Source organism: Schistocerca serialis, chromosome 2, assembly GCF_023864345.2.
Source record: "Schistocerca serialis cubense isolate TAMUIC-IGC-003099 chromosome 2, iqSchSeri2.2, whole genome shotgun sequence".
NCBI classification, from domain to species: Eukaryota; Metazoa; Arthropoda; class Insecta; order Orthoptera; family Acrididae; genus Schistocerca; species Schistocerca serialis.
The window spans coordinates 317,333,164-317,621,521 of record NC_064639.1 but is presented as its reverse complement, the minus strand read 5'-3'; the positions used below and the strand labels follow the sequence as shown (position 1 = coordinate 317,621,521).

General features: G+C 42.7%; 1 protein-coding gene and 1 non-coding gene across 2 annotated transcripts; both read left to right on the top strand.

The window, feature by feature from the left end:
* Positions 1-51,684: 51,684 nt before the first annotated feature.
* LOC126455948 (NALCN channel auxiliary factor 1) lies at positions 51,685-220,956 on the top strand. The gene is made up of 4 exons (XM_050091704.1): positions 51,685-51,693; positions 75,851-76,031; positions 152,173-152,283; positions 220,805-220,956. Exons 1-4 carry the CDS (start codon positions 51,685-51,687, stop codon positions 220,954-220,956), a joined length of 453 nt encoding a protein of 150 aa, XP_049947661.1.
* Trnat-ugu (transfer RNA threonine (anticodon UGU)) lies at positions 219,514-219,587 on the top strand. The gene has a single exon. It is a non-coding gene; the product is annotated as a tRNA-Thr (tRNA).
* Positions 220,957-288,358: the final 67,402 nt, after the last annotated feature.

Sequence of the window (288,358 nt, the reverse complement as noted above, 5' to 3'; positions counted from 1 at the left end):
CCGAGGTTGTTCCTTCGCCTTTCCTCTTCAGAATCACATCACCAAAAATCGACTTGGGCAGCTGTAGAAGGGTTGAAATATCTCTGGTAGATTTCTTACTTGATGTCATTGAGATCTCCCGACCGAGGCAGTCTGCTATTACTGTTCATGTGCTGACATCACAATACTCCCTACCTCGTTTTGTACTAGGGAGTCTACCTCTTGCTACATCCAGTAGCCAATTGCGCATTGCAAAACGTGTCCGGATACTTTTGATCTGATGCTTTATCTGCGAAGAAACTCCGTACGATGGTATCTTGATCGAGTAACCGGTCAGAATAAACGCAGTTGAAGGAGCAGGGAAAAAAAATATGGGACGAAAAATAACACGCTCTAAGATATTTTTGGAGAAAAAATGAGTGAGAGGCGTGGGCAGAGCCGCCCACGTGCCCGACCAGAACCCCCGGCGCCGGACGGCGGTGTAAGGTGGCGGCCATCCCGCAGCGGCGCACCCGCTAACGAGCGGCCACGCCCTCCGCGCTTCCGGTGCCGCGCGGCGCTTCCGGCCTCCGGAACCGGACCTTCCTCCAACGCCCCTTCTTCCCCTCCCTTCTGACCCCAGCCCCGTGTAACCTCATAACGTGACGAATAACGCCGTTGTACGAGCCTGCGCACACCATCGTGCTACAGATTCGAAATTTAACTGATAGGAAGAAGATGCTGTGATATGCAAATGATTAGCTTTACAGAGCATGCGCACATGGTTGGCTACTACGTGCTGACATCAGGAAAGTTTCCAACTGATTTCTCATACACAAACAGGAGTTGACCGGCGTTGCCTGGTGAAACGTTGTTGTGATGCCTCGTGTAAGGAGGAGAAATAAGTACCATCACATTTCCGACTTTGATAAAGGTCGGATTGTAGCCTATCGCGATTGCGGTTTAGCGCATCGCGACATTGCTGCTCGCGTTGGTCGAGATCCAATGACTGTTAGCAGAATATGAGATCGGTGGGTTCAGGAGGGTAATACGGAACGCCGTGCTGGACCCCAACGGCCTCGTATTACTGTCAGTCGAGATGACAGGCATCTTATCCGCATGGCTGCAACGGATCGTGCAGCCACGTCTCGATGCCTGAGTCAACAACCATCTGCACGAACAGTTGACGACGTTTGCAGCAGCATGGACTATCAGCTCGGAGGCCATGGCTGCGGTTACCGTTGACGCTGCATCAGAGACAGGAGCGCCTGCGATGGTGTACTCAACGACGAACCTGGGTGCACGAATGGCAAAACGTCATTTTTTCTGATGAATCCAGGTTCTGTTTACAGCATCATGATGATCGCATCCGTGTTGGGCGACATCGTGGTGAATGCACATTGGAAGCGTGTATTCGTCATCGCCATACAGGCGTATTACCCGTCGTGATGGTATGGGGTGTCATTGGTTACATGTCTCGGTCACCTCTTGTTCGCATTGGCGGCACTTCGAACAGTGCACGGTACATTGAAGATGTTTTAAGACCCGTGGCTCTACCCTTCATTCGATCCCTGCGAAACAGCAGGATCATGCACGACCGCATGTTGCAGGTCCTGTACGGGCCTTTCTGGATATAGAAAATGTCGAATGCTGCCCTGGCCAGCACTTTCTCCAGATCCCTCACCAATTGAAAACGTCTGGTCAATGATGGCCGAGCAACTGGCTCATAACGATACACCAGTCACTACTCTTGGAAAATCGTTTGGAAACTTTCCTCATGTCAGCACGTTGTAGGTATCGCTACCGGCGCCAACCTTGTGTGAATGCTCTGAAAAGCTAATCATTTGCATATCACAGCATCTTCTTTCTGTCTGTTAAATTTCTCGTTTGTAACACGTCATCTTCGTGGTGTAGCAATTTTAATGGCCAGTAGTGTAGTTAGATTAGCTAATAATTTAATAAATAGAGATAATGGTTTTAATGTGAACAAAGCATGGAATGCGGCTTGGGGTATTTAAACTGCAGAGAAGTCGTCTAGGTGTCACCGCCGCCGAACATTCATCGATAAACGAATCGAAAGTCTGTATGCCTTCGCCACAGGCGGCGCGTGTGTAAACGTTTCTCTTTGCCGCCGATAAGCGTCTGTGACCCACATGCGCAGTACCGCCGAGGTGGAGCACATAAGGCCGCGCTTGGCAACTTGTCGTCACTCTCAGGATGGTGGGACGATACGCTGCCGAAATATCAGTGGCAGAAATGTCATTTCCGCCCGTGTATACCCGAAATTTAATAGATTATTGGCAGTGTGTTTAAAACCCCAATGGAACTGCTGCTGTCGGTAAACGCAGGTCTATCTTGACCAGTTTCCAAGCAAACTTGCAAAGGGGACAGCGCGTATTACAGATGTGGTTGGGTACCTCGCAAAAAGCCAATGCTCACAGCGGCACATGAAGCTGCACGCTTCACTGTGCAAAACAATACAGAAACTGGACAATAGTTGAATGTAGTGTGATCCGACAAGTCACGATTTTATCTCTTTCCTACTTACACAGTCCCTTAAGAGAACTGACGGACCACTGATGCCTTAAATAGACACATTGTGGAGGGTGTAGATAGCACGGAAGTGGTTCTGTGATCTGTGATTTTTCACACGCGTGTTCCGTAACATGAATTAGTCCCACTTGTTTTGTTTTCTGTGAACGTGAACAAGGACTTTTTTTATTTTTTAAATGAATTCACCGTTATTTGGCTGTATTGTTGCTTATTTAATTATGACCCACGTTTCGGCCTTTTATGCCATTTTCAAGTGACTCAGTTTACGTCATTAACATATTTACAGGACATCAAGCTCAAAATTGGCCATAATTTAAGAAAAATATTCGTTCCCCGCGAAATGTCAGATGTGAAATCATCATCTTATGAAAAGAGTGGGACCACATATGACGTGCTTCCATTATTATTTACTGATGTTTATACAGGAGATGATTTTACATCTGGCGTTTCGTGCGGAGTAGCCGGCCGATGTGGCCGAGCGGTTCTAGCCGCTTCAATCCTGAACCGCGTCGCTGCTACGGTCGCAGGTTCGAACCCTGCCTCGGGCATGGATGTGTGTGATGTGCTTAGGTTGTTAGGTTTAAGTATTTCTAAGTCTAGGGGACTGATGACCTCAGATGTTAAGTCCCATAGTGCCTAGAGCCATGTGAACCATTTTGAAGCATTTGTTTCGTGCTGAGCGAATATTTTCCTTAATTTAGTGCCAATTTTGAACTTGATGTTCTGCAATATATGTTAATGATATGAACTCAATCACATTAAAATGTCATAAAAGGCCGAAACCTGGGTGGTAATTAAATAAATAACAATACCGGCACATGACGGAATGTTCATTCAAAAATGATTGTATGACTTGCTCAGCGACATCAAAGACTATGAAGAAGGATGTTTATTTCAACATTCTCAGTGACTTGATATTGCCTGAACCTTTTATGCGTTCATAATGGGTATGATGCAGATACTTCCTTCTTACAAGATGACAACAGTGGTGCTCACACGGCTCCACTCATGCGTCATCTGGGCCAACAAACTTCCATTGTCATGCAACTATATGTTTCTTCTCATAGATTGTTAACTCACTTACCCACACTTGTACATTTCCTGATACCCGTACAGGTTTTAGAGTGAAAACAACCAGAAATAATACTTGTAATTTTCGTCACAGGCCCGCCTTCGCCGTATATACAGAGTGTAATGAGTACAAATGTAGATATTTTTATATGTGGTACCTCAATCTGTACCCACATCACTGCGGTGGTTGTTTTTTCTGTTGTGTCATGTATCGATAGAACCGCACAGGCGTCAAAGTTCGTAATGGAAGTGCAAGTTTCCATCAGACGCCTACAGTGGTCGTACAGGATCTCGCGGACCCAATGGTGCACGCCCACTGAGTCACGCCTCCAGAGGCTATGGACTATGAGCGGCCTCTGCCACCACGATACAGGATGGCTGATGGCAGTCCCACAGCCCACTCGCACTCAGAGCCTCTTCGTTCCGTGACGCTAAGAAGACGATGCAAGTCACGGCTCCGACACCAATGTTCATGCTTTAGTTCATAGAGCATCGTCCTTGTTAATATTGATAGCTGGACTCTACTTCTTGCGGCATTATTTGTAATGTTTTCCTAGACTTGGAGAAATACAAGTTAAGTAAATCTCCTGTTTACTTGTTCGTTAATCATTTCTGCTACTGTCCAGCTTTCCTACGATGACAGTTGCTGTACCACTCTGTAGCCAATCTCTGCTTACCATTGTGTGCAGAGTCGTACACAACATTTTTTCTGAATCGAACAGTCTTTCCACAAATATGTCAAAAAATTTAAGTCCTAGTGTTTTCTGCACGACTGTAACTCCACCACTAAATGGGCTACACCTGTCGGTATGGACTAACCATTTTGCGTCCACACTTCAGCACCTGAAATGCTGCCCAGGGGAAAATAAACGTTAATGCCATACTCTTGCCACAGATACCAGGAAATAGTAACCAACCTAAAAACGTATGGCTTGTAATAGCTGTATAGATTAATCTGCAAGTGACGTAAAATGAGGTGATGTTCAGTACACTGTCCTCACTCACCAACAGAAATGTCTGTACTTACACCATTACACGATGCATGTTTATATTTGATGACAAAATTCATTATCAAATACTGAAATTTATTCCTAAAATTGAACTTCACTGTCACTGGTGTAGATGTACTACCTAACGTGATATGTGGAAATTTGTTTGGGTCGATCCAAGGGTCGTGCTCGGATATCCCAAGTAGTTAGACGACTGCTCATGATAAATGAAAATCAGCGTTCGATCCCCGATCTGACACAGATTTTCGTACCTTGGTTTAAGTAGTCCATCTCTATCTATATTAAGGTGAATTTCAAGAATAAACTTCAGTATAAAAATCATTTCTGTTTTCATATTTGTGAATACTTCACTCAGAAATTAAGATTCTATGTGCACAGACATTAAAAAGCAATTTTTCAAAAATGGTTCAAGTGGCTCTGAGCACTATGGGACTTAACTTCTGAGGTCATCAGTCCCCTAGAACTTGGAACTACCTAAACCTAACTAACCTAAGGACATCACACACATCCATGCCCGAGGCAGGATTCGAACCTGCGACCGTAGCGGTCGCGTGGCTCCAGACTGTAGCTCCTAGAACATCTCGGCCACCCCGGCCGGCAGCAATTTTTCCTGTTATTTAATAGGAATAAAATAAAAAGATACTGATGCTGCTGTAACTTCAGCGATAAATGTCTCAGCCGGCCGGGGTATCCGAGCGGTTCTAGGCGCTATGGTCTGGAACCGCGCGACCGCTACGGTCGCAGGTTCGAATCCTGCCTCGGGCATGGGTGTGTGTGATGTCCTTAGGTTAGTTAGATTTAAGTAGTTCTAAGTTCTAGGGAATTGATGACCTCAGAAGTTAAGTCCATAGTGCTCAGAGCCATTTGAACCATTTTGATAAATGTCTCAACAGAAACGAAGACAAAAATCCGAGTTTTCTCAAGGTGGAACCTACCCAAAAACAAATTTATTGATAAGCAAATACGGACATATGAATGAGTGTTATCTTCAGGGTAAGAAGGCGCATGTGTGTTGCATTACGCACAGAAGGGGTGCAGAATATTCTGTGGCGTCGCTAGCGTGCTCTTTTTGACCCACGCCACGTGCTGTAGCTGTTGATCACCTTGGAGAAGGGAAACGCTGGATAAGCGACACGTCGGGGCACTGTATTCGCTTCTCTCTCTGCTTGTAAAACTGTATATGCTGGCGCTTATTAATACTTCTTATGTTTGCTTTATGTCACCTGTATAGAACTGTACAGTGACTAAGTACCTTCACCATAACTAAACTAACATGAAAATCAACGTCAAATGTTCGACAGGCGCCTTGAAGCGCACGCTGCAGGCAGACGCAACAGAACGATGCTATTGGCTGGAGCGTCATGTGGTACACTGCTCCCCGCCACAGCACATCACCCATCAGCCACCTGCCAACGCGCGCAACTATAATGATGAGCCGATGCCACTTTACACAGTCCACGACCTTCGTTCATGGCAACACTGATGTATGTGGCGTTATGGGACTCATTACGGTGGTTAAGGCCATGTCGCGCAGCCGGTAGCTATCGGCGCTGGCTGCCCGACAGACAGCCATGGTGGCAGCTGGTTGGCTTCAAATGGCTCTGAGCACTATGGGACTTAACAGCTATGGTCATCAGTCCCCTAGAACTTAGAACTACTTAAACCTAACTAACCTAAGGACAGCACACAACACCCAGCCATCACGAGGCAGAGAAAATCCCTGACCCCGCCGGGAATCGAACCCGGGAACCCGGGCGTGGGAAGCGAGAACGCTACCGCACGACCACGAGATGCGGGCGGTGGCAGCTGGGACTGTTCGTGCTTGTAGCACAAGCCGTCGGTCCATTCTCCTACAGTTTATGAAGGTCATACGAAGCGCCGTGTCTCACGCACGTGCCTCTCCACCTATTGTTGCGAACTGTGTCAAGCTCTTCATCTCAGAGTACCGTTGGAACCTACCACCACAGTTACTCAGTTATCGACACGATGCATTCCAAACTCTGTCTTCGTCTGCAGGTTTTATTCTCTACAGCTCCCTCTGTTACCATGGAAGTCATTTTGTGATGTCTTTACACCTGGCCTGTCATTCAGTCCCCTCTTCTTGTCACAGTGTTTTCCACATACTCTTTTCCTCGCCGATTCTATGGGAAACCTTACAAGTGTACCTAATTTTTAACGTTCGTCTGTAGCACGTAATGATCCCGGTAGGAGGAAAAAGAAGTATGGAAGTATACGATACTGTGGATAAATTACGATTTTTCAGTAAATTAAACTCAAATTAGTTACATTTCGTATGGGTGCAATTATGATGCAATGTTTTTCAATGTCATTAATATATAATATTTCGATCCAAAATAGATTGCAAAAGCAAGGTACATTTATTTAAATTGTTTTAACACGAATATTTCATTAGGAACTGTTATGTTTTGCTCACATAGGCTTATTCAAAGTGTCAACATATGTGACTACGAAACTCCTCGTTATAAAATTTGGCCAGGAAAACCTGATTATTCACTACACTTAGTATGAAAAACAAATAAGTTTAATAATATTTTTGTACTGTATACTCACCTAATTTACAGTTTGCACTTTTTAACCCCAATATTATGTAAATGAGAAAGGTCATATTCAACACTTCGTAATCCAGCTATTTCACTTGGTTGACACTTGTAATTATTTGTAAAATGCACCATTTATATTTTTAATCTAAACACCTGAGAACCAGAATCATTCATAACTATTTCACGTAAATAATTCATTTAATAATAATTTAATTGACTTAAAAAAAGAGATAATTTGTTGATCTATTTGGAAGGTTATAAACACGAGCACTGTCAAAGACCGGCAGGCAGTTGGCTCAGTGTAGTTGTGAAAGTCACGTCGGTCAGTGTTTTTAGTGCCGGCTAATTCCATTGTATGTAAACATGTGTGGATCGCAGAACCAAAGAGGTTGATGCACAAGATGTAACTGTTTTGTCAGAGACGTCATGTGAACTTTACGTGTGTTTTTAAAGAGGAATAAAAACGTGTGATGACTTTTATAAAACTACTAGATGTCTCCAGCCTTACCTTTTTTAAAAATCCGTACCTCTTATAAATATATAATACCCTAGACAACAAAAGTGAAGAGCCATAAACTTTGTCTTTGAAACAGTATTAATCAGCGTAGTGACGACCACCTTGAGAACATCTTTGAAATGTTTTGATAGGAAGTTATATTCTCCTAAAGCATGTGACATTTTATTTAGTAACATAAAACTGAATTTTCATCATATTAAGGCAGGGGGCCGTTATAAGCACCTCATCTGAAATGCTTCGATTCTCTTCCCACAGTCGATGATTCACTCCCATACAATGCTGTGCTCCAGTTCTCAGAAATTTCTTCCTCAAATTAAGGCATATCTTTGCTGCTAGCAGGCTCCTCTTGGGCAGGAATGCCCTTTTCCAATGTTACTCTGCTTTTGATGTCCTCCTTGCTCCGTCCGTCATTGGCTATTTTGCTACCTAGTTAGGAGAATTTCTTAACTTCATCCGCTTCGTAACCATCAATCCTCATGTTTCTCACTGTTCTCATTTCTGCTATTTCTCATTACTTCCGTCTTTCTTCGATTTACTCTCAGTCCATATTCTGTACTCGTTAGACTATTCATTCAGCAGATCATATAATTCTTCTTCACTTTTACGGAGGAGAACGATGTTATCAGCGAATCGTATCATTCCTTTCACCTTGAATATCATTTCTACTCTTGAACCTTTCTTTTTGTACATCATTGCCTTTTCGATGTATAGATTCAGCAGTAGGGGCAAAAGACTAAATCCCTGTCTTACACCCTTTTTAATCAGAGCACTTCGTCTTGATCTTCCATTCTCTCTTGGCTATTGTACGCTAGTGTTGCATATTACTCGTTTCGCTATAGATTACCTCTATTTTCCTCAGGATTTCGAAAATCTTCAGTGATTAACACTTTGCAGTGATTTTTTTGAGTCGTTAGTCTTCTGACTGGTTTGACGCGGCCCACCACGAATTCCTCTCCTGTGCCAATCTCTTCATCTCAGAGTAGCACTTGCAACCTACGTCCTCAGTTATCTGCTGTATGTATTCCAATCTCTGTCTTTCTCTACAGTTTTTGCCCTCTACAGCTCCCTCTAGTACCATGGAAGTTAGCTGCTAATGTCTTAACAGATATCCTATCATCTTGTTCCTTCTCCTTGTCAGTGTTTCCCACATATATGTTCCTATCCGATTCTGCGCAGAACCTCCTCATTCCTTATCTTACACTGATGTTAATGACACGTTAACTGGTACTATAACGGAACCATAGCACATTGCGGTTCCCTTCTAAATCCTACAGGCAACAGCCGTCAGCCCTGTCCTCAGATGAGCGGTAGATACAGTTATTGACATATGTGCGCGACTGCTACGGTCGCAGGTTCGAATCCTGCCTCGGGCAAGGATGTGTGTGATGTCCTTACGTTAGTTTGGTTTAATTAGTTCTAAGTTCTAGGGGACTGATGACCTCAGATGTTAAATCCCATAGTGCTCAGAGCCATTTGCACCATTTGACATATGTGACAGGGTGTTTGTTTTAAGATGAGACAAATAAATATCTCGAAAACACCCACCGTACGAAAAAAATGTTATAGGTGAAAAGTTAATATTAATAACGGGCGCATCTGTCCGTGCTACAACTGGTCACCTCCTATCCACCACTTCTGCGTTCGCGGCGCCAGCTTAGAATTTTCGAATGAAAAGCTCCCATTTTTATTGCATATTCGTTTTCTACACTAGTAAAATGCGTACGGTTCACTCAAACCATTGTTTCCCTTTCGTGTTAGATGGCGCTATTATAGACAAATATCAGGTGTGGCTCTGTGACTGTTTTTGCAGTTAAGAACCGACGCATTTGATCCCACATTTCATTTAGGATGTAAACGTAAATAATTGTGATCTAATGGTTGATGCTGATCTTCAAACGTTGCTTGAGGGTTGCAAATGTGATTGTACCCTACACACAATACGGCTAGACATTGATATTTATGGAAAATAAGCCATTTGTATGGTAACTTTTTCTCTGTTTCCTACGGGGTTGATTGTGGCGAGTCCGCAAACCATCAGAATGCTTGATTTCGGTGGCCGCCCTCGAATCCCGCCTTCAGGGGACTGATTTCGGTGTGTCTTTCCATCGACCACCGTAAACTTTCGCGCTGGCCGTTACCGGCGGAACACAAACCAGAACCGTGGTAATATGGTGAAATGTCCATAAAATGATAGGCGCACTTGGCACGGATATTCATCGAAATCAAGCTTCCCAGTTGCGAGAGGCCAGAGGATTCACCGAAATCAAGCATCCCAATGGTGCTCAATGGATAAGTTTGTTATAAGTGCATACAAACTCAACCAGTGGTATATCAAAAATCAGCACATGGAGTCGAATCCACCAAGATGAAAAGGGGGGGGGGGGGGGGGAGGGGCCTGAGATAAGGAGCCTCGTCTGCAGGTCACAACACATGCTTTTCCATTCATGGTGCGGTCCTTGGCTCCTCTTCGTAGAGCGTTATTGCCTGATTTTGTACTGTGTGAGGTACACCCAAGAATTTGCGTTTCTACTTCGAAGAAGGAAAGCAGGAATATCAGGCCTTAGCGTCCCGTCCGCGATTAGTTCACTACCGATGGTGGACCACAAGCTCGGTTTGTGGAAGGAAATCAGCGGGATCCTTTTGAGAGGAAACATCCACGATATTTGCTTTAAGCGGAAAAACTATATCCGACTGGCCGAACAGAGATCTGAACCGCAGTTTTCTCGAGTCGCAATCCCATTTCGGCATGAGAAATACAAGACATACTGTTAAAACCAGAAAAACGACGAAAGAAACTTACCACACATACTTCGCAACCATCTTGCGTAAGTGGTTACGTAGGAGTAATCCAGACAAAGAATAGTATATCAGTACTCAGTCAACCAGATCATGGTGTGTGGCCGAAGTTACTTCTTGTCCCTCCTTTCCTGCTCAAGTTGAGAATGGCTCGTGGAAAAACGATTGTCGCTAAAACCTCCGTAATAGCTCTAATTTTTCGGAATTTTCTCGTTGTGGTCATTTCGCGATCCGTTTGTGCGAGGAAGTGTTGTGTTAACACTTCCATCTTGTTTGCTCGTTTCAGTATATCGTAGATGTGAAAATGTTTTTTGTCAGAATCTGTCTTCTGTTAAATGTGTGTAACTTCGTATAAGGGTACAATCTAAACTCTGAATTGTGAAAAACAAGCTGTGGTATAAGATTTGCAGTGCTGAGATGTCAGTACGGGCCCGTTTAGAAAACCGATAAATAAAAAAAAAGATAACATATTGGCCAACTCTTCCTGAGACGAACTCTCTACGAATTTCGATAGTAAACCTTTCCCTAATGCTCAAGGCCTCTCTTGTAACTTTTGCCACTGGGTTTTGTTAAGCACCTCCGTAATGATCTCGCACAGGTTAAACGATTTCGCGACAAAGCGAGCTGCTCTTTGTAGGATTTTGTCTATCTCTTATACGTAATGATCCAACCTGATAAGGCTCCCACACTGATAGCAATGGCAATGGGTGGAAAAACTGTGTTGCACGCTATTTGTTTCGGAGATCAGTTGCATATTCTTAACTTTCTTTCTATAAATCTCAGCCTGGCATCTGCGTTTCCTAACATTTGATTTATGAGATCATTATTCCACTATAGGTCCCTCCTGATAGTTAGTTACTCCTGGGTACTATAGGGTATTGTTTACACCGGTTCATCACCAATAGTGCAAGTGAACAGTGAAGGATTTCTTCCCCTGTCTATGTGCAATATGTTACATTTAGTTACGTACAGCGCTATCTACCGGTTCCTGGTCTATTAATAAATCCTCTGGTGATATTCGAGCAGTTCGCACGGTCTTCTGGCGTTGCTTTCTTTTTTCCAGACAAACGCATCATCTGCAAACAGGCGATATCGACGTTATCCGTTAAATCATTTATATACAGCGACAAAAGTTAAGAAGCTCTTGAGGGATGCCGTATAATTATTTTGGTGCAGCTGATACACTGTTTCCAACAGCTCGTTACAGAGAAGTACTTTAATTATGAATTATTCGGTTTGTAACCTGGAGACACCGGAAGGTTTCAGATTGACTATTCAATGGTCTGACAGAGATTTAGAAACTAGATTTAAATCGTATGCCATTTCCAGGGGCAGATGTGACTCTGATCGCAATTTATTGGTTATGAACTCTAGGTTAAAACTGAAGAAACTGCTAGAAGGTAGGAAATTAAGGAGATGAGACCTGGATAAGTTGAAAGAACCAGATGTTGTTGAGAGTTTCGGAGGGAGCATTAGGCAACAGTTGACTAGAAGAGGGGAAAGGAATACAGCAGAAGACGAATGGGTAGCTTTAAGAGATGAAATAGTGAAGGCAGCAGAGGATCAAATTTGTAAAAACACCAGGGCCACTAGAAATCCTTGGATAACACAATAGATATAACACAATAGATACAGAATTTAACTCATGAAAGCACAAAATTTAAAAATACACCAACTTATGTTCACGAAAGGGAATACAAACGTTTAAACAAGTGAGACTGACAGGAAATGCGAAATGGCTAAACAGGGACGGCTACAGGACAAATTTTAGGATTTAGAAGCATATTTCACTAGGGGAAAGATAGATACCGCCTACAGGAAGATTAAAGAGGCTTTTTGGGGAAAAAATAAGCAGTTGTTTGAATATCAAGAGCGGTATGTTTCAAAGCGAAGTTTTGCAAAGCAATTCATATATTAATTTCATACTCGCACAGAAGGAAAGAAGATTTAACTATAACATAACTTTATGTTTATCCAGTATTTACATAGACCAACAAAATCGGGTTATATCAAATTCACCGACAAGCTCACAGGTGTTGTTCGGAAATACTTTCTGAGTATTTTGGCACTTCACAGAGTTAATGCATTTCGTCCCCCCCCCTCACCCCCTTCGCTTCGTATCTGTATTGCACTGAAAATAGTGCAGAACAGTGCAAATGTCAACGGCATGCGTTACGTGCCTTGTTCCCATTCGCTCATGGCACGTGTTGTTGGCAACAATAATTCCCTCCTTAACTCGTTGCCATCAAACTTGCGTTCAGCACTGCTCTGCTCTGCCTAGAGTAGGTGTCGGGTGTGCGTTAACAGCGAAACACATATGTATGGAGAGGTTTACTGCTGGGGCGCCAAACAGCAAGGTCATCAGCACCCGTTTGCTGCTGAAGAGTTTGATGACCTGCACCTCGTTTGGGGCTTGGCTGAGTGCGGTGGGAGAGCGGCACAACACACGACGCAATGCTGAGTTGTTCCCACAACGGGGACAAAAACGTCACCGTAGTTTTGCATTCATCCGAGGTTTGTTGCACTACTCAGTGTTTTGTGTTGTAAGTTTTGGTCATTACATATTACAAGCTTCTTCACTGTTGTAAGGGTGTTTTCTCAGAAACATCCGAGCACTTCGTTGTCGGTCTTCCACGCTTATTATTCTCTCTTGGCTCTTGTACATGTTGTACATTACTCGTCTCCTTATAGCTTACCTCTATTTTCCTCAGAATTTCGAACACTGTCAGCGATTACCACTTTACAATGATGTTAATGACACGGTTAATGGCACACTGCGGTGCTCTTCTATAGTCTTAAGCAAAGAAGGGAAAGCTGAAAAGTGGAAGGAGTACATAGAAGATTTATAAAAGGGAGAGAAACTTGAAGGAAATATTATAGAAAGTGGATGTAGCTGAAGATGAGATGGGATGTATGATACTGCGAGAAGAATTTGACAGAGCTCTGAAAGATCTAAATCGAAACAAGGCCACGGCGATAGACTATGTTCCGTCAGAACTACTGATAACCTTGACAGAGCTAGCCATAACAGAACTCTTTCTTTTGGTGTGCAAAGTGTGTGTGAGAGGTGAAATACCCTCAGTCTTCAAGAAGAATGTAGTAATTCCAATTCCAAAGAAAGTTGTTGCTAACAGGTGTGAAAATTAACCGAACTCTCAGTTTAATAAGTCATAGCTGCAAAAAACTAACGCGAATACTTTACAGAAGAATGGAAAAACTGGAAAAAACGAACCTTGTGGAAGATCAGTTCGGATTCCTGAGAAATGTAGAAACATTCGCGCAATACTCACCCTACGACTTATTTTATAGGATGGGTTAAGAAAAGACAAACCTACTTTTATAGTATCTGTAGACTTGAGAGAAAGCTTTTCACAAATCTTTGAAATTCTGAAAGTAGCAGGGGTAAAATACAGGGAGCAAAAGGCTATTTACAACGTGTGTAGAAGCCAGTCGGTACTTATAAGAGTCGTGGGACACGAAGGACAAGCATTGATTGAGAAGGGAGTGAGACAGGGTTGCAGCCTATCCCCGTGTTACTCAATCTGCACATTGAACAATCAGTGAAGGAAACAAAAAAAAATTGAAGAACGAAATAAAGTTCAGGAAGAAAAAACAAAAACTTTAAGGTTTGCTGACGACACTGTAATTCTGTCAGAGACAGGAAAGGACTTGGAAGAGCAGTTGAGCGGAACGGACAGTGTCTTGAAAGAAGGATGTAAGATGAACATATACAAAAGCAAAACAAGGATAATGAAACGTAGTCGAATGAAATCTGGTGATACTGAGGGAATTAGATTAGGAAATGAGACAGTTAAAGCAGTAGATGAGTCTTGCGATTTGAGTAACTATATTACTAATGATGTGGTAAGTAGGGAGGATATAAAAGGTAGACTGGCAAATGCAAGAAATGCGTTTCTGAAGAATAGAAGTTTGTTAAAATCGAATATAGATGTAACTGTTAGGAAGTCTTTTGTGGAGTGTAGCCATGTATGGAAGTGAAATATGGCCAATAAACTGTTCAGACAAAAGGAGAATAGAAACTTTCGAAATGTGGTGCTACAGAAGAATGTTGAAGACTAGTTGGTGGATCACGTAACTAATGAGGAGGTACTAAATAGAAAAGGGGAGACAAATTTGTGGCACAATCTGACCAAAAGAAGGCATCCTATCGGACACATTCTGAGACATCAAGGGATCATTAATTTTGTATTGGAGGGGAGTGTGAGGGGTAAAAAACGCAGAGGGGGACCAAAAGTGGAATACAACAAGCAGATCCAGAGGGGCGTTGGTTGCAGTAGTTATTTGGTGATGAAGAGACTCGCACAGGCTAGAATAGCCATGGAGAGTTGCATCAAATCAGTCTTGGGACTAAAGACGACAACAATTGCAGTCAGTCTTGTTTCTGGGAAAATTCCCTTACAACAATGAAGAAATTTCTAATATGCAATAACCAAAACGTGAATCATAAAACGCTGAGCAATGGAACCACTAGGACTGTTGATAAAGTATCGATATACCGTTATATCGTTACATATCATTCTTCGTTATAAATAGGCAGCATAGTATTAACTTATGTATCGATATAGGGATGTTTGCTTTGAACACCGATATTTTTATCGTAAATTGTATTTTTTCTCAGTATTTCAAATCGTTCATTTGCGATTTTGGAAGAAAATATCTTACTTTCACTGTGTAAAGAAATCTTATCAATTTTTTAGCTTTCATCACGTCCAGTCATTCCTTTTGACTGTATGAAGCAAGTACAGGTGGCACACAGAAGTCCGTAATTTACGGGAATTAGGTGATTTGTTTGTGCAGATGCAGTGCTAGCTACCTCCAGTGACCTACCAAGGCTTCATTGATCCCATGCCACGACACGCCGCCTCTGTTATCTGTGCCAAAGGTGGACATATTGACTATTAGGTAGATGGTCAAAATGTTCTGACTGATCCGTATAGCTGAAGTACATAACAGTGACAATCCTCTTGCGTCAAATACTTCCCATAAAATAGAGTCACATATCAAAACAAACTTCCAGTGTCTACTGCTCCACTTTACAGTGCACGCAGAGACGCGATTTATTAAGACAACTGGATAGTCTGCCTCGGTAGCTGCGCAGTCAGTGCGGCGGATTGCTAAGCAGAGAGGCCCGCGTTCGATTCCCGGCCGAGTCGGAGATTTCCTTCGCTCGAGGGTTGGGTATTGTGTTGTCCGTAACTTCGTACCCTCAAACTTGACATTCCGCTGTTGAGATGGCCGAATGATCACCGCCCGAAAGGCGATAAAAATAGGCAATTACGTAGGTGGTGAGCAACTAACAAGAAGAGACTTTTTGTAATACTTTTATAAGGCTCTGAGCACTATGAGACTTAACTGCTGTGGTCATCAGTCCCCTAGAACTTAGAACTACTTAAACCTAACTAACCTAAGGACATCACACACATCCATGCCCGAGGCAGGATTCGAACCTGTGACCGTAGCGGCTGCGCGGTTCCAGACTGTAGCGCCTAGAACCACTCGGCCACTCCGACCGGCGTAATACACTCCTGGAAATTGAAATAAGAACACCGTGAATTCATTGTCCCAGGAAGGGGAAACTTTATTGACACATTCCTGGGGTCAGATACATCACATGATCACACTGACAGAACCACAGGCACATAGACACAGGTAACAGAGCATGCACAATGTCGGCACTAGTACAGTGTATATCCACCTTTCGCAGCAATGCAGGCTGCTATTCTCCCATGGAGACGATCGTAGAGATGCTGGATGTAGTCCTGTGGAACGGCTTGCCATGCCATTTCCACCTGGCGCCTCAGTTGGACCAGCGTTCGTCCTGGACGTGCAGACCGCGTGAGACGACGCTTCATACAGTCACAAACATGCTCAATGGGGGACAGATCCGGAGATCTTGCTGGCCAGGGTAGTTGACTTACACCTTCTAGAGCACGTTGGGTGGCACGGGATACATGCGGACGTGCATTGTCCTGTTGGAACAGCAAGTTCCCTTGCCGGTCTAGGAATGGTAGAACGATGGGTTCGATGACGGTTTGGATGTACCGTGCACTATTCAGTGTCCCCTCGACGATCACCAGTGGTGTACGGCCAGTGTAGGAGATCGCTCCCCACACCATGATGCCGGGTGTTGGCCCTGTGTGCCTCGGTCGTATGCATTCCTGATTGTGGCGCTCACCTGCACGGCGCCAAACACGCATACGACCATCATTGGCACCAAGGCAGAAGCGACTGTCATCGCTGAAGACGACACGTCTCCATTCGCCCCTCCATTCACGCCTGTCGCGACACCATTGGAGGCGGGCTGCACGATGTTGGGGCGTGAGCGGAAGACGGCCTAACGGTGTGCGGGACCGTAGCCCAGCTTCATGGAGACGGTTGCGAATGGTCCTCGCCGATACCCCAGGAGCAACAGTGTCCCTAATTTGCTGGGAAGTGGCGGTGCGGTCCCCTACGGCACTGCGTAGGATCCTACGGTCTTGGCGTGCATCCGTGCGTCGCTGCGGTCCGGTCCCAGGTCGACGGGCACGTGCACCTACCGCCGACCACTGGCGACAACATCGATGTACTGTGGAGACCTCACGCCCCACGTGTTGAGCAATTCGGCGGTACGTCCACCCGGCCTCCCGCATGCCCACTACACGCCCTCGCTCAAAGTCCGTTAACTGCACATACGGTTCACGTCCACGCTGTCGCGGCATGCTACCAGTGTTAAAGACTGCGATGGAGCTCCGTATGCCACGGCAAACTGGCTGACACTGACGGCGGCGGTGCACAAATGCTGCGCAGCTAGCGCCATTCGACGGCCAACACCGCGGTTCCTGGTGTGTCCGCTGTGGCGTGCGTGTGATCATTGCTTGTACAGCCCTCTCGCAGTGTCCGGAGCAAGTATGGTGGGTCTGACACACCGGTGTCAATGTGTTCTTTTTTCCATTTCCAGGAGTGTATTTTTATACTTATGGTACTTGAGGATCAGCATTCAAATATCGATCTTCACAAGCAGTTTGACGCAACTCGCAGAATTTCTCGAGAAAATCTAGTTTCAAATTTCCCGAGCTAATAGAAACGTTGAGTTTTCGGCAATTAGGTGACTCGTGGTAGAATTCTCACCTGTTAGGTATGTTGCCTGGGCTCTGTTCCTGACCATACGAAATTTTTAAACAAAGTTCCGTGTTTTAGGAGCATTTCCGAAAAGTGTAAAATATTTAAACTAAAACAACATTAATTAGTATTTTTTTAATTTAAACAATCTGTTTTAACAATTATAAAATTTCGGTAACTGAGAACTTATATTTACGATGAAAACTGAATTTTTACTGTCATAAATAATTAGAAATAAGGAGACGTTCATTTTTCATAAATAGACAGTTGTACAATTATGTATTGATTAGCATAGTACTACGAGACGGTTTAAATGGGGTTAGCCAAAGGAGAGTTCTGTGAATACTACAGTCCATCGCACTTCATACTTTCCACATTTCGGTTCAAAAATGGTTCAAATGGCTCTGAGCACCATGCGACTTAACTTCTGAGGTCATCAGTCGCCTAGAACCTAGAACTAATTAAACCTAACTAACCTAAGGACATCACACACATCCATGCCCGAGGCAGGATTCGAACCTGCGACCGGAGCGGTCACGCGGTGCCAGACTGAAGCGCCTTTAACCGCACGGCCACACCGGCCGGCTCCACATTTCGGGACAGTGGTTTGTGGTGTTGTTTTCTTGTATCTGTTTTATCTAATTCCACATCTGTTTTTACCGCTGAAGTCATCTTCGAAGACTCTTTACCATGCCACAGAAAGAAGTATATAGTTCCATAAAAATAGATTCAGTATCATTAATCGCCAGCTATAGACGTTAAAATTACTTGCGTACGTCACACAATTTGCCGCATTATTTGCTACAACGTAGGGAAAACCACACTCCGAAATATTTACTGTGCCTGGATATATTTTGGGTGGGCTGCCTTACCCGACCCATCCTGACGTACTGCTGACATAAGAGAGTATGGTGCCGTTTGACATCTGTCAGCCCTGCTTGTTAAAACAGCTTTCCTCGAACAGTGCTTCTCGCACTGGTACCAATTCTGTTAATAAATTGTAACAGGCTTGTATATTCTTGTGTCGGGAGAGAAATACTTTATGACGCGGGAATGAACACCGCAGTGTAGTGTAAAGCGATATCTGACGTTTAACTGCTTGCACCATTCGGCGCTTGACTTTATAGTACTGACTTTTCTTGGCACCACCATTCTTAGTGTAAAGGGCGTTAGAATAAACACAACAAGAAAAGCTTTCCTGAAGTCACATGCGATGAAGTTATCAGAATTATCAGGATCAATAATGTTGCAGATATCTCATTGCAAGTCTTGAAACACATATTTATTTTTTCTCACGTTTATTGTATACGTCCCATTTAATGGAAAAGAAGCGTAGTCACACATGATTTTAAGAACAAAAACCCACAGTCACCTTGAACTAGCGACCAAGCAGCATCTCACCAGCTGCATCCAAACATCTGGGATATACTGTTCACCATCAACTGACTGACCACTTACGCAAAATCAACTTTAGCAAATTTTTCCCTAAATAAAGTAACTGAAGGGCTGAAGTATGCTATATGCAACGTTGACACAATACGTCAAAACAGTGCCACTAACAGACATCATAAAATCTTACGATGTCGTTTACTTTGATATACTGCTCAGGAAAAAACGAGAGCTAAAATTTTTAGCTAATGCTCTGATGTTGTCTAAAAGCTAGTTGAGAAACAGACAGCAGCGGGATTTCTGCAGGAAAGTACAGCCTCCACTCTTGTTCTCCCTGCACGTCAACCATATCTCATTGGTTCTGTCCTCTTGTAAATATGATTTCCATGCGGACGACACCCAGCTTCAATTTAATGTCAGATTTGAAGATATAAATACTGCCGTCGTCCAGATAAATCGTCATTTGTTTTGAGTGGTCAGATGGGCATATAACCTGCCACTAAATACGAAGGCTTCCGATTTAATTTTCTAATCGTATCAGAAATTAGTTTTTAATTTTCCCAACAATTTCATCCTTCCTTTGCCAATGCCATACCGCAAAACGCGAAAAACTTGGACGCACAGGCGACCTCAACAGGGCAGAAAATACTGTCACGACGAGCTGGAAGATTTCTGCTTCCCTCTATGCTCTTCACATGTTTCAAAAAATGTTTCCACGGGATGTGAAACGTTAACTCGTGAAACGTGAAATCATTCCTTGTGTCTAACCCGTTCTATTGCGTTAACGCGGTACGACTTTAGACGGTTAGAACTAATCATGAATGCTAGTCTACGTTGCACATCCAACATTCGCATTTCTGACAATGTCTGTGCGTCCTGACAACCTATGTGACTAGCATCCACTAGGACTACTGAAATGGCTCTCATCAGGGTATTTCCAATATAATACCGCGCATAGGAGATTAAATGCCTGTCATATAATAGTCTTAAGATCTCACTTACGCGTACCTAGTATCCTAGCTATATTTATCGGTAGAATTATACCATTCACTTACCCCTCCTCTCTTACTGCTGTCCACATCTGGAACTAGATGCCCTGCAGTCCGTCCCCCATTCAATGCTCTGTTGCGTTTAAACAAAAGCTCAAACACTTATTATCATCAAACTCATAACTTATCGCTTCCTCTTCCTCTCCTTCTCCCACCCTTCGTTTACGATCACTCCTGCAAGTCTTTATATATATATATATATATATATATATATATATATATATATATATATACTACTGGCCATTAAAATTGCTACACCACGAAGATGACGTGCTATAGACGCGAAATTTAACCGACAGGAAGAAGATACTGTGATATGCAAATGATTAGCTTTTCAGAGCATTCACACAAGGTTGGCGCCGGTGGCGACACCTACAACGTGCTGACAAGAGGAAAGTTTCCAACCGATTTCTCATACACAAACAGCAGTTGACCGGCGTTGCCTGCTGAAACGTAGTTGTGATGCCTCGTGTAAGGAGGAGAAATGCGTACCATCACGTTTCCGACTTTGATAAAGGTCGGATTGTAGCCTATCGCGATTGCGGTTTATCGTATCGCTACATTGCTGCTCGAGTTGGTCGAGATCCAATGACTGTTAGCAGAATATGGAATCGGTGGGTTCAGGAGGGTAATACAGAACGCCGTGCTGGATCCCAACGGCCTCGTATCACTAGCAGTCGAGATAACAGGCATCTTATCAGCCTGGCTGTAACGGATCGTGCAGCCACGTCTCGATCCCTGAGTCTATAGATGGGGACGTTTGCGAACAACAACCATCTGCACGAACAGTTCGACGACGTTTGAAACAACATGGACTATCAGCTCGGAGACCATGGCTGCGGTTACCATTGACGCTGCCTCACAGACAGGAGCGCCTGCGATAGTGTACTCGACGACGAACCTAGGTACACGAATGGCAAAACGTCATTTTTCGAATGAATCCAGGTTCTGTTTACAGCATCATGATGGTCGCATCCGTGTTTGGCGACATCGCGGTGATCGCACATTGGAAGCGTGTATTCGTCATCGCCACACCGGCGTATGACCCGGCGTGATGGTATGGGGTGCCATTGGTTACACGTCTCGGTCACCTCTTGTTCGCATTGACGGCACTTTGAACAGTGGACGTTACATTTCAGATGTGTTACGACCCGTGGCTCTACCCTTCGTTTGATCCCTGCGAAACCCTACATTTCAGCAGGATAATGCACGACCGCATGTTGCAGGTCCTGTACGGGCCTTTCTGCATACAGAAAATGTTCGACTGCTGCCCTGGCGAGCATATTCTCCAGATCTCTCATCAACTGAAAACGTCTGGTCAATGGTGGCCTAGCAACTGGCTCGTCACAATACGCCAGTCACTACTCTTGATGAACTATGGTATCGTGTTGAAGCTGCATGGGCAGCTGTACCTGTACATGCCATCCAAGCTCTGTTTGACTCAATGCCGAGGCATATCAAGGCGTTTAATACGGCCAGAGGTGGTTGTTCTGGGTACTGATTTCTCAGGATCTATGCACCCAACTTGCGTGAAAATGTAATCACATGTCAGTTCTAGTATAATATATCTGTCCAATGAATACCCGTTTATCATCTGCGTTTCTTCTTGGTGTAGCAATTTTAATGGCCAGTAGTGTATATATATATATATATATATATATATATATATATATATATATATATATATATATATATTCGTTTTAACCATCAGCGGTTTATTTAACAAATTTGCGTTAGAGTACTAACAGTCATATTTCATGTCAAACATACAGACATCACAGGAGAAACAAGAATATGGGATGTTTTTAACTAATCTCTTGCATCCTGCATCGTGGATGATGGTTAATAACCGAAACCGGTAGATGACTAATAGGACAATAAACAGCTGATGGTTAAAATGCATTTTATAAAATACTTTACGCCTGTTGAACCACCTTATGGAAACATTACATTTCTGTAAGTGTCTTCAATTTGAAGCTACCTGCGTGATTTTTATTTCTTATTGTCAGTTTCATGAACGATTATCTTCCTGCTACGGCTTTCACTATTTGTGTTACACAAGCGGCAGTCAAACGAAAACGAGACAGATGGAAAAAAGTAAGTAAACCATTTATTATTTGAAAAGTAATCGCCATAACTCTTAGTACATACATCCCACTGTGAATGGAGACGGTCAATGGCTTCACGGAAAAATGTTTGCGGTTGCCTATACAGCCATACTTGTACCAAGGCGTGCACCTTTCCGACTGAAGCAAATCGACGGCCACGAAGTCTTCTTCAGTGCTCAAAAAACATCTTCTTCTGCATCTACTACGTAATCTGTAAGCAGCCGTATGGTTCGTGGTGAAAGCTGTCTTGTAGGATTCCACTGTCATTTCCTATCCTGTTCCACTCCCAAACAGAGCGAGGGAAAAAACATTTGTCTATATACCTCGATGCAAGCCCTAATTTCCCTTACCTTATTTTTATTGTCCTTACATGGAAAGTACGTTGGCGGTGGTAGAACTGCTTTACAGTCAGATTCAAATGCGGGTTTTCTAAATTTTGTCAGTAGTTTTCCTCGAAAAGAACGTCGTCTTCCCCCCACAGATATCCATTTGATTTCCTGAAGTATCTCCGTAACAATAGCTTGTTGATGGAAGCTACCGGTAACAAATGTACCAGCCCGCCTTTGAACTACTTTGATGTCTTCCTTTAATCCGACCTGGTGAGGATCCCGAACACTCGAGCAGTACTGAAGAATGGGTCGCACTAGTGTTCTGTGCGCTGCCTCCTTACAGTCTCCCAATAAATCCTAATAGCAACGCCACCATGTTGAATAATGCTTTTCGTGCAGCCACAGGACGTCGTGTTGCGACTCAAACAGTGCGCAGTACGCTGCGTGATGCGCAACTCCACTCCCGACGTCCATGGCGAGGTCCATCTTTGCAACCACGACACCATGCAGCGCTGTACAGATGGGCCCAACAACATGCCGAATGGACTGCGCAGGATTAGCATCACGTTCTCTTCACCGATGAGTGTCGTATATGTCTTCATGCAGATAATGCCCGGAGACGTGTTTTGAGGCTACCCGGTCAGGCTGAACGCCTTACACACACAGTCCAGCGAGTGCTGTTTTGGAGTGGCATTATGTGGGGCCGAAGAACGCCGCTAGTGGCATTATGTGGGGCCGAAGAACGCCACTGGTGGTCTTGGAAGGCGCCGTAACAGCTGTACGTGAATGCCATCCTCTGACCGATAGTGCGACCATATCGGCAGTATATTGGCGAGGCATTTTTCTTCGTGGACGAAAATTCGCGCTCTTATCGTTCACATCTTGTGAATGACTTCCTTCAGGATATCAACATCGCTCGCCTAGATTGGCCAACATGTTCTGCAGACATGAACCCTATCGGACATGCCTGGGATAAATTGAAAAGGGCTGTTTATGAACGACGTGACCCACCAACCACTCTGAGGTATCTATGCCGAATCGCCGTTGAGAGGTTGGACAATCTGGACCAGCACTGCCTTGACGAACTTGTGGGTAGTATGCCACGACAAATACAGGCATGCATCAATGCAAGAGGACGTGATACTAGGTATTAGAGGTACCTTTTGTGTACAGCAATCCGGACCACCACCTCTCAAGGTCTCAATGTATGATGGTACAACATGCAATGTGTGGTTTTCATGAGCAATAAAAAGGTTGGACATGATGTTTATGTTGATCTCTAGTCCAATTTTCTGTACAGGTTCCGGAACTCTCGGATCCGAATGATGTGTGTAATTAATTTTAGCGAAACATTTACAAAAGTCATTCTTGTTTCGTTACTTTCACAGGCACACTTAAATTAATAACGCGAACGAAATAGCCGATTATTCTGGTGGCGTAATAGTCATCATTTGAGACCAAAAAAGTTCGAATTTAGGTCGTAATTTTTTCTACAGTACTAGGAGAGAGTGCCACTAGCAACATACTAGAAATTGTGAGTGGTGAGCGATGAGTATGGGATTGGAGGTACGTTTGAAGCTTACATTTGCACGTTTTTCTTGAATAACTCACAAACCGAAACCTCCAGCGTAAACGTAAAACGGTACGAAATTTAACTACACTCCTGGAAATTGAAATAAGAACACCGTGAATTCATTGTCCCAGGAAGGGGAAACTTTATTGACACATTCCTGGGGTCAGATACATCACATGATCACACTGACAGAACCACAGGCACATAGACACAGGCAACAGAGCATGCACAATGTCGGCACTAGTACAGTGTATATCCACCTTTCGCAGCAATGCAGGCTGCTATTCTCCCATGGAGACGATCGTAGAGATGCTGGATGTAGTCCTGTGGAACGGCTTGCCATGCCATTTCCACCTGGCGCCTCAGTTGGACCAGCGTTCGTGCTGGACGTGCAGACCGCGTGAGACGACGCTTCATCCAGTCCCAAACATGCTCAATGGGGGACAGATCCGGAGATCTTGCTGGCCAGGGTAGTTGACTTACACCTTCTAGAGCACGTTGGGTGGCACGGGATACATGCGGACGTGCATTGTCCTGTTGGAACAGTAAATTCCCTTGCCGATCTAGGAATGGTAGAACGATGGGTTCGATGACGGTTTGGATGTACCGTGCACTATTCAGTGTCCCCTCGACGATCACCAGTGGTGTACGGCCAGTGTAGGAGATCGCTCCTCACATCATGATGCCGGGTGTTGGCCCTGTGTGCCTCGGTCGTATGCAGTCCTGATTGTGGCGCTCACCTGCACGGCGCCAAACACGCATACGACCATCATTGGCACCAAGGCAGAAGCGACTCTCATCGCTGAAGACGACACGTCTCCATTCGTCCCTCCATTCACGCCTGTCGCGACACCACTGGAGGCGGGCTGCACGATGTTGGGGCGTGAGCGGAAGACGGCCTAACGGTGTGCGGGACCGTAGCCCAGCTTCATGGAGATGATTGCGAATGGTCCTCGCCGATACCCCAGGAGCAACAGTGTCCCTAATTTGCTGGGAAGTGGCGGTGCGGTCCCCTACGGCACTGCGTAGGATCCTACGGTCTTGGAGTGCATCCGTGCGTCGCTGCGGTCCGGTCCCAGGTCGACGGGCACGTGCACCTTCCGCCGACCACTGGCGACAACATCGATGTACTGTGGAGACCTCACGCCCCACGTGTTGAGCAATTCGGCGGTACGTCCACCCGGCCTCCCGCATGCCCACTATACGCCCTCGCTCAAAGTCCGTCAACTGCACATACGGTTCACGTCCACGCTGTCGCGGCATGCTACCAGTGTTAAAGACTGCGATGGAGCTCCGTATGCCACGGCAAACTGGCTGACACTGACGACGGCGGTGCACAAATGCTGCGCAGCTAGCGCCATTCGACGGCCAACACCGCGGTTCCTGGTGTGTCCGCTGTGCCGTGCGTGTGATCATTGCTTGTACAGCTCTCTCGCAGTGTCCGGAGCAAGTATGGTGGGTCTGACACACCGGTGTCAATGTGTTCTTTTTTTCCATTTCCAGGAGTGTATATTAAACTTCCTAGAAAAAGTTCTTGTTCACTTTTTTCTGTAGACGTTTGCGCGTAGCGAGCGATAGAATATGAAAATCTCGCGCGTGGTTTTTATATGGCCATATATAACAATGGGAGTTGCATAAAACGGCATCCATAGAGACAGTAGAATCACTGTGCGAAATAACACCTACCTACAATACAAGGTGGGTACAAAAAGGTCTGTAAACGATAAGAAAAAAGTCAACAGAGGTCACAAATTAAGTAATGTTTCCATAAGGTGAGGTTCAACAGCCGTAAAGTATTTTATATAGTGCATTTTACCCATCAGCTGTTAATTGTCCTATTAGTGATCTACCGGTGTCGGTTATTAACCATCATCCAGGATGCTGGGTTCAATAGATTAGTTAAAAACATTTTATACAAGAAAAACAAATTAAGTGTCCTTCTTTCTCCGAGGTAATCTTCATTAGTCACGAAACACATTTGGCGTCGAATCCAAAACAAGCGACGTGACGCAGCTGCAAGGCTACTGGACTTACATTCTGCTCCAATCCTAATTTGGGTTTTCCGTGGATCCCTAAATCGATTAGCGTGAATGCCGAGGTGGTCACATCAGAGAGGCTACGACAGATATCCTTCCCCACCCTTGTCAGATCCGAGAGTATCTTCTGTCTCTCACGAAACAGTGAAGACGGCAAACACTAACATCTCCTTCTTTTTGCTTGAACGCTTATGCTACTCGTGATCTCTGAGCTTATGGTAAGCGAAAACAATGCTACAATGCTGACAAGGAACCCTGTGAGTAGGAGGTCGTAAGAGGTCAATGATGTTTACAGCATTAAATGCCCCACATATTGTCCACCATTCAACTACAATATCAGCTGCTAATGGTACCATCGGGCGGGACTTGGGAGTATCCAGTAGTGTGCGCAGCATGAGACTACGAAGCGGAGTTCAACTGCTTAGTCGACGACTTTCTCACTACAGCTCTTCAGTGCTAGTGGTGTTGATACAAGGCTGAACAGTGGAATGATAAACAAAGCAAATATTGCATAATGTCTATAACAGTTGCCGCAGTTAACATTTCGCCAGAAAAGAACCCAAGGAATTTCGCAGAGCGACAAAGAAGTGGCAGATGAAATATTAGCATTTCTGCAAAATGAGTTAGTGGAATGTGTGGTGTCGGGCGTACATGGAAGGTCATCCGCTGCATAGTAAAGAAACAATTATGAACAGATTTCTAATAAGTTCGCAGCAATACGATAAGAAAAACTGCCGATATTCAAGGAAGGACAAGGCGTACTTGTTACAAAAACTGCTGTTTGCACGTTTCAAGGACGATCGATACAATTTACAGGATATGCATGATAGTGATCTACTACGTTAACTGCGTGACATAGATTACAGCGATTTCAAGAGAAGCAGAGGATGGTAGCATAATATCAAACAGTGCTACAGAATTGGGAGACGTAAGACAAAGAAATTTGAAATACAGCGTCAAACTGCGGAATCGGCTCAAAATTTGTGGATGAAATAAACTAACTTATCCAATAGTTCGGTGCGGAATTTATTTTCAACTCCGAACAATCAGGATTTAAAGAGGAAATGCATATGAAAGGAACCCTGGAAATTAGAGCTACCAAGAGAGTCGCATGAAGTCCAACTAACATCAATGCCTTAACGTATCCGTATACAATTATTCCGACTATTAAACTGGATGGTAAATTGGCTGGAAAGTTATTTGTTATACCGTGAGAAGTTGGAGGTGTCCTGGCCCCTACGATTCTTTTTCACCTGCGTGATCTTGCAGTGGCAGTAGCAAATATTTGCGTTACCGCAAGCAAGAGTGGGAAAACGGGCGTAAGAGTACTACAGCTGTGATAGGAGTACTGCTTTTGGTCAATTTATGGTCAAAATAACTTGCTTTTGCTTCATTGCTGGTCTACGTATAAAAATTATACTCCTTCAGAGCAAACTATTCCTCCTGAAAAGTGTGTGACGTTGCAGTTCATAGCAGCTGGAACCTCTGGACAAATTCAGCCTCTGGATGTTCGTACCATGCCATTTTTCATTCGGTGTTCGGGGTGCAAGTTAATGGTTTGTTTTGAACATTTCTTGGATGTCGGTGATATCCATTTTGTGAAGTGTAATACGTACATCCCATAGAATGTTGATCTCTGCACCTCTCGGTCACTTATTTTGTGTTACCCTCCTGATGCACATGGTGACTGATTAGCAGCTAATACTTTTCCTGTCATAATTGTTAACACAACACTTTCAAATGAGCCTTACTCAATTAAATTGCGATCTCGCACTCAAGGGGTTACTTGTGAGGTAGCAAATTTATCGTCTTTTGCGACCGGAAATGAGACACTTCGCCCACAGAAATTGTTGACTCGCTATCTGTTACGTCTTTGGCGAACTCTAGTGCTTCAACACTCTTCCACGTTAAAGACAACGGGGGACATATTTTTCAGACAGTATTAGAATTGCTTACAGGCAGATATTCAACCTTAAACTTCCGTGTTGTAATGTCGATTGATTCTTTCATTGGCTAAAAAAAGTTACAACACTAACAGACTTCCCCACGTTCATTATTCAGTTTCATTAATTACTAAAGTATTTTATCACAGAAGTTGTAGCTCGTACTGGACATTCCCAAAACCCACATTGCTCCAGATTTGATCCGGAAAGTGACCTGTTTGGAAGAATTAGGGCATCGTGCTAGCCACAATGCACGCAGTTGTATACGCAAATGAGTGTGGAATTACCTTTGTGAACGAGTAAATGATATTGATAGCAAATGTCTAATGAGAGTACAGGAATGCAGACATTGGCTGTCTGCGGCGTACTGCTGTGCCATCGGAGCCTCTTAATAATGAACCGAGACAATTTAATTCTGAACCGAGATTCAACATTTAAAACAACGCTGGCGTCCGGCGCTGCTAGCCATCAAAAATGGTTTGAATAAAACTGAATTTCAAAATGTAGCCGGTTATCCGCTAAAACTATATCTCCTTCAAATTGAAGAAAGTTCTACGCAACTGTATAATGCCTGCACAAGGAATTTTCTTTGGCCTGTCATTGTGTAAACTGATTACCACACAATTTCGTTCTCGCACCTCATGTGTATTCTATTGACCACTTCAGACGTGACATATAGCAGCATTTACATGTTCGAAGACGACCTACTCCTGAAGAAAGTTAGATCAGAGTTTCAAGTCTCATAACCAATTGGCTCATTACTGAAGGACCGGAGTGAAGGAATATTCAAGTCTTAACGTTTAGTCGACGACGAGGTCGTTGGAGACGCTGCATAAACTCTAGTTGGGGAAAGGATGGGAAAGGAAAGAGGCCGTGATCTTTTTGAAAGAGCCATCCGAATATTCGTGTTGAGTAATTTGGTTGTCATCTGGATGACCCGTTCACTATTGGATTGTGACTGGTGCACTAGTGACTACTGCCTTCACTTCGCACTTCGGTAAGCTGCTCGTGTGCGAAACGACTCCCAACGCAACAGTTCCATGTGATAACGTTGTATCAGCACTAGTGGAACCACACGTCTCGGACAGTGCTTACACTTGTAGGATTTCGACAGAATCAGTTCCATAGCATACGTGTTACTACCGCAAAGTGGAAGTAATATCCTGGTATTGAACATACAATCCATAGATATTTGCAAGCGTTAGTGAAGATAATCCGCAGTCATTTAGAAGTGTTAGTGAACAGAACAGAAATATTTGACGCAAACGAAAGTCGTGAAATTTTTGTATGTCAATCCTTTTGGCAGGACGTCTTTGGGACTACGGCTGCTTACTATTGTGAGAAAATAAGACGCCTACAGCCTTCTTTATGATTTTATTTATTTTCTTACAGCGAGTTTCTGCGTTTCAGTGCGCCATCTTCAGGCTGTAGTTGATGCGGAAAGTGTTGATACGATTCATATGTATATCGCATCAGTGCCCAGCATAACTGGATACGCAGATTATCTGAAAACTTAGGTATCAACACTCTATCAACCACCTCTTACCCCAGTCCCCCCCCCCTCCCCCACCGCCCTCGTTCCCAGTATTGAATTCGTGTTTGTGCCTATTGTTATCCCACGTGTATGTGTGAGAACGTTTTCTAAATGTTTGCGAATTGTGTAACTGAGGAGGGAAGTGGGTACCAGACCGGTATTCACCTTTTCGGATGTGAGAAACAGCATAAAAATCATATCCAGGCTGGCCTGTACATTGGCCTTCGTCGTAGATCCGCTAGGCGCATTCGATCCGGGGCCGGCACCCCTCTCTGAATGTCGGAAGCGGCGAGCTAACGGATGCGGCTATTCAGCGGGCTATAATTCTACGTAAAATACGTGATAAAATTAGTAAAATTGGTACTGAGGAATTGATACTAATTTTTTCGTACTTCTCCGTTACTTTTGAAACAATTTTTCTATGTCGGTCTGAACACGTGGAAAGAAAAGAAAAAAAAAGGTAGTCATTACCTCACATGACTGTAAGATTACGTGGTCAAATACATACAAGCGTTCCGTCCCACATAACGAGTAACAAGTACAGATGCACCACACATATTTGTATCACTGAAGGCTATCACATTCTGCTGTAACATCCTGAAAAACTATAGAACCATCGAAACAGAAACCTTATTGTGTACTGGTTCTAGTATCGATGAGAGGACGAAGCTTTGGTAAAATCATATAGTGGAATTACTGATAATGACGTTGTTGAGCACCTGGCCAAAGTATTTAGTCCGTCAGAGGACATAAATTAGACTGAAATCCCAAGTACGCTTTACAAACATCTTAGAAGACACAGTGAGAATGGGAGCAGAGAACGGGACATGCAGGCAAGTACTACACATCAACTCGCCTCACACCACGAAATCCCATCTGGCTCCAGGCGCCTGACATCTCTGGTACCTAGACTCAAATTTTTCATGTGTTTTTGCAAACATCTGCTCTGTTTCTACAACGTGGAGAATTCAGTCTGTTCTTCTAGGGATCAATAGGACGCAGAGCGTATTTTTATTGCACGTCCAAGGTCACATAAGATTAGTGTTCCACTCTTACACTTATAACTGATTTGTTGCAGTTCTGTGTGACGGCACCTTAGCAAACGAGGATCTTTCTATGTGATCTTCAGATATTCTGTTCCTGCAGACTATCTAACACCAACTCAGTGTAGTCCACGAGTTAAAAAAATGACAGTAATAGTAATGAAATGTAATAAGCAAACCGATATTGTATGTTTCTGAACGAGAAAGTCGATTGTGTGCGGAAAGCTAAAGACCAATAAAAAATAAAATAAAATAAATATGCTATAACGATTTGTTTACGCAACGAGTCAGTGAACACAAACAAAACCGAGTAGGAAAGAGTTTTTTTTCCTTACTAGCAAAATCGGAACTCAAGATATGCCATGACGCTGGGCGCCTTTGCTTGCCAGAAGTTGTTTTGACGTCGTTATCACACACACTAATGGTCGGTCGAAGGCCTCTGTGAAGCGACCGTGGCTCTGGGGGAAGACAGCAGCAGACGAGAGTGCGTGCGACGCCGTTGTTTCGTCTCTTCCGTGTGAGCTCGTCTGTCTGTTTCTGCGATGACAGATTTTAGTTTTGAGGACGTCTACATTTACACTCCAAAAACCATCGTAAGAAGTGGTGCAGTCTTTCTCCGCTGATCTTAAATCTGCATGTCGAAGAAACAATGTTGGAAATAACATATAGATGCATGTGTGGAACAAAAAATAAGGGTAAAAGAATATTAACGATAAGATTCGTTGAGCACACTGCTATCCTTAGTGCAAAAGAATATTAACGATAAGATTCGTTGAGCACACTGCTATCCTCAGTGAAAGCGATGAAGAATTGCAGGAAATACCGAACGGAACTAAGCGTCTACTGAACGCAGAATATGGATTCAGAGGAACCCGAAGACAGGAGGAAGTACACGGGAGTATCAGAAATGAGATTAACGGCAGACCATACATCAGACCTGGAGACCATGAAGGAATTCTGCTAAAATACCTATCATGGACGTTTGAAGAAGGACATAAGCAAAGTAGCACGGGCAAAGAGAGCTGATAAAAAATAAGGAGTTTCTCCGAAGAATAGGCGAGGAATGAAATACGTGGAACAATACTGATAATAAGAAGGAACAGAACGACTAGACATGTATTAATACTTCAGGGAAAAACTTTCATGATACCAGAGAAAGCTGTAGCGGACAACAACTGCAAGGGAAGACAGAGGTTGGAATACATCCAGCAAATAGTTGAGGAATTTTGGTGTAAGTGCTACTCAGAGCCGGCCGGTGTGGCCGTGCGGTTCCAGGCGCTTCAGTCTGAAACCGCGTGACCACTACGGTCGCAGGTTCGAATCCTGCCTCGGGCATGGATGTGTGTGGTGTCCTTAGGTTAATTAGGTAATACTAAGATCTAGGGGACTGATGACCACAGATGTTAAGTCCCATGGTGCTCAGAGCCATTTGAACCATTTTTGCCACTCAGACGTGAACAGTTTGACGTAAGGGATGAAGTCAGAGCATGTGACAAAAAGAAGACTATTCTATACTGTATAGCAGAAAATACTGCGGACCAAAATTAGACACAACCAGCACAGGTTCATTCTCGAGCGCGTAAAATGATTTTTTGTACCTCACTAACATCATTCTGGTTATACTACCGCATCATCTTATAAAATACTTAATACGCTTTCTTTATGTCTTCGATTCATATATGTTCTTATCTTAGTCTCTCGTCCCGTATGCGAGATAAACGACGTAATCAGAAGAGCTTTTGTTTCAGTTTATAAGGGTTGCTTTATCTTTGGCCAAATGATTTTCTGAGTATATACGAGTATATCTCTCTTTCATGCCCACTAAACTGAATTCTTACAATACAAGTAGAATACCTGTAAATTCCTAAGATGCCTTCCTTCAGAAAAAATTATTCATGGAACAGACATTTCTTTCCCTCTTTGCGATGAATACGTTGCTTACAGGAATTTACATTACGTTCTTAGTTTCATAAGAGTAACATATACTACTCTAAAATAAATATTTTTGTTTTACAGTACGAGTGGTACAATAAACAGATACTGTAAACCTGAAGCGAGTTGATTTGTAGTTTTACATTTTTAATAAAGGAAATATATTCCCTGTATGATTCCGCGATCATTGTGAACATTTTGTGAATCTAGATCACTTAATATATGTCTTTATTTATAGCGTCGGTTCAGCTGCTACCAGATCAAATCAAATCTTAGAACTTGTAAAACAAGCTTCAGTGTCAGTATCAATAAATCAAATGTGACTAATCGGGGTGTTTGCGTCGACTGCTGCATGATCCATGCTGAGAAGATTTTCCATCTCGCTGAAATTAAGTGCTTACCGTTACCATGTATGGCTGTTTAGATGAAATTTTGTGTACATTAATTATAATTCAGACGCGTAACTTGTGACAACATATTGTTTATCCTCATTTCGATTACTAACTTTTCACAAGCGGGTCTATAGCATGGCTAAAAGTGGAAGTTTTAAAGTGCAGATGTTTTCGCCAGTAGATGAAATCTTACATGTTCAGCGTATTAAGACAACTAAGCGCTAAAGAGCACGCTACCATAGTGAAAGTTTTGTTCGGGGCGCTAGATCACGTGTGTGATTTTGGTAATATCTTGTTTGTTTCCATCGCTGCATGACATGGCTCAAATGCAAATGATTACAATTGAAACATGAGACAAAGAACGTTGTAGGCTGTAGACTACAAGCGTTACCGGCAAGTAAAGTTCAGAAAATCCCTCGCCAGCACGGGCTTGACAATAGTGTCGTATGAAGAGTAATAAAATGTTTCTTGTTAATATCGAAAGTTTTAGCGTCCATCTCCTAACAAAGTTATGCGACGCCAGAGATGTACTGTCTCTGTTTCAAATAAAATGTGCTCCGAGCCGAATAAGGACAGTAAAGGATGTGACCATCAATATGACTTCCACGTCAAGTGTAACGTCTAATGCGCCAGTCTTCACAATATACGACAAGCTCTGTAAAAGTGCTGGTTCTAGCCCTGAGCCTTCTCTGATTGAGGAGCAGGATTCCAATGTTCAGAGGTGTAGTTTTAATAGACGCTAGGTTGGTTCATAAATAAGTTACAAGAACTAAGCAAAGAATTTGACGCCTCAAGTCTCTCAGTGTTAAAACTGTCAGTAAGTGGAGCTGTTGTCAACAAATAAGGGTGCTTTTGTACAATAAAGTGTTTACGAAACATGGTAGTCTTGGAACTAGCATACCCTTTCCTTTCTCTGACTTAAGGATGAGATAGGGAGGCAGTAATAGGAGGAGCCACACCTTAGCATGGTCTCCGAATCACGATGCAAGTTGGAATTTTCCAGATCAACAAATTGTTGCAGGGGGTAAAAGAAGCGATGGTGACAGTAGGGTATCTTCTCCTGGTCTTATGTGTACCTCCAGCAAGGAGGAAAAATTGTAGGAATAACTGTGAACCGAACGCCAGAACATATTTGCAGTTTGGCCATTACTCACTTAGCCATTAAGCCACCGACGAACGCAACACACAGACTCATAAACATATTCGTCCAGTGCACGTTCTTAAGTTCAGTAGTGCGAATCATTCACTATATATTTACAAAGAAAATTCAGCTACTCATTCTGTGGCCCTTAAAATAAAATTTTCAATCAGACTTCAAGTACTGCTAGGTCGAAAACCGAATATTAAACACAGACCAGGCAAAAGCAAACGTTGTTTTAGTCTGAGTCCTTTCAGAGTTCGTCGAATATCTGGCCTGAATTGCGCTTGTTTCTTTTACCTGCATTTTTCTCTCCGTCACTGTTTGCTTGGGAATGAAAAAGCAGAAAAGGAGACATTTAGAAAGAAAATTAAATTTGCGGAAAAATAAACAATATTTTTGTGGGTGTAGATAAAATCCTTACTGAACGTTAGTCTATGCCATTATGAAATTCTAAAACAGCACCACTGACACTGGTCATGGAAGGCTAGGCACTTAAAACTTTGACTTTTTCTGATATTATTGTAATACTGCCAGTGATGGCAAAGGAGCAGGAATTCAGCTGAATGAAACGAACAGTGTCTTGAAAAGAGGTTGTGAGATGAATATCAATAAAAGAAGGGTAATGGAATGTAGTCGAATCAAATCAAACGATGGATAGGTAGTTAGATTAGGAAATGAGAAACTAAAAGTATTAAATGAGTTTTGCTATTTCGACAGCAAAGTAAGTGACGATGGTCGAGGAAGAAAGGATACAGAGAAACACTGGCAAATGCAAGAAAAGAGTTTCTAAAAATGATTTTTGTTAACACTGGATATAAATTTCAGTGGTTGTGTAGAGTGTAGCCACATGCAGAAGTGAAACTTGAACGATAAACGTTTCATACATGAAGAGAATACAAGATTTTTGAATGTGATGCCACAAAAGAATGCTAATCAGATAAGTAATATTTGGGTACTGAACCGAATTGGAGAAAATAAAGTTGCCGACATGACTATAAGATCGGTTTTAGGACACATCCTGAGGCATTAAGGAATTGTTAGTTTGTTAAAGGTGGTCTAAAGGTAAAGTAGGAGCGTGAATATCGGCAGGTCTCGGGATCGAATCTCTGTCGAACGCGGAAGTATTTTCATTTAATCTAGCGTTCATCTCTTACAAGGGGAGGCCGCCAATTGTGAAATTCAGATTCGATTCATACTGCGCATAATAAAAGCTCATGGCCAGAGGTGTAATGTGGCAAAGCACCAAGATGCACTTCTCAGCCGTTGTCGAGAAAATCGAGTTAAAAGAAACCGTTGCGGTGAAATACTCTCTACGATTAATAATTTTCTAGAGCGTCGTGGCGCAGCGGTAAGCGCACGGGTTCGTAATCCGAAGGTCGCCGGATCGAATCTCGCGCCATGCAATTTTTTTATTATTAGTTTTTTGTAATTCAAATATATATATATATATATATATATATATATATATATATATATATATATTATTAATGAATTGCTTATGCATACTGGTGAAGGCGGATCGCTCTCCAATTGTACCGCCTCCAATTTTCCGTTTTTTTAACAGGGTGTACCAAAGCTCTCCGGTCCGCACTGATTTTCGACAATGTTATAAGTTGCGCTAGGGACCGCATCTACCTTCTTTCGAAGTTAGCAGGCAACTACGCTGTTATGCGGCGGCTCGTTTCGGCCCATTCAACATCTGTCATTCAAGTGTAACGAGCGAGTAACGGAGTTTATATTTCATACATGCCGCAGCAAATTTGTGCCGTGGGGTCTCTATTCTAATTCGAACGTTTGACTTACGCTACACGTATTCGTTTCGGAATACCGTTTCTACGTCTTCCGTTAACTATACGTGGTTAACATTATGAAGACAATTAATAACATTTGTGAAATACAACTTTGTTTGCGGAAAACATAATGATGTTCGAAGTCGCCAGTTTTTGCACGACAAACGACTTTCAACAACTTATTATATGCATAATTGCTGCAACTGATTGCCGGGAATTTTATATATATATATATATATATATATATATATATATATATATATATATATATATATATATGAATTACAAAAAACAAATACAAAAAAAGGGTTGCATGACGCAAGATTCGATCCGGCGACCTTCGGATTACGAACCCGAGCGCTTCCCGCTGCGCCACGACGCTGTAGAAAATTATTAAGCGTAGAGAGTATTTCACGGCAACGGTTTCTTTTAACTGTCGATTTTCTCGACAACGGCTGAGAAGTGCATCTTGGTGCTTTGCCACATTACATCTCTGGCCATGAGCATTTATTATGCGCAGTATGAATCGAATCTGAATTTCACAATTGGCGGCCTCCCCTTGATAGTGATGAGAAATCTCGCCAGGAAGGCATGTGGTTCGCATTCCACGTTAAACTGTAGGCTCCCTTTCGCCAGCTGGGTAATTGGGGTAGGTTATGAACTCTTCAGCAGCTGAAGTAGCATCCAGTTGAAATACTTGCAACACGCCACTGAGCCAGACTTATCTATTAATGGAGGGAATCAGTAATAAGGGCAAGTGTGGAAGGTGAAAATTATAGAGTGAGACCAGCGCTTCATTATAGCAAGCATGTTCAAGTGGATGTGTGCAGCATTGGCAGTGGCAGAGATAAAGAGGCTTGCACAGGGCAGTCTAGCGTAGATAGAGCAAACAATTCTTGAGACTGAAGCCTACAATAACGACATTGTTCATTCTGTTTTGGTGGGGAGCATCATCAACAATCTCACTGTCGTGTTATGTCACGATCAGCGACTACAGCCACCAATATTGATGCGGGAGAAACCATAAGCGAAATCAGAAGAGCGCGAACTATGTGGTTGGAGAAACAGAAGGAATGCATTCTCGGCGCAGATTCAAGGTCACTGTTGAGGTAACACGTCTGTGGGATCAAGTTATACCTAAGGCAGTTGCGCTTGTTATCTTCAACGTCACCCCTACACCGCCACCTTCCCTCCCAAGGGGATCCTTGCCCTGTCCGCGCACCTGAAGCCATTGTATGTGGTACACTCAATACACACCTCTCCTTACCGCTCCATTCTCTCTCGATCATATCAAGCTCCCCTCCACCTCCTCCTCCTCCTCCTCCTCCTTTTATTACCAAAGCTAAAAAGGCATGAAATATTACTATAATTTACGAGATAAGACATTTTCACATTACAATGTATGGCTAAATTAGTGTAAACTAATGACATGGTGCCATATTCTACACAAATGTCAGAAAATATTAGTCTTGTATATGAACAGTGTGACAGGGTACTATCCATCATAAAATTAATAGCCAATATTACCATAATTAAATTTATGGTATTAATTAAAATTACTTCCAGTAAAGTATTAGGAATTATCGGCATATTCTACAAATTTGCAGTCAACATTAACGTAATTTACAAGGTGAATTACTTTGACATTACAGTGTCTCTCTTAATTACTGCAGTTTAATCGAAACATGGCGTATTCTGCGAAAATAACGGAAGGAATAAGTTATCAAGGCGAAATGTGTGACAGGATTTTATCCTTCTTAAAAATGGTAGTCAATATTACCATAATCAATGCTCCAGAATGATCGCCTTCAAGTTGTGTATCTCAAATCACGTACGAGAATAAGCCTTGAGCATTTTGTAATAGCTTCCCCATCTTGCATCGTTGCAATTTCACCGATTATTTCAAATAGCCATGTCTCCATCTTAAGATACCTGTAAATAGAGCGATTAACAAATACCATTTCACGATATTTAAACAAATTAAGCCAACATTCCACAGTCAACATTTTGTGCAATGTATTATTAACAACAAATACTCTCGTTCTGAAACTTAAAATTATAATAAAATACCACACCACGATATTTAATTAAATAAATTCTTGCTACAAACCAAATCTACGTAATCTCTCCATTACCAGTGTGTGTGATATCATAGGGTATGTGATAAAGGGGGCGAGTTGTCTTACTGGCAGACGTACTATAATATAACAATGTCGCGACGTTTTTTTGAAAGAAATACGAAGAATAAGCACCACACAGGATTCCAAAACACATACATAAATAAGATATGCTTTTCTGTTTCCACAATGCGTTGTCTAACAACAAATACCCATTTGCAAAGAACCAAGCCTACATCGCCCGGCATTGTTAGAGTGTGATGACATTACAAGACTTCTCCTATTGGACTCGTAAATAACGATGAAAAAATCCAAGCATATACCCGCACAACATACTGCTAAATGCACACTATAAGCAACCACCGTCACCAGTATTAAAAATCAAGAACTCCCAATGCAGACCTGTAAATAGCGAGTGAATCTCTGTAGCATGTACACACATTAACAACACTTTGCTAGGAAATGTAATGATGAGCCAAAACATTATCACCACCTGCTTAATAGCTTGTTTGTCCGTCTTTGGAAGGAAATAAATCACTGATTCTGCGTATCGGGGTCCCGGCAGTTTGTTGATAGATTTTTGGAGGTAAGTGGCATTAGATGTCTAAGCACAGGTCATGTAATTCGCGAAAATAATGAGCGGTGATCGCGTCCGGTAGCGACCCAGATGGGTTCCATAGGATTTACATCAGGCGAATTTTGTCACCAAGACATCAATGTGAGTTCACTATAATGCTTCTCAAACCACTGTAGTACGGTTCTGGCTCCGAATGGCTCTGAGCAATATGGAACTTAACATCTGAGGTCATCGGTCCCCTAGACTTAGAACTACTTAAACCTAACTAACCTAAGCACATCACACACATCCATGCCCGAGGCAGGATACGAACCTGTGACCGTAGCAGCAGCGCGGTTCCGGACTGAAGAGCCTAGAACCGCTTGGCCACAACGGCCGGCCTCTGGCTCCGAGACACGGACAATTGTACTGCTGAAAATGACATCGCCGTCAGGGAAGTCATCAAGCATGAAGGGATGCAGGTTGTTCTCAGCTGCTAGTGTGTCTTCGATACTACCACAGGTAACATGCAAGCGCAGGAGAATGTCTCCCATAGCATAATACTGCTCCCACAGGCCTGCATCCGTGGTGCGCTGCACGTTTCGAGCCGCCGTTCATCTCCATGACGACGTTTGTGGAGACGAACAGCGAAGTAGTGTAACAAAAATGTGATTCATCCGAAGGGCCGACACGTTTCTATTGATCGACAGTCGAATCCCGATGGTCGAACAAGAGAAGTCGTAGGGGTGGTCTGCTGCGGAGCTCCGTGTACAATGAACCGTGTACTACGAAACTTTTGTGCGTGCACCAACATTGTATTCTTTTGACAGAGATGCCACAGATCATCATCTATCCTACTTTACAGAGCAGACAAGCCTCCGAACACCCTGTGAAGAGTCGTGAATCTTGAACCATTTAGCGCCTAATGGTAGATTCACTGTCCTCCTTCCTCTTTCCATAGATGCTCATGACGGTGGCACGTGAACATGTCAATATTCGACCAGCTTCGCCGTTTTCGATATGCTCGAACAGAGGCTCTGCGTAATAATAATGTGTCCTTTGTCAAATCCGCCTGTCTCAAATGATTACACCATTGGAAGCTCATATCTTCGTTAAGGTGATACACTTCCCGCATCTGCTCTGTTTAGATACTTTTGTTACCGCGCCACGTGCCCGCAACGCCATCCAACGTCGCGGTTGGCATGGTCATAATGTTCTGGCTGATCAGAGAGTATGGAACACACCTATAGAGCATTACGCATCAGAACACTTTAGGGGACACTTTCGCGAAGAGTTTGGACGAGTGTTGCGCTTATGTAGGCAGTATGTGTGGAGCATTGTCACTACCTGACGTTGCCTAAGAATTACTTGCATATCTGTATACCCTTCAATGTTAGCAGCAGACACACACACACACAGAAAACACAATCTCTAGTGCATTACTTAAACTATTGCTACGAGTAACTTACCACACTGCCTTACTGAAATTACTGCTATGGAGAAAGTTAACGAGGAAGCTGTATTATTAATGTGTGACATCACAGTGTATTAAAAACAATGGCGTTTTCTGTAAGTACTCCAATGTAATAAAACCTTCCATTGCAATTTATTGTACTTTTGACTGGATTTCTCCTGCTTTTCAAGACTACATCTGTAAATACGAGACTAACCAATTAGCATACAAAATATTGCAAGACTACTGACCATTAAAATTACTGCACCACGAAGATGACGTGCCAGAGACGCGAAACTTAGCCGACAGGAAGAACATGCTGTGATATGCAAACGATTGGCTTTTCAGAGCATTCACACAAGGTTGGCGCCGGTGGCGACTCCTACATCGTGCTGACATGAGGGAAGTTTCCAACCGATTTCTCATACACAAACAGCAGTTGACCGGCGTTGCCTGGTGAAACGTTGTTGTGATGCCTCGTGTAAGGAGGAGAATTGCGAACCATCACGTTTCCGGTCAGATTCTAACCTATCGCGATTGCGGTTTATCGTATCGCGACATTGCTGCTCGTGTTGGTCGAGATCCAATGACTGTTAGCAGAATATGGAAACTATGGGTTCAGTAGGGTAATACGGAACGCCGTGCTGGATCCCAACGGCCTCGTATCACTAGCAGTCGAGATAATAGGCATCTTATCCACATGGCTGTAACGGATCATGGAGCAACGTCTCGATCCCTTAGTCAACAGATGGGGACGTTTGCAAGACAACAACCATCTGTATGAACAGTTCGACAACGTTCGCAGCAGCATGGACTATCAGTTCGGAGACCATGGCTGCGGTTACCCTTGACGCTGCATCACAGACAGGAGCGCCTGCGATGGTGTACTCAACGACGAACCTGGGTGCACGAATGGCAACACGTCATTTTTCGGATGAAACCAGGTTCTGTTTACAGCATCATGATGGTTGCATCCGTGTTTGGCGATATCGCGGTGAACGCAAATTGGAAGCGTGTATTCGTCATCGCCATACTGGTGTATCACCCGGCGTGATGGTATGGGGCGTCATTGGTTACACGTCTCGGTCACCTCTTGTTCGCATTGACGGCACTTTGAATAGTGGACGTTTCAGATGTGTTACGACCCGTGGCTGTACCCTTCATTCGATCCCTGCGAAACCCTACATTTCAGCAGGATGATGCACGACCGCATGTTGCAGATCCTGTACGGGTCTTTCTGGATACAGAAAATGTTCGACTGCTGCCCTGGCCAGCACATTCCCCAAGATCTCTCACAAACTGAAAACGTCTGGTCAATGGTGGACGAGCAACTGGCTCGTCACAATACGCCAGTCACTACTCTTGATGAACTGTGGTACCGTGTTGAAGCTGCATGGGCAGCTGTACCTGTACACGCCATCGAAGCTCTGTTTGACTCAATGCCCAGGCGTATCAAGGCCGTTATTATTGCCAGAAGTGGTTGTTCTGGGTACTGATTTCTTAGGATCTATACACCCAAATTGCGTGAAAATGTTATCACTTGTCAGTTCTAGTATAATATATTAGTCCAATGAATACCCGTTTATCATCTGCAGTTATTATTGGTGCCGAAATTTTAATGGCCAGTAGTGTACTTATCGAGTGAACGAGGAACTGGGTTTGTGTGCGGCTGGCACATGGCATAGCGCCACTGTCTTCTATATGGTGCTGCGACGCTTTGGTCTCACCACATGGAAGCACCGCCAAATGGTAACGCTGAATTCTTCCTCAATGACGAGGGACTTTCCCTCTATACCACTGCCGTTTCACTTGATAGCAAACGGTCTGTGATGTCAGCAGCAAAGTCTGTATTTTTAATGTCATCTGCTGACTTTTCCAGGACCAAAATTAGTCTTGCCCCCCCCCCCCCCCCCTCCCCAGGGATTATCATTGTACTCAGTAATACCGTCAGCTAGCCGATGGTCTACAAATTTTCCATTATTGGTTTCATACACTTCAAAACTCGATATGCGCTCTTGTACACTGGAGCTTAATTCCCTGTTGGTATTTTGTGTTGCTTGAGTTTCGTTACTGGTAACAGAGCATTTGGATTAATCATATCCATGAGCTGCAGTAACAAAACTTCCATTGCTTCTCTACTATTTCTCTCTAAATATTTGACTTTCTCATATACTGCAGATGCATTAACAGTTTGCTTGTGGCCGAGATCCTCACTAGACTTTTCCGTGTCATCTTCCACCAAAACATCCAGATTAACCATTAGCAACCCCTCTGGTAGACTCACTTCGTTCCTGCCAAAATTATCAAAACTGACTGGAACCATAAAATCTTCCATGTCACTGACGTATACTGTACTTCTGAGTACAAAACAATATGACTTATCCAATTCGTTAGTTTCCAAAGGATCTACAACATGTAATAAAATTCTTACGTAGGTCCACATCTACGTTCATCCACAATAACTTTCCTGTACCTTGAGGTAACGTATCCCACAAATTGATCTTTAGTGCCTATGTCTGTAGTTTATTATACACCACCTTCATGATCGGTGAACCTTGGGACGGTGTAGCACTTGTAGCTGTTGCCCCTACCGGAAACAATGTCCCATCAAGTTCATCTCTACGCTGGAAAAGGTCAATTCCAGCGTGATGTTTTACAAGAAATTCGAGTCCCAGGATCGCACAGTACTCCTCACCCACTCGCAGCAGTACCTTGAAATCACTTATTTTCCAAGTTACATCTGAACAGCGTTGTCCCCAATGACTTCACGTCATTATCATCTACTCTGCATTCTCTATACTGTGGCGACTGTAGTCTCTTTCTGCGTAAGAGATTCAGACTGATTACTGACACGCGAGCCCCAGTGACAACCAGAAATTCATGTTGCCCATCATTTATGTTGCCTAGCAAGCAACACTCCGCCTCTGCAAACGTTTCTGTCTTTATTCTACTGGGAATGCTGTCCGATGGATGAATTGTCATCGACGGATGAGGCACCCCTGTTCCAGTTTAACGACCGGCTGTTACGACGTTACTTGTCCCAAGGTTTTTTCTGACAGTCGTGCGCCTTATGGTCCAATGCCCCACATTCGTATCGTTCGGACTGACGACACTGATTCCAAATACGACCTCTACGCCCACATCTAAAACACTACACTTCCGAAGGAAAAAACACCACAATCACTCTTTCTCGCAGCAATGTCGATCTCCTCCAGTTGTGTAGCAATCCTAATGTCATCAAATAAATCATTTGGGTTCTCCATTCTGCACCCTAGACATGTCAGCAGATATAACTCTTAGAAACATCTACGGGGCTCTCTTCCTTGCCTCAAGCAGAATCACTCGGCCTCCGAAGACTGTTTTAATTCTTACGTTTACTAGTTAAGATTCCTAACCCTGTCAGAGAAGAATTCCACCGCCGTGCTTCTGCGATAGGCCGTTGAGCTTTTTCCTAAAGGACCTCGCGCTGATCTGATTTCGATAACGCTGCATTAGACCGTTAGATAGTTCATCAAACGTTTGGGCCTTACTGAGGGTCTCGTGGTACATATCGTACGTTTTCGCGTCACTCACTGACCTCAATTTAGTCATATTCAAGGAGTTTCTTCTGACTATTTTCCCAATTTAGCGGCATCCTTTACGTCGCTGCTTTCCCCGAAAATGGCGTTATGAAATTAGCTGCTGCGGGATCGATGGAAAGGTTGGTTGCACTCAACACAATTTTTTCTCTAGAATCAAGGAGCCCCCACTGGCTTCGCATTACTCTATTTTCCTACGCAATACTTCACGGTGTTGCCCCTGTTGCGTTATGTTTGGTAACAAAGTGGCTATCTGCCCCTTTAAAGCTTCCACTGTCTCATTCAGAGTCGCTGCTCATTGATTGGCATTTGTGTAAATTCTATTTACCGTTATAGCCTACCAGAAAGCATGGAAACTGCATACGCTATAGACAAGAAAATCAGTTAAACTACACTTAATCTTTATGCTGTACCATAGCCGAACGTAATTCTGCGAACTGGTGTGCTTTGTGACCAACCATTCTACACGTACTATAGGTTGCTGGTACGTCTTGAAGACATGGCACGTCGTGCACAGAAAAATTACAATACCGACACCTCACTGACTGCTAGTAAAATTCTGTAGTGTTCGCACCGAACGCAGACGAGTCTGCAGGCTCCTGCGGTCTAACAAACGACACTTTTAACGTATTGTGAAGGTACCTACGGCTCAACGTGGCCATACGAAAATACAAAATAAAAAAGCAAACAAATATCAGTCACTCATCACACCGCATTGTTACGAACATCCAGTCGTATCTGTTGACCTCACGTCAGAGCTGCATAGACGGTAGGCAGCTGTTGTCCTTGATGTGTGGGTGTAGCAGCAGGTGTAGATGTCTCTATCACTGGCAACCACTTGCTGAAACCAGATATAGGAATCCGGCCCCAGAAAGCTACCGTCATCAGCAGAGAGCCCTAAGGAAACATCATTGACAATAACACATTTATTATGCAATAATCCAGGATTGCCTTCCAAAGCGCCGCACCACAGCTGGGTCAGCGGAGTAGTGCCTCTCTTGGCTGGCGCTCGACTTAAAGTACCACCATTGCAGAGAACCATTGGGTGGCGGCTATTGCGTCACACAGTGGCCGTTGACCTGCAGACTCCAGCGGCCTCTAGCTCTACATATTGATCTCCTAAGTCGAAGACTCGCACTCAGAAGTCAGGCCCCAGGTCCAGCTGAAGAACTCTACCTAGGAGTCAAGAGCCAACAGCATCGGTGTCTGCCACAAGAAAATTTGCTACGAAGGGTGGGATATTTTCGTTGGAGCTTCTAGTGCACCTTTGGCGGTGGGTTGGCTAGGACTTCATGTCCCGGTTTTCCTCACAGCCGGCTCTCCTAGTGGCTTGAGACTTTCACAATTTCACCTCTCAGAGGCTCGTTTCTGCTGTATCAAAATCTGAACGCTTATTGTTGAACTGTACCTAACCTTCCTTACGACTGTTTCGTCATTAGTTCCATTACATGATTAGCCTTCACTTGCAGGCTTGGGCACTCGGTCGTTCACCTGCACAGCGATAGCCTCCCTGTTTGGCGCAACTCTCCGAGCATTTCACCCTAGCTGGCAGTCTACTGGTCGTTGACGCAGGTGGTTCAGCTTCAAAATGGTTCAAATGGCTCTGAACACTATGGGACTTAAAATCTGAGGTCATCAGTCCCCTAGAACTTAGAACTACTTAAACCTAATTAACCTAAGGACACCACACACATCTATGCCCGAGGCAGGATTCGAACTTGCAACCGTAGCGGTCGCGCGGCTCCAGACTGAAGTGCCTGGAATCGCTCGGCCACACCGGCCGACGGTTCAGTTTCCGTGAACTGCCAGGGGTAATTCAAAATGGTTCAAATGGCTCTGAGCTCTATGGGACTCAACTTCTGAGGTCATTAGTCCCCTAGAACTTAGAACTAGTTAAACCTAACTAACCTAAGGACATCACAAACATCCATGCCCGAGGCAGGATTCGAACCTGCGACCGTAGCGGTCTTGCGGTTCCAGACTGCAGCGCCTTTAACCGCACGGCCCCAGGGGTAATATCCTGGGGTGTAACAATATTATGTTACGAGACTGAGACGTTGCTGTGTTTGATTATATTGATTACTAGAAAAGTTATCCGTGAAAAGTACATAATTGATACAATATTTCAAATTTAAAAAAATGTAATTTAAGGTAGTATAGAGCTATGGTTTGCAATGTACATCAGGTGGTCTGTATCGATATGACATCGACGGCTCAGTTGCCGTCGGACTAGTGTGTAAGTTTGCTGCTGCGATGCTGTTGGAGCAATAATAGACGTTAAACTTTTGCTGGAACAGTTATTTGTTTAGTTGTCGAATTACGAACGTTTGTTACAAAATGTCGTTTTGTAAGAGCTGTATTGACAGTTGCGTCAGCGATGTTATGTGGCTATAGGCTGTTTGCTTCTTTGGTATTCTGTAGGTTATATACTTGTTCTTATCAGCTACCTTGTATTGGTTGTACGTTTCATGTTTATGTCGTAATACATTCATGTGTAATTTAATGCTATTGTTTTAAATCTGATTGGCTATTCTATATAGTGTTGCAGTGCGTGAGGTTTGTGACAAAAATAACCACTGGAAAGCATATGTTCAATAAAACAACATCGGGAAATTGTCTTCAGTCTCATAACATAATACATAATGACTTTATATGAATATACGACGCAGTGGGCCCCGTTGAGCACTAATTCTGAATTAAAGGTTTTTGGACAGTAACATTCATGAAATCGATTGTTCTGTCCAGAGTCCCGTTGAGTCCACTGGAATACCTTTGAGGTGATTTAAAGCAACGACTTCAGTCCAGACCCCAGCATCCAACATCTCTACCTTCTCTGGTTTCGGCTCTTGAGGGAGAATGGGTGCCATTTCTTCACATGAATTCAGGCAACTCGTTGAAAGTGTCATCAACCCATCGTAAAGGTGAAGGGTGGACACACTCCATATTAATGTCCACTAATAGGTGGAATGTCAGATCCCTTAATCGGGCAGGTAGGTTAGAAAATTTAAAAAGGGAAATGGATAGGTTGAAGTTAGATATAGTGGGAATTAGTGAAGTTCGGTGGCAGGAGGAACAAGACTTCTGGTCAGGTGACTACAGGGTTATAAACACAAAATCAAATAGGGGTAATGCAGGAGTAGGTTTAATAATGAATAGGAAAATAGGAATGCGGGTAAGCTACTACAAACAGCATAGTGAACGCATTATTGTGGCCAAGATAGATACGAAGCCCACACCTACTACAGTAGTACAAGTTTATATGCCAACTAGCTCTGCAGATGACGAAGAAATTGAAGAAATGTATGATGAAATAAAAGAAATTATTCAGATTGTGAAGGGAGACGAAAATTTAATAGTCATGGGTGACTGGAATTCGAGTGTAGGAAAAGGGAGAGAAGGAAACATAGTAGGTGAATATGGATTGGGGGACAGAAATGAAAGAGGAAGCCGCCTGGTAGAATTTTGCACAGAGCACAACATAATCATAGCTAACACTTGGTTTAAGAATCATGGAAGAAGGTTGTATACATGGAAGAACCCTGGAGATACTAAAAGGTATCAGATAGATTATATAATGGTCAGACAGAGATTTAGGAACCAGGTTTTAAATTGTAAGACATTTCCAGGGGCAGATGTGGACTCTGACCACAATCTATTGGTTATGACCTGTAGATTAAAACTGAAGAAACTGCAAAAAGGTGGGAATTTAAGGAGATGGGACCTGGATAAACTAAAAGAACCAGAGGTTGTACAGAGATTCAGGGAGAGCATAAGGGAGCAATTGACAGGAATGGGGGAAATAAATACAGTAGAAGAAGAATGGGTAGCTTTGAGGGATGAAGTAGTGAAGGCAGCAGAGGATCATGTAGGTAAAAAGACTAGGGCTAGTAGAAATCCTTGGGTAACAGAAGAATTATTGAATTTAATTGATGAAAGGAGAAAATATAAAAATGCAGTAAGTGAAACAGGCAAAAAGGAATACAAACGTCTCAAAAATGAGATCGACAGGAAGTGCAAAATGGCTAAGCAGGGATGGCTAGAGGACAAATGTAAGGACGTAGAGGCCTATCTCACTGGGGGTAAGATAGATACCGCCTACAGGAAAATTAAAGAGACCTTTGGAGATAAGAGAACGACTTGTATGAATATCAAGAGCTCAGATGGAAACCCAGTTCTAAGCAAAGAAGGGAAAGCAGAAAGGTGGAAGGAGTATATAGAGGGTCTATACAAGGGCGATGTACTTGAGGACAATATTATGGAAATGGAAGAGGATGTAGATGAAGATGAAATGGGAGATATGATACTGCGTGAAGAGTTTGACAGAGCACTGAAAGACCTGAGTCGAAACAAGGCCCCTGGAGTAGACAACATTCCATTGGAACTACTGACGGCCTTGGGAGAGCCAGTCCTGACAAAACTCTACCATCTGGTGAGCAAGATGTATGAAACAGGCGAAATACCCTCAGACTTCAAGAAGAATACAATAATTCCAATCCCAAAGAAAGCAGGTGTTGACAGATGTGAAAATTACCGAACTATCAGCTTAATAAGTCACAGCTGCAAAATACTAACACGAATTCTTTACAGACGAAGGGAAAAACTAGTAGAAGCCAACCTCGGGGAAGATCAGTTTGGATTCCGTAGAAACACTGGAACACGTGAGGCAATACTGACCTTACGACTTATCTTAGAAGAAAGATTAAGGAAAGGCAAACCTACGTTTCTAGAATTTGTAGACTTAGAGAAAGCTTTTGACAATGTTGACTGGAATACTCTCTTTCAAATTCTAAAGGTGGCAGGGGTAAAATACAGGGAGCGAAAGGCTATTTACAATTTGTACAGAAACCAGATGGCAGTTATAAGAGTCGAGGGACATGAAAGGGAAGCAGTGGTTGGGAAGGGAGTAAGACAGGGTTGTAGCCTCTCCCCGATGTTGTTCAATCTGTATATTGAGCAAGCAGTAAAGGAAACAAAAGAAAAATTCGGAGTAGGTATTAAAATTCATGGAGAAGAAATAAAAACTTTGAGGTTCGCCGATGACATTGTAATTCTGTCAGAGACAGCAAAGGACTTGGAAGAGCAGTTGAATGGAATGGACAGTGTCTTGAAAGGAGGATATAAGATGAACATCAACAAAAGCAAAACAAGGATAATGGAATGTAGTCTAATTAAGTCGGGTGATGCTGAGGGAATCAGATTAGGAAATGAGGCACTTAAAGTAGTAAAGGAGTTTTGCTATTTGGGGAGCAAAATAACTGATGATGGTCGAAGTAGAGAGGATATAAAATGTAGGCTGGCAATGGCAAGGAAAGCGTTTCTGAAGAAGAGAAATTTGTTAACATCCAGTATTGATTTAAGTGTCAGGAAGTCATTTCTGAAAGTATTCGTATGGAGTGTAGCCATGTATGGAAGTGAAACATGGACGATAAATAGTTTGGACAAGAAGAGAATAGAAGCTTTCGAAATGTGGTGCTACAGAAGAATGCTGAAGATTAGATGGGTAGATCACATAACTAATGAGGAAGTATTGAACAGGATTGGGGAGAAGAGAAGTTTGTGGCACAACTTGACCAGAAGAAGGGATCGGTTGGTAGGACATGTTCTGAGGCATCAAGGGATCACCAATTTAGTATTGGAGGGCAGCGTGGAGGGTAAAAATCGTAGAGGGAGACCAAGAGATGAATACACTAAGCAGATTCAGAAGGATGTAGGTTGCAGTAGGTACTGGGAGATGAAAAAGCTTGCACAGGATAGAGTAGCATGGAGAGCTGCATCAGACCAGTCTCAGGACTGAAGACCACAACAACAACAACAATAGGTATCCCGATACATTTGGTCTGATAGTGTACAAAGGTTACCCAGAAAGTAATGCACCGAATTCTTTTCTCAGACGAAAACAATGCTACGACAGCGAAACGTTACGTGTGTATTATTTGAGTGAGTGCACCTAGTTTCCGTCACTTTCGAAAGACAGCGTAGCTACAGGACTGTTTCAAAATGGCGTCCGTATCTGATGTACACACATCAAAAACAGTTTTGCGTCACCCCGGTTCCCAGAACTCCTGAAGATAGACGTTGACTGTGGCTATTGTATCACAGACACAGTCCTCTTCACTGTTCAGAGATGTCACTAAACCCGCCCAAATATGTAAAAAACTATGCATGAGCAGCGGCTGTTAGACGGAGGGGGTCCGACAGCCGATCAGTTCCAATCATTCCACCAGGAAGGAGGTACACGGCTCATGTTGTCTGCAGTTCAACAATGACTAGACGGTCAATACCGCGGTTCGATCGCGTCCGCATTGTTTCTTTGTCCCAGGAAGGGCTCTCAACAACTTTAGTGTCCAGGCGTCTCTGAGTGAACCAAAGCGCTCATGTTAGGATATGGAGGAGATACAGAAAGACAGGAACTGTCGATGACAAGCCTCGCTCAGGTTGCCCAAGGGCTACTACTGCAGTGGATGACCGCTGCCTACGGATTAGTCTCGGAGGAATCCTGACAGCAACTGCACCATATTGAATAATGCTTTTCGTGCAGCCACAGGACGTCGTGTTACGACTCAAACTATGCGTAATAGGCTGTACGATGCGCAACTTCACTCTCGACGTCCATGGCAAGGTCCATCTTTGCAACCACGACACCATGCAGCGCGGTACAGATGGACCCAGCAACATGCCGAATGGACCGCACAGTGATGGCATCACGTTCTCTTCACCGATGCCTTCAACCAGACAATCGTCGGAGACGTGTTTGGTGGCAACCCGGTCAGGCTGAACGCCTTAGACACACTGTCCAGCGAGTGCAGCAAAGTGGAGGTTCCGTGCTGTTTTCGGGTGGCATTATGTGGGGCCGACGTACGCTGCTGGTGGTCATGAAGGGGCCGTAACGGCTGTACGATACGTGAATGCCATCCTCAGAACAATAGCTCAACCATATCGGCCGCATATTGGCGAGCCATTCGTCTTCATTGGCGACAATTCTCGTCCCATCGTGCACATCTTGTGAATGACTTCCTCCAGGATAGAAGGGCCAGCATTTTCTCCAGACACGAACCCCATCGGACATGCCTGGGATATATTGAAAAGGGCTGTTTATGGACGACGTGACCCACCAACCACTCTGAGGGATCTACTCCGAATTGCCGTTGAGGAGTGGGATAATGGAACAACAGTGGCTTGACAAACTTGTGGATAGCATGCCATGACGAATACAGGCATGCATCAATGCAAGAGTCCGCGCTACTGGATATTAAAGGTGTTACAGCAATCTGGACCACCACCTCCGAAGGTCTCGCTGTATGGTGGTACATCATGGTTATCATGAGCTGTAAAAAGGGCGGAAATGATGTTTATGTTGATCTCTATTCCAGTTTTCTGTATAGGTTCCGGAACTCTCGGAACGCAGGTGATGCGAAACTCTTTTTGATTAGTAACTTATAAGCAACGTGCCGTCATTGAACGTCTCACTGATGAGAAATAAATTCACATATTCACAAACACTTGTGCAAAGTCTCTGGAGCATCTGCTGTCGACAGAGGTACAGTTAGTCACTGTGCACGGAGGGTGATGTCATCAGAAGGGGATTCGGTGGAGCTTCATGATTTGCAGCGGTCGGGGAGACCATCGATGGCTGTCACACCTGACACACCTGACCTAACCCCCTCGGACTTCCACTTGTTTGAGCCGTTAAAAGATGCCATTCGTGGAGGACATTTTGAGGACGATGAAGAGGTGATTCACAAACTGAAGCACTGGCTCCGGTACCAGGACAAGGACTGGTACTGACAGGGCACAAATGTCCGTGTTTCGCGCTAGAGGAAGACCGTAGAACAGTATGGAGATGACGTGGAACAATAGGGTGTGTAGATAAAACACTATTCTTTCGTGTGTGTAATTTTCATTATGTTCAATAAAAAATTGTTGAAGAAAAAAAGTACGGTGCATTATTTCCTGGGAAACTCTCGTACATAACTAACTGTATTTCAGTACTGCTTCCTAGGAGGTTTTCCTTTTTACGAAGATTGCCTCAATTATGCGAGTCTAACAGCGGTCTCCCCTTCATATTACACAAAACCATTTCAATTTTCAGCGTTAATCTTACAGCAGTTAATTTTTAATATCTCGCAACACCTAAAGATGGCGCACGTACCTTACCGTCACAGAAGATCGTGGTTCGTTGCACCACCTTCCGTGGAAAGTATCAAATTCTGCACCAGACAAGCCGGTCAATTTGGAGGTTGATACATCGCAGAGGATGCTACCAGAGTATAACGCGAGGCGGCCAAGAGGTTAGGTGTGGCTTGCTCTTTTAATAATTGAATGAAGTAGCCAGTAAAAATACAGATGTGACGTAGCCGATAGTTTGGAGATATAGTTACGAGGGCTATCCACAAAGTACATTACGTTTTGGAATTAAAAATAAATAAAGTATTGGAATTTTTTTTGTTATATACAGATGAAAGCCACACTTAAATACTACTTTTCTACATATTTGCCATTTAAATTAAGGCACTTATCGTAGCGATGGACAAGCTTGGAAATTCCTTCGTCGTAAAATTCGGCCGCCTGCGCCTTCAACCACGTGGTTCCCTCTTCATGAAGCAGTGCGTCGTCATGAAAACGCTGCATAGCCAACCACTTCTTCATTGCTGGGAATAAGTGGAAGTCGCTCGGCGCCAGGGTCGAGACTGTACGGCGGATGAGGAAACAACTCCCACTTAAAAGATTCGAGAACTTCACGAGTGGCATTTGCCGTGTGGGCCCGGGCGTTGTCGTGAATCAGCAAGATCTTTGATCCCAACTTTCCACTGCGCTTGTTTTGTATTGCTCTTCTGAGGTTGTGGCAATACCTTTGAGAGTTTATTGTAGTGCCTCTTTCCAGGAAATCCACAAAAATCACACCTTTTCTGTCCCAAAAGACAGTCATTACGTGGTTGAAGGCGCAGGCGGCCGAATTTTACGACGAAGGAATTTCCAAGCTCGTCCATCGCTACGATAAGTGCCTTAATTTAAATGGCAACTATGTAGAAAAGTAGCATTTAAGTGTGGCTTTCACCTGTATATAATAAAAAAATTTTCCAATACTTTATTTATTTTTAATTCCAAAACGTAATGTACTTTGTGGATAGCCCTCGTACATACAGTGCAAGAACTGCAGTACCTGTGCTGCATTCTATCTCTGAAATACGAACATGCTCCCTACTGTACATCAGTTGCACAATATCGTTGGTTTGTGGTTCGCAGAACCACTCTCTGTGGAAAGTGTCAAATTCTGCCCCGTACACGTTGCTCGGTTCTGAGGTAGACAGATCGTAGAGAATTCTACCAAAGTATAACGTGAGTACCACAAATTCGTCCGATATACGAGGGGTGTCCAGAAAGTAAGTTCCGATCGGTCGCGAAATGGAAACGACTATGAAAATCCGATAAAGCTTTGCACAGATCTGTCGGCCAGTGTCTCTAGTACGATCCTAGACAGCATCACGTCGCTCTTCTCATTTCTGAGCTCACAGTAAGTGCGTAAAGATGTCTAGAAAATTGTGTCTCCCGGCAAGTACGAGGGCCTGGTGAGTAATTTCGCCTTAAGCTATGCAGCCAACATTACATAACTGTCGTGCGGTTTCTTCTTCAAGACAATTCTCAGCCGCATTCTGCAGGCGCAGTGAAGATGCTCCTGCATCGTTTTCAATTGGAACTGTTTGATTACAGCCTGTAATTGTCTCCCTCTGAGTCTCATGTCTACCCACATGAACCGCTGGCTATGAAGACAACATTTTGACACAGACGACGAGCTGTAGGGCAGCGTAGAGAATTGACGGAAAGCACTGGTGGCTGCCTTCTGTGATGAGGGTATTGGAAACCTGATACAGCGCTACGACAGATGTCTAAGTCAGAACGGCGATTAAGTAGAGAAGTAGCTGGATAACTGTTACAAATAAAACATTTCTGATTTTCGCTGTGGTTTCCATTTCGCGATCAATCGGAACTTACTTTCTGGACAGCCCTCGTATAACTTTCTATTAGATATATGGGTTCTACTCAATCACTCAGGTCCACTCTGTTCTCGAAGCGTAGGTTGGGCCTTCGGCCGCGATCCTCGGGGACGGGGAGTCGGACGGTATCGGTATCGATATCGGTATCGACATAAGGCGGCAGAGCGCGGAAGCCCGGCAGACGGTATCAGCGATGGGCGCTCCTCCACTCCACTTCCAATCGCGGCGAGTAGGAGAAGCCGCGCGGCCCAGATAAATGGATCGTAAACGTTATCCGCCACACGAGCCACCACCTCACGGCTATCGCAGCGCCCCTGTCGCCTGTCACTCCTTACTCCAGACCGGGAATTTACGAGTACCCGCATTTAAGAACAGAGCCCTCGCAGGAGTATAAAGCGTTCGTTTCTCTCTCTAGCTGAAGCCAAATTTTCCTCGTGAAATTACGTCTCTCACCTATTTAGCAGCGACAAAGCGGACAGTTTAATGATGAATGGAACACTCAAATGAAGACTGGAATGCTCTCGTGAAACTCAGTAGCAAGTTTCCATCCATCACAAATATAATGGAATGTTTTGTGAGGACTGTGACACAGAATTACACTTTGTTTTCCATTCCGATAAACAGAGATTCACGATGTTATATTTCGTCAACTGCCAGTTTCGACGGTTAACCGTCATCAATAGGTGAAAGGCGCCTTTTCCTTGGTTATTTTTGGTAGTAAGCATTAGCGATTTCGTGCAACAGCTTGTGAGGCGGCCAAGAGGTTAGAATCTGACTTGCTCCTTTAATAATTAAATGAATTAACCAGAGAAATTACAGATGCGACGTAGCAGATAGTTTAGACATATAGTTACATACAGTGCAAGGAGAGCAGCTTCTGTACTGAATTCTGTCTCTGAAATACGAATATGCTTCCCATTGTACAACAGTTGCACAATGTTGCTGTTACGAAGCGAAAGCTGCATTTTTTAAATGACAATTTAAAACTAAAGATCTTCTGAATTTTGCACAATTCTACTGTGAAAAAATTTGTGTAGAGTATCGTAAGAAAAATGAAATACATCTAAGCAAATTGTGAGACTGTTAACAGGTATACGAAAAACTCTCTCTCTCTGTCTCTCTCTCTCTCTTTCCACTATACACAAAAAGTTTATGACTGTGTACAAAATAATGGGAGATAGGATTTACATGACTAAACAGTTGCATTTTGGATAAGTAAAGAGGAAATAGCTGCACTCATGAGAAGCATACTCAAGGGTGCTAAATAAAAATCACTATTTCGAAAGTATTGTGTAGGAAACATTTAAAGAAATTGCTTGATTTGCTTCCAGAATAGTCATTAAGTAAATACCAATTTATTTAGATTGTAATAACACTTTCGTACAGATGACTCAGTAAATATGTCTATTACTGTGTGTTTCAAGAGCGCTATTAAAGGATTCACTTACTTTTTCGTATTATTCCAGGAAACACAAATCAGTATTGTTCAGTCATGTTGTAGTCGTATTTTTGTCTCCGTTTTCCCGCCATAAACTTAGAGACTCTCATTTCATTTTTTATTTTTACTTTTCAGTAAATGAAGCACAGCGTATCACTTCATTATTTAATTCATATTTCTAGGATGCAGTGTAAATTTTAAGTTTCATGATTCAGAGACTTCGGATAAGTAGTTTGATTACATACAGTTGTGTAACAGAGGAAATTTTTGTAAATGCTTTTTCTTGTTTAGTGGTAATTCAGTTGGCTTATTCTAACTAAAATATTGGTTTGCCATGAGTGACAGGTGCCTGTCTTTCCATAGTTTTGGGGTAACTGATGTTGCAGGTGTTTCATCGGGGTGGCAGTAGCAGCTTGAGAATCGGATGACCAAATGAGACTCTTCATTGGTTTTGTAGGATATCCAGTAGAGAAAAAAATGGCTCTGAGCACTATGCGACTTAACTTCTGAGGTCATCAGTCGCCTAGAACTTAGAACTAATTAAACCTAACTAACCTAAGGACATCACACACATCCATGCCCGAGGCAGGATTCGAACCTGCGACTATCCAGTAGAGACAACAAGACATTGGAACAGGAGGGAAAAATGTTTGCTCTTCATATAAGGCAAGGGATGATCAGGACATGTTAAGGAGGAAAAGGGTAAAGAGAAGTGGGAAGCGGCAATGGCAACGAAAGAAACAAGTTTAGAAATTCATCTGACTGCTCTAAAATGAATATGAAAAATACATTTGACCTGTTGCTTGAGTTAGAAGCTGAGGAGCCTCAGGTAGATGGAGGTGTAGAAAGGGCACGGCCAACTTTCAGCTGTAAATTCAAGAACAAAAATGTATGGAAGGTAGTGAATAGAAAAAAAGTTTTATTGTTAGCCAGTTCTCAGGATAAAGTTGTAGGCCAATTTTTGCAGGATAAACTAGGATTAAATACCATTTTTTTAAAAACCTGGCACTGGTCTGGGTTAGGTGACAGAGTATTTAGGACACCGTGCTTACAGTGGATGGTCCAGGCAATAGTACTGTCAGACATCCTGGATACAATACAGTGTGTGAGCAGATAAATATTGCATCAGCATTGAGGAATACCGGCACTTATACACTCCTGGAAATTGAAATAAGAACACCGTGAATTCATTGTCCCAGGAAGGGGAAACTTTATTGCCACATTCCTGGGGTCAGATACATCACATGATCACACTGACAGAACCACAGGCACATAGACACAGGCAACAGAGCATGCACAATGTCGGCACTAGTACAGTGTATATCCACCTTTCGCAGCAATGCAGGCTGCTATTCTCCCATGGAGACGATCGTAGAGGTGCTGGATGTAGTCCTGTGGAACGGCTTGCCATGCCATTTCCACCTGGCAGCTCAGTTGGACCAGCGTTAGTGCTGGACGTGCAGACCGCGTGAGACGACGCTTCATCCAGTCCCAAACATGCTCAATGGGGGACAGATCCGGAGATCTTGCTGGCCAGGGTAGTTGACTTACACCTTCTAGAGCACGTTGGGTGGCACGGGATACATGCGGACGTGCATTGTCCTGTTGGAACAGCAAGTTCCCTTGCCGGTCTAGGAATGGTAGAACGATGGGTTCGATGACGGTTTGGATGTACCGTGCACTATTCAGTGTCCCCTCGACGATCACCAGTGGTACGGCTAGTGTAGGAGATCGCTCCCGACATCATGATGCCGGGTGTTGGCCCTGTGTGCCTCGGTCGTATGCAGTCCTGATTGTGGCGCTCACCTGCACGGCGCCAAACACGCATACGACCATCATTGGCACCAAGGCAGAAGCGACTCTCATCGCTGAAGACGACACGTCTCCATACGTCCCTCCATTCACGCCTGTCGCGACACCACTGGAGGCGGGCTGCACGATGTTGGGGCGTGAGCGGAAGACGGCCTAACGGTGTGCGGGACCGTAGCCCAGCTTCATGGAGACGGTTGCGAATGGTCCTCGCCGATACCCCAGGAGCAACAGTGTCCCTAATTTGCTGGGAAGTGGCGGTGCGGTCCCCTACGGCACTGCGTAGGATCCTACGGTCTTGGCGTGCATCCGTGCGTCGCTGCGGTCCGGTCCCAGGTCGACGGGCACGTGCACCTTCCGCCGACCACTGGCGACAACATCGATGTACTGTGGAGACCTCACGCCCCACGTGTTGAGCAATTCGGCGGTACGTCCACCCGGCCTCCCGCATGCCCACTATACGCCCTCGCTCAAAGTCCGTCAACTGCACATACGGTTCACGTCCACGCTGTCGCGGCATGCTACCAGTGTTAAAGACTGCGATGGAGCTCCGTATGCCACGGCAAACTGGCTGACACTGACGGTGGCGGTGCACAAATGCTGCGCAGCTAGCGCCATTCGACGGCCAACACCGCGGTTCCTGGTGTGTCCGCTGTGCCGCGCGTGTGATCATTGCTTGTAGAGCCCTCTCGCAGTGTCCGGAGCAAGTATGGTGGGTCTGACACACCGGTGTCAATGTGTTCTTTTTTCCATTTCCAGGAGTGTAGGTATCGGAGTCATACCTTTTTACCTCAGTGAATAATAACGGCACTCTTACAGAATCACTTTGCTGTCGATCTGTCAGTCCGTCTGTCTGTCTGTTAAAAACCCTTTTTCTCAAGAACAGGTAGGCGTATCAAATTGAAATTTATGTCGCGTACTGGGGTCTACGGTCCCCTAGCGATGCAAAAATCTGAAGCATCTAACTCAATGCAGCTAAGAAATACAACCATTTACGTAACATATTTCGATACACGCCAACTCACTCATGAAAACCTATAGCGTACTTCCCGACGACCTAGAATCGTATAATCTGGCAAGAAGCAACATTTTACACTACAAGTAAAGGAAAAGATCTGAAAAGTGTTGATCTGTAATTATATAACAAGAAAAAATATTTTTCTTGTCATTTGTTGTCTGACTGTCTGTTTGTCCATCTCGTATTGCCCGTTTGTTCTCAGGAACGCGTACACATATCGAGTTAAAACGTACGTCACACACTAAGGCCTGTCGTCCCTCGGCAGTGCAAAAAACCTAAGCTTCCAAGTCAATGCTGTGAAATATATGGTCATATTTTGATGCTCGCGAACTCACTCATCAGAATCTGTACGACAGTAGACGTAGAATCATAACAATTTACAAGAAGAAAGGGTTCAGTATATACGTAAAGGGGAAAGTCCAAAATTGTTGATTTGTTATTACGGTGTATGACACACAAAAATATTTCTTTTGTCATTTGTTACCCGGCTTCAAAATGAAAACATTCTCGAAAGTCTAGCAATTCACGGAACCGATATCTTGCCAGTATCAATGTCGATAAGAGCCAAACATTATCGAGCTTCTCGGTTCCTGGGAAGAATTAACTGTCCATATACATAATTAAGTTCAGACAGAACCCTCAGAGAGCGGGCTCTACTCGTACCAGATCAATTTTTTGGTAATACTCTAGTATTCACAACACTTTTTTTTAACATGACGCGATTTTGTGCAGTTCAGATGAAGCTTATAACTTTTTAATTAACTAATTTACAAAGACGAGCCAATATGATACGACCAATGTCCACCATGAGAATGAATGCCAAATAGTGGTGTTAAGAGAACACGGTGTGACAAGGATTGTATATAACCGGAACAGAGACGAATGGGGTATTATTATCACCACCATACCTGCTACGTTGACAAAGGACAGATTGTTATGGCCTTGCGCCTGGCAACGACAATTTCAGAATTGGCGAATCTGGTCGGTTGTTCACGTCCTGTTACATCAGAAAGGCTGAACCAAACGAGCTGTTTCCAATGATGAAACGAAATATTTTAATCATCTGCTTGGTAGTGTGTTGGTATATCTTTGGAATACAATACAGCAGCGATACTCCGTTGCACCGATTTGGCGTTGGTTTCCAAAGGAATGTGACATCAGATGTCTGCGTACAAATCAGTAATGTAAGCGCCACTCACGGGTTAGGCCTTAGGCCTCCTCCGACAGGCCGACTGCTAACTACTAAACAGTATGAAGTGCGATCTGTGATCAAGAGGGACGTGATCAGCATATCGCCAATCACTCCAGTAGATACTTCTGTGCTTAAGCAGCTGCTCATTTCGCCTCGCAGTGACTGTGTGTACCCTGTACCAGATTTCCTTAGCCCAGAAAAAAAATCTGAGTTCTGTGGGGAAACGAAATCGGGTCCTTCCATAGTGAAGGTATGGACGTCAATTGTTCGGGTAGAGATGCGATTACAGAGTTCCCAGAAAATACCGAAAGCATCCCTGATGTGATCCATCAGGTTTAAACCACTCGAATCTGATGGAAAAACGATACAGATGACTTCGGTATCATGCTCCTCAAGCCATTGCCGCACGATTTTGGCCTTGTAACACAGTTATCCTGAAGATGGCTTCGCCTTCGGGGAAAACATCAAACATGAAGGGATTCAACTGGTCGGCAATAATATCCAGGTAGTTCACAGCTGCCACTGTTCCTTCGGTTATACCATCTCAATAGTGGTACGGTACAACGTTGATAGGCTTAAGAGTTGTCACGTGCCACAATTTAGGCAATTTTCGTGTCAGTTACGAAGATAAGGACAACATAACACCCAGTCCCCGAGCGAAGATAATCTCCGACTCGGCCGGGAATTGAGGCCGAGTCCCTTCAGTTAGCAATCTGACGGGCTGACACCACAGCTACTAACGCGGGCCCAAAACGCTTAGTGCTGTCTTGGTGAAGTCGGGACGGGTCACTAGTACACTATAAAAACCATATGAAATCGATAAGGTGTTAATACATGTATTGTAATATATCTTATGTAGATCGCGTTTGTATCTTACTGAGGTCGTGTTCATTGCGTTATCTCTATCTCTGATTGTTCGCATAGGAATCCAGAGATGATACGTGAGCGAGCGTTTTAAAACTATCTGATGCTATTCTTCATTCTACTCATCTACATCTACATGGTTACCCTGCAATTCACACTTAAGTGCTAGGCAGAGGGTTCATCGAACCATTTTCATACTACTTCTCTACCACTCCACTTTCGAATGGCGCGTGGAAAAAAGGAACACATAGATCTTTCCGTTCGAGCTCTGATTTCTCTTATTTTATTACGATCATCATTTCTCCCTACGTAGGTGGATGTCAGCAAAATATTTTCGCATTTGGAAGAGAAAGTTGGTCACTGAAATTTCGTCAATAGATCTCGCCGCAAAGAAGAACGCCTTTGGTTCAGTGACTGCCACCCCAACAATAAAGAGAGAATAGTCTTGCACTACACGCACTCCGGGCTTGATACCACAACTGGACGAAGGCTACTCATCAGATATTTGGTTGGGAAGCACTACAGCATCCTCCGTACAGTCGGATATTTTCTCACGTGATTTTCACATCTTTGGCGACCTGAAGAAAGACATACTTGGATGTAGATTTTAGCCGTCCGAGGAACTGCAGGAGTGCATGAGATTGTGGATCCGTCAGCGGCCGGTCGCTTTCTACAAACGGAAATTGATCGTGTCGTCTCCCAGCGGACAAGTGCCTTAAAAGCGTGTGGTGATTACTTTTCAATGGAACCATTCCGTGGTCCCGTTGTGGCGCGTTTTTGGTTCTCATTTCACCGCCCCTCGTACCATAGTCAATACTATGAGGTGACAAAAGTCAGGGAATACCTCAAAATATCGTGTTGGATTTCCTTTTGCTCGGCGTAGTGCTACAGCTGGATGTGGTATATACTCAACAAGTCGCTGGAAGTCCTTTCAGTAATATTGGGCCATTCTGTCTGTATAGCTGCAAGGGTGCAGTATTTTGTGCAGGTACTGACCATTACGTCTCATAAATGTTCCATGGGATTCATGTTGGGTGGTCTGGGTGGCCAAATCATTCACTCGAATCGTCAGAATGTTCTTAAAACCAGTTGCGAACAGTTGTGGCCTGGTAACATGACGCATTATCAACCATAAGAATTCCGCCGCTGTTTGGGAAGATGATGTCCTCGAAGGGCCTCAAATGATCTCCACGTAGCCGAACATAACTACGCTACTGGCCATTAAAATTGCTACACCAAGAAGAAATGCAGAAGATAAACGGATATTCATTGGACAAATATATTACACTAGAACTGACATGTGATTACATTTTCACGCGATTTGGGTGCGTAGATCCTGAGAAATCAGTACCCAGAACAACCACCTCTGGCCGTAATAACGGCCTTGATACGCCTGGGCATTAAGTAAAACAGAGCTTGGATGGCGTGTACAGGTACAGCTGCCCATGCAGCTTCAACACGATACCACAGTTCATCAAGAGTAGTGACTGGCGTATTGTGACGAACCAGTTGCTCGGCCACCATTGACCAGACGTTTTCCATTGGTGAGAGATCTGGAGAATGTGCTGGCCAGGGCAGCACTCGAACATTTTCTGTATCCAGAAAGGCCCGTACGAGACGTGCAACATGCGGTCGTGCACTGTTCTGCTGAAATGTAGGGTTTCGCGGGGTGAGAATGAAGGGTACAGCCACGGGTCGTAACACATCTGAAATGTAACATCCACTGTTCAAAGTGTCGTCAATGCGAACAAGAGGTAACCGAGACGTGTAACTAATGGCACCCCGTACAATCACGCCAGGTGATGCGCCAGTTTTGCGATGACGAATACACGCTTGCAATGTGCGTTCACCGCGATGTCACCAAACACGGATGCGACCATGATGATGCTGTAAACAGAACCTGGATTCATCCGAAAAATGACGTTTTGCCATTCGTGCACCCAGGTTCGTCGCTGAGTACACCATCGCAGGCGCTTCTGTCTGTGATGCAGCGTCAAGGGTAACCGCAGTCATGGTCTCCGAGCTGATACTCCATGTTGCTGCAAACGTCGTCGAACTGTTGGTGCAGATGGTTGTTGTCTTGCAAACGTCCCTGTTGACTCAGGGATCGAGACGTGGATGCACGATCCGTTACAGCCATGCGGATAAGATGCCTGTCATATCGACTGCTAATGATAGGAGTCCGTTGGGATCCACCACGGCGTACCGTATTACCCTCCTGAACCCATCGTTTCCATATTCTGCTAACAGTCATTGGATCTCGACCAACACGAGCAGCAATGTTGCGATACGATAAACCACAATCGCCATAGGCTACAATCCGACCTTTATCAAAGTCGGAAACGTGATGGTACGCATTTCTTCTCCTTACACGAGGCATTACATCAACTTTTCACCAGGCAACGCCGGTTAACTGCTGTTTGTCTATGAGAAACCGGTTGGAAACTTTCCTCATGTCAGCACGTTGTAGGTGTCGCCACCGGCGCCAACCTTGTGTGAATGCTCTGAAAAGCTAATCATTTGCATATCACAGCATCTTCTACCTGTCGGTTAAATTTCGCTTTTGTAGCACGTCATCTTCGTGGTGTAGCAATTTTAATGGCCAGTAATGTATTTCCAGTCAGTGATCGGTTCAGTTGGACCAGAGAACCAATCTATTCCATATAAGCACAGCCCACACTATTATGGAACCAATCCCAGCTTGCACAGTGGCATGTTGACAATTGGGGTTAATGACTTCGTAGGGTGTGTGCCACACTCGAGCCCTATCGTCAGATTTTACCAACTGAAATCGTGACACATCTGACCAGGACACGGATTTCCAGTGGCCTATGGTCCAACCGATATGGTCACGAGCCCAGGAAAGCCGCTGCAGGTGTTAGCAAAGGCACTCCCATAGGCTGTCTGCTGCCACAACCGATTAGCGCCAAATTTCGTCCCACCCACTTAACAGTTACGTTGGTCGCACGTTCCACATAGACTTCTGCGGTTATTGCACGCAGTTTTACGTGTCTGTTAGAATAGTCCATGGTGAGAGGTAATGCATGACTCGTGACAGTGTGAAACTCGGAATAGTGAATTCCCTCACGATTTTCGAAATGGAATGTCCCGTGTGACTAGCTCCAACTACCATCCCGCGTTCAGAGTCTATGAATTCCAGTCGTGAGGCCATAATTACGTCAGGAATATTTTCACAAGAGTCACCTGAGTACAAACGACAGCTCCGCCGATACAGTACCCTTTTATATCTTGTGTACGCGATACTACCGCCATCTGTATAGTGCGTGTCGCTCTCCCATGTCTTTTGTCACCTCAGAGCAGACTTGCTGGTGTGTTGCGGCTGGTGAGGTGCCGCCTAGCAGCCTTGGGGAGCGCAGCGGCGCAACGTTCGCCAGGGCGGGGTAATTACCCGGCCAGATAACCAGCCGGCGGTTGCGTTCCTCCGCCTGCTCGCTTCGCCTCGCCCCGTAATTGACTTGCACCTGAGCCCGCGCCGCGCCGCTAATCCTGTGGCCCGCCGCCGTCTCGCCGGGGCCGTCACGTGACAGGCTGCGACGGCAGGGACATCTGTGTGCCACTGATGAAACTGGGCTGCACAGAGGACAGCAGACAATATCGTACTTGGGGCGAGTTCTGGCGAATCCCTGCCATTAGAACATCAGTTGGAATACCAGTTGGTACCCTGCAGTGCGGAGGGGAATGGAGGAGGGAGAGGGGGGCGGACGAGAGACAAGGAAAGGATTTGATTTCAGTTACTATCTTCCATATGTCACCGTTATGTATTAATGTATATTCATTCTATCATCGTCGCTCAACATCTGTCAACTATTGATAACTCTCGTTTTTCCATGTTTCTGTAGCAAATGCTCCTGATGCAACACACGACTCATTTTTCGTTTTTGTCTGGTGTTAGTGGGTAAAGTGCGTTTCGTTCAAGTTTTTAGACCAGAATTGAATAGCGAAGCTCATATTTACAGCAATTCTCTTGGAAATACTGGGTAGAATAAAGTTAGGTTCAAACTCGCATTTACCACTGTAAAGCAGAAATTTCAGAATTGAAACCTTTTTTTTGGTTGTCAAGTTTTTATATATACTAAGATGGTATCTGTTCTTTCGGACATGTCCGAAAGAACAGACACCATCTTAGTATATACACTCCTGGAAATGGAAAAAAGAACACATTGACACCGGTGTGTCAGACCCACCATACTTGCTCCGGACACTGCGAGAGGGCTGTACAAGCAATGATCACACGCACGGCACAGCGGACACACCAGGAACCGCGGTGTTGGCCGTCGAATGGCGCTAGCTGCGCAGCATTTGTGCACCGCCGCCGTCAGTGTCAGCCAGTTTGCCGTGGCATACGGAGCTCCATCGCAGTCTTTAACACTGGTAGCATGCCGCGAGAGCGTGGACGTGAACCGTATGTGCAGTTGACGGACTTTGAGCGAGGGCGTATAGTGGGCATGCGGGAGGCCGGGTGGACGTACCGCCGAATTGCTCAACACGTGGGGCGTGAGGTCTCCACAGTACATCGATGTTGTCGCCAGTGGTCGGCGGAAGGTGCACGTGCCCGTCGACCTGGGACCGGACTGCAGCGACGCACGGATGCACGCCAAGACCGTAGGATCCTACGCAGTGCCGTAGGGGCCCGCACCGCCACTTCCCAGCAAATTAGGGACACTGTTGCTCCTGGGGTATCGGCGAGGACCATTCGCAACCGACTCCATGAAGCTGGGCTACGGTCCCGCACACCGTTAGGCCGTCTTCCGCTCACGCCCCAACATCGTGCAGCCCGCCTCCAGTGGTGTCGCGACAGGCGTGAATGGAGGGACGAATGGAGACGTGTCGTCTTCAGCGATGAGAGTCGCTTCTGCCTTGGTGCCAATGATGGTCGTATGCGTGTTTGGCGCCGTGCAGGTGAGCGCCACAATCAGGACTGCATACGACCGAGGCACACAGGGCCAACACCCGGCATCATGGTGTGGGGAGCGATCTCCTACACTGGCCGTACACCACTGGTGATCGTCGAGGGGACACTGAATAGTGCACGGTACATCCAAACCGTCATCGAACCCATCGTTCTACCATTCCTAGACCGGCAAGGGAACTTGCTGTTCCAACAGGACAATGCACGTCCGCATGTATCCCGTGCCACCCAACGTGCTCTAGAAGGTGTAAGTCAACTACCCTGGCCAGCAAGATCTCCGGATCTGTCCCCCATTGAGCATGTTTGGGACTGGATGAAGCGTCGTCTCACGCGGTCTGCACGTCCAGCACGAACGCTGGTCCAACTGAAGCGCCAGGTGGAAATGGCATGGCAAGCCGTTCCACAGGACTACATCCAGCATCTCTACGATCGTCTCCATGGGAGAATAGCAGCCTGCATTGCTGCGAAAGGTGGATATACACTGTACTAGTGCCGACATTGTGCATGCTCTGTTGCCTGTGTCTATGTGCCTGTGGTTCTGTCAGTGTGATCATGTGATGTATCTGACCCCAGGAATGTGTCAATAAAGTTTCCCCTTCCTGGGACAATGAATTCACGGTGTTCTTATTTCAATTTCCAGGAGTGTATATAGTTAAGGCTCACCTGCCACTTGACCATCTTCTTCGTCTGTGCAAATGCACAAACAGTATCGAACTCTTACGGGAATCGGCAACGCGCCACGAGTAATGAGTATAATGGGCGGGGCACTACGAATGTAGTGCGGGACAAAACGTTGAGAATGTGGGTTTCGAGGGAGGCGTGCCAGAGATAAATCCCTGCAGTCGGGCTATTCTCTGTGTCCTCGGGGGGTCAGATGGATGCCGGCACGGTAGCTCAGTGTGTTCGGTCAGAGGGTTAGCTGCCTTCTATAATAAAAAAACTGAGTTAATGGATCAAAAATGAACTTCAACGGATGTCTTACGACGTCCGCCCCGAGCAGATGCAACGAACAAAAGCGAACAAATAGAAAAAAAGAGGGTTAGCTGCCCTCTGTAATAAAAAAAACTGAGTTAATCGATCAACAACGAACTTAAACGGATATCTTACGACGTCCGCCCCGAGCAGGTGCAACTAACAAAAGCGAACAAAATGAGATTTAACAAAAAAAAAAAAAAAAATGGATAGAGCGTCTCCCATGTAAGCAGGAGATCCCGGGTTCGAGTCCCGGTCGGGGCACACATTTTCATCTGTCCCCGTTGACGTATGTCAACGCCTGTAAGCAGCTAAGGGTGTTCATTTCATTGTAGTGTCAAGTTTTTGCTATGTTCCACCAGTTTGATAATATAATTTTCCATATTTTCTGGCACGAACGAACTGTACACTGCTTAACGAAACAAATGCAAATTTCGTAGTATAACGGATGAACTTAAAAACGAACGTACTTTTATGTTATTGTGAGAAAAATATTTACAGCTTGAGATTAACGATTTTTTGACGTTCAAACAGTAAAAAAATTGATTAGCTTTTAAAAATGAAATTATATTCATATTTAGAAATCATTACAAAAGAATACATTTAATTGTTTTGGCCACTGAATGCCAAGGTCAGTTTTCCTTTGAAATAAATAATTTTCTCGTTGATGGGTTAACATGGAGACCAGCGGCTTTAATCTTCATATACTGCTTTGTATCAAATTCTTACAACAAGAGCTGAAACGAGAGAAATGAATTAGTCACTTCTAGTTGCAGAGAAACTGCGTAGTATTGAAAATGGCCGAAGATGGGACTGAATTGTGATGTTAATAACACTAAAAAGTTTTATTGTCTACTGCAATCAAAGGAAAATAGCCACTTGATTGTGAGCTAATTAAAGCATCTTCGCGTGTGGTCGTGGGAACGTCCAAATGCGATAATTGCTTTCTGCCATTCTTTTATGTGCACGTAAATCCATCTTACTGTGCTGATTCCATACAATTGATTGGGAAATGCATAGTTTTACTGGCATGACTTAGTGATGCACGGTCACACGAGTGCCTGGTGCCATTGCTACATCACCTACAGCGATCCAAGGCCACTGGTGAGTTCTTTTGTTGAGTGACATACATTTGTGCCCAACACTCAACGACGACATGATGTGTTACTGCCAAGTAACATAGCTCGACGAAACTTGTATCACACGTAGAGAGAGCGCTACAGCATAGTACAGAAGGAAACTGGAAGAAATACGCAATTAGACGAACGGAAATGATTTATTCAAAGGCAATAACCACACTGAAGTCACCGCGGTTTATCATGGTCCCCTGGGTATTACAAAAGGCGGGACATGGTTCTTAATAAGGTGCGTGACCATCAGGGACAGCAATGCGTGCTGTGCAACATTCCCCATGCTAGCCATGAGCTTGGTAAGGAGTTCCATTCATCCGTCACGGTGTCTGACCGTTGGTGCATTTGGGCGGGTTACAATAAATCGTAAATCCATCATGGAAATGGAAATGAGCGTTTGGCGTCATTGGACGGGAGGCCCCTTACAGGGCAGGTCGTATTACATCGACGCCACATTGGGCGACCTGCGCGCCGGATGGGGGTGAAATGATGATGATGAAAACAATACAACACCAACTCCCTGAGCTGAGAAAATCTCCGACCCAGCCGGGAATCGATCCCGGGCCCATTAGCACGGCAGTCCGTCTTGCTGACCATTCAGCTATCAGGGTGGACATAAATCCATCATAAAAATATGAAATGATGGACAGCGGCCTGTCGGCCTGTTGTAGAAATATATATCATCAGCCGTTATTTTTTAACTCCTCAGTAGCGTCATCTTGAGGCCCCAATACATCGAACATCTGAACTGTTCCAGTCGTACATACGCATAATACGAGAACCACTGCAGTAAATGGGTTCCGTAAAAGTCTTTAGAACAGTGTGTGCTCTCTACAGGTGCGACAGCAACTTATTTTGCTGTTACGTGTTTGTAGAGCACACACTGGTCGAAAGACTTCTACGGAATTCATTTACTGTAGAGGTATTATCCAAGTCTAAGACAGAAATACTCCGGACGTTCGACGTAATGGTCCCTGAAGAAGACTCTAATCAGGCATTGCGACTAGTAGCCTAAGTAAAGTGTTCAAAAATAACGGCTAGTGGTATATATTTCCAGAACAGTCCTGCAGTACACCTCCCACATGTGAACGATTGGATTTAAATCGGGGGACGCTGACCATTTCAGCAAGGGACAGCAATGCGTGCTCTGCAACATTTCCCATGCTAGCCATGAGCTTGGTAAGGAGTTCCATTCATCCGTCACAGCATCTGACCGTTGGTGCATTTGGACGGGTTGCAATAAATCGTAAATCCATCATGGAAATGGAAATAAGCGTTTGGCGTCATTGGACGGGAGGCCAATTTCAGTTGAGCTCTAGTTTGAAGTTGGTCCCTTCTTGACTGTTGCACAGTGTGCTGGTCATCTGCTGCTGTAGTTGACAGTGTTCGACCAGCTCCTCTCCTTCGGAACACTCGCCATGTACGTGAAACTATGCTGTGAGCAATACCAAACCCCGGAGACTACATTCGCCACACTTCGTCCTTTTTCCATTTTGATAATAATTCTTCTCCGTGTGGAGTCATCCATATATTATGCAAATTCAGGGTGGAGATGGCGGAAAAGAAACGAAAGGGAATGAACTAACGATATCAGCTGCAGTGGGTTTTATGGGGACTCAACGGTGACGAGTGAAAATGTATGCCAGACCGGTACTGAGACCCTGGATCTCCTGGTTATCAGGCGACTGTATTAATACTGTGCTACCCGGACACAGACTTTATTGCAGATGCACGTACTGTCACGGTACGCCTCCCAACCGACTCACATTCCCATCTATGGCTACCTATCCTCAGTCCCCGTCCATGTCCTCCTTGCGGTAATTTTAGAATCCTGTCAGAGGCCGAACGTTGATGTGCATCGGCATTGAAGGTTGTGGATTCATTGCCCATCGAGGCGAATCAGTTACGTGAATGCTTTTTGTCTGTACTTTCGGACACATCCGAAAGAGCAGACAACACGCCTCACATATCACCCAAATGTTTCCTCCGGGTCTAGCTGTAATGAAAAATTGTCCATGTGCTTGTAGGACTTAATTATGTGTGTAGACAGTTCACCCGTTGCGAGAATCGAGAATCTCGACGATTTTTGCCTTTTATGGCACTAATACCTGCTAGTTATCGGTCCCAGGGATTCTAAGACTATGAAGAATGTTTTAGTTTCAAGTCTGAAGTCGGATAACAAATTACAAAAGAAATATATTGTCGTGTTATATAATTACAAATTAACGATTGCTGATTTTTTTCCTTTCCTTGTACTATCGAACCTTTCTTGTTGCCAAGTTTCCTGAGTCTACGTCAGGGGGAAGTATCCACAAATTTTTAATGAGTGAGTTCGTGAGTGTGAAAATATGTGACAAATGGGCATATTTGATTTCATTGTCTTAGTAGTTTCACTTTTTTTATATCTCAAAGGGTCAGTAGACCGCAGTATGTGACACCAACTTCAACGTGATACGTCTATCCATTCACGAGAAGAAAGGGTCTTAATAGACGGATGAACAGACAGACAGTCTAATAACAAATGATAATTTTTTACACTTGTTTTGTAAATAAAATCACCTTTTTTTCCTGCAACTTAATTTATTTTTCTCAGACGCGTTTCGCCTTTTTCTTGCTCTTCGGTATCTTCAGTCGGATCTAAAACGATACAGTTTTGCTATTATTATATCATCAAACAGTTCACATCGCGTTTTTTATGTAAATAAGTTATTACTTACAGTTTGCTGTGGCCACGCAAACAAACTTGTTATAATTTTTTCGTGTGATGCAACTGCAAACTAAGAATTTTCACATTTTTTTCCTTTGGTTGTAGTGTGGAACCTTGCTTCTCGGCAAATTTCATTGTTTTAGAGTAACGGGACGTGCCCAATGCTTTTTGTAAATGGTTTTGTGAGTAGCATAGTATGAGACACAAATGGCCCTCTCTTTTGATTGCACTAAGTTATAAGTTAACGTTTACTATGCCGCCAAAGGACCATAGACCTCAGTACGTGACTTGATGCGTCTACACGTCAAGATAAAATAGATTCTGAAAAGTCGGACGGACGGGGAGAAAGACAGATGGACAACAAAGTGATCCTACACGGTTTCGGTTTTCTGGACTGAGGTACGGAAACCTACTAAAAGCACCATAATGTACCGTTACTGAATTTCCCGTTAGTTGAAATGGCTAACGTTGCGAAGCCAGTCCATTTGGCTGTGCAGTCACGCTGACCTCACACCGTGTGCCGTCTAACTTTCTCTGCGCAGCCGGCCGGAGTGGCCGTGCGGTTCTAGGCGCTACAGTCTGGGGCCGAATGACCGCTACGGTCGCAGGTTCGAATCCTGCCACGGGCATGGACGTGTGTGATGTCCTTAGGTTAGTTAGGTTTAATTAGTTCCAAGCTCAAGGCGACTGACGACCTCGGAAGTTAAGTCGCATAGTGCTCACAAGGGAACCTCCCCATCGCACCCCCCTCAGATTTAGTTATAAGTTGGCACAGTGGATAGGCCTTGAAAAACTGAACACAGATCAATCGAGAAAACAGGAAGAAGTTGTGTGGAACTATGTAAAAAATTAGTAAAATATACAAACTGAGTAGGCAACATCAAGGACGGTGGGAGTCTAGGAGCGCCGTGGTCCTGTGGTAAGCGAGAGCAGCTACGGAACGAGAGGTCCTAGGTTCAAGTCTTCCCTCGAGTGAAAAGTTTAATTTTTTATTTTCAGTTTATGTGACAAACTCTTATGTTTTCATCACTTTTTTGCGAGTGATTATCACATCCACAAGAAAACCTAAATGGGGCAAGGTAGAAGAATATTTTTACCCATGTACAAGTTAGGTGGGTCGACAATATATTCCTGTCATGTGACGCACATGCCGTCACCAGTGTCGTATAGAATATATCAGACGTGTTTTCCTGTGGAGGAATCGGTTGACCTATGACCTTGCGATCAAATGTTTTCGGTTCCCATTGGAGAGGCACGTCCTTTCGTCTACTAATCGCACGGTTTTGCGGTGCGGTCGCAAAACACAGACACTAAACTTATTGCAGTGAACAGAGACGTCAATGAACGAACGGACAGATCATAACTTTGCGAAAATAAAGAAAGTAAAATTTTTGGTCGAGGGAAGACTTCAACCAAGAATCCCTCGTTCCGCAGCTACTCACGCTAACCACGGGACCACGGCGCTCCTGAGCTCATATTTTCCTCAATGTTGCTTATCTTGCGCATGGACTACTCAGTTTGTATATTTTACTAATTTTTTTCATAGTTCCACACAACTTCTTCCTGTTTTCTCGATTGATCTGTGTTCAGTTTTTCAAGGCCTATCCACTGTGCCAACTTATAACTAAATCTGAGGGGGGTGCGATGGGGAGGTTCCCTTGTCAGAGCCATTTGAACCATTTTTCTCTGCGCAACAGTCAGATCACTAGCGACGTGCCCCCACACTTTCATTCCTTTCCACAGAGTTGTTAATAGGTTTTCTTTATCTATCTCGTCATTAAGTTTTGCAGAGCAATGTACATCGAAGATCCTAAGAAACTTGCACACCCGCCCAATATCGTGCAGGGCCCCTGCAAGCACACATTAATGCCGCTACGCGACGTGGCACGGAATCGACTAATGTCTGAAGTAATAAGAATTATATTATTCCCTTCAGCTGCTGACGGGCGTTGGTATATATCAAGGGGGACAGATGAATATGTGTGCCCCGACCGGGACTCGAACCCGAGATCTGCTGCTTACATGGCAGACGCTCTATCCATCTGAGCCACCGAGGGCACAGAGAATAGTGCGACTGCAGGGACTATCTCGCGCACTCCTCCCGCGAGACCCACATTCTCACCTTGTATGTCCACACGCTACATTTGTAGTGTCCCACTAAGAATGTAGTGTGTGGACATACAAGGTGAGAACACTCATTACACGTGGAAGACCCGTAGGAGTCATGGCCGGTATTGCTAGAATTATATAGTTATATGGACATGTCCGAAAGAACAGACATCATATCCATATAAGTATAATGTCTGTAGCAGTGCTGGAGAGATTAGACACCATAAATCCCACTGAACTGTTCATAATCGGTAAGACTACGAGGGGGTGGACGTCTCTTCTGAACAGCACGTTGCAAAGCATCCCAGATATGCTCAATAACATTTGTGTCGGGAGTTTGGTGGCTGGTGGAAGTGTTTAAACTAAGAAGATTGTTCCTGGAGCCACTCTATAGCAATTCTGGACATGTGGGGTGTTACATTGTCCTGCTGGAAGAGCCCAAGCCCGTCGGAATGCTCAGTGGACATGAATGGATTTAGGTGACCAGACAGGATGCTTACGTACGTGTCACCTGTCAGAGTCGCATCTAAACGTATCAGGGGTCCCATATTACTCCAATTGCACACGCACCACACCATTACAGAGCCTCCACCAGCCCGAACAGTACCCTGCTGACATGTAGGGCACATGGGTTCATGAGGTTGTCTCCATAACCGTACGCGCCCATCCGCTCGATACAATTGGAAACGAGACTCGTCTACCAGGCATCATGTTTCCAGTCATCAAGAGTACAACGTCAGTGTTGGCGGACCCAGGTCAGGGGTAAAGCTTTGTATCGTGCAGTGATCAAGGGTACACGAGTGGGCCTTCGGCTCCGAAAGCCATATCGATGACGTTTCGTTGAATAGTTCGCACGCTGACACTTGTTGATGGCCCAGCATTGAAATCTGTAGGAATTTGAGGAAGGGTTGCTCTTCTGTCACGCTGAACGATTCTCTTCGGTGTTCGTTGGTCCCCTTCTTGCAGGATCTTTTTCCAGCCTGTAATATTAGTAATTTTCGCCTCACAAACATTAATATACGCCCAATAGTAAACGCCTGATGGCCTAAAGTTGTCGAACAATTGTAAAGTAAAAGAAATGAACCATCGCATAGCAGCGATAGAATCTATTATTCTTTATCTTTGCCGTTCTTGCGTGGTGCCTGTGAATCTCTATGTACATGTATCGATTAATGATATAAAAAAGAATTCTGTTGTTTTACTGTTTATATTCCATGAAAGGCGTGTAAACAACAACGACTCTGTACTATTGTAATTATTTCCATCTGATTTTTCGATAAACTTGTGTAATTGATGTTCTGATTTCATTTCGTTTTGTTCCATGCCATTATGTTAAGAAAACTGTAAATAAGTTTCAATGTGAATATTAATGTTTATGTCAAATGTCAAGCAATATTGTAATAGAATTCAAATGTAACAAATGTTGAAACTGTTGTAAGATGTTTAAAATTGTTACTGTGCATCTGGTCCATACGTAGGCAATGTGTTAGGATATGTAGAATGCAAAACCTCGGGTGAATACCCGGTCTGTCAGAGAGCGGTAAAAGCTGAATGGCAGGCGAGCGCGGGAAAATGCGCAACGGGCTCAGTAATAGTTGGAGTTTGGCACTGGTTTGAGCAACACCTTCTGGAGCGAGGAGGCTCTCCTGGAAGACATAGCTTCACTGAGCCTCGGGTATGCCGTTCCAACGCCCACACAGCATGGCAAAATTCCATAGGCACTAAATGGAAAAGTATTGCGACGCTAAGAAGAATTAAAGTGCCAATACGACAAGAGCCATAGCTGTGGTTGTATGTGTGCTCTGTGCCTCGCCATCTCGCCGCCCGCCAGCCGCCGCATCGATACTAGCAGGTTGAAACTTTTAGTACTGTATTCGTATGGATCGGAGAGTGAACTGTGTTTTTTTGGTGCAATAATAACCTAAATTTTACCAGAACTTTTCCATCATTTAGTTATCCTCACAACTAACCTAGGCAGGGCCCTTTCCAAACATTGTGCAATCCGAGTGTCCCGAAATAAAAATTAAAAATTGTGTTAATAATAATTATTTGCAGAACTAGCAATATTAGAATGGGGTTTAAAGAAATGTTTTGTTAATGAACCAGTAAATGAATAGCGAAGGTTTAACGAAGTCGAAAGATAACTTTAGTATTGATATAGTAATGAAGTTTATTATTTCGAGACAGATTTAAAGGCATTTAAATGAGCAGCAAATAAGATAAAAAGAATAGTAACTTATACACTGGAAATCGTGAATGAATAATAAATTCAGTAATCATTTTTCTAAATACAGTGATCATACAGTTTCAGGGCCCCCCCCCCCCCCCCCATTCAATTGAATTCTGAAGTGTCCTAAATTGGTTTGACCAGCAAAAGTTAAAGTCAATATAAAAGTCAACATTTATCAGTGTTTTATCTTTAACAAAATTGACATTTTGTGTCTGGTATGAAAGTACAATTTCTAGGGTAAGCTATGCCCGATTTTAATCAGATTAAAAGACAGTATAAAGTTTTGTAGTAAACATTATAGTGTAGTGTTATGTATTCATGGTTTTCCATATCAGTGCAGAACGTGAAACTATGAGTTCAATAGATTTTCTGGTTCTAAAATTCTACTATATTATGCAGTGTTACAACTTGTTGTTTTGCATGAATATATACCAACTTGTACAGGAAAGAAACTCAGTTAATGCCTAATTAGGCTGGCGACCGTATTATTATCACATTGGTAGTATCTTCTGGTTTGTTTTTGTTCCATTCTGACTTGTAATTGCATTTAGAACTTGCTTGACGGATTATTGTTATCACAGTATGGATGTAAGTCTGATTTGCCACCATTCAGGTACGCGCGGTCGATATCTATGCGAAAATCCTTTCTCATAAGGTGAATCCCGCTCACTTACAATAGCACAGGCCTTAACGAGTACGGTATTTTATATTTTATGTGAAAATATTGAGTGAAAATGCTAATTGTTATTTTTCCAATCAGAAAACATGTAATTTCTTGTAACTGATTACGAACAGACAGCATCAAGAGGACATTTTTGACTGATATGTATAAAGTATTTATCCACAATGGTGATCTATTGTAATTTAATATGAAAAGGTACGTAGCATTAAAAAAAGGTGTGTTAAAGATAAGTGTGCTTATTTTAGTTAATTAACCTTGATGGTTTCCATCTCCTTATTTACTTCAATGATAATTATTTTGTGTTAGTTCATCACCAGTAATTACGATCACGCTGATGGGCCGAACGCAGCATGAGGCAGAAGGAACATTGTCGTTTTCCTATTATTTCTGAACCAACTTTTTTTTGATTTTGTAGTGTTGCATTTCTTTTAAAGTCTGTAAATCTTCTGGTCCCGGGTCCGGGTATGACGACATCGCGACTATAAAAATGCATAGAAATGATAATTTTTCTTCCGAACGATCTCAAATATACCAATATGCTGCTCTTATTCAGGTATTTAATGCTCAACGTATGTTATTATAATAGTGTAATCAATCTCTGATTCTGTTGCCAAATGGCCCACCAAAATATTCACTTTTTCCACAATTTAAAAAAAAAACATTTATTTTTCTTTGCGCCCCCCAAGAGCAACGCTACAAGCCGCACTGATGTCGGAGATTTGATGTTTTACCGGATTCCTGACATTCACGGTACACTCGTGAAATGGTCGTGCGGGAAAACCCCCACTTCATTTCTACCTCGGAGACGCTGTGTCCCATCGCTCGTGCGCCAACTATAACACCACGTTAGAACTCACTTGAATCTTGATAACCTACCATTGTACTAGCTCCAGTAACCGGACTGCGCCAGACACTTGTTGTGTTATACAGGCGTTGCCGACCGCAGCGCCGTATTCTGCCTTTTTACATATATCCGTATCTGAATACGCAAGCCTATACCAGTTTCTTTTGCGCTTCAGCGTATTTCGTGCGGTGAGTTCACGTCTCCTCCATGTTGCTGTAACACTACTGTGTTGCCTCTCTGATCAGATCTTCAGTTGTCATCGCCGGGTAGTACCAGAGAGTTCCATGCTCGTGCTACCTCCAGCTGGAAAGCGACGCTGGTGCAAGCAGCTGATGTCGACAGGACTGCCCGTGCAGGAGAGTGAGTCGTGGTGGTGGTGTTGCAGGAGGCGTACCGGCAGTGGGTGTGCGCGACGCTGGTGCCGGCGTTCGTGGGCGGGCGGCGCGTGCGGCCGTGCCGGGCCGTGTGCCAGCGCGTCGAGCAGCGCTGCCCCTTCTTCCTGCCGGGCGACCGCGCGCCCAACCTGCCCACGCAGTACGCCGGCGAGCCCACCTTCCTGTGCCTCGGTACGCATTACACTCAGACTGCCTAATCAGTTTTGGTTGCATGGTAATGTATTTTTAAATTTACTGATATCTTGTCTGTGTGGTAATATGAAACGCCAACGGCCTTGCCGCAGTGGAACACCGGCTTCCGTCAGATCACCGAAGTTAAGCGCTGTCGGGCTGGGCTAGCACTTTTACGGGTGACCATCCGGTCTGCCGAGCGCTGTTTCTAAGCGTGGTGCACTCAGTCCTTGTGAGGCAAACTGAGGAGCTACTTGAATTAGAAGTAGCGGCTCGGTCTCGTAAACTGGCATACGGCCGGGAGAGCGATGTGCTGACCGCGTGCCCCCTCCCTATCCGCATCCAGTGACGCCTGTGGATGACACGGCGGCCGGTCGGTGCCGTTGGGCCTTCATGACCTGTTCGGGAGGAATTTAGTTTTTTTTTTTTTAGGTACCATGATACTCCACTCGTCATTAGAGAAACAGTTAAGCTCGTATTTAAGTTCGTAAGTGATCTCGTAATTCTTGAAAACTGATCAGCAATGCAAAAATCAATCGGAAATGCAACATTAAACTGTATACTGCAACACTCATGGCGACAGTACAGTCTATTCTGTTAAATTTAAGAAAACTATCCTGTTAGCAATGATACAAACACTCTTAATGCGAAAGAAATATGAAATAGAAATAACTACCAAAACTGCCCTGTCTGTAAAATATGTCGCAATCGAAATGTGGTGATGCTATCTCCAAACTATTATTGTTGCTGCTATACTAGTTCAAAAATAAAACTTCAAACTACTAACAATGCGATGTGCAATGCATGCTTTAAACTATAGACACATCAACAATAATGTGTGCGAATAAATCTCATTCCTGCAATAATCATTGTAAATTAAAGTTCTCTTACTGAGAAACTCGGGAAAGCAAAACTATATACGTGAAACTTGAAATACAGAGACGGATGCTGGTTGATAGAAAAATAATAAAGTAACCGTATTAAAAAAACTATACATCACTAGGACAAAATATTTTAACATTTGAAAAATTAAAAATTCACTTTGCATTAAGTGGAAAGACCTGGACAAATTTTCTTTGCTCTCTCAAAAACACGCCGGCCGGGCTGGCCGAGCGGTTCTCGGCACTACAGTCTGGAGCCGCGCGACCGCTACGGTCGCAGGTTCGAATCCTGCCTCGGGCATGGATGTGTGTGATGTCCTTAGGTTAGTTAGTTTTAAGTAGTTCTACGTTCTAGGGGACTCATGACCTCAGAAGTTAAGTCCCATAGTACTCAGAGCCATTTGAACCATTTTCTCACAAACACGTATGCTATCCATCTTTGAAGAAAACTCAGTATATCACATACTGTCACGTTATCATAAAAATCTCCAGTTCTAAATTCATGACCAAACTAATTACTACGCTTGGCTGTCTCGGAAAATGCGCTATTACAGCATCTTTTCAAGTCTTCTGAATCATTTTACAAAATAACTCTTCATAAATGAAAAATAATGTAAGAAAATTATTACCAGCGCCTAGCACTGCCTAAACACATCTTGCTCCATCACAAGATACAATTCTAGTGCTCCTCTCTCTGTCTCTTCAAGAATTCACTCCACTCACAAGCAAAGGTTCTACTAACAGTCTCTCGCAGAGCAGTTCCTTGGCAGAGATGTTACCCGCTATTACTCAGATGTTATTGAACCTTTACTTTTTCCCTGACATCCAAAATATTAACAAAATTACAATGTTCTATGTAAAAAAACCTTACAACACACACTTACTTGCTGTACACACACACAACACTCCTGTGGCACTGTTGACAGAGACACCTCGAAGGCTGTAGAGCGGTGTAGCGCCTGGAGGGAAAAGTGTATGTGGTGTTACACCCTGCTTGCCCGCAGTTCCTGCTAACAAGTGGAACCCACGGAAGATGATGCTATACCGCGTGACTTTGTAAGCATCTACTTCGAATTTATTTTCAGGCGTGAATAAAGTAGTCACTTTGAACACTGATTGAAAGAAGCTAACCATGGGGAAGTAGGCGGCCAGGAAGGGCAGTACCACAATCATTAATAATGGAAAGTGCCCGTTTTTGACTCCTTAATTGCGATATATTCTCCAGTCAAAATTTATATTTTAAAACAAGGGAAAACGAATACCAACCACTGAAATACGGAGGAAGGAGTGCTCTAGTCTTCAGTATTAAGTTCATAGTTCAATAATTTACTATCAAGAGCTGCTGCTGAAATTTCGTTATTGAACAACCAGTTTCATTCCATATTTCATCATCAGGTTCATAAAAGCATTTACAATACTATACTAAGCTATTTAAAACCAACGAATTTGTCGCTGTTGTCGTATGCTAACATAAATTACATCGTCAGTCAGAAAAAGCACCAGGCAGAGTTAAGTCATGCTTCGTCGACGAGTCAGCATTAATGCCACTAACGGAGCCATTCTACGTGCAAATACAGAATACAGAATATGTATGACGCCCCCGTTCCCAGGAGTTAATGCTTGCTTTTTACATAGCATGAATGAGTGAGCTGTGTTTTTATTGTCTGTCGCCATTAATTTTATGACGCCTAATGTGATATTGTAAATATTTTTGAGAACCTGTTGATAATCTGAGGATGAGTCTGGTTGTACAATAAAGAAATTTTATCATCAGCTCCTGGCGGTAAATGATGTTCAGAAATACCAACTTCTGAAATTCACAAGTTATTAAGCATGCAATTAAAATAAAACTTGGAGATATGTAATCACTGAAGCTCCATAAGCTTCAGAAGAGCGAGGGACAGACAGAAATGTTAGTAAAGAGGAGCAATAGTGGAACTGACGGTGCGTTACCTAGTCTTTAGGCCGTAGCACCACTTGGTGTCGTCCCGACTGCGGCTGGCATTTGTCCACAAGATCCTGTGCGATGCACACGAACGCTACGTCTTCTCTGCTCTAGCACTCCAACAAAAGGCTGGCTGAGAGACCCTGCTGGGAGCTACCCCCTGCATTTAAGAACCAGGCCCCATCATGAGAACGATATACTGTCCACAAAAAACTGAGTCTCTATTACCAACGAGCTCTGAGGGTACTTCCCATATCTGTAAGGTATCCATTAATTGGTAGTTCTAAGCGCCAACTACCTCCCAGGAATATATACCTAGACACTTTGTGTCCTTCTTCAAAGCAAGGAGCTTTTCTAACGATCACCACAATCTTGGTTACCAAAAATAATTTGAAAGATGCTGCCTTAAAATTAATCTGCTCTAAAAATACTCCTTTGTAGGCAAATAATGTTTACTAATTTCCATCTGACTCTAGTCTCTGGGACACACAGAAAATAGGAAGGCACATTCATTTAAATTATAGCTTAATTGCTAAGAAAACAAATTTTCTGCCCGCTTCCTTCACCCGCGCTCTCGCCGCACATCTCAGTCGCCAGACCGCTTCATCCTTTGCCCCCAACGTCAGCGCGTATCGAGCCTGCGACAGCTGACTGGTAGCGCTCGAGACGAGGCTGATGCGGCGACAGGACGAGTCTGAGGTGAAATCCCGCTCCTAAGACGTTTTCCGCCCGCGACCCAATACGTTCTGTCTATGACGTCGGTATTTACTGTTTGAAACGTTATCAAGTTACTAATGCAGTATAATACACTCCTGGAAATCGAAATAAGAACACCGTGAATTCATTGTTCCTGGAAGGGGAAACTTTATTGACACATTCCTGGGGTCAGATACATCACATGATCACACTGACAGAACCACAGGCACATAGACACAGGCAACAGAGCATGCACAATGTCGGCACTAGTACAGTGTATATCCACCTTTCGCAGCAATGCAGGCTGCTATTCTCCCATGGAGACGATCGTAGAGATGCTGGATGTAGTCCTGTGGAACGGCTTGCCATGCCATTTCCACCTGGCGCCTCAGTTGGACCAGCGTTCGTGCTGGACGTGCAGACCGCGTGAGACGACGCTTCATCCAGTCCCAAACATGCTCAATGGGGGACGGATCCGGAGATCTTGCTGGCCAGGGTAGTTGACTTACACCTTCTAGAGCACGTTGGGTGGCACGGGATACATGCGGACATGCATTGTCCTGTTGGAACAGCAAGTTCCCTTGCCGGTCTAGGAATGGTAGAACGATGGGTTCGATGACGGTTTGGATGTACCGTGCACTATTCAGTGTCCCCTCGACGATCACCAGTGGTGTACGGCCAGTGTAGGAGATCGCTCCCCACACCATGATGCCGGGTGTTGGCCCTGTGTGCCTCGGTCGTATGCAGTCCTGATTGTGGCGCTCACCTGCACGGCGCCAAACACGCATACGACCATCATTGGCACCAAGGCAGAAGCGACTCTCATCGCTGAAGACGACACGTCTCCATTCGTCCCTCCATTCACGCCTGTCGCGACACCACTGGAGGCGGGCTGCACGATGTTGGGGCGTGAGCGGAAGACGGCCTAACGGTGTGCGGGACCGTAGCCCAGCTTCATGGAGACGGTTGCGAATGGTCCTCGCCGATACCCCAGGAGCAACAGTGTCCCTAATTTGCTGGGAAGTGGCGGTGCGGTCCCCTACGGCACTGCGTAGTATCCTATGGTCTTGGCGTGCATCCGTGCGTCGCTGCGGTCCAGTCCCAGGTCGACGGGCACGTGCACCTTCCGCCGACCACTGGCGACAACATCGATGTACTGTGGAGACCTCACGCCCCACGTGTTGAGCAATTCGGCGGTACGTCCACCCGGCCTCCCGCATGCCCACTATACGCCCTCGCTCAAAGTCCGTCAACTGCACATACGGTTCACGTCCACGCTGTCGCGGCATGCTACCAGTGTTAAAGACTGCGATGGAGCTCCGTATGCCACGGCAAACTGGCTGACACTGACGGCGGCGGTGCACAAATGCTGCGCAGCTAGCGCCATTCGACGGCCAACTCCGCGGTTCCTGGTGTGTCCGCTGTGCCGTGCGTGTGATCATTGCTTGTACAGCCCTCTCGCAGTATCCGGAGCAAGTATGGTGGGTCTGACACACCGGTGTCAATGTGTTCTTTTTTCCATTTCCAGGAGTGTAGTTTACCATTACTTGAAACTGCCTCTGGACATACTGGGGAAATGGTCATTTTATCCGTTTTCCGTCGTTCCTTAGTTGCTTTAAAATTCATGGAGGCGTATTCCGTCTTCGACACTAAATGAGAGGCACACTTTTTGCCATGCGCAGCTAGCTCCTTTTGTTTGCGAAGCATTTGCAGTGGTCTGTAATAGATATTTGTTTACGTAGATAATAAATGCGTTATATAGTAATGACAAATATGTTACCCTGCTACGTTTCTCTTACCTTTCTGTTGCTTTTCAGGTTAGAAACAACTTTTGGAGTACAAATTTCGTGGCATTAAATTATCATTTCTGATGCTGTTAATCCATGTGTGTTGTCCTGGAGACGTATTTAGTCGGTGCGCATACTTCAGGTGGCCTATTTTCGGCGTTTTTTCGACCACATCTGTTTCAGCACTTCACCTCCACTTATCGGTAACATGTGTGTTTACAGTGTGGATGTTGTCGACTATCGTTGTGTGTTTGTCCTTCGTCTTTTGGTTGTGTTGAGGTGTCTATATGTAGTTTGATATTTGTTCAAAAATGGTTCAAATGGCTCTGAGCACTATGGGACTCAACTGCTGAGGTCATTAGTCCCCTAGAACTTAGAACTAGTTAAACCTAACTAACCTAAGGACATCACAAACATCGATGCCCGAGGCAGGATTCGAACCTGCGACCGTAGCGGTCTTGCGGTTCCAGCCTGCAGCGCCTTTAACTGCACGGCCACTTCGGCCGGCGATATTTGTTCATTTGTTGTCTATTTGAGTATATGCGATATGCGATATCTGTGAATGTGTGTGTGTGTGTGATAGAGAGAGAATAGAGAGAGAGAGAGAGAGACAGAGAGAGATTAAAACACACACACACACACAAACCCCTTCCACATCACACGTAACAAATGAGCAAATATCAAACTACACATAGACACCACAACGCAAACAAAGGACAGGGGACAAACACGACAACAGGCGACAACGTCCACACTGTAAACACACACGCTCAGCACAGAGCGAAAAGTGGAAGTGAAGTAGTTGTGGGTTGGCAGAAGAGCCAACACCGGTTTACTAGAGGAAGCCGAAAGGCACGCGTTTTAGCTCACGCAGGCTGCCGTGAGGTCTGGAACAAGACAAGGAAATTAGAATTTAGAAAAACGGAGACGTAGCTGGTGGAATACTTAACTTTAATCCATAAATGGTGAACGTCGCTCTTGACGGTACAGTATTCATAATATCAATAGTAACTGAACATGGCGCCTTGCTAGGTGGTAGCAAATGACGTAGCTGAAGGCTATGCTAACTATCGTCTCGACAAATGAGAGCGTATTTTGTCAGTGAACCATCGCTAGCAAAGTCGGTTGCACAACTGGGGCGAGTGCTAGGAAGTCTCTCTAGACCTGCCGTGTGGCGGCGCTCGGTCTGCAATCACTGATAGTGGCGACACGCGGGTCCGACGTATACTAACGGACCGCGGCCGATTTAAAGGCTACCACCTAGCAAGTGTGGTGTCTGGCGGTGACACCACAGAAGTGTTGGAATAAATGTGGCCGAAAAAAAATCCGAAAATTGACTACCTGGAGTATGCTCACCGACTAAATACATGTCCAGGACGACAGATATGGATTAACAACATCAGAAATTATGGGTAACACCAAATGATACTATCACGTCATGAAACTTTTGGTGGAAATTTGTTCTAACCTGAAAAGCAAGATTACAAAAAGGGAAACGTAATGGAGCAATGTATTTGTAACTACCATACGGGTGTAAGTGCAGATATATCTACTGGTGACTGATGACAGTGTACTGAAGAACAGTACCTCAGCAATTACATCATCTGCAAACTAATAATTATAGCTATTACAAGTCGAATGTTTTTTAGGTTGGGTGTACCTTCAAGTAGATGTGACAAGAGCAAGCCATTAGTGCTTATTTTCCCCTGGGCAGCAGGTCAGATAATGCGCTGTGAACACGTGGACAGAAAACGGTTAATCTGCACCAAAAGGCGAATTCCACTTAGTGGTGCATTGCAGCCATGCGGAAAACATCAGGTCGTAAAGTTTGTAATAGATTTTTGGGAAGACTTTTTGACACAGAGAAAAAACAAGTGACGCATTGATGTTTGTACATATTCACTCTTCATAACCCGTTTATTATATTCGTAAATAAACATGTATTACAAATGAAAGAAGGGAAAAACGTATGGCAACAAACAAGGTGAGATTTAAAACTTTACCATCGTACAGATTGTTCCAAAAAATTTTGAGCGAACTTTCGGACGTCTGCGACTTGCTGCCACGATATTTCGGCGCAGAGTCTTCTGGTCATCTTCGGGTGAGTACTGGCAGGAAAGGCACTGAGCTCACGTATTTAAGACCCCGCCGGCACATGAGTGCCGTTGCGCATGCGCTGTTTGTCTGAAGGTCTGTGTGCTGCGTCAGGTGCCCTCCGTGGTGAAAGTTTTTTCATCGATATTAGATTGATTGCCTTCGCAGGGCAAACGGCGCCGGCTACGCAGAGCGCAGAGCACCAAGTTTTCCTATGACGGGATTCTAGGCAGAATTTAAATGGAAACCGCCGTCTCGATGATTAGGGACTCAGACAATCGTATTTCCACTAATTAATTGATGATTGAGCTCCAGAAGTTTGGCATAAGGGCCATAACTTTCGTTTGGTAATATTTCATCAAGTGACCAGTGGAGATTTGTCTGCTTGGAGCAGGCGAAAATGCCGCTGATGTTCTACGATGAGTTCCTGCACTGTGCGCGTCGTTAGTCCTGCATACCATTTGCCGCATTCACATGAAATTCTGTGATCATCTGGATTGCGCAGTGCTATCTTTAACACATCCAAATAGTGCCGGGATTTTAGAAGGGGGACGAAAAACTGCTTTAACTTTATGCTATGTTAATATTCGGCTTATTTTGGCTGCAATATTTCCAGTATATGGTAAATAACGAGGCGTTTTGAAGGCCTCATCCTCTTGTCTGTCTTGTCGTTTGTACGTCTGTACTGCTCTCTGTACTTGCTGGGACGAATATCCATCGCTTTTGAACACAGTTTGCAGATAGTCCAGTTCCGTTTGCAGATCGTCGACATCCGATATGGTATGATTTCGGTGGATTAAGGTCTTTAGAACGCCCATCGTTTGTGCCGGATGGCGGCAACTAGTAGTCTGCAGATACAGGTCTGTATGAGTGGGCTTTCGAAACACTGACTGCCCAAATGTGCCATCGCTCTTCCGCCGCACCAAGACGTCTAAAAACGGCAAGCAACCACCTATAGCGAATTTTATGTTTTCATGTACAGAGTTAAGATGTCGCAGAAAATCTCGGAAAGTGTCCAGTCCATGAGGCCAAACTATAAAGGTGCCGTCAACATATCCACCATGAGGCGCGCGACGCAGCGCACAGGCATGCAGACAAACAGCGCATTCTGAGCACCGATGGACAGACCACGCACGTGCCGGCGGGGTCTTAAATACGTAAGCTTAGTGCCTTTTCTGTCGCTATTCACCTGAAGATGGCCAGAAGAGTCTGTGTTGAAATATTGTGGCAGCAAGTTGCAGGCGCCGACAGTTCACCTGAAATTTTATAGAACAATCTGTACGATGGGAAAGTTTTAAAGCCCACATCAAGCAACTCTACAGAGAGGAATTGATGCAGTGTATTCATAGATTCGGTAAGTTACTGAGCTCACCAATATTTTTATTAAGTTTCAGAGACAAGGGAATTATTCCAAAGCGTGCCAAAATTGTGCATTTTATTAATACCACCACCGCAAGTAACATCAAATTCAAGCGGAAGGATTCATTTTAGTCGGCGTGATTTGGATTCTGTGTCCAAAGGTATGTAATATTTGCATTTAGACGTGGCAACAAGACTATCGTCTTTGGACTGCGTCGGTGGTGTGACATGGACAGATAGAGATGGTGTGACATGGACAGATAGAGATGGTATGACATGGACAGATAGAGATGGTGTGACATGGACAGATAGAGAAAGGGAAGATACACATGGGGTGAGGAGGAGATGGGCAGAGACTTGAGGGTGGTGGTGGGGGGAGAGGTAGACAGAGGGAGGGGAGAAATGAGCAGAGAAAGGAAAGAGCGAGAGATGGACAGAGACAGGGGGAGGAAGAGAAGACTGGAGAGGTGGAGGAGGAGATGGTCAAAGAGAGAAGGAAGCGGAAATGGATAGAGAAAGTGGAGGAAATGGAAAGCGAAGGGAGAAAGAAGGGGTTAGACAAAGAAAGGAAACAGGAGCAGATGGACAGAGAGAGGTGGGAAGACGACATAGAGGAGAGAGGAGGAGATTAACTGTGCAAGGGGGTAGGGAGTGGGGGGAAGCGATGGACATTGAATTGCTACAGCTAGACAGAGTGAGGGGGACGAAGAGGAGATTGAATTAGATAGAAGAAGTCGACATAAAAGTTTTCTTTATATGGTATAATGTAAAAAACTACTGCTGCCGGAGAAACACCAATGTTTCGGCCACGATTGCAGCGGCCTTCGTCTGGGTTTATCTGGCTAGATAGAAGAAGGAGGAGATGGTCAGAAGGAGAAGGAGCAGATGTACAAAAGGGGGAGGAACCCATGGACTAAGAGTTGGGTACGGGAGGATGAGAAAAGAGTGGGCAGGACACCCACCCACCCACCCACCACACACACACACACACACACACACACACACACACACACACACACACACACACACATACACACAAACACACACACAATGATGAACCATAATTCCCAAAATTCCCGTACTCGAACGCCACAGCGCAATGCCTTGCATGTCGGCTGTACCATAAACGTGTGTAATGCATATTTTTGGTGGAGAACGTACGTCAAAGAAAGGCATTTCAGAAACACTATAATCACATATAGGCCTACAACAAGTATTTACATTCAGTGCTGTGTAGATGTGTTGCACAGTTGGTACAGCGGGTATAAATCTGCGGTAGAATAATTAGATTCCGAGTATGGTTGTAATATTTTCTAATTTCGGATTGCGTGATATGATATCTGGCTTCTTAAGCGTCATACGGCAATTACAGCAGGTCTTGTGCAGCTGCTGCTTGCGTTTCAGCCCGATAAAGGCCAAAGTGCGAAGCATATGCAGCTGAGACACTGTGCCGCACCGATGATGGCCCAGACCATCCGAAAAAGGTGTTTATATGTATCAACAGTAATGCTGAATCACTTAAGATGTCTGATTAGACGTTAGAGAGAACATGAAAGCCATAGTCTTATCAGATGAAATAAATATGGTTTTTGTATTTTCAGCACAATAATGGCAGCTCTGTACCTGCCAATAAATGTTTTAAGAGGTCGTCAGCACTTTGGTTTGGTGTGCCCTGCAACAAACTGACCTCCTGCGCCAACCTCTTCATCTCAAAGTAGCGCTGGCACCTAGCGTCCTCAAACATTTGTTGGATATATTCCAGTATCTGTCTTCTCGTACAGTTTTTACCGTGTAATGCTCCCTCAACTGCACTGGAGTTCCTGCTTGTTGCCTTACCAAATGTCTTGTCAATGTGCAAGTGAAACTCTAGCTAAAATTACTAAGAAAATAGAGCATCAGCTCAATCTCCACTCCCAAAATCCTGTCATATGATTAGCTTCATTTACACTGCATTAAAGGAAGCATAGAAACAGGAGTGGAGTCACTTGTTGTTAAATTTCCGTTGTCCTCATAAATTCGGCGTGCGACAATGGACGTAACGTTCGTCCATCAATTTTTTCTTTTTTCAGTTGACTGTCAACAGCATCGATATACTGGGAGAAATGTATGATAAACTGTGCTGTCCTAAAACATGTTTATTCGCTACTGACTATCTTCATAACAGATTTTTTGTCACTGTGAAGATGGTCCATGATCGAAACCGGTAATGAATAAATGTATTGTAAGACAGTACAGTGTGTTATGATGCAATTCTCCAAGTTTGTACATCATTTGAAAATAGGACAACCCAGAAGAGATTGTAGAAATTGAGACCAGTCGAGAGCGCCTACGGCTTATAACTCTTTCAATCTTTCACATTGATGATTACTAAGTAGAACACTGTATCTTGATGGAGGTTTGAAGACGTAAACCATACTTAAACTTTTAAATGCAGTCGCCAGCTGTCTGCACAGTCTTAGACTATGGGAGAGTGTTGTAAAATGGATGAGTGGTGGAGAAGATGCGTGAAGCATCGCCGTACAGCCTGGTTGTGTATTTCACACCGTATTAGCTTGCGCTGATAAAACATTTGCGAGCTCAGTATGACGTTGCCAAAATTCTGTTTATCGCCAGTCACAGGTGAGGATCCACAAGCCAATGATCAGAGCAAGAGGCTCGATCAAGCTAGGGAAGGTCAGGGGAAAAGCTGCTGTAACAATAAACCGGACTCATCATAAATCATTGGCTGTAACGCATTAATCAATGGAGAGTGCTTATCATGCTCCACCACTGAATCTTCATGAGCGAAAGATTTGAGGTGTATTCCTAATGAGGACTACCGATTTTTTTTTTCAATTGTCAGCAAGCCTGTCAATTCAATTTGTACATGCAACTCTGGAATAACGCTGTATGAGATACTGAGCGTAGCCGAAACATGCGCTATGTCATCAATTACCCAGATCTCTTTTGCTGAGTTCCATAGCAGAACAAAAGAGTAAGTAATGTAGTCGAAGGAGAAAAGTGTATAAAAACAGGGTGGAAATAAGTAGAAGCACTCACTGAGCCCATATCGTTACTGTGACAGCTTCTCCTCCATGAACTCAGAGAAGTAATTTAGATACATGTTATTTGTTCCGTAATAGCAGTTGCCTTGTTGATTCGACTAACTCTGTAGCTACAGTCATGATGGCTATTACTGATCACTCGGCACGTCTTTTCCACCGCTCTATTGCAGCTAACAACAACAATCATCTTATTTGCGAGTTTCGGCAAGATTGAAATTATTTGACACCATTTTCTATATTAAAGGCGTTTATTTGCTGCCAGCTGAGTACCCGACGCTGCCTGGGTTTATGTTTATTCCCGTTGCATTAAAACATGTCCTCTTTCCCCCTCTAACTCTCCATCTACTCCACCCCATCACTCTATTTCCTCCTGCCCCTCTCTCTGTCCATCTCTACTGCCCCTCTCTCTATCCATCTGTTCCTTCCCATGTCCTCTGTCCATTTGCTCCTCCCCAACCTCTGTCCATCTGCTTATACCCCCTTCGTCCAAGTCCTCCTCCCATCTCCTCCATCTCCTTCTCAATCCATTTATTTCCCCTTGTTCATTTCCTCCTCTTCTCTCTCTCTCTTCATCTCCTCCTTTTCCCCGTTCTCTGTCCATTTCACCCGCCCCAGCTCTCTGTCCATCTCCTTCTCCTTCCTCTCTCTGCCCATCTCCTCTTGTCTTCCTCTGTCCAGCTACTCCCTTTCTTCTGTCTACTTCCCCCCCCCCCCCCACTCTGTCTATATCCTTCTCCCTCATGTGTCTGTCCATGACCTCCTTCCCTGTCTCTGTATGTGCATCCTTTTGTACCCCCCTTTTTCTCCCTATTATCACCACACCCCAACAGGAGGATGCTGGTTCTTACCCTCACTGTATCTGTTTCCTGATAGTAAGTAATATGTGTAAGAATTTCGGTTGAAATCGATCCAGGCATTTAGGAGGAGCTTTTAGCCGCAGCTTTGTCCGCACACACACATGTCACATATATTTAATATATTTCACATACACTACTGGCCATTAAAATTGCTACACCACGAATATGACGTGCTACAGACGCGAAATTTAACCGACAGGAAGCAGATGCTGTCATATGAAAATGATTGGCTTTTCAGAACATTCACACAAGGGTGGCGCCGGTGGTGACACCTACAACATGCTCACATAAGGAAAGTTTCCAACCGATTTCTCAAACGCAAACAGCAGTTGACCGGCGTTACCTGGTGAAACGTTGTTGTGATGCCTCGTGTAAGGAAGAGAAATGCGTACCATCACATTTTCGTCTTTGATAAAGGTCGGATTGTAGCCTATCGCGATTACGGCTTATCGTATCGCGACCTTGCTGCTCGCGGTGGTCGAGATCCAATGACTGTTAGCAGAATATGGAATCGGTAGATTCTGGAGGGTAATACGGAACGCAGTGCTGGATCCCAACGGCCTCGTATCACTGGCAGTTGAGATGACAGGCATCTTATCCGCATGGCTGTAACGGATCGTGCAGCCACGTCTCGATCCCTGAGTCAACAGATGGGGACGTCTGCATGACAACAACCAACTGCACGAACAGTTCGACGACGTTTGCAGCAGCATGGAGTATCAGCTCGGAAACCATGGCTGCGGTTACCGTTGACGCTGCATCACAGGCAGAAACGCCAGCGATGGTGTACTCAACGACGAACCGGGTTGCACGAATGGCAAAACGTCATTTTTTTCGGATGAATCCAGGTTCTGTTTACAGCATAATGATGGTCGCATCCGTGTTTGGCTACATCTCGGTGAACGCACATTGGAAGCGTGTATTCGTCATCGCCCGGCGTAATGGTATGAGGTGCCATTGGTTACGCGTCTCGGTCACCTCTTGTTCGCATTGACGGCACTTTGAACAGTGGACGTTACATTTTAGATGTGTTAGACCCGTGGCTCTACCCTACATTCGATCCCTGCGAAACCCTACGTTTCAGCAGGATAATGCACGACCGCATGTTGCAAGTCCTGTACGGGCTTTTCTGGATACAGAAAATGTTCTACTGCTGTCCTGGCCAGCACATTCTCCAGATCTCTCACCAATTGAAAACGTCTGGTCAATGGTGGCCGAGCAACTGGCTCGTCACAAAACGTTAGTCGCTACTCTTGATGAACTGTGGTATCCTGCTGAAGCTGCATGGGCAGCTGTACCTGCTGTACACGTCATCCAAGCTCTGTTTGACTCAATGCCCACGCGTATCAAGGCCGTTATTACGGCCAGAGGTGGTTGTTCTGGGTACTGATTTCTCAGGATCTATGCACCCAAATTTCGAGAAGATGTAATCACATTTCAGTTCTAGTTTAATATATTTGTCCAATGAATACCCTTTATTCATCTGCATTTCCTCTTGGTGTAGCAATTTTAATGGCCAGTAGTGTATATTTGTAAACATATTTCACCTGCATCTCTAGCGAATTTCACCCTGCAGTTTCGTTTTCACGCGACTCATTTTTATGACGTCATATCTTCTGAAATAGGTGACGTACGTTGATACCATATTGTAGTTAAATTCAGTGGCACATGTGGATATTGTTTGCGAAATGTGTTACGATTGGAGTTGCTACCAAAGAAGTAATAAATTTAAACGTCATGTCTGATGCGGCAGTTTTACTGCATGAACAGCGGAACAATAGTAAACGATAAACTTATTTTTCCTTTCATGATTCTGTGGGGGTTGCCAGCGAGAAAAACTTTTTTAATGGTTTGAAATCATGGGTTAAGATTGTTGCAGGCAACTAAGTGCTCTCATTCCCAGATAGTGGACGAATAAAGTCTGGGTATTTGTGCGTCATGGGCTACATTTCTTTTTCACCTTCACCTTTATCCTTTTGGTACTGAGGTGTTTCTGACCCCCACAGTGATTCTTCACCGACAGTGAGTGATATGTGTACTGACATCGTTCGACGTATCCGTCGACACTTTCCGTTGAATTTGCAGCGTTGCACTATTTCGTCACCTACTATGAAGCATCTGTCTTCTGATACCCTTACCTGTAGAAAATTTCAAACTATATACGAGATTGATTGATTGAATATGTGAATATTCTACCATATTTAGTACACAATATTTTTTATACATCATCCTTTTATTTAGCCGTGCATCTCGTGCGGGAGGCAGTTCATCTCTGTCGACGGACAATTACAAGATACACCGAATCGGCCACATTACAGCAGCAAAAGAATGTGCAGTGTTCTTCACCTGGTTTTACTAGCTCGTATATTACAGATCGAACTCTCTGAAGCTGGAGTTTTCGATAGAATATCTTCGTTACTGGCGGAGGCCCAATTGCATCGTACTTCCGATACCCCTGGAGGCCATTGCTCCACCACCTCAGACTGATATTGTTACAATTTTGAACTTAACTTCGCACAACTGCGTAAACTCTAACAGGTGATCGGTTTCGTGGTACGGTCCCAACTTATTGTTACTTAACTGACTTTTGGATTTCTGGCTTGTCAACTTGCGCTGAAGGCAACTTGATACAGCGCAATAACGTTTGATCAAAATGATCGGAAAGGAACTTCAGCGTCAGTTTGAAGCAAAGTTCGACGTTAATGCGGTGATGTCTATGTTGGCCAAACCGAGTGACCGGTTGACATTCGCTTGTCAGTGCATGAACACTACGTGCGACTGGAGCAAGATAACGAATGAGCAATAGCCGAACGCCACGTGGACTGTAGCCGACCCCATAACTTTCAAAATACCCGTGTGCCTGGAGAACTGCTTTGGGAGAGCAGCGAAAAGTGCATTGCAAAAAAAAAGAAAAAAAATTAGTACTCCCATTTAGAGGTTTCCAATTCACTCAAGATTTATTGTGCATATGAAATGATTATATTTACAGAACAATAGCACAGCCAGTGCTGAGGTACCAGTTATAGACTCACGCTGAAACTCCCATATTAGTGCGTGGCGTAGCCCACACAGACTACAGTGCAGGTACTGACTCTAGCATCCTGTCGATCGTACAGGTGGCGAACACAGTCCTGGGATACGTTATGCCACGCCTGTTTGTCTTTCTTACTTTATTCTGTAAGAGGTTTGGTTGACGAGCTGCACGAGTCACTTCTTGTCCCATCATATTGCCACGTGCTCGGTTGGAGACAAGTCCTGAGGTCGAGCTTCCCAGGGAAGTTCCTTCACGTCTTTCAGAGCATTTTTAGTATGTCCATCCTGCTGCACGAAAGGCAAAACAACGGGTCTAACAACATTCTCCATTTACCGAGTTCTGGTTAGCGTCCCCTCCAGAAACCCCAAAGGTGAACATCCCAGACCATAAGTCCTGGCGGATCAAATGTGCCTTACATGAATGCACTCTACGAGACAGTGCTCACCAGATCTACGTCGTACTCGCAAACGAAAATCACTTGGGTGCAGGCAGAATCTTCTTTCGTAGCTTAAGACCACGGCGTGCCATTCCAAGTGATCCTCTGACGGCACCACTCGAGCCCTGCACGTTGATACTAGGGCAGCGTCGGTCTCTCTGACACTCCTCGCTGGAACTGCTCCACCTGAAATCTCTAAAATGTTTATTTCGTTACGAAGATCGTTCGGCACAACTAGGTGCTATGTTGTATGATGCGTATGGATTGATGTGTCCAACATTTTTACCAACGAAAAGTTTATTGCTTCTGAGATATTCTCTCGAAGAATATTCCGAAGAACATTCCACACTGCTCCTCTGATCGAGCTATGCCACGTGATATCTGAAGAATGTTTGTCAGATCTTTTATAAATTGATAAATACACACCTTGAATGCGTATTATTTTCTTGAATTTGTTTATTGTCCCATCGGCTAACTGTTGTTGTTCTTGTGGTCTTCAGTCCGGAGACTGGTTTGATGCAGCTCTCCATGCTACCCTATCCTGTGCAGGCTTCTTCATCTCCCAGTACCTATTGCAACCTACATCCTTCTGAGTCTGCTTAGTGTATTCATCTCTTGGTCTCCCTCTACGATTTTTACCCTCCACGCTGCCCTCCAGTACCAAATTGGTGATCCCTTGATGCCTCAGAACATGCCATACCAACCGATCCCTTCTTCTAGTCAAGTTGTGCCACAAACTCCTCCCCAGTTCTATTCAATACCTCCTCATTAGTTATGTGATCTACCCATCTAATCGTCAGCATTCTTCTGTAGCACCACATTTCAAAAGCTTCTATTCTCTTCTTGTCCAAACTATTTATCGTCCATGTTTCACTTCCATACACGGCTACACTCCATACACATACTCTCAGAAGCGACTTCTTGACACTTAAATCTATACTTGATGTTAACAAATTTCTCTTCTTCAGAAACGCTTTCCTTGCCATTGCCTGTCTACATTTTATATCTTCTCTACTCCGACCATCATCAGTTATTTTGCTCCCCAAATAGCAAAACTCCTTTACTACTTTAAGTGTCTCATTCCCTAATCTAATTCCCTCAGCATCACCCGAGTTAACTCGACTACATTCCATTATCCTCGTTTTGCTTTTGTTGATGTTCATCTTATATTCTCCTTCCAAGACACTGTCGCCTACTAAACATTCGCAATGGAGCTTAATAGCGTCGCACAGCAATAGCAAATTATGTACAACATAAAACACGTCCGATCTCTGTAATCGCTTCCGAAGAGATGCATCTGTAGCACGGAACGTCCAATTCTCGCAGGCAGTTTATAGTACTCTCGGCACTGATAATTCGCCACACTTCGGTGGAAGCTTTTCACCATTTACAATATTACAATGTCTGATGTACAGCGCGCGGGGAAAACGCTTACTTATGTTTTTCTGTGTGAGCCCTGATTTCTCATATTTTACCGTGATGATAACTTCTCCCTATGTAGGTGGGTCCCAACGGAATGTTTTCGCAATCGGAGGAGAAAACTGGTGAGAAGGTCGCATCGCAACCAAAAACGCCTCTGTTTTAATGATTGTCGCTCCAATTCACGTATCATGTATGTGGCACTATCTCTCCTATTTCGAGATAATTCAAAACGAGCCGCCCTTCTTTGAACTTTTTCGATGTCATCCGTCAGTCCCACCTAATGCGGATCCCACACTCCATTTTCGACGGAAGCTAAAACCTAAATAAAACCACTGGAAATCATAACTAAAAATACCAGAGAATAAATAAGAAGCAGAGAATTTTCCTAAACAAAATTTCTTAAAAAATTAATTAATTAAAATATAATAAGAGACAGCTTGAAGGTGGTTCATTGAACCCTCTGCCAGGCACTTAATTGTGAATAGCAGAGTAATCACGTAGATGTAGATGTAGATGACCGCGTGATGTGACGAGTTCCCACCATTAACGTGCAACAGACAATTTACAAAAAATTATGAGTGCGAAGAGCTATTGTATGTCCGATTCCCCGAATGTGTAGTGAAACATGAGTCTCTGTGATGTAAGATCGCTTTCTACGAAAGCGTGGTGAAAAGTAATGCGTCAGAATTTTTATTCTGTTCTTAATATCGTTGAGGTTTTACATTTCACGCATATTTACTCTGTCGACTTTCCCGCTTCACTAACGCAAGCTGCAACCCTTTGCCACTAGAGGGCTGAGAATTCTAACGAGGGAACCTCCCCATCGCACCCCCCTCAGATTTAGTTATAAGTTGGCACAGTGCATAGGCCTTGAAAAACTGAACACAGATCAATCGAGAAAACAGGAAGACGTTGTGTGGAACTATGAAAAAATAAGCAAAATATACAAACTGAGTAGTCCATGCGCAAGATACGCAACACCAAGGCTAATGTTACCTAAGGAGCCCCGTGGCCCCGTGGTTAGCGTGAGCAGCTGCGGAACGAGAGGTCTTCCCTCATGTGAAAATTTTAATTTCTTATTTTCAATTTATGTGAGAAACTCTTATGTTTTCTTGGAAGGAGAGACAGCATTGGTCGTATTTTTTTGTTTTATTAAACGCAAAATCGATTTTCGGTCACTTAGTGACCATCTTCAGTGCTGTAATATATAATTTAAATTGGTAGGCACTGGTGTCAACAAGCTTACAGCGATGGAGGAAACGGTTGGCCTATGACCTTGCGATCAAATGTTTTCGGTTCCTATTGGAGAGGCACGTCCTTTCGTCTACTAATGGCACGGTTTTACGGTGCGGTCGCAAAAGACAGACACTAAACTTATTACAGTGAACAGAGACGTCAATGAACGAACGGACAGATCATAACTTTGCGAAAATAAAGAAAGTAAACTTTTCGCTCCAAGGGGGACTTAAACCAAGGACCTCTCGTTCCGCAGCTGCTCACGCTAACCACGGGACCACGGCGCTCCTGAGGTAACATTAGCCTTGGTGTTGCCTATCTTGCGCATGAACTACTCAGTTTGTATATTTTGCTTATTTTTTCATAGTTCCACACAACTTCTTCCTGTTTTCTCGATTGATCTGTGTTCAGTTTTTCAAGGCCTATGCACTGTGCCAACTTATAACTAAATCTGATGGGGGTGCGATGGGGAGGTTCCCTTGTAAGATGTAACATTGCGGTGTGTAACGTAACTATGTCGGCGCCTGAGAAGCAGTGGGCTAATTCGAAGAGTTTGTCCACACCCGAAGGCAGCGTCATCTGCAACAATCCGACGACACCTTGTGTTCACCGTCATCGGTCATCCTCCATGCACTACCGACTTGTCCCCGACGGATTTTCATCTGTTTCCAAAATTTAAAGAATACCTTAGTGGACTTCACTTGAATAGTGATGAAACAGTACAAGCAGAGGTGAGGTTATGGCTCCGTCAACAAAATGTAACATTGTACAGTGACGGTATCAACTAACTCTTTCTCTTCGGGAGAAATCTATTCGTCGCCGGTGTGACTATGTCGAGAAATAAATATATAGACATGAAACGTAAAGGTGTATAATTTTAATAACATTTGTTTTATTTGAAAAGGTTTTTACATTACGAATCCGGAGGCATTACTTTTAGCACGGTCACGTACGTCACAGTCGTAACGGAACTGCCTACGCTATGGTTTATTTTGTTCTCGAGCGAATGAGGGTATTTCATGCTTTTTTTGAGTGATAGCTTGTGTACTGTGAAAATACATTATGCGATCAAAACCATTCGTAAACCTATCAACCGTTATTCCATATTTACGGAAGGTGTCTGAATGTTCGTGGAGGAATGGCAGATCATTTTTTCCTCAAAAGCCGAAACCAGAGAGGCTAGTAATGTAGGACGCTGATGTGTTGAAACGAAGTCGAAGCTCTAACTAATCCCAAAAGAATCCTTTGGGTTCCAGTCGGAACTATGGGCAGGAAAGTCCATACCACGAATGTTACTGTCCACAAACCACTGATTAACAGCTGGTGCTTTATGACAGGATATAATCGTCGACTCCGAACTGTTCCTTCACCGTACGTAGTACACAATAATCTAAAATCTTTTCATATCCCTTCACGTTTGATGTTGTCTTAAACGCAATGAGGGTAACACACTCTAACCACGAAGCCCCTCCCATACCGTAGCACCACGTTCTCTGAACTACTCTTCTGGCATTGCACTTGAAGGCAGGTAACATTCTCCAAGCTCTCGTCAAACCCAGCCCCTTCCATCGGACTGCCACAGGAAAAAGCGTGATTCAACACTCCAATCGTTTCCAGACATCCACTGTCCATTGGTGTCGCTCTTTACAAGACCTCAAGCGTCGCTTAGCATTGCCTACGTAATGAGTGGCTGAAGCAGCCGCTCGATCATTGTACTCCATTCTTATGAAATCCTTACGCACAGCCATTGTGCTAGCTGGACTGCCGGTAGCACTTTGGAACTCAAGAGTGATTCCTTCCGCTGACTTCATGCCATATTTTACAACCACACTCCGCAATACTCGAGGTCCCTGTCTACATCTACATCTACATGGATACTCTGCAAACCACATTTAAGTCCCTGGCTGAGGGTTCATCGAACCACCTTCACAATTCTCTATTATTCCAATCTCGTATAGCGCACGGAAAGAATGAACACCTATATCTTCCCCTACGAGCTCTGATTTCCCTTATTTTATCTTGGTGATCGTTCCTCCCTATGTAGGTCGGTGTCAACAAAATATTTTCGCATACGGAGAATGAGATTTTCACTCTGCAGCGGAGTGTACGCTGATATGAAACTTCCTGGCAGATTAAAACTGTGTACCGGACCGAGACTCGAACTCGGGACCTTTGCCTTTCGCGGGCAAGTGCTCTACCAGCTGAGCTACCCAAGCACGACTCAGGAGTGCTAGTTCCGCAGGGTTCACAGGAGAGCTTCTGTAAGCTTTGGAAGGGAGGAGACGAGATACTGGCAGAAGTAAAGCTGTGAGAACGGGGCGTGAGTCGTACTTGGGTAGCTCAGTTGGTAGACCAATTGCCCGCGAAAGGCAAATGTCCCGAGTTCGAGTCTCGGTCCGGCACACAGTTTTAATCTGCCAGGAAGTTTCATATCTTGTGTTATTTCTGTGACACTCTCTCCCATATTTCGCGATAAAACAAAACGTGCTGCCTTTCTTTGAACTTTTTCGATGTACCCCGTCAGTCCTATCTGGTAAGGATCCCACACCGTGCAGCAATATTCTAAAAGCGGACGGACAAGCGTAGTGTAGGTAGTCTCCTTAGTAGGTCTGTTACATTTTCTAAGTGTCCTGCCAATAAAACGCAGTGTTTGGTTAGCATTCCCCACAACATTTTCTGTGTGTTCCTTCCAATTTAAGTTGTTCGTAATTGTAATACTTAGGTATTTAGTTGAATTTACGGCTTTTAGATTAGATTGATTTATCGTGTAACCGAAGTTTAACGAGTTCCTTTTAGCACTCATGTGGATCACCTCACACTTTCCGTTATTTAGGGTCAACTGCCACTTTTCGTACCATTCAGATATCTTTTCTAAATCGTTTTGCAGTTTGTTTTGATCTTCTGATGACTTTATTAGTCGATAAATGACAGCGTCATCTGCAAACAACCGAATACGGCTGCTCAGATTCTCTCCTAAATCGTTTATATACATAAGGAAGAGCATAGGGCCTATAACACTACCTTGGGGAATGCCAGAAATCAATCCTGTTTTACTCGATGACTTTCCGTCAGTTACTACGAACTGTGATTTCTCTGACAGGAAATCACAAATCCAGTCACATAACTGAGACGATATTCCATAAGCACGCGATTTCACTATGAGCCGCTCGTGTGGTACAGTGTCAAAAGCCTTCCGGAAATCCAGAAATACGAATTCGATCTGAAATCCCTTGCCCGTTCAGTGCATTACGTTTGCCAGATCTCGGTGTAGATGTGGTTGTTCGTGCGTATTTACACTTCACAACCGCGTCACTAGCAGTTGACTTGGGCAGCTTTAGAAGGACTTAAACATCCGTTTCTCAGGTGTCATCACATGACTATGTACTTGAGGTGTGACGTATAGTCAAGTAATCGGCATGCGACCATTCTACAGATTTGAAATTTTTTTATACACAGCTGCTATAGTCGCTGCAGTAGTATTTTAGTCACTTGTACTCTGATGCTGGTTACTGGTACCGTGGTACGTGAGGCTCCCAACCTCCTTTCATATTTGTGAAGATGAGACTACTCGAAAAACGTTAATGAAGTTGAATTGCTAAACATCAAGTGACTAAAATTTTTCTTCAGCGACCGTACTAGTAGTTTGTAAAAAAAATTCAAATTCGATGACTATGCGACTTTCTAACTCACTGGGCTCCGCTGACCGACCCTTTCTGCTTTTTCCGCTTGTCTACAGGAAAAACTGTACTGCCCATCTCCTTTTATACTGCCTGAATCGCGTCTCGTTACATCTACCGCTCAGTTGTCCATTACATAGGAGAGGCCAGATACTTTTGCTCAGATAGTGTGTAGTTACCAAGTTGGTAGTTAAAAGGGCTACAATACGGGATGTATAGAGTAAGATACAAGTAGTGTCTCCAGCACTGGGCGGTAACCAGTGTCGCCGTTGGCAGACCACCATCACCGCGTGATACTGCGGCCCGTTGGTAGGAGACAGTTAGCGTATCACGGTCAACCGAGAAAGAAACTGGACGAGTTAAGAATGGTTTGGAGAGTTGTCCAAGTTAATCAATACGCCACTCAGCACTTCATGCTGAAATGTAAGTGCACCTGCTTACAGTCCGCCACCGGTAGCTGAGTGGTCAGCGTGACAGAATGTCGATCCTAAGGGCCCGGGTTCGATTCCCGGCTGGGTCGGAGATTTTCTCCGCTCAGGGACTGGGTGTTGTGTTGTGCTAATCATCATCATTTCATCCCCATCGACGCGCAGATCGCCGAGATGACGTCGAATCGAAAGACTTGCAACCGACGGGAGGCCCCAGTCACACGACCTGCTTACAGTGATGTCCACCATCTCAAATTGAAACCATACAAAGTGGCGAAAGTGCACCGCCCAGTGCAGTCCTGGTGCTCGACGTCAATATTGCAACTGCCTACTTGCACGTTATAGAGTGGCCGATCATAAAATGCCCTTTTCCTGATTAAGCGTTTCAGCATTTATCGGGTAGGTGAACTCGCACAACGCTCGAAAGTGAACTTCCGAAAATCCTTGTCGATTACATCAAGAACATTGGCAATATGTGTAAACAGGGCAGTGATCCATCATGCAATATTGCACCGATCTTTTTCTACCAAACTATAATTTCTGAAAGGTATGTGAAGAAGAAACTGTAACCTTTTTTGAAAAAAAAGTAATTAACGACAAGACGCTATTATTTCATTCAGGACACTACAATAGCACATGCCGCTAATAAGAGTATCACAATATTACAAAGTGTTTTAATGATACAAGCATGACAGTGCAGAAGGACGCTTAAGTGCGTATTTGGTGCTTTTTTGCGTCATGAGTCATACCTTGGGAAGAGCTGTTGTTTTTACGTCCATATCTACATCTATACTCCGCAAGTCACCTGATGGTGTATAGCAGAGAGCACTTTGTATAACACTGTCACCTTCCCCCCTCCTGATCCAGTCGCGAATAGTCCGCGCCAAGAACGATTAATGGTAAATTTCCACGCCGGTCTTTCCGTGAGATGTACATGAGAGGAAGCCTTGCACTGGTTGACTCCTCTAGGAACGTACGCTCTCTGAATTTTAACAGTGAACCACAAAGTGATGCAGAACGTCTCTCTTCTACCGTCTGCCAATCCATTAGTTTTGGCTGAGCATCTCCGTGGCACTTTCACGCTTTTCTGAACAAATCGCGAAGCGTAACTGATCTTGACGGAACATCACCTTCTGTTGATAAGTCACAGACGCAATAGTATAGCTCCCTTCATCCAAAACGCCTCATAATACTGCTACAGACAGTTTGGGCATGGCGCTGAGTATAACAAAATTTCTATCACAAACGGAGACTCATGGGGGTCTAGTACGCTCTAACGCTATTGTCTGCTTCATGTGACATGAGGGAGAGGGTGTAGGAGTGTCAGAATAATACGGGTTCACCCCATCTTCGAAGAAATAGCTGCGAAAAGCCTCGGGAGAGAGAGGGCCCCCGGGCAGGATGGTGTTACAACTCAAATGATTCAATGTCCAGCCCCACGGGTAGTTTTCATCTTGACAAAGCTGTACAACGAATGCCGGGGTCAAAATGGTTCTGAGCACTATGGGACTTAACATCTGAGGTCATCAGTCCCCTAGAACTTAGAATTACTTAAACCTAACTAACCTAAGGACATCACACACATCCATGCCCGAGGCAGGATTCGAACCTGCGACCGTAGCAGTCGCGCAGTTCCGGAGAATGCCTGGTACGTGAGAAATTCCCTGCAATTTGGAGAAAGGCCAAATTGGTCATTATTTGAAAAGGAGAAATTACGGTCTCAACATTGCTCATATCACGCGGCCTATGTGATTGCTAGACTTACTAAGAAAAATGTTCAATAAATTGTTGTGTGACAGACTGGTGGCACACCGAGCCTTGTGTGGAATGAAATGGAGGCATTTCGGTTTCCGTGCCAGTTGCGCTATATCAGACGTGATCATCTTCGTGGCCAAGACTTGTCTCTGGAACAATGCACAAGTAAGTAGTCGGCATCATGACGGACGTGAGTGCAGCCTTTGACTGTTTGTGGTGGGCCTCGCCCTTCCTATGCTTGCGGTAAATGGATTTTCCGAGATCACTATATCGCTGCCTGGGGAGCTACGGTGATGACTGAGAGGCACAGGTGACATCTCCAAGTATGACTCTAAGGAAGACAATAACCGAAAGTTACTGGCAGGGCTCTGTGCTTGGCCCGGTTTTTCTGAGACGTCCACATGGAGCCCTTACTCGCTCAACTATACCACAGTTAGTCAGCAATGAAGCTGACACCCTACGCAAACGACCTCCTTCTCCTGGTCTGTGTAATCTCTCTCCAGGAGTTGGAGGCGAAGGCAAGTGATGTAATGACCACAGTCTCAAATTGGTGTACGGCCACTAAAGTTACCCTAGCAGCCACAGCTAGCACGGGATCCCTATACACTTAAGAGTCAAAGAAACTTGTACACCTACCTAATATCGTGCAGGGCCCCCTCGAGCACGCAGAAGTGCCGCAACGTGACGTGGCATGAACTCGACTAATGTCTCAAGTACTGCTGGAGGGAACTGACACCATGAATCCTGCAGGGCTCTCCGTCAGGTACGAGGGTATGGAGATATTTTCTGAACACCACCAGATATGCTCAATAATGTTCATGTCTGTGGAGTTTGGCTGCCAGCGGAAGTGTTTAAGCTCAGAAGAGTGTTCCTGGACCCACTCAGTAGCAATTCTGGGCGTATGGGGTGTCGTATTGTCCTACTGGAATTGCCCGAGACAAAAGCCAAATGCAGTTTGTCAAGTTATGTAATGATTTGTCATACAAAGCCTGGAACGACGTTATGAACCCGTAATGGACAGCACACATCACGATTCCGTTGCGGAAAGAGACTCCGACGTCTCATGGTTGGTGCCTCGAGTTCGCAGATCAGGGTGATGTGTTCACCAGCCTATGACATAAACAAAGGCGCGCAGTTGTATTAGCCACTAACACTGTAATGTCTACACAGAGCCAGTAGAGTAGTATTAGTCTGTAGTTAGTAGTTGCAGCTCGTGGGTGTGAGAAGAGATAACAGTTAGTTGTGTTTTCGTCGGGGCCGACGTGTCAGGGACAGAACCTCATCCAGGTCAACCAGGCGAGGTTAAGTGTCCATTGGTGTAGTGAACAAATTGTATTTAGAATAGGGTATGGACTTGTATCGCCAACGGCCTAGCCGCAGTGGTAACACCGGTTCCCGTCAGATTACTGAAGTTAAGTGCTTTCGGGTTGGGCGAGCACCTGGATGGGTGACCATGCAGTCTGCCGAGTGCTGTTGGAAAGCGGAGTGCACTCAGCCCTTGTGAGGCAAACTGAGGAGCTACTTGACTGACGAGTAGCGACTCCGGCCTCGGAAATTGACATACGGCCGGGAGAGCGGTGTGCTGACCCTATGGCCCTCCGTATCCGCATCTGGCGACGCCTGTGGGTTGAGGATGACACGGCGGCCGGTCGGTGCCGCTGGGTCCGCCAGGGCTTGTGGGCGGAGTTCACGTTTACGTTTTGCTTAGACTTATATCAAATATTAAAAGGCACATATTGTAAGCTAATAACTCTACATTGTAAAATTAACTCAAGCAATAACACTGTGAAAGGACAAAGTAGTCACACTGTATTAGTAGTAAGGCCCGTGAACTATTTTAAGAAACTGGTTATATTTCGTAATAATAAATGCAAAAATGTCCGCTCCAAATTTATAACCCAAATTACTGACTGGAGGATGTGATAGCATCTGAGAACATCAGATCAGCGGAATAAGGCGACTACATTTGGGATAGTCATATCGTGCCATTATCCTGTGTGGTTCCCGAGAATTTTTCCTTTACTGGAGGAGCATAGTTCGATTAAATTAACACTACAGTTGACATTTCAGCGAGTCACATGGTAAAGGGAACGCAGAGCTTGTCCAGACGAGGCAGGTGACACAGGGAGGGGAAGACAGAGCCAAAGGCGGCGCTATTTGTGTTGATCACATGAGTAAGTGCCGCACAGTGAACTATCCAGAAGCACTCTCCACCCCCTCCCTAAACTACTGCCTATTGCATATGCCCTATGTTCCTTCTCACGTTGTCACCCTCTACTGCCACTGTCAACATTTCGGTAGTGGAAATTTGGTTAGTTTGTATTTCAACATTCCTGATAGGGATCCTTGAAATACTGTGGCTAGTCATTCTGGAGCTGCGGCGAAGCGGATTGGTCTCTCACTATCGTTTAAACAATCTGTCCACCTACCTGAATAAGTTTCAGGTTATCTGCCCCTTCACTCTGCGATGGTAGATACTGGTTTAGCAGATAAAAGCAGCGTTGACGAAAAGTCAGCTAAATACCTTCCACGCAAAGGCCCCCTAGCTCGAGTCTATGGGCAGCATCTGAAACTTTGTTAAACTATCGGCCGTTCGGGATTCTAGCATGACTCGCTTGAAAAATGTCTAAAATTACCTGTAAGCTGCTTTATTTCTTTAAAACACTGACAATGGCTATCAAGTCCTTATTTAATATCCCGACACTAATTATGCAATGTTACTGACTGTCTCTGTAACAAGTTCACGCCCAAAAGTAGCCAGAAGATATTCAGACGGACCCGATATTTTGAACGTCCTAAACCGTCACTGACCCACGACTACTTGCGAGTTAACACAGCCAATCGTCAGTAGTCTTCTTGTACAGAAGTGCTCGCCATAATGTATCATAATTTGCACTAAACACGCCATACGGATTTTATGCACGACTTGAAATAGATCACTCACAAAGCTCAAATTTTCCCACAATACTCAACACTGTAGTCACTTTTCACCAACTATACGAGAACCAATCAAACGCGTGGATTTCTCCATTTTGATACAAATTTTATCAGCGCGATTTAACATAGGTGTTTACTAGAAGACGGCTCCAGACCGACTATGTCGACTCCTAGATCTAAGGCACAAAGCCCTACTCAAACGCGCGGGAAACTGTGATTTCCCATTGGCTAGAATGTTAAGCAGCCAATCAAGTCATCTCGAGCACTTCTGTACTCGCAGTATTTCTAATGTCAGCCAATCAGGTTACCACAAGTAATTTAGACTAGAAATTTCGTTATTACGAAACTAAATGAAATTTAGTCGGAGGAAGGCAATGGCAAACCACCTCCACTAGGACCTTGCCTAGTACGGCGTTGCGGGTCTCCCGCATCGTTCCCCTACGCTCTGTCAGGAAGTATGGACCTCATATCATCATCATCATCAATAAATTGAATACCCAACGCTCCTTCTGGCTGCCTTTTACAAAAGCAAGCTTACTCGCACATACGTCATAAATTCCCTTGTTACACAACAACATCCTCACGCTTATATTTACATAGTTTTAGTAAAATATCAGATCCTCACTTTACGTATGTCCTCCATTCACTCTCTCAGTCTCTACAAAACACTCACAAGACCAAAAAACAACGAAATAATAGTTTTCCCATGTACTATTAATTACGTCGGGAATCTATGGCAATGAAACTAAAGAAAATTCCAGAAAATTAGATTATGTGAACTTATCCTCGTGGTTGTAGTTTCAGTCGATGCTATAGATGAATATATTACAGTACCTAACTCGGTTTCACAATGTCAGCAGGGTTATTATGTGTTTTAGGTAAGTTATCGATGTTAAATTTTAACGGTACGGTTGTATTATCCATAGAATTTGGTATACAAAGTATGAAAAAGATCGATTAATATTTAATAGTGCTCTTCAGGTTCATGGAGAGTATGTGTAACGTACTGCACGCAGCACGAAGCAAGTACAACGGCTTGCTCGGCTCATTAGCCGGCGTCAGCTGTGCGAACGTGAGAACGAAAATCCGCTCTCCTTCCGGCTCCACGGGAAGCTACATTTTCAATGCGAGATGACAACTCGTAATAATTTGCTACGTTACAGAGCTACTGTGCAACTGAAGAACGGAAGAAAAATTTCTTCCTGGTCGACTGGTAAAATTGTGGGCCAACTTAAATGGAGAGCTTTAGCAGAAAGAAAGAAGGAATCCTGTGGCAAAGTAGCCTGGGGTTGGGTTCTGCCATCTAATCGGTAATGGTTTTCTTAGTTCGCGCACAATGACGCCTTTTCGTGTTGTGTTCGAGAGTTATATCTTCGGTGTATCTCGTGTAACAGATGGATGCATTATCATACTCAGCGAGCCCTGATTTCTCTTATTTTATCGTGATGATCATTTCTCCCTATGTAGGTGGGTGCCAACAGAATGTTTTCGCAATCGGAGGAGAAAACTGGTGATTGAAATTTCATGAGAAGATCTCGTCGCAACGAAAAACACCTTTGTTTTAATGATTGCCACTCCCGTTCACGTGTCGTGCCTGTAACACTATCTCCCCTGTTTCGCGATAATACAAAACGATCTGCCCTTCTTTGTACTTTTTCGATGTCATCCCTCGGTCCCACCTGATGCGGATCCCACACCACACAGCAATACTCCAGAATAGGGCGGACAAGCGTATTGTAAGCAGTCTCTTTGGTAGGCCTGTTGCACCTTCTAAGTGTTCTGCCAATGAATCGCAGTCTTTGGTTTGCTCTACCCACAATAGTATCTATGTGATGGTTCCAATTTAGGTTATTTGTAATTGTAATCCCTAACCACTTAGTTGAATTTACAGCCCTCAGATTCGTGTGACTTACCGCGTAATCGAAATTTAGCTGATTTCTTTTAGTACTCATGTGAATAACCTCGCTTTTTTCGTTATTCAGGGTCAATTGCCACTTTTCGCACCATACAGATATCTTATCTAAATCAATTTGCAAGTCGTTTTGATCATCTGATGACTTTTACAAGACGGTAAATGACAGCATCATCTGCAAACAATCTAAGACGGCCACTCAGATTGTCTCCTATGTCGTTAATATAGATCAGGAACAATAGAGAGCCTATAACACTTATTTTTCGGGAACGCCGGATATTACTTCTGTTTCACTCGAAGACATTCCGTCTATTACTACGAACTGTGACCTTTCTGACAGGAAATCACGAATCCAGTCGCACAACTGAGGCGATACTCCATATGCACGCAGTCTGATTAGAAAACGCTTGTGAGGAAAGGTGTCGAAAGCCTTCTGGAAATCTCAAAATATGGAATCAATTTTACATCCCCTGTCGATAGCACTTATTACTACATGAGTATAAAGGTTAGTTAAGTTTAAGTAGCTCTAAGTCTAGGGGACTGATGACCTCAGATGTTAAGTCCCATAGTGCTTAGAGCCATTTGAGCCAAATCGTACTCAGCGAGGGGTGTGGGCGAACAGCTGCTCCTGTCACCGAGAGAAAAAAGTCATTCCAACCGAACACATATGGTGCCCCATCAAACAGTAAACGTGCCAATTCCGTATAGTTTCAGGAAAGCAGTATGTAATGGATATCGACCACTGATGAGTGTATCCACGGGTTGTGAAATCTCAAAATTATTCCGTCATTCACCGCACAATACGACCTGAATCCCTCCCTTCCCCAGCTCAAGTCTTTGAGGTGTGTAGACAATGGTATCACATTCCTGGTATTTGATGATGAGAGAAGAAAGAGGCAGAGTGAAACCTAGTGAAGATTCTAACAACCCTACCACAACAAAGGTCAAAAATTAATTATGATTGTAGTGTTGCTCACGCTGCTAAATAGTGCATTTTCGGGCAACAACAAAGTTATGTTATGTGGCAGGTGTCATTAGAGCACAGTTAATAAAGTCATTTCATGAAATAATGGTTAAACTAGGCACTCGTCTTTTCGTGTTTCCCACGCTGGTCTCGTTGTAAAATCATGGCTCAATCGTCGAAAAATCTAGGTAGTGATAATTCCAAGTTCGGATGCAAAGAGGCCTAGGTGTTATTCCGCGAGAATCAAAAGTTTTATAGATGTGTTTCATAAACCATTCTTGAAGATTGAACTTTTGCAAGTTAGCACAATGGTGATGTAAAAAAGTAATCAGCACTCCGAATTTAAGTTACACTTCTCTTTTATTACTTGTGTTGCAATATCACGCAACACACAAAACATCACTTCACAATACAAAACATACTTGAAAACATCTTCCTCACTGTTAAAGTTCACATTTTATAAGCTGACTACAATATGCGTCTTTTCAACATGACGACCAAGAGTTGACTTTCTAATAACCGCTTACGCGCCCAAAAAATCAGAGTTACAAGTACGTCAAAGATCGTGACAAAAGAAAGAATACACATAAGAATAATATCATTGCAATATAAACATATCAATGTATCAAGGTACCTCTACATTGATGAAATCAAATCTGAATGTTGTCAGAGAAATATGTTAACTATTTTACAGAAACACAGTAGAATATTGCTGGTATCGAGAGGCTGAGGTGAGGCGCCGCAATGGCTACGTAATTCAAGTACCATTACAAGATACATGTCCGGCAAGTCTCGAATAACACCAAGGGGACCTCTGGAGTTAAGGTCGGTTGACGAACAATAGTATCACTATCTTTCATGAGAGACTGCGAAGGATTTTCGAATGTAATCCAGGACAGTGGTATAAATTCTGGTGATCTAGAATTTTATGTCACCTTTTCTCCTCCTGCTGTTGGCCAAATACAGACAGTAGGGCGCTATACCACCGGTATTCGACCGACTTCATGTAAGTTGAGGGCCACCACATTCGTACGTTAGCGACATCGGCTTCGACAGTGGATGACGGTTTTATTTGCGCTCCGAGGTTGCGAGTGACCAACAGTAGTGGCGATAACGTGGCCTGGTGTCCAGCAGGTGGAGGGCGCAGCGTCGTGGCGCGGCGTGGCACAGCGTGGCGGCTGGCATTTGGTGACCTGACCTGACCTGCAGGCGGCGGCGGCGCGCCGGCCTGACATTTGCCGCTGGTATTTAGCGGCAGTCCGACACGCGATACTCCGCCACCTCTTCCTAAACACTAGCTTGCCTGCTCACCACTCAACACACACCAGTCGCCGCCCACATCTCACGGAAGCAGACGGGGCCTCCAAAGGCGTTCTAGATAAGGACAAAAATATTTTACATCACGCAGTTAATTTAGGTATACGCTGACCATCTTCAGACCTGAGTACAAATTCTATGTAGGTCAGTCTGGGAGAGCATTATGCACCACCCCTTGAAGTAACACCACAGAACCTGGAGACTGCTTTTGCAGACCACCTGCTTAAAGGAGGTCACAAGTTCAAAGTGCAAAGTGAAGTATTACATCCTACCCATAAAGGGAGAATGATGAACTTTCTTCAAATAATGGAAATTAATAAACGTGTGTTATTCTGAAATATCAGGTTCACCAAGATCGCTTGTAAATGTTTTTAGTGGTTACAGGTTTCGACCGATCTGTGCTGTCATCATCGGATCTTGATGACAGCCCAGATCAACTGAAACTGACAATCAATAAAAATATTTACAAGCTATTTCGGCATACCAGATATTTCAGAATAATATAACAATTCAGATCACCTCCAGCGAGTGACACAGTGTCAAACATGTGCAATAAACATATTCATTTGCCCAACCTTAGTACTGAATGACCAGATACAGCTCCATTACGCGCGACTTCTAATTGTAGATATTACTCATAGCCCCACTCAGGGCATCTTATAAACCTCCCCTCTTACTCAACATGCCCATTTTTCCTTCATTTCAATTACTATCTCTTATCGTGTTATAAAAATTTACTCTGTAAAATCGCAGCTGCTTCACTTACATGTTTAATGTTGCTTATATATCTTATCTGTTTGTAAATTAAGCCGAAACAAGACCCCGGGAGTAGACAACATTCCATCTGATAGCCTTGGGAGATCCAGCCATGACAAAACTCTACTATCTGGTGAGCAAGATGTATGACAGAGGCGAAATACCCTCAAAATTCAAGAAGAATATAGTAATTCGAAACGCAAAGAAAACAGGTGTTGACAGATGTGAAAATTACCGAACAATCAGTTTAATAAGCCACAGCTGCAAAATACTAACACGAATTCTTCACAGACAAATAGGAAAACTGGTAGAAGCCGACCTCGGGGAAGATCAGTTTGGATTCCGTAGAAATGTTGGAACACGTGAGGCAATACTGACCTTACGCCTTATCTTAGAAGGAAGATAAAGGAAAGGCAAACCTACGTTTCTAGCATTTCTAGAGTTAGAGAAAGCTTTTGACAATGTTGACGGGAATACTCTCTTTCAAATTCTAAAGGTGGCAGGGGTAAAATACAGGGAGCGAAAGGCTATTTACAATTTGTACAGAAACCAGTTGGCAGTTATAAGAGTCAAGGGGCATGAAAGGGAAGCACTGGTTGGGAAGGGAGTAAGACAGGGTTCTGGCCTATCCCCGATGTTGTTCAGTCTGTATATTGAGCAAGCAGTAAAGGAAACAAAATAAAAATTCGGAGTAGGAATTAAAATGCTTGGAGAAGAAATAAAAACTGTGAGGTTCGCCGATGACATTGTAATTCTGTCAGAGACAGCAAAGGACCTCGAAGAGCAGCTGAACGGAATGGACAGTGTCTTGAAAGGAGGATATAAGATGAACATCAACAAAAGCAAAACGAGGATAATGGAATGTAGTCGAATTAAATCGGGCGATGCTGCGGGAATTAGATTAGGAAATGAGACGCTTAAAGTAGTAAATGAGTTTTGCTATTTGGGGAGCAAAATAGCTGATGGTGGTCGAAATAGAGAGGATATAAAATGTTGACTGGCAATGGCAAGGAAAGCGTTTTTGAAGAAGAGGAATTTGTTAACATCGAGTATATATTTAAGTCGTTTCTGAAATTATTTGTATGGAGTGTGGCCATGCATGGAAGTGAAACGTGGACGATAAATAGTTTGGACATGAATAGAATAGAAGCTTTCGAAATCTGGTGCTACAGAAGAATGCTGAAGATTAGATGAGTAGATCGCATAGCTAATGAGGGAAAAGAGAAATTTGTGGCACACCTTGACTAGAAGAGGGGATCAGTTGGTAGGACATGTTCTGAGGCATCAAGGGGTCACCAATTTAGTACTGGAGGGCAGCGTGGAGGGTAAAAATCGTAGAGGAAGACCAAGAGATAAATACACTAAGCAGATTCAGAAGGATGTAGGTTGGAGTAGGTACTGGGAGATGAAGAAGCTTGTACAGCATAGAGTAGCATGGAGAGCTGCATCAAACCAGTCTCTGGACTGAAGACCACAGCAACAACAACAAATTAAGACTTATTAAAGACAAGATTGTTTTGTTCAGCCACACCCTCGGAACATGCCACCAACGTTCGTTGTTAAATTTATTTTATTCTGCGTACAGTTACTGTAATTTGTATATACTTCCTTACTTAATGTGTCACATACTTTATCTTAGTTAAATAGTCTTACATCGCTGTTAAACTCAAACAATTTTTCCCGTTTTATTCCCAAATCTAACGTTATCTTTTTCATCTCTAGAAATGGAGTTATTGTGTATATTCACAAGTTTAAAATCTCTTATCCAACAAAATTTCACTACACCACATATTTATTTTTGTATCTGATGATGATGTAACAGCTGAAATTAAAAAATTAATAATAAATATTGTAGAATATTACACCAGTGTTGCGTGTGTTTTCATTTATAACGAGTACAAACTACTGGAAGCATCAGAGATTGTAAGTGTCAAATCTCACAGTTGTCGTAAAAATAAAAAAAAATCGTCCTATCTCCTTATATACGTAACTTATTTGTATCCCGAAAATTAAGAGCGTTTTCAGATACCTCAGAATTATGCTGTCCATCTCATCACTGCAAAAATAAAGAGAAAAATCGAAAATAAATAATTAATTAAGAGCTTCTAAGTGCCGTACCAGGGAAATGACTCGTTCCAGATGCCAATAAGAAATTTTTTCGTTACGAGTGGCGATAATGCTGAGGCACTACGTTTCATGGGTGATAACACTAGTACAGAAACACAGCAGTAAAAATTTAAGCAGTAGAGCTGTAGTCGACAAAAAGCATTTCTCATGTGATTTTTCAGCTTCTCCGGGCGCACTTCATCACGGAATAGTTCATGGGTGAATGGTTGGAGTTCAGGGTCCAATGGGCGCAATTTTTCGGCAAGCGGCCACGTTGCCATCATCAGGTACGCCGACCGTTTCATCAGCGCACCTGGTGATGGCAACGTTGTCGGGTGCGGGAATATTGTGTCTGTTGGACACTGACATCTGGTTTTCACAATTGAAGTATTTGGTCATCATTTCTCAAGTCGTTTAATCTTTTACAAGATAGTAACAAAATTAAATTCCAGAATGAAACACCCAGATCCGACTTCTGTTTCTCAGAGAACTCCAGTCTTGGGATCGTCTGCTGAAAAATTTACTGTAGAACGACCTGTGCTGTTGGGTAAGAAATGGTTTGTTGTAAAATTTTTCAGACGCAGACTGTTTTGTCATTTACAATTCTTGAATCCAAAATTATCTCCTTCCACTATAAAGATGTTTGATACACACAAAACTTAACATGCACACTACTCACCTCACAAACAGTGTATTAAAAAAATGTCCGCAGCTCGTGGTCTAGTGGCTAACGTTGCTTTCTCTGTATCATGGGGTCTCGGGTTAGATTCCCGGCCGGGTTGGGGATTTTATCTGCCATGGGACTGGGTGTTTGTGTTGTCCTCAACGTTTCACTATTATCATCATCATCATCATCATTCGCGACTGTGGCTCGATTGCACTACGGAAAAAATTGGACTGTATAAAAATTAGGACTTTGTGCGATGCTGTTGACCGCGCAGTTGAGCGTTCCACAAACCAAACATCGTCATCATCATTATCAGCATGAACTAAATGGAATATACCTTGAAGCATGGTACTTGGAACTCCACAAAGAAGCACTTCTTCGCAAATGACGATGCGCCATCTCGCAGTGGATGTTTTAAAAGTGTTGTCGATGATATGGCACTTGGAACAAAATGTGTGTGAAATCTTATGGGGCTTAACTGCTAAGGTCACCAGTTCCTAAGCTTACACACTATTTAACTTAAATTATCCTAAGGACAATCACACACCCATGCCCGAGGGAGGACTCGAAACTCCTCTGGGACCAGCCGCACAGTCCATGACTGCAGCGCCATAGACCGCTCGGCTAATGCCGCGCGGCGCACTTGGAACAAGTCTAGTGACATTCGATACAGTACTTCGATAGAGTACTGACAACACAGTAGCAATCAGTAAATTTTTATTTGAAAACATAGCAGAATGTTTCATATTTCAACACTTCAGTTACTCAGTAACATCATTCCAGATGTGTTACAGTGAAAGTAATAAGCATCCAAGCTTTTTTATTTTATCTAAAGATATAACTAGCACGAACACTATTCTAAACAGACACGATGTAAACATAAAATGAAATCAGTGCACATCATTAGCTATCAGATTTATACTTGTCCGACAGTCCTTTCTGCCAGCCGGCCGTGGTGACCGAGCGGTTCTAGGCGCTACAGTCCGGAACCGCGCGACCGCTACGGTCGCAAGTTCGAATCCTGTCTCGGGCATGGTCCCATAGTGCTCAGAGCCATTTGAACCATTTTTTTTCTTTTTGCCAGGGTAGTCTTATTAAGCTTCAGTGTCTTCCTGTAAATAATTTAGCCGGCCAATGTGGCCGTGCGGTCTAGGGGCTTCAGACTCGAACCGCGTGACCGCTCCGGTCGCAGATTCGAATCCTGCCTCGGGCATGGATGTGTGTGATGACCTTAGGTTAGTTAGGTTTAAGTAGTTCTAAGTTCTAGGGGACTGATGACCACAGATGTTAAGTCCCATAGTGCTCAGAGCCATTTTTTTTTTTTTTTTGTAAATAATTTAACAGCTCAAAATCCTCATCTTTAGGCATAAATGGGGCTTCGGCACCATACCTGGATGCAATACCACAGTAGTCACCAAGGAGTACATTACCACAGCTATAGCGCACAATTAGGGTTCGGGTAGTGGAGTGGTACTTCACTGTGTGAAGTCCTGTAACTGAAGATCAACAAAGAGCAACTGTGACACCAGGACAAACGATTCAAGAGCTCCCCAGGTTACTCCAAATATAACATACACTATTTGATCAAAAGTATCCGGACACCTGGCTGAAAATGACTTACAAGTTCGTGGCGCCCGACATCGGTAATGCTGGAACTCAATATGGTGATGGCCCATCCTTAGCCTTGATGACAGCTTCCACTCTCGCAGGCATATGTTCAATCAGATGCAGGAAGGTTTCTTAGGGAGTGGCCGCCCATTCTTCACAGAGTGCTGCACTGAGGAGAGGTACTGAAGTCGGTCGGTGAGGCCTGGCATGAAGTCGGCGTTCCAAATCATCCCAAAGGTGTTCTATAGGATTCAGATGACGACTTTGTGCAGGCAAGTCCATTACAGGGATGTTATTGTCGTGTAACCACTCCGCCACAGACCATACATTATGAACAGGTGCTCGATCGTGCTGAAAGATGCAATCGCCATCCCCGAATTGCTCTTCAACAGTGGGAAGCAAGAAGGTGCTTAAAACACCATTGTAGGCCTGCGCTGTGGTAGTGCCACGCAAAACAACAAGGGGTGCAAGCTCCCTCTGTGAAAAACACGACCACACCATAACACCACCGCCTCCGAATTTTACTGTTGGCACTACAAAAAATGGTTCAAATGGTTCTGAGCACTATGAGACTTCACATTGGAGGTCCTCAGTCCCCTGGACTGAGAACTATTTAAACCTAACTAACCTAAGGACATCACACACATCCACGCCCGAGGCAGGATTCGAACCTGTGACCATAGCAGCAGCGTGGTTCCGGACTGAAGCTCCTAGAACCGCTCGGCCACAGCGGCCGGCTGTTGGCACTACACACACTGGCAGATGATGTCCACCGGGCATTCGCCATACCCACACCCTGCCATCGGATCGCCACATTGCGTACCGTGATTCGTCACTCCACACATCGTTTTCCCACTGTTCAATCGTACAATGTTTACTCTCCTTACACCAAGTGAGGCGTCGTTTGGCATTTACCGCCGTGATGTGGGGCTTATGAGCAGACACTCGACCATGAAATCCAAGTTTTCTCACCTCCCGCCTAACTGTCATAGCACTTGCAGTGGATCCTGATGTAGTTTGTAATTCCTGTGTGATGGTCTGGATAGATGTCTGCCTATTACACATTCTACTGTCGGCGGTCTCTGTCAGTCAACAGACGAGGTCGGTCTGTACGCTTTTGTGCCGTGCGTGTTCTTTCACATTTCCACTTCACTATCACATCGGAAACAGTGGATCTAGGGATGTTTAGGAGAGTCGAAATCTCGCGTACAGACGTATGACACAAGTGACACCCAATCACCTGACCACTTTCGAAGTCCTTGAGTTCAGCGGAGGGCCCCATTCTACTCTCTCACGATATCTAATGACTACTGAGGTCGCTGATCTGCAGTACCTGGCACTAGGTGGCAGCACAATGCAACTAATATGAAAAACGTATGTTTTTGGTGTGTCCGAATACTTTTGATCACATAGTGTATCTCCATCATGTATCTCTGTCCGTATGGCTCGAAAATAACACGCATATAGCTGTGGTCCCCTTTATGTTTTGCTGATATTCTGTGTCCTAAAAAATGATGGTCAGGTCCTGCAGAAAGTGTCATCGCTTCTGTCTCTATTCTGTTCATTTTGGAACACAGCCTACGACCAGCTTAGAGACAGAAGTGATGACACTTTCTGCAGGACCTGACCATTTGCAGTTAAGTCCTCAAGCACGTACAGTGCAAGCTGTTACTGATTTGTGTGACTGATGGGGCTGCTAAGTGCTACGCCACCTACTTAAGCCCTCGTAACTTCAACTCGATTTCTAAACTGAAGGAAACACTTCACGGCATTCGCTTCAGAACTTCTACAAATTCGTCGGACAATAGACCGCGCTGCTCGAACTGTCAACACAAATGGCACTGCCAAGAGTATCCTTCCGCATCGCTGACAACGGGTTATACACAATGCTAGTGACTACTTTGAAGGTCAGTAAGACTTTGAAACACATATGTATTTTGTACGGGCTATAAATAAATAGTTATCACTATTAAAGATCCAACCCTCGTATAAATTCTTGTTATATCTGCTAGTATCATTATTTTTATTATTGCCTTTATTTTTATAGTAATTCTTGTCATCATCACTATTACTTGCAAAATCAGATGCAGTAGGTATATTGCCGATATTAACTTAATTAGTCGATAGTCAGTATTATTTAAGCACTTTGTCACTATAGGCACTCAACTCACTTTAATACAGTTTGCACACAGTCTATGATAAAAAGAAAAAGACTACGCACAACGAAGTAATTATCCAAATGGGACGGAAAACCGTAGATGTGACGTACGTGTACAGAGAAACGGATGATTACAATTCAAGAAAAACGACTTCACAATCTAAGCAAATGAAAAACGCATGGTCCACCTCTGGCCCTTGTGCAAGCAGTTATTCGGCTTGGCCTTGACTGATAGAGTGGCTGGATGTCCTCCTGAGAAGCCGGCCGCTGTGGCCGAGCGGTTCTAGGCGCTTCAGTCCGGAACCACGCTGCTGCTACGATCGCAGGTTCTAATCCTGCCTCGGGCATGGATGTGTGTGATGTCTTTAGGCTAGTTAGGTTTAAGTAGTTCTAAGTCTAGGGGACTGATGACCTCAGATGTTAAGTCTCATAGTGCTCAGAGCCGTTTGAACCAATTTCGAACCTCCTAAGAAATATTGTGCCAAACTCTGTCAAATTGGCACGTTAGATCGTCAAAAGCTTGAGCTGGTTGGAGGGCCCTGCCCATAATGCTCCAAAAATTCTCAATTGGGGACAGATTCGGCAGTTTTGGATTGGCAAGTTCGAAGACAATGCGTGTGCTGGCGGACATTATCTTGTTGAAATGTAAACCCAGGATGGTTTGCCATGAGGGGCAACAAAACAGAGCTTAGAATATCGTCTACGTACTTTTGTGCTGTAAGGGTAACATGAAATGGCACTCCAGACCGTCACCCCTGATTGTCAGACAGTATGCCGGTCGACGGCCAGGTTGGAGCCTCACAGCTGTCTGCGGCGTCTCCAGACACATCTTCGTCCTGGAATCTCATTGACTGGAGGTGAATTGTCTTCAGTGATGAGTCCCACTTCGAACTGAGCCCCGAAGATCAGCGAATATTTATGCAACCCTTTCGACAGCTCTCAGATGGAGTTTATCTGCCTTCAGGCGCTAGAGCAGACACAAGGCAGAATGTGTGTGATGTTTTTTAATGTGTTCACCTGAGGTAAGTGGGTGGTACTGTATCCAGGGCGTTGACTACCGAACTAGGGTGTCTTAGAGGAATCCTTTGCCGTTTGGTTCACGCACATCTTGAAGTTGCACACCCACCCCCTCCCCCGCCGTGATCACGCCTCAAGAGGGCGCGGAAAAGAAGTGATAACAATGCAGAAGTTCCCTTTCCTGCCATGGATCTGATTCAGATTTCGTCGAATGGTTTTTAACGCTACCTAGTGGCTACAGCCTCTACATAAGAGAAAATTGTCGGTGGCGCTGCCCTCCAAAGGGATCAGATCACCCTTAGAGAAGGGTTGAAGCGTTCCAGACTGTTAGCACTGTCAAAGGTTGTCAAGGGCAACAGGAAATCTTTCTTGACAACTTCCTGTTGCTCATCAGACTGTGAACTATTGTTTTCGACAGCAAAATGTGTGGGAACCAACGCCCCAGGAAAAGAGTTGGTTTCATTGACGCCAACCCTTGAGGTCTTTTCGTGCCAATTCTGAGCGGCGGTGTATCTGAAATGTTATCCTCGGCCAATCACCAGAAATCCGCGTGATTTCAGCGCTGGTCGTCACGGCTCTAACCTCCACCGCAGAGGCGTCATAAGGAGGGGTGAAACGTGGGTAATACAGGATATGAGGACACGCGTGACACGTCCACGGTGACACAGTGCAGAATTGTGGCGAAGTTTCGTGCCATTGTGAAATTATTAACCGACCTTACGCGTCACATGAACTTCTGAGCTGTGGCCTTATTTTCGCAGGGTGCCACGCTTTCACGCCATTAGAGAGGAAGGTTGTACCCACCTTTGAGCCAAATTTCAAACTTATACGTCGCAATGGGTGGGAATTGCGGGGTTTCGAAAAAAGAGACCCTTTAATTCTGTTGCGCAGTGTAGCTTTAACATTACGACCTTTTAAAAGAAAGTAAATAAACAATGCCAGTTTGCCTTATTTATTAACACTGTAGAGTTCTCGGCAAATTCCTGCTAACATTCTAAACAATTTCATTACTTTACCTTGACTATGGCAGAACTTGTAAGCAAATATAAATTTTGACCATAGATATATTTTTCGATGTAAACATAGATGTCAGTCGGCAACATGGCGGACACTGAGCTGTTTTGTGCAAAATAGAAATAAAAGAATGTTTGTGCCACATTCATAAACGGGAAAATTGGCGTAACAATAGATAGAGTAAAAAGTAAGTACACTTAAAGGCAACATATCGTAAATATACAATTCGCGAAGTGTAGTAGCTAAATATGATTGTTATTTTGCATAGAGCAGCTGCAGCATTGTTTGCTATCTGTGTTGTAATGATGCACTGGCTGACGACTGAAATACGTATTCTCTAATTGAAGATGTGTGAAAGCACGAAATCCGCTTAAACAGAAATATATAACAAAGTGACTGGTTGGTGTATTTACTAAAATATTAAATTATTTTCGCTTGCATTAAATTACCAATTCTTGTATACTCGTTCAGCTGTTATCTTTTTGAAACTGATAATAAATGCTATACACTAATAAAAGCAGATGTGTGTACTGTTCGAAAGCCAACGAGTTTTCTATACATGCTCTGCCAGTTATGTTGTAGCTGAATCAGGCGGATGCTTTGCATGTCCTTTAGCATCTGTAATGAGAAGCTAATGCAAAAATTTCAGCTTCGTAGAACTAACCAGTAAACATCACACTGAGTACAAAAACATGCCGCTGTTCTCCTTAGCTTCTGTCTTCTGACTTAGGGTCTATATGTCTTAGCTCTGCCCTGTACGGTAATGTTTCTTGTAGCTATTGTGTAGTCAGTCGGTCATTTATTTCTTCAACACGCCTACACAAAGCATCATTTGTTTTCTTTAGTGTATTTAAGTCTGTTTTTATTTCATAATGAGTCGTTTTCATTTTGTTCATGATTGGTTGAAACATTGCAAAAATACTGTTAGTTTGCGTTTGTTCCGCCCCCGTCACGTCGTTTGACATGACGTCAGACATTAAAATCGGTTCGGAATTGGCTTTTGATATGTTATTGGTAGACGTCTGTTACCCAAATTCGCGTCACCAGATTAGTCAATGATATGTCCTTTGTCAAAATTTACGTCAACTATAACATCATTTTGATTATTTGTTAAGATGTCCGAGTCTAATTGTGCCACCGTTTATCGTTTCTGGCTTTCCATTATTGCGGATTGCATCCTGGTTACTACTATGTCACACGCAATATCGCTTGCACACGTATGTGTGTTGTAATGAATGTAAATATTGATTTCGTAGTGTGACAATGCTTGAGCAAAAGATTTTGATTACCAAGCGTATTGATTAAATTTTTACAGCTAATGGCTGCTTGCAATCTTAAATCGCGCAGGACTGAAGTCAGCCGTATTGTGTTCCGATAAATTACGATTGTTGTACAATATGCCTGATAGAAAATAATTTTGTGACCGGAATTTAACTCGAAATTCACACTGTCGTAAATGGGAAATTTTGATCGAGTGAGTTAGCAAGCTACTATTACGCAAAGCACTTGCTCAAATTGCTGATGTGCATATGCGGTGTCTTACCTTGAATTCGCGATTGCAGCATAATTTCAGGTCCAGACATCTGTTCCAATTATTGGTATTAGTTCAATGGTCAACAATAGCGTCTCGAATCCAATTTGTTGTTTCCGATAAAACATGTAACAAAGGAAAACACTGTAGTATATACAATAATGCGTCCAAGCACGAAGTCGCCAATATAAATATAATTTTTTTTTTGTCTTTTTCGTATCTGAACTTTACACATACAGAAGAGAGATAACAGTACGCAATATTAAATGTGTTCGATATTTCACAAACTTTGCTTTCTTATGTGCTTAGGCAAGACATCTTTGTCCGTTATGTTAATTATGACCGCGCTCTTGCAGATTCACCTTATATATATATATATATATATATATATATATATATATATATATATATATATATATCGGACTTCGTATTTGAGATCAACACCCGAAGACGTCGATGGTTCCTGCTGGACGACTATCCTTTCAATTTACGGATCCTTTCTTTGCCAACCCAAGACACTCAACAATCTTACAAATAACTAGTGACACAAAATAAAACATACATGGATTAGTAATAATTATATTCTGAGATAGAAACATAGTCTAAAAACACACTTACATCATGTGATTACGAGTGCCGGTGATTGCAACTCATGAATAAAATACTGAAATAATACAATGTTAATGGCGGAGTGCCACACACGTCCGATCTGTACAGGACCTATCAAACAAAAAGTCACCTATACTTTCGTCATCTGACGATCGTAATTCTTCCTACGTTTTCCAGTGGTTGCAGGCAATGCTTGTACAATCGTGGAATTCATCTGTGGTTTTTTAAATTATCTTTATTTTTCAACTTATAACTACGACTTTTTCCTAAATAACCGCTCAGCCTGCAAATGTGCCTTTAAAGTATTTAAATGTAAATAAAAGTCCCACGTTTCCTCTATTATAAATCTCGTAACTATAATTTTTGAGAAATATTCAATTTCATGCAGTGGAAGCACTCCCTTTTACCTTTAACGATTCATCCTTCTCAGTAAGATTCCCTTGAGTAGCTTAACTTTGTCCTGACAGCTTTTACAAGTGTAACCGTAAAATAATCTTACTTTCTAACTTATTCTGCGAACTCAAGAGTTTAATTGGATTAATTCCCAGACGTATTTCCCAGTAACTGTTTAAGATATCAAAGAACCAGTCTTGTTCCCGAAAGGAATAGGTATAATCTGATAAAGACGACATGGATCGCTGTTAGAATTTAAAAAGAGAAAGGTTATATAATGAACCTAACTGACTACACTTTTCCTAACAGAGATGTTATAGTTCTAGTGATCATCTTCTATTGCAGTTTGGAGTATTAATTTCTGAGTTCGGAAAGTGCTCTCGAATAGCCAGCAGAGCGACTGTGTAGTTTAGTGGATGAGACGTGAAATCTAAAACCGAGACACTGGAGTTGCTTCCTGTAAGTGCAGTCTGCCGATAGCCGTCCGTTCTTCTTGGTTTATGTGTATGGATTACCCTGGAAGATAGAAATAAAGTTGGTAGAACTGTTTTTTCATAAATATGCAATTTTTTTTAATTCATTCTATTGTTGCATAACTTTTAACTGTTTTGCTTTGATGAAAGCTATTCAGTGATTGGATCTTAAAGTTGTTTTTAAATTATGATGCTTTAAACTGAGTAACGTATGTTTCTTGTTGAACATTTGTTTCGGCAACCCAGTAAATATACGGATTTAGCACAGGAGGCATTTACCGAAAACTTTCCGCAAACCGCTGTACATCATCGTAATATGGTTCGCTGACTTATTGAGAAATTTCGAAATGCAGACCCAATGTTAGATGCTGAACCAAGCGGAAGACCACGTAGACTAAACGAACAGAAGTTGTTGGATATATCTGACTCTATACAACAGAGACCAGCAAAATCACCGCGCAAGTTAGCACAAGAGAAAAATAACGGGCTTAAAGCGGTTGGGCAAACCCTGAAATTGTTGCCGTATAAAGTGACAGCAGTGCAAGTACTAAAAGATGAGGATCATGAGAAACCGTTCCGTTACTGCGAATGGTTTACATCTTTTTTTGAGAGGACTACCACAAACATTCTGGATGTCACATTCTATACAGAGGAAGCTTGGTTGCACCTCTATGGGCATTTTAACACATAAAACACACAGTTATGGTCAACGGAGAATCTTTGTGCTGTGTTTGAAACGCCACTCCATGATCAGAAAACTGGGAATCAATAACGAGACAGAATATTATTGAACATTTATTTTATGAAGAAACCGTGAATAGTGTGCATAAAACAAATTATGTGAGGTACTAAACATGGGCGGTCTGACTGCAACTGATTTGGCGCAATAAGATTGGCAACGCTTAGTGTCTGGATACTATCATTCATAGTTCATAGTCTGAGCTATATTCCTTTTTTACGCATCTATGAAATGAAACAGCTATTCTTCGGCTCTTTGCCTTCTGTTTTCAATAGTGACGTCCTTTAAAGTGTAAGATTTTCACTACTTTCCCAAACATTGTACCTGGCACAATACATTCTTTTCCTGCAACGTGATTTCTCGACTTTCTAAGGTTTACTTGGTATTTTAATTTAACTATCCAGCTATGTAATATTTTGCAAGCTTTAATTAAACACAAATGTCAAATAATCGAACAAAAGACAGAAGAAGGGAAGGTAAGTCCAGGAAAACACTGTAGTCAGCTATATGTGCAGTATGACTCATATCATCACACACGATAACTCTTTTGGTATGATTGTCCTGTTTCTAACAATGAATTTGCTATAAACTGATAATATAAAAAACAAAATACCATCTGATTTCCTTCTTTGCTCGTGAAAGAGATCACGTATGCTGCTGCTATTCGGATTCCAGTTTGTTACGTTTTCTCAAGTCGTTCGGAGCAAGTTCCGCATACCGCAATGGTTCCTAACCGTAGGCCATGCCACAGGTTTCCCTATCCCTTGCCACCATTAATACTATTAACTGCTGTATTTAATTATTAATTCCTGAACGTTGTAATACCATAATCGTTGTATTACCATAATCGTATGGTAATACGAAGGGTCAGGGGGAAAAACCGGGTAAGTCATTTTTTTTCCTAAATTGAGTTATTGCTGCAGCTCGATTCAGACCGATCATAGACATCTCTTGAGAGGCTTAGAGAGGGGGAAAAAAACCAAGCCATTCCAAAGACGTTAGTATCCTAAGTTTTGCTGTAATGGGAAAGAACCAGGTATGTCAGCTTTTCAGCTGAAATAAGCAGACAAGTCACTAGTGACTATTTCGGCCCCGAGAGGGCAGCGCAAACAGAATTCGTACGCAATGTCCCCTCTGCCTCCCGTAGTACACTGAATGCAAGGAAAACCAAAATGAAGGTAGCTACCTGCGTAGACTCTGCAAAAAATGTATCCTTGCCAAATATAGCAACCAATGTCGTTTGGCGCAAACGAAGTGACATCTTTCTTTTTTCACTTCGTCACTCGTGCCTTGGGAGAGGACATTAAAGAGCTCTGTGCGGGGTAACCCAGGAGGAATGCTCGTTGTTCACGGGTATGACAATAACGATCATTCGAAGCAAAAATGTTTATTAAACATGGGATCTAAAATTCCTTATCTTAACAGCTATGAGCACTTGTTCAGTAGAAGAGATGTGTTTCACAGTAGAGAAGACGAAAAGTGCTGATAGCTCTTAGAGGATGGGCTTTAGAGCCCATGTTTAATAAACATTGGGGCTAAAGTGTATCCTTTGCTTTTTGGTTAAAATGATAGTTCCATTCCTCCTGATACACCCAGTATATTTTGTGATGTTGCTGGTGGTTAAAATGAAAATATCACCGTTTCCCACTTCATTCATTATGTATCTCACAGTTAAATTAGTGGCCTGAAGAAGATCAAAATTACATTTCCTGTGCGTGTCCATGGAAATACCTAAAGATTTCAAGGAAATGATAGAAGTACACAGATGTAAGCCAACTTCTTTGACTGTGGCCAGTGTTAATCAAGAAATGGAAAACACTATTTGACGGAACGTGCGCTGCAAAATCCCTTTCAAAACTCAGTCTATTAAGATAATATCATGTGAATCCAGCCACTGCAGTCTGTTGAAACGTCAAACGGCTTATCATGGAGGAACGCAAAATGGCATCATAACGACATCATGACGATGTCAACCAATGAATGTGCTGTCTAACTTAAGAATTCCTTGCTTGTCTAGTGCACAATTTCTTTGCAGATATCTTCCGTGCGCTGTAATCTAGCTAGAAAAATTTCGTTCTTTATTCTAGACCTCCTTCCAGTTTCCAGGCTAAAATATAAATATTTCTAAACCATGATTAAGTTTTTACGTCCTGGTGCTGTGAAGTTCTTCAGTCAGCTGTCCTACAGCTAAATATATGCAACATGAGTGCCAACGGAGAAATAACACAGTCAACTTGTTGCAAATAATTGTTTAATGCATTTACCAAGGTTACGACGCCTTTAATGATGTCTTCATCAGAGTGAAAATTTAAAAGCCGTGTAATATAATACATAGAAAAATAAGTATGACGGAAACATTAAGCAAGACGAAAAATGTCACAAAAGACAAAGGCTACTTACGTAAAGTTACATTGCGAGAAGGGAATAGTCAAGTTTAGAGCAGACATGCTCAAGTCGAAAAACAAAATTTAAAAACGTCCCAGGCAAGGCGACGAATCCAGCAACTGACGTGACATGCGAGTCACGTTCAAACTGCAGCCACGAAGGCGGATTCCGATTGTTTTGTTGGAGCACCACAGAGGACGATGATAAGGAGAGACAAAGCAGAACTACAAAGGAGACTTTCATCTAATGAAGCATATCGCATTCTCCGTGGATAACGGGTAGGAATCCGCAACGCCATCTGCAGATCTCTTCAGCGTTGTGAATTGCAAGTCTGAAGATCCCGCACCTGTATGGCGTGAGTCGTGCAAGCAGCACTATCGACATTAATTAGAAATAGACACTGTGTTTCAACCATGAATAACCAACAGCGGATGTACTGTAACTGTTGTTAACAAATTTTCATTAGTATGTTTACGCTGCTTGAGTAAAAACAATTGCTCGTACAATGCAGGTTTTGACGGAGGGTTTTTGCTTCCCCGTTAACATGTGCTTGATTCTCCATTCTTAGAATAATTAACTGCCTACCGTTTGTCTCGTGCTGCGGGATACATTCGCAAACACAACCAAAAAAACCTTTAAATTCTTTGATGTTAACTATAAGAAAATTACTAAGTTTGTAGAAAAAGAAATTTATATGATAGACGTGTTCAGCCACGATTTAACTAAAATAATAATTAGGGAGGGTCCTTTATCAAGGCATCAGGGCAGCGAGAGAAACGACGGACCACACCGGTATAGATAAAAGAGGAAAATAAATATTATGAAACCACACTCTCATGCTACGGATACTGACTTTAATAATTCCTAGCATTCGTCGTGTTGACTCCAACATTCGTTCTGTATGTTCTTCTTATTAGAGTGGTGTCAGGATAACATAATCTGCCTAAACCAGAACGATAGCATTCCTGCTCATTCTTTCGGGACTCTTGCGATGCTGCCCAAATTGGTTAGATTGCGGGGTGTTGTAACAGCTGCTCTAATACGTCAATGAAGGAGCACAGCTGGAAAAACCGGAAACTTTCCCGCTCTAATTTTCTCTTGTACTGTACATGCGGTAAAGTTCACAAGACACGTAGTTTGCTTTGTCACTAGAAGAACTGTTACGTATTGAAACATCTTCCGTCCGCACATGGAATGTTGAAGTGCCTGTTATCACCACACAACACCATGAAAACAGTTACATGGTGATACCCTCGCGTCAAATGATATTAAATTTATTTTTCTATAGTTATCTATTTTTTTTCTGAAATGTCTCCCGTCGTCGTTATTGTTACACATGTATTATCTTTGTCTGTATGTAATTTGAAAGATACTAAATTATTTCCAGAGTAAAGGATTATTCCAGTGTTTCCTGCTTCGAGACATTAAGGGGGCTCCAAAAAATTTACTTGATCTTACAAGACCTATAGTTTTCGATAACGCGTTCCCAAAGAACTTGATTTTCAAGCATTCTTACAACACGAAATCTATTTCGAAACCCCTGTTATGCTCCTCAGGGCAATTATTGACATATGTGAGAAGCAGGAAAGGTCAGATTAAGAGAGCACGTCTTATATACAAATAATCTCTTAGGTGTCTTCAAGAAACTGTTTTCAGAGAACAGCTCTATATTTGACTTCAAATTTCTACTAAGCCCATCACTGGTACGTCAAAACTGGTAATTCAAGCCGAATACAAACTTTTCTTTCGAGATGTATGGGAAGCTAAGTTTTGAAAACCTTATTTAGTTAACAAAAAGCACTCCTCGCTGTTTTCTCTCTTGTGTTTATTGCTTTCTCTCTCCACCTTTTCATTGTCACCAACTGTCCTGAACACCACTCGTCAATTGATTCCATGGTCTCTTTGTTAATTTGTACATCTTTGTTTTCTATACATTATGCTTATGCTGGATATATAATAATAATAAAATAATAATAATAATAATAATAATAATAATAATAATAATAATTGTTATTATTATAGTATGTTGTTGTAACTAATTTGCTGGCCAATTTTTGAACTTGATCCATTACCTTTTTCAGTGTGTTGTTGAAGTTTATGTACTCTGGAGACCAACTGTATAATTTCTTCACCAAAACTAAATTTGTTCCCATACATTCCACTGACAGGTATTCCTTCTTGGTTTTCCCAGTTTAAAGAGCCGAAACCTTCCCGCGGAAGTGCTTAAGGAAAAGTTACTGTTTTACTGTATCCTCGCTAGACTCTCCTTTCAATTCTTCATTTCTAACTACCCAAAAGAAGAAATCTGTACATATTCTGAAGTACAGTGAGACAGGTTGAATCAATGTCTTTTTCCTCAAAAGCCATCTGAATGGATTTTACTGAAGCTGAGTCAAAAGATTTCTCAAAATCCATGAATCCCAGACAAGGACATAATTCATACTGATTGTCATGTTCTGTAATTTCGGATATGGCTTTCAAATGGCCCATTGTGATATTAGTACTTCTAAAGAGTGCTTGCCTTTGCCTGATTATAATCTAATGCGATTTCTGTACAGTTAGTGGCAATTTTCGTTAATATCTTGTATAATACAAATGAAAGGCTAATCTGTCTATAATTTATTTCTTGTCTTTCTTTTTTCCTACAGAATAGAATTATAACAATTTTTTCCGCTTTTGGTGATTCACCTTCCCATGCAGATTTTCTTTGAAAACTTTATCGTTTTTGTACTATTGTGTCGCCTGTTAACATTTCTATTCAAGCAGCTCCCAAGCTGTTTTCCTTCCTTCGTATCTACTATTTATTCTAGAATATCAGTAGTTTGTTTTATTAACTATCAGTGTTTATGACTTATCATTTAACCCTTACAAACGTTTAAAGTAAACTTTGAATAAGTGTTCCATTTTTTTTTACATTGTTAGTTACAGTGCCGTCGTGCACCCTATGTAAGTTTCTGGGGTTTTTTTCTTTATATGCTTAATGTTTCAGTGTTCTTCTCATATCAGAAAAGAAAAATTCGGAGTAGGATTTAAAATCCATGGAGAAGAAATAAAAACTTTGAGTTTCTCCTATGACATTGTAATTCTGTCAGAGACAGCAAAGGACCTGGAAGAGCAGCTGAATGGAATGGACAGTGTCTTGAAAGGAGGATATAAGATGAACATCAACAAAAGCAAAACGAGGATAATGGAATGTAGTCGAATTAAGTCAGGTGATGCTGAGGGAATTAGATTAGGAAATGAGACACTTAAAGCAGTAAAAGAGTTTTGCTATTTGGGGAGCAAAATAATTTATGATGGTCGAAGTATAGAGGATATAAAATGTAGACTGGCAATGGCAAGGAAAGCGTTTCTGAAGAAGAGAAATTTGTTAACATCGAGTATAGATTTAAGTGTCAGAAAGTCGTTTCTGAAAGTATTTGTATGGTGTGTAGCCATGTATGGAAGTGAAACATGGACGATAAATAGTTTGGACAAGAAGAGAGTAGAAGCTTTCGAAATGTGGTGCTACAGAAGAATGCTGAAGATTAGATGGGTAGATCACATAACTAATGAGGAGGTATTTAATAGAATTGGGGAGAAGAGGAGTTTGTGGCACAAGTTGATAAGAAGAAGGGACCGGTTGGTAGGACATGTTCTGACGCATCAAAGGATCACAAGTTTAGCATCGGAGGACAGCTTGGAGGGTAAAAATCGTAGAGGGAGACCGAGAGATGAATATACTAAATAGATTCAGAAGGATGTAGGTTGCAGTAAGTACTGGGAGATGAAGAAACTTGCAGAGGATAGAGAAGCATGGAGAGCTGCATCAGACAAATTTCTGGACTGAAGACCACAACAACAACAATCAGATTTTTATTGTATCCATTCGCATACTCTCTAAAACGCTTCCAAATGATTTTTGTAAATTAAGTACATTATGTCTTCTCCTTCTTCTTGTTTATTTGAAGCTCCCGCATTTTTTTGTAATATGTACCTCATTCTATTTGAAAGTTTGTTTTCTTTTGCTTTGTTTGTACCTCAAACATCATTTACTGTTTCCATAAGTAGCTTCATAAATATTCTCCACTTTCCTGCATGTTTAAGTATGTTTAATTTTCTGTGTTGCAAGATTTCTTGCTTCATTTCATCTGATACACCCTCCTTTCCTTAAATTCTCACTATCCACATTTTGATTTCTTGACTGATGGGTCTCCTTCCTTTCAGCTTTGCAGCTATTTTTTCTATATATCATACTGGTTTATGATCAGTTGTTATTGGAAACTGATAAAGGATCGTCACATCAAGGATCGCAGTTATACGACCATCAGACCGCTAAAACAAATTAACAACGCAGAAAAACATTCATAACAAGAGAAGGAACAGAAAAATATCTAATGAACATGGAGAAGAAAGGATTTAAAGACATTAGAGTATGTTTCATAAATCTGAGAAGAGGTGGACCGAGAATAGGATTTCGGAAGAAGTTTTTATAGCTCATTACACAAAGCGTACACTGAGATGATAAAAGTCAGGCGACACCTCCTGATATCCTGCCGGACCTCCTGTTGCCAGCGTAGCGCAGTAACTCCACGTATCACGGACTCAACAAGTCGTTGGAAGTCCCCTGCAGAAATACTGAGCTATGCTGCCTCTATAGCCGTTCATATTTGCGAAAGTATTTCCGGTGCAGGATTTTGTGCACGAACTGATCTCTCGATTATATCTCATAAATGTTCGATGGCATTCATGTGGGGCCCTCTGGGTGGCCAATTACGAACAACTGGAGTTCGGTAACATGGCTCATGAAGTCCATGAATGGCTGCAAATGATCTCCAAGTAGCCCGAAGATTACCGTTTCCAATCAATGATCGATTCAATTTGACGCACACCATTATGGAACCACCACCAGCTTGCGCAGTGTCTTGTTCACAACTTGGGTCCATAGTTTCGTAGGGTCTCTGCCACACTAGAACCTTACCAACAGCCACACCAGAACCTTACCACCAGCCAACTGAAATCGGAATTCATCTGCCCAGGCCATGGTTTTCCAGTATTCTAGGGTCCATCCCATCGGTCACGAGCCCAGTAGAGGTGCTGCTGGCGATGTCGTGCTGATACCAAAGCTACTCCCTCGGTCGTCTGCTTCCATAGCCCGTTATCGCCGAATGTCGCCGCTCTGTCCCATCGGATACTTTCCTCAAGTGTCCCACATTGATTTTGGCGGTTACTTTAGCACTGACAACTCTACATAAACGCCGCTGCTCAGGGTCGTTAAGTGAATGCGATCGGTCACTGCGTTGTCCTTGGTGAGAGGTAATACGTGAAATTTGGTATTCTCGGCACGTTCTTAACACTATGGATCTCGGAATATTGAATTTCCTATTTCCGAATTGGAATGTCCCATGCGTCTAGCTTCAACTACCATTCCATGTTCGAAGTCTATTAATTCCCGTCGTGCGGTCATAATCACGTCGGAAAACTTTTCACCTGATTCACCTGACTACAAATGATAGCTCCGCGATTGCACTGCCCTTTTATATCATGCATATGCGATACTACTGCCGCCTGTGTATGTACATATCACTATCCCATGACTTTTTCACATCATTGTATCTCATGATTATGATTATAATAGTTCTATCAGAAATTTAATTTATTTAATCAACTGATATTTCCATGAAGTTATTCGTTTTAAGTTCCTCACCAATTATATACACCATCTCAAATGTTGTCCATAGTCAAGTTTTTCAAAGCTCAAGCTTGGTATTACTCATACAGACATGTGACAGCGCAGCTGTGTGAGGCAAAAAGACACTAGACTTTAGTGCCACCTCGATATTATCGTCACTCACCACATTAAAGTTGGTTCCTTCATTCATTTGTTATTTCGTGTCGGTTGGCCCTATCGATATAGGACGTCCGCTGTGACTCGTGATGTAACGATGTTTTAGAGTGTGACGTCATACGGCGAAGAGAGATGACACAGACATCATTATCAATTTTGCTTTCTTTAAAATGAAGATTCTGGTTGCAGACTGATAGATGGCGTAGTCTAGTTTCAAGGTGAGCTGGATGATGGCAGTTTGGTTGTGAGCTCATGAAGCCAACGAATAGGCGTCATCAGAATAATCTAATGGGGCCTTTTTTTAAGAATCTCGTAATTGAATGAGTAGTTTACGTCCGTAACTTTGATGATAACGTGTGTCAAAGCAGGCTGGGAAATCGGCAGATACAAAATTTCCCTTATTGCTCCTCTCTCCAATGTTCTTTCCTCATATTCTCGTATGTCGACTTTTTCGTTGTCTTTCCCTATACATTTTCTCGATTACTCCACCCTTCAGTGACAGCTCTTATCTTTTCCCGACCATTTTGAGAGCGTATTGCTTCATGGTAAGTATATCTTCCGGCATGTTAATAGGACTACATTATTATGATAGTTATTCTTCTGATTGCTATTACCAATTTCATTGCTGCAATGAATAATATCGTGTAACACTTAAGCCTATAGGTACAGTGTAATTTCGAATGAAAAATTCATGGGCGAGATCTGCATAAATGGAATAGAAACCTAACGGCACCTGTCTTACGACGCAAGATACACAAACAATGAATGAATAAAATATTATAATTGTTTAACCACAGATCTTCTAGCAGAGACCTGTGAGATCAGTCTATGTCCCAAGGGATGGTGAGTAGTAGAGAGCAGAGATACAAAAACGTGACGAAGGAGGAAAAGTTCTGCATCTTAAATCACTCTGATTTGCAACAGTAGGGTAAATTTGCTGTAGTAGTACCGCAAAGTAAGTCGTCCACAGTAATATATGATACTACTTTCATAAAATACGACCTCAAGAGGAGTAAAACTGTGCTCAATAGTCGTGAGAGTAAGCAAAAGCAAGCGAGCGGAACGCTGGCTGTCTCAACAGAAAAATAATTAACAGGAAAGTTTATATGATTGTTTTATTACGTTGTCTCGTTTACTTCTAAGCGATTTCAGAGAGGAAAACGATGGCAAAGTAATTGTTTTGTATCGTGTCTTTTTCGTGGTACTCTGCCATTCATTTAAGCGTAATCAAACGATAGAAAACTTAGAAGATGTGCCTTATGTCTGCTTTGGAACGATAGAGTTATCACTGCCTACGTCGTGTGTATGGAGAGTTCGTTAATCGTACCGGTACGACTTAGGCTTTGGTGGATATTAAATGCCAACTAAAGTTTTCTTTTTTGGTTGCCCAATATGACAAAGATAGTGTGCAATTAATCGAAACGGGTGGATACGGACGAAGCTTTGCTGAAACACTCGAATGGTAAAATTGGATTTAATGAAGCATGTGGAAAATATGATATACCAAAGCCTACAATGCATTGTCATTTGAAGAATTTAAATAAAAAATAAAATTTTGAAGACCTAATTATATGACAGCAGATATGGAAGATGAATTAGCACAGCGTATAATTAATTTAGAATCTAATTTCTTCGGAGTAACTATAACTTCGGTGTTGCCTACCATCTTGCCGAGAAATATGATCCACCGCAGAGCTTCAGTAAAGAAAAAAAGATAGCCAGTAAAAATAGTATCAGAGGTTTATGAAAGATCATCCCACTTGGTCCTTGCGAGTTCCCGAAGCAATATCGATGGCACGAAGGAAGAGGTTCATCAAAAAACGTGTTGAGTTTTTTTTTTATAAATATGAGGAAATACTAGACGAACATATGTTTAATGCTGACAAAATGTATAACGCGGTTGACATCGAATTATCCACAGTTCATAAACCGTCTAAACTAACTGCCCGAAGAGGGAAACACCAGGTGGTCGCAATCATAAGCTACGAAACAGGTCTTAAAACTACATACGTATGTGCAACGAATGCAGCACTCGAATTGATACCTTCGATGTTAATATTTAAGTGCAGCAGATTGAATGATGTCATGAAAAGGGGAGCCGCACTAAACACAGTATACGGATGCTAAACAAATGGATGGATAACATCAGAACTGTTTGTCTGATGACTGGAACATTTCACAAAATGTACATAAGCAGAAAAAAGGGATCAGAAACAAATTTTGCTTTCATTGGATGGACACAGTACATCTCCTCTGCTACCCCCCCCCCCCCCCCCCCACCCCAAAACAAACCCAAAAAGTATAGAGACAGTTCAGGTGGCTCGTGATTCGTGATTATGTCACTGTTGTGACTTGGCAAGACAGCCAAGCCACTAGGAGGTAGCCGAAAGGCACGCGTTTAAGCTCACGCAGGATGGCGTGAGGTCTGGAAAATGACAAGGTCTTTATAGTAGCAAAAATAGTACGTAGCTTCTGGAATACTTAACTTTAATCCATAATTGGTGAACATCGGTCGGACGGTACACGCATCACAAGATAAATAGCAAATGATAATGGCGCCTTGCTAGGTCGTAGCAAATGACGTAGCTGAAGGCTATGCTAACTATCGTCTCGGCAAATGAGAGCGGAATTTGTCAGTGAACCATCACTAGCAAGTCGGCTGTACAACTGGGGCGAGTGCTAGGAAGTCTCTCTAGACCTGCCGTGTGGCGGCGCTCGGTCTGCAATCACTGATAGTGGAGATACGCGGGTCCGACGTATACTAACGGACCGCGGCCGATTTAAAGGCTACCACCTAGCAAGTGTGGTGTCTGACGGTGACACCACAGTCACAATCATGCTACCTGCTCAAATGACTCATCGTCTACAGCCATCCTTTAAAAGCACTAGAAAACAGCTTGAGGGACGCGGCAGCGGCATCTCCGTGGCTACTTTATTCCTTGGATTTATTATGTCATCGCAGACGTCTTATCCTGAGTACGACTTACGCTATATGGAGTATGGATTAGGAACACAGGCACCTTAATCGTACCAAAGGTACAGATTTGAAAAATGTTGAAAACTCATTTTGAGGAAATATTTTTGTATTTTTGTGGAAGCTAGTCGATAGCTGAAAAAATAAAGGTTCAGTGCATGAAAAACAAATTGTGTTATTTAAATTACCTTACCTAATACAATAGTCCTCCTTTAAGGGGTACGACGTGAGCAGCCTTACCCTACAAAAACTAGAAGGCAGGAACAAAGAGGCTTGTAAGGTGCTCTGTGCTTAAATGTTCTGTCGGTTGTGTAAAGATCTGAAGTTTACTGAAAATGTGCTCTTCGCGATGAGCCAAGTTTCTTGTTTACTTCCAAAGTGAATACGCGTAAACGTATATTTAGAGTAGTGAAATTCATTCTTTTGAGCACACTTGTGACAGCTCAGAGCTGAACATCTTTTGTATCTTAAGCAAGAGCAATACGCGCCGTCCTTCATTTGTTCGAGACAGAAAAATCAATATATTTGTGTACTTTGATGTGCAAGAAAACTTAAAACGGGAAAATGACAAGGTCTTTATAGTAGCAAAAATAGTACGTAGCTTCTGGAATACTTAACTTTAATCCATAATTGGTGAACATCGGTCGTGAAGATGATGAAGATAATCAAGAAGACCATACACAGATGCAAGAAGTAGACACAGCCCACTTTAACGGAACTTGGAAGCTCTTCAGTGAACAATTTCTATGTCTGTGGTTCCATCCAGTTGGGTCCATTGCATTGTAGTCTAATTCCCTGAACTTAACACCACTTAGAATCTATTCCTGTGAATTTTTTGTTTTCTACATAACCTCGAATGGATACCATCACAGAGCTCAGAACAAGAACCTACGGTATAATTCAATTAAAAAGCAGCGGCGGCGTTGGTAACAAACAGAATTTTGGTGGTGCGTCTACCAGATTATCCCTGGAAATCTCATTAAACCGTTAAAAAAATTAGCTAAAACATCACATATTTTGATAAATGGCACAAAAAATATTACTGTGAGACATCGAGTAAGATGTCTTGGCTAAATTCAATGTTGAATAAAAGGGAAACGGCGAAAGGTATAGAATTTTTTTCTGAACACTTATTTCTCATCGGAATCTCCTCGGCAGACTATTTCTGACCACCCTGTATACACAAGGTGCTAGGGGTATAAGAGCATATACTGTGACTCATTGGTACCTTAATAAATACCCACTTCAGTGTGTTAACTCGCGACCTGCTGCCATGCGGGAAATAAACAATAACGTTTTGCTCTTGCTACCTATACTTGGAGGGACTAGCCAAACTAAAAACACACTACTCATAATAGCTACAGCTATTAGTCTGCAAATGAAGTAAATAGTGATGTAATGAAATTCAGTACACTGTCCTCAGTCACCAGTAACAATATCTGCGCTTTTACCCCTAATATGTTTGTTGTACACATGTTCTACATCTCTTCCTAAACCACTGAACTCATTCAGTGAAATTACGTACCCATATCACTTACTATCTGGAAAGAACTTCATCCATCAAAAGTGTGGGGGTGGACATGAAAAAGAAATGTAGGCCACTACCTACAAATACGCTTGTATTACTAATCCACCTTTGAGAATGTGAGCACTTAGTCACTTAAAACGAACTTAACAAAGAATTTGAAACCTGTAGCAAAATTTTTGACGCTGAAACCTCCCCTCCTCCCTCCCAAAATGATGAAAGGAGAAAATTTACTACATTTTTCCTTGTTCACGCAGTAAAATTGCCGCTTCTTTACTGCTTACTGTATTCACCACACTTTTGTGGACAGTATTCATATATACCACCGAATTTACCTGCAAAATTATATCATTGTTTGACACACAGTTCAGGAGATATGACGTGATAATCCCTGAGATGCGTGAAAAACTGTCGCATCATGCATGACCTTTTAATAAATTATTTCTTTTGTACTAACTCTATTCGCAATATATTACTCACACAGAATCTATATTAGCTGCTGAATGTACCTACAAGTGTACACTATATGATAAAAAAACAAACTTTTTCATATTAGGTGCATTGTGCTGCCACCTACTGAGAGGTATTCCATATCAGCGACCTCAGTAGTCATTGGGCATCGTGAGAGAGCAGAATTGGGCGCTCCGCGGAACTCACGGACTTCGAACGTGGTCAGGTGACTGGATATCGTTTGCGTCATACGTCTGTACGCGATATTTCCACACTCCTAAACATCCCTAGGTCCACTTTTTCCGATGTGATAGTGAAGTGGAAACGTGAAGGGACCCGTACAGCACAAAAGCGTACAGGCCGACCTCGTCTGTCGACTGACAGAGCCCGCCGGCAGTTGAAGAGGGTCGTAATATGTAATAGGCAGACATCTATCCAGACCATCACACGGGAATTACAAACTGCATCAGGATTCACTGCAAGTACAACGATAGTTAGACGAGAGGTGAGGAAAGGCTGCTCATAAGCCACACATCACGCTAGTAAATACCAGACAACGCCTCGCTTGGTGTAAGGAGCGTAAACATTGTACAAGTGAACAGTGGAAAAAGGTTGTGTGGAATAACGAATCACGGTGCACAGTGTGGCGCTCCGATGGCAGGGTGTGGATGTGGCGAATGCCCGGTGAACGTCATGTGCCAGCGTGCATATTGCAAGCAGTAAAATTCGGAGGCGGTGGTATTATGGTGTGGTCGCGTTTTTCATGGAATGGGTTTGCACCCCTTGTTGTTTTGCGTGGCACTACCACAGCACAGGCCTACACTGATGTTTTAAGCACCTTCGTGCTTCCCACTGTTGAAAAGAAACTCGGGGATGACGGCTGCATCTTTCAAAACGATCGAGCGCTTGTTCATAATGCACGGCCTGTGGCGGAATGGTTACACGACAATAACATCCCTGTGATGTACTGGCCAGCACAGAGTCCTGACCCAATTCCTACAGAACATCTTTTTGACGTTTTGGAACGCGGACGTCGTCCCAGGCTTCACCGACTGACATCGATACCTTTCTTCAGTGCAGCACTCCGTGAAGAATGGGCCCCCATTCCCAAAGTAACCTTCCAGCACCTGATTGAACGTATGCCTGCGAGAGTGAAAGGTGTCATCAAGGCTAAGGAGGGCCAACACATATTGAATTCCAGCATTACCGTTGGAGAGCGCCACGAGGTTGTAAGTCATTTTCAGCCAGGTGTCCGACCTCAGTAGTCAGACATAGTGAGAGAGCAGAATGCATGGTTCAATAGAAATGATGTAATAAACATTTTCATGAAAACGAAACTGTCGAGCCAAATAATGCTGTGGGAGTAAGAACCATCAACCTGTTACTGGGGTAGGGGTGATAACGCGGAGAGAGAAGGAGGGAGGAGCAGACGGACATACAGAGGGAAGGGGGAGGTGGCCAGGGATAGTGGGGATGAGGAGATGGATAGAGAGGGGAAAGGAGTGGAAGGGGTAAGTTGACAGAAGGAGAAGAGGAGAAGATAGACAGAAGGAGGGGAGAAGAGGAGACGCACAGAGAAAGGAAACAGGGGAGATTAACAGAGGGAGGGAGAAGAAACAAATCGTCAGAGAGAAGGGGAGAAGAGGAGGTGGACAGAGAGAGCGAAAAAGAGTAGGTGGACAGAGAAAGGAGGGAGGAGGAGATGGGTAGGAGGGACGGAGGATGGGATGGACTTAAAGGAGGTAAGTAAGAGATGGAGCAAATGGGAAGAGGGGAAAGGAGCAGATGGAAGGAGAGAGAGGCGGAAGGAGAAGATGGAATAATTGAAAACTGCAATAAATACATACCAGGGAAACGCACGGAATTTCCCTACACTCACACATTGTGGCACACCGAGGGCCCGTGCTTTGACCTGCTATGTTTGACCAGCCTCCAGTCCCCTCAGTATTCTACCTCTCAAAACGTCATCAATATGTGTTCTTTGAGCCATTTTCAACACACAGTCATCATTAGCACGTCTGGAAACGTCTGCACACTTATTCGCTGCACCGGACTCTGACACGCACCAACACACCTCTGCGTATATGGACTGCTGCCAGCGCCACCGTGCGACGACCGCAGGTCAAATGCACCGCATGGTCATACCTCGAGGTGATTTAAACCTGCATACCGCCCACCAGAGCGTTGTTTCACCGTGTATCAGCATTATCCTTAATTTATGAGCATGAGTGTAGTTAATAATATTCACAGATCAGTGTCCACAACGGAAGTCAGATCTCTAGCCGCTGAGACAGACGCTGTGGCTGCAGCTTCCACTAGAAGTTAACTCTGCAAGCCAGTACCAGTACTAGCGGTTACTCTATTCACGTACATTCAGCGGAAAAGTAACTGACCACATGCCTCCATGCGCATTCTAATCTATCTTATCATATTTTTATAGTATGTATCCGGGATGTACGGCGATGGCAGCAGAACAGCCACGCAGTTTTTCTTGAATACACGGCGTCTGAATTTACCCAAAGAGGTTACACGAGACCTTCATCGCCTCTCTTCCAAAGACGCCCATTAATCTTTATTGAGTATCTCTTTTACACTTTCGTATGGGCTGCATTTGATTTATCACTTCATTTCACTTCTTAGCAACACTTGAACGATGGACGTGCTACAGATGATCACCACTGACCTTTCACTCTGTTATAGGCATTACCTTGCATTTAATCGAATTTAATAAGAGCTATCGTTCATTAAATCAAGAGGAAATGTGGTGCAGGAGATAGTAGTACTGGTAGTAGTAGTAGTAGTAGTCTCTATAGTTTTATTCATCCGTGGTTCATTTTCAGTTGGGTGTTAGACACCTCGTGGGATTACAGTCTAAGAACGAAGAGGAACCTACACTACTGGCCATTAAAATTGCTACACCAAGAAGAAATGCAGATGATAAACGGGTATTCATTGGACTAATATATTATACTAGAACTGACATGTGACCATATTTTCACGCAATTTGGGTGCATAGATGCTGAGAAATCAGTACCCAGAACAACCACCTCTGGCCGTAATAACAGCCTGGGCATTGAGTCAAACAGAGCTTGAATGGCGTGTACAGGTACAGCTTCCCATGCAGCTTCAACACGATACCACAGTTCATCAAGAGTAGTGTCTGGCGTATTGTGAAGAGCCAGTTGCTCGGCCACCATTGACCAGACGTTTTCAGTTGGTGAGAGATCTGGAGAATGCGCTGGCCAGGGCAGCAGTAGAACATTTTCTGTATCCAGAAAGGCCCGTACAGGACCTGCAACATGCGGTCGTGCATTATCCTGCTGAAATGAAGGGTGTCTCAGGGATCGAATAAAGGGTAGAGCCACAGGTTGTAACACATCTGAAATGTAACGTCCACTGTTCAAAGTGCCGTCAATGTGAACAAGAGGCGACCGACACGTGTAACCAATGGCACCCCATACCATCACGCCGAGTGATACGCCAGTATGGCGATGACGAATACACGCTTACAATGCGATGTCGCCAAACACGGATGCGACCATCATGATGCTGTAAACATAACCTGGATTCATCCGAAAAAATGACGTTTTGCCATTCGTGCACCCAGGTTCGTCGTTGAGTACATCATCGCAGGCGCTCCTGTCTATGATGCCGGCCGAAGTGGCCGTGCGGTTAAAGGCGCTGCAGTGTGGAACCGCAAGACCGCTACGGTCGCAGGTTCGAATCCTGCCTCGGGCATGGATGTTTGTGATGTCCTTAGGTTAGTTAGGTTCAACTAGTTCTAAGTTCTAGGGGACTAATGACCTCAGCAGTTGAGTCCCATAGTGCTCAGAGCCATTTTGTCTATAATGCAACGCCAAGGGTAACCGCTGCCATGGTCTCCCAGCTGATAGTCCGTGCTGCTGCAAACGTCGTCGAACTGTTCGTGCAGATGGTTTCTGTCTTGCAAACGTCCCCATCTGTTGACTCAGGGATCGAGACGTGGCTGCACGATCCGTTACAGCCATGCGGATAAGATGTCTGTCATCTCGACAGGCCGTTGGGATCCAGCACGGCGTTCAGTATTACCTTCCTGAACCCACCGATTGTATATTCTGCTAACAGTCATTGGATCTCGACCAACGTGAGCAGCAATGTCACGATATGACCTTTATCAAAGTCAGAAACGTGATGGTACGCATTTCTCCTCCTTACACGGGGCATCACAACAACGTTTCACCAGGCAACGCCGGTCAACTGCTGTTTGTGTATGAGAAATCGGTTGGAAACTTTCCTCATGTCAGCACGTTGTAGGTGTCGCCACCGGCGCCAGCCTTGTGTGAATGCTCTGAAAAGCTAATCATTTGCATATCACAGCTTCTTCTTCCTGTCAGTTAAATTACGCGTCTGTAGCAATTTTAATAGCCAGAAGTGTAGTTCATGTAGACGATGATACAAAACATTGTGAAAACATACTCAGTAGCGTCTTGGTCCATCTTTGCAGCACAGTATGGCAGCAATTGTGCGTGGCAAGGATTCGAGAAGTTCTCGATAATATTCCAGAGGTATCTGCCCACCAGGTGTCCATGCAGAGGACACTCACTTCCTGTAAACTACTGGCCGTTGGGTCGTGGTCGTGAAGCTGGCGCCACACAGCGTTTCCCATGTGTTCCATCGCGATCGACTCAGGCAAATTTCGTAGCCAACACATCAACGTGATTCCACTATCATACACCTCAGACCACTCTAGCACGATTTTGGTCTTGTGATATGAATAATTATCCTTCTGGAAGGCGCCATCGTCGTCGTGGTAGATATCAAGCGTGAAGTGATGCAGGTGCTCCACAATAATCTTCACATAGTCCACTGCCTCTTGGTGTTTTCGATTACTTTTACAGATCCCATGGATGCCCCGGTGAATGACTCCCATCGCATAATACTGCGCTCTCCGTGGCGTGGGGCGTATTTCGAGCAACCGTTCACCTGGATCATAACCTATCCAGATGTACCATCGACTTGGGAAAGCAAAAAACTTCATACGACCAGGCGATACGTTTCTATAGATCCATGGTCTAACCTCAATGATCCCGTGGCCGCCGCCATCGTAGTTGAAGATATACCGCTGCAGAGACCCACAGTGAACAAAATCTGTAGAATTGTGTGCTCCGAAACACATGTTCTTTCGCCTGTATTTTACTCTATTGTCAGATGTGCCACAGATCGCCAGCCACTTCCTCAACAGAGCGGAGAAACCGCAGACTGCGTTTTGCCATGTGATCGCAACGTCCATCACCCTGTCGACTACTCGTGGATCCACCGCCCTTCAAGTGCGCAGCTCGTGTTCTAGTGGCTAGCGTTGCTGCCTCTAAATCACGGGGTCCCGGGTTCGATTCCCCTTCCGGGTTGGGGAGTTTCTCTGCCCAGGGACTGGGTGTTTGTGTTGTCTTCAACATTTCATCATCATTCGTGAAAGTTGCCAGATTGGACTGTGTAAAGATTGGGAATTTGTACGGGCGATGATAACCGCGCAGTTGAGCGCCTCACAAACCAAACATCATCCTCACCACTCTTCAACGACTTTTCACAGGTGCTAACGACAGGAGCAGGCGACAAGCCGACCACCATCGCATTTTGCTAGATGGTTGTTTCTTGGCACGAAGGCATAGGGATTGGCCCTTTGCCAAAGTCACTGTCAGCGGATTTCCCCGTTGCAGTACGTATCTTCCCTAGAATGGTCGCCCATTCGTGTCTTCTCCGCTTACATAATTTCCTTAACACCTCACATGCTCGCAACATCACCAGGCAGCATTCAGTCTTGCAGGCAAACAGTGATGACAATATTTTGGCTCGTCAGTATATAAAGACACCGAAATATCTGCAGGTAGTTTCACAAGTGTGGAATAGGTACGAGCGATAAAGTTTATCGAAGGGCTCCGCCGTTTTCTTTTAGCTCCTTGAGTGGTGTGCTCTTTTCTGTATTACGAAAACTGCGCTGAAGACGTGGGCCTCAAAATAAACTAAATATTAACTACCTAACTTTATTTTTTCGAAATAATAATTAAAGCCTTCTAACCCTCGTTGTGGGCCATGACACCGTAGTCAGAAGCATTCTGACATTTACCTGAAGCCATTTTGGGGGGGGGGGGGGGGGGGGGGGAACCAAAATTACAGTCTTTATCCTCCCAATTAAAAGGTCAATCTGTTTAAAACAGTGCGGCTTTACTCTCTTTGTCCTTATGGCGCTACATTGTTTTGTTTCCTAAACGAGTATTCACGCAAAGAAGTTACTTAATAACATAACAACTAGTGCTACACTAATAATTAATGTCTCGATTCCAATCACTGCACACACAACTCAAACGTTATTCCATTACGTAACACTACATCCTTTATCAGCTGTCATCACGACCATGACGACGATATCTTCTTTCCAGTTTTTGTTCCGTAACTTCCTATTTGCTTGCCTGAACAATTAAATCAGCATTTTCAGATAATAAATTAAATGTAAGCCTCAGGAAGAGAACAAAACGTTAGTATTATTCATTGCAGAGTTTTCCAGAATAAATGCTTTATTGTGCGAAAGTGTCTTGTGAAATGACAGTTTTGTTAATGTTACTTACTTCTGAAACATCCTTTGGCCACCCATATTCTCTGTTATGTAATTAATTCTTAATTATGTACTGTGTATTGCTTAACATATACTTTCAACTACCTTTTCAAATAAGTTTCCTTTTGTATCACTTTAATCTACCTTGGCAATTTACTTTACAATTTTATTCAGACACACTGACTTGTGTTTTGTATTTATTCTCTCTTGGTAAATATGAGTTGTTCCATGCTCATGAACAGATCATTCGTTAGGTTATTATTCATGTGCATAGGTCACTGTTAAATATACTCACAGGTATACTTACAGGCAACAATGTTTTGATCAGCTGTTTAAGTGAGCCTGATTACAATTTTCAATTATTATTCTTCCAACCCTTTTTGTAGTTTGAAAACTGTTCATATTTTATGTATTTCAGACTCAGAAAATTATTCTATCCCCAAGAATTGATTGTAGCCTATGTACGAGCAATATTGTATTAGAAGGCTCTGGCTTTTACACACTGATGACAGGACTTTAAGAGCATTCCTTCTACAAATTTATTTGTGTTTTCACACCACTTCAATTGAGAATGAATGCTCATTGCAACAAATTTTGTGCTTTTTATGCAGTTTATAGAGATAGAATCTGCTTTTTACGTAACACAATCATTTTTGTCGTTTAATATAAGATTCATGGCTCCTGTTTTGTCTATATTCAATATACGTTTATTACATTTTGCCCAGTTGTAAATTTCCATGCTGGTTTCATTGTCTTTCTCTGCCAGGAATATCCTTGTTTTCTCAGTTATTTCAAGTTCGCTATCACCTACAAATAGACATTCTTCCCCTTTACTAACATTGCTGGGAAAGTTATTGGTGCACAATGTGATATGTAAAAGTTCCTGAAATTTGAATTTTGCGTGCAAATTAGAAGGGAAATAATGCTGATTCGAGACTAAATGTAGGACACAAGTGCCCTGGAGTGTCCATTTCCTTCCAGCCATGCTCGTCAGCAAAAATTCTATCTCAGCAGAAAAATTATATCTCTTCAGCAAAGCACACACAAACACACACACACACACACACACACACACACACACACACACACACACACAATTATAGAGCTTGCAGTAATATCTCAACACTTTAGTACAGCATTCATTTTTTCAATTCCATCTTAAGCCATGTCACCTCTGCCCATTTGTATTTTATTCCTTGCAAATCTGCTAATCAGAGAGCTTCCTATCTCACGGATGGGCAAGAACATGATCTCATTCTCGTCTAGTGCTCATGGTAATTGCTGAAAGTGTCTATACTTAGTTTGACTGCACACAGACAACTCGTTACTCTGAGAGCTATAATGTGATATAATATAGACAATGCAAGAAAGATATGGAATATTGGTCTGTTGTGGAAGCTGAAACAAAATGATACGTATGGATCAAAAGCAAAACTCAATCTCTAAGCAGGTCAACATAACTGCGCAGATCAATCGTTTTAACGTCGGTGTACATAGCATTCGCTATTAAATATGAGAAAGAGTATGAACCATACTCACAATAAATATTTTAAAAACAACGTTCACTAATACGCTTTTATTCATTAATCAGAATTACAAAGCTAAGGAACATGAGTTTTGCATCAACTACTATTTTGCAAAACTTGAATATGTGAAAGAAAGTCAACAGCTGTTTTATGGTGCCAATGCACAGTACGACACAGAGTTACAACTCGTTACAAAAATATCACCTACAGATGACAGCTCTTGTCAGTGAGTTTCCTTCTATGTGCGTACTACACTTGGAGGGGGCACAATGGAGTCCCAACAAAAACATTTCTACATCCAAATTCAAATTCTCTGCATTATCTATCAAAAATAAGTAAGCACACATACACACACATACACACACACACACACACACACGCACACTCACGATGGTTATGCCAAGTGTCAACCCACTGGCAAAACATCCATAAAAAGTGTTCCATAAAACAGGACTGTGGTTTCTCGAATTAAGTGCTCCAATTCTTTTTCCATGCCTTCATTGTTCTGTAGTGATTCTAAAGACTTCTGTCCAAAAATAGCATGCCCAGTTGACACTTGTTTGTTCATTTAAGGACTAAATGAGGCTATGTACAAAAACGAACATGCCCAAGCCAATAACAGCACAATACCCATCTTGACCACATTACTACGCTAAGCAGGCAAGCAATGACAGTTGACGCAAACAAATAGGCAGTCTGAATTTCAATTCTGTAGTTGCAAGATAGTGGAACAGTGGAGTTAACAAGTAAATTACACTTGACATCTAACACATGACAGTGGACTCTCAAATGAATTGCCACAATGCTATTTCGGTGTCTAAATTGTCTTTAATATTGTAATTTCGATCTCAAGTGTATATATGGCTATGTAATTGGTGTACACAATCATCTAATGATTTTAGAAGTTTTTCAGTTGTGCTTCGCCTCACTTTGCACCATTTTAGGGTGAGTGGAACAAGATAATGCACCATGTTCTACACTAGAAAAAATAGTCGATGATCTTGTTAGTACGAATTTTTTTTATCCTTGATGCACCTATCATAACTAGTTTATCCACTGATGTTACATTTTCCCGATACTTTAACACAACAAACCATACTGAAAATGAGGCACGATGAGCTGTTTAATGTGTCCTATCATGTAAACAACATATTTTCACAACAACAACGATAACTTCATAATACTCAAAATATGGAATGTAAACACACGTAACTGGAAAAACACAATGAATAACAAGGGTCCACGCAAATAAGAAAGTTAGATATCTCGAAAATACTATCTTTACACCACAACAAAATTATTTATCAAATATGTAATGATTTAAACTGCAAAACACATACAGACTGCGTATCATAATACGCAAGACTAATTACATATCTCTGATTGTGAGCATAAATTCGATCTTTACACCTAAATAGAATTATCTACATTATTTATCAAAAATACATAAAGACCTAAATATTACAAAATTGCACAACTGGCTCAAATAACAGCACGCAGTTTAAGCTGCACTTCTTGGTGAGGCTAGTTGAAGCTATGTACCATGCTTTAAACAATCCAAAATGTTTTAATTGGAAAATACATGTAGCATTACTAATAATCTAAACTAGGACTTAAACTGCACTTACCGATGAGAATGATTTGTTCTTTGAACTGAAGTAATGAATGTTTTTCCTATGTCTAAATTGCTTTTATTATTGATCAAAAGCGTATTTTAGTTTGACTAGAGCCGATATGAAAGTTAATCATATATTATAGTTACCATCAACTTAGGGTATTAACTTCATCTTGCGGCACAAAATGTTTGTAATCTTGTTCTGATAACTCGAAATTATCTTGTAGCATGGCGGAAATTATATGAAACTTTGATGACCTAGCATACCTAGCAGTAGTAATACATGTACAAACAGGTAAGAATTTGCTTTCAACTACCAAATTTCAACTACTTTTCAAAGTCAACCAAATATTTGATGATCCATTCCTAGGATATTTATCGTATCCTTATGCTATCACAGTAGAAACTACAATGTTAATCACGCAAGGCAGTGATTTTTTTAAATGAACAGTCGATATCGCAATAATATTTCTTTATTAACGAGTTTTGTTTTATGTACAAGCCCTCTTCAGATTTTTTTGACCCCTCTGGCTGGTGCTGACGGCTCCTCGGATTTTTCGTGATACCACTATCGTACAATTGTTTTGCCATAGGGGGGCAAAAAATTCTGAAGATTGCTTGTAGAGCCAAAACCGGTTAATAAAGATATATTATTGCGATCTCGACTGTTCATTTTTAAATATAGAATCAGGTCGCTGCTCTCTGTGGACTACATTGTCAAAATTTGCCGGCCGCGGTGGTCTCGCGGTTCTAGGCGCGCAGTCCGGAACAGTGGGACTGCTACGGTCGCAGGTTCGAATCCTGCCTCGGGCATGGATGTGTGTGATGTCCTTAGGTTAGTTAGCTTTAAGTAGTTCTAAGTTCTAGGGGACTGATAACCACAGCAGTTGAGTCCCATAGTGCTCAGAGCCATTTGAACCATTTTTGTCAAAATTTATGAAGACAGTGATTGTTGACACCAACAAATATCCATTCAGAACAGAAATAGTATACTACTACTACTATCTGACAGTGCATCTCCCATAACTTGGAAAGTTGGTGTCAGGATCTCAAACAGTATTCTAAAAAAAAGAAGCTAATGGTATGTGGACTATAACTTGCCAGTGTGTGTCAGCTACTAAACCTTAGAACCATACTGGAACACCAGAAGTTGACTGTGTATTACCGTAACATTGCAGTGGGTTTCAATTACTGGACCACAAATGGTATTCTGGGTTACAGATAAGAATAAAAAAAATTGTAACAAAGTTTCCCCATACATCACCATGCAACAAAAAAGTTGTAACAAATCGTCCCATGTTACAACAAAATTGCAACAAATTACTGTATGCAAAAAACGTTTCTCAACCTCTGTTGGTAATGCAAATTTACGCTAACTTGAATTATGACATGTGGAGAAACCTTTTGTTAAACTGACACATTTTACATCATTAGGAAGTGTCGTATTCATGACCTGTGGAATATGTATAATCTAAATATAATCTAATGTAATCTGTTGCACAGTGCAGAATATATGACACGTCATCCAATACATCACCATTTTGCAGCAGAACTATAGAAAATCGCCTCATACGTCGTCATGTTGAAGCGTAGCTGTAACAAATTACCACTTAGGTCACCACTGTCACACCACATGGTAACAAATTGTCTGTCATACATCAAAAATTCTAACCAATTAACACATATATCGCTATTTTTAACAAAACTGTAAAAATTGCCCTATTCACTACCAGTGGGTGCCAGCTACTGTACCTCCAATAGTATCAAAGCATCACACAAAATTATAATAAATTGTCCCACACTACAAAAGTGTTACATAAAATTGTAAGAAATGTCACCTAACAAACTTACCTCCTTGGGCTTGGTAATCTGATGTACAGGCAATGACTGTTTTGATGAAGTTGCTCAGTGAGTTTGGGAATGATACCTTTTATTTATCTTTCCTCTGTAATTCATAGACCAACTTCTGTCTTCTCAAGAAAGCTGGATCCTTTACATTGGTAGGCATTCTGAAAAACCTGACGCAGTATGGGTGAAGAAGCTAGCGTAACTATGCTGTACATCTCTGTGCACTGTCACTTAAACAACACAGCTCGCTCTGCTACCACAAGTGTTGCATTTACTAGGGCCATAGGATAAGAAAGGTTTGAAACGATTGTTTGAGTCAAAGCTACATTAACACATCGCACTTGTATTACATTCTAAAAATTTTAGCAAATTTACAGCCTGTGCTCCATACAACAATTTCTCTCAAAATTCACACATGATCCACACAATTTGGAAATTAACATGGCTGAACCATGATAATTATTCAGTATAGGAACTCAGGAGAAAACAAACTTTCAGTATTGCTCAAATAACTGAACCTAACAATTACTTACTTTGAAACCTAACAGATCTACAGAAATTAAAATTACTTAAATTACCTAAAGGCCACAAGAATGCAAGATTGTACCTTCAGCTGAAACACTACGAGGATAACAGTAAGCTGTACAGATAGTTTCAGACTTTACTTAATGGGAAATGGAGATGTATTCTGTAAAGTGTCATGTAGTCTCCACTGTACAATAGCATAAATTGGCATTGTCAGCAGAAGAAGACTTTTTACATTGTGCATTTTGATACAGTTTTGCTGTTACTAACAATGTTTGGAGCAATTTGGTATAATTCTGCTGTAATTCGTTATAATTATGTGCAATAGTGGTAATGTATGGGATAATATGCTACAGTTTTGTAGTAATATAGCAATGTATGGAGTGAAGTGTCCTGTGTTCTCCATTGTCCAAAGGTATAAGTTAGCATTATCCTCATCAGAAGATAACAAGCATTACCTACTGCAAGAGAAAATTAATACCCTAGGAAGATATCATAAAATGTTCGGTTGCAATTGGAAAGTGGATGAAATTGACTAATTGAAAAGCATTGACAAACCACAACTTGCTAAGTAATCACTTTTTCTTGTTGCAACAAATCTTGGAACAAGTGCCAACAAGATTAGTCGGTGGTATATGGAGAAATTTTGTTACAGTTTCATGCAGCAACCTATCTGAATATGAATTGCTGCTATTTGACATGCTAGCTCATGAAAGTTTCATGTAGTTTCCACTGTGTGACAACATAATTTAGAGTTTTCAGCAGAAGGTGATAAATGTCTTGTGCTGCAAAATGAAGCTAATACACTAACAAGTTGGTCACTTTAATATTGGCTGAATTTGGTATTGGTTTTGGCCAAGCTAAAATGAGCTTTCGACAAATACGGAAGGCAGTTTAGGTATGGGAGTAACGTTGTTTACTTTGGCACAGAGAACAAACTGTACAATTTAATCTGTAAGTTAGATCAGTAGAAGTGTCACATGTGTTTTGCTATGCCAAGGAAATTTTTTTATATATTTTGAAAAATATTACAGACAGTTTTTGCTCCTTTCAAGTGGAGTACAAAAATCATACTAAGCTCACTGAGAAGTGCAGTTCTACCTATAAGATAAACTAGTGGTGCTCTTATGTGGGCCACGTTTATCTCTTTGTAATGCTACAGAAAGTTCGGATATGGTAGAGAAGCTACCTGTGTAGTACACTTAGAATCTTTACATATTTTGATAAGTAATACAGATAATTTTACTAACGTGCAAATATCGAATTTATTATTTATTTATTTACGGCATATTTGGCCTGACCAGATTACAGCCATAAGGTCCTCTTTCACATTTGACCTGAACAACACATCCCAGAGATATTACAGAATGGCCATTGATGTTGTGTTCGTTCTAAGATTCCTAACATGTGCGCAATAGTGCCAGCTGCTTCATATGCCTCCAGAGAAAGAAATACAGACACGTGAAGTCAGCTGACGTGTGTCGCCAGGTCACAGGATCACATCCGCCGATCCATGGATTCTCGAAGGTGGCTCTGAGATGATTCATCACAGCAGTGGTGAAACTGACTTGCGACCCACTGTGCTGGAAATACATTCTTTGTCTAATATTCAGAGGTACATCCGCCAGCAGTTCTGACAACACACTTTCATGTCCATTGACGCGAAATAGGAGAATGTATGGTGCAATCAACCTGTCATTGAGAATGCGGACCCACGTAGTAACACCGAATCGCTATTGATGCTTTGTAATGAATCGGTGTGTTTCCAAGGAGCCCTCAGAGTCAACCATCAGTACACATTCGCCGTCAGCGACACCGACACAAGAGTTTATGTCAGCGCCGCAACAAAATATTCTGTATGCTTTCAAGCTGACTTCAGAGACATATAGTACTTGTTGAAACATATTTGTTTTGATATTCTTTATCTCCTGTATTAATATGAACGAAAATTTGGGAACACCCTGTACGTACTTTGCAATCATTTACAAAAAATATACAACAATATTCAGGAACGCTACTGCTTCCAAAATGATTCGCTGACGAACACCTGTATTAATGAGTTGCTGTTCTGATAAGTGTTCTACCAAAATTTTAGCCTTGTATGAGGTTTGTGTTAGCTCTACTAATTGTGCCCAATCTGCTAGATATGTTCAGGACGAGTCACTAGCTAACCTCTTATTATTGATTAAATTATTTGGTGTAATACACTCTAAGACAAAAAAGACGGTGCACCACGAAAAAATTATTCCGAACGGGACGAAAATCGATATATGTGATATATATGTACAGACAAACACATGATTACAATTTCAGAACAACTGGACGATTTAATGAGGAGAAGGGGTTTCACAAATTTAGAATGTCAGTAAGGCGTTGGTCCATCTCTGGCCCTTATGGAAGCAGTTATTCGGCTTGGCAGTAATTAATAGAAGTTTTGGATATCCTCCTAAGGAGCATCGTACCAAATTCCGTCCAACTGGCGCTTAAGATCGTCAAAATCACGAGCTGGAGCTGGTTGGAGTGCCCTGCTCACAATGTTCCAAATGTTCTCAATAGTGGAAAGATCCGGTGACTTTGTCGGCCACGGTAGGATTTGGTGAGCACGAAGACAGGCAGCAGAAACCCTCGCCGTGTGCGGGCGCGCATTATGTTGCTGAAATGTAAGCCCAAGGTGGCTTGCCATGAAGGGCAACAAAACAGTTCGTAGAATATCCTCGACATATTGCTGCCCTGCAGAGATGTCGTGGATGACAACCAAAGGTATCCTGCTATTAAATGAATTGGCACCCCAGACCATTACGCTTGGTTGTTGGCCATATGGCTGGCTACAGTCAGGTTGGTATCCCAGTGCTGTCTGGAATGTCTCCAGACACGTTTCCGTTGGTCATCGGGGCTCATTTCGAAGCGGCACTCATCACTGAAGACAATTATACTCCAGTCAGTGATGTTCCATCCAGAAGATGTGTCTGGAGGGCAGTCAGGCTGGTGGAATACCAGCCTGAGTGTCAACCGCCATACAGCCCGATAACCAGCAATGATGGTCTGGGAGGGTGGGGGTGGTGCATTTAATTCCATAGTAGGATTCCTTTGGCTGTCTTTCGTGGGACAGCGTTACGTCAACTATATTCTACGGCCTGTTTCAAGGCAAGCCATCGTTGGCTTATATTTCAATAAGATATTACTCGCCCACACAGGGCGAAAGTTTCTAGTGTTCGTGTTTGTGGTTTCCAAATCCTACCACGGCCAGCAAGCTATCTGATCTCCCCCCTCGAGAACATCTGAAGCATTTTGACGATTTGGATCGATATAGCTGAGGGTGACATCAACACTGCTATGGATCAATGCCAAGCCGAATAACTGCTTGTATAAGGGCCAGAGGTGCACCAACTTGTGACAGACTTGTTGATTTTGCGGCGGCGCGGTTCCTGCCGTCTCTTTACGACGGACCTGCATCTACCTGTGAACATTGTCTCAGCATATCATCAGTAGGGAAGCAGAGTGAAACCTACTGCACTTCGACGTGAACCAGGCTGCAATTAAAGCCACTAATCTACGTTTCGGGAGAAAGTTTTCACACAAAATGAAAAGTTGGAAATTTTGTCCTCAATTAATATATTCTGAAACTTAGGTGAACAAGTATCGCTGCCAAGCCCGTGCTAGTTTTAACACAGTCACTCACAATCCCTTTCACTCACGTTAGCAAGTTTATGGTGTTGCATCTCCCGAAAACGTAATAGCTACAAAAATACTGATTGTTTTTGACTGGTAATGCTTGCTAAATATTAAGTCTGTCGGTACCAAATGCAGTCACAGTTTTTCTACAGACCTGCTCAATACGCCACGCGGAATTGATGTCTTTTCCCATCACAAAATTCACTTAAAAATTCCGAAATTTCTACACGCCCTTCGGAATAAGTATGCCGTCACTTCACCACACTTTTGATGTATGAAACACTGCTAGATCCGGCAAATTATCATTTCCATCGGAACTACTACTACACACGTTCGAACTGCTTCATGGCTAGGCTCCCACTCTTCTTTGGAATACTCCAAACTTTCTCTACCAGCAGAGGAAGGCGCACGAAGAATACTGCTTTACTATTGGTCAGTTTACTCAACAGCCAATAGGAAAACAACATTCTCCCGCGTCAATCCGCGCTTTTCACCAATGACCAATTGCAAAATAGTAAACCTAACGACTGCAATTTTTAGTGACGTAATTATCTAATATACTGAAGTTTTGCTTATGCATAAAGTTATTTACTATTGTTATTTATACCTGAATTAACTTCCCCTTTACCATAAACTTACTTTACAAATCTATTCTACAAAAATCTCCGCCGGCCGGAGTGGCCGTGCGGTTCTAGGCGCTACAGTCTGGAACCGAGCGACCGCTACGGTCGCAGGGTCGAGTCCTGCCTCGGGCATGGATGTGTGTGATGTCCTTAGGTTAGTTAGGTTTAAGTAGTTCTAAGTTCTAGGAGACTGATGACCTTAGAAGTTAAGTCGCATAGTGCTCAGAGCCAAAAATCCCCTTTGTCCATATTCACACTTCTTCGAAATGTTCCCACACTAAATGCTGCTTCATAACTCGTTAAACAATTATCTTCATACTAACCCTAAGCGACACTCACGCATCATTCATACTGCTAAAACACATTTATAACATTTTAAATACACAAAAAGACATAACAACACTTTATGAAAATACTAGAACAGTTTCCACGAGACCGCTACAGTCGCAGGTTCGAATCCTGCCTCGGGCATGGATGTGTGTGATGTCCTTAGGTTAGTTAGGTTTGACTAGTTCTAAGTTCTAGGGGACTAATGACCTCAGAAGTTGAGTCCCATAGTACTCAGAGCCATTTGAACCATTTGAACTAGAACAGTTTATGAAAAACATTCTATTACTTTAGTGCACTCTAGTGGGCACAATCGAAACTAAAATCACAGTCCCTCTATCCAATATTGTCCTTCTATCGACTGATACATAAACTACGTGCGCGTCCAGTCCCGCATCACCATCTGTCACGCTGGCTGGTGTGGCCGAGCTGTTCTAGGCGCTTCAGTCTGGAATCCCGCGACCGCTACGGTCGCAGGTTCGAATCCTGCCTCGGGCATGGATGTGTGTGATGTCCTTAGGTTAGTTAGGTTTAAGTAGTTCTAAGTCTAGGGGACTGATGACCTGAGATATTAAATCCCATAGTGCTCAGAGCCATTTGAACCATCTGTCACTATACAGCTCTGACACACATCTCCCACTTAACCGCCTCAAAGGCAGGATCGGTATACGGCGGTACGCCTCAATTTGTGAAACTCTTTCTCGTGGGAAAATCATTCAGTATTTCTGAAATTGTACTCATATGTTTGATAATCACATCTTTCGATTTCCGTCCCGTTCGAATATTTTCTTCGTGGTGCGCCGTTTTTTGTGCACATCTTTACACTTGTCCGACGTCGAACCTTCGTGTTTTTGTTGTTGTGGTCTTCAGTCCAGAGACTGGTTTGTAGCAGCTCTCCATGCTACTCTATCCTGTGCAAGCTTCTTCATCTCCCAGTACTTACTGCAACTTACATCCTTCTGAATCTGTTTAGTGTATTCATCTCTTGGTCTCCCTCTACGAATTTTACCCTCCACGTTGCCCTCCATTACTAAATTGGTGATCCCTTGATGCCTCAGAACATGTCCTACCAACCGATCCCTTGTTCTGGTCAAGTTGTGCCACAAACTCCTCTTCTCCCCAATTCTATTCAATACCTCCTCATTAGTCATGTGATCTACCAATCTAATCTTCAGCATTCTTTGTAGCACCACATTTCGAAAGCTTCTATTCTCTTCTTGTCTAAACTATTTATCATCCACGTTTCACTTCCATACATGGCTACACTCCATACAAATACTTTCAGAAACGACTTCCTGACACTTAAATCTATACTCGATGTTAACAAATGTTTCTTCTTCAGAAACGCTTTCGTTGCCATTCCCGTGTAGACCCGCGGAATTTCATGGAGCGTTTGCCTGTTGCAGATACCAACATCCCGGAGACGGGGGAGCAGCGCGAGCGGTCGCTGTTCGCGGACGAGCCGGCGGGCGAGTGCTGCTTCCGGCCGTGCGAGGGCGGCGGCGGCGGCGGCGGGGGCGGCGTCTGCCTGAGCGCCGGCTGCGAGGGCGGGTCCCCGCGGCCGGCGCCCGCCGCCCACGCCGCCCCCTGCGCGCCCTCCGCCTCCGGCGCATCCTCCACCCCCGCGGGGCCCGGCCCGCCGCCGCCGCCGCCCGTCTTCTCGGCGTGCCCCGCCTCCACCGTCGCCGCCTCCACGACTGCCGCCGCCGCCGCCGCCGTCGCCGTGCGCCGTCGGCGCTGCGCCTGTTGGACAGTTCTCCTGCTGCCCGTGTCTTTAGACAGAACAGCAAAGACCTCATTTATCACCTTGTTGTTATATATAATAACCATTTTAGTCGAACAGACAGTGTTTGTTTTCGGTTACACGTAGCGAAAGGAAGAAACAAGAAGAAATAATAATAATAATTATAATTATAATAATAACATGAAACTGCGTGGACGAAAATATAAACATGAGAAGATATTTTTATTTTTAAGTTACGTTTTAAGAAAACAGGGAAATACGTTGAAAAGTGTCACTTAATAATATTGATATATATATGAAAAGGGAAAAAAGAACCTGCATCACCTGTTGGAAGATTTATTTCTGTTGGATGTTCTGATTTTAAGAATATTTTTACACGTGAATGTGATAATTCGTTTGTTATAAAGGGAAAAAAAAGTTCGGCACCGCGCCCGGTGCCGCCGACCAACGCACTCAGCATGCAGTCAGCATTTGGAACTACTTTAAGCGAGAAATTTCTAGAACGCTCGAGGCCGGTTCGCAGCACGCCCGCCTCGCCCAGCACGCAGAGCCGGACCGCTCCGACGTAGGCGCGAGGTTTAAAGGTGCTACTCGAAAGGAGGGAAATATCTTGCCACGGAGGCGAACGAGCCGACTCCCCGCTATCTGTCTGTATTTCAGACAGCGGAGCGACCTCTCTTTTCGCTCGTTTGCTGTCGGAAGATAATCGTCGAATGTAAAGCGTTTCGCCGCGCGAGGGGAGGGCTCTGTTGCGAAGTGCTGTAGTGAAGGCCGCGGGCCGGCTCTGCGCGCCGCGGACGGACGCGGGGCGAGTCCCGGCTTCGAACCCCTGCGACCGCTGGAGCTGCAGCCGCAGAAGCGCACTGTTTGCTTTTCCGTTCTGTACTACGCCACACCCGGCCTGAGCGCTGGAGGAGGGAGTGGAGCCGGTCACTATACAGTATAGGTCCGCTATTCCTGTTTGTGCGAGAGGTAGGATTCCTTGGCAGAGAAGAATGCGCGCAAAGGAGTGAATGAGATCAGCAAGGCCCCTAAGACCTATTTTTCTAATCATAAGAGCGATTGTTTTAGAATGTGAAGAAATTTGATATGTATATAATTTATTACCATATAGACGTAAATGTTTATTTATTTTTGTGATATCACTAGTCGTTATGAAGAAAATGAGAGAAAGAGAGAGTTATATATATATAAAATATCCTGTAAATACTAGACATTATTATACATAGCTCGTGAGAAGTAAGGGGTGTCTCTAACGGTTAGAAGAAGCTAACTACGAGACTCAGTAGATGTTTGAAGCCTACACGAGGCCTAGCACCCCTTTCTCGCCCGAGGCTACTTGTTGTTGTATTGTTGACACGAGAGACGCCGTCTGCTATTGCTTTTGGCAGCTGCTTCGCCCCAGTTCCCCTGTACCCCTTCCCCCTCCCTAGGCCGCTATGAACCAGCCGTGATGACGACATGACTACTCCGCGGGCGTCGTCCCTGCGCACGCGAAACCCCACGTAGCATTTCGTCACATTCTAAAACAAGACACCAAAAGAAGAGAACGAAGTCGAAGGAAAACGGGGAAAACTAGGTGAACACCGCTTTATTTTTCGGTTGTATAGGAACGGTGATGCAGAATCTGATTACTGTTACAGTTAGATGCTCGTTCAGTAAGAAGCATTCATTTATATTTCTAGTTTATTTGTTTACGATGAAAACAAATTTTAATATCGTGATCGGAAAGAGGATAGGAAAAACGTCTGATACGTGTTCCGTTTTTACGAGTGAGAACATAGAGACAGCCGAGTTGTATAGCTAAATTGGTGTGCGAGATTGCGAAAAATTGTACCGACATCTTTGAAACAAAATTGGTTTTCACACTGAAAGTAAACAATCTCTTTTTTAAGAAAATAATTACTATCAACTCTGAATGCATATTCGTGCAGTTAAGAAACAATAAATCTGTAGTGGATTCCATTCCTAACCTGACCCCCTTTTCAACCGTCGCATTAGATTTAGGAATAAAGTTCAGAAATCCTCGAGTTCGTTAGCGTTTGAAGAAAAAAAAAAACCACCATATCAAAGACTGTTTTTGAGACACTTGTTGCAGTAAAATATCCACATGTTAACTCAGTTAGACTAAAACTTAAGCACTGTATCGCAATAAGTAAGATTCCATCTCAGAAACGCCACAGATTTGAAAGTCATTTGTCAGTCATCTCAAGAATATGTTTCTCCCAATTGACTCAAAATTCCATTTCATTTACTCATCACACTGACCTTCACAAATAGTTTCTCACGAATCGAATCTTTGGAATAGTTACAGGAGACAGACGCACGTGGATATTTTGGAATGGTTAAGGTAAAAACGGTCATTAGCCACACATACAAAATTAATGCGTACCGTGTCAGTATAGATTAACAACTAATTCCTTTTGCTAAATTACTCATCTTCCGTAGAATTTACGTGAAAGAATCAATTTAAGATAGGTATCTCATTTTAAGCCAATATCGAAAAAATAAGATTTTGGATCATTGTTAAGAAGAAGATCCTTTCAACTCTTTTGAGAACAAGTGGCGATACTTTTAAAGCCCTCTCTTAGGACAAAGTGCGAAATAGTCGTCAATGAACTTTTAAAAAAAAGTACCGTAGCATTCAGTGGCGTGGCAAAGAGGTTAACAAAGATCAGACCGCAGTGAAAGCTTCAAATCAGTTTCTGCAGATACATGCCTGTATTGGAACGGCTGCCCTAGCATTCTGCCGCTACGTCGTAGCTCGTCAGTTAAGAATTGTGTTTCTTGCATCCACAGAAATCAGAGGCAGAGATTCAGAACGAAATGGTACTCCATGAGTTTGTGCTCGAACGACTAAGATTGTCACTCCTACGCGATGATTGTCAGCTGTAGAAGCATACATATGCTTAATATTTAAGCTATCCCAGTCGGTATCCCTGGCTTGATATGTGTGCCACGAGGTCTGTTTCGTCGCACATTTCAGCGATTGGGGGACACAGAAAGCAGTAGCGTCCGTCCGATTAGCTCCCTACGCAGCTGATGCAAACAAGTACACCTCCGCCGCTCGTAAGATATTACGTTACTGTAATCGAAAAGACACACGAAACATTCGCTGACGCGCCCTCCCTGAAGTGGTTACACAGATACAGTCTGAACGTGTGTCAGATGCCTAGGGATTGTTTACGTAGTGTAACCTACAGGAAGTTAGCGTACTGAGCAATTCCAATGGGATTAGTGTGTGAATTACAATCAAGATTGTTTAGCGAAATTTCTACTTTTTGCAGTATTGCGGATTGCAAAAAATGCCATCAAAAGTTTTTACTTCTCCTAGGCTGAAGTTGCTGATAGTTTAGGGCAGATACGGAGAGCAAGTTTCTTGAAGTGTGTTAGTTTAAAAATGTTTCCTTCGCTCACGAATAGAACTAATGTGGGTAGTAGATCTGTAGAGAGTAACAGCAAGAGGAGCCCTTTCAGGAGATCCATAAAGTGAAGTTTTTGTCTTTCCATTACAGTATTTCAACGGCTCAGTCTTTTTTCCCGTTGTTCTCTCGACCACAGACATTTAATTACTATTTATGTGACGATAACATTTAGTTAACTTCCAATATCATTTCGTCACTGACAGGTCCTTAGTAATATGACAATAGTCTCAGCTAGTTAGATAAGACTGTAGCGTTACAATACGAATAGCTATTTTCACGCAACGAAGGAAAGCATAAACAGTAGGAAATACCAGTCACTCAGCAATAAGAATACAGATCTGTTGCCTTCCGCAGCATTTTCTCTTCGTTTATTCCATTTGTCGTGAAATTTAGGCTCGATTTGTCGTATAAATTTGCGGAAGACATGCTAACGAACCCGCAGAAGAGTGCCGCCTTATAACTCCTGTATGCGAATCGCCGCACACACGTCAAGCCAGGACTGTGACGTAGGAACATCTCAGTACACGCCGCCAACACTTGCAGCGCGCTCGTTTCCACGGTCAGACCTGATTTCGAGCTGGATTTTTACTGTCCTCTTCTGTTTCTCATTTCCGGAGCATTAGACATCACGGCAAGGTGTGAGAATTTTAAGCCTGTTGGCACTGAGGGCACTGTACTTCAGCCAGTCGAAGGCCCCTCAGCTTCCATCCCTTACTTATTGTTTCCACATAGTTCGTCCAGTCTCTTCAGTTTACATTACTCTGTATGTTAACAAACCTACTTAAATGACATCTAGGAAAATAATTTTCATTAGATACTACACAGAAACTGCCATGTATAATTGTGAAAAGAGCGATAAGGTCATGTCAAACAAGTTGGAATGTAAATAAAAATATATATATGAGCTATAGGAATGTTCCTTTTTTACGAAGTTGTAGATCAACATGTAAATTTGTTTTATATAAAATTTATAACAAAGAAATTTTCCACGGTTAGCTTGGCGAACTGGAATTGTGTGGAATGCCCTGTGGCTCAGCATCGGCAAATTTCCGACCTCTGTGACAGATGTGCGGAAATTTGTGTTTTTATGTTACTCTGAATGTTGATGTGAAATAAAAAAAAAGAGTCCCACTATGGATTTTAAAGAAGAATTGTTTTCCACCTGACATGCAGAAATATGCGTTGGCACTCGCATATTCTAGTAAACTGCATTCAAGTTGGCTCGTATGCTCTATTCTCCGTTCCACTGTGAATTCACTGTTGATTGCAAAAGTCTGTATGTTATCGTCGAAGCGGGACTACTCTAGTTTTAACATAGCTGCACCACGTTGAGATATATGTTTCCCCCCCTTTTTTTATTATTTCTCCCTTAACTTGCATTAAATGCTGGCTTTTGAAATACTTTTCTTTTAAATGGTGTTTCATTAATCATTGCTGTCACTTCAGCCTTAAGTTAATTCAGTGGGCTAATAGCCACTTTCTCATACGCTCACATTCAGTTACTATTTATGTAATTCAGTTGGTCGATTCTAACGTCAAGTAACAGTTAAATTTGCAAAATGCGAGTAGTATTTTCAGTAGGTACCGTACCAATTTATGTGTAGTCCTCAACACACTATGAAAATAAGTCGCAGAAGTATGATGCAAATAACAATGGAATCAAAACATCAAATTTTTCAGCAGCAGATATATGTATATATTAAAGCAATAAGCTCCAATGTGCCTAAAACAGCCTTTTCAGCCAATGCGCGTGCTAGTTGAGTAGCAGAGTAGTCCGCTACATGTCCCTCTGTTTTTATGTGTAGTGTGTAAATAAACGTAAGATATCAGGAATACGCTGAAAGCAGAAAAAAATAAAGAAAAAAAGAAGACGAAATATTAAGATAGTGCCTTCTCTGTTATAGCAAAAGAACTCCATTTTCTTACTGTTAGTTTCTTGAATCAATAGTACAAAGGAAATAACTTCCAGGAGGGAAGTGAATTGAGGAAAGATGGGCCGACCTGGTGACGTCACGGGCAAGGGTTAGGCGTTGGGTAGGACGGTCTGTGTTGAGGCCCAAGTTCGCGATCCGGGCGTGCCGCGTTGTCCGCCGCAACTTGAATTTTCGTCAGCACTTGCTGTACACACCGAGGTGCCGTTCATTAGCAGCCCTGGCAAAAAATAGGTGAAACCCACACAAGAAACTCACACCATTTGCGAGACTCTCTCAGTGTATGCAACAGACGACACGTTTTCGCGCCAAGGTGATTCCATTTTTATTGACAGTATTTTGGCGATCTGACCAGGTGACTTTATTAGGTGTAGCTTCCTGGTTCGAGTCTAGGCATGCACTCCAATCGAGATAATTGAAAGGCAAGCATATTTAAGAGCCAAATTATCACTTACAATAAAGTCGAACTGCGAATAACTAAGTGGCGCAGTGCCAGGCAGATCTTGCTGCGTGTATGGTTCCGCCTTCGAGTCTTTTGGCGACTCTTGGCTTTCGCAATCCATGTTGTTCCTTATATCACTTACCAGCAACCCCTGTTGCACAAAAAAAACGCCACTTCCCTGACTTAAAGCGTTGCTCGTTACCCTGTGCTATTCTTCGTGGATTGCTATCGAACTATTCGTGCCAAATTTATTGCAGTTCTCAAAAACCAGAATTTGGTGCATTTACTGAGAACCGCTACTTCTGTAGCTACTTCTAAAGTATTCATGATCTTAAGGTGTCTCCCATTCAGCATAAATTTATGTAAACTATTACGGAATACAAGTTTCACAGTTGCAAATAACAGTGATTTTAGACAGGTATAAGATCATATTAATGTGACAGCAAAACACTTTTTTTTTTTTAAATTTTTACCACTTAGGTCATTGGAAGAAAACGAAGTGGTTTTGTACGTGGTATCTCTAGGGTTTACATTAATAGTGCTTTTTCCATGTTTCCTTTGTAAGAACAGTATTACAGAATTCTGACTGTACACATCAAGCAATCAACATTTTTCTCTCTACAGCTGGCGACAAGTGCTGACACTGTTTTCAACCTACCGTTCTGTTGATGAATAGCGGAAGTTTCTCGGCAAAGCGTTATTCACTCTGCTACCATACTGCCATATCTGAAAAAAAATTCTAGAGTTGGCCAAATAAGGTGTAAATGGAAACACTTTATCATTTATAACGCTATGTCCAATGTGTGGTAACACAGCTCTCCAGATTCCATTGGGTTGTGTTAGGGTAGGATGGGGGGCTACCCGTTTTCAGAACTACGCCAACAACAAGATGACGTCTTTATGCCCCCTCAAACTCATCTGCCAACAAAATAATTTCGAACTTCCACTTTGTCGGGGGATCAAAGGCTACAGCCGACACGCACGGAGTACAGCAGGAGCGATGGCCAAGTTGAGACAACGCACTTGCCACTGGCGTACACAGCTGCGCGCGGAAACGCGATTGCGCCCGGGTTTCGCGTTCACAGTGGAAGCAGAGAATAGTTGTAAGCCACCCTCAGCGTGGATGAAGAATGTGGAGTCAGTCGACTGCATACGCACAATAGAGTTAAGTGTATGTGGGCCGTGTGGCGAGCCGCAGCTGGCTCCTCGCACGCCAAGTCTCTCTGTAATTTATAACTTGTGTCACGAAATAAAAAAAACTAACAAAAAGTGTTAGCTAATGTTACCTATAATGCTAGCTCGTAAGCATGCTGATTGTCTGATTAACTGGCCTCAAGACATTTGTCTGGTCAAATCACCAAGAGTCTATGCATTAAAACATGTTTCAGTAAAAATGCTCATCGGGTAGTTTATTTTCAGATGTTTGGTACTCTAATTCAGATCTGTTAACACAGATGTTGCATCCCCTCTTAGTGTCTGCAATTGTGAAATGTTGCTGAGGCTACTGGAATCTGGTGAACTGGAAAGAAAAATGTTTCCGCACAACAGTTTTAATGTAAATTATTTTACAGACTAAATTTTGAACCTGTTACTCGCTGCTGATAACGGTGCAGTACCAGAACATCGAGTTATCGGAGAAGGTGAGTATCTACACCGCCCACCTTGCCGAGGCTGTAAGTGTACCCAGTAAGTAAATTACATAATCTAAGAAAGTCAAAGTATCATGGCAGTAAACTGTACTGCTCGGTCTCGTGGTGTGACCAGCTGTGACTGAAGGCTAGTGTTGATGCTCGGAAATGACGATCACATCATTCACATAGAGACATAGCAGTTTTTGAAATATCAGAAAAATCAGGCGCCTCGTGGGCTATGCACTAACGGCAGGAAGTACCCTACTTCTAGCTGTAAAGCCAAATAAAAATGGTTTTAAAATACAGAAATACGTCTATTCAGCCACCCATCAATGTAATTAATCTGTAAAACTGTTAGTTTGCGCAAAATGAATGTTTGAAGGTTAACGAATGTATATACTACCGGAACTCAAGTTACTGAAAAACAATTACGTGTGACAAGAGTCATAAATGAGATGTTATTTGGCAAAATACTAAACATTTGATCAAAACTCTATCTGTAATATACGTATGTGAGTATTTTCAGGATCTCTCCTCAATCAAACGTGGCACAGAAACAGCAGGCCTTTTGAGTATTAGCACTGTGGGGCTTAGAACCTCCTAGATGCAATAGTAGCAGACACAACAATCAAGAACGCTACCGTGCACAGCAGGCATGTTGCGTGGGAAAAGTACCGATGCACCCAATCAACCTGGTTCACAGGGCAGCTACTTGTAAGGGGCAAGAAACAGTTTTCCAGCCCCGACAAGCAGGGTGCCCTGCATGAAAGTAGGAGTAGTATGGCCCTGCTTTATCGACCTGCTTTGCATTGCAGTCTGTGCGTCAGGGTAAAGCCCCTGACGTTTAGCCTGCTCTGCACGATGGGCATCTTCTGGAACTAGTACAAGCCTGCCTTATTGAATTGTATTGCACAGGCTACGAGTGTAGCTGTGAACAGGATAAGATGTATAGAGGAGGGAATAAACAGAGCAAGTGACAGAAAAGAGAAGTGGGACAAAAGTGGGAGATGTATGAGGCAAGAGGAAGGCGTAGAGAGGGATAGTGGGCAGGTCTAAAGGGAAGAGGGGAAGGTAGAAAAGGGAAGAGATACGGGTAGTATGCGAGGGGAGGAAGATAAGGTTAGAGAGAGGGGATGGAGGAAATGGACAAAGAGAGGGGGAGGCGGAGATGAAGAGACAGAGAAACAAGGGTGGAGAAGATAGACAGGTAGATGTGGGTGGTTGGGGTGGGCAGACAGAGGGAGGATGAGGTGGAGACAGAGAGAGGAAGAGGAGGAGATGTGTTCAATGAACGTGTCGAAACGATCGCAGGCGAAGCTGCAGGGAAAAGACTGGTATGTTAACACATGTAGTACAGACACAGTCATTTTTCCCAAAGTAAAAGTTGCCTTCCTTATTCTACCTCGAAGAGCAAGTGTGGAGCACTAGTGAAGTGAGGTAAGACACAGTAGAGTGGAACAGCTAGTACCCAATATCTGAATAGTGTGGTCACTGTGGCTTTCAATTCCGGACTACTGCAGAGGGGGTACACCGAAAATTTCATATCTCGTCCAGACGTTACCCTTGTCAAGTGTATATACTATTCCATTTACCTTTGTTTTAATCGCTCAATTGAAATTCCACATTTGCACCCGACGTCGAGAAAGGGAAGAACGTACGACAACACACCAGCTCGTGTTAGAGAAATACGGCTCAGTTGTTACAAACAAATTTTTAGATTTTTGGCGTAATAACTCTTGTGAATCTACCGGTCATATTGTCTGTTACATGGTATTGATTCTTCAGCAACTTGTATTTCTGTAGTCTTTAAATTCGTTAACCTGCAGTCATCGATTTTCCACAAATAAAGACTTATACATACAAATCTCCTTTATGGGTGATTGAACAGACACTTCTCCGTATTTTTAAATAATTTTTATCCGTTTTCAGCAGTTCAAGCTGGGGAACTTCCCTCGTATTACCTTTCCCAGGCTGATGATTGCCTAACTCCAAAGATGCAATCTGTACATGTTATTTGCGCAGTCTTTTCAGAATAATTTGTGGCAATAGTACTAACGCATATAAACTGTAGGTAGTGTGCAATTACTTTATGAACTGTGGATAAACTGTGGGTATGATGTGCTGTCAACAACAAACACGAGCGGAGACTATATACACTTTACTGAAATGCAATCTTCGTACAGCAATTGCTACAGGTTAATAATGTAACATTTGGAGCTCAGTAACAACACTGTTGCCTAGACCCAAATGAAGAGTTTTCTTCCTCCACTGCAATGAATTCCGACGGCATGAGAGTACAGAATTTCGACTATTACAAATTTTTGTATGCAATGTTTACCATGAGAAAAAATCACATATTGTCCCTTATTTATAACAAGAAGTTCTGCTCTCCAGTAACAGTAACAAGTGGCAAGAAGTACATAAGCTGCCTCGCTGTTCACCATGTTACGGTGCTCCAAACTAGTAGGTGTAACACCACCATACACACAGCACCATCAGAGACATGTCATCTCGGTAATATCCATTCTGTGATCCAAAGCCCGGATACACACTATGGTTCTATTTTAGAAAAGCTTACTGACTGCAGTTCTCTCTTTATGATAGATGATGAAACTTTGACGGTTGACTCCATTTCAGTTACTAGTGTTTTACCGAAACAGATCGTTCTCTCATGCATTTATTTTAGGAAAAGTACCGTTCATTTTATTGCTGTCATTTTAATTAGCCTGTAAATTGTATTTGAATAGTTAATAACAGTTATTGGTAATATAAAAAGAACTGGAGAAGAATTTCGTCTTCTACAAGACACCATTTTTAGTTTTGCTGTTACGCAGACATGTTTCAGCATCTTATGCACTGTCGTCAGTGGGATTTTTATTTATTTTCTATTTCACATGACGTTGTTAGTTGTGTATGCTCGTAGCTGTATATCTACCATATATTCTACAGCTCTTCACGGGAAGATAAGAAAACAACAATCAAGTGATGATTACTGATGATACAGGTACAGAAATATAATTTTGTTGCTTTACAAATAGGCACTGCTGTTAGATTGTCACTCAAGCGCTCTTAATTTCTTTAAAAGGCTTTATATGGCCGGAACGAACCACGTTGATTATAAAAGTTCATCTAATTCAGGAATATCAACAGAAATTTGTCCAAGAGGGCAAAATTCTAAAATTTCAGTCTTTGATATAACTTATTTGGTGGGTTTGACTACTTGTCGTGTCTCAAGAACTAAATTTCAGGAGACAAAAACAAATTACCTGAAAGAAGTGGTATCTGCACACTCAATATTTCTTTAGGCAGCTTGTTTTGAGACCTAAAAGGTAAGAATATTCCATTAGGGCATGCGAAGTACATCACTTTTATTACAATGATTATAGATGCTCTCTTTTTTAGTTCATCATTCCAAATTATGTATGTAGATATGATTAAAACTAGCGTATCCACCAAATCAGGAAATGAAGCTAGAAAACAACCACAAAAGATTTTAATACATATGCCAACAACATTCGGTTGCTACTAAAAATTAAAAATATGAAATCGGAAAAATAAACAGGTCCACAAAAATCCTGTTAGATACCAGCGAAAATAAACAACGACAAAAACTACCATGAATTAATACTCCTCAAAGTGAAAATACAGGAAATGAACTTTAATAATCCCTTACCCAACTTTTACCCCAACTATTAAACTTGTTTGCCTACATGTGATCTTGTTAACAAATTTCTTGGATGCCTTTTATTTTTTTTAAATTTTGGCTACCATAATTAAAGCCGAACCAAACACGCCTTAGTAGCTACATTTTTTCAGTTGGTTTTTGATCTACATCTACATTTACATCTACGTACATACTCCTCAAACCAACGTGTAGCCGGTCGCGGTGACCGAGCGGTTCTGGGCGCTTCAGTCTGGAACCGCGCTGCTGCTACTGTCGCAGATTCGAATCCTGCCTCGGGCATGGAGATGTGTGATGTCCTTAGGTTAGTTAGGTTTAAGTTGTTCTAAGTTTTAGATGTGTGATGTCCTTAGGTTAGTTAGGTTTAAGTTGTTCTAAGTTTTAGGGGACTGATGACTTCAGATGTTGAGTCCCATAGTGCTCAGAGCCATTTGAACCATTTGAACCAACGTGTAGTGCTTGGCGGAGGGTAGCCCGTATCACTGCTAGTGACTTCCTTTCCTGTTCCACTCGCAAATAGAGCGATGGAAAAATGGCTGTCTATGTGTCTCCATACCCTAATCTCTCTAATCTTATCCTCATGTACCTTACGCGAAATATACGTTGGTGGCAATAGAACCTTTCTGGAGTTAGCTTCAAATGCCGGGTCTCTACTTTATCTCAGTAGTGCTTCTCTAAAAGAGTCTTAATTCCAGTGATTCTCATTTGAGTTCCGGAAGCATCTCCATAATACTTGCGTGTTGTGCAAACATACCGCTAACAAATCTAGCAGCCCGCCTCTGAATTGCTTCGATATATTCCTTTGATCCGATTTAGTGCAGATCCCAAACACTTGAACAGTACTAAACAATGAGTTACAGAAGTGTCGTTTACAGACGAACCACACTTCCCTAAAATTCTCCCAGCAACAAAATCGATCATTCACGTTCCCTATTAGTCCTTACATGCTCATTCCATTTCATATTGTTTTGCAACGTTACGCGTAGATATTTAGTGGATGTGACTATGTCAGGCAGCATGTTACTAATTCTGTACTAGAACATTATGGGTTTGTTTTCCTTACTCATGTGCATTAACTTGCATTTTTCTACATTTGCAGCTAGCTGCCATTCATCACATCAACTTCAAATTTTGTCAGTGTTATCTTATATCCTGCTACAGTAACTCAACGATTACATCTTTCCATATTCTACAGCATCATCAGCAAACAGCCACAGACTGCTGGTTACCCTATCCGTCAGATCATTTATGCGTATAGAAAGTAACAGCTGTCCTATCATACTTCCCTGGGGGCACTCCTGACGATACCGTTGTCCCTGATGAACACCCGCCGGCGAGGACAACAAACTGGATTCTGTTGCTTAACAAGTCTTCGAGCCACTTACATATCTGGAAACCTATTCCGTATGCTTCTAGCTTCGTTCTGTAGACCCTTACCAGTCTTCACCTCCCAGTTTGACACTCTACAGCACAGCATGCCGATTTGCTAAGTGTATGTGCTTCCCTTGTATAGATGAAGAACGTTCTACGTGTCAAGAAGACATCTTCCTGACACTGAAATTTCACAACTTGTTATATTTTTTCTGCGCGTAAAATAGTATTTTTTTTCTTTCCGGAAGCTTTATTTGAGTTCACAGATGAAGAGTGGATGAAAACACCCACAGAATACCATGTCATCTTCTTCAAGGTGCACTACAATTTTTCTGCCGTGTAAAATTGAATGTAATCTCAGCTAACCGTCACGAGTGTAGTTTATACAGTTAGGTAATTATGTTGGCTAGTACGGGAAGGAATGTGTTGCGGTATTTTGGTGTGAAAGTTATCATCAGAGTTCTGCCTAAAGCCAGGTTTTCACATGGTAGTTCTCCAGACTGTCCGGTCTTCTGCCATCCACGTCTGCATAATTTCCCCTTCCCTTTACGTCGTCTATCATCTTGTATCTCCTTCTTCCTCTCAGTCTTCTCCCCCAAACCAATCCTTCCAAAGCATCTACTAGCAAGCACTTCCTTCCCAGTGAATGTCCCAACCAGTTCTTTTTCCTTTCTCTTACAACCTTCAGCAGACATCTTCTCTCAACAACTCTTTCCAATACTCTTTCGTTACTCACTCTTTCCATCCAGCTTATTCTCTCCATTCTCCTCCACATCCACATCTCAAATACTTCTAACCTTTTTTCATCCTCTCGTCTCAGTGTCCATGTTTCTGCCCCATATAGTGCCACACTCCAGACAAAACATTTTCCAAGCCTTTTCCTTAGTCCTTTATCTAATTTGCCACATAAGAGTCTCCTCTTTCTGTTGAATGCCTCCTTCGCTATGGCAATTCGAGTTTTCACCTCCTGGTGACATCTCAAGTCTTCAGTTATTGTGCTTCCGAGATATTTAAATTTACTTACTTGGCTACTGGTAGATTTTCCAATTTTAATATTGGACAGTCTGCGTCTTGTACTGATGACCATAATCTTTGTTTTTGCTGTGTTTATTTGCATCCCATATTTCACACAAGCTTCATTCAGATCTTTGAGCATGTTATTCACTGTCCGCTCACTTTCTGCTCCTAATATCATGTCATCCGCAAATCTTATACATTCTATTCTCTTTCCGCCAATACATATTCCTGTTTTCCCATCTAAGCTTTTCGCAATAATCTCTTCAAGGTATACGTTAAACAACAGTGGGGAAAGGCAACAACCTTGTCCAACACATCGTCCAATGCTGCTTCCTTCTGACATTTCATTTCCAATCCTTATCCTTACTTTCTGGTGTAAATACAGATTCTGTATCAGTCGTCTCCCTTTCCAATCTACTCCTTTCCTCTTCAAGATATCCATCAGCTTGTTCCGCTGAACTCTGTCAAAAGCCTTTTCTAAATCTATAAAAACAGCAAAGATTTCTTTCCCCTATAGTTCTTAGCAGGCCAATAGCATCTCTTGTTCCTTTTCCTCTTCTAAATCCGAACAGCTGGTCGGTGCTCTTCACATTATTTAGTGTTTCTTTTATGTCAACGTAAATTAAAACCTCGTTTATATGCCACTTTTGAGGGTGGAGTGGGGTGTTACGACAAACTGGCGCCGACACTGCATTGGTTGCCTGACCGTTCCTTTCCTGCACCTCGATAAGGAATGCAAAAGCAGGGACAGAGGAACGACTATGGCTCTGTTGTGGCTATGGTCTGTATGGGTTCGCACTTTTTCCATTGCACGGCAACGTCGAAACTACCCCTCCGCCAGTGAAGCAACAAATCTTCCCGTGAACATCGTGACATATAAACAAACTTAAATTTTTTAGTGGCTCCTAAATCCACGATACTTCACTCTTTAGAAAGTCTTTTCTGTGGTTTAGTAGTATCATATACGATCTTTTCTTCTTCTTCTTCTTCTTCTTCTTCTTTTTCCTCTTCCTTGGCCTTATCCCGTGTTACTTTGGAATCGGCAATGAAGTATAGGGTGACTGGACACCTAGCTTTTTATCACCCCTTTCTGTCCCAGGACGGTATCTATTGTGTGTATTCTTATTTGTTTACATCTAGTGTTATCCCATGTGAATGTGTACGAACGTTTTCTAAATGTTTGGGAATTTATTTATTTCTCAAACATGCCTCTTGTTATATAGCAGGTCATACATTTTGTGATTTTATGTTTTACATCATACAAATTCAGTTTTATAATTAGTACATTTTTCAGAGAATTTTACAGAAGGATAAAATTAAAAATAAAAATATATAAAAAAGTACAAATGCATATATATACCATTTTGAGGAAACTTGTTACTAACTTACATAATGATAATAAATATGAGATGTAATAGGTCGTGGATGTATTTTAAGTAAAAATTAAAGTGCATTTCATGGAAGAAATAAGAGATGGCAGTTTGACTTAGATAAGATGTGACAATTCATCTGTTTATGCCATATGTTGTCTTGGCGGTGGTAATAATTAATAATGTATTGATTAATTAAGTTACGATGTGTTTCCGAACTTAAGGTAACAATGGAGACTGAGAGTTGATTGACTATGTCATAGTGAGCAATGCCAGGTGTGAGGGCTCGGCAAAACTCCCAGCCAGTCACACCTGATACAGCGAAAGAAAAAGAAATGTCACATCTTCAGACAGTGTTACATGCCTTGAAATGCTATAACAACCAATCAGATAGAGAGTTACATCCTCACATTGATTCCATTTAGTGTTGGAGAGCCTTAGCTTACTTTATTATAACTGTATGTGTGTCCCGTCTTCACTTCCTGTGTGTGATACATCATCCGAGTCAGTTTCTGTGCTTGTATCTGTGTCGTTTACTATGTATTGCTTATCTGTCAGATATGGGGCCCGTCTTATTATAGCGTATGGTCTCTCCTATTTGTATGCCGCATGTAATACTCGCAATACGTCATTTACTGTGTTGTTTATGGAGTTCCAGTCGTCTTGTCTACGTGTTAACTGTCCTATGTCTTGGTTCCCTAACTTCTGTCTTACATGTCCTACGACATTGCAGTTAAGTACTACGTGTTCTGGTGTGCTACTCTCACCACAGGCACAAGTGTGAGTCTGTTTGAGGCGAAACCTATGGAGATGCAAGGGATAAGGGCCATGACCCGTGAGAAAGTCCACCACGCCACGTGTTGGGTTTATGTACCTCAAAATCATCCGCTCTCGGATACTGGGGAAAAAAGGGTAGGCCTGTCTTCCCTTGTAAGTTGTGTCCCATTCTGTCTGCCATGTATCAGTTATTTCTCTTATTTTGTCGCGTCTTCCGACTGCTCAGTGGTGAACTGTAATATCTACAGAAAAACTCCCAGTACCGCTCACTGCGCCTCAATCGAGGCCGTGCCAAAAGCCCCCGAGATTCTGATTAGAACACTCCTCTGGTCGCATCTCATTATGGTGTTGCGTACCTTAGCATAATCGGTGTGCCCAAGCAGTAGCCGCAAAACAAATTATTGACTCAAAGAGTGCTGTGTAATGTGTCCTCATTGTCTGTATGGGTACTCTCTATAGCATAGTGTTCAGCCTTACAAGTTTATGCATAAGATTCGTCTTTTTATTTAATTGTTAGCCTGGCATTTAGTTAAAATGCAAATTTTCGTCAGTACAAATACCGAGGTATCTCATCATAGCTTTTCTTCTTACGGATACGTTTTTTAGCTTTATAATAGGATTTCTTTTCAGAGTGACTCTTAGAAGTCTGTAAACAGTTTTGTTAGTTGCTATTGTGGGTTTTGTTGTTCGTGTACCATTCACCGATGAACACGAGGAGCTGCGTGGCTTTGCTCTCTAATTCGGACCTGCAGTTTGCGAGATACCATGTGTTGTGACTTGGCAAGACAGCCAAGCCACTATGAGAGGAAGCCGAAAGGCACGCGTTTAAGCTCACGCAGGCTGGCGTGAGGTCTGGAACAGTTAAAGGAATAGAGACTAGCAAAAAAGGTACGTAGCTTCTGGAATACTTAACTTTAATCCATAATTGGTGAACATCGGTCTGACGGTATATGCATCACAAGATAAATAGCAAATGATAATGGCGCCTTGCTAGGTCGTAGCAAATGACGTAGCTGAAGGCTATGCTAACTATCGTCTCGGCAAATGAGAGCGTAATTTGTCAGTGAACCATCGCTAGCAAAGTCGGCTGTACAACTGGGGCGAGTGCTAGGACGTCTCTCTCTAGACCTGCCGTGTGGAGGCGCTCGGTCTGCAATCACTGATAGTGGCGACACGCGGGTCCGACGTATACTACCGGACCGCGGCCGATTTAAAGGCTACCACCTAGCAAGTGTGGTGTCTGGCGGTGACACCACACCATGACCATAAGGTCACCAGCTTACGCAGCCGCCCCGTTTGCCATGTCGTCTTCTAGTGCATTCAGTAGTGGCTCTATGGCTATGTCCCAGAAGACCGGTCCGCATATGGCTCCCTGCGGAATAGCCCTTGTTACCCTCTTTATAACCTTTTGGCGATCAGTCTCCTATTTTTACAATAATCTCTAAGGTTATTGTGTACAGCCAACTGAATACTCATCTCTCTAAGTCCTGTCAACAGCGCTGGCCACCAAAGGTTGTCGAAAGCAACAGATATGTCAGTTAAGATTGCTTCTATGTACTTGTCATGTATTGCCTGTTACATTTTTATGGCCCTGCTTATTGCGTTGTCGATGGATTTATGAGGTTGAAAACCAAACTGATCTGGGTTAAGGCCGAAGAGCTGCCGATGCGACTGAAGTCTGTCGCACAGAAATCTTTCCTGGACGTTTGGCAGAATGTTAATTAGGCATATTGATCTGTATGTCTTAGGGATTTTGGTAATATCGTCGTTTATCACAAGTGTCTTTTCTTAGTTTGTTAATAGTGCTGACAATAGTGCTCTTTGTTTTGGTGCGTCGCGCACTGCAGGTATTGCTGCAGCTTGTGCTGTCTGTAATCTACGCTTCCTTCGGTGGTATACAGAGGTAGATCTTCAATCACGTGCCTTACTTTTTGCCATTTTGCTTTGCACAACTGCAAGCTTGGGTGTTGTGATGTGTCTGAGTCTGTGTATGTTTTACTTTCAATTGGCTGCCTGCATTAATGATGCGCCGTTAGCCAGACAAACGCCTATGTTGCTGCCTACACCACTATTTTCGCGGTAAGTTGGCGGCTGGTCTAGTTAGTTTAAAAGGGAAAGACTGCATTCGTTTATAACGTCGACTATTATTTGGCTCTGGCGTCCATCCTGTCAGACTGCCAGAGGGTTGACCTAGCATTTATGTCTCTTAAGATAACCAGTCTACTGGCATCTGAAAATCGTGCAATATCTTTTATCACTTTAGTAAAAGGCTCTATATCAAATAAGTGCTACATCTACATCTACATTCATCTACATTTACACTCCGCAAGCCACCCAAAGGTGTGTGGCGGAGGGCACTTTACGTGCCACTGTCATTACCTCCCTTTCCTGTTCCAGTCGCGTATGGTTCGTGGGAAGAACGACTGTCTGAAAGCCTCCGTGCGCGCTCTAATCTCTCTAATTTTACATTCGTGATCTCCTCGGGAGGTATAAGTAGGGGGAAGCAATATATTCGATACCTCATCCAGAAACGCACCCTCTCGAAACCTGGCGAGCAAGCTACACCGCGATGCAGAGCGCCTCTCTTGCAGAGTCTGCCACTTGAGTTTCTTAGACATCTCCGTAACGCTATCACGGTTACCAAATAACCCTGTGACGAAACGCGCCGCTCTTCTTTGGATCTTCTCTATCTCCTCCGTCAGACCGATCTGGTACGGATCCCACACTGATGAGCAATACTCTAGTATAGGTCGAACGAGTGTTTTGTAAGCCACCTCCTTTGTTGATGGACTACATTTTCTAAGCACTCTCCCAATGAATCTCAACCTGGTACCCGCCTTACCAACAATTAATTTTATATGATCATTCCACTTCAAATCGTTCCGCACGCATACACCCAGATATTTTACAGAAGTAACTGCTACCAGTGTTTGTTCCGCTATCATATAATCATACAATAAAGGATCCTTCTTTCTATGTATTCGCAATACATTACATTTGTCTATGTTAAGGATCAGTTGCCACTCCCTGCACCAAGTGCCTATCCGCTGCAGATCTTCCTGCATTTCGCTACAATTTTCTAATGCTGCAACTTCTCTGTATACTACAGCATCATCCGCGAAAAGCCGCATGGAACTTCCGACACTATCCACTAAGTCATTTATATATATTGTGAAAAGCAATGGTCCCATAACACTCCCCTGTGGCACGCCAGAGGTTACTTTAACGTCTGTAGACGTCTCTCCATTGATGACAACATGCTGTGTTCTGTTTGCTAAAAACTCTTCAATCCAGCCACACAGCTGGTCTGATATTCCGTAGGCTCTTACTTTGTTTATCAGGCGACGGTGCGGAACTGTATCGAACGCCTTCCGGGAGTCAAGAAAAATAGCATCTACCTGGGAGCCTGTATCTAATATTTTCTGGGTCTCATGAACAAATAAGGCGAGTTTGGTCTCACACGATCGCTGTTTCCGGAATCCATGTTGATTCCTACATAGTAGATTCTGGGTTTCCAAAAACGACATGATACTCGAGCAAAAAACATGTTCTAAAATTCTACAACAGATCGACGTCAGAGATATAGGTCTATAGTTTTGCACATCTGCTCGACGACCCTTCTTGAAGACTGGGACTATCTGTGCTCTTTTCCAATCATTTGGAACCCTCCGTTCCTCTAGAGACTTGCGGTAGACGGCTGTTAGAAGGGGGGCAAGTTCTTTCGCGTACTCTGTGTAGAATCGAATTGGTATCCCGTCAGGTCCAGTGGACTTTCCTCTATTGAGTGATTCCAGTTGCTTTTCTATTCCTAGGACACTTATTTCGATGTCAGCCATTTTTTCGTTTGCGCGAGGATTTAGAGAAGGAACTGCAGTGCGGTCTTCCTCTGTGAAACAGCTTTGGAAAAAGGTTTTTAGTATTTCAGCTTTACGCGTGTCATCCTCTGTTTCAATGCCATCATCATCCCGTAGTGTCTGGATATGCTGTTTCGAGCCACTTACTGATTTAACGTAAGACCAGAACTTCCTAGGATTTTCTGTCAAGTCGGTACATAGAATTTTACTTTCGAATTCACTGAATGCTTCACGCATAGCCCTCCTTACGCTAACTTTGACATCGTTTAGCTTCTGTTTGTCTGAGAGGTTTTGGCTGCGTTTAAACTTGGAGTGGAGCTCTCTTTGCTTTCGCAGTAGTTTCCTAACTTTGTTGTTGTACCACGGTGGGTTTTTCCCGTCCCTCACAGTTTTACTCGGCACGTACCTGTCTAAAACGCATTTTACGATTGCCTTGAACTTTTTCCATAAACACTCAACATTGTCAGTGTCGGAACAGAAATTTTCGTTTTGATCTGTTAGGTAGTCTGAAATCTGCCTTCTATTACTCTTGCTAAACAGATAAACCTTCCTCCCTTTTTTTATATTCCTATTAACTTCCATATTCAGGGATGCTGCAACGGCCTTATGATCACTGATTCCCTGTTCTGTACATACAGAGTCGAAAAGTTCGGGTCTGTTTGTTATCAGTAGGTCCAAGATGTTATCTCCACGAGTCGGTTCTCTGTTTAATTGCTCGAGGTAATTTTCGGATAGTCCACTCAGTATAATGTCATTCGATGCTCTGCTGGTGGTAGATCGACGAGATGATCCATGTTTCCCTGCCTAAAGTTATATGATGTTATGTGCATAGTTGCGTTATTGTGTGACTATAATCTCAGCATTTACTATTGCAGCCATGGACTTGTTTGTGATTGTGACTTGTAAGCACTGACTGGGAAGGCCTCAAATTCTTCCATCTCGTGTGTACTGAGCTTGCTGATACAATATGTACGGGCGTACCTTATTCACCAGCCTGCCAAGCTCTGAGTCCATCGACGTACTTCCATATAGTTTAGCTGCAAGACTTTCACTATGGAAAATTAGTGAAAACAAAGCTCCTCGGCCCGTGCGGGTGTAATCAAGGTGCACGCGTCCTTGTAGACATTGTAACGGTTCAGATCTTAGTTTATTCGCCCATATGACTTGCGTAAAAGAATGCAGAGTTCGAGTTTATCTGTCAATAGGCTTTCGGTTCGTAGAATTATTCTGTCTGTTTGATCCGTCGTGGGGCAGCATTTAGTGTCGCCTAGAGGGTGATTCAGTTACTAGCCTTATTGCAGTCTGAAAAACTCCTTTCTTTTCCAGTCGACGCAAGTTCTCTTCGATTTCATAGTACTCCATTTTGTTTATTACCTCAAGTGTTTGGAACTCTTTCTGATGTACTGGTTGTGATGTTTATGCCTTGATGTAATTTCCGGTTTTGGGTAATGTGGTGTCTCGTCAGTTGAAGGTTATCGTGATTTTTCAGTGAGAGTTTTTTGAGTGTTCATGTTGTTTTTAGTGTCCGTATGGTATACGGTCACCTTTTTTTGAAGTTTTCTGTTTGCGTTGTTTCACATTGATAATTGTTTCTGCCCCCTATGAACAATGGACCTTGACGTTGGTGGGGAGGCTTGCGTGTCTCAGAGATACAAATAGCCGTACCGTAGGTGCAACCACAACAGAGGGGAATCTGCTGAGAGGCCAAAGAAACGTGTGTTTCCTGAAGATTGACAGAGACCTTTTCAGTAGTTGCACGGGCAACAATCTGGATAATTGACTGATCTGGCACTGTAACGCCAACCAAAACGGCCTTGCTGTGCTAGTACTTTGAACGGCTGAAAGCAAGGGGAAACTACAGCCATAATTTTTCCACAGAGCATGTATCTCTACTATATGGATAAATGATGATGGCACCCTCTTGGGAGGTAAAATAGTTCGCCATTTTGATCTCCTGGCGGGGACTACTCACCAGTTCGTCATTATCAGGAGAAACAAAGCTGGCATTCTACGGATAGGAGTGTGGAGTGCCAGATCCCTTAATCGGGCAGGTGGTTTAGAAAATTTAAAAAGAAAGATGGATAGGTTCAAGTCAGATATAGTGGGAATTAGTGAAAGTCGGTGGCAGGAAGAAAGGGGCATCTGATCAGGTGAATACATGGTTATAAATAAAAAATCAAATAGGTGTAATGCAGGAGTAGGTTTAATAATGAGCAAAAAAATAGAAACGCGGATAAGCTGCTGGGAACAGCATACTGAACTAATTATTGTAGCCAAGATAGACACGAAGCCCACACCTACCACAATAGTACAAGTTTATATGCCATATAACTCCCCAAATGAGAAGGAAAATGAGGAAATGTATGATGAGATAAAAGAAATTATTCGGATAGTTAAGGGAGATGAAAATGTAATAGTCATGGGAAACTGGAATTTGATAACGGGAAAAGGTAGAAAAGGAAAAGTAGTAGGTGAATATGGAGTGAGAGAAAGGTATTAAAGAGGAAGCTGGGTGGTAGAATTTTGCACAGAGCATAATTTAATCATAGCTAACACTTCGTTTAAGAATCATGAAAGAAGGTTGTATAATGAAAGAAATGTGGGGACACAGGAAGGTTTAAGATTGATTGTATTATGGTAAGAAAGAGATTTCGGAACCAGGTTTTAAGTTGTAAGACATTTCCAGGGGCAAATTTGGACTCTGACCTAAATTCACTGGTTATGAACTGCAGATTAAAACTGGAGAAACTCAAAAAGTCAGGATTTTAAGGAGATGGGACCTGGATAAATTTAATGAACCAGAGGTTGTAGAGAGTTTCAGAGGGAGAATTAGGGAACAATTGACAAGAACGGAAGAAAGGAATACAGTACAAGAAGAAGGGGTAGCTTTCAGAGATGAAATAATGAAGGCAGTAGAGAGTCAAGTAGGTAAATAGACAGGGAATAGTGGATTTCCTTGGGTAATACAAAAGATATTGAATTTAATCAGTGAAAAGAGAAAGTATAAAAATGCAATAAATGAAGCAGATGAAAGGCATTACAAACTTCTAAAAAATGAAATCGACAGAAAGTGCAAAACGATTAAGCAGGAATGGTTAGAGGACAAATGTAAGGATGTAGAAGCAAATATCACTTGGATTAAGATAGAGGATACCCACAGGAAAATTAAAGAGACGTTTGGAGAAAAGAGAACCACCTGTAGGAATATCAAGAGTCCTAAGCAAAGATGGGAAAGTAGAAAGGTGTAAGGAGTATATGGAGGGTCTGTACAAGGGAGGTGTGCTTGAGGGCAATATGGAAGAAGACGTAGATAAAGATGAGAACGGAGATATGAAACTGCGTGAAGAATTTGACAAAATACTGAAAGACTTAAGACGAAACAAGGCCCTGGGGGTAGACAACATTCCGTTAGAGTTACTGATAGCCTTGGAAGAGCCAGCCATTACAAAACTCTTCCATCTGGTGAGCAGGACTTATGAGACACGCGAAATACCGTCAGACTTCAAGAAGAATGTAATAATTCCAATTCCAAAGAAAGCAGGTGCTGAGAGGTGTGAAAATTACCGAACTATAGTTTAATAATTCATGGTTGCAAAATACTAACAAATCCTTTATAGAAGAATGGAAAAATTGTAGAAGTCAACGTCGGGGAAGATCAGTTTGAATTGCGGAGAAACGTAGGAACACGCAAAGCAATACTGGCCTTACGACTTCTCCTAGAAGACAGGTTAAGGAAAGGTAAACCTACGTTCATAGCACTCGTAGATTTAGAGAAAGATTTTCAAAACGTTGACTGGAATAGTCTCTTTCAAATTCTACAGGGGTAGGGGTAAAATACAGGGAACGGAAGGGTATTTACAATTTGTACAGAAACCAGATGGCAGGTATAAGAGTCGAGGGGCGAAAGAGAAGCGGTGGTTGAGAAGGGAGTGAGACAGGATTGTAGCCTATCCCCGATGTTATTCAATCTGTACATTGAGCAAACAGTAAATGAAACAAAAGAAAAATTTGGAGTAGGAATTAAAGTCCAGGAAGAAGAAATAAAAACTCTGAGATTTACCGATGACGCTATGATTCTGTAAGCGACAGTAAAGAACTTAGAAGAAGAGTTGAACGAAATGGACAGTGTGTTGAAAGGAGGACATAAGATGAACATCAACAAAAGCAAGACCACATAATGGAATGTAGTCGAATTAATCAGATGATGCTGAGGGATTTAGATTGGTGACTGAGACACTTAAAGTAGATGAATTTGCTATTTTGGAAGCAAAAGCAGGGAGAATATAAGATATAGATTGGCAATGGCAAGAAAAGCGTTTATGAAGAAGGGAAATTTGTTAACATAGAGTATGGATTTAGGTGTCAGGAAATCCTTGCCGAAATTTGTATGGAATATAGCCCTGTATGGAAGTGAAACATGGACGATAAATAGTTTCGACAAGAAGAGAATAGAAGCTTTTGAAATGTGGCGCTACAGGAGAATGCTGAAGATTAGATGGGTAGATCACGTAACTAATGAGGAAGTACCTCATATAAATGGAGAGAAGAGAAATTTGTGGTACAACCTGACTAGGAGAAAGGATCAGTTCGTAGGACACATTATGAGGCATCAAGGGATCACCAATTTAGTATTGGAGGGAAGCGTTGGGGCGGGGGGGGGGGGGGGGGGGCGGTTAAAAATCGTAGAGGAGACTCAGTTTTTATGTGTCTGTGTCAGCTCTCTTTTAATGAATATGTTTAACACTGTACATACTTTTGCCATAGTAAATTTCCGTTACAGATTCCCTTAGATTAGTTACTATCTATGCTGGGATCACTTTTCTTAAATTTTATCACATTTTAATCACTATATATAATCCTCTATGTCCATTTCCATGAAATTTCTACGAAGCTGCCAAACAAATGTTATTCATTGTCTCTGTTTGAGAACCAAGACTACCAACAATCATACCACTCGAAAAAAAGCGTTATTATCAGTACTGCATAGAAACGTACCAGATTTACCTATCAGCCGATGCAAACCAGGACAAGCTACTATATATCCCTGAAATTACCACGATCTTAAGCCGCGCGTGTTTACTGAGCACGTCAGCCAATGTCGTGTTGTGTCCAGGCGAGACTCCGAAATTTCCCACAGCCATCAGTCAATGTCGTGCTGTAACTGTCCCATGGGTCCATCATGGCGCAGTCTGTGCGCAGTTTTTCCTACTCATCGCTAAAATGTAACCTCTTTCGATTTTCTTTCAAAATTGAGAAATCAATGTAGGTAATGTCTACAGAGCTTTCGAAGATGTCAGCTTATAACACTTAATACTACCCAAGGGAGTCTCTACTATTTCTTTGAGTAGTCCCGTGGCTGCTGAGGAAGGGAGAGAACAAATGAATGTAACGGAACAGCCGCTACCCAGTATCACTCAGTTGCCCACATAGACAACATATATTCCACAATACGCGAAAAAAGCAGCTAATCACTAATGTCGAAATTTTAGAAAGTCTTGTTTACCAGCCTAATAGCTTACAAGAGTATTTTCAGTTATTCTTGCTCTGTCTTTAAGCCAAGAATTTTGCTTTATTGATTATAATACATTCCGTAAAGTGACATCTACGTTGGCAATAAATGAAATACGTTGATACCCAAAGCGGTACTCTCGATTAGAAGCTAGACACGTTGATTACTGTAAAAATTTTGAAACCTGCAGAGGACGGTATGAAAGGACAATAGGTAATGCAAAAGCTGAGGGTAGAGTGGATCTGTATATATATTTGTCTTACTTGTAATAGACGAAATTAGCACTAAAATGATAATTATGCCGACATCAACATTGTGCATGAAGCTGGGTACATATAATTCGCTACAACCTAAAATGTTTTGGAAATCTGGAAGCTTTTCGCATCTCGGTCAGAACAGCGTTACAACCTCTTCACCAATGATTTATTTACTAATCTGGTAATAAATTTTCTACCTAGATTATTATTCGACTGTTTATTATAACTGAAAGGAAGGTAGGATGCAAGATAACAGTTTTCCTTCCCGTCGAAGCTGGGTTAATTACAGTCAAAACGATCTCGTAGTGGACAAGATTAGCGATCTTTAATAAGGATTCAGGAAAATCACGAAAGAAGTAAACTGATTGATTTCAACCCTGCTTTTCCTCATTATAGTTTAAATGAGAATGCATGAGAAAATACATGAGTACATATAAGCTGATGTATTTTTTTACTGTTTGAGAAATAACTGAACCAAATTTTTCATATGTTGTCTTTTGTTATTGGCTACAATCTGAATTTTTACCATTTTTTGTTAAATACGTTTTGCCCAGGAAGTTGCTGGATACTTCTAGAACCCATATTATCACAAGAGGAACCTTTTCTCAAAGGTTACTTTACTTGCCACTTTGAAAATGGGGTAGGTTATTCTTAGTAATTACATAAACAGATCTGTGAACCAGTTTTTCAATGTGTCTTGTCATAGAACTCTCGCAACAATTTTTTATTAAATTTATTTGTATGGTTCATAGCAATTTTTATTTCACAAAAAATTAAACAAATTTAACAGTAATCCATTTTGGAAAATTTTGTACCTCAGCAAGTTGTGTTATGGTATGTACGGCGTCCGTAAGCTAATTCTACCTTAAATCTGCAGTGATTTAGTAGAAAATGTTCGGAAAATGGAAGTTTTGGAAAATTCAATAAGAAGATTTTACTAGCAGTTCAGAGTGTTCGGTCAAAGGTCTGGTTGCCCTCTGAAATAAAAAGACTCAGTGAATGGATTAATGATGAAATTGAACTGATGTTGTGTGACTTACACACCGACCCAAATGCAACGAACAATAACTAGCAACTCATCATAACGTCCTAGGTCCGGGTTCGAATTCCGTAATCACTTAAAATTTGAATAAAAGTCTTCAGCAATGGCGACCGAAGACTTCTGGTATAAAAAGTCATGCTCATTTTGCCAACGGCCTTGTCAAAGAGGGCGGAGGAGGAGACAGAGGTTCAGGGCACTCTCTTGCCCTTGGGGTGGGAAACTACCCCTAAAGGCGGAAGAATCAGCAATGATCAATGGCATGAGGATGCAGAAGGCAATGGAAACCACTATATTATAGACACATAATGTGTATCCACAGAGCATGTGGTCTGTAATCGATAAAGTGGTATGATGATCTCTCCATCGCCAAAAGATTCCAGGCCAGTCCCTCATTCGAATCTCAGGGAGGGAACTGCCAAGTGGTAGGGGACGCTGAGAAATAGATTGAATAATCAACGAAAGGATAACGTTCTACGAGTCAGGGAGTGGAATTTCAGAAAGTTGAACGTGGTAGGAAATCTATGAAATCTGAAAAGGGAAATACTCAGGCTCAATCTAGGGAGGGGCGGTCAGTGAATTGACGTGGAAAGAAGATAAGCATTTCTGGTCAGATGAGTATAGGGCAGTATCAGCACCAGGAGAAAGTGGTATAACGGGAGTATGATTCGATGTGAATAGGAAGGTGTGGATTACTATTAACAGTTATTTGATAGGATTGTTCTCCTCAGCACTGACAGTAAACAAATGTCGACAACAATAGTTCGGGTATACACTCCGATGTCGCAGGCCGAAGATGAAGAGATAGAAAGGGTACATGAGGGTATCGAATGGGCAATTCAATACTTAAAGGGAGATGAACATTTAATAGTCATATAGGATTGGAATGCAGATGTTGGGGAAGGAGTGGAAGAAAGGTTTACAGGAGAATATGGGCTTGGTACTAGGTATGAGACAGGGGAAAGATTAATTGCGTTCTGCAGTAAATTTCAGTTAGTAATAGCGAGTACTCTGTTCAGGAATCACAAGTGGAGGAGGTATACTTGGAAAATGCCAGGGGATAACACTTAGTTTACATCATGGTCAAGTGGAGAGTCCGAAATAATATATCAGATTATAAGGCGTACCTAGGAGCAGATTCAGACTCAGATCACAATTTAGTGATCAGGTAGAGCAGGTTGAAGTTCAAGAAATCATGAAAAGTCGAAACAGAAAGAAGAGAGACACGGAAGGACTAGACAATGAGGAAATACTTTTCAAGTTCTCTGAGGATACAAATACTGCGGTAAGGAATAGCTCAAAAGGAAGTTCAGTTGAAGTGGAATGGACATCTTTAAAAAGAGCACTCGAAGAAGTTGCAAATAAAACCACAGGTACAAAGAAGGTAACTGCGAAGAAACCCTGGGTTACAGAAGAAATACTTCAGTTGATCGATGAAAAAGAGAAGTACAAGTGTTGAGAGAAATTCAGGAATACAGAAATACAAGTCACTTAGGAATGAAATACACAGGAAATACGAGGTAGCTAAGGCGAAATGGCTGCAGGAAGAATGTGAAGACATCAAAAAATAAATTATTCTCAGATGGACTGACTCAGCATAGACAAAAATCAAAGCAACAATTCGTGAAATTAAAAGCATTAAGAGTGCAATGGGAACGCCAATGTTAAATGCAGAGAACAGAGCGGGTAGGTTGAAAGAGTACACTCAAGGCCTCTGTGAGAGGGAGGCCATGTTTGATGACGTGATAGAGGAAGAAAGAGGAGTCGATGTTAAAGAGAGAGGGGATCCAGTGTTACAACCAAAATTTAAAAGAGCTCCGGCAGATTTACAATCGAATATGGGAGAAGGTATAGGTTCCATTCCATCACAATTACTTAGATCATTTGGGGGAAGTTGCACAAAAACGGCTAGGTAATTTGTTGAGACGTCAGGTAATAACTTCCATGGTACCAGAGGGAGCTGTAGAAAAAAAGATATTGAAATACACCTAGCAAATGTTTGAGGACGTAGGTTGCAAGTGCTACTCTGAGATGAAGAAGTTGGCACAGGAGAGGAATTCATGACTGGTCGCATCAAATCAGTTAAATGACTGATGAATACAAAAAAGTTCCTTAGCGCTGCCCGTAACCACACAGTAGGTCTTTCTGCTCTTCATGCAGCTCTTTTCTTCTAGTCTCATCCTTCTGGAATGTCCTTTTGGCAATATCTTTCACTGAAATTTCAGACTATCAATGTGTGTTGATATTCTTGAGTAGGATCCAGCGAAGCAGCCTGCATCAATTCGTAGTCTCGTAAGGTCCTGGTTCTTCCGTTGTTACCGTAACTGAACACCGGACGAGCATCATACGAGGAAATTTTAACAGTTTTAAACATGGCTGTTTCTCAGCAAAGATGTACAGTTCTCAAACAGAGGTTACACAGCCAACCGGTTGCAAATAAATGTTTGGTACGATTAACCAATGTTTCAACACCTACTAAGGGTGTCCTCATTAGAATGCAATTTTGAGAAACCCTAAAATTACATTGCGAGAATCCAGTGATCAGACTTTAGAGCAGGTCTGCTCAAGTCAAAAGTAAAAAAAAATTACAGTCCAACCGTGTCACTTGCGCTTAGCTAGGACGTTACTCATAGCTAGGCATTCTGCGAGTCGACATCTATATCTACATAACACTGTGAGATGCATGACAGGGCTACTTTACGTTGTACCACATACACACATAAAAAAAGTTTTCCATCTCCTCGGTTCCGAGAATTCCGTAACCTGTACAGAAAACTGGAATACAGATCAACATAAACGTCATTTCCTCCCTTTTTATTGCCCATGAAAACCACACATTGCATGTTGTACCACCATAAGCGAGACCTTCACAGGTACCGGTACCTCTAATACCCAGTAGAACGTCCTCTTGCATTGATGCATGCCTGTATTCGCCGTGGCATACTATCCACAAGTTCATCAAGGCGCTGTTGGTCCAGATTGCTCCACTCCTCAACGGCGATTCTGCGTAAATCCCTCAGAGTGGTTGGTGAGTCTCGTCATCCATAAACAGCCCTTTTCAATCTATCCTAGACATGTGCGATAGGGTTCATGTCTGGAGAACATGCTAGCCACTGTAGTCGAGCGATGTCGTTATCCTGAAGGAAGTCATTCACAAGATGTGCACGATGGGGGCGCGAATTGTCGTCCATGAAGACAAATGCCTCGCCAATATGCTGCCGATATGGTTGCACTATCGGTCGGAGTATGGCATTCACGTATCGTACAGCCGTTACGGCGCCATCCATGACCACCAGCAGCGTACGTCGGCCTCACGTAATGCCATCCCAAAGCAGCAGGGAACCTCCAACTTGCTGCACTCGCTGGACAGTGTATCTAAGGCTTTCAGCCTGACCTGATTGACTCCAACCACGTCTCCGACGATTGTCTGGTTGAGGGCATATTCGACACTCATCGGAGAAGAGAACGTGATGCCAATCCTGAGTTGTCCATTCGGCATGTTGTTGGACCCATCTGTATCGCACTGCGTAGTGCCGTGGTTGCAAAGTTGGACCTCGCCATGGACGTCGGGAGTGAAGTTGCGCATCATGTGGCCTATTGCGCACAGTTTGAGTCGTAACACGACCTCCTGTGGCTGCACAAGAAGCTTTATTCAACATGGTGGCATTGCTGTCAGGGTTCCACCGAGCCATATCCCGTAGGTAGCGGTCATCTATTGCGGTAGTAGCCCTTGGGCGGCCTGAGCGAGGCATGTCATCGACAGTTCCTGTCTCTCTCTCTATCTCCTGCACGTCCGAACAACATCGCTTTGGTTCACTCTAAGACGCCTGGACACTTCCCTTGTTGAGAGCCCTTCCTGGCACAAAGTAACAATGCGGTCGCAATCGAACGGCGGTATTGACCGTCTAGGCATGGTTGAACTACAGATAACATGAGCCGTGTACCTCCTTCCTGGTGGAATGTCTGATCGACTGTCGGGCCCCATCCGTCTAGCAAGCGCTGCTCACGCATGGTTGTTTACAGCTTTGAGCGGGTTTAGTGACATATCTGAACAGTCAAAGGGACTGTGTCTGTGATACAATATCCACAGTCAACATCTGTCTTCAGGAGTTCTGGGAACCGGGCTGATGAAAAACTTTTTGTGATGTGTATAAAGGTTTCTTCCTGTTACGACCACATTTGTATTGTGTAAGAATGAGTGCTTAATTGCCTCTGGGTGCACTACAATGAATAATATTGTTTATATTCCGTATAGAAGCGATACATATGGGGCTGTACATACATTTCCATATTGTTCTTATAACAGTGATTGTAGAAACTATTTAAGTAGGCTTTCGCGGATAATTGGCTTCTGTCTTCATCTACATCTACATGTTTACTCTGCAACTGACAATGAAGCGCATATCAGAGGGTTCATCGAACCACTTTCAAGCAATTTCTTTATCGTTCCTCTTTCGGATAGCGCACGAGAAAAACGAACACTTAAAGTTTTCTGTGCGAGCTCTGACTTTTCTTATTTTATTATGATGACCATTTCCCTCTACGTAGGTGGAAGACAACAAAACATTTTGGCATTTGGAGGAGAAAGTTAATTGTTGAAATTTCATCAGAAGATCTTGCCGTAACGAGAAACGCCTTTGTTTTAATTATTTCCACCCCAATTCTCGTATTATACCCATGGCACTGTCTCCCCTAATTCACGATAATGCGAAACGAGCTGCCCTTCTTTGAACTCTTTCAATGTCTTCCGTCATTCGTATCTGATGCATGTCTCACACGGTGCAGCAGTAAACCCAGAAAAGGCCGAACAAGCGTAGTGTAAGCAGTCTCTTTAGTAGACCTGTTGCATTTTCTAAGTGTTCTGCCAATAAATCGTCGTCTTTGGTCCGCTTTCCCTACAACATTATCTATTTGATCGTTCCAAATTAATTAATTCCTAGTCATAACCGATAAATACTTAGTTGAAATTGCAACCTTTAAATTTGTGTGATTTATCATGTTACAGAAATGTAGGGGATTCCTTTTAGTACTCATGTGGATGAGTTCACGCTTTTCACACCATACAAACATGTTGTCTAAATCATCTTACGAGTCAACAAGACGGTAAATAACAGCATAATCTGCGAACAATCTGAGAAGGTTGATCAGATTGTCTCCTAAATCGTTTATAGAACAGAAACAACAGGGACTCTACAACACCTCAGTCAAGAAAGCAAGGCATTATTTCTGTTTTACTCGATGACTTAGCGTCAGTTACACGAATTACGATCTTCCTCTCAGGAAATTACGAATCCAGTCACTCAAGTGAAACTATACTCCGTAGGCACGCAATATGATTAGAAATCGCTTGCGAGGAACAATGTCGGAAGCCTTCTGGACATCTCAAAATATGGAATCAATTTGACATCTCCTGACTACAGCATTCATTACTTGATGAGAATAAAGAAGGGTTTCTTTTGAATCTGTGTTGACTACTTGTCAATAAATCTACGAAGTAATCCATAATGTTTGAACACAATCTATGAACCAAAACCCTACTGCAAATCAGCGTTAGTAATATGAGTGTGTAATTCAGCGGATTACTCCTATTTTCGTTCTTTGGGACTGTTGTAACCAGTGCAATGTTCCAGTCTTTATGTACGGATCTTTCGACGAACGAGCGCTTGTATACGATTGCCTTGCCTTCATTGAGTGATTAAAATGCTTCGCTACACCGTGCGTATCTACGTTGAAGTTACTCATGTTGCTAACTGTTCTTGTTTTGGATTCTGGAATATTTACTTCTTGTTTGGTGAAGCAATTTCGGAAAAGCGTGTTTAGTTCAAAATGGTTCAAATGGCTCTAAGCACTATGGGACTTAACATCTGAGGTCATCAGTGCGCTAGACTTAGAACTACTTAAACCTAACTAACCTAAGGACATCACACACATCCAGGATTCAGCCTGCGACCGTAGCAGCCGTGTGGTTCCGGACTGAAGCGCATAGAACCGCTCGACCACAACGGCCGGCCTCGTGTTTAGTAACGCTGCTTTAGTGGCACTGTCATCAGTAACATCTCTTTGCGATTTCTGCCAAGTTTCGAGTTTCGTTGCAGATACTATTAAAAGCATTTCGCACTGAAGATCGCGCTTAATTTCGAATATCTGTAAAGCTTCGCAGATCTTGGGGATTTTGCGTTCTTTTAAATTTCGCATGCTTTTTACGTTGCTTCAGCAAAAGTTTTCGACCTGTTTTGTGTACCATGGGGGATTAGTGCCGTCTCTTATTAATTTATTTGGTATATATCTCTCAGCTGCTGTCGAAAACCGAGCCGCTGAGAGCCAAAAGCGTATAACTCAGTTATTCTAAATTCTGTGAACTGAAAGGTTTTGCGTCCCGTTTAATGTAAATTCATGCTTTACAATAATTCGCGATTACGTTTACTATAGACATTTTAGTTGTTTTACCTTAAATTCCTTTTAATAGTCCCTCAAAATTGGAGTACCACTTTTTTGCTCAGCAATTTACTCATAGTGAATTGTAAAGTTGTATAAATGAAGAGCTGCATCACTCTTCTTACAAAATTTATGGCGAAGCTGAATATCTGAGAAGGAATGCGCTGTATTTTAATCTCCATGTAGCAATTTATTTATAAAACATAATGTGATACAGTAAATGTGAGTCTGCACTTATTGCTCGCCGGCCGCGGTGGCCTAGCGGTTCTAGGCGCTTCAGTCCGGAACCGAGCGACTGCTACGGTCGCAGGTTTGAATCCTGCCTCGAGCATGGATGTGTGTGATGTCCTTAGGTTAGTTAGGTTTAAGTAGTTCTACGTTCTAGGGGGCCATAGTGCTCAGTGTCATTTGAACCATTTTAAAATTATTGCTCCCATTATGCACTTTTCTCTCTCAAATTGCGTTAAAATAACTGCAGTATTGTTCTTAGTTACCATAAAGTCAGTCTAATAGTTCAGCAGTTCGTTCATCGACGCATTATAAATAAATTTTCATTTCTAAATGTCGAAATTTCTTAAAGTGTAATTCTTCTCAAGCTGATATTTCAAGGGGCTATATAATCTAGCATACCTGTTTAGTCGATATCACCGTCCACGTCATCTTTCTCTGCTAAAGGGACAACATGTGGAAGATCAGATTCCTGAGCCGAACTTGCTGCTGTCAGTTGGTAAAAGAAAGCGTGCTATACCAGAGGTATGTACGGGAGAAGTGTCACCATGACTCTTCCTTTTGCCTCGGTGACAGGACGCACAGCGTTGTTGAGAGGGATTTGAACACTAGACAAGCGAGTGTGGCCACGAGCACAACGTGAAGTGGTGATATCCAAAGTTTTGCAAGGGATTCCTGCATCAAGAAATTCTTTGTATAAGACTAGATGTGGGCATTCTTTCTGGAAACGAAAACATTGAACGTGAAGCCGACTGAATTTTTCATTGTGCTTGTTATTCTTTCTAAATGCCACACTTGTCTCTAGACCCTATGTTGAGACAAAATCATTAAGGGCCATTCTACAAACGGTAAAGATTTGTTTTCTCCTTGTCTTTTAACGACGTCACACCAATCATCTGGAGTCAAAATTTGAGTGGTCCTTGATTTTGTCTCTGTAACTCTGAAATCCGGATCGTTTGGCAGAAAGGAGTCTCCCGATAACACAGTCTTATAGTCAACTGTATGGATCTGATTTGTTGAGTTCTTTACAATCTCTATCCAAATTAGCGGAAGTTTTGAATTCCGATTTTGACCAGTTGGAGCGTCACTGTATACTATTACGTGACGAGCATCGTGGACATGGACTTCTACATTCCTTAGAAGGCAGGAACCTATTTCTTGGGATCCTTTTGATGCCAAAGTCTCATCCCAAATGTGCATAAAGCCACTGTCCGTTTAGAGACCACGAATGCCACAGTTCCTAAAATAACAAGCTTTTGATGTTGAAAGCTGAGGGAAAGGCAGTGCTTTCTAAAGATCGGAAGTTATGGTTACTATACTCACATTCCCTTGACGTAATATGGTGTCCTCAGCCAAACACTGTTTTGCTACTTCTGCTGTTCTCCAATGTTTAATTTGTTTTTGCACTAATGCTGATGTAAGTGGGTCTTCTGCAGTCAAAATTTCTACTTTAAGGAGTCGCATGTAGCACAGCAATCTTTCACTAGGGCGTGGAACGACGATAAGGTGATCTCTCATTGAAAATACGCCTGTTGAAACTCTGCTGCACTACACTCCTTTGTGGAACTTGTTTCTCAAAGCAGTCTTCTTTGTGTGTCCTAGTGTAGTGACTTTCGTAAGGTGGAAACCATTTACGGTGGTCAACTACCATGTTGACAACATCCTCGTAAATTTTGTTTTTTGGAATATTCTTCCCTTCCAAATGCCCTCCAGGTGCTCATCCCAGTTCTTTTACCTTTAGTGCTCGAGTTGATCGACCATCGGAAATGGAAAAGGTATCCAAGAAAAACCGTTTGCAAATAAGAGCACCTTCTGTTTTTACAGTCGCTAAGTATTTGTATGTAACTGATTTTGGTCCTTTGCGCTTCCCTTCATCACTTGATCGCTGCTGTTGAACATGAGGACGTTTCACCAGCCCGCAGAGGTAACCGTTCTGTTTGCTGAATTTTCCCAAACCCCAAAATGCTTTAAAGAAAGCAAACCTCTCGCCGGTACTTAACAGAGTCACTCGTTCTTATAACAACCGCAGTCTCTTACACTGAATTTTTATTTTTCACTTTCTTTCCCTTCGGATGGTGCATCAGATTCTCATGGGTTTCTCTTTCTTGTTGCCAGCTGTTTCCTTTGATTTTGAGGTTGACGTTTAGTATTTTTTCCTGATTCCAACGTTTCCTCGGCTTCGTCTCTAGGCACTGGATCTTGTATTTTGCTGCAGAGTGTTGAAGCTTCAGGAACGTCACTTTGATTTCCTAGTTTGGTGATTGGTGGGGGTATCCCTTTGACCCGTTCAGGGTTTTCTAGCATAGTGATCTGTGTTAATGTTGATTCCTGAAATGGACGATGCTCAGTATTGGTATCGGTCTCCAAAGATGTTGCCGTGGTATTGATTATATTTCTTCTGTAGCACTTTGCAGTTGTTGGATCAGACAAAAAACACTGTTTCAAACACTTACAACTACTGTGTTTTCACCTTGATTGACCAACTGTGAACTGTGTTCTCCTGTCTCACAATTATTATTTAAGTTTACAGTTTAACTCAGCCTGAGCCACAAATTTTAAGAGAACAAGAACAGCGTTCAGAAAACTTCAGCAATTACAGATTACATGATAAGAAAAGGGAATATCTGACCTCATAACTTAATCAAAATTTCTCATCTGGCTCGCGATTGTTCTGCTGTAAGATATTCGTGAATAGATCAAACAAAGCAGAATGTGTGGTTTATGTATTTAATCTGAGACATAACTGCTTGATTCGTGCAGGCTTTAACTTAAACTTCAACATGGAGAACAAACTTCCCTCTAAAGACAATCTGCTTTAATAACATCAAAAGAGAGAAAATGCCTTTTTGATATTAGAGCATAAATAAACACGCAAAACAACACAGAACAACACGACCACCTGGCCTTGCCGCTTGAGTTGTACCAATATTCCCGCGAACACACTTCACTCTGGCGTGAGAGAAAGAATGCATTTGGCGCTCTCAAGTGGCTCCGGTGGGAGTTATCGTTATACCGCTTCTTCACAACAAATTTCCGTACGTTGTGAGTGGACTTAGTGGTATAACTCAAAATCTAATTTTTTTTTGACATAGACCACTTTGCTTCTCAGCGGATCAACTATTCCTTTGATTTAAGCCACATCTGGTTTACGCTTACATAGTCAGCTTGTAAGGAGTGGGGACATTCTCTTAAGAAGGCATCAAGCCAATTTTTATCTGCTCTTTTAAATAAATTTGGCGTTATTTTTGATAGATTTAGACTTTACGGAATCCAGTCTTGCTATAACGACCTTGTGGTCACTCATCCCTATATCCGTCACGAAGCTACCTACTTGCTCAAAATTGTTTGTTGCTAAGAGATCAAGTTTGTTTCCGCAACCAGCTACACTTCGAGTGGGCTCCTGTACTAATTGTTAAAAATAATTTTTGGCGAAAGCATTCGGTACGATTTCAGTCAACATTTTATGCCTACTACAGGTTTTACACATGTATTTTCGCAAGCATAGCTAGGGTAGATGGAACTCGCTGAATTTATCTCGAGCATTATATAGCTTTCCTTCTTGTAACGATTTCAGTTTTAGTGCTTTCTATTAGCCTTTGGAGTGCTGGTTCCAGCCCAACACAGCTACGGTAGTTTCCAGTACCGGTCTGCCCCAGTCTTGTGTTTGTTTTGCACTCTTTTTCACTGACGCCTTTTCTGTAATTTTCCAAGACCCTATAACCTAAAAAAAGTTTGTTACTTCACTTGATTCAGTATTTACGAGACGCTCTCTCGTGAGTGAAACAAACCTATGACCATTCGTACGAAATACTACCCTTTAAAACGCTTCAGTATAACCTGTTAGTCCTATCTGGTACGGATCTGACACACTCGAGTAGTATTCTAAGATTGGAAGGACAACTGTTTTGTAAGCAGTCTCCTTTCTAAGCTGACTGAATTTTCCCAGAATCCTGCCAGTGAACGGAAGCTTGCCACCTACTTTACCTACAACTGAATCTATTATTACATTTAATATCCCTAAAAACTGTTACACTCAGGAATTTGTGGGATTTGGGTGATTCGTGCTGAAACTCACTGATTTTGTAGTAGTAGCACGCTACTTTTGTGCGTTTTTTGAATTGAACAGTTTTGTATGTCTGTACAGTTAAAGTATTTTGCCAGTCTTGCAATCTTATAATGGTGTGACCGGAAATTTTTAACGTGAGCTTTTAGCAAAGTAGGTATTCGAAATTGTCCAGTACGATTTCATTGGTGTTAATTCAGCACAATGTTTACGATTGAATTATCCACAATTGTCCATCATTAAGTCACATTGCATTAGCGTCCAAGTATTCCACACAAGCGTTACTGCCAGAGTAGAAAAAAAGACCGTAGCTGGTTTATTGTTAGAGACAGCTTCATTTAAACGTGTGTCGCTCGATAAGTAACATGATCTAATGGCTTTAGAAACCCGATACCACAAGCACTCTTGTAATATACAAAAATATTTTTCGCTTGCTGAACATGTCTCATAGTGTTTTTTCTGGGGCTCTCGGGTGTCGAGCCGGATGCGATCGCTGAAGTCCCACGATATTTCGGCGAATAACCTTTCCGCCGTCACCAGGTGGTTCTGATGGAATGGTCTCTGTCTCTCTTACTATAAGCCTTACTTGAAGGCTGAATTTGGTGAAGCGCTTTGTCTTCGTGACATTTACTTCTGCCTTTTGGAGGGGAAGGGTAATGGTCCTGGCTTCTTTTGTGGGGTTCTGTCGTTTGTGAGAGAAGTGTTTTATTTTCCTGGATTTATCTGGGATTACGTAGTGGGTTTGTGAATTTTCATGTTAGTAGTGATTTAGGGGTTTTTATCCTGAATTCTGTTGGGTTGTATTTACCAAGGAAACTTATCAGCGCATTCGGGGATTACCTGGCTCTATTATAGAGCACTTGGGAGAGATTTTTAAACCTTGTTTTAAGTGGTTCTATATTGACGGCAGCGTGCAAGTCTGCAGTGGGGAAACGGGAGTCTACTTGTATGGCTCTTTTCAAGGCTCTGTTCTGTATTGCTTGCAATCTTTTGATGAGGGTTTCTGCAGCGTAGCCCCATACAGGACAGGCGTATTCGAGGATAGGGCGCACTAGACTGCAGTACAACCTAACCCCCACACTCGCTGCTAGGCTACTCTCTCTGTTTAGTATGGGGTATAGTACGTGGAGCCTTTGACTTGCTTTTATCCTCGGAGCTTCTGTGTCCCTACGCCATGTGAGGAGTTGGTCCGTACTCACCCCGAGGTACTTTACGTCGGGCCGTCACTCGATGTTGCGCCTGTGGAGACGGAGGGTGTGATGTAGCCGGTGGCATGGAGGTCTATTTCCTTTTCTATGCGTAAACATAATTGCTTGAGTTTTTTCACTGTTCAGTGTTATGCGTCATTTTTTGGCCTATCTCTTTTGTCGAGGACGTTTTGTAATCGTCTTGTGACTAGGTTCCTGTTTGAGCTCTGTGCGTAAAGGCAGTATCATCAACGTGCTGCGCTGTTTCTACTGCCGGTACGTTGGGGGTGTCCGCTGTGTATAAATTGTATAGGATGGGTCCTACGACGCTACATTGTGGTACTCCTGCTCGGACGCATCTTTTTGTTGAGCTTGTGTTGCCGAGTTTTACTGAGAAACTTCTGCCTGAGAGGTAGCTTTTTATGAGTTTGACTATGGGCCCTGGGAAACCCTGCGTATACAGTTTAATAGTAGTCCCTCGTGCCAGACCGTATTAAAGGCTTTGGCTACGTCTAGTAGGACCATTCCACAGTAGTGTCTGCAGTTTAGAGCTTGGCCTCTGTCACCCTCATCAGTTGTTGTGGGGCAGCATGGCCTCTCTGAAAGCCAAACTGCGTCCTGCGGAGTATCTGCTCTCCTGCTATGTGCTGCTGTATGGGGAGAAGCACGAGGCTTTCGTATAGTTTGCTCAGTGATGGTAGCAAACTTATTGGCCTGTAATGTTGTGAAAACATTGGATCTTTTCCTGGTTTCGCGATCGCGATCACTTCTGCATGTTTCCATTCCTTAGGGGACTTACGTGATCGGTGATCGTGGGATCTCATTGAAAATGTTCGCGATGTGCGTAATCGCTCTTGGGGAGAGTTGTTTCAGCAGCTCGTTTGTGACTTTGTCGTGGCCAGGCGCCTTGCTAGTTGGTAGCTATTTTATGACTGCTATTACGTCTTCTGCGGTGAAGAGCGGTAGCGCGTCAACTTCATCGTCTTCTGCTGCGACGAAAGTGGCCAACTGCCTCCCGACGATGGCGTCGTGCTCCCTGTCCAGTGACTCTGCCGGTTGGAATTGTTTTTCGAAAACTTCCGCGAGCGCGTTAGCCTTGTCAGCAGCACTGAACGCGAAGCCTCGCTCACGGCGCAGAGGGGGCATTTCTGCGCGTCTTTTGGTAAACTGTTTGTTTGCCTGCCAGGGGCTGTTGTCTCCACTTTAAGAGTGGAGAGACGAGCGGACCACTCCTGGTATCTGTGTTCCGTGAGGGCTACTTACAGCACTCTCTGGATCCTGTTAAACAGTCTTCTGGTGCCTGGGTTTCTTGTTAATTTCCATTCCTTCGCGATCCTGTTTTTGTTCCTAATCTAAGCAAGCAGATGCGTGAGAGCTCTTTAGAGGGGAGTGGCTTTCTGCAGGCCTGGGTGTGATTTTCTGAGCTGCTTGTAGGATCGTTCCGGTGAGCTGGTGCGGCGCCTGTTCTGTGGTTTCTGCTGTGGGAGGCGGGGTGTCGGCAATGTCCGTGGCCAAGTCATCACGGAATTGCTACCAGTTGGTGTCTTTGTATGAGTACTGTCGCTGTAATATGGGGAGCCGTTCACCTGCGTCGATTTCGAGGATGACGGGATTGTGTTCCGATGACATTCTGTTCATGGAACTCGGGGTCACAAAACCCAGTACCCTCTTTGTCATGGCTATGTCTAGGACGTCCGAACGATTCCCGTTGAGGGGGAAATGTGTGGGTTCCTCTGGGCCCCACGCATAGAAGTGGTGCTTGGCCGCAAGTCGGCGGAGCTGGCTGCCGACTCTGTTGGTTGTTCTGGAGTGCCAGTCCGGGTGTTTAGCAGTGAAGTCTCCACCAGTGAGGAGTTTGCCTCTTAGCTGACCCAGGGCCGCGTTGTCTCCATCTCGTATATTCTGGGAGGGTTTCTTATATACCGCTGTACTGGTCAGTGGCCCTGTGCTCGTGGCTATCTCTATGGCAACTGACTCTAGCTCAGTGTCTGGGGGGGGTGTATTTGGTGGTGGGGGATTCTTCGTTGTACGAAGATGGTTACCCCGCCTCCTGCCGTTGGCCTATCTTGTCGGTAGCTAGCGTAGTTTGGCAACGAAGCTTTAATGCCTGGCTTCAGGTGATTTTCCGATACCAAACATACGTCGATGTCTTCGTCTTTTGTCTGAATTCCTGAACCTGATGACTGAGACCGTTTGCATTGAAGATGCAAAATCTTAGGCCTTGAATGTGTGTTCTATTCGTGTTTGTGAGAGGTCGTGTTTACTAGGGTTGTCACAGCGAAGTGCGAAGGCATGACTGCCATAGAGGCTGACATTTGCGCAAGTTGCATTGCTAGTTCCTGCATCATGTCAAGAGTCTTGGTGTATGCTGAGATGATTGTGTTCATTGAACTGGCCAGCTGTGCAGCTTGCGTGTCCTGTTGGAAGTTGGGACGGCTACTGCATGCTGCACGAGCGCCTTCTGTATCGTTCCCGGGCGGACGTGCTTAGATGCCTTCTGCTTGCTTAGACTGGCGTACTGGTTCAGACGCAGGGAACGTGGAGCGGTGCTTGTCGCCTGATATGTTGTCCTGTCCTGGCGGATCGATTCCGGCTCTGAGGGACTGATTCCACGTAGATCGGCGATTCCCTGGCACTGTTCCGTGCTGCAACGGAAGCACAGCAGAAACCCAGATGAAGAACAGTCTAAAGATGAGGAACGAGGGCTTGCCTTTCTACCGTATGAAGACAACGTGACGTCAAGAATTGGGAGACTGCTAAAACAACACAAAATTGACACGGTCTTCCGACCACCGTCCAAGATACGTGCCTTACTGGGGACAGTGAAAGACGGATTTGGCCTCAAGAAAGTGGGCGTATATAATATTACATTTGGTTCTGGCAAATCCTACATCGGTCAAACGATCCGAACAGTCGAGGACCGCTGCAAAGAACACCGACGCCACACTCGCCTCGGCCAGCCCAACAAATCGGCACTGGCAGAACACTGCTTGGAAACTGGACACAATTCGAAGTACGAAGAGACCAAGATTCTGGCCCCTACCAGCTTCTATTCGGACAGCATCTTCAGGGAGCCGATTGAAATTCGCTGAATCGTCAATCTCATAAACCGAGACACAGGTTTTCAACTCAGCAAGGCATGGAAACCATTACTTAGCTCCACACGCCACAAGCAGACACAAGATCCTTCCACGACGGCCGCTGCGGACAGTCCACGAGATTCTGCATTTTCCGCCACCCGGCGCAACGCCGGGGACTGCGCGGAGCTGGGACGGCGCCCGCAAACGGATTGTCGGCGGCGGCAATCGGAGCGTCGGCGGTCGCAACCAGACTGTCGGCGGCCGCAATCGGAGCGTCGGCGCAGGGAATCGAAGCCCGACTGACGGACATAAATAACACCGACACTGAGCAGACAGACCAGAATATTTGTATCTGTATAGGAATAGCCAATGCTGTATCAGCAAGTACTGCCAAACTAAGGAATAGTTCCAAGCTACACCAAACAGCAACTACTGCTTCCTGCACGTTTTAAAGAGAGATACATCACTGATACAAATTAGAAGCGTACTTCCCTTTCCTGCCTTCGGCTGTGTTTTTAGATGAAATGTAGATCTACTGCGTAAATAGGACTTCTTCCTTTTAAACGTTGCTTTAATGACACCTTTTCAAAGAATTGTTAAGCACTAGTTTGTAGGTTTGACAAATATTACTAGGCGAAGCGCGCTAAAAAATATTTTTGTATATAAGCTACCTGGTACAGCGTAGTACAAATTACACAGCAACATTCCAGAACTTTAAGAGCGAGTTAGTTCTGCAGACTACATAATATTCAGAAGTAGTTCTGCGTAATATCGTACAATGTACTGCAAGAATTAAAATTTGTGAAGCTATTTAACTTGAAATATGAAATGATACGACGAAACTAAACGTAGAATTGCGATTAGCTTGAAGTGCACCACATATCTAAACATGCATACAAGTGTACACAATTGAAATAATGAAGAAAAATTATGGTTTAACGTACCGCCTTAAAAGAAATCCTTAGAGATGGAGCACAAGCACAGATTGTTTTAGTTAAGGATAATATTACATATAATTACAAACTGTGTAGGAAAGCTAATCCAACAGAAATAGAGAGTTTTTTAACAAGAGTGGCAGGATATTGATAGTGCTGATAACATATATGACAAATATAATACTTTCCTTAACATATTTCTTATGCTCTTTGAGTGTTGCTTTCCATTAGAACGTTATAAACGCGGTACTAGCAGTAAAAGGCAGACTAAGTGACTGACTACTGGGATAAGGATATCATCTAGAATAAAGCGGTAATAACATCATATTATTAGAAGTAGTCATAATCAAACTACAGTAGCCCACTGCAAAAGGTATTGTAAGGTGCTTAAAAATGTTATTAGGAAGGAAAACAGTAGGTGGTACGCGAACAGAATAGATAATTTACAGGATAAAATTAAAACAATATGGTCAGTTGTGAAGAAAGTGTCTGGTCAGCACCACAAGGTCGACGATATAAAGCCAGTTCGTAGTAAAAATATTTCTGTTACTGACAAGTCAGATATATGTACAGTATTTAACAATCATTTTCTGAGCATCGCTGGTGAATTAAATGAAAAATTAGTTTTTACAGATAATCATATAACTCTCTTGGAAAATACGTTTCCGAGCTTGATGTCTGGAATACTCCTCTGTGATACTGATAAGGGGAAGAGTGAGTCAATAATTAAATCACTGGAGACTAAGGACTTTCATGGGTAAGATGGAGTGGCTATCAGAATACTGAAGTACTGTGCTGCACATGTTAACGCTGTTCTTAGCCACATTTGAAATTTTTCCTTTAAGAATGGTCAGTTTCCTGAACCATTGAAGTACTCCGTAGTAAAGCCACTTTACAAAAATGGAGAAAATGATAACGTAGACAATTTTAGACCTATTTCTGTGCCATCGGTGTTGGTTAAAGTTACTGAAAAGGCTGAGTATGTACGGACAATTGATCATTTTATATCACTTACTTTGCTATCAAATGTGCAGTTCGGCTTTAGAAGTGTTTAACAACTGAAAAAGGGATATTATATTTTCTCTGTGACGTACTGGATGGATTAAACAAACAAACGATTTCGATTGCTAGGCACATTTTTTGATTTAACTAGGGCGTTCGATTGTGTTGATCACAAAATATTGCTCCAGAAGTTGGACCATTATGGAATACGGGAGTAGCTCACAATTGGTTCACCTCTTATTTTAGCAACAGACAGCAAAAGATCATTATTAACAGTTGAGAATGGCTGTGATGTGGGGTCTGAGTGGGGCAGGGTCAAATGGGGGGGGGGGGGGGGGGGGGTGCCCCAGGCTTCAGTGTCTGGGCCACTCCAGTTCCTTATTTATATAAATGATATGCCATCCAGCATTACGGGTTACTAAATGTTTTTGTCTGCGCTGATGACACTAGCTTGGTAGTAAAGGATGTTGAGTGCAACGTTGGGTCTGTTTCAAGCAGTGCAGTTCATGACATATGTTCATGGCTTGTAGAAAATAACTAACGTTAAATTACGGTAAGATTCAGTTTTTACAGTTTCTAACACACAGTTCAACAAACACTGACATTTTAATTTCACAGAATGGGCGTATGATTAGTGAAACTCAACAGTTCAAATTTCTAGGTGTTCAGGTACATAGTTAACTGTTGTGGAAAGCCCACATTCGTACGGTATCTGAATTAAGTGATATTTGGACACGGAAATTAGTCTACTTTCCTTATTTTCATTCGCTTATGCCATATGGTATTAAATTTTGGGGTACCTCTTCCCATTCTCAAAGGACATTTTTGGCTGAGAATCGTGCAGTTCGGGCAATAAGTGGTGTGAGTTCACGAACCTGTTGTCGACCGCTGTTCACTATTCTGGGTATTCTGACATTGACTGCTCAATATATTCCTTACTGTCATGTCTTGTTAACAGTATCAGCTTATTGTCAAGAATTAGCAGCTTTCACTCAGTTAATACTAGGCATTTGTATCGCACTTCCTAAACTCTTGTGCATAAAGGTGTGGAATATACTGCTGTATCTATTTTCAGTAAGCTATCACAAAAATTAAAAAATCCTAGCAGTATTCGAAGCACATTCAAAACGAAACTGAAGAGTTTCCTCGTGGGGTATTCTTTCTATTGTGGTGAGGAGTTCCATGATAAATTAAGCTGATTCCTATGCTATACTGTTGATAGCGTTTACTTAAACTTACGGCTTGACTTTTTTTTAGTTCATAAACTATTTTATCTGTTATTACTTCTGTGTTGTAATTTCATGTATTGACACGTTCCATGAACTTGGAGACTCACTCCTCAATTTGGTCCTACGGAGCTAGATGTGTAAATAAAAAAATAAGTAAATAAATCGGCCACGCCCTTTTAATGGAACCGTCCTGTCATTTGCACAGAGAGATTTAGGGAAAGCGCGGAAGGTATAAATCTGAATGGCCGTCCTCCCAAATGCGAACCCAGTGTGCGAATCATTGCGCCACCTCCCTCGGTGATACAACTGAAATTAATATAAACGATATGTCCTCTAGTTGGTTGACGTTCAGCAGATAAAGAGCGCGAATAATGATATGTAAATCACATAACACTGCCGTTTTTTTAACTAACTAAGAGAAAATTAATCATCAAATAGAAACGGACAGTATTGGTTGCAATTATATTTAACCCAAGCTTTTATGACAAGGATGACAGAGTCAACCGAAATCTTGTCTATCACTCTATGTGGCAGATAAGGAATAAACAAAAGTAGCTCTTTAAAAGTTAATTTACAGAATATTCAGTCCTTAAACGATTCTGTTAGACACAAATTTCAATTACTGATGGCGAGAGCGAATTTATTCGCATTTATTAGAAATCGTCTGCATCAGCACACCTAATGCATAAGGATTAAAGGGCAAGGTAAAGCATTAAATTTACTATAAACTTCGCCAAAGGGTCACTACGAACCTTCAAAAGATATGCTTATTTTCGTTAGTGTTTACTTGTGAGTTTTGATGCATTTTTACGAAACAGCAGGAAGTTTCGTGAAGTGAAATGACTCTGAGATTGATTCTTGTTATGGTTTTGTGCACAGCTCTAAACACTAGATAAGTTCAAGTTGTTTGGAACTGAATATTGCAGAACAAAAGCAAACTGGTGCTTTTCGTTTATTACATAGGTGTTTGTTTACAGATATATTAAATGATTATCTTATTTTAAAATGAATTATGATGAGCACAAGAATTTTATTTTAAAGAAATTTAGGATATTTCTGGTATAAAGTGAGCCGAGAAAAATTCAAATGGTGACCGAATTAAAACTAGACCATTATCTTTTTCTGAATAATTTAATGCAGCATGTCGCTTTTTCTCTTGTGAGCCATTTTCTTCTTCTAACGATGACAGTAGTGCTTGCACCCAACGTCTTAATTTATTTGCTGTCTACAATGAATTCTCTGTCTTCCCTGCCAATTTTTGCCCACTACGACTCCGTCTAGTACCGTGGAAATTATTCGCTGGTGTCTTAGCACACGTCCAGTCATTCAGTCCTTTCTAGTCAGTGTTTCCCGTAGATTTCTTTCCTCGCCGATTCTGCGAAGAAACTCTTCATTTTTCAGCTTATCATTCCAATTCATTTTCAGCAATCTTCATTACCATATCCTAAATTCTTTTCGGTTTTCGGTTTCTTACAGATCATTATTCACTCCCATATTGTGCTGTTGGCTACACGTACCTTCTCAGATGTGTATTTGTATAACGAAGGTCTATGTTTGATACTATTATATTATGGGATGTTGGCACCTATGCATATGAAAATGGCATGTAAGGCGAAATTGGGAAGTTCAGCGTAATTAAATAAAGCAAATATAACAGCTGTTGATGGTACCCTCTAGGAAGAAAATGATTACTGACTTCGTTTGGGGAATAATGTTCTATTGTTTTGTTTCTTTTCTGCTGTGTCTATCATGGTAGTTTTTCTTTCAGCTAGTAGAACTGCTTCACTTCGTTTATTACGACGCCTTCAGTTTTGATGTAACCGATCTCATTTCTGCAATGTCTCGGTACTTTCCTCCCTCTGTACATTTGTCTTTCTTTGGTTTACCATCAGTACGTATTTCGGGTTCAGCAGACAGTTCATTCATTTCAACTCATTTTTTAATTCGTCCTTACTTGGACTCAGAATAATAGTGTTAGCGAGTCTTATCATTAATATTCTTTAACCTTGAATTTTAATCCATTCCTGAAACGTCCCTTCATTCCCTTCCCTTCTTCGATTTGTAAGTTGAACAGTAAACCGTTTTGGATTATAAATCAAACAAAATGATTGTGTGACAACACTTGGAAGTTCTGCTGAAATTTTATTCTGGGTTTACGGTAGCGTCATACAAGACCATAGGTTTAAGTGCTGGATATTTCTTATTAAATTTTACGTCTAGATTACATTTAGCTTCATTCGCTTGATTCACAATGTCGAAATAAAGAGATCACTGTTTCCGCCAGGATAGGCAGCAAGAACTTAGTTTTAAGATCTCCGTGACTGCAAACAACAACAAAATAGAAGTGTGACTATAATTATATTAATAGGTACCTAAGACAAACAACGACTCCGTAGTTTTACGGCGAAAATTTTCTGCAAAGGAACTAATGTTTAATACCTACGGAGAAGAGAAGGGTAAATGAAGACCATATTCATACCTGTTTTTACGGAACAGATAAATAGTCAGCCTGAAACAGAGTGCCCGTAACAAATGACTGTATACAGTGGATGCTGAGCAGTCGGTAATCTGTTGGTACCATATTTTTTGTGGGAACGAAAGACATACCCAGATGCAGAGCTTTTTCCCTCGTATTTCACGAGCAGTGGATGTTTTCTTTGATAACTGTTATAAATGCCAAGAGCACTAATACCCAGAAAAATAGTGAGTCTTCACAAATTTGTGCAAATTAGCGCAGGAACCATTTACTGCTGTCGTCCCTTGAATATCTTACAAACAATGGAGTCATAGCTCTGAAGATTATTCCAAAACATGTGGTAAGTTTAGAGTTCTGATAACGTGAGATTCTTCAGGTGTTTCGCGGGAGACCCATTGTGTGTCTCCGACACAAACGATGAATTACAGGTTGAGCCTCCATCTTCGTGCAAGTTTTACTTGCGAACATTTGTTAGTCTACATCTACGTCTACATCCATACTCCGCAAGCCACCTGACGGTGTGTGGCGGAGGGTACCTTGAGTACCTCTATCGGTTCCCCCTTCTATTCCAGCCTCGTATTGTTCGTGGAAAGAAGGATTGTCGGTATGCCTCTGTGTACTAAGATTTCGATTTCATTTACACCGCAATTAAAAGTGCAATATAAATCATGCCTAACGATTTAATATGATATGACTTTGGTGTGTCATTAGATAGTTACTTATTTAGTGAGTTAATTAGATATCTACGATTAATCGTAATGATGTGGAGGGAGTCATACCACATTCTTATTATACAATACATACATAACTAACGCTACATGATGATCACTTTGAATTTTTTTTTTTTTACATACAGCGTGAATTTGTAATAACTACCCACTTTTGGCGTATTACATAAATAGAAATTCTTCTTCAGAACAGGAGTTGTGAGGGTAAAGTTTTTCATCCTCTTTTCAGATTTGACTTTGCTGACTCTCAGACGTTTTAGGTGACCAAATATTGTGTTATCAGCGTTGTGCGCCAGCTTTTGTGCTAAAGACAGAATCAGTGTGGAATAATGAATGTCTTTTTTTTCGTATTGTAATTATGGACGTTATTGTTCCCTTTGAGGTGTTTTTGATTATTTACAGCAAGTTTAATGAAGGATTAAATATACTGTGAAGCAGTAGTCAAAATTCCAAACTCCTTAAACTATAAGTTGAGCGTCGGTCAACACCAATATTATCCTTACAAAAACTTTCTGAACAATGAAAACTTTGCTTCTTATAGATTAACTATCCCAGAACATTGTTCCACACGACATAATCGAATGAAAATAGACAAAATACTTAACTTACTGATTTTTCTTCCCCAAAATCTGCAATGTTATTAAGTGCAGATGTGGCTGAACTGAGTTGATTTAGGAGCTCAAAAACGTTTATTTCACTATTTAAACTTTCGGCTGTATGGACACCTAAAAACTTAAAATTTCCCACTCTCATGATTTTTTCTTCCTCATGTGCATGTGTTACCTGCGTTGGTGCAGTGCCTCTAGATGTGCAGAACTGAACAGTTTGTGTCGTTTTAAAATTGATAATGTGACCATTCGCAGAAAACCACTCAATAATGCTTTTAAGAACATTATTTAACAATTCTCCTGTTGCTGTATGTGTGCTTGGCTTGGTGACAATGTTAGTGTCATTTCCTAAAACAACTAATTTTGTTTGTTGTGTATTTTATGTAATGCCTTCTACGTACGTAAGAAACAACAATGGATTTATGATTGAGCGTTGTGACATCCCATAACTGATCTTCTACATCAGAAGAATCTCCTCTACTTAAATTTGTTGAATTATTAAGAGCAACTACCTGCACCCTTTTCGTCAGACATTTATTCCCATGTCGGCTATACCACTAGTTGCACGAATCCTATGTTTATCTAGGAGTATAATTCAAGTACCTTAGACGGGTCACAGACAAAGCTAACTGGTGCTATTTTGTTATTTCATGCTCGAACAATTTTGGTAGGTGAACGTGTAAATCGGATTCTGATTAGCGCAACTTTTCTAAAAGTCCAAATGTGATTTACTAAAGATATCACTGCTGTTCAGGTTGGATACTATTTATGGTAGGATGCTGTTCTAAGGTGCATTACCTTCTCACAAAATTTCGAAAATGAGGTCAGTAGTGAAAGGGTCAGAAACTATTGGCATCTCTCATATCACCTTTATTATTGAGGGGTTAAACAATAGCATATGTGAAATCTCTGGAAAAATATTCTGAGTTCGTGGTACATTACATATTTCAGAAAAGACAGTACTAATTATTGTTGTCTGTGATAATACCCCGAGGCCTTACTGCATTATATATTTCAGAAAAGGTATCACTTATTATATGGTAACAACTCTTGAGTACATTGACGGAAACGGCTTCAGATCTAGATGTGCTTTTGATTTTGAGAGAATTTCCGAAGGAGAAGTGGGTGAAATATTAATTAATTTTTTTAAGACATCAGTGTTCGGACTGGTTTGATACATACCGCCACGAATTCCTCTTCTGTACTAACCCGTTCATCTCACAGCGGCATTTGCAACAGACTTCTTCAGTTATTTCCTGGATGTATTCCAGTCTCCGATTTACTCTACAGTTTTTATACTCTACAGCTCCCTCCATTTGTCAGTGTTTTCCACATATTCCTTTCCTCGCCTATTCTGCAGAGAATCTCCTCATTCCTTATTTTATTAATCCACCTAAATTTCAACATTATTATGTAACATCACATCTCAAATGCTTCGATTCTCTTCTGTTTCGGTTATCCCACAGTCCATGTTTCACTAACATGTAGTCCTGTGCTCCAAACGTACATTCTCAGAAATTTCTTCCTGAAATTAAGGCCTATGTTTGACACTAGTAGATGACCTTTCTGTCAGTGCTCGTCTGCTTTTGATGTCCGCCTTGCTCCGTCAATCACTGGTTATTTTGCTGCCTAACTAGCAGAATCCATTAACTTCATCTACTTCATGATCCCTAATCTGATAAATTTCTCGCTGTTCTCATTTCTGCCACTTTCGTCTTTGATTTACTCTCAGGCCATATTCTACACACAAGAGACTGTTCATTCCGGTCAACAGAGTCTGTAATTCAAATTCACTTTCACTGAGGGTAGCAATGTCATCAGCGAGTCATATCATTGACATCATTTACCCCTGAGTTTTAATCACGTTGTTGAACCTTTCTCTTATTTCCTTCATCACTTCATCGATATTTAGGTTAAACAGTAAGGGGGAAATGAGTTCATCCCTGTCTTGCCCCCTTTTGTATCCGAGCACTTTTTTCGTGGTCTTCCACTCTTATTATTCCCCTTTGGCTCTTGAACACATTGTAATTTACCGGTCTGTCAGTATAGGTTACCTCTATTTTTCACAGAATTTCGTATACCTTGCAACATTTGGCGTTGTCGAACGCTCTTTCCAGGTCGAGAAAACCTATGAACATGTCATGATTTTTCTTTAGTTTTGCCTCTGTTATCAATCGCAACTTCAGAATTGCCTATCTGATACCAGATCATCTAGCACATTCTAAATTTTATTTTCCATTCTTCGCATATTACTCTTGTCAGCATATTCGATGCATGGGCTCTTAAGCTGACTGTGAGATAATTCTCGCGTTTGTCGGCTCTTGCAATCTTCGAAATTGTGTGGATGATGTTTTTCCGGAAGTCAGATGGTATTTCGTCAGAGTCATACATGCTACACACCAACGTGAATAGTCGTTTTGTTGTCACTTCCCCCAATTATTTTAGAAATTCCGATGAAATTTTATTTACCCCTTCTGCCTAACTTCATTTTAAGTCGTTCAAAGCACTTCAAAATTTTGATTTTAATACTGGATCCCTTATCTCTTCCCTGTGGGCACCTGTTTCTTCTTCTATTACGACATCGGGCAAGTCATCCCCCTCATAGAGCCCTTTAACGTACGGTTTCCTGCTATCTGCTCTGTCGTCTGGATGTAAAATTGGAATTCCCACTCCACTCCTAATGTCATCGCCCCTTGCTCTTAATTTCATCGATTGTTGCTTTGATTGTTTTGTATGCTGAGTCAGTCCTCCCGGCAATTATGTCTTCTTAGATTTCTTCACATTTTTCATGCAACCATTTCGCCTTAGCTTCCCGTGTCCCCGTGTCTTTTCCAAGTGTATCTCCTCCTCTTGTGGTTCTTGAACAGATCATTCGCTGCTATTGGCTGAAATTTCGCCTCTCTCATTCCTACTACCTAGTCGATATTCTCCAGTAATCCTTTCTTGTATTCCTCCCCCTGCAACCGCGTTCCGATTCCTCATGCCTGTTGGATTTTCATCTGTCCTTACGTACAGAATTAGTTGTTCAGTATCCTCATATGCCTTCTCTCCCTCTCTCTTCATCTTCGGCTTGTGGCGTCTACACGTGTATCTGAACTATTATTGCTGATGTTGATTTGCTGTCCATTCTGATGACAGCAACCTTATCAATGAACTGTTAACAGTAACTCACCTTCATATTCCTGTGATCCGATTTTATGTGAAACGCTTTTTCAACATGCAGCTGTCACTGATGTTTCTCTGGAACCGCTTGTCCCTATGTTTTACACTCCATTTAAGAAATGATTATTCTACCTGTGACTGCTTACATACAAGTATTCTATTTAAATTAATAGTGATGTTACCCTGTTCTATGTCCTATGACATGTTATCCTGTCTCTAATTTCAGTACATTCCGTGTAGACACAAGTCAGTTACAGGAGTCATTGATTTCTGATATAACGTACATGTTCTTTGAGTTTTTAAAAACATTTCTTAGTATTTTTGAGCAGATTTTGTAGTGTGTAACTATAGTACGATCTTTATTTGTTCTTGCCAACAGTTTCCTTTTTTCTTTCACAAGACACAATGATCCACGGTTTTGTTAATGGCCGTTATATATTCTTTATTATTAACTTAAGATGAAAGCTAGTTTCAAATAATTATATGAATTTATCTTACAATGCATCAAATTTGACTCATCGTTAATTGCAGTCCAGGTTTTTTCTTGCGAATTATTCCTAAAACCGTTTGTCCTGGAGTAACTACTCTGCTTTCCAGTGAGGGGAACCTATACTGTAAGGCACTAACTTATTTACACTAACTGTACATCATGAACACAGAGAGCTTTTGTTACTGTGTACACGTTATTTTCTTGCTTTGATCTTCACGAAAGGTAACGTTATCAATCAACTCTCTGCTGTATTTATCTACCAGTGTTGGAATATTAATTACTGCGAGACCACATACAGTTCCCAAAAAGGTTTCCAGATCTTTTTCCTATCAGAATCGTTTAGAGAAAGAACACCGAAATCACTACACACTATATAAATACTAAAACATAACAGCTTGTTGTCTGTCAGACATGGAATCCACATGTCTCATAAATACACTGATGAGCCAAAACGTTATGACCACCTGCTTAAAAGCTTGTTTGTCCGCCTTTCGAACGAATTACACCACTTCTTCTGCGTATAAGGAATCCAGCAGTTTATTGGTAGGTTTGTGGAGGTGTGTGGCATTAGATGTCTATGTACAGGTCATGTAATTCACGTAAATAACGAGCTACTGGTTTGCGTACGCTGTGATGGCGCTCGATAGTGACAAAGAAGGGTTCCATAGGATTTACATCAGGTGAATTTGATAGCCGAGACGTCAACGTGAGTTCACTATAGTGCACCTTAAACCACTGTAGCATGGTTCTGTCTCCGAGACAAGGACAATTACACTGCTGAAAGATGATGCAGCCGTCGGGAAAGGTACCAAGCGTGCAGGGATGCGGATGGTTCTTAGCTGTCGTCTTCGATTACTACCACGGGTCCCACGCAAACCCAGGGAAATGTCGCCCATAGCTCCCACCGGCCTGCGTCCGTGGCACGCTGCACGTTTCGAACCGCCGTTCACCTGCATGACGGCGTTTGTGGAGACCTAGTGTAGCAAAAAAGTGATTCACCCGAAGAGCCGACACGTTTCCGTTGGTCAACGGTCGAATCCCGATGGTTCCGTGCCACTGCAGTCGTAATTGACGATGTAGTTGGGTCAACATGTGAACACGTATGGGCGGTCTGCTGCAGAGCTCCATGTTCAACAATTTACGATGAATGGTGTGCTCCGAAGTACTCGTTCGTGTACCAGCATTGTGCTCTGTCGGCAGAGATGCCACAGATCACCGTCTATCCTACTTTACAGAGCAGAGAAGTCTCCGAACCCCACGTTCTGCGAATAGTCGTGCACGCCCAACATTTAGCGCCTAGTGCTACTTTCACTGTCCTTCTGCTCTTTCCGTAGATCCTCACGACAGTATCACGTGAACATTCGACCAGATTCGCCGTGTTCGAGATAGTCGTTCACACGTTCTGCGTGATAATAATCTGCACTTTCTCAAAATAGCTTATCTGAATAGATTTTCGCATTTGCAGCCCATGCCTTCGCTAAGGCGATCCCACATCCGTGTCTGTTCCGTTTGTATACATCTGTTACCGCATCACGTGCTCGCATTGCCACCAGGTGGCATCTATCGTCGCGATGGGCAGTGGTCATAATGCTTTGGCTTCACAGTGTAGTTCAAACTTCCCAGTGGGATACCTACACGTAGTTCCAATTGAAAGTGAACTTTTTATCAGTGTTAATTTATAAGGACACACTTCTGTGTGCTAACCTCCACAAAATCTATTAATTTCTATAGTTTTGAAGTTGTGTTCTGTTTCAATATATATAGCAACGCCTCCTTTTCTCTTATAATTTCTAATGAGTTAGCTGCTCGAGTGAATTCTTTCATATTTAGCTTCTGGAACTCCTCTCTGGTTGAGCAGTGTTCTGATAGGCAGTGGATGTGTATCTTTTCAGAGCTCTGTAAGTTTTCCAAACAGAGTCGTAGCTCTTCTACCTTTGCACACATCTGGTGAAACCGAAAGATTGTTTATTACTTTTTATCCTTGCCAATCTGTGCCTCTAAAGGTACAACGGGCTGTTCGAGTTCTGACCGACTGCAGAGTCAGGATACTTTCAGCCAGATATCAGAGGAACTGTAATGAGGCAGGGGGAGTCCCAATCACAAATATTCGGGCGGGGTTTCCATTTTCAGAAACGGCGTTTCAAACAAGGGTGGGGAGTAGTGTTGGAATTCTCAGAGACATTTAGTTTTGAGTCCACTACGTTGTGTTAGTACACGTAGGATTGACGAAAATGAATGAAAAATATGAACCATCCAATACTTCAGTTTCTCGTGATCCGGTTTCAATAACTCAGAGGAGCAGTTGGAAGAACATCCCTTATTTGGCCTTTCTGTTATTTTCCAAATAATTAGAAGGAAATTCCATAATGATTCTTATTGATTGAATTTTATAATTCTAAACCCACGTAAGTTATAGTTTTGGGTGTACTTTCCTATTGTTATTGTATTCGTTATTACTGTTCGATACTTTATTATTAGGCTCTCTGACACTTAAAATTTTTCCTTTAAAATAATTTCTCAACAGAGTGACATGGTACATGATCATGTCTCATAGACAAAAAGATTTAATGAACAAACGAAATAAATACTTTAACAATGGGAAACGTTCAAGTTTCTTTAAAAATAGTTACAAGATATTTGGCAAAATTTTAGACTCAGGATTCAGACACCCTTGTGCGAAATAACTTACCATAATAGAAGAGCCTCATTACAGTTCGTCTGGTATCTGGCTGAAAGTATCCTAACTCTGCAGAGTCAGAACTCGAACAGTCCGTTGTACCTTTAGAGACACAGACTGGCAAGGATAAAAAAGTAACAGGCATTATTTCAGTTTGACTGATTTGGAGCAGCACTCGCCTCCACAACAAGCGCTTGTGCGATGGCGTCCAAATCGATTGCAGTCGGTTTGCTTCGTAGTGGAGGAGGAAATTTTAATTGCTTATACTTGGCCAGAACTAAGAAAAGAATCGTGGTGTATAGTTCCCGATGACGAGAGTTCACACTTTCTAAATTAAAAATTGATATTATGTCCTTGGGTTGTCGGGTAAGTGGCGGCGTCGTCTTCAAGCAACGTTTCAACGAGTTTCCTGATTAAACTGGCCCCTCGTTTGCAGAGAGTACCAGAGTACCAGGCGAGCGAGTCGCATGCCGCCAGGAGAACATGGCCCGGGGGGCAGGGGGGGGGGACACTCAGCCCCTGTGAGGCCAATTGAGAAGCTACTTGATTGAGAAGTAGCGGCTGGAGTCACGAAAACGGCCAACGGCTACGTCAGCGGTGCTCTGTCCATATACCCCTTCATATCCGCAGCATGTGACGCCTATCAGCTGAGGACGATACGGCGGTTGATTGCTACCGATGGGCATTGGGAAGCCTGTTCGGATGGAGGAGGATATATAAAAATACATGTCCTTCGGTCCTTTAAGTTTGATGCCTCAGAGAACACACTATAGTGAGTTGGTCTGCCAAGTACGAAGGTTACCAAAATGAGAGCTGACATCACCTCGGCTACAAACGAGGGAATTCTTCATACTGATTGCTGCCACGTGTCTTTAGTTACTTACATCAGAACGCAGAAAGTAGAACAAATTTGCTTTAGGTTGACATATAGGGAGGGAATCACCACAGATGACACTAAAGAGCGAATGAATATGACGCACAAAATGGAAAAAGGCAGGCGGATCGACGTTTTAGATGAACTGGAAATTACGCTGCAAAATCAAAAGAGCCAGACAGGGTGCTTAACGAGCAAAATGATTTTGCTCATTTATCGTGATCACCTCAGCTGAGGGAGGCGCTGCGGTTTATTTCAGCTGGAGTTGGCTGGTGATCAGACCACGATGGTGTGACGTCGTATCCGTGCCACGTCGAAGACGCCATGGAAATATCCAGAAACGTAAATATCCTGCTGCTGGAAAACGAGCACCACCAGTGGTCGAAATACACTCCTGGAAATGGAAAAAAGAACACATTGACACCGGTGTGTCAGACCCACCATACTTTCTCCGGACACTGCGAGAGGGCTGTACAAGCAATGATCACACGCACGGCACAGCGGACACACCAGGAACCGCGGTGTTGGCCGTCGAATGGCGCTAGCTGCGCAGCATTTGTGCACCGCCGCCGTCAGTGTCAGCCAGTTTGCCGTGGCATACGAAGCTCCATCGCAGTCTTTAACACTGGTAGCATGCCGCGACAGCGTGGACGTGAACCGTATGTGCAGTTGACGGACTTTGAGCGAGGGCGTATAGTGGGCATGCGGGAGGCCGGGTGGACGTACTGCCGAATTGCTCAACACGTGGGGCGTGAGGTCTCCACAGTACATCGATGTTGTCGCAAGTGGTCGGCGGAAGGTGCACGTGCCCGTCGACCTGGGACCGGACCGCAGCGACGCACGGATGCACGCCAAGACCGTAGGATCCTACGCAGTGCCGTAGGGGACCGCACCGCCACTTCCCAGCAAATTAGGGACACTGTTGCTCCTGGGGTATCGGCTAGGACCATTCCCAACCGTCTCCATGAAGCTGGGCTACGGTCCCGCACACCGTTAGGCCGTCTTCCGCTCACGCCCCAACATCGTGCAGCCCGCCTCCAGTGGTGTCGCGACAGGTGTGAATGGAGGGACGAATGGAGACGTGTCGTCTTCAGCGATGAGAGTCGCTTCTGCCTTGGTGCCAATGATGGTCGTATGCGTGTTTGGCGCCGTGCAGGTGAGCGCCACAATCAGGACTGCATACGACCGAGGCACACAGGGCCAACACCCGGCATCATGGTGTGGGGAGCGATCTCCTACACTGGCCGTACACCACTGGTGATCGTCGAGGGGACACTGAATAGTGCACGGTACACCCAAACCGTCATCGAACCCATCGTTCTACCATTCCTAGACCGGCAAGGGAACTTGCTATTCCAACAGGACAATGCACGTCCGCATGTATCCCGTGCCACCCAACGTGCTCTAGAAGGTGTAAGTCAACTACCCTGGCCAGCAAGATCTCCGGATCTGTCCCCCATTGAGCATGTTTGGGACTGGATGAAGCGTCGTCTCATGCGGTCTGCACGTCCAGCACGAACGCTGGTCAAACTGAGGAGCCAGGTGGAAATGGCATGGCAAGCCGTTCCACAGGACTACATCCAGCATCTCTACGATCGTCTCCATGGGAGAATAGCAGCCTGCATTGCTGCGAAAGGTGGATATACACTGTACTAGTGCCGACATTGTGCATGCTCTGTTGCCTGTGTCTATGTGCCTGTGGTTCTGTCAGTGTGATCATGTGATGTATCTGACCCCAGGAATGTGTCAATAAAGTTTCCCCTTCCTGGGACAATGAATTCACGGTGTTCTTATTTCAATTTCCAGGAGTGTAAAATTCGATGATATGCTTTCTTAAGTATGCAAACTGCACGTTTTCTAATTGTTTTGATGATTAAATCCTGCTTGTCCTCCTTTTATGAGGTATTTTCTTCTTCTCCTTCTTCGCGTTAATCCCGGCGTCCGCTGTACTCAATATTAGGAAATCTTATTTTATTTAACTTTGCGGCAGGATGCCCTTCCTTTTGCCGCAGTTGTCAGTTACCTGAAGGAGGGAAGTCGTGTGCGTCAACTCTCTGTGAAATGTATAAATTTTGTTACGTATGTGATTGTATTTTAACTCTTTGCTATATTTTTCTGAAGCGGAAATTGGGGAGCCAGCCCAGCATTTACCTAAACGAGCTGGGGAAATCTCCTAGAAACCACACTCAGGATGGCCGGTGCAGCAGTCACAGTCGTTAATCGGTCGCACGGAATGGATCGACGCCTGATTCACCTAAACTCGCAACCAAGTGGGCTACGCTCTGTACTGTACGAGCGGATATTTTGTACTGACACATACGCTACTGACACATACGCCTATCATATTATGAAGCAACATCTTATGTATTATCACCGCAAAATTTTTCCTGGCCGCTGTGTAAATTATAGTATGACGCATGCTCCGTCCTTTTAAGGTATAATTTACTTAATGTATACTGCTCATATACTCGTATCTTCCACTCAGCAATGCTGGCAATGCTTGCAGATTTATAATGATAAAAAAAAAATATTTTCTTTAACTTACAGCTCTAGAGATTTCGTCACTTGAAACTACTACCGTCATTCATAGTTATTGTCCTTGCTTCAAGATCAACATCTTCCCGTGTTCTCGTTGTTTCTTATTTCAGTGTAACTGGGCCCATTTATTGCATAACGTCCTCTTCATTTCTGGAAATTCAGTAACAAAATCATACCCTCGATTGTGCTCGTCACCTGACGTTTCACATATTTTAGAAATCGAATTCTCTTTCTTTTACTCTTTCTTACCCGGTTATAAACGAGCTTACAATTGCGTCCTACCAAATCTACGGTTCGGTAGTTGCAGTACATCATATAAATGACGTAGTAAATGATAAGATTACCGGCAGTCGTGGTAGCACTGGTAGGGAAAGAAGCATAAATGTTGTGTTAGATAGAAACTGCGAGCCGACGACTTCTTTTCGTTTTTTTGTTGTTTGTTTGTTTCTGTTTTGTACTTAACCAGACACGTACATCATTCAGTGTTAGTCCATTGTGTATTTTACGTTCTTATAGAATATAAATTGCATTTTATAAGTAGTATGAATTAGTAGATCGCATGCATGTCCAAAGTAACTTTGCATCGCAATCAGAATAGCACAGACACTGAAATATCGTATTTATCTGCCGATACCGGGCAAGCGACATTCAAGCACAGCATCTGACCTGTACGGGAACATACATAATGGATGTACGAATACAGGTCGTAGGCGCATGGTTAACCACATATAGAAGTTTGAGTCTGGCCTTGAGATGTACACGTGTAGCCAAATGTCAAGGCGGCCGTTGACCATAAGCGGGAACTGCGGGCACGTGTCCCAGTCCGCCACAAAGTTTCACTGTCGTCATTCCAATCTACAGCTGATGGTAGTCCTTATTCTCAATTGCGGAGTCATTTGATAAAATTTATATATAAATACTGTTGTTTTTTGTACTCAATAGAATGTTCTTAATAGCGATCAAAGGCAAGAATTTCCTGTTATTATTAATAAATGTGAAAGTTGTTTATGAATAACAGAAACATGTTTTTCACAATTTTGACGGAGTGCTGAAACGATGTTGGGTATAGCGCTTTGTGAAAGCTATGTATTTTTATACCACAACTTTTCTTTATTTCCAATCGTAAATCAAATATTTTCCAATACAACCAGGATTAAACATCGACAATTTCAGTATACTATAAATACTGTTTATTCTTAAGTAACATACAGGAGGATATCTATGTAGAGGGAAAAAATATTTTGTAGGTTACCTGGTCGTTTATGCAGCCTCACTCAGTTTCTAGGCTGTTCACTGATTAGGAGAATCTAGTAAGACACTGACAGCTTACGTACAGAAAGCGATCGTTATGAGATAAGACCCGATATTTATGCAACGCACTTCTCTACATGTAATGCGGGTACAACATTAACTGACAAAAGCTACTAAGAAAATTACTGTAGACTTCGCTTACCTTTGGTAGTCTGTGGTGGCTTTTACAGCTGTATGCGAGCGTCATCTGGAACGCTAGACTGATAATCGTTTCAACTAACCACCGTATAATATTTAGTCTTAAGCATTTCTCTACAATAAGTTGCTTCCTGTTTTGAACAGTGCCAATTTCAGTCCCATCTACTTTTGTTCTCTCTATTATATACGAGCAAGTGTCATAGTGGCCACATATCATTTCGTAGACAGTCGTTGACATTTCCGTAACGAACCTATAAGTACACAAACACAAAAAGGTGCAAAAGGGAACACTGCTATGTGAAAGTTAACATACGACGTGTGAGTGTTTGGAGTGTCATCCACCGTGATGAACGAGGCCTTTCCGATTGCAGGTAGATCGTGATATATGGAGTCTTTCCGGTGCCGGTGCGCTGTGCCTTCGTGAGAAGGAGTTTCCAGGAATACTGGGCGAAATTTCACAGATTTTTTATGTGTACATATTGTACTGGGGATATATTCTATATATCCTTTATTTCGGGACTCAGGATGGCCTGCCCCTCCCCGGGGATGTTATGGCAAAAAACCACGTACAGTTTTCCTCTCCAGTTGTATTGTAACTCCCAGTACCGCTGTAAAAAGGCTAAAACACACTAAACTCACCACATTTGTCCTTTGTATCTCTGGCGTGCCATGCCACCTTACATGATGAAAATTTGTCACCAAATACATTGCATGACAAGAAAAGTGAAATGCCCAGAAGACATGATCATGTGTCATAGCAACTTCCTATACGTAAACGACATAAGAAGGCAGTAAATGATTCAGAGTTGCAGTTCTCTGTGACAGTTAGAGCGCCCACTGGAGGGTATTAGTCTCTTTCATGTTTATTGATCTTAAGAATGCTGGTAGGCCACGTAAGTGGCGACAACAGCGTCAGATGTTGAGGTATTCCAGTGGAGGACACGGAGAGCTCGCGTATTCGTCTGAGACAGCGTCATCAGTACCTTACAGAGTCTGAAACGTGGCAACTTGTGCGTCACCTGTGGCCGCCTGGCCGAATCGAGCAATGTCCCGAAATTTTGGGCATTCGGATGTTACTTTGGCCCTATGATGTACTAAACGGGAACGTCGTCAAGGTCCCTATGGATCACATCCAACCACCACAAGAGTGGATCGCCGTATTGCGCACCAACCCCTTCACAAGTGCCATCTGCGAACGAGCAGTAGACACCGTGCAACATTCTGAGGCGAGAAGCAGCTGCACTGGGAAACTGCCCTCCCACGTGTAGACTACTGTCAACACCAGAAGTGAGTCTGGACTGGCGCCGTGACAGGGAAGTATGGAGTGGCATCGCACTGTGTTCAGCGCTACCCTGACGACGATCGTCGGTGAGTATGGCGACGACCTGCGGAGAGGACCCATTATTTCATTGAATGGTAGAGGCAAAGTGGTGTTACTCCAGGAATGTCAGTATGGGCAACCACTGGGTGTGAGGGCTGGTAGTGATCGGGGGAACTCTGACAGCGCAACAGTGCGTCGCCGGTACCCTGAGACCGCATGCTTTGCCTACAATGCAACAATATCGTGGTGCAATTTTTCAACAGGACAATCCTCTTCCATTCATGACACCTGTCTCTACGAACTGTCTGAGCCATGTAGAGGTACTCAAGCTGGCAGCAATATCCCCAGACCTGTCCCACATAGAAAGTTTGTGGGACCAGCTCGGACGCCAGGATATAAAGGAGTAGCTTATCTCAGGAAAGGATACAACGTCTTTATGACGAAAGCACACATCAACTAGCCCATGAAACTCACACTTGGAAGACAACAGTGTGCTGAGTACTGGTAGAACAAGCATTACATATCTTCTGTAAAGAACTGCAAGCACTGGGACCAACGGATTTTGAGCCCCACATTCTCCTCTGTCAATAGATTGTCCACCGCAGTGCTGCTGCGACGCACGTCGTACATTTGTATTGTTCACGTGTGAGGAACCGTTCACCTTGATGTTTTCAACAGCCGCAACAGACGTGTCTGCAATGAAGAAAATCCCCACGCCATCCACATCGGTGGCCACCAGCACCTATTCTCTATCAACGTGTGGGCGAGCATTGTCCAAGATCACTTAATAGGATCGTATTTTCTGCCTCCACATTTATCTGACGTTCCTGTGAGTTGTGCTACCACTTGTTGTCCGTGGAAGGAAGTAGTTTCAACACGGCGGTGCACCAGCCCACTTCGATATTATTGAACAATACTTATCCTCATCGTTGTATGGGAATGGGAGGTCCTGTCACATGTCCAGCCCGATCGCCCTATCTCACGCTTCTGAGCCTCCTCCTCTGGCGTCACCTCAAGACGTAGGTGTATGAAATCCCCGTAGAAACGGATGAAGACCTGCTTGCTAGGGTTCAGGCTGCCAGTCCTCGTACCACAGACACCAGAGAGCTTTGAGAGATTGCGGCAGAGCTTCATACGAAGTTGTCATGGATGCATTGAGACTGGTGGTCGTCAGCTTACTTCGAGTTACGTTGTGTACGGTATGTATGCCCATAACACAATAAATATGCATTTCCAATCTTTGGTTCACTATCTCAGTGTAAGCAGTTGTGGACCCACTATCAACTGCTTCAATTTGAACCAAAAGGCGTGAGAGACAACACAATGTATACGTGTATTTTTTATTGTAACTTCGTTTCTATGAATATATGCTGTTTCAAACACCACCACATTGAGGGTCTGTCGTAAATGAATAGTTTTTATGTGATTTGTTGCAATAAAATGGAGGTAAACGTCAAATTGGTGGCACACACATCCTTACAAGATAGGTAAACAGTCTCACTCCTGAGAAAGATTTGCGACGAACTTCAGAAGCATCCTTCCTGTCGGGTGACGGATGACTCCCAACTGGAATAAGCTCGCTTCAGTTCATGCGGTGGATATCGCCCATTGCGAAACGTATGTGCAATAAAGCAGCCGAATATAAACGAGCTGTTTCTCTGTCTATAAAAATGGAAGTATGGAGGAAAGGCATCAAAAATTCATACAACTAATTTCAGGAGCTGTCAACTGTAGCTTTGGATAGCGTTAGTCCAACGAAGAATGAATTTGTGAAGCTCCGTACGATTAACTATTTCGATCCATGTGCACACCAAGACGCCAATGCTACCACCACCAGGCCGTTTTTGTACCGCATCCTATCCAAGCCAGTGTGTGACTAAAGTTATTGTATAAAATGAAATGGGATTCATCTGTGAAACGTACACAATAGCATTCATTGGTAGTCAGACCTGGATGTGCCAAACTAAGGATAGCCCTAAACAGAACACTCACACACTGCCTTCTGACTAATTTGATACGATCCGCTACGATGCTCTCCCCTCTGCCAATGCAGTAACACAATGGAATTAACTCCCAAGATCCTCAATTACATCTTCTGATCTAAGGTACCCCGGCAACCTTATGTAATGCGGAATTGATCACTAGACGTTACGAAAGCGGGCACACCAGTATAAAAGGAGGCGGGGAACAATGCTTTGCCAGTAGAAAAGTAGTAACAGTAGAATGGATAAGTCAGGAGAGTATAGTGATTTCGAACGTGTACTAGTCATTAGAATGTCACCTTAGTAAAAAAGCCAGGGGGACATTTCAAGCCTTTCGAAGTTGCCCAAGTTATGTGACTGTAAAGCGGGAACCCGAAAGAACAATCGCAGGTAAATCAAGACCATACAAACCTCATGTACTGAATAAGAGGGTAAGTCAGTCATTACCAGACTGTGGTTGTAAAAAATTGCATTAAATCAGGGGAAGGAAACATTGAAGAATTCCACAGTGTACCAGAAGCATTAATAGCACAATGACTGCGGGCAGGAATAAAAAAGGACGGGGTACAAAGAAGCCACAAGTTTCTGTAAAGAATGCTAAGCGAGGCTTGAGGTGATGTAAAGAGCCACGCCACTGAACAATGGATGGTTGAAGACGATTTATTTGGAGCGATCAATCACTCTGTACCATGTGGCTATTCGATTAAAGGGTTTGGGTTTGGCGAATAGCGGGAGAACGTTGTCTTCAACCATGTGTAGTGACAACAGTGAAATGCATGGGAGGTGGTGTTACGGCATTGTCGTGTTTAAGACGTGGTCCTCTTACGGCGCTTGAGAAAATGCTAAATTCGCAAGTTTATGAATGTATATTACAGCAATGTATGCTGCGTGCAGTGGAGAAACAGTTCGCAGACGATGATCAGTTGTACCAACCAGCGCCCTGCCGTAAAGCAGTACCTGCAAGGCAATGGACTGCGGACAGTATCATTCCTAAAATGTACTGGCTTTTCCAAAGACCCCACCTGACCCCAGTGTACCATTTTTGGGCTGAGTTAGAAGCTCGATTTTTCTCCGAATCCCAGCGTAGTCATCACTTCATTTTCTTGAGAAATAATGGGCTGTCATTCTTTCACAGACTTTGAGACCACTCACTGAAAGTGTCCCCAGAAGAATTCAAGCTGTCATGGAGGCAAAGTGTGGACACACTCCATATTAACGCCCACTAATAGGTGTCTGGACACCTTTCATCAGATAGTGAACAGTATCAATGCTGAGTGTGACAAAGATATTTTGACACACGTACAGGAAGGTTTTCAGAGGATATCCTGAGAAACAAATTGAAGTTAAGGAGTCATTTTCGGAAATGTCATCCAGCTACTACATCGGCAGCGAACGTGAGCTGTGACGCTGTGAGCTGTAACTAGATCTGACAATACTCGGGGCGTTACATGGAGTGTAACGCTTCTACACCTATCACAACAACACCGTAAGGGCCCCTCAGCGTAGTAATAGCTGCGAAACCAGCAGCACATATCAATACATTTCCGCCGAAAAGGTGGTCTTATTGCGGACCTTATCCCTGTAGCTGCCGGCCGAAGTGGCCGTGCGGTTAAAGGCGCTACAGTCTTACAGTCTAGAACCGCAAGACCACTACGGTCGCAGGTTCGAGTCCTGCCTCGGGCATGGATGTTTGTGATGTCCTTAGGTTAGTTAGGTTTAACTAGTTCCAAGTTCTAGGGGACTAATGACCTCAGAAGTTGAGTCCCATAGTGCTCAGAACCAACCCTGTAGCTTGAAGGCACTGTGGCGTCGTTGGATGACGTTTCAAGAGACACTTTCTACAAACTTTCGAAGTCTGCCGGTGTATTTTTGTTAAACCCTTCATAATCCCATCTCTGTCTTCCCCCGAAATTTTTGCCTTCTGTGCAAAGCTGTCGTATCATCCTCTCCGTACTGCTGCATAATGCTTTTCGCAAAGTTCCTCCATCGCTTTTTCTGCGGAGAACCTCCTCATGTCTTATAAATCCACTTAATTTTCATCTCCACTCGGTAACGCCAAATTTCAAACGATTCGATCCCCCTTTTTCTCATGATTGAGTTACGTATAAGAGTTTTCTCTAGAAGGATTTTTTTTTTCAATTTATATCTATATCGGTTACTAGCAGACTTCATGCAGAGTGCTCTTCTGACTTATATGCTAACTTCTGTTAGACTCCAACACACATGCAGTCGAAAAACGGTAACACCTCATACAACTGTAGGTTCTACAGACGTCTAGTAAATATTATTGGATCTCAGCTTGCACTTAAGGTGAAATATTGCTGTCATCCAGAAGGACAATTAGTCGACTTTTTTTGCACATTCGAGGAAACTCCGCACTGTATCAGAGGTGAATGAGAGACCTGCCCTGCAAACAGGAGCCAAATAGAGTCTCTGGCACATTTACTTGACGAAGAGACTATACTGTGCTCACTGTTTAATCGTGAAGGCTGCTATGGCCTTGCATCCTGTGCAAGCCTCCTCATCTCTGCATAACAGCTACAACCTATATATGCATAACAGCTACAACCTACATACATATAACAGCTACAGTTTGCATCCTTTTGAACTTACTATAGTCAAGACTTGGTCTCTCTACAATATTTCCCCCCCTCTCCCCCCCACACACACTTTTCGCTCCATTATCAAATTGGTAGTCGTTAATGCCTGGGACGTTTTCTGCAATCCTTCTTTTAGACAAGTTTGCCATTAATTTCTCTCCTTCCCATTTCTGTTCACTTCGTTGGTTGTTCCATCTCCCCGTCTAATCTTCAGTATTCTTCAGCACCACCACTTTCTCTTGTATGATCTGTTTATCGTTCATGCTTCACTTCAGCTGAAGGCTAAAAAATAAATTAAAAAAGAACTTCCAAACATTTGAATTTATATTCGATGTTAGAAAATCTCTCTTTTGCAGAAAGGCTTTTGTTGTCATTGACAGTCATCACTTTAGATCCTTTCCGCTTCTATCACCATTATTTATTTTTGTGCCTAAGTAACAAAACTCATATACTACTCTTAACGTCCCATTACATAATGTAATTCACTTACCGTCGTCTGATTTAAATCTGTTACATTCCATTACCCTTGTTATATTTTTGGTGATATTCATCTTAAAATCTCTTTCCAAGACAGAAACTTGGGGGGGAGGGGGGGTTGTAGGAGCTGTCTTAGTAACAAATCGAGCATTGGCGCCCGTGAAACTTCCTAGCGGATCAAAATTTGTGTGCCGGACCGAGACTCGGACTCAGGACCTTTGCATTTTGCGGGCCAAGTGCTCCACCAACTGAACTTCACACACACAACTCACCACCCAGTCTCACAGCTTTACTTCCGCCAGTACCTTGTCTCCTGCCATCTAAACTTCACAGAAGTCCTCCTGATAAACCTGTAGGAGGTACGAAACGAGGTAAAGTGGAAGCAAAGCTGTGAGTAAGGCGCATTAGTCGTGCTTGGGTGGCGCAGTTGGTGGAGCACTTGCCCACTAACTGGGAAGTCTCGAGTTTGAGTCTCGGACCGGCACACAGTTTTAATCTGCCAGGTAGTTTTATATCAGCTCACACTTTGCTGCGGGGTGAAAATTTAATTCTGGATAGGAACCCGTGCCCGGAAACTTCGTCCAACGACGCTACAGAGCGTCGAAGCTACGGGCGCCACCGACTGTCACAAGGGCACCCCTTCGGCCCGGAACGTGACTTTCTACTCTGGAGGACCGTAGGTGGAACGTCTCGCAATATCATTTGTTATTTAGTTATTACGACTGATTTCCAGGATCGCTTGTGGAAAAGATGGAGATAGCTGCCGCAGGCGTTGTCTCCTATTAATTCTATACTCTTTTACCTTAGCGGGATGACGGTTTCGACAATGGGGTTCCTTCTGCCGTTTATTTTTCTACTGTTAACCGAAAAACGATGGAGATATTAGAGAGCTCCAGGAGAAAAATAAACAGAAGATGGAGAGCTGTGCCTGCAGTCGTCATTCAGCGACGCAAGACAGCATCTCATTCATAGGATATATGAAGATAGTAACTGTTGCCGAAAGAACAGATACCACTGATGGCCGTGCAGCTTCTCTAGAGTGGATGGGCAAATATCTATTAAGAGCATTATGTATGTAGGCTGTGGACAGTTGGGAATGTAGGTCTCACGGGAAGCGTGCAAGGGATAAGCCGCTGTAGTCGCGCTATTCATCTGTGTCCTCGATGGCTCAGCTGGATAGAGCGTCTGCCATGTAAGCAGGAGATCCCGGGTTCGAGCCCCGGTCGGGGCACACATTTTCGGCTTTCCCCATCGAGGTACATCAACAACACCTGTCGGCAGCTGAGGGTTTCAATTAATTATGATTCATTCATAGGAAACAAGGCCATTCTACGCATCAACTAGATCCATCCACCTTTTCCGCTGGCGATCGCGGCTATTTAGTGAATAACAAACAATACTGCGAGGCTTTCCGGCTAAGCCCCGTCAACATACAAAAACACGTTAGCTGTCGAAGAGGTGGCCTAGTAACAGATACCGGCGCGTATAACTTTGAGGCTCCATAACATCGTTGGATGAAGTTTACGGATACGGGTTCCTAACCTTGATTAGTTGAAATGGCTCTGAGCACTATGGGACTTAACATCTATGGTCATCAGTCCCCTAGAACTTACAACTACCTAAACCTAACTAACCTAAGGACATCACACAACACCCAGTCATCACGAGGCAGAGAAAATCCCTGACCCCGCCGGGAATCGAACCCGGGAACCCGGGCGTGGGAAGCGAGAACGCTACCGCACGACCACGAGCTGCGGACCCTTGATTAGTTCCTTAAGACGCTACAACCGTCCAAAGTTTATTGCAACATTTCTGGTACACCCTGAATGTTCTGTTCAACTGCTCTTGCCCATCATCGACAAAACTACAGTGTCGTCAGCAAACCGGGAAATTTTTATTTCTTATCCTTGAACTGAAATTTACTATGAAAATTTATCCTTCTTCCCTTGAAATATTGCTCTACGTAGAGAATGAAGAACTTGGAGGATAGGCTGTCTTACTCCTTCTCAGTTTCTGCTTCCCTTTCACGTCCTTCGACAAATACAACTGGAGCGTGATTTGTGTAGAAGTTGTAGATAACCTTCCGCTCCTTGCGTTTTGTCCCTGCTGGCTTAAAAATTTAGGCTGGCATTATGTACCTGCTGAACAACGTTGCCTATCAAATAATCAGCGTATTTGAAGAGGAGAAGTGCTCCGTTTCTACGCGGTGAGTTTATGCAGAAATGATGACCATTTGCAGCGATTTATCTCCTTCTTTTCCTCCATTCAGTTAATTCTTAGCACTTGGTAATAGTGTAGTCGAAGACAGAGAGAAAATTTCTCACGAGCAAAGATCAATTTTCGTGCATTTCTGGGTGAGGAATCCAAATAAATTCCAAAAACGAATATACTTGTTGGGTAACTGCATCGCTCCAAAACAGAAGCGTCAACGTGTGCGGCGTTCGCTAGGTTGGGAAGCGCTCCTCGGTGCTACTCGCGAGCCGCGGTCAGCTGATAGGCGAGCCGGCGCCGTTGAGGTAGGCATCCCTTCGGGCGTCGGCGGCAGCGGGCGAGCATCGGGCGCGGCGCGGCGCGGCGGTCGCAGGCAGTCGGATCAATAGCGGGCCGCCGGCGGACGACGCCGCCAGCCGGGCAGCAGACGCTGCAACGCCGCGACGCCGCGCCACACCACGCCACCTGCCGGTACCCCCGTCCCCCTCCCCCATTTACACGACAGCATTTCGCCCACTATCCAACACTGTAACTCGTGGGCCATCAGCAAATTCTTTCGGAGCACACGTATACACTGAGGTGGCAAGTCATGGGATAGCGACGTACATATTTACAGACGGCACTAGTATCGTGTACACAAAGTACAAAAGCGGAGCTATCATTTGTATTCAGGTGATTCGTGGGAAAACGTTTCCGTCGTGATTATGGCCGCTCTGAAAGAAGGAATGATAGTTGGAGCTAGACGCGTGGGACATTCCATTTCGGAAATCGTTAGGGAATTCAGTATACCGAGATTCATAGTATCAACAGTGTGCCGAGAATACTACATTTCGGATTTTACCGACGACCATCACTTAACGACCGAGAGCAGCGGTGTTTACTAGAGTTGTCAGTGCTAACAGACAAGCTACACTGCTTGATATAACCACAGAAAACGATGTGGAAGGTACGACGTTAGGACAGTGTGGGGAGATGTGGCGTTGATGGACTACGGCAGCAGACAGCCGATGCGAGTGCCTTCGCTAACAGCACGATATCGCCTTGAGCGTCTCTCCTGGGCTCGTGACCATATCGGTTGGAGATTAGGTAACTGATAAACCGTGGCCTAATCAGATGAATCCCGATTTCATTTGGTAAGAGCTCATGGAATGGTTCAAGTGTGGCGCAGATGCCACGAAGCTATGGACTCAAGTCGTCAACAAGGCTATGTGCGAACTGGTGGTGGCTGTGTTTGCATGGAATAGAGTGGCCCCTCTGAGCGAACTGTACGGATCATGGACTGGAAAACGTTACGTTCGGTTACTTGGAGACCATTTGCAGTATTGGTGGACTTCATTTTCCCAAACAACAATGGAATTTTTATGGATGACCATGCGCCAAATCATTAAGCAACAACTGGTTTGAAGGACATTCTGCACAGTTCAGGCGAATGGTTTGACGACCCAGATCGTCCGACAGCAAATACATGATATCGACACAATCGAGAGGTTAGTTTGTGCACAAAATCCTGCACCGGAATACTTTCGCAATTGCGAATGGCTATGGAGGCAGAGTGGCTGAATATTTCTACAGGGGCTTCCAACGAATTGTTGAGTCCATGGTATATGCAGCTGCTGCGCTAGGACGGACAAAAGGAAGTCCGACATGATATTGGGAAGTATTCCATTACTTGAAATGATAATGAAATCAAGACCCTAAGCTGTCGACAGGCGTTGATATGCATCAAGGGGGACAGTTGAAAATGTGTGCCCCGACCAGGACTCGAACCCGGGATCTCCTGCTTACATGGCAGACGCTTTATCCATCTGAGCCACCGAGGGCACAGAGGATAGTGCGACTGCAGCGATTTATCCCTTGCACGCTCCCCGTGAGACCCCCATTCCCTTACCTAATGTCCACACACTACATTCGTAGTGCCCCTGCCCATTACACTCATTACTCGTGGCAGACAATCTTACCGAGTCCCGTAAGAGTTCGTGCAATGCGTATGTATCCAGCACAGAAGAAGGTCAATGGCCGGTTAGCCTTAACTATACGTCCGAAAGAACAGATATCATCGGTGACCATGCAGCTCTCTTAGAATGAAATGATAATGAAATCAAGACCCGAAACTGTCGACAGTTGGACAGTTGAAAATGTGTGTCCCGACCGTGACACGAACCCGGGATCTCCTGCCTATATAGCAGTCGTTCTATCCATCTGAGCCACCAAGGGCACATGTCCGAAAGAACAGATACCATCTTCATATATATTCCATTACTTTGTCACCTCAATGTGTAAAGATTCGTGGACAAGCTTCAGGACTTCCGTGCAGATAGAACTCAACACATTTTTCTTAATCGGTCAAAATCGATAGATATAAAGCTAATTTCGGTAGTACCTCAAGGAAATGTGACAGGGCCGTAATTATTTACAATTTATACACTGTTATTCATATCCCTATGGTCTGAAAGAAAACTGCGGGAAGACGACAATACATGCAGAAAAAAGTGATACATACTAATGAATGGAGCATCTCTTTAAATTTTGATGGGTGATATGCTCCGTGGTGTAGTTACGGTAGATGACAGGCTTGTCAGAATGAGTAGTCAGACAGTCTGCTCCGTATTGTCACATATAGTGAGCTCGCTCCAGCAGACAATAAACTCAGCGGACAGATTTATAAAGTGGCTATTGACGCTTTCAAGTCAATCCGTGTCAGCGACTTCAGTGAATCGCAAGCACATACTGGCGTTTGCCACCATACAAACGCTGCAAATACTGAGCACCTCTAGTGTGAGTTAAAAGTAGGAACACTTTATCCGCTGAGATCCGCCTGTTCTTCGAATATCCTGAAATCCTTGCACACTCGTCTTCTGAAAACCTAAGGTACCTACATTCGTGTGCAAAACATACGGATTAAAGTAATTTTCACATCATGCGCAACAGCCAAGTAATATAGCTTGATGAAACTTGATCACGTATAGAAGAAAACAGGTACTGTATAGTACAGAAGGTAACTGAAAGAAATACACAATGAGACGAACAGAAGACGCTTTTCAAAGGAGAGACGACTCCAGCCGCTATCGGGCTTCAAAATAATTTGATGGCGAAAATTGAAAATTCGTGCCGCTCCCACTTAATGGGAGAGGTTGCCTTAACGCCTCGACCATCCACACACGCTTCCCGTAGGACCGAAATTCTCGTGTTGTCATACGCTAGTGACGTCTACTGTCCGTTCACCTACTTGCTCGCAGCGAATGCTATATTCCCACAAGAGGCTTGGACCCTTTTATGCATCCGCAGTGAAATTATCGTCATGCCTGCAGACATACTAATCAGGGTGGTCCATTGATATTGACCGAGCCAAATATCTCACGAAATAATCGTCAAACGAAAAAACTACAACGAACGAAACTTGTCTAGCATGAAGGGGGAAGCCAGATGGCGCTGTGTTTGGCCCCCTAGATGGCGCTGCCACAGGTCAAACGGATATCAACTGCGTTTTTTTACATAGGAGACCCATTTTTATTACATATTCGTGTAGTACGTAAAGAAATATGAATGTTTTAGTTGGACCACTTGTTTCGCTTTGTGACACATGGCGCTGTAATAGTCACAAACGTATAAGTACGTGGTATCTCGTAACATTCCGCCAGTGCGGACGGTATTTGCTTCGTGATACATTACCCGTGTTAAAATGGACCGTTTACCAACTGCGGAAAAGGTCGATATGGTGTTGATGTATGGCTATTGTGATCAAAATGCACAACGGATGTGTGCTATGTATGCTGCTCGGTATCCTGGACGCCATCATCCAAGTTTCCGGACCGTTCTCCGGATAGTTACGTTATTTAAGGAATCAGGAAGCGTTCAGCCACATGTGAAACGTCAACAACGACCTGCAACAAATGATGATGCCCAAGTAGGTGTTTTAGCTGCTGTCGCGGCTAATCCGCACATCAGTAGCACACAAATTGCGCGAGAATCGGAAATCTCAAAACCACCGGTGTTGAGAATGTTACATCAACATCGATTGCACCCGTACCATATTTCTAAGCACCAGGAATTGCATGGCGATGACTTTGAACGTCGTGTACAGTTCTGCCACTGGGCACAAGAGAAATTACGGGACGATGACAGATTTTTTGCACGCGTTCTATTTAGCGACGAAGCGTCATTCACACCAACAGCGGTAACGTAAACCGGCACGATATGCACTATTGGGCAACGAAAAATCCACGATGGCTGCGACACGTGGAACATGAGCTACCTTGGCGAGTTAATGTATGGTGCGGCATTGTGGGAGGAAGGATAATTGGCCCGCATTTTATCGATGGCAGTCTAAATGGTGCAATGAATGCTTATTTCCTACGTAATGTTCTATCGATGTTACAACAAAATTTTTCACTGCATGACAGAATGGCGATGTACTTCCAACATGATGGGGGACCAGCACATAGCTCCCGTGAGGTTGAAGTGGTGTTGAATAGCATATTTCATGACAGGTGGATTGGTCGTCGAAGCACCATACCATGGCCCGCACGTTCACCGGATCTGACGTCCCCGGATTTCTTTCTGTGGGGAAAGTTGATGGATATTTGCTATCGTGATCCACCGACAACCCCTGAGCCTGACAACATGCGTTAGCGCATTGTCAATGCATGTGCGAACATTAACGGAAGGCGAACTACTTGCTGTTGAGAGAAATGTCGTTACACGTATTGCCAAATGCACTGAGGTTGACGGTCATCATTTTGAACATTTATTTCATTCATGTGGTATTTACAGGTAATCACGCTGTAACAGCATGCGTTCTCAGAAATGGTAAGTTCACAAAGGTACATGTATCACATTGGAACAACCGAAATGAAATGTTCAAACGTACCTACGTTCTGTATTTTAATTTAATAAACCTGCTTGTTACCAACTGTTCGTCTAAAATTGTGAGCCATATGTTTGTGACTATTACAGCGCCATCTATCACAAAGCGAAAAAAGTGGTGCAACTAAAACATTCATATTTCTTTACGTACTACACGAATATGTAATAAAAATTGGGGGTTCCCGCTTAAAAAAACGCAGTCGATATCCGTTTGACCTATGGCAGCGCCATCTAGCGGGCCACCCATAGCGCCATCTGGTTTCCCCCTTCAAGCTAGACAAGTTTCGTTCTTTGTAGTTTTTTCGTTTGATGATTATTTCGTGAGACATTTGGCCCGGTCACGATCAATGGACCACCCTGTATATGGTACATGTCTGTCGCAGAGGACCGACTCAATAGACAACACAGGTATATACAGTAGAAACGACACTGTCATTCAAAAACAATAATAACACTGAATTCATCGCCGTTTAGGATGTTGCCCTGGATGTTAGATGCGGCGGGGAATAGTTAGGATTTGTATTCACCATGGACGGGTATGCATGCTGCAACGCTCTCTCATTTCTTCAGCACCGCCGTTTACAACTATTGCGTGGTCGTTGGTGCAGTACGTCTTCTAAATGTATCCAACACGTGCCCGATTGGATTTAAGTTGGGGAAGCGAAAGGCCTGTTCATTCGCCGAATATCCTCTTCTTTCAAGAGCTCCTCTACTTGCACCTTTCGATGTGGTCGCGCATTATCAGCCATGAAAATGAAGTGATGGCTGGATGCACCTCTCAAAAGTCGAACATGGGGAAGGAGTACAGTGTCGCAGTCACGTTGAACGGTGAGTGTAGAGTGTACAAAGATTCGGAGGTCAGAATCCTCATGCAACATATGTCTCCCCACACCATAACAGATAGATCATCAAAATGATCAGGGGTAAATAACGAATTCCCATCTCTTACCATATGAGGCTACTTCCATCATTGTCCAACATGATCGTTTTGATGTTACAGGTGTTATGAGACATCTTTCAACACTCGTCACTCTACGTTATTGCAACATTGCAGTCCTTTCCCAAGTGCGTCGTTTCAGGGAACATTCAGACATCATTTCATTTCGTGAAATGGCAATATGCGACCACATCTAACCACGCTGAGCTCTTGGAAGGTGACGATATTCAGCGAATGGACTGGCCCTTTCGTGCCACCTACTTCAGTCCAACCAAGGACGTGTGGCATGCGTTGGGGGCTTTATGGAAGCACTTCCGCAAGCACTACAGACAGCAGTTATCAACGGCGCTGGTGGAGGAATGCAATGCCCTACCACAACAACCTTTTACCAACCCTGTAGCCAGCATGGGAGTACTTTGCAGAAAATATAATGCAGTCCGTGGTGGTCACACACCCTGTTAAGAACCAAGTACGCCTTTTCAAATGTCCAGGGGCCATCATAAATCGCGATGACTTCAGTGTAATTATTGTCTTTGAATAAAAGTGTCATTTCTGATCGACTCATAGCATATTTCATTCAGTTACCTTCTGTACTCTGTTGTAACAGATATTTCTACGTATGGTCCTAGTTTCATCGAGCTGTGTTACTTGCCAGTGACACATCATGCGGAGTCAGTTTCGTTCTTAAGTTTCGTATACCAGTGTAAATGATTTAGTGGATAGTTTCGAAAGCTTTCCACCGACGATACACTTGCAGATGGGTATCAGCAATGCCAGAAGTCAGTAGCGAATCGCAGAAGACATGCAGATGATTGGTGCGTGGAGTGATACCTGAGTGGATCGTAATTAAATGTAATGTATTACGCATTTATAGGCGAAGGGTCCCACTACTACCAATATACCACTGCAAACCTAACTGCTGCAAGATATCTAAGATTGATCGTCCATACCAACCTAATTTGCAACGACCACACTATACAAACTACCGAGAAATCCGTGCCTGACCGAGATTAGCAGAAGAATATTAAGGAAATGTAATTCCCCCCCGGATGGAGTGGCTTACAGAAAACTTGTGCCACCGTTTCGTGTGTATTATTCTTGGAGCCTTACAAGGCGTTTCGTGGGTAAATGGCTCTGAGCACTATGGGACTTAACTTCTAAGGTCATCAGTCCCCTAGAACTTAGAACTACTTAAACCTAACCAACCTAAGGACATCACACACATCCATGCCCGAGGCAGGATTCGAACCTGCGGCCGTAGCGGTCGCGCGGTTCCAGACTGTAGCACCTAGAACCGCTCGTCCATCCCGTCCGGCGAGGCGTTTCGTGATGGGATCGTTTAGTCAGCACGAGAGCTTTACACAGACGCTCAACAAACTATAGTGACAGGCGCAACAGGCGTTATTCCGACAGAATAATTTCCGGAGAGAGACGATCAACATGGTCCTTCCTCAGATATACGGCTCACGAAATGACGATGACGAGAAAAACGGAGAAATTAGAACTCATACGGTGGTTTATCGTCAGTCGTTCTTCCCACGGTACATTTGCTAATGGAAATGAAACTGAAAAATAATTGTTCTACCAGGAGTTCCAACAAACACCTGAAGGTGGTTTACAATTATAGATATAGAACAACAAGCCTTTCTCAGAGCATCAGCAGAGATTCAGGAGATTCCGCTTTTACTTGGAGGTACTAGACTCAGGTGAACTGGTATATTACATCTGAGTGGATTTTGGAAGGTGTTTAGCAATGTACAAAATTGTACAGTAATAACGCGATACGATCTACTCAAGCATTCCAAATATGCGACTATATCTAAAAATTTGTCCGTGATGACGCCCAGTACGGCAGATTACCTCCGCGTTCTGTCGCTGATGTGCCAATCGCGACCGGCCGACCGTCATGTCATCCTTTGCCAATGAAGTCATTGTTATGGTGTGGAGAAGCTTGGAGATAGGACACCGCTTTCCCGCTGTTGGGTTTCTTGATCTTGGGGCCGCTTCTGCTCGCTGAAATAAATTAGCAGCTGGCATCGCGAGGCTGAGAGCACCGCGTTCCAGTCCTCCCACCAAGGGAAAAATCCCTAGTAGTACCGGGAATTAGACCTGTCTCCTCCACATATCAGCTATAGACGACACCACTGATCTACGGAGGCGACAGTATGTCATATTAGAAGGTGAATACTAATAAGAAGGGAAAGTAAGCTCGAAGGAAGCGTAATAAATCGCTAAAACTGAATGTTGAAAAGTCACTTGAAAACTTGCCTTATTCGAAGATGAGCCATGTATGGCGCCCGAACTCTCAGTTACACGCTGCGTATGGTGTAAGTTTATAAACTATATCTTATCAGTCTCTTGCAGACGGTTGTGTGGTAAAGATGGTAGTACGTCACGAGTTAACCAACTTTGAACGCAATTAGAAATATATATTAATACCTTCAGCTGCTGACGGACGTTGATATATATCAACGGGAAAAGGTGAAAATGTGTGTCCGGAACGGGACTCGAACCCAGGATCTCCTGCTTCCATGGCAGACGCTCTATCCATCTAAGCCACCGAGGGCACAGAAGACAGCGCGACTGCAAGGACTATCTCGCGCACGCCTCCCGCGAGACCTATATTCTCACCTTATATGTCCACACACTACATTCGTAGTGTCCCTACCCTAGCAGGAGATCCCGGGTTCGAGTCCCAATGGGGGCACACATTTTCACCTGTCCCCGTTGATATACACTCCTGGAAATTGAAATAAGAACACCGTGAATTCATTGTCCCAGGAAGGGGAAACTTTATTGACACATTCCTGGGGTCAGATACATCACATGATTACACTGACAGAACCACAGGCACATAGACACAGGCAACAGAGCATGCACAATGTCGGCACTAGTACAGTGTATATCCACCTTTCGCAGCAATGCAGGCTGCTATTCTCCCATGGAGACGATTGTAGAGATGCTGGATGTAGTCCTGTGGAACGGCTTGCCATGCCATTTCCACCTGGCGCCTCAGTTGGACCAGCGTTCGTGCTGGACGTGCAGACCGCGTGAGACGACGCTTCATCCAGTCCCAAACATGCTCAATGGGGGACAGATCCGGAGATCTTGCTGGCCAGGGTAGTTGACTTACACCTTCTAGAGCACGTTGGGTGGCACGGGATACATGCGGACGTGCATTGTCCTGTTGGAACAGCAAGTCCCCTTGCCGGTCTAGGAATGGTAGAACGATGGGTTCGATGACGGTTTGGATGTACCGTGCACTATTCAGTGTCCCCTCGACGTTCACCAGTGGTGTACGGCCAGTGTAGGAGATCGCTCCCCACACCATGATGCCGGGTGTTGGCCCTGTGTGCCTCGGTCGTATGCAGTCCTGATTGTGGCGCTCACCTGCACGGTGCCAAACACGCATACGACCATCATTGGCACCAAGGCAGAAGCGACTCTCATCGCTGAAGACGACACGTCTCCATTCGTCCCTCCATTCACGCCTGTCGCGACACCACTGGAGGCGGGCTGCACGATGTTGGGGCGTGAGCGGAAGACGGCCTAACGGTGTGCGGGACCGTAGCCCAGCTTCATGGAGACGGTTGCGAATGGTCCTCGCCGATACCCCAGGAGCAACAGTGTCCCTAATTTGCTGGGAAGTGGCAGTGCGGTCCCCTACGGCACTGCGTAGGATCCTACGGTCTTGGCGTGCATCCGTGCGTCGCTGCGGTCCGGTCCCAGGTCGACGGGCACGTGCACCTTCCGCCGACCACTGGCGACAACATCGATGTACTGTGGAGACCTCACGCCCCACGTGTTGAGCAATTCGGCGGTACGTCCACCCGGCCTCCCGCATGTCCACTATACGCCCTCGCTCAAAGTCCGTCAACTGCACATACGGTTCACGTCCACGCTGTCGCGGCATGCTACCAGTGTTAAAGACTGCGATGGAGCTCCGTATGCCACGGCAAACTGGCTGACACTGACGGCGGCGGTGCACAAATGCTGCGCAGCTAGCGCCATTCGACGGCCAACACCGCGGTTCCTAGTGTGTCCGCTGTGCCGTGCGTGTGATCATTGCTTGTACAGCCCTCTCGCAGTGTCCGGAGCAAGTATGGTGGGTCTGACACACCGGTGTCAATGTGTTCTTTTTTCCATTTCCAGGAGTGTATATCAACGCCCGTCAGCAATTGAAGGTATTAATATACAACTCTAATTTCGTTCATATAAGTATATAAATTTGAACGTGGAGTGCTAATCGGTGCAAGACGCATGGGTCTTTGCATATCGAAGACTAAACAAGAATTCTGAGTTCCAACGTCTTGGCTATGGTGGATCTTGAAGATAGCAGAGAAAATGTTTCCATTCGTATAAACCGCTGCACAGGAGGACCATGAATAGTTGAGGGAAGGGAGTCGCGTCACCTCCGCAGAGCTGTACGGGGCGATCGACTCGCTATCACGAGTCCGATCACTGCCGATTTGAATGTGGAATGGTTCAAATGGCTCTGAGCACTATGGGACTCAACTGCTGTGGTCATAAGTCCCCTAGAACTTAGAACTACTTAAACGTAACTAACCTAAGGACATCACACACATCCATGCCCGAGGCAGGATTCGAACCCGCGACCGTAGCGGTCGCGCGGTTCCAGACTGTAGCGCCTTTAACCGCTCGGCGACTCCGGCCGGCAATGTGGAATGTCAGGGACCCATTCCTCCCAGACCTGATCAGGTTTCATCAGCCGACGACAGACTCGTACACCTGCGCCTTCCCCTAGCTTTGACCACTCAGTGAATTTATTAAATTAGTTAGTGTTAGTAAGATCTCAGACCGCTCGAGTGTGTTGCCGATGTATGCAGGAATCTATCATTATTAGATCATTATAAGGAAACGTATAACAACTTAGCATTTCTACCTACACTATTGAATTGATGCTTTCCCTAAATATGGACAAATTCACAGTAATGGCCACAGACAAAGGCAGAGCACCCAAAAAGTGCTGCAGTGCAACCTCGTACACTGCACTGACGATCAACAGCGACATTCAGTTAAGAATTAAAAGTAAGAATGAACTCCCAAAGAGTGATTACGGTTCCGCATCAGCTGTTGAATGTTTCAGAACAAATGAAAAAGTCTTCTGGCCCGGGACTCGAACCCGGATTTCCCGTGCGTCCCGAGCGGCAGCCATAAACACTTTGGCTATCCGAGTACGGTCCAAGGAGTTCTCCTAATCCCCATTTGTCCTTGTGTCTTGTCTTCCTTGTGTGGGAACTACATTACCGATGGGAGAGTAGACATTGGGCAAATAGATGATGGTGGTGTTTGGTTTGAGTGTCGCTCAGCTGCGCGGTCATCAGCGCCCTTACAAAGGCCCAATTTTTTTCACACTCCAATTTTTTACGCAGTCCAATGTAGCCACTATCACGCATGATGATGATGACGACAGCACAAACAGCCAGTCCCCAACCTGGCTGGGAGTCGAACCCGGGACCTCGTGATCCAGAGGCAGCAACGCTGGCCACTAGACCACGATCTGCGGACTGGGCAAATACGTATTTGGGCCACTCCTGGAACCATGCTCAGATGTTCGAAGTGATTAAGGTGATCACTCGCGGCCAGCGAGATATCCGTGTTCGAGGCCCAGTTGGGCACCAATTTTCATTTGTTCAGAAATATCCTACAGATGACCCAGAAACATAATCGCAATTTGCGAATTCATTCTTGTCCCAAAGAAGCATTTGACTACACTATTGGTTGTGAAATTATGGACCACATAGAAGTAACATACAGGAAGGCGAATGTTTGACTTGGTGAGATCAGTTTGACAAGTAGAGGGTGGACAAAATAAAACTTATTGGGAAAATACAGTCTGACATGGAACAAGGTACCGTAGTTTATGAAGAGGGGAAATACTCTTTACAGAAGTTACCGCAAACGGCCACCGTTGACGTCAATGCAACGCTGTTCACGATTTGTGAAAGAGTGAGACTCGAGTAACAACGCTGGCAGGAGTAGCATCATCAATGTGTTACGCTTTAGCTTTTCCCAATGTGAGAATTATCTGAGTACACCTGTCCAATTTACCCCACAGGTATAAAACACAGAAAGAGAGATCAGGGATCGTCAAAGCTAGGAGATTTGGTTCACTGTCCACCGACGATCAAAGTCGGTGGGCGAAACAGCGAACATTTTGTGCCAAGGTTGCGTACGAGGTGTGTACTACAACCACATAGCCATACAATACTTCATTTTCAGTCAGATGATCCACGTTTCGATAAACATATTCCGTGCATTTAGAAAACACTTTTCATGTTTTTGTCTCTCTCTGTATAATGATTTACATTTAACACCACAAAGCAATATGGAATACCAGCTGAATGAAACCAATAAAACGCTCCTACAGTCGCAACTCTTCCGTAGAGCTCACATGAATTGAGCAAAAAACATTAAGAAATTTAAACAGAAGTCATCTGGATAAATGCAAAATTGCTCTTGTGAAAATCTCTCGAGCGAAGTATATTTTAGGTAGGATGTGAAACTTGTAGATTACTGGAAAATGAATTGTGTTTTCTCACGTAAACAAGAAAACTTTCGTCTTTTGCAACTGAATGTTTTATTTGTGTGTACCAAATATTATTCCACTATTAGCCCTAGGCAATTTCAGTGATCTATAATAAACAAGAAAATTATTTAGTTATTCATATTTTGATAAGAGAATATTAGTGATTCTTGGCAGTTGACTTAATTATTTATTTAACACTATACGGTTAGGTTTTGGACGCTATATTCATTTTACTTTATTTCTATGACCTTCTGTGTGTGCTAAATGTATATAATACATTTTTTTCCAATTCATAAACCACATTTAAACACTTCACTGCACATAATCAATACTGCAGCGCACTGCACATGTTATTGTTCACATGTTATTCTTGACATGCATTAGGGCTGACTGAGGGATCCATATACAGTGTGAATATAGCGGGGTGCTGGCTTGGGGATCGAGTGAGGGTATGTGGTGAGGCAATGTGGGTGTGAAATATTTTTATTCATTTTGTTTTATTTTTTAATTTTTCTTTATAGTCGTCTTGAATTAGTTTAAGTGTTGTTGTTCTGTTTTGGACTTTTGATTACTGATCATATATTCATTTTTGTTGCTTAATTAGTTACTTAGTTACATATTCCATTGATCAATCTCACAGCAGCCGTTATGTTGTGCATGTCAAATGCATAAGTAATGCACATATGAATCAACGTTCTTCCTTTTTTCTTTCTCTTTTTTAATTTTCAAATTTTTATTACCTATCTCATTCCCTTAAATAGCACAAAATGCATACATTATACCTACAGATTTATTTATCTCTCTCCAAGAATTCATGTATGGTATAGAAGCAGTTGTCAAGGAGATATAATTTTAAATTATATTTTGAACTACACTCCTGGAAATGGAAAAAAGAACACATTGACACCGGTGTGTCAGACCCACCATACTTGCTCCGGACACTGCAAGAGGGCTGTACAAGCAATGATCACACGCACGGCACAGCGGACACACCAGGAACCGCGGTGTTGGCCGTCGAATGGCGCTAGCTGCGCAGCATTTGTGCACCGCCGCCGTCAGTGTCAGCCAGTTTGCCGTGGCATACGGAGCTCCATCGCAGTCTTTAACACTGGTAGCATGCCGCGACAGCGTGGACGTGAACCGTATGTGCAGTTGACGGACTTTGAGCGAGGGCGTATAGTGGGCATGCGGGAGGCCGGGTGGACGTACCGCCGAATTGCTCAACACGTGGGGCGTGAGGTCTCCACAGTACATCGATGTTGTCGCCAGTGGTCGGCGGAAGGTGCACGTGCCCGTCGACCTGGGACCGGACCGCAGCGACGCACGGATGCACGCCAAGACCGTAGGATCCTACGCAGTGCCGTAGGGGACCGCACCGCCACTTCCCAGCAAATTAGGGACACTGTTGCTCCTGGGGTATCGGCGAGGACCATTCGCAACCGTCTCCATGAAGCTGGGCTACGGTCCCGCACACCGTTAGGCCGTCTTCCGCTCACGCCCCAACATCGTGCAGCCCGCCTCCAGTGGTGTCGCGACAGGCGTGAATGGAGGGACGAATGGAGACGTGTCGTCTTCAGCGACGAGAGTCGCTTCTGCCTTGGTGCCAATGATGGTCGTATGCGTGTTTGGCGCCGTGCAGGTGAGCGCCACAATCAGGACTGCATACGACCGAGGCACACAGGGCGAACACCCGGCATCATGGTGTGGGGAGCGATCTCCTACACTGGCCGTACACCACTGGTGATCGTCGAGGGGACACTGAATAGTGCACGGTACATCCAAACCGTCATCGAACCCATCGTTCTACCATTCCTAGACCGGCAAGGGAACTTGCTGTTCCAACAGGACAATGCACGTCCGCATGTATCCCGTGCCACCCAACGTGCTCTAGAAGGTGTAAGTCAACTACCCTGGCCAGCAAGATCTCCGGATCTGTCCCCCATTGAGCATGTTTGGGCTGGATGAAGCGTCGTCTCACGCGGTCTGCACGTCCAGCACGAACGCTGGTCCAACTGAGACGCCAGGTGGAAATGGCATGGCCAGCCGTTCCACAGGACTACATCCAGCATCTCTACGATCGTCTCCATGGGAGAATAGCAGCCTGCATTGCTGCGAAAGGTGGATATACACTGTACTAGTGCCGACATTGTGCATGCTCTGTTGCCTGTGTCTATGTGCCTGTGGTTCTGTCAGTGTGATCATGTGATGTATCTGACCCCAGGAATGTGTCAATAAAGTTTCCCCTTCCTGGGACAATGAATTCACGGTGTTCTTATTTCAATTTCCAGGAGTGTATTAATGCTGTCTGTCAGAGATTTTATTTCACCTGGTAATTTATCGAAAATTTTACAGCAGCATATTTTATCCCTTTCTGTGACAAAGACAGGTTATGTAGAGGGTAGTGTAAGTGTTTCTTTCTTTTGGTACTATAATCAGATTGTTGCTTTTGTTTTTAAACTGGTCCATGTTGGGAACAAATTTCGTTACTGAGTAAATGTATTGTGACGTTGTTATAAGAATTCCTGACCTTTTAAACAGATGCCTACAAGATGTGTGACTATGAGCCTCACACATTATTCCAACCACTTTCATTTGAGGAGTGAATGCTTTTTGCCTAAGCGTTGAGTTACCTCAAAATATTATTCTGTATGACCTCAGAGAGTGAAAGTATGCAAAGTATGTTCAGCTGCTGATTTCTGTAGCCTCAAAACCGGCAGTTATTCTCATTGCAAAAGTTGCCAATCCTAGGAGATCCAAAATATGAATCTTCCAATTAACATTCTCATCTATATGTAGTGTGCTCTACCCTAGCTACTGACTTCTGTTAATGTGTTACATGTATTGAACGAACTGTACTCCTTGCAGCATAAAATCGGGTGTATTCTGTTTTTCAAAGTTTAAAGCAAGCTCATTCACAGAAAACTAATTAATAACATTCCAAAGAGACTATTTGTATCATTTTCTATTGGAGTTTCTTTTCTGGATCAATAATGATGCTTGTATAATCAGCAAACAGTGTCATTTTAGCTTCTTGTTTCAGATAAGAAGGGAAGTCATTCACATACATCAAGAACAGAAGGGGACCCATGATCGAACCCCATGGAACACCTAATGTAATTCCACCCAAGCAGCAAACTTCCTTAAAACACTTAAACCATATAAAGAAACTTTTTGCTTTCTGTTCTGCAGATATGACTTACAGCATTCACGTGCTGTTCCATTTATACCATAGAATTGCAATTTCTGTAACATAATATTGTGGTTCACACAATCAAATTCTTTGGATTAGCCACAGAAAATTCCTATTGGCGCCATTTTGCTATTTACAGACTCTGTTATGTGGACAGCGAAATTATATATGGTCTTTTGAATGAAATATTCTTCCTGTAAATTAAGCATTCCCTTTGTTTTTGTTGTGGTAGTATACTGTCATGTCTGTCTTTACACCAATTTGGAGATGGTTTCCTTTTATTACGGTTTCTGCAGGCACTCTTCAGTATCCTTATACGTCTCCTGTACCTGGTATTAAAATTCCTCACAGTCATCCCAAGATATTTACTATTGCAGCTTTGACATGTTAATTTATGTGTTCCTGAACTATTGTAGTTATCTATCTCCTCTCTCACAGTTTTAATTTCTTTTCTATTGTGCTATTTGTCGTGGAGCATATATTAATTTTATAGTCTTTCTAGATTATACTAGTATTTAATTTCTTTTCTCTTGTGCTGTTGTCATGGAGAATGTACTGTAATAATTTTGTGGTCTTTGTAAATGTAAATAATCTTGTGTGTGACCTGGTTGTGGTTCGACATTTTGTGTTTTTTTAGGGACCTGTGATTATGCATTGTGTGTTACTAATATATGCTGTTATATCTGAATTGTTTTTTTTAATTTTACTGTCTTCTGCTCGTATTTTCCTTTAACAGCGTTGTGTAGTTTGTATGCTGTATTGCTTTGTACCCATTGCTCTGTGCTGTGTTGATGATTATGTTTAGTTTATGTTGATAGTTATTTCTACTTAGAGGTGTACTGCAGAGTGTGTATACCCTTTGTCTAATAGCTTCTCCTTTTTGATACTGGTAATGTTGATGGTTTGATTTCTTGTGTCTTATTGTGTATGTAGTTGTTTCCTTTCTAAAATGATGAAACTGAGTCTGTTGTTAGATTTTTTGATTTTGAGGCCTAGATAGTGTATTTTTTCTGCTGTTTCTACTTCTATAGTGACATGAACATTTTGTTGTGTGATAATTGTTTGTCGGTGTAAACTGTTTACATGTTCTTGTGCTTCATCTATAAGACATGTGACATCATTCACATATCTGTGCCAGTATAATATTTCATAATTTTTCGGTTGATTTTATTTATGCGAAAGTTTCGTTTTCGGTGTGATTCATTAGGATATTTGCTTGTGTCTGTGAGATTAGGCATTCCATTCGAAGCTATCCTCTTTCAGTAGAGGCCTCTTGTCAGTAGAAGTTAAATTGTAAGTAGCTTTCTCGATTATTATTTGTATGATGTGTGTCAGTTATTCTATTGTTGTGTTTGGAATTCCTGCGTTTCCTTTCTGTTGTTCTTTTGCGATAAAAATTATGTCAGCAATTAGGATTAAACGGTAGACATCTTTCACATCAAAAGATATTAGTTTTTTCAGTTGACAGGATGGGTGTAACGATTTTCTTTTGTTTCTATTTCTGTTGTTCTCTGATTTGAAACTACAATTATTAATATAAAAAAGTATTTGTGTAAGAATTTTGTAAAGTGGTTTGTGGGATCATTCTTACAACTGGTGACATTCCGATGACACCAGTCATCTTTAGGTATTTTGCGCTGGCTTCTGACCACTGATTCTGCTGGATGTTTTGTACGAAGTTTTGTTTCTGTGATTTTCTGAGTATATTTCTTACCTCTTTGAAAGTTTTCTTGGTGTCATTTGAAATCTAGTACTCGGATAAAATTTTAGTTCTCCTAGCAAAAATACATTAGACGTATTTGGTATGCACACACAAAAAGAACATTCAGTTTAAAAGACGGAAATTTTTTCTTTATATGATAAAGAATAACTTAAGGAGGCACAGAAACAAAAGTTTACAAATATTAAGAACATTACTACTGCTTGTCAAACATTTCCACTGCAGATCTACAATATGTACCACAAACTCAAATCCAGCTACACAGGCCTAACAACAATCTTTGAGACCAGATTACATTTATGCAAAAATATGTAATGTTTCCCAAGTGCAATACAATGCCAAATCAACAGTGCAGATATCTTGGTTAAATAATGAAATCAGGGAAAAGTACACAAAAAACTTGAACTAAACAAAAACCTTTCCGATTTTCACCTGCAAATGGAAATTACCTGAACAGTCCTAAGGCACACGGTAGATAAATTAGAACAGATATCTAAGAAAACGTCAACAGAACAGTAGAAGACACAAAAGATGAAATTAAATATATTCATGAGAAAATAACTTCAGGAGAAATTCAAACACGTCCACATAGTCAGGACATTCTGACACAGACGTTTACCTACGAATAATGGATATCATTAGCAGACAAATGATGGATGTAGAAACAGATTTGTTGATAAAGGTTTTAAGTATAACATTAACATGAACATAGAGCCGGATGCAGACATTGACACATAGTAACGGAAACAAAGCATATTGTAGCACAAGGAAAAAAATAATGAGATATGTGCAGGATAAATGATGGAACTGACAGCAAAACAAATAAATGGCTTCATCAAAAACAAGAAAATAAGAGATTATAGTATTATAAATCCAGTTATGCACCACAAATGTTTTCAGTCAGGTAATAATTGTAGTCAAAGAAGATCGTCTTCAGACTCAAAAGTAAGCACACAGAGTTAGCCTGACGTACAGATATTTCCGAATTACACAAATATAGAACCAGATACCACTTTGAGCAAATATGACAACAGGTCTACACACTCTTTGGTTCAATATACAACAAATTTAGTGTCATTAAATATGTAGACGGTGCAATTAGCCATATAGGGTTCATCACAAAGTTGCAAATTTTGAGTGGCATGAACACCATTGCAACACACATGTTGATACTTTCAGGAAACGTGGTATACTGTCTTGCAGTGACGAGTGATGTGCCAGAATTTGGGTATGTTCGTGTATGTCGCTGCTGCACGTCAGTTCACATAACTTCAATAGAAATATTCTTCTTAAATACATGTACAAAGTGTTTCCTGTAGAATTTAGTTCAATTAGATATCAAGCAGATGGCTGTACTTATACGTTACACATTATATAATAAAATGTAACAAGGAAGGAGGCTTTATCAAAAATAAAACTATGTTACAAACACGACATAGTATCTCTGTATCATGAGATCGATTATCAAAACAAGAAGTAGAAATCTCGTTAATAAATCAGAACAAAAAAACTTCCCTCCAAGCACTCATTCTGTGCTCACGCAATCCAGCTGCTAAACAGGAGCCCATAACCTGTTTATAGTTACATGCAATAAAATGAGCAAATATCATTGAACGTAACCAGCACTATTGTCACACATTATCTCTTCATGATTCGCAGACAAAGCAATAAAATTTAACGAGGGAGAAGGCTTCATTAAAAATATGTCACTAAGTTGTTTTATTGCTGGACAACTATTTTAATTACTAATTTCACCGTAAAATGGTACTGTTAACTTTTGTAGCATAGTATTACATTGCTGGAAAATTCTTCTTCCTCGTTACAACTGTTTTATTTGTAGCTCATGTGAAAAGATGTTTGAAAATAGCGCTGATTGTGTCAAGTGACAATAGTTTTTCCATTTCGTGGCATGTAATTGTGAACCAGTTTGTGTGTGCCTGTTTGTCAGGTAATTTGTGTGTGTACTGAGAAAGGAAAAGTTTTTTTCTGCTTCATTATCGAGCTGCAAACTTTATGTCTAATGATGCTTTGCATTGTACTGTGGTACTGTATAGCTTTTGTTAGACAGTTAGTATAACAGTTTTAACAAACCTCCTTCCACGCTACTTTCCATTGTCTGAATGGAGCAGATGAGTCGAAGACATTTGCTCACTTCGTTGTATGTAATTGTGAGACAATTATGACGCCCCTGTTTAGTTGGTGGTTGCATGGCCACAGTATGTGCGAGTGGAGAAAATTTCTTTATTCTGATTTATCAACAATATTCATAATCATCTTTTAACGATCGACTGCAGTGTACAATGACTCTGTATAACTCCTCACTACATTTTATTGTATAATGTATAAGTACAATCAGCTGTTCTTTGATATCTATTTGCACTAAATTCTGCGAGAAACGTTTTTGAACTTTATTTAAAAAGAATATTTCTATTGATGGGCAGCAATGATCATAAGCATGCCAAAATGCAGGCAAGTCACTTGTCGCTGCATAGCAATATTACTAATTTCCTCAGTGTCAAAATGTATGTTGGTATGTTGTTCGTGGTACTCAAAATTTGCAACTTTCTAATGAATGTTGCAGGACTAATTTTTGTTACTGTATCATTTATATATGCAGTGACATGAACTATGTAGTATATTTCATCTCCTCAGGCATGGAAATGTCAAATTTTCTTAACCGTTTCAAACCTGATTTTTTTTCTGGATGATGAAAATTTTTTCATATGGTAATGCTCTTAGGTGATATTTAATTATTTTAGATGCAAGATTTATACAAAAATTTGTACCCATTTCCGAAAGATATTTTCTAGAGAATGAGATTTTCACTCTGCAGCGGAGTGTGCGCAGATATGAAACTTCCTGGCAGATTAAAACTGTGTGCCAGACCGAGACTCGAACTCGGGACCTTTGCCTTTTGCGGGCAAGTGATCTACCATCTGAGTTACCCAAACTCGACTCACGCCCCGTCCTCACGGCTTTACTTCTGCCAATACTTCGTCTCCTACCTTTCAAACCTTACAGAAGTTCTCCTGCGAACCAGGAGAGCTTCTGTAAAGTTTGGAAGGTAGGAGACGAGGTACTGGCAGAAGTAAAGCCGTGAGGACAACCAGGAGAGCTTCTGTAAAGTTTGGAAGGTAGGAGACGAGGTACTGGCGGAAGTAAAGCCGTGAGGACGGGGCGTCGGTCGTGCTTGGGTAGCTTAGATGGTAGAGCACTTGCCCGCAAAAGGCAAAGGTCCCGAGTTCGAGTCTCGGTCTGGCACACAGTTTTAATCTGCCAGGAAGTTTCATATTTTCTAGATTTGGCTTCATTTATGGATTAAAACAACTAATTAAGAAGTACTCCTTATTGTAACAAATAGTAAAATGATCTTTCAATAATTACCAGGCAAAATAGCAATAACAATATTCAATTATATAGTGGAATATATAGCGAATCGCCACATCCATGTACTGTGGCAGTCATGAGCTGTTGTGCACTGCTACACTGACTTGCTGATATTTTCATAGTGATACCCACCAGTTGGCAGCACTTGTGCGTGATAAAGAGAATGAACATTCACAAACGTTTACCTCAAATTTCCACTGGTAGAAACTACTTGTGTTGCAGCTAAGACACAGTAAAAGTTAATGTGCACAATTATAGCTAGAAGATCTGAAAGGGCGAAAGTGACATCTAAGTCTCTACTCGTGTAGTTTGGAAATACCTCTACATGAAGCTACCTCTCTGAGAAAATGGGGGACTGATGACCTTAGCTGTTTAGTCCCCCTTAAACATCCCAACAACCACCACCACCTCTGAGAAAAGTTTATGGTCCATGACTGAAAGAGTGGGGTGTGTTGCAACCCAGAAAATCAGAAAGCAAAATAACAAAGTGGTACTAACAATTAAGACAATAAACAAACAATATTGAGGAAAGCGAAAAAAAATCTAGAACAGAAGGCAAAAGTAACATATTAGAGTACTAATGGATACACAGAAATACATAAACAAAACAAAAGAACTATTACAAAAAATATGTTGAAGAGCTACAATGAGATAGAACCAACACATTTCAAATAACACTGAAAAACAAATAAAAAATGTCACTAAATAAAGAAACAAAATCAAGTTTAAATGTTTGGGCACCAGCAGTGCATAGAAAAGATCCCAAAATGAATAAGAAAAATATTTTGATGAGTCCAGTTATCAGTTTCAATAGTGATCCCACATATCGCAATAAAAAGCTGCCACACAAATACATATCTGAAAATTTTGAACAAGAGAGCAGCAGAAGTATAAAAAGACTTCTTTTAGAAATAATACAATGAAAGCAAGATACAGGCCTCCCATCAACAGCAAAACTGATACTTTGTATAAATAAAATTAACAAAAAAATTTTAAAATATTATACTGGCACTGGTATATAAATGATGTCATATGTCTCATAGATGAACCACAAGAACATGTAAACAGTTTACACAAACAGATAAGTATCATACATCACAATGTCACTATAGAAACAGAAACAGAAGAAACAAATACACTACCTTGGCTTAAAAATCACAAAACCTAACAAGAGATTCAGTTGCAACATTTTCAGAAAGGATACTGTTACAGACATGATAAGTCACAAGAAATCAAGCTATTAACATTATCAAAAAGGAGAAACCATTAGACAAATGGTATACACCCCTAATCAGGGATAACTGTCAAGATAAACTAAACATGATCATCAACATAGCACAGAACAATGGATGCAAAGCAATACACTACACAAACTACACAACACCATTAAAGGAAAATATAAACAGAAGACAGTAAAATTAAAAACGATCCAGATATACCTATACTCACACATCCCTCAACAAAAATACAAAAGGGTGCACCACATCATACCACAATCAATTCACACACAAGACTAATAATGTCTATAAAACCACTAAATTATTGCAGTACATCCTCCGTGACAACAGCACATCAGAAAAGACATTAAGTACTAGTATGATCTAGAAAAAAATATAAAATTAATATATTCTCCAAGGCAAATAGCACAATAAAAAGGAAATTAAAACTGTGCCAGAAGAGATAGATAAATACAATAGTTCTGGAACACATGAATTAACATGTAAAAGCTGGAACAGTAAATATTTTGGGGTGACTGTGAAAAAATTTAGTATCAGCTACAAAGGGCATACAAGGATATCGGAGAGTGAAGGTACCCACTCCACATATGCAGAATCTCTAATAAAAGAAAACCACCATCACACTGGTGTAAAAACTGACATGATGGTATTGTCCCACAACAACAAAACAAAGGGAATATTCACTCTATAACAAGAATATTTAGTTCATTAGGCCACAAACAAAAATGAATATAAGCTCAGTAATCAAAAGTGCAAATTACAGAACAACAATATCCAAACTAATTCAAGATAATCCTAACAAAAACAAATAAAAAAAGCTCCACATCTGCATTGCCTCATTGCCTACCTTCACTAGATCCCTAAGCCAACACCCTACTCTACTCACACTATCTATAGCTCCCATGATCCCTGAGTCAGCCATAATATATGTGAACAATTACATGTGCAGTGTGTTACAGTATACGTTATGTGGAGCTAAATGTTTAAATGTGGCCTATGAATTAGAAGAAACCTGTAGTATATGCGCTTAGTAGGTATAGAAGATCATAAAAAGGACTTTGAAATGAGTACAGTGTATAAAAATAACCATATAATAGTAAATGTATAGCTAAATGTGTTGCCAAGAATCTATATTAACCCCTTATTAAAATATGTATAATAAATTATATTCTTGTGTATTGTAGACCATTGAAGATGCCTAACATGAAGAAGGGAGACACGCTTGGAGCACACAAATAAAACATTCATTTGCAAAAGGTGGAATTCTTTTCTTGTCTATATCATAAAACGTGAAACTATGAAAAGAAATCGCACCCCAGACCATCACGGACGACAGTCGGGTTAGCACCCCTCTGCTGCCTGGGGCGTCTCCAGACTCGTCTTCGGCCTGGAGTCTCGTAGAAACTGCTTGTCTGCATGCTTGCCAAACCCTACCTTGGCCAGCTAGGTCGCCGGATATCTCCCAAATGGGAGGCCTCCAACCAGGTCAGGAGGTTGACGATCTAACTCGCCAGTTGAATAGAATTTGGCACGATATCTCTCAGGAGGACATTCAACAAGTCTGTCAATCAATGCGAAGCCGAATAACTGCTTGCATCACGGCCAAAGTGGACCAACGCGTTATTGTCTTATTCAATTTGTGAAGCTCTTTGGCTTGGATAATTCATCGACCTCCTCTGAAATTGTAATCATTTGCTTGTCTGTACATGTACATCACATCTACTAATTTCAGTCCCATTCGGATAATTCCTTCGTGTTCCGTTTTTTTTTTTTTTTTTTTTTTTTTTTTTTTTTTTTTTTTTTTTTTTGTCTTAGAGTGTAAATCAATTTTAAGTGACCTTGGAAAGAACCACATCGTCTACATCCTTATGCCATAGTCCACTATATTCATCCTTTTAAGTAGATTCATCATTTTCATATGTCATTAATAGGTAGTTCATCTACCTATAATACAGCTGATGTCAATGAATTCATAGCAGCGAATAAAATTCGAATTATTTTGTACAGCTGTGGCTCGACACTTATGTCTGTTCTATCAGGCATGCAAGTAAAATGATAGTAATGACACTAGCAGTGTCGTATAGCAAAGATGTAATAGGTTACACTTACTTAACCGTACATTCATTCGTATATCGCCGTGGAGTCATTCCGGAACACGCTTGCTCTGAATAATTTTCACCGTATTTGAGACACGCGCATGAATCTATCTTTAAATCAATACTTCTTCCATCGTGACTCATTCTTATACTTCGATTACACCTGGTCACGTAGGTACCACAATGATTATCTTTACTTTCTTTGAACAGAAATGTTGCCTTGCGGCGATGCAGGCGTTTGGTTGAAGATTAAGAAAAAAGAGAAAATGAGGTGACTCGAATGTAGTACGTGCAGACTTATAGTCTGGAACCTAAGACAACTTCACTGCATGACGGTTGTCGCTCCTGAATGCTATTCAGTAGGCTCGTGAAACTTTGCACCTAGATTTCTTGAAAGCTGTTGAAGAGTGCAACGTACTAGAGGAGTGTTTGCAAGATCTAAGTGCGAGAGTGAGTAAAGTTGGTGACCCGCTGAGGGTACGCTTACACCGTAGACCAGTGGTTTTCAAATTGGGGTAGTTACCCCCTGAGAAGCAGTGGGGTAAAAACCAAAAGAGTTTGATTGCATTTCAGTCACGGAACTAAATTGTTTCTAAAATATCATTACTATTATCACAATTTTGTAAAACTCTAGCACTGGTTACGTAACTTATCAATAATTACTTGTAACTAAATTACTAACATCAATACGTTACATTATGGTGTGATGCTTAAAGGTTCCTCTCATACTCCACCAAATTAACAAATTCTTTGTGCTTTGTACAATAGACTGATGACAGTGAAAATGAGGCCTAGACGCAAAAAAAGCTAAATATCTCATGAAAATGTTTTCTCCAGGTTGTAAAATAGTTGCTGCAATAGGCCATAAATTGCTCCGTTACTCACATCGAAACAGACAAATCAGCTAACTGACAAAACGACACAGCTGTAGCTATGTAAGGGCTACTATACCGTTTTATTTTTGTTATTAATATTGTGATTAGAAAGGTCAGACAAAAAACATTAACAGCCTTAAGTCTTCCAGTTCCTGCCATTCAGAAGTGAGGAGTCCAGCAATCAAGTAATTTACACACAGTAAGTGCAGTCCATACCTTTTAACATGGTTGATTTTAAATGGGGGTGCAGGGTGCAGCTGAAGTGAGGGCCGTTATGGAAAGGACCAGTGCAGGGGAAGTGCGTTTCGTAATAAACGTATACCCTCAATAGGGATGGTTCGCTTTCTTATCTGACTAGCAGTTGTAGGTAACAATCACGATGCACTGTGAATTGCTTCATCACTCATTCTAACACACGCACTCACACAAAGAAACAAATACTACCCGAACACAACACATTGGAAGTATTTGCGGATGTGAAAGTAAATTTTTGACTATAATAGTAATAAAAATAAGAACAAGGGACTGACTGGATTTGGAGCGTGATTTATGAAGTGTACTCACTGATAAAAACTCATATATAAACAGTTTCTGACGTTGCTGAGCAACAGCCATACAATACAATGTAGGCTTTCACGGCCGATATTGTCTTCACTTGAAACTTCCGGGCTGATAGGCCGTGGTCGATGTATGAAACTCTTCCCTGACGTTTCGTCTCCGACTGCGGGCAACATCCTCCGAGGTAAAGCGGCGAACTGACTTTTATACATCGACCACGGCCTATCAGCCCGGAAGTTTTAAGTGAAGAGTCTTACAATAATTTTTAAATGAACACACCGCCATTCGACTGTATTGTTATTTATTTAATTACGATCCAGGTTTCGGCCTTTTATGCCATTTCCAAGTGATTGTGTTTATATCATTAACGTATACTGCAACGCATCAAGTTCAAATGTTGTTAGACATAAGCAGTACCAGCTGTCTCACTGTCTCGTTAAACAGTGGATTAGTAAAACACATACAAAAACTATATATCACTCGATTTTTTTCATTTTAAGAATAAAAGGAGTACAAAGAAAGCACTTCTTCCTTCTAAAGTTTAGTTAGGCACTAAAGTTGATGATGGAGGAGGGAAGGGGATGGACGCAGGAGGACGTGGGAGAGAGTGTACTAGATAACATCATATTGCACTCATATATACTGATCTAGCCACTCCCATAAATACACATTGACCGCGCACATTCCTATCCCTGCCGTATTAAGGTTTGAAACAAACATCTCAGTCAGGGACAAAAAATCAAATTTCTTTCATTACACAGTTTGTGAAGTCCAGCCGACAGATGGCCACTATTAGTATTGTCGATTCCTCAGCAATTCGTGTGGAATGTTTTATTGTGTATTTATCCGATTTTTACACAAAACAAGCGTTTATGTTTTATGAATTTTGCTTAATCCAGTACAAATACCGACACAATATCAAGATAAGCATAATATGTTATTAAACATTGATCATAGAGGAACTCTTGTTGTGAGTTCGATATAGCCACTCTGGCGTCTGAAAATCTTCGTCATTCATCGAGGTTTAGATTCGAGGACCAATGTGTTTTTAAGAGGTACCGACCGGTTATAATTAAAGTGCAGTTACTCAGAGAGGTCCATAGTGGGCTGTAATTATCATATAGCAGTGAAACTTGGTAGATATGTTAATGCGTTAATATGGAGTCGATTTGTATGGGAACAAGTAGTTCCAATTTTGGCCACCAGATGCAAATCAGGGACTGTGAAAGCAAGACAGACGTATATAAATGTTCCCATTTGTAATGGATTAGGAACGGTATGTGGCAGAAAAGGTCAAACAATTGAAAAAGGCATATTGTTTATTCTCTTATTAACTGCCGCTTACACAATTTGTTCAATATGCACACCGACACGTCGACGAGATTCTGCATCAGTAAAACGACGTGATCAACTGTTGCTCTCAGCAGTTCCAGTGGAATCCGAGTTCCTGTGCGCTGGCCTTCAGATCATGTGGAGACCGAATGCATCCATGTTAAACGCGTTCTTTTAGATATCCCCAAAGCCAAAAATTAAGTGGATTCGGATAAGGTGATGTCCCTGGCCATGCGTCTTCAAAACTTTTGAAGGTAACACGTCAGTAGGAGGTAGTATTAAGCAGATCTTTCACTGGATGAACGACTTGAAGTGTTGCTCCATCTTGCATCAAAATAATGGTTTCCACACAGTTGCACTCTTCCAAAACAGGAATCACGTGTTGTACAAGGAGATCTCAACAACGTGCTGACGTCACTGTACACCTGACAGGCACTCAGGGCGTATTCTCTTCAAAAAAGAGCGGATCGAGAATCACGGTGCTTGTGAATCCACACCACACAGTGGCACATAACGAGTGCAATGGCTTTCCGCGCAAATGCGCAGTTTAACAGTACCCCAAATTCGGCAGTTCTGCATATTCACTACATCCTGCAATGTAAAATGTGCCACGTCACTCCGTAGAATATTGCTCGGCACATCTCAAGATCTTCGATCCGCGCCAGAAACAGAAGAGAAAATTCAGAATGATGCTGCGGATCGTGAGGTTTCAACTGCTGCACCGTCTGGATCTTTCAGTCGGCGATACTCTCCCTGTGCTGCCTCATAATTGTTACCGTTCACATAAAACAGTTTCACGAACGACACATAGTCTTTCTTCTCGATAGCCATACCAGTCACTCACGTTATGCCATGTCGAATTGTAGCGTGGATATCATACCCTCATACAAGCAGTGTACACGATCAGATTTGCATCTCTTGGCCGCAACTGGAATTAATTATTTTTCGGGCGTAAATCGGTTGCGCGTTAACGTATTAGAACATCTACCAAGTTCTGGCGCCATACGATAATTATAGGCCACACTGCACTTCCGTGAGAATCTGCTCCTAAATTATAACCACCCGGTAGATATTTATAATGACACTTATCATACAATTCGTATTATTTACACACAGTACTCTCAAAAAGAAGACCATTCGCATGTGGGTAACATCACTCATTAGCTTCAGCCTGTAAATTCGCTGACAATCTGGAAAAATGAGGTCTATTAAATTAAAACATTTTTTTAAAATAAAAACTTTTAATGCCAAGACCGCAGTTTTCCTATCACAATTAAAGGTCGATAATTAGTTTCTTTTGCTATCAGCAACCATCTTCAGATCTGTAACACTTGTAGGAAACACAGCGTAAGGACATTATGTACAATCGAGTAAAATACAAAACTTGTACAACACCTGAGCAAAAATAATGGGGAACCAATTCTAGATGTAAAAGTGAACATTTGAGAAAGCCATTTACCAGTGCAGTATAATCTATGTTAGTTCTTTTCAAGTAACACACTGTACAATAAACGAAAAGGCGGTAAGCAAGCATTGGAAAGGATCGTTTCCTGTATTCATCCAACAACATGCATTCGTAAGTACCAAAATAATAATAGTACGTAGTTGAAAACGTCACCGTGAGTAAGCCAGATTGTAGACCTGTCGAAAGAACTGCAGACCAGAAATCTCAGGAAACTTATTGTGCATCCAAATGGATTTTAAAGATAATAATCCCATAAAGTTAAGATTACAAGGCCGAGAACTGTATTACTTCCTGAACTAGCAGATCCTATGTAATTGGCGTTATTCATGAATAAAATCCAAGAATATTGTACCTAATCCAACTAATTTTAAAACTATAAAAGTAACATTGGAATTAAGTTAAAAACTACGTCAGGGAAGCTGCCTTACATAGCAAACTAGCAATGTGTCACATGTAAAATATAGATCATATTTGAGAGTCAACTGATAAAAACATGAAAGTACAGAGTAGTGCTAAAAATATGAATAACATACTGTAATTTCGCAGGTTGATGGTCTTTTATTCTGCAATTTACATTTGTTAACGCTACTCTACTGCAAGTTCTTCATTTTGTTTAGTTTGCAAAGTCTTTGGTAGATGTTATGTTTCACATGCTTGGAAAGGACAAGGATACTCCCAAAGGATGTGAGACAGTAATACGTGTATTGCTACAATTAGCGATACAATCGCAATCGGACCGAATTGATTACAAAATCTCGTTCCCCCCCCCCCCCCCCTTTCCCTTTCTCCTTCTCCTTCTCCACCTTCTCCGGCTGTTTTTCTTAGCTTTCTTAAGATACTTTCTCCAAATGATGGCACGTAGTACTCATTCATGTAACTGGAGGCATTGATGTTGACCAATACAGAAAATAAAGGAATCCCCAGGTACATCAATCTGAATACAAACAGAACAGAAAGGAAAGCGTTACAAACTAAACAGGTTTATTTTAAACCGAAACAAAGTGGTTAAAATTTCGTGATGGTTGAAATGCGTACAAAACGAATGATACGCCATTGCATTCATCCAGTTCCACCAGTGTGCTTTATACTGATACCGTTATGGTTTATTGATCATTGGTAATGTCGATTATGTCGTGCTTCCTTGTGCAACTGAGCAACAGCTCCAATTATCTCGCTGTTGACAGAAGGTTAATTTCTAAATTCATTCGCTTCTGCACCTTCGTCCACTATCCTCTCTCCCTCATATTCCACCTCTTCCTTTTCCTTTCTTTAAGGTGAGTAGTTTTTCTATACTCTGAACTTAAAAACAATATGGTATGAAGTGGTAAGATTTCTGATGGTGTTTATTTATGTAATACGACGACTTAAGATACAATGAGTCAAATAGATGAAAGGGGGAAGTAAAGTTGGTTCAAATGGCTCTGAGCACTACGGGACTAAACATCTGTGGTCATCAGTCCCCTAGAACTTAGAACTACTTAAACCTAACTAACCTAAGGACATCACACACATCCATGCCCGAGGCAGGATTCGAACCTGCGACCGGAGCGGTCACGCGGTTCCAGACTGAAGCGCCTAGACCGCACGGCCACACCGGCCGGCGGAAGTAAAGTTGGAAGCACGAAATGTGTACTTACGAGTATACAATGTGAAAAACATGTCTGACTTTGTGGCTAAATGTTAGTAAATACACTGAAACGCCAAAGAAACTGGTACAGGCATGTGTATTCAAATACAGAGATATATAAATAGGCAGAATACGGCGCTGCGCTCGGCGACGCCAATATAAGACATGAAGTGTGTGGCGCAGGTGTTAGATCAGTTACTGCTGCTACAATGCCAGGTTATCAAGATGTGAGTGAGTTTGAACGTTGCGTTACAGCCGGCGCACGAACGATGGGGCACAGCATCTCCGGGGTAGCGATGAAGTGGGGGGTTCTCCGGTACGAACATTTCACTAGTGTACCGTGAATATCGTGAATCCAGTAAAACGTCAAATCTCCGACATCGCTGCGGCCGGAAAAAGATCCTGCAAGAACGGGACCAACGACGACCGAAGAAAATCGTTCAACGCGACAGGAGTGCAACCCTTCCGAAAATTGCTGCAGGTTTCAGTGCTGGGCCATCAACAAGTGTTGGAGTGCGAACCGTTCAACGAAACATCATCGATATGGGCTTCTGGAGCCGAAGGACCACTCGTGTACCCTTGATGACTACTTGGCACAAAGCCTTATGCCTCTCCTGGGCCCGTCAACACCGACAATGGACTGTTGATGACAACCTCATGAATTCACGAACCCTGCTTGCCAACAGGGGACTGTTCAAGATGGTGGAGGCTCTGTAACGGTGAGGGGCGTGTGCACTTGGAGTGATATGGGACCATTGATACGCCTAGATACGACTGTGATATGTGGCACGTACGTAAGCATCCTGTCTGATCACCTGCACCCATTCAGTCTACTGTGCATTCCGACAAAATTGTGCAATTCCAGCAGGACAATTCGACACCCCACACGTCCAAAATTTCTACAGAGTGGCCCCAGGAACACTGTTCTGAGTTTAAACAATTCCGCTGGCCACCAAACTCCCCAGACATGAACATTACTGAGCATATCTGGGAGGCCTTGCAACTCTTAGGGATTTACGGACAGCCCTACAGGATTCACGGTGTGAATTCCCTCTAGCACTACTTCGAAATTAGTCGAGTGCATGCAACCTCATGTTGCTGCACTTCTGGGTGCTCGCTGGGGCCCTACATGATATTAGGCAGGTGTACAGTTTCTTTGCCTCTTCGGTGTATCATTACGTAGAATTTATATCAGTCGCATTCGTTTTCCAGTAGCAGTAAAATTCTGAAAAGAAAGTAGGAGCACATGATATTAAACAAAAGGGCAGTGACTGAAAGTAAAGGTTTACACTGCACAGGGTTTCCCAGGAGCAAAACTCAACATATGGAAAAAAAGGTTCGTAAGAAAATATTCTTAATATCGGATGGTTCTTTAGATAAATTCCTGTAAATCTTTAATATCATTACAAACTGAAACTTATTACAAACTCATTACAAATTGTTTCATTTTGATATTAATTTTCTGTGTTAGTCATTTTTTTATTTTACACGTTAAAAGTTTACATTTCTAACGTTTCAAAATACGTTTACCAAAAGTCAACCATCAACGTCAATGCAGTAATGTAGTCTCGGCGTAACACGCTGCGCTGCCTGTCTTAGTGCTTCTCTACGCTCCTTTATGAAGGCAGCTGTGTCCGTAATACGACCCGGTAGATCTTCTTGCGTACTCGTCTTTCATACCTACACTTCTGCCATCGCCAAATCCTGTGGACATAAATACGTAAACTGTGGTGTCACCGCCAGACACCACACTTGCTAGGTGGTAGCTTTTAAATCGGCCGCGGTCCGGTAGTATACGTCGGACCCGCGTGTCGCCACTGTCAGTGATCGCAGACCGAGCGCCACCACACGGCAGGTCTAGAGAGACGTACTAGCACTCGCCCCAGTTGTACAGCCGACTTTGCAAGGAAAGGTTCACTGACAAATACGCTCTCATTTGCCGAGACGATAGTTAGCATAGCCTTCAGCTACATTTGCTACGACCTAGCTAGGTGCCGTATTCAATTGATAATTAATATTATGAAGCCTGTACCGTAACGAGAGATGTGCTACAATTATGAATTAAAGTATTCCAGAAGCTACGTACTTTTCTTTATAGCATTCATTACGTATCCTGTTTCAGACCTCACTCCAGCCTGCGTGAGTTAAGCGCGTGCCTTTCGGCTTCCTCTCATTGTGTCTAGGCTGTCTTGTCTAGACACAACAGAAACACCACAGATACATCACGTTACCATGCCCAAACAGCGTAGGAAAACCTTTGGCATCCAAAACAGCTTCCAGCCCCAGTCGTCTCGGAGAGAATAAATACAGGCACCGACTCGTTTTCAAGGGAGTCTTACTCCATTGTTCATGCAAAACCGTGTCAATTTCAGGCAACGATGATGGAAGTGGATAGTGATAACACGTCCTTCTCTCAAAAGTAGACCACAAAAGCTCAATAACATAGAGATGTGGTGACTGTGGTGAACAGGGAAAATGCGACAGTTCATCCTAGTGCTTACAAAACCAGTACTGGACTATGCGAGGTGTGTGAATATGGGAGCACTGTCGTCCTCGTGCACAGTATCACAATTTGGGAAGAAACATTTTACCACGGGATGGACCTGATCAGCCAAAATGGTCGTATGATCATTGGCAGTAACGTGACCTTGCAGAGTAACCACATGGGGCCCATGGAATACCGTTTTATCGCCGAGGCCCCCGCCATGTTTCACTCTTCGGACGTAGACTCGGCCAGAAGTTGTAAATAATGTGCAACAAGATCCATCCGACCAAATAACGTTCTTCCATTCCTCCATATTCCAGATTACGGCTTCGTTAACACGTTTTTCTGCTGCGGGCATTTGTTTCACGAAAAAGTGGATTTTAAATTCCAGCTGACCCAACAATTCCCTGCTTCAACAGCTCCGTTCGTCTTATTTTGGTGGTGACAGGGTTCAAGTGTGTGACATTCAGCTCTGCACTGACTTTTGCAACTGGGGTCCTCTTACTTTTCGTCACAATCCCCTTCAATTGTCGTCCGTCAAGTCACTCATCACGCACTTTAGCCAGAATTATGTCTTAGCGGATGGTGTTTTTCCGCATTCCCTGTCCGCGTTATAAATCTTCGATACAGTGTGTCTTGAGACAACAAACACATCGCACTTCGGCTCTTTGCTTACGGAAGCACCCATCATACGAGCATCAACGATTTTCCCACTCCTGAATTCACTTAGCTCCGACATAATGCACTCACAACTACACTAAACCCTGTTCTCGCCACGACTGATAATTGCAACGCATTGGGGATGTTACACAAGTACTGTTCATGGTCAAATACAGCAGTGAAGCCCCCAGGCTTTGCTAGCTTCTAAATTTATGTTCAAACATTCATTTTTAGCGGTATTTCCACATTTTGTCCAACCACTGTGCTTAGTGTATTTGTCCACAGAACATTAACTATGTGCATTATGCTCTTAATTCCTTACAACCGGCAAATGATCGAAACTGCAGCCGTAATAAAAAATGGTTAGTTCTAATTAATGGAAGAGGCTTTTTTCAACCGCATACCAGTATCGGAGGGGAGGGGAGGGGGGGAGAAAAAGACAATGGGCCTACGCCTGAAACGTTTTATTGTCGCAGAAACAATTCGGGAAATACACTACCGGCCATTAAAATTGCTTCACCAAGAAGAAATGCAGATGACAAACGGGTATTCATTGGATAAATATACTAGAACTGACATGTGATTACATTTTTATGCAATTTGGGTGCATAGATCCTGAGAAATCAGTGCCAAGAACAACCACCTCTGGCCGTAATAACGGCCTTGATACGCCTGGACATTGAGTCAAACAGAGCTTGGATGGCGTGTACAGGTACAGCTGCCCATGCAGCTTCAACACGATACCACAGTTTATCAAGAGTAGTGACTGGCGTATTGTGACGAGCCAGTTGCTCGACCACCATTGAGCAGACATTTTCAATTGGTGAGATATCTGAAGAATGTGCTGGCAAGGGCAGCAGTCCAACAGTTTTTATATCCAGAAAGACCCATACAGGACCTGCAATATCCGGTCGTGCATTATCCTGCTGAAATGTAGGGTTTCGCAGGGATCCAATGAAGGGTAGAGCCACGGGTCGTAACACATCTGAAATGCAACGTCCACTGTTTATAGTGCCGTCAGTGCGAACAAGAGGTGACCGAGACGTGTAACCAATGGCACCCCATACCATCACGCCGGATGATACGCCAGTATGGCGATGACGAACACACGCTTCCAATGTGCGTTCACCGCGATGTCGCCAAACACCGATGCAATCATCATGATGCTGTAAACATAACCTGGATTCATCCGAAAAAATGACGTTTTTCCATTCGTGCACCCAGGTTCGTCGTTGAGTACACCATCGCAGGCACTTCTGTCTGTGATGCAGCGCCAAGGGTAACCACAGCCATGGTCTCCGAGCTGATAGTCCATGCTGCTGCAAACGGCTTCGAACTGTTCGTGCAGATGGTTGTCGTCTTGCAAACGTCCCCATCTGTTGACTCAGGGATCAAGACGTGGCTGCACGGTCCGTTACAGCCATGCGGATAAGATGCCTGTCATCTCGACTGCTAGTGATACGAGGCCTTTGGGATCCAGCACGGCGTTCCGTTTTATCCTCCTGTACCCACCGATTCCATATTCTGGTAACAGTCATTGGATCTCGACCACCGAGAGCAGCAAGGTCGCGATACGATAAACCGCAATTGCGATAGGCTACAGTCCGACCTTTATGAAAGTCGGAAACGTGATGGTACGCATTTCTCCTCCTTACACGAGGCATCTCAACAACGTTTCACCAGGCAACGCCGGTCAACTGCTGTTTGTGTATGAGAAATCGGTTGGAAACTTTCCTCATGTCAGAAGGTTGTAGATGTCGCCACCGGCGCCAACCTTGTGTGAATGCTCTGAAAAGCTAATCATTTGCATATCACAGCATCTTCTTCCTGTCGGTTAAATGTCGCGTCTGTAGCACGTCATCTTCTTGGTGTAGCAATTTTAATGGCCAGTAGTGTAGCATATGTCTACATGCTTTTGCTTCGAATAACTATTTCTGTAATATCCTTGACTTTTTCCTCCTGCGACTACATTCAGGATCTACATTTGGTGCTATTCCACTTATCTGTATCGTTTAAAATCCGATATAGTTAAACGTAAGTTTGAACTTTACTCACAATTCAGTGTCATAATAGTAGCCTTGCATTTCACCTGATGTGTTCGTCCCCACTGGCTCACGATAAAAGAAAAGAGCCTGATAGGTTACCACCACGTAATGAACAAAGTTCACCACAAATTTGATACGCTACGTACGGAAATTGCGTGGTTGTAACAGTGTGCCGTACTTCCCAGAAACCGACGCTTGGCCAGAGGGCTGACTTCCCCTTACCCTCATTGTCTGCAGGCGCTTTTCAAGTCGACTCATCGTGCTGTTAACCTGAGTTCCGGCAGATTAGTTTCCCCTGGGAGGATTAACGGCCGGTCGAAGCTAATATTGACCACAGCGCTCTGCCGGTTTCGCCCGAGACGACCGAAGAGATTTAATTCACCAGAAATTTAGTTTAGGGCTCACGTCACGTAAATCGGATACTTTTCTCTCAGCTGGTGCGGCAATTAACTTGACGATGTCTGGAATTAAGTTATGCCCGACATTTAAAAATACAACTACGGCGCAATAGGGGCTCTGCCTGAAGTCGTCCTTTAAGACACATCAAGGTGAGAAAGTCAGTCTTACATTCTATGGGTTTTGCTATTAAGAAAAAGAATCTGGTACAACAGGACTGTGTCTTTCAAACGAATGGCGACGGTAATCTGCGGTGAAAGTCAGCTTATGCATAGTTCCACAAAGGTTTTATTTTTATTACTTTTTTTCCTTCAAAAGAACCATATGATTTTACAAGAGTATGTACGTACCAGGGCACTTTTTAAGGTTGCGTTTAATATCAAATTTATCATTTAGGTTTCGTAAATGTTCAGTATCCTCTGCACTGTTGGATATCATCATGAAGGAGAGTGGATCTCGTACGTACTTTTTAAAATACTTCTAAAAATGTGCAATTTTGCCTTTGTATTTTTTCAAAATTTGTGTTAGACTTCTTGGTCTTCCCATATTATAGTCGACTTCAGGCTCCTAATGATTACGAATAAAGGCGTATTAGAAGGATGCAGCCTCTCACTTTCACTTTTTAACATGAATCTGGGTGAAAACTTACAAAGTTGAAAGAATATGTTGAAATTTAAAGGCGTAAAATTTGACGACGAAAGAAGAAAGATTTGCTGAAGGTCTTGTAGTTAAGGACGACACAATAAACAGAATGCAGTTCGCTACTTATATATTGAGTCAGAGGCGCTTGCACTTCATTTCAGTGATCTCGAAAAAGAAAAAAAGAATAAAGTTCGGTCATTCGTAAGAGAAAAGCCATATACGTTAAAAATAACTATTCATAGTAAACCAATCCTCATTTTAGCTATTTAGACTACGAAAGCAGTTACAGCTACGATAAGAATAAGTAGATTAAACTAGATCCTGAATTGTATACAGAACAATTAAATGCAAACTGGAAAGAGAAACACGAATACAAAGACAAATTTTATAGTGATAGCTCTATCGGAAACTTTGTGTGGATGCGAAATATAGGTATATTTAAAAAGGACAAAAAATATATAAAGACAGCAGAGACGGATGCACACAACGGAATAAGATAAAAAAGTATTGGAGTGAGACAAGATGTTTTTAGTGTCAGTGATTACAGAAGGATGTGGAAGGAGCATTTAAATACGATTGAGAATTGCAAAATACCAAAAGCAGATCACAATTACAAGCCAGTGGCTCGAAGAATTATCGGAGGACCTAGGAACAGGTAAGAATGATGGGCCCCGTAGACTGTCATATTGTTGTGCTCTTCGATGCGATGACCGGTTCAATCGGCCATCCTGATTTAGGTTTTCCGTGATTTCCCTAAATCGCTCTAGGCAAATGCCGGGATGGTTCCTTTCAAAGGGCACGGCCGACTTCCTTCCCCATCCTTCCCTAATCCGATGAGACCGATGACCTCGCTGTCTGGTCTCCTTCCCCAAAATAACCCCAACCCAACCGGTTAAATGCAACTCTCAAGGCTACTCTGCGCTGTATAAGCCTCTTTTTTTCTACATCATTTTTTTTATTTCAGTCATTAGTTTTCGGACTTTTCTGATGCAGCCCGTTATAACTTCCTCTCCTGTTTCAACCTCTTCTTCTCGTAGCAGCTGTTGCACCCAACGTCCTCAGCATTGTTGGATGTATTCCAATCTCTCTCTCTCTCTCACCCTATAGGTTTCGCCCTCCCCCCGTTACAGCTCCCTCCAGCGCCATGGAAGTTATTTCCTTATGTCTTAAGACATCTCCTATCATGTCATGCTATCCCTTCTACTTCTTATTTTTTTATGTTTCATTCTTCATCGATTCTGATGAAAAACTCGTGATTCCTAATTTTCATCTTGTCTAGCACCACATCTCAATCACTTCGATTCTCTTCCGTTCCTACAGTCCCATAGTTCATGATTGACGACCATACTATGCTGTGCTCCTAAGGTACATTCTCAGAAATTTCATTCTTACATTAAAGCCAGCGTTTCCTATTTTTGTCTCCTTTTGACCAGGAACTGCTGAAACTTAAATCCATTTGAAACTGTTTACTGTATTCGAGACTTGGTCTCTAATTTTATCTCCCCTCCTCCGCCTCACCCCTCCTTCCCCCTGTCCCCTCCTCCCCCTTCAATGAACTTACTTCCATTCATTACCAAATTGAGGACATCTTCATGAGTCATGATGCGTTTTATCACCTGTATCTCTTTTGTTAGTCAGGCTGTACGATAAATTATTTTTCCCCAGTTCGCCACTGTAACTCCTCATTAGTCAATGTACCCATCTAATCTTCATCATTCCTCTGCAACACCATGTACTAAATGCTTCTGTTCTCATATGGGCTAAAATTACTTGAAAAGAAACAAGAAGTATGTTGTTAATTTGCCAAACCCTTGTTTTGTTACAGCAGTACTCCTTGTTACAGAAAAACTCCACTGCTGCGTTAATCAGTAAGCATCCACAACCTTCACAGAAGAAATTGGTGCATACTGAACGAGGTGGTTCAGCAGTCAGGATACTTTACTCGGTTGGATGTCAGTTCTGTTCATCATCCAGCAATAGAGATTTATGTTTCGCAGTGGATCGCCTAAGAGCCAATGGCCTTGCTGCAGTGTTAACACGGGGTCCCGTCAGATCACCATAGTTAAGCGCTGTCGTGCATGGCCAGCTCATGGATGAGTCACTGTCAGCGTCTGCCAAGTGCTGTTGTCAAGCGGGGTACACTCAGTCCTTTTGTAGCCAGTTGAGGAGCTGCTTGGTTGAGGAGTAGCGGCATCGGTCATGAAAACTGACAATGGACGGGAGAGCAGTATGCTGACCATATGCCAATCTGCATCCGCATCCATTGACGACTAAGCGCTGATGATGGTACGGCGGTCGGTCAGTACCGCTGGGATTTCAAGGCTTGTTCGGACGGTACTTTTTTTGTGGTTCCCCTAAATCGTTTAAGGCGAAAGCTGGGATGACTCATCTGAAAACGACATGTCCAATATTCTTCTTACCCTTTCCCAACCTGAATTCGGCCTCCATCTTTTATGAACTGTCGGTTTCGGGACAAAAACGATTCTGCCCTTAAGTGAAACTTGAGAACAAGCTCCAGCCGCTGTATGTCCTATTTCAATTTATAGCAATTTTCATAAGATTTATGGCAGAATTTCGTTATGATTATCTCCGAGCGATGTTGTGCAGGCGTCAAGGCACTGCTCCTTCAATGGGAGGATTGGGGTTCGATTACCAGTCCGGCCTGTGGACGATTTAACCCATGCACAGCAGTAAATTTGTAAGGATCCAGCTAAGGTTTCGACATTAGCTCGCACTTGCACAGGAGAAGGCCCTTGAGACTTCTTCGGACTTCTTTCCAGGCTTTCCTTCACCCGAGAAATTTTTTTGTGAGCGTTTTGACACAGAAAATGAGCTGCAGACCAGGTTAGATAACCGGTGGAAAGCACAGGCGTCTGCTTTTATGACGAGGCTTCGACAAATGTACAAGTCGGAGCGGCGGCTATGTAGCGACGTAGATGGAAGGTGTGGCTAAATGTTGCAAATAAAACATTTTTGATTTTTACAATGGTTTCCATTTCGCGACGGATCGTATATTCCGGACAGCTTTCATTTTGCTCACACTGTTGTACCTAACAGTGTTCACAGAAAGGCTGATCGTCTTAGCATTTTAGACAGCAGCAGTTGCTTTTTCTGGAGGACACACCATAAGCCTACACCGCTCTCACAAAACTCACGGCGCGGATCGTAATCTGTAGATATTATATGCTTGAAAGTAGCTCAGACTGCCTTCTTCATACTCCGCCATCATCCATTCTTATGGTTGATAAGTAATAGAGAATAACGCGAGTTGTTTTGCGATGGATAGCAAATGTTAATTACACGCAGTAAGCAATTCTGCAGCGTAGTTTTTATGTGGAGTGCTATTCGGGCAGAGGGTTGTGTAGGCGAGGGCTCAATGTAACAATTAATTTATTAAACGTAAAGTCTTCCTGAGAATAAAACAATAACAACTAAGCCGGCCGGAGTGGCCGTGCGGTTCTAGACGCTACAGTCTGGAGCTGAGCTACCGCTATGGTCGCAGGTTCGAATCCTGCCTCGGGCATGGATGTGTGTGATGTCTTTAGGTTAGTTAGGTTTAATTAGTTCTAAGTTCTAGGCGATTGATGACATCAGAAGTTAAGCCGCATAGGGCTCAGAGCCATTTGAATCATTTTGAATAACAACTAAACAGAACTTAATTTCAAGCGCAATATAATTTTTGAACGCAAGGCTCAAAAATGAGACTAACAATTGAAACGCCTTCTGCACAATGAAATAGAATTAAAATTATCTTGGCCCCAGTACATGGAATTGGGCAACAACAATAATAATTACAGTATACGGCCTTTGGTAAAATACTGGATAACACAGTGAATACAGTTTCTGCATTTAACCATAGGAAATTACAAATACTCTCAGACTGATTTAGGATCACCTACATGGCATGTAGCTCAACATTTACCTGCAGCGACTTCCATCACCAACTAGTTACTATAATACATTACTGTCAAGTATCTACAGGAGTAACTACGCATATATCTGAACAGAATTTCAGTACAAAGAAACACTTAAATGAGAAACTGTTGAGAGCAAAACAACAAGGTAACTTCTTTTGTACAAATGGCAGAAACGAAATCAGCTGCACTCACAGTGTAGTAAAAATGAGATCACCGTCTTTTCAATAAAACCCTCAATAATTGACCCTAAATAACGAAAAGTGTGAGATCATCCACATGAGTGCTAAAAGAAATCCGTTAAACTTTGCTTACACGTAAATCAGTCAAATCTGGAGGCCGTAAATTCTACTAAACACCTAGAAATTACAATTACGAACAACTCAAATTGGAAGGAACACGTAGAAAATGTTCTGGCGAAGACTAACCAAACATAGCGTTTTATTGGCAGGACATTTAAAAAATGTAACAGACTACTAAGGAGACTACCAACACTACGCTTGTCCGTCCTCTTTTAAAACACTGCTGCGCGATGTGGTATCCTTACCAGATAGTACTGGTGGTGTACATCGAGAAAGTTCAAAGAAGGGCAGCACGTTTTGTATTATGGCGAAATAGGGGAGAGAGTGTCACTGACGTTAATGGAAATAGGATCCCAACTTGTTTCACATTCCCCTTATTCTCCAGACTTGGCTCCCTCGGACTACTATTTGTTCCGCAATTTGAAGAAATGGCAGGTGGGCAAAGATTTTTTCAAACGAGGAGGTGATTGCAGCAACTAATAGCTATTTTGCCGACTTGGACAATTCCTATTATTCGGAAGGCGTCAACAAATTAGAACAGTGTTGGACGACGTGTATATGACTAAAAGGACACTATGTCGAAAAATAAAAAAGGTTTACCCCAAACAAGTAAGTAGTTTTTATTTTTGCACGGACTTTTAAAACGCCCCTCATAATTCTTTCAGTTTTTTATGGAACATAGCAGTAAATTGGAACAAAGTAACAGTGAACATTTTTCAAAATTTTTGTTTTGTTGTTTTTACTATTTTACAAAGGTGGTACATTCGAGAACCGCTGGCCCTCTGGTGGGTTGCTGAACTACAGTTCTCAGTAGTGCAGATATTGAAACTAACGAAACAAAATGAGTTAGAATGCAAACAGGCTAAAAATTAGTTAATATTAGGAAAGTAACTACACAGCTGCTAAACGGAATTTAGTAAAATAATTTTGCTTTCCAGTGCAGCAGAGAAATTCTTGAGTGTGGGTGAAAATTTCTTTTAGTATATACCTAACTTCTTCCTCTGTTTCCTGCAAAAGTGACCACAATTATTTTCTTATTTTACATCTTTTGTGGTTAAGTATTCTCATTTCTTCCTTTTGTTTTATATATTACTTTCTATCAGAACTTTCCTTGGAGTTCTTGGACTGATGTGCTTTAATTTGTCTGAACTATCAGGCCTTGAACAACATTTCACCTAAACTCCAGCAGTGAAATCATTAGATGCAGTTCAACGTACAGTACACAAGACTTAACAAATTCTGTTTCTTTCATACCCCAGAACAGGCTGTGCCACCACCTTTTTTTAGATTTTCTTCTCAGTCCAGAAGCAGATTTCTCTGTCAGCAAGTTCCACGCTTTCCATATTTCCATTGTAGCCCTTCACTAAAGATGGATGCTGAAAATTTATTTTGGTGCCGTCTTTCTGCTTAATGGACACAAAAGTTACTCTGTTTCAATTGGAAGCCATACACACCGATTTGTTGTCTATCCACAAACACAAAACAATTCTAGAAGACGACATCGTATAATGAAAGTCAACACTTTTCATTTCGTTGGAAATCGAAAGCCCTCACGGGAAACAAAGATGTTGGTGCTCAATGTGCCACAAGCTGAAGATTTCTGTGCTTTTACTCTTTCAAGTAGGGCTATGAAAGTAAAAAAGTTGTGGGAGCACTGTCTCCTGTTTTCGCCCCACATAATCTTGGGTAAACCTAAAACTACCCTTTCTCCTAATGCATAATTTTCAAATTCGCTCTCCAGAGCTTCATTTCTCCCTTTATAAATATCGAAGGCAATAATGTAACCTTTCTGGTCTGCAGTACACTCCACTTTGTAAAAGACTTTCACGAACTTCACCGGGCTGTATTGCTTCAACACGAAAAGTGGTGTCCACCTGCAAAAAAAAAAAGTTTGTAAAGTGCAACGAAAAACGCCAAACGAAGCAACAAACTACGCTTGTGTTGCATTATACGAACTATGCACACATGGCCAGACAGGACTTTAAAGTACCACACGGTTTTCTATTTGCTGCGTAAATAAAAACTACTGACTTAATAGAAGAGGTGCACGAGAAGAAAATAGCGACTAACCTAAACTCGAACATTTCAAACAGTTTAATATACACAACAAATATGCTCTACCCAAAGCTGCCCTTCGGCTGTCACACACTTTTCGAACAGCAAACTAGGAGGCGTTGAAGGGTTGCCAATTCAAGAGAAACATGTTCTTAAACGCACCATCAGTCCAGAATGTGGGTTATATCTGTACAATGCCAATAAACAAGGGCTGACAGAGGTGGTACTTAGAAGTGCCTACAGGTAACAAAGGGCTAAAGTAAATATCTTTTCCGCTGTAAGCCGTAACAAGATTTACGGTTCTTTCTTTTCTTCCGAGTAACTGTAACTGGCATATCACACCCGGACATACTTAAAAATTCTGTAATGCCTCAATCACAACAGGATATGCACACAGAATTTATTTTTCAGCAACATGGAGTGCCATCACATCATCATCGTGAAGCTCTCGCGTATGTCCACAGGGATGCGCCGACTTCAATGGACGTGGACTTCTATATACTCAGTTTTGTTAAAGACAGAGGTTTAGTTCCTCCAATCCCAGGGAACATCGACGAGCAGCGACAATGGATAACACAGACACATGCCACCACACATCAATACTTGGTTCATAGGATACGGCAGGAAACTGATTACATATGGTATATCTGCCGTGTTTCAAAAGGTAGCCAAAGCGAACAATTGTAAATGAATCTTGAAGATATACTGTATTTACTACTGCATCAAACATTTCTGTACGCTATTTACTTTTTTCACAATTAAAGATTACTTTTGTATAATTGAAGTAAATAAGATTATTAGTTTTATTTCAATAAAGCAGGTTGACAATACTTAACCTGAGCATTCAAAGATGTCGCAAATGATGGGCGACAGGCAACATAAACCCGAGTCCTTGCTATACACAATGTTCAAACAAGCAATGGATATGGATCACTACAATCTGACATCATAGCACTCTCTGCTAGGCCATGCTAATACTTCACTAATGTCCGCCGAGGGTGGCAGGATCGGCGCTTATATTCTCTTCAGCTAGAGGCTGCTCCTATTGTGGTGTGATTCTAATCAGTGCATTGTTGGATGACTTTGTTTCTGTGCCTTCTGTCGTCTTGCATTCTTCTTCTTCGTTTCAGTGCTTGTGGTTATGCCAGAACATACTGCAGCACTCACAATTAAACATCATATGACTGACTGCTATGAACGCCAGAACGGAACTGCACCTAGACCATGGGAGTAGTAGAGCAATGTCTGTTCTGGTGCATTTTGTTTGTGTAGGTTGCATAAAATTCTGGGGCAAGCAGACATTAAGGGGCAAACGTATTGTTCTGTTAATTGATTTACTACAGCCTAGGGTTTTTTCTAACACCTTGAAGATAACACATATGTCTGAAAGTCTCCACCCCTCTCTCTCCTCCCCTCAATGCCCTGGAAAAAAATTCACTTTTCAGATGTATACAACAAAGTCTTTTAAAATATTTTATATGGCTATGAGCACCACTCAAGAGAAGTAAAAAAAGGCATTGCAAGAAGTGACTTCTAACAAAGCTTTCCACTTCCAAAACAGTTTTGTGATTAATACCTGTTTTTGCAGACGATAAGTACAATGCCACTGTGTAGTGAAAAAAAAACACAAGAATGAACGCGGCTTCACGCAAAGACATTTTTATATTGATTTGGTGATAATGCAGGATGTGTCAAATAATTGTTTTAACTGTCAATTTATTCTGAACATCATTAAGACAAAACAGTTCGATTTTGTGAACAATATTGACATATAGATAATGTTATGAGATTTTTGCTGAACCCTCTCTAATTCTGTTTTTCGACTCTCAGCTAAAGCGGTTACAACCCCCACAAATAATTCCATGTTGGTATAACTGTAACCTAAGATTTAAATAACTTTCCAAGAACTGAAGATGGTCTGGCAGGTCAGGAACACAACCTCTACCTCTAATTCTGGATGCGGAAGTGAAAGACAGGCACACTTGCAAGTATCCATACTGCAGGAATGAAGTGGTGTTCCATCAGTTGAGATCACGTCCTCTTACCACTGACCACATAGTTGATTATATGAGTACCTCACAGTATCAGCCAGGCAGGGTAGCCGTGCGGTCAAGGGGGCCTTGCCACGGTTCGCACCGCTCCCCCTGTCGGAGGTTCGAGTTGTCCGTCGGGCATGGGTGTGTGTGTGAGTGTGTCTGGCAGGTCAGGAACACAACCTCTACCTCTAATTCTGGATGCGGAAGTGAAAGACAGGCACACTTGCAAGTATCCATACTGCAGGAATGAAGTGGTGTTCCATCAGTTGAGATCACGTCCTCTTACCACTGACCACATAGTTGATTATATGAGTACCTCACAGTATCAGCCAGGCAGGGTAGCCGTGCGGTCAAGGGGGCCTTGCCACGGTTCGCACCGCTCCCCCTGTCGGAGGTTCGAGTTGTCCGTCGGGCATGGGTGTGTGTGTGTGAGTGTGTGTGTGTGTGTGTGTGTGTGTGTGTGTGTGTTGTCCTTAGGATAATTTATGTTAAGTAGTGTGTAAGCTTAGACACACACACATACACATCAAAAAAAGTTTTGCATCACCCCGGTTCCCAGAACTCCTTAGTTTAAATTAGATTAAGTAATGTGTAAGCCTAGGGACCGATGGCCTTAGCAGTTTGGTCCCATAGAACTTACCACAAAATTTCCAAATTTCACTGTATCATGTGACAGTTCTAACCCAAAACGCCAAGTGTTACCCAATACGCAGCGGTCTGCAGTGCAAGTAGAAGTGGTCGTGGCCCCACCTTCTTTGCTGTATTCACAGAATCCTCGTTCTCAATTTTTAAACTCAGCAGAGCATTTTGTGACTGCATGTTTATTTTTTTCTAAATTTCTGAGGTATCTTTCAGAAGCCTTTGCACATCACTTAAACGCATAACATACATCATGAGTTCTTCTGTCAACGGTACAATATACACACTTCTCTCTTTGTTTTCCACTTCCACATTTTTCTTTCGTAGCAACGACGCTGTCGAGGTTGACAGAGGCAGTGGCTGCTCTGAGCCCACCCGCCTCCCTCGCCACACTTCCAAGCATTTATTGCAAATACTTAAGGGAATCTCTGAAATGGTGGCAATATGTTGATCCGTCACAAACCCAATATTAGTTCCTCGAGTTACATTCTCCATTTCTTGGTCTTCCCATTCCATAGAGGTACGGAACACAGCAAGACCTACAGTTCACATAAATCTGTTACGGACCCGACGATAATTCCGCATTCGAGATTTTTTCGAGTGGGATGTGAGCCGATAGAAGATTCAAATGGCTCTAAGCACTCTGGGACTTAACAACTGAGGTCATCAGTCCCCTAGACTTAGAACTACTTAAACCTAACTAACCTAAGAATATCACACACATCCATGCCCAAGGCAGGATTCGAACCTGCGACCGTAGCAGCAGCGCGATTCCGGACTGAAGTGCCTAGAACCACTCGGCAACAGCGGCCGGCGCTGATAGAAGACAACATACTCAACGAAAATTTATCGTTGAAATTTTGTAAATAACTCCCCACCTATTCCTTTCTGTAGATGACTAGTAAAGTTATGTTCTTTGTAAAACTGAATTAAATAAACTGATGCACAAAACTTATGAGCAACTGAATTAGCTTCTCGTAACGGGCAGCTTTACCTTTCACGCTGGTGACAGCGGGAGCTTGTCTGGCCTTGGAATGAATGACCTAAAAAAGGAAGCGTTGAGACGCTCAATGACCACCCACCTTTCGTAACAGTTAGTCATATAAGTGCCCTTGAACAGAATAACTTATTATAAACGCTGGTTAGGATGAAGTCATGCAAGCACTGTATCCATGCCACTGCTCTGTTATCTGTAAGTGTTATCAGAAAAACTGTCACACTATTCTGGAGCAGTGGGATACATGTTCAGTTTTTACAGTAAAGATATGTAAATCTATTTTTAAAAATCTTGATTCAAGTTAAATCCTATTTAGCAGTTACGCCTCTTCCACTCCTCCACATCCAGTTCGTTTCCTGCGGGGATGTAGATATCTGTACAGTGCAGCGTTTTCTTCTCTATTTCTTGTTGCTTCTCTGCGATATTTCTAAAACTATGTCGTCGCTCCTCCGCTTTGCTATCTTCTAGCTGAGCTACGCGGAACGATCTTCCTCTTCCTTTTTCATCAGCTTCGTGATTTAAACTGTTCTTGATATTGGTTCCAGTATAGTGTAAAAGCAGCTCTGTCCAGGGCCACACACATACAGCTGCATCACTGGGCAGATAACGTAGCCTGGTTGCTGGTAGATAAGCCTTCCTCCTACGGGGAAACATGAGGCTGCAGACCAGTGGTCATTACAGCGGTATGTGCGAAGCAAGACCACGTTCCGAAATTTTCATTCTGAGACGGTCCATGCAAAAGCACCGGTCTCCTTCTTCCACAGACCCGCCTTTTAGCTGACATTTATTTACTACACCAAAAAATATTGGGGAGCATTTGACATGGTTCTGGTCCTTCCTCCCCTACTAGCCCTTGCCAGGTCGTGCAGGGGAAACATATGGATAACAGAGCCAGACAGAACAACTGACGCGCTTCCTCTAATTCTGTACCAGGAGATGTGACACATTGGCTACATTACTTTATGTAAGAGCTGACAGTTCGTGAAGCCTGTTCCACCGAAAGAAACTATGTGCAGTAGTGCTTTAATAGACACCTCATAGATGGCGTGAAGTGGTTATGAGATAGCAGCTACATCAAAAATATCACTCTAAAAGTTCTTGTACATATGTTTATGAGATATCAACAGGTTAAAAGCGACAAGACGAGCGTAGCTTATAAAACATATGTACTTCTGTAAATTGCATGTAGCGCATACTGATTGCAAGGGTCCTTTACAGATATTTTGATAGATGTATGTGTGTGTGTGTGTGTGTGTGTATGTGTGTGTGTTTGTTTTTCTATTTGTGTGTGTGTGTGTGTGTGTGTGTGTGTGTTAGTGTGTGTAAACAAGCATAGAATACTCTCATAGCGACAAATAAACCCCGATAAGACATGCAGAATGTAAATTACTGATCCCCTACAGAACAAACTTAGTAACGTGATCTAACCCAAAAATAAGTGGAGAAGAGTTACACACACACACACATTCATAATTTTAGAGCAGCAAATAGAAATGAGTGCCTGCATATCTAACAAGCGTAAGTAGCACGTTAATGCATAGGTTCCTGAATGTTATTGGTTGCTTTGAACATGTGTTAGCTTCCCACTTACAGCGTCCAGCTGAGCAATTGGGGTATTTCGCCTATCCTGCACACATAAATGCAGAATCCGTAAAATGGTCAATTATAAGCGTGATTAACTGCATCCCTAATGTGTTTCATACAAGACATTGTATTAGAAAAGTGCGCGACATAACACGGTGCCTCAAACCAGCAGTCCAGCAAATGATGACTTACCTTTCAGCAGAACCTGAAACCACATTAGTACGCAGAGAAATTCCACTTATTAGTATTTATGATTCTCAGTGACACCTCTGTAGTCGTGTACCAACTTGTCAGAGTTACTGTGACTCGTCAAGATCACATAACTCAACCACATGGTGATCCATTAGCGTGGCATATTCAACCAGACCAAGTACAAAGAATGATATGGTTCTGGCAAATGAATTCATAAGACGTGAATTTAACAAGCACCCTATATCGACTTTAAAGGCAAGATAAAATCTTACAGCCCCGAAGGGAAATTTCAACCAACGTTCCATTTTACAAACCAGTCGACATCATCGGAAATACGTAATTCTGATCACCTGAAAAAATTAACCTTATATTTCAGGAAAAGTTAATATCGATCAATTCATAACAGCACGGAATTAAATAAATCAATCAGTGATCCAACAATAAGTTTCCAAACATTTAGTGACAGCAGTCTTTGAGCGCCTACTGCACTGTGCAGAAACATGCGACTGACTACCTACGTGCAAAGTACTACACGCAAGCACTCCCAAGCAGATATAGCCAAATAAAGCTAATCTTCATCACACTGAGTTGATCTCACCCAATTCTCATCCATTGAGTGACTGCTGAAAAGTGTGAACTTCGACCTGACACAAGCAGCTTTCTTGTCAACATTAGAAACACAGCACCAAGTTCTTCTTCGACTATATACTTCAATTCCAGACAATAAGTGGCCAAGACTGCTGGCCAACTACTTATAAACCAGTAAGACCACATGTTCCTCATCCATGAATGAACACTGTCGGACAAGAAGAAATGGACTCATCAAGGACTGGAGCTGATCACAGTGTACAAGCAACGAGGTTGCTGAAGAGCTTGTATCGGTACTTCGAAATTGGTAGAGCAAAATCTCACAGACTATAACAAATATAATCACAGCAACAAACAGAAAGTCAAAATGTACTGCGACGAATTGAAAGAGCTAAGTAACAGGCAGCTTTCAACTTGACCTTCCCGTTTCATTGTATACAAAGCTTAATGGTTTTTCTTGTAGATGGATGCCTTTTAACAGAGAAATTAAACGCTACAAGACAGCACACACATCAGGCTGTTGACAATATCTCAACTTGAAATACAGGGGTATGAAAATCTTAGCTTCATCGAGTGGAGCGGGCGGGGCTAATATGTTTACAAACTGTGACAGTTCAATGTAGCTGCATTCAGTTTCTGGGTTCAGCTTTCACTTCATTATCTCCCTGTACACCCGCCGTGGGTGAAGAAATCATCAGCAATGCTATCAGTGTTGGAGAAATAATTTTACCCAGAAAAGTTTTAATAAGACTTCATTTTATGCTATAGCTGTAGCGTCTGATGTACATCACAGCGAGTCATGAAAAGCTGAATGTTTTTCAGAAAAGTAAACAACGAGTTACACTGCGTTTTACCGTCAGATTACATTTCCTACATGATGTCTGCCACATGCTGTCTCTCAGCGTTCCAAATCACTCTATAAATAAAACAGGGCTAAAATACTCACCGACCAAACACACGACAGTACACACACTAAGAGATGTAATATCACTACCATCTCAGTATGAGGCTCCACATAACGACACACAAGTCTAAAATCACAAAAAAAATGAGTTACCGGCGTTTCTCACTTGCCTTTTATCCCCATCCATATACGTAAAATAACAACAGATAGTTCAACAGCGACAGCATAACAACAGCACTACCAGTCATATCTCTCTAGTAAAGTGGCTGTCCCCACAAAGGAACAGGCCTTTGCAATGCTAAAGTATCCCAGAAGGTGAATCAGTGTTGGAGATCCATTGCAGGAAAGTTGAAAAAATGAACTCTTGAGTGATTCCCTGGTGTTCAAGAACTACAGTTGTTTCTAGTACACTTAGAGTCATTTTTAAATAAAAATAAGTTTATTTAAACCATTTATAATATCATCATTATCAAACGGTCATGGCTTCTTTTCTACTTTTTTTTTTCACAACATCTGCATTGATCTGAGGTTAAGCTTGCGTATGTTTCAGCTTAAACAACAAGTAACATGCAGACCTTAGTCACTTTGTTATTTAGTTGACCCACCATGTGTTTCGATGATTTTAATGAGCTTTTTTTAGTGCTACATGTCTGTCGTAGAACGTCACAACAGATATTCTAACAATTTATTACTTCTCAAGACAAATGATTACACGCATTAACTACAACAACATTGCCTATTGATTATTTACAGTAAATCAGAGGAAGCACTCTTTTTTTTCGGTAACCAGAAAACTGCTACAACTGATGTTGTAGCTGATTTCATGAGTGATCTTTATATTATCAGTGGTACCAACATTACCACACTCTCCCCATTGCCAAGGTCGACCAAGGAACATAAATACATTTAGATAACCAGCAACTTACTTCACAAGTTGATAGTGCTTCTACCTTTGTCATGTTGTTAATATGATGAATGACGAAATGAATTAGAATATTTATGATTACATGGGCAACATTTTTTGTGATGTGTAGTAGGTAGACTGCTGACAACATTACTATGAGTAGTGTCCAACATCATTTGTCACAACAATAATTAGTTGTGTAATGCTTATAGTAATGTAACACAACAAAAACGCAACACTTCGCATAACTAACAAAACTGTCCAGCTGTAGATGACGGAGCGAAACCCTCAGCACGACTTGTAGAACAAATGCATAACAAACAAGACGGTATTCAGTTTGTTTTGCCACGTAATTAAAGTAAAAATGTATTTCAAGGAAGTACATTATTACTGTTCCCAACAAATAAGCTCTTACACGCTACTACTGATATTATTAATTTAAATTTTTATGCATTTGACTTACTTGGCAGTATTAACACAGACACATACTCATATCTGGAAAGGATGAGCTCTGATAACATAAAATATGAAACCAGCTATTTTTTTAACACAAATTACATCATTTAGAGTTAAATGAAATACGGTTATGATAGTGTTGGTATCACTGGTAGCATAAAGATCACTCATGAAATCAGCTACAACATCAATTGAAATAGTCTTCTAGTTATCGAAGCAACAGTTACGTTTAACGATGTTTAACACTATAATTTTTGTAGATTTGGGCAATGGACTGTAGCAGCTCATTGTAAACACGGTAGATGGAAAATGCTACACACGACTTTTCTCTGTCTATAATTACAAATATACAGTCACAAAAGATTTAGCTTTAAAGAAATTCGCTGCTGGCCTATGTTTGACACTCATCATAATGATAATTATATGTATATTTCTTCGGAAATAAGCGGCAAATGAATTCACACGTTTTACATTCGACTACAGCATGAACCTTTGTGTAAGCATCTCTACAGTTTTTCATGCATACAGTATCTGTCATGCTTACCAGAATCCCGTCCAGCAACATTTTCTGTACCCAACAAGAACCATTCTGTATGGAAATGATCTGTTGTTTCTTTGAGAACAGTCAGTTCACCAGAGAGCAACAATTATTAATTACTGAAGAACATCTGAGAGCTAAATCGCCAGTAGAAGCAGAGAGTTACTCACTGTTCAAACCTGTTGCGTGCTTCATCAGAAGACTGATGACTCCAAAAACAAGTTAACCATCGACATAGATGCCAGCGACACGAACTGCTTCCGACCTACCTCCGTGCATTGTGGAAGGCGTTTGCATAGATGTGATCAACGTTATTCCACAATGCAGACAGAGTCCTGCGGAGTTAACATCATCATGGTGCTGTCATCTAGACAAAGGAAGCTGTTGCCAATAGAACTGTCCATGAATGCACCGGTTACAACAGCAGTATACTTGGAAAATGCTGGCATTACAGGAATATAGTCTGTGTTATATATCTACACGCAGGGAATATGCGGAGGAAATGAACGTGGCGCCACAACAAGAGGCAGTTGAAGGATGGAGAGAAGACAGGTTATGTCAATCAGGGAGCAGCTACGTTGCAGTGTGATTGTGGTCCACATTACAACATGGCACTGAGACAAAATCTGGATGACTACACAAGGGAAAGAATCATCGGGAAACTGGAAGAAGGACAAACAAAGTGTGACGAGTGCAACCCACTGTAATGTAATTTAATAAAATTTGAAATTTATTTTTCTGCTTTGATGTATTTTAATAAAGTGACGTCAAAACAAAGAGAAATAACTAATAATACTATGAACAGTGTAATGTATTTTTAATTTAGCCCGACGTGGATCAGAAATCAGCAAACTAGCTCAGTAGTCAGGGTGGTTACGGGATTATAAATAATTGGCTCTCTCTTGAATCATCGCAGATATTCTCCAAGAACGTATATCGAAAGTATGGTTAAAACTCGTGTGCTTATAGCACCCGATAATATTTCGTATGTCAGTTCAATGTGAAGTAATGCAACCCGTAACTCAAGATCGTGGTTTCGTCTCGAATAATAACCTAAGATAACAAACAAACTTATGCAGATGAAATCCTATACTATAAATAGAATCCTGTGACAAGGCCTTTCTGTATAGGATATTATATCGCAACCTTGAGAAAATCTCTAAGGTGAAATATATTAAATTATTCATAGCGCCTGCATAGCTCGCAGAATCTGAAAGAAAGTTTAGTGTCGTAACCGGCAGCACGTCTCGAAGATAAGCTGAAAGAAAATTACAAATTATTTTGTAGTATGGCGCCTAACAATGGTCAATATTCCGTTAATGCCAAGTCTACTCAGGACAAGCAAGGTTGAAAAATACACATTACTGAATTCCGTACACAAATCTTAAGTTATGAACAACTATATTTTGTTCTCCGTTTTAAACTTACATAGACAATTACAGCAAGACGAATTTCAGACAATCGTTCTTTTCCCTTCAAGTCCAATAACAGAAGAAGACGACCAAAGAATAGAGAGTTCAGAAACAGAATCTCTAATGTCCATGGAATATATTGCAACACAATGCGTTTGATTACTCTTTGGTGCACTGCGCCAGCAATTCATACAATACCTATCACCACTTATAAACTTCAAATTCATGAACACCCCAGGAAATACAGAAACCACGAGTTTGGTACTGCTTACAGCATTGTTTCACGCGCATGGCGAGCGTTCCGATCCTCAGGCATTGCTGTCTGAAGGAGAGGAAATGGTCGACCACTGTCAGCTACAGCAGCAGATGACCTCTTTTTCTTTGTACAATAGGCTAGAGGGAGCCCACGTCGAACAGCGGGTGCAACTGCAAGCATATTTGACATTACTTTAAGGCACTCAATCTCAAGCTCCACAGTGTCACGGCGACTGACCGATGATCAGTACGATGTGTTCCGTTGACAGTCGCACATCGGCGAGAGCCTTTACGATGGTTTATTTATTTTATTTATTTATTTATTGTTCCGTGGGACCAAATTAAGGAGAAGTCTCCATGGTCATGGAACGAGTCAATACATGAAATTATAACGCGATATTAGAAACAGATAAAATGAAATATAAAAAAACATATTCAGGTGACAAGTCGTAAGTTTAAATGAAGAAAATCAACAATGTAACACTGGAATTTGCTTAATTTTTTAGCTCTTCCAGGAGCTCCTCGACAGAATAGAAGGAGTAAGCCATGAGGAAACTTTTCATTTTAGTCTTAAAAGAGGTTGGGCTACTGCTAAGATTTTTGAGTTCTTGTGGCAGCTTATTGAAAATGGATGCAGCAGAATACTGCACTCCTTTCTATGCACAAGAGTCAAGGAAGTGCATTCTACATGCAGATTTGATTTCTGCCTAGTATTAACTGAGTGAAAGCTGCTAACTCTTGGGAATAGGCTAATATTGCTAACAATAAACGACATTAAAGAAAATATATACTGTGAGGGCAATGTCAGAATTCCCAGATTTTAGAATAGGGGTCGACAAGACGTTCTCGAACTTACACCACATATAGCTCGAACAGCCCGTTTTTGAGCCAAAAATACCCTTTTTGAATCAGAAGAATTACCCCAAAAAATAATACCATACGACATAAGCGTATGAAAATATGCGAAGTAGACTACTTTTCGTGTTGAAGTGTCACTTATTTCAGATACTGTTCTAATGGTAAATAAAGCAGCATTTAGCTTCTGAATAAGATCCTGGACATGGGCTTTCCACAACAGCTTACTATCTATCCGAACGCCTAGGAACTTGAACTGTTCCGTCTCGCTTATAATATGCCTATTCTCTCTGATCAAAATATCGGTTCTTGTTGAATTGTGAGTTAGAAACTGTAAAAACTGAGTCTTACTGTGATTTAACATCAAATTATTTTCCACAAGCCACGAACTTATTTAATGAACTACATTATTTGTTACTGTTTCAATATTACACACAAGATCCTTCACTGGTGTCATCAGCAAACAGAAATATTTTTGAATCACCTGTAATACTAGAAGGCATATCGTTTATATAAATAAGAAACAGCAGTGGCCCCAGCACCGACCCTTGGGGAACGCCCCACTTAACAGTGCCCCATTGGGACTGAACATCACTACCACTCTCAATATTGCGGAGAATTACCCTCTGCTTTCTGTTCTTAAAGTAAGAGGCGAACCAATTGTAAGCTACTCCCCTTACTCCATAATGGTCCAACTTCTGCAGTAATATTTTGTGGTCAACACAGTCGAAACCCTTCGTTAAATCAAAGAAAACACCTAGCGTTCGCAACCTTTTATTTAATCCATCCAAAACCTCACAGAGAAAAGAGAATATAGCATTTTCATTTGTTAAGCCATTTCTAAAACCAAACTGAACATTTGACAGCAAATTATGTGAATTTAAATGCTCCAGTAACCTTGTATATACAACCTTCTCGATAAATTTAGCAAACACCGATGGCATAGAAATAGGTCTAAAATTGTGAATATTATCAATATCTCCCTTTTTATAAAGTGGCTTCACTACCGAGTACTTTAATCGGTCAGGAAACCGACCACTCCTAAAGGAAAAGTTACAGATATGGCTGAGAACTGGGCTAACATACATAGAACAATACTTCAGTATTCTGCTAGATACCCCGTCATATCCATGAGAGTTCTTGGTCTTTAGTGATTTAATTATTAACTCAATCTCCCTCTGGTCAGTATCATGGAGGAGCATTTCAGGTAACAGTCTCGGAACACTTTTTTCTAAGAGCGCTATATGATTCCCTGTTGGGTCTAGGTTTCTATTTAGTTCACCTGCTATATTCAGAAAGTGATTATTAAATACTGTACATATATGCGACTTATCAGTAACACGGACATTCCCACTACGCACTGATTCTATATCCTCGACCTGTCTCTGCAGACCAGCAACTTCCTTTACGACTGACCATATGGTTTTAATTTTATCCTGAGACTTAGCTATTCTATCTGCATACCACATACTTTTTGCCTCCCTAATAACATTTTTAAGCACCTTACAATACTGTTTGTAATGGGCTGCTGCATATAGATTTTGACTGTTTCTAGCGTTTTGATATAATTGCCACTTTGTTCTACAAGATATTCTTATCCCTCTAGTCAGCCACCCAGGCTGCCTGTTTGTGCTAGTACCCTGTTTTAAACGTTCTAACGGAAAGCAACTTTCAAAGAGCATGAGAAAAGTCCTGAGAAAAGCATTATATTTATCGTCTACTGTATCAGCGCTATAAACATCTTGCCACTCTTGTTCCTTTATAAGGTTTACAAAGGTCTCTACAGCAACTGGATCAGCTTTCCTGAACAGCTGATGACTATATTTAACACGTGTTGCAGCACAAAAATCTTTTAAAGTTAAAATTTGTGCGTCATGATCTGAAAGGCCATTCACCTTCTTGCTAACAGAATGCCCTTCTAGTAATGAGGAATGAACAAAAATGTTGTCTATGGTTGTTCTACTGTTACTTCATTTTTGCGTATGACAACGCGCGACCACATAGGGCAACGCTGGTGGGGGAGCTCTCGGAACGTCAGGTTACTCAGGGAATGGGCTGCCCTACCCGTTCCTCCGACTTAAATCCCATGTAGCCCGTGTGGCATACGATGGTGAGGCGTGCAGCAACGCGTCCACATGCATCAAAGACCATCCGGTTGTTGTCGACCACACCGGTGGCGGAATGAAACGACCTACCACGAGAACTCCTTACCGACCTAGTGGTCGTCATAAGAGCACATCACAAAGCATGCATCGCTGTTCGACGTGATCACACATTATATTACTAACCATGTCCCACCTTTTGTAATGTCTAAGGGCCATTATGAATCGTGGTGACTTCATCGTAATTATAGTCATTGAACTGAAATACCGTTTCTCCTCGTCTGATTTCATGTTTCTTTCCGTTACCTTCTGTACTATACTGGAGCAGTTCTTTCTACCTTGAACTACACTACTGGCCATTAAAAGTGCTACACAAAGGAGAAATGCAGATGATAAACGGGTATTCATTGGACAAATATATTATACTAGATCTGACATGTGATTACATTTTCACGCAATTTGGGTGCATGGATCCTGAGAAATCAGTACCCAGAACATCCACCTCTGGCCGTAATAACGGCATTGATACGCCTGGGCATTGAGTCAAACAGAGCTTGGATGGCGTGTACAGGTACAGCTGCCCATGAAGCTTCAACACGATAACACAGTTCATCAAGAATAGTGACTGGCCTGTTGTGACGAGCCACTTGCTCGGCCACCATTGACCAGACGTTTTCAATTGGTGAGAGATCTGAAGAATGTGCTGGCCAGGACAGCAGTCGAACATTTTCTGTATCCAGAAAAGCCCGTACAGGACCTGCTACATGCGGTCGTGCATTATCCTACTGAAATGGAGGGTTTCGCGAGGATGAGGGGTAGAGCCACGGGTCGTAACACATCTGAAATGTAACGTCCACTGTTCAAAGTGCCGTCAGTGCGAACAAGAGTTGACCGAGACGTGCAACGAACGGCACCCCATACCATCACGCCGGGTGATACGCCAGTATGGCGATGACGAATACACGCTTCCAATGTGCGTTCACCGTGATGTCGCCAAACATGGTTGTGACCATCATGATGCTGTAAACAGAACCTGGATTCATCCGAAAAAATGACGTTTTGCCATTCGTGTACCCAGGTTCGTTGTTGAGTACACCATCGCAGGCGCTCCTGTCTGTGATGCAGCGTCAAGGGTAACCGCAGCCATGGTCTCCGAGCTGATAGTCCATGCTGCTGCAAACGTCGTCGAACTGTTCGTCCAGATGGTTGTTGTCTTGCAAACGTCCCCATCTGTTGACTCAGGGATCGAGATGTGGCTACACGATCCGTTACACCAATGTGGATAATATGCCTGTCATCTCGACTGCTAGTGATACGAGGCCGTTGGAATCCAGCACGGCGTTCCGTATTACCCTCCCGAACGCATCGATTCCATATGCTGCTAACAGTCATTGGATCTCGACCAATGCGAGCAGCAATGTCGCGATACGATAAACCGCAATCGCGATAGGCCACAATCCGACCCTTATCAAAGTCGGAAACGTGATGGTACGCATTTCTCCTCCTTACACGAGGCATCACAACGACGTTTCACTGAGCAACGCCAGTCAACTGCTGTTTGTGTATGAGAAATCAGTTGGAAACTTTCCTCCTGTCAGCACGTTGTAGGTGTCGCCACCGGCGTCAACCTTGTGTGAATCCTCTGAAAAGCTTATCACTTGCGTATCACAGCATCTTCTCCCTGTCGGTTAAATTTCGCGTCTGTAGCACGTCATCTTCATGGTGTAGCAATTTTAATGGCCAGTGGTGTATGTTACTTAGCAGTGACATATCATGCAAAAGTTACTTTCATTCTTAAGCACTGCACACCATTGTAATTGGCCAGTTAGATGTTCAAATCCCTATCTCGTCATCCAGATTTAGGTTTCCCGTAGTTTGCCTAAATTACTTAAGAGAAACGGGGGAATTGTGTCTTTGGTAGGGATATGGCCGGTCTCCCTCCTTTTCCTTCTCAGATGCGAACTTCCGCTTCGTCTCTAACGAACCAGATGATTTCCATCCTTTCTTCAGTATAGCTGTCACCGCAGATATATTGTTTTCCCGAGTCCTGTGTTATTTACTACAAACACCTCTTCACCTCTAGTATCACAAAATTGATATTGTTTTCATTTTTGAAAATCGTAAATGCATCGGAATTAAACATGGTGATAAATCTTACACTGAAAAGGCAAACTGACATTTGAAAATATCAACAACGGTTCAATGCAAAAGAATTGTTATCACCTTTTGACCAGATTCAGCACACACAAGTCAGTACATCTCATAGACCACTAATACATATAACGATAATCATTTCTAACAAGAAGCATTAGCTGAAATATTCATCTTTTGACACTGTAAATAGATCAGAATCGAAAATCAATTACCCTTTTCCTAAGCTAGTTTATTTCCATCTACTAGAGAATTAAGGTATCTTTTTTCTGTCCAGAGGAGGGAAGAGGAAGGCCTACAATCATAACATGACGAGATTTCAGAAGTGTGCTATGGAAGGTTCACGGGGGGTGGGGGGTGGGGGGGTGGGGGGTGGGAGAGGGTGGAGTGGGGGTGTTAAGCCTAGAACCTCTTACAGAGACAGCTTTAAAAAAAAGAGCTTTAAAAAAAAGTTGATATTTTGAATACTGTATCGCGATACATATCGTTTTAACTAGGTGTATCCTCATGCGAAATTAGAATTCTATTGTATAGTTCACACCGAACCAAATGGCGCCATGGTGAGACACTTTAGCATTACCAAAATTTCTCTTCAGTAAGAAAAGCGTGTAGTAGAAAAAATATCATATACTTATTTATTTTTTGAATACTTGTGCTAAAGTTTTTACAAAATTTTAGAGGATTTAATATTAATCAAAAAATGAGGCTGTTGTACGTAAGTCTGTAATTCGCAAGAGCAAGACTCACAGAATATTTTAAAAGTGAGTTTTTTTTCAGCCAACTTATTCTCCCCCCTAGAAGATTATTCTCAAAAATATTCATAAGAATAAGGTTTTCGATTAAAACACGGTTCGTTGCGACGGCTTAATTTTAGAAAACTTTCAACCTTGAAGTATCCTGTTGCACTGCACTCATGGGAAATGTACGACTTTGAAATATTTCGCAATCCCAGAGACTCATCTCAGTGAGATTTATGGAACGTGATTCACTTAATGCAATGCAGAGTCACTATAATGGAAACATCATACGATTAGGTTCACGCGTTACTTTGGTGCCCCTAGTTAGAATATTTCGCCTCCATTTGCGTGGAGAATTTTGAAAACAGCATATCACTGAATCCCTGTTATACGAGAATTGTACAGTGCTATTAAAAAAAGTAAATTATTCGTTTTAAAAAACCGTAACACTCCAATAATTCGACAGGTAAAATATTACATATGCTAATCATATGGTAAATTTCTTACTCCTTTGCGCAACACCAACTGACACAAACCTTCTTTGAGTGTAGTTAACCGCTTATAAATTATTTGGGATCTCTACAGTGATTGGGACATCTTGTATAATGGTCTTGAGCTTTTCTCAGCCCAATTGATTTGCAATTGTAGGCTGTTCAGTTACTGTCTCAAAACAGATATCGTTCTGTCGTTCTGTGCAAACATAGAAAGTAACGAGAAACTCTTTCACACACCCGCTACTTCGCGATCAGGCACTAATGTATCGCTGATTAGTTTCACGATGTGTGACACATCAACGTCCATGTGTCCTTTCAGTGGAAAAGATGATGATCCTCATTGGGCGATAAACAGATAAAATACATTTACAATTTCATGGTGTATATTAGAGTGCACCAGCAACAGCACCAATTTTCCGTCCTCTTGGTACATCCTTACGCTTTTACAGAAGTGTTATCGATTATTCTACTCTGGTATTTTTTTCTCACCTCTAATATCTCCCAAAACAACAGCAAATGGAGTTATATTGTCACAGCATGTTTCCACAACAATACTTCAAAAATACTTTCTAAACAGCTTTCCCCATATATACTGGCGCACTTCACATAAAATAAATAATCATCACAAGTATTTTAGATCATATATCGTACGTTTACTCCATGACAGCAAAAGTATTATACTAGGACAAACCTGCAAGTGTCATAATACGTCCAATTTCGTCCCCTGTGTAACCTAACAATTTGTCACATTGTCGACATAAGACGCAAAAAGGAAAAGAAAATTTTTTCCAAAATTATTTATTCCAGTTAGTTCATAATGATGAAACTTCCTGGCAGGTAGCTCAGTTGGTAGAGCACCTGCTCGCGAAAGGCAAGGTCCCGGTTGGGCACACAGTTTTAATCTGCCACGAAGTTTCATATCAGCGCACACTCCGCTGCAGAGTGAAAATCTCATTCTGGAAACATCCCCCAGGCTGTGGCTAAGCCATGTCTCCGCAATATCCTTTCTTTCAGGAGTGCTAGTTCTGCATGGTTCGCAGGAGAGCTTCTGTAAAGTTTGGAAGGTAGGGGACGAGGTACTGGCAGAAGTAAAGCTGTGAGTAGCGGGCGTGAGTCGTGCTTCGGTAGCTCAGTTGGTAGAGCACTTGCCAGCGAAAGGCAAAGGTCCGAGTTCGAGTCTCGGTTGGGCACACAGTTTTAATCTGCCAGGAAGTTTCAAAATGAGGAAATATTATTTGCTCTTATCTCCAACAAAAAACATGAACATTATAATGCCCGGTGGTGAATGGCCACTACAATTGATGGAGGAACTTGGGTGGTAACATGAGGAGTTAGTAGCTCATCAACATGGGAGCGATAGCAGCGAGGCGATCAGTGGTTACCAGGCTGAGACTGATGGTCGTCAAGAAAATATCATTAATTAAACATGTACTTTATTAGCGGACAAACTACAACGACTGATACGACGCTCTGCGGTGGCAAGGCCTCTAGGGTATATGATGAAGACAGCAGGTGTGATGCCGTTGAGATATAGTCCAAGCATTCTGTGTCGGCCTAAAGTGATAAGTTCCTAAGGGACCAAACTGCTGAGGTCATCGGTCCCTAGGCTATCACACTACTTAACCGAATTTAAACTAACTTACGCTAAGGACAACACACACCCCCATGCCCGAGGGAGGAGTCGAACCTTCGACGAGGGGAGCCGCGCGAAGCGTGGCAAGGCACTTGTAGACCCCGGGGCTACCCCGCTCGGCAATGTGACGGCCTAATGTGAAATTTGCAAAAATTATTACGTGACAACAACATATATGATCATAACATGAGCATATAAGAAGTTAAGATGCACACGTGGACTAGGAGTAGCGCCTTCTAATAGAAAATCAAAACATTCTCGATCTCGGCATCGGAACATGCCACGGCTTAAATTTGGATTAGTAACCAGCATAGACGGCCGAAGACTTCCGGCATATTAAGTTACCCTCATTCTGCCAACAACCTTGTCAAAGAGGGCGGAGGAGCGGACAGGGGTTCAGGTCACTCTCTTGTCCTTTGGGTGGCAAAAACTCCCTAATGGGGGAAGAATCAGCAACGATCAACGGCATGAGGATGCAGAAGGCAATAAATACCACTGAACTAAAGATACATACGCGTATCCACAGGACACGTGGCCTGTAATTGAAAAAATGTCATGATGATGTCTCCACCGGCAAAAGATTCCGCATTAATCCTCCATTCGGATCTGCAGAACTGGACTCCCAGTGGGGAGGTGAACATCAGAAAAAGACTGAATAATCAACGAAAAAATAACGTCTACGAGTCGGGGCGTGGAATGTCAGTAGCTTGAACGTGGTAGGGAAGCTACAAAATCTGAAAAGGAAATGCAAAGGCTCAATCTAGATATAGTAGGGGTCACTAAAGTGAACTGGAAGGAAGACAAAGATTCCTGGTCAGATGCATATAGAGTAATATCAACAGCAGCGGGAAATGGTATAGCGGGCATGGGATTCATTATGAGTAGGAATGTGGGGCAGAGAGTGTGTTACTGTGAACAGTTCAGTGATAGTGCTGTTCTTATCAGAATCTACAGCAAACCAACATCGACAACGATAGTTCAGGTTTACATGCCGGCGTCGCAGGCTGAAGATGAAGAGGCAGAGGAAGTATATGTGGACATTGAAAAGATAATACAGTACGTAAAGGGGGATGGAAATTTAATTGTCATGGGGGATAGCTGGAATGCAGTTGTAGGGGAGGTGTAGAAGTAAAGGTTACAGGAGAATATGGGCTTTGAATAAGGAACGAGAGAGGAGAAAGACTAACTGACGTCTGTAACAAATTTCAGCCAGTAATAGCGAACACTCTCTTCAAGAATCGCAAGAGGAGGAGGTATACTTGGACAAGGTCGGGTGATAGGGGAAGATTTCAGTTAGATTACATCATGGTCAGACAGAGACTCCGGGATCAGATACTGGATTGTAAGTCGTACCGAGGAGCAGATATAGTCTAAGATCACAATGTAGTAGTCATGAAGAGTACGCTGAAATTTAAAAGGTCAGGAAGAATCAATATGCAAAGAAGTGGGATACAGAAGTACTAAGGAATAACGAGATACGCTTGAAGTTCTCAAAGGCTATAGATACAGCAATAAGGAATAGCTCAGTAGGTAGTACAGTTGAAGAGGAATAGACATCTCTACAAAGGGGCAATCACAGAAGCTGGAAAGAGAAACATAGGGACAAAGAAGGTAACTGCGAATAAACCATGGGTAGCAGAAGAAATATTTCAGCTGATCGACGAAAGAAGGAAGTACAAAACTGTTCAGAGAAATTCAGGAATACAGAAGTACAGGTCGCTGAGGTATGAAATAAATAGGTAGTGTAGGGAACCTAAATGGCTCCATTAAAAATGTGAAGAAATCGAAAAAGAAATGGTTGTCGGAAGGACTGGCTCAGCATATATGAAAGTCAAAAAACCTTCTGTGAAATTAAAAGCAATGGTGGTAACACTAAGAGTACGACCGGAATTCCAATGTTAAATGCAGAGGAGAGAGCTGGTAGGTAGAAAGAGTACGTTGAAGGCCTCTGTAAGGGGGAAGATTTGTCTTATATGAAGAAGCAGGAGTCGATTTAGAAGAGATAGGGGATCCAGTATTAGAATCAGAATTTAAGAGAGCTTTGGAGGACTTAAGATCAAATAAGACAGAAGGGATGGATAACATCCCATCAGAATTTCTAAAAACATTGGGGAAAATGGCAACAAAATGACTGTTCACGTTGGTGTTTAGTTTGTACACATCTGGAGACATACCATCTGACTTTCTGAAGAATATTATCCACACAATTCTGAAGACTGCAAGAGCTGACAAGTGCGAGAATTGTCGCACGATCAAATTAACAGCTCTTGCATACAAGTTGCTTACAAGAACAGTATACAGAAATATGGAAAAGAAAATTGAGGATGCGTCAGATAACGTTCAGTTTGGCTTTAGGAAAGGTAACGGCACCTGAGAGGCAGTTCTGACGTTGTGTTTGATAATAGAAGGAAGACTTAAGAAAAATCAAGACTCCTCCATAGGATTTGTCGACCTGGAAAAAGTGCTCGAAATGTAAAATGGTGCAAGATGTTCGAAATTCCGAGAAAAATAGGAGTATGTTATAGGGAGAGACAGATAATGTACAATATGTACAAAAGTCACAAAGGAATAATAAGATTGGACGGGACCTGATCTGCTGAATCGAATGAAAAGCCTAATGAGTACAGAATATGGAGTAAATCGAAGAAAGACTAAAGTAATGAGAAGTAGTAGAAATGAGTACAGCGAGAAACTTAACATCAGGATTGACTGTCACGAAGTAGGTAAACTTAAGGAGTTCTACTACGTAGGTAGCAAAGTAACCAATGACGAATGGAGCAAGGAGGACATCAAAAGCAGACTAACACTGGCAAAAAGGGCATTCCTGGCCAAGAGAAGTCCACTATTATCAAACATAGGCCTTAATTTGAGGAAGAAATTTCTAAGAATGTACGTTTGGAGAACACCATTGTATGGTAGTGAAACATGAACTGTGGGAAAAGCGGAACAGAAGAGAATCGAAGCATTTGAGAGGGGATGTTACAGACGAATGTTGAAAATTAAGTGGGCTGATAAGGTAAGGAATGATGAGGTCCTACACAGAATTGGAGAGGAAAGGGATATGTGGAAATCACTGACAAGCAGAAGGGACAGGATGATAAGACACCTGTTAAGACATGAGGGAATGACTTCCGTGGTACTAGAGGGAGCTGTTGAGGCGGGCTGCATCAGACCAGTCAGAAGACTGATGACTCAAAAAAAATTAAATTTTGAATGCATTTCTTTCTATCTTTTTTATGATACTCGATCCAGCATGGCGAACATGGCCATAAAGTTCCTGGAAGTTACACAAAACGATTGGTCTTAAATAAGTAAAAACTATGGCGCCGAACAAAAAACGTTAAACAGGAAGGTTTTAGGCCTTAAAATGATCTACCAGTTGCTTTTTACATCGACCGATTTCTTACATTCCGAGATATATCGAAAAGCCCGTTGAAAATCCGGTTCACTATAACTCATTACTATTCACGTTCCCATACTTGCTATTTACTGTAACTATTGCCCGCGGTAATCCAAAACTGCACTTGTTCGCAAATGTTTAATTATTTTTCGAGATACGGCGATTTTTTAAAAGAATACTCTTCGGTCATTTGCTGGATCTCAGCGTATGGAAATATAGTAACAGTTTGAGGCGTCTCTTCACAAAGAATTGCTTACTATGCGATTAAATAATTTTTACGATTTTGTTAATTGTAAGGATGAAAAAAGACTTCAAAGAATTCCCACTTTTGCTGAGCATGTTTTTAACTAACTTTGGGAAATACTAAATTTTCATTGATTCAAATGGTTCAAATGGCTCTGAGCACTATGGGACTCAACATCTTAGGTCATAAGTCCCCTAGAACCCAGAACTACTTAAACCTAACTAACCTAAGGACATCACACACACCCATGCCCGAGGCAGGATTCGAACCTGCGACCGTAGCAGTCCCGCGGTTCCGGACTGCAGCGCCAGAACCGCACGGCCACCGCGGCCGGCAAATTTTCATTGAATTTACATTTAGTTTATATTTATCGTCTTTTTAATAATTCGTATCAATACAACATTATTTTTTATGTGGTGTCTGAAATGATTTTATTTAATGATACGTTATACTTGTTGCGGTTTTATGTTTACTTCAGTATTCTGATGTAAATTAAAAATAAATTAAACGTTTCTGGAGCTATTTTGCTTCTTAGACAAAAATGAGTATAACATTCATGTATATAGTCAAGTTACTCCAGAGTAACACAGAAGGAGTTTTATAAGTGTTACAGAAGTCCAGACATCAAAGATTACGCAAGCGCAGGCCCCTTAAAATCAGTTTTCACAGAGGGTGCGCGCCAGTTGCCGCTACTCAGCCGCCTGCTCCAGCTGACGCACCCTACGCTTGCATATTTCATTTTACTACTCAGTTACTAATACTAAAAAACGGTTAAACATATCCCAGTATTTTTTCTTGAAAATTTAAGTATTCAGTATTAATCTACACCAAGCGCACCACTATAAAATGTCAAACGCGGCTAGGAGATACTTTTTTTAAAAATAGTTATCTCGGCTCCAGAGAAAACACTTTTTTTAATTTGTGGAAAAACCTCAGCTGTTTCTGTCTTTAAACGTTACGTCCGTAAAATAAAATTGAGGTAGTTAGTTAAAGAAATGCGCCCAACAAAAGTGTAAGTTGTTCTAAGTTTCTTTTTGGTCCTTACAGTTAAATCCTTGTCGCCACTGTAGTGTCCTCGTACCGTAGATGCAAGGGAGAGGATGCTGTTTGGTGGCTGGTATCCTCTTTCTAAAACACAACTGCACACATGTATTAACAGGGTTCTTTATTTACATAAATGGGAAGCTACATAAATTTAAAAGTCCATGTTTTGTGGTACAAGCTCTTCCATGTTAGCTTCACTGCTGGTGAAGTACAAGTCCCACTATGCGACGAATGACAGACACAAGACTAGGTTAAAAGTTAGTGCACCAGTGGCTGAGGTAGTGACGGAGCGACTGCCCTAGTGCGATTGAGACTGAGACTAAGATCTCCGGTAAGCGGCGGCGATCTAAATACTAGCTGTCGAGAGGGCGTTGGCGGCATGTTGCTAGCGAGTCTGTCTTTGGCCTCTCTCCTGACATGCATGCTTTATCCAGTGCCTCCTATCAGTCTTTGGTACTACATTTTTGCCAGCGGGAGTGCTGGCAACAGCTTACGCCAGCACGCTTACAATTAATAAAATCGTAAAAATTATTTGGTGGCATAGTATTTCTGAAGAAAATAAGCCCAAAACCGTTACTGTTTCACCACCCACTGAGATCTAGCTAGTTATAATTTTTTTTTTAAATTGATATATCTCGCAAAATAATTAATATTTTTTTGATCTTTCGAGCAAGAACATTTTTTTGCAAACCGTGGGCTGTAGAGGCCATGCAGAATGCAATCGCTGGGGAGAGCGGTAGCAGTGGGCGTGACGGGCAGACGCCGTAGGGGTAATGCCATTCTAAACTGAAGTGTACGCTCAAATTTTTTGTAAACGTTCCCTGGTGACCATCCAGAAAGATCTACTGTCACCTCTGCTTTGGTTAGTATCTAAAAAGAATTCCATTGAAAATGCTGCGATTATTTTCACTTGGATTGTTAAGCATTTTTAACTTTCAGAGAAGCGTCATGAGTGGCGAATTTGAGTAAAACCTCCCCATTCTCTTGTTGCCATTTTAAAATTTGCTTCCCACAGCAGAGTTTACACAGTCTTGCCTCACTAACGTATTGTGCAGATGCAATTCTGAAACAGTGGCTTATGATGTTTATTAAGTGAGTGACTGAGTAAAACTAAGGTCAGTAGCTTACGAAAAAGCGCATCCTCGATATCAAATAAACGTGTAATGTATTTACTCATGTTATTCCAAAAACCATATCATTTCTTGTTTCACCAGCTATCGATGGCCCCTAGAAATTACATTTTTCATCGATAAGGTTTGAAATTAATGGAATAACACGATAGATAATGAAGTTTTGCATAATAACCATACGAAGAAATACTCACCTCTATGTGTGCTATCATATGCCAAAATCATATTTCGATATCTCAAACCGTTTATGAAATATAAGGAATGCTTTGAATATTTCACTCTGGCCTTAACGCTGCCGTGGCGCGATCGCAAATGAGCGTGCTACATCAGATCAGGTTTCTCGATACTGGTGACAGATAGAGACCTCCACCCAAGCCTAATGAAAAATTCAGCATCTTTGCTAAATTTCATATACAGCAACATATTATGTAAAGTACACCAAAAGCAATATCATACAGACCCCTTCTTCTCATGGCAAACTTTTTCGAAATTCGCGCAACGGCTTACTTCCATGTAAGCATCACACTAACTATGACCATTAACGAAATTTTGGCCACATCATCATGAGCCTAACATATAAAGCTGGAAGTAACGCTAGAATTAATTTCTTTACCAAATACACTCCTGGAAATTGAAATAAGAACACCGTGAATTCATTGTCCCAGGAAGGGGAAACTTTATTGACACATTCCTGGGGTCAGATACATCACATGATCACACTGACAGAACCACAGGCACATAGACACAGGCAACAGAGCATGCACAATGTCGGCACTAGTACAGTGTATATCCACCTTTCGCAGCAATGCAGGCTGCTATTCTCCCATGGAGACGATCGTAGAGATGCTGGATGTAGTCCTGTGGAACGGCTTCCCATGCCATTTCCACCTGGCGCCTCAGCTGGACCAGCGTTCGTGCTGGACGTGCAGACCGCGTGAGACGACGCTTCATCCAGTCCCAAACATGCTCAATGGGGGACAGATCCGGAGATCTTGCTGGCCAGGGTAGTTGACTTACACCTTCTAGAGCACGTTTGGTGGCACGGGATACATGCGGACGTGAATTGTCCTGTTGGAACAGCAAGTTCCCTTGCCGGTCTAGGAATGGTAGAACGATGGGTTCGATGACGGTTTGGATGTACCGTGCACTATTCAGTGTC

Bases quoted from the DNA above. Each gene is read 5' to 3' on its own strand.
- LOC126455948 (XM_050091704.1), top strand. The intron at 76,032-152,172 runs GTACGCATTACA...TGCCTGTTGCAG, and splicing joins GCCCACCTTCCTGTGCCTCG to ATACCAACATCCCGGAGACG. The intron at 152,284-220,804 runs GCGGCGTCTGCC...GGCGTTCGCTAG, and splicing joins CGGCGGCGGCGGCGGCGGGG to GTTGGGAAGCGCTCCTCGGT.